We start from the raw sequence: 288,358 nt of genomic DNA, 5'->3' as shown, positions 1-288,358 counted from the left end.
AATGCTGCCCCAGGCAAATGCCTTGTTTGCCTCGTGGTAGATATGCCCCTGCCCTGACCCCCTCCAGCACAGAGAAGGCAATTGACAGCCTCACTTGTGCATGTTTCCTTATGAAACTTTTTAGAGGGGTGTGTGTCTTTTCTCTCCACTCAGGTCACAGATTACACTCAGCTCCCTGCTTTTTGTTCTGCAGTGTGTGAAGCCAGATCCCCACCCATGCCTGCAAGAACTCAGAAATGCTGTGTAAAATGTTTGCTTTAGGAGGTTGTGGAGAAGAGAGTGCTGCAGATAAACAGCTACAACTTATGTAGGAGGATTTGTTTAATCTCTGTATCACCCGGTGCCAGTCACTTATATGGTTATATGTATGGGTTTACAACCACTTTAAATTCTTTTGTGTAGTAATTCCTCCTGCTATGTGCACATGTCTAGCTGTATTTTCTCTGCTTGTTATCTATATTTGGCTTTCTGATCCACAAAAAGAAATGAACAATACTCCACTTCATTCAGCCCATACTTAACCCAAATAAATGGCGTATGAGAAATCCTATCTCTTTACCGAGATTGACTTGGCACCATCTGCCACGGCATATGTTCTTTGCGGAGCTGTACATTGATACTGCTGTGAAATTAGGTTCATGCTATATGAGTTTCATTAACACGGCACAATATTTGGATTTCATGCCTTGCTTCATAGCATCATGAGGAAAATAATCACGAAGTGTGTATTAGAACTCACACAGCGTTCGTTGGTATTCATCCTGAAATGTAAAGGGTGGCAGAGGTTACAGAGAAACATGGTAGATGAATGCAGAGGAAACAATCACTAATGTGTAATGATAAGAATAGCATACATAGAGAAAAGAGGAGATGGGAGCCTTGAAATTCTAAGACATAAAACGTAAAAGGAATTTCTATATTTGTAGCACAATTGGAGAAAACCCCACTATATGTTTGTGTCAGGACCTGAATGACCTGCTGGTGGTGCTGTGGTTCCCAGAGCTAAAGGGCGCAGTTCAGGTGTCTGCCAGCGGGTGCCCCCCAGCAGTCAGAAGATCCCAGTTACTAGGTTCCACCTGATGCTGGCTGCTAGGAGACACCCACTGGTGGTCACCGGAATTGCGCCCTTTAGCTCAAAACCAGTGTCACCAGCAGGCGAATCAAGTCCTAACAGGTTGGGTATAAATTCCCATTCAGGCAGGATACAAAATTCTGACATTTTAGATGTTTCTAAGGAAGTGGTATCTAAGGATTCTAATGCCGCGTACACACGAGCGGACTTTTCAACATCCAAAGTCCGAAGGACCGAGTCCGTCAGACTATCCGATCGTGTGTGGGCTGCAACGGACTTTTGATTCACCAAAGTCTGACGGACTTTAGAATATGGAACATGCTTCAAATTTTCCCGAAGGAACTCCGCCGGACCCGGTCCCCTTCGAAAACTCCGCTCGTGTGTATGCTACTCCGACGGACTAAAACCGACGCTAGGGCAGCTATTGGCTACTGGCTATGAACTTCCTTATTCGAGTCGGGTCGTACGTCATCACGTTCGAATCCGTCGGAGTTTAGTGTGATTGTGTGTGGCCAAGTCCGTTCGGCCGAAAAGTCTGTCAGAACTCCGTCGGAATTCCAGCAGAACTCCGACGGAACTCCTTTGGAAGTCTGTCGGACTTAAGTCCGCTCGTGTGTACGGGGCATAAGAATTTCTGGACAGTCTTCCAGTAAGTTGACCATTTTTTCAAAATTTAATTCAGGGACACTGACCACGCCCACTTTCACTGGAGGTGAAACAGGGAGTAGGGATAATAGCGGCATGTAAAGTGCGCTACACCAAATTTTGGGTGTGGCCAAATTGTGCTAACAGGGGTAGGAGCTTAAAGTAGACTAAAGCATGACTAAAAAAATGTGTTTTGTTTTGTTTAGATTTGTTAACATAGTTATTTAGTTTAGTTAAAGGGGTTGTAAAGGTTTGTTTTTTATTTTCTAAATAGGTTCCTTTAAGCTAGTGCATTGTTGGTTCACTTACCTTTTCCTTCAGTTTCCCTTCTAAATATTTTTTTTTCTTTGTCTGAATTTCTCACTTCCACTTTCTCCTCAGTAAACTTCACACCATCATCCGGGCAGTGTTTAGTCAGCCAGAACAGCTTACTGAACAGCTTACTGAGGAGGAACAGGAAGTGAGAAATTCAGACAAACAAAGAAAAGAAGCATTTAGAAGGGAAATCAAAGGAAAAGGTAAGTGAACCAACAATGCACTAGCTTAAAGGAACCTATTTAGAAAATAAAAAATTAACCTTCACAACCCCTTTTAGTTAGGTTGATTCGTTCAATTTGTATTCGGAATTAGTTTTATCCATTTCATCAAATTTTCTTCAAATTTATCGATTTGAATCGATAAATTTTGAATCGGTTGAATCAAAAATTTCAGATTTTTTTCTTTCAAAACATTTTTATTAGCAAGTAACAAAATAATTACACAGTACGATATAGACTTTGAGCATGCGAAGAGATTCGGTGTACAATAAGTAAGCAATAACAGTGGGACATAGTCCCTATAAAACAACATCAAAGAGAACAATGGTTTATGCAATTCGGATCATAAAGGAGAGTAATTCTCTAATTAAACAGTCAAGTGTCATATAATCCGGGATCACCAGGGGAGGTAAAGAAGGTGACTCCCCGGGCTAAGATCTATACGTTAGCGTAGAGTACAGGTACTGCGAGTGCCGCGATTTTCGGCGATAGGGGAATAGGATAGCGATAGAAGTTAGACTAGGAACAAGAAAAGAAATAAAGGAAGGAAAAGAGAAGAGAGGGAAGTAGAGAAGGAGAGAAAGGCTGTGGATCGACCGGCCCGCACGGGCCCCGGGAATGTATAATGAGGGTCTCCTTAATATGGTGAAGTTTAGATACCTATAAGGTCGGAGTCTAGGCCAGGGGGTAGAAAGTGTGTGATCCATGGCTGCCAGATCTTACGAAATCGGGGCATGCGATCTAGAATTTTCTCCTCAATTTTACAGTGAATCATTGCTTGCGTGACCCTATTTTTAACTTCGGCTACGGGGAGTATAGGCGTCTTCCAAGCCCTAGCAATCGTTTGCTTTGCTGCCGTTGTAAGTTGGAGGAATAGGGACAATTGGTTTCGAGTGCAATTGTGGGGTGGATGGATCGGGTGGTATAGGGCATCCCAGAAGTAAGGACGCTATCTGGAATATAGCTGTCCAGAAATTTTGAACAATAGGACATGTCCACCAGATATGCAAATGAGTGCCTGCATCAGCACAGCCTCTAAAACATGAGGCAGGATAACCCGGGACAAATTTAGCTATCCTAATGGGGACCAAATACCACCGCATGAGGACTTTAAAATTTGCCTCAGAGGCAACAACATTTTGAGAGGCTTTACAAGTATTGGCCCATATTTGCGACCATATATCATCGTTGTAGTCTATATTAAGGTCTGCAGACCATTTTGAGGTATAGGGTGGGAGGGGAGCAGGCAGGGAGGTGAAATGAGAGTACAACAGAGAAATAATGCCCGGCGCATGTGGGTCAGAGTCGCATATTTTTTCATAGGGTGACATATATTCTTGTACATTATCAAATTTAGGTAGTGAGTTTACAAAATGGGAAATTTGTAAATATCGAAAGCATTCCTTATTGGGGAGTCGGAATTGAGCTTGTAGGGTAGGGAAGGGTTTGATCGTGCCATACTTTGTAAGATCACAAATTCGGTCCAGGCCTGCCCGAGACCAAGCCTCAAATAAGCCCGGCTCGGAGTAGGCTGGGCCAAATAGGGGGTGTCCAAAGATAGAGAGCAACGGTAAGTGTTGTGATTTAAGGTGAAAAAGTTTGTGGTTCATGTCCCAAACTTTAATTGAGTGCTGGGTTATCGGGTTAGTAAGTTTACCTCTTTGCGAGGAGGGTAGCCATAGAAGATTGGTTGGTTTGATTGATTAGTAATAGGGTGAGCATCTATGGCCTCAAGACTAACCCAAATCGGTATTTCAGTTTTGGCATGATATAGAGTGAGCTGGGCTAGCTGGGCCGCATAGTAGTAATAGCGGAAATTTGGTACGCCCAATCCACCCTGAGCTTTGTGACGATAGAGCGTAGACTTAGAGATTCTGGGTCTAATTGGCCCCCATATGTATTTGAAAATTTTGCTTTGTACAAGGCGATGATAATAGGGTGGTATTGGGGTTGGAAGGACACGGTATAAATAGAGTAATTTAGGTAGCACCGTCATTTTGACTGCCACGACCCGACCTAGCCACGAAACACAGAGCGGTTGCCAGGCGGCCAAAAGATTTGTCAACTTTCGCAGCAGGGGTAGATAGTTGTGTTGGAATAGATGGGAGGGATTAGCTGTCAGGTGTATGCCTAAATAGGGAATTGAGGTTGAGGACCATTGAAAAGGAAAGTTATTGCGTAACCTATCACGCTCTCCTGCAGACAGAGATACATCAAGGGCTTTAGATTTGGATTGGTTGACTTCCAGTCCCGATATCCCCGCAAAATTGTCCAATACTTTACATAAATTAGGAAGGGTAGTGTGGGGGGAAGTTATAAATAGGAGAGCATCATCTGCAAACAGACAGATTTTATGGGTGGTAGATGCTACTTCTAACCCCTTAATATTTGGGTCAGCTCTAATCAACGCTGCCAAGGGCTCTATAGCTAATGCAAATAGTATGGGGGAGAGGGGGCAACCTTGCCTCGTCTCCCGGTGGATAGGGAAGAATTCAGACCGGAAACCCGCATACTGAACATAAGCTCGAGGCTGGGTATATAAGGCCGTTATCCAGCTTAGAAAGTGGGGACCGAAACCCCAGTAACGTAGGATATATTGTAGATACGGCCATGATACCGTGTCGAACGCTTTGCGTATGTCTAGTGAGAGCAAATGCATGGGTATATTCCAAGATTTAGCAAGATGCTAAAGAAGAAGAATGACCCTTCTGATGTTATCGCTGGCTTGTCTACGGGGGATAAATCCTACCTGATCTTTATGTATTAGTTTCCCTATCAGGGGATTCAGGCGAAGTGCAAGGACTTTGGCTAGAATCTTAATGTCGACATTAAGTAACGATATTGGCCTAAAGTTAGACCATAGGGTGTTGTCTGTGTTTGGTTTAGGAATCATTGAGATAATAGCCGTTAAGGTATCTCTGCCAAGAGATTGTTGCTGGAGAAGAGAGTTAAATGAATTAGTAAGAAGGGGGGAGAGCGTATGCACAAATTTCTTATAATAGGTCGCCGGGAGTCCGTCGGGGCCAGGTCTTTTATGGGGTTTCAGGGATTTGATGGCCGCAAGGATCTCCGTCGTAGAAATGGGGGCATCTATTCTCACTGACTCACAGTTAGTAGCTGAGAAATGAGGAAGAGATACCGCTTGTAGGAGTGAGTCAGCTCGGGAACTAGAGAAGGGGGTTCCGGGTTCGTATAACTTAGATAGTCGTGATTTGAACTCAGATAGAATTTTGATAGGGTTATTGGTCAGGCCACCTCGATTTAGCTTTAGTCTAATGGGTTTAAAAGACCTTCTGATTTTTTTCAATATGAATTCAGCAGCAAAAATGTTTACACTTAAAATGTGCATTTTGATTACAAAGCCTCTTGTTAGCATAACTAAAACAGAGTCTGTATACCACTAAGGGTCGGTTCACACAGGGGCGACCCGTCAGGCGACTTAGCCGCCTGACAAGTCGCGTCCCGCTCTGTGCAATGGCACCGTTCTAATCGGAGCGACTCAAGACGCTCCGACTTAGAAAAAGGTTAGTGTACAACTTTTGGGGCGACTTGCGTTGACTTCTATACAGAAGTCATTTCACAAGCCGCCGCTAAAGTCGGATCCCGGTCGCCTGAGGCAGTCGTGCTGCAAGTCGTGCTGCCTCAGTGTGAACGGGCTCTTAGGATAATGAATAATAAACAGTCCTCAAGGGATCATAGAAAATAATCAATTGTTGCATGCAAATAGAGTGAACTCTTGACAGAAACACCACCAGCAGATGTGCACCTGCACAACATTCATGTACCCAGAAAGAAGGACTCGCCATAGTGTAAATCAGACTATTTAGGATTTATTAGAAATAAAATATTGCACTTACAAGAAATGAAGATTAAAAACTTCCATAAAAGACTTCCATAAAAGATTTACCGGCTGGCTTGCAGACACCCGTCCGCTCACAATACACACCGCAATGACGTCAGCATGTAGCCCTCCTGAAGTACGCTTCGTCACAGAATGACGTCGTCTTGGGGATGGCGAGTTCTTATTAACTTTTCTGGATACATGATTGATGCTATCTTGAATGTCTGATGATTTGAGCTTACCTGATTCACCTTCTGCCCAACTCCTGTGAGCTGTTGTTGAATACAGGTCCGGATATTGATCAACATTGCAGGCTTGTCAAGCTTGCTTTTCAGTAAGTGTGTAATTCATGTGGTGGAGGTGCACATCTGCTGGTAGTGTTTCTGTCAAGAGTTCACTTTATTTGCATGCAACAATTGGATTATTTTCTATGATCCCTTGGGGACTGTTTATTATTCATTATCCTTAGTGGTATACAGACTGTTTTTTTCTTTTGTACCACAATCACTTGCTCACTTTATTTAATTTTTTTAGCGCAGCTTCTGTTTTGTAGTTTGTAAATTATACATTGTGTATCTCATGTTTTGAGCTGCTGCTATTTTCCATTTTTTATTTTTTTCACTGTAAAACTTTTTTTAGTAGGTATAGAGCGGTATTTTCTTATTTATATTAACTAAAATAGCATTATTTCATAATGGTAACACACACAGTCTTTGATTTCAGAAATATGTTTACAGTTCGAACTGGAATGGAATTCGATGTAAAATTCTATTCAGATTTTGAAAAATCCGACTAATTTAGTTTTGTTATTCGGAGCATTCAGTAAACTTTGTTTATACTGCTGTTCGGGTATTCCGATATATCTGATCTATCTCCGAATAACGAAAAATGTGTCTGAATATTTATTCGGAAAAAACGAACTTCACGTCTAGTATAAAGATGTGTGGTTTTATAACACCTGAACCTACCTTGCTCTGGCTAATATCGGCTTGTAACATCGTCAGTAGCCCCAGACACAGCCAGGAGCAGACGCACTCCCTTCTCCTGCTCCAGGTCAATCACAAAAATGTTGCTAAGATGGATACTCCTGCAGTCATCTGGGTTAAGAATGCCAATATTAAAGCTGGAACAAATAAGGAACACATTCTTTTAACGCCGGTTTCTAGTCACGGTGTCTTTGCTCAGAGTTGAGCTTTAAGCATATTATGGTGCATTGGAGTATGTATATATGTTAAAATGCACATTCATGCACTACAAAGAAGTGTGGCACCCTTCCTAGTTAGGTTTCTAGGGTATTTGGAAAATTTGGTTTCTGTCTCCTCTGTAATCAGTGGAGCAGCTGTTGATTGTTTTTATCTGTTCTGGATCTCGCAGGACTGATTGCTCTTTCTCTGCTTCCTAGAGGCTTCTGGAACATACGAGGTTGGGAAAGGCAAATGGCAGTCTGAATATTTAATGTGCTTCAGCCAATCCTTGGGGAGGTAGTGGGTGGTTGGAGAGCAAATAAATAGTCTGAGGCCTGGAGCAGCCAGGTTCTTGTCCTACTGAAAGACTTACCAGCCTGAGGGGCTCTGCCCCTCTGGGCAAATTGCTGGAGTTTGCTGCATGTTCATCAAGGCCCCAGCTTTGCATAGCTGGGGGGGCCTACTTCTAAAATCCTTTTTTGAAGCTAATCTTTAAAAAACCACCTAAGGACTTGGTCTGGAGAGCTCACTGAAGAGTGCCTGGTGAAAGATGGAAAGGGTTTGGCTGTCCTGTAGCATTGTGAGCATTAACCTCTCCCTCACTGAAGGAGGCATCCGGTGATCCTGTTACATTGTGAGTACTGACCTGAGCTCAGGGTCCTAGTGACTGTGTGCTGTTTCCTTTGGGTGGAAGAGCCAGTAGTAAGTCTGTCTCAGATGACTTTTAAAAATGGACTCAGTTCTGCCATTTGTACTTGCTCCTGCATAGAGAAATGTGGGCGGGGTTTAGGCACCCTAGTGGAACTACATTCAGAAATTGTCTAGGTTCTAGACAGGAGTTTGCTTTCATGCGAAAATTATCATTAAGGCGTAACTCCAGACTTAGAAGCAAGTCACCATAAACACAGTTAACCCTCTAGCAACCCCAGCCAACAAAGTCCTACAAACACTACCACAGTTAGAAAACACAAACTCCCAGGTGCACAGCATTTAGGAACCGGTGCTGCAATGCTTGCACTGGCACCAACCAACCCAGCAACTCCCCTGTGTCTTCCAAGCTAGGTCCCTAGGCACTTTGTGCCGCAAGTGCGATTCCCAAACTGTAGGGAACCGGCTGTTAGTGAAGGGGATAAATACAACAACGCTTACACCCTACACCAGTCACCCATTCCCTGGCTGGTCGACTACTAAGCTAATGACACATTTACGGTTGTTCCTAGCAATGACAATATAGCATTCACTAGTCAGCAAACTACATGTTGGACAAAAGTATACTGCGTCTACTTCATCCTACATTACCCTTGTTACTAGCTGTGTTCTTTGGCTATGCCATGCACTACACCGACTAGATAATTAGCCAAAGATCTGAGAATAAAGGCACCACATCCTAGAATGTACAAAATATTTGTGAACACAAGGATGGTATTTTTAAGGTGCCAACAAATCAGTCTACCAGAATTTGGTTACTAAAATCACACAATTTTATTGTAGATGTACAAGAATTAAAAACAATAATTTTAAAATTTCATACGGTCATAGTGTGTGTGCAGTAGTTTCAGCTCAACATGTTTCACAATTCAATGGCTTCCACAGGAGACTTGTGAAGCACTGTACAAATGCAATACACCACTTAAGAAGAGACTTCAGACCAGCCATTAAACAGGTAATGGTAAGGCAACACACAGGAACAGTTCTTATCAGGCAGCATTTCTGTACAAGGTGCTTTGGTGCCCATAGGGTAATCTTACCTGAAAAAAGTCCTTAGTGTCCACTAGAGACAGAGTCCATGATTGGCAAATAGTTCAAAGTCCATGTTGTCCATGTTCTTAAAGCCAGTAAGTCCAAGATTGGTAGCTAAGAGTCCTCAGGCTCCGAGACCTTCAGGGAGCCCCAAGTGGAGCCCCAAGCCCCAAGTGAAAAAAGTCCTTAGTGTCCACTAGAGACAGAGTCCATGATTGGCAAATAGTTCAAAGTCCATGTTGTCCATGTTCTTAAAGCCAGTAAGTCCAAGATTGGTAGCTAAGAGTCCTCAGGCTCCGAGACCTTCAGGGAGCCCCAAGTGGCCCCCAGATGTGGCTTGGTCCAGCTGCATAACAGCCCTACATCTTCACAGCATTTCCAGCAGCTCTCTGCTGGAGCAATGAAAGGATCCTTTTTATGTAGAGCTGTAGAAAATTGATGGGAAAATCTAGCCAATCAATCCCTCTAAACCACCACACATCTACATGGTAACAGTTTCACAAGAAAGACAGCAGAATTGCCCAAATAAGAGACACAGAAAAAAAAAATCAAGTCTTCTATAGGCACCTGTCTATATGCTGTTGAGGGAGGTTTAGCAAAGTGGAGTGCCCTTCTGCAAATAATCAGTAAATCTGGAGTATCTCATATCACCCTACACTCCATCCAAGTTCTAGCAATAAAATTTTTTAAAATACATCCCCTAGATTGATTACTGAGCAGAAGTGAGTGGACTGTTGCTCAATGGTGCCCGGCTGCCTCTACTCTAATCTTGAGGGAGATTAAATTACAGTGGCTCCTCTGGGTGTAGTGCTTCAGAAGTAAATGGGCCTTTAACATGTATACATTTTTGAATGTATTTGGAGAGAGGTGTTCCTGAAAATGGGTGCACAAGGAAGTGTGAATAATACAGTATATGCTTCCCTCCCGGCCTTTTGTAAATTGATGGCCAGGTGGGAGCCCTGTTATACTGGGAGGACATCATATGACATCCTCCCAGGATTGTGCCCCCCAGGCTGCACTCCAGTGTGATCTGTCTCCCAGATCAGTGTACTGGCCCACAGCAGATCACATGACAAATGTACATAATGAATGGCTTTGATTTGTGCCATGCATTGTGTACTATTGTGTTGATCTCTCTGATTGGTCACAGTGATCACATGGTACAGACAGGATCAATCACAGCCCATCTGTACCATGTGATTATATGTGGCCAATCACAGCTATTCACAATAGTATACACTAAATGAATTGTTTTTATTCAGAAAACATGGTTGCTTATAACAGTAAAATTCACTGTTATAGGCAATTATGGTGTGTAAAGAAAAAAAAATCCAGATCACCTCCCCAGAGTAGTGCAGTGTTACAGTGGTAACATGGTATTGCTCTGGTCACTGTACATAAAAATGTATTATAAAAGAAAAAAAAAAATATTTTTTAAAAATTGATTATTATTAGTATTATCATATTTTTTTTAACATACTGTCACCAGTAGGGATGAGCCGAACACCCCCCCGGTGCGGTTTGCATCAGAACTTACGAATGGACCGCAAATTCGTACGAACTTTAGAACCCCATTGAAGTCTATGGGACTCGAACGTTCGAAATAAAAAGTGCTAATTTTAATGGCTAATATGCAAGATACTATCCTAAAAAGGGTTTGGGGACCTGGCTCCTGCCCCAGGGGACATGGGTCAATGCCTAAAATGTTTTTTAAAATGGCCGTTTTGGCAGGAGCACTGATTTTAATGATGATTAACGTGAAAAGAAAAAAATATTCCTTTAAATATCGTGCCTGGGTGGTGTCTATAGTATGCCTGTGAAGTGCCACGTGTTTCCCGTGTTTAGAACAGTCCCTACACAAAATGACATTTAACGGAAAAAAAGTCATTTAAAACTGCTTCCGTTTTTAATGTAATATCTGGTTCCGACAATATGGATGAAAATCATTGAGAAAAATGGCATGGGTAGCCCCCCCCCCCCCCTTCCCATTACCAGCCCCTTTGGGTCTTGTACGGATATTAAGGGAAACCCCGTATCCATATTAAAAAAAGGAAAGACGTGGGACCCCCAGGTCCTATATACTCAGAACAGCAGTATACAGGCGGTGCAAACAAGACAGGGACTGTGTAGGTTTGTTGTGTTAAGTAGAATCTGTTTGTAATTTTGAACTGGTACATTTTTAAAGTGTAGCTCCAGTCAAAAAATCTATTTTGAAGCTTTTTGGAAAACATAGGGAAGGGTTATCACCCCTGTATAATTTGTTTTGCTGTCCGTCTTTTTTCATCTCACGTCCTGTTGTCTCCTTCCATTTGCAAGTAGGAGACGTTTGTAAGTTGAATGTTAGAAAGTAGGGGCTTGCCCTATATGCTCTGCAGAAATGGCAGAACAAGGTGTTGGTGTTGCCACAACATTGTAAGCCCTTAAAGTGACTCTTGGTGGGCGCTGGAGCGCCCTGCTGTGAACGATTATATCAAGAATTGTAATTACATGCCATTGTTGAACAGTGGTAGAAAAATTGGGCCTTTGGTGGTTGTGGTGCTGGTGCTGGTGCCACAACACTATAAGTCCTCAGTTACTCTCGGTGGGCACAGGAACGGGCCCTGCTGTGAAATATTATATCAAGAATTGTAATTACATGCCCCTGTTAAACAGGGGCTGAAAAATTGGGCCTTAGGCACTGGTGCTAGTGCCACGACACTGCAACCTCTCCCATATACTCTAGTTGTAGTGCAGGAATGAGCCCTGCTGCAAAGCATTGCATCAAAAATTGTAATTAAATGCCCCTGTTAAACGGGGGCTGAAAAATTGGGTGGGTGGCACTGGTGCTACGACACTGCAACCTCTCCCATATACTCTAGTTGTAGTGCAGGAATGAGCCCTGCTGCAAAGCATTGCATTAAAAATTGTAATTAAACGCCCTATTAAACAGGGGCTGAAAAATTGGGTCTTAGGCACTGGTGCTGGTGCCACGACACTGCAACCTCTCCCATATACTCTAGTTGTGGTGCAGGAATGAGCCCGCTGCAAAGCATTGCATCAAAAATTGTAATTAAACGCCCCTGTCAAACAGGGGCTGAAAAATTGGGCCTTAGGCACTGGTGCTGGTGCCGTGACACTGCAACCTCTCCCATATACTCTAGTTGTGGTGCAGGAATTAGCCCTGCTGCAAAGCATTGCATCAAAAATTGTAATTAAATGCCCTGTTAAACAGGGGCTGAAAAATTGGGCCTTAGGCACTGGTGCCACGACACTGCAACCTCTCCCATATACTCTAGTTGTGGTGCAGGAATGAGCCCTGCTGCAAAGCATTGCATCAAAAATTGTAATTAAACGCCCCTGTTAAACAGGGGCTGAAAAATTGGGCTGCTGGCACTGGTGCTGGTGCCACGACACTGCAAGCTCTCCCATATACTCTAGTTGTGGTGCAGGAATGAGCCCTGCTGCAAAGCATTGCATCAAAAATTGTAATTAAACGCCCCTGTTAAATAGGGGCTGAAAAATTGGGCTGGTGGCATCACCCAGAACCAAAAATGTTCTTCCAACATATCAGCGGAGGGGGAAGAGGATAGACAATCAACATAACAGGATAGTCACTCAGCATCAGCATAGGCAGTCTTGAAGGGATGTGATATTTCAAAAAACAATTATTCGGTTACATCAGCTTCAGGTGCTTGGTAGCTGTGGGTGATCCAAGACTAATTCATCTTTATGAAGGTCAGTCGATCAACTGAGTCGGTGGACAGGTGCATCGGTGATCGGTAACAAAGCCACCAGCAGCACTGAAGGTGCGTTCCGAAAGAATGCTGGATGCAGGACAGGCCAGTAGCTCAATTGCATACTGTGCAAGCTCTGGCCAGTGATCCATCCTCAAGACCCAGTAAGCCAGAGGATTTTCAGTGGGAAAGGTGTCCTAGTCTGACCTTGCCCCTAGGTATTCCTGCACCATGTAAATCAGACGCTTGCGATGGTTGCTGGAACCGATCATACCTTGGGGCTGCGGACTAAAAAATTGTCTGAACGCATCAGTCAGACGGCCACCTTCTCCACCGCTCCTTCTGACCGATGCCTCAGCAACACGTTGTCCAGGACCAGGAGTTTGTAACCTCCCAGTCTCTGGGAACGCGTTGCACAGACCTTTCTGCAAGGCCTGCCAGAGATGTCTCATGCTCTGCTCCTTCTGCAATGGCAAGATAAGTTTCGGCAACCTTACCCTTGTACCGTGGATCAAGGAGAGTGGCCAGCCAGTAATGGTCCCTCTCCTTGATCCAAAGAATACGAGGATCCTTTCGCAGGCTTTGCAGGATCAGGGAGGCCATGCAGCGTAGGTTAGCTGAGGCATTCGGTCCGGAGTCCTCTGGGTCACTAAGGACAATAGACATGTGCAGAGTAAAATATTTCGTTTCGGAATTTCGATTTCGTCTGAAAACTTAATTTATTTAGTTACTCCCGAAATTCGTTTTTATTTATTTCGTTTTTCGTTCAAAAATTGCATTCGTCCGAAAATCCACATGAATCACGGTCGAATCTGTCTTTGAAGGCTTATGGTGTCTGTCGAATGTATAAAGAAGATTCGACGGAGCTAGTATATAGCATACTTTAGAACCCTATTAAAGTCTATGGGACTCCAACGTTCAAAATCTAAAGTGCTCATTTTAAAGGCTAATTTGCAAGTTACTGTCCTAAAAAGTGTTTGGGGACCTGGGTCCTGCCCCAGGGGACATGGATCAATGCAAAAAAAAGTTTTAAAAACGGCCGTTTTTTCGGGAGCAGTGATTTTAATAATGATTAAAGTGAAACAATAAAAGTGTAATATTCCTTTAAATTTCGTAGGGGGGGGGGGGGGGTTGTCTATAGTATGCCTGTGAAGGGGCGCATGTTTCCCGTGCTTAGAATTGTCCCTGCACAAAGTGTCATTTATGCAGGAAAAAAAGTCCTTTAAAATCACTCGCAGCTATTATGAATTGTCGGCTCCCGTAATACAGAGAACACTCATTGAAAGTCATTGATAAAAAAATAAATAAATAAATAAAAAAAAAAAGCGTGGGGGTCCCCCAAATTCAATTACCAGGCCCTTCAGGTCTGGTATGGATATTAAGGGGAACCCTGCCTCAAATTTAAGAAAAAATTTGACGTGGGGTTCCCCCTAAATATCCATAACCAGACCCTTCAGGTCTGGTGTGGATATTAAGGGGAACCCCGCGTCAAATTTTTAAAAAAATTGACGTGGGGTTCCCCCTAAAAATCCATACCAGACCCTTTATCCGAGCACGCAACCTGGCAGGCCGCAGGAAAAGAGGGGGGGACGAGAGAGCGGCCCCCCCTCCCTCCTGAACCGTACCAGGCCACATGCCCTCAACATTGGGAGGATGCTTTGGGGGTCTGTGACCCCTCAAAGCACCTTGTCCCCATGTTGATGAAGACAAGGGCCTCATCCCCACAACCCTGGCCGGTGGTTGTGGAGGTCTGCGGGCGGGGGGCTTATCAGAATCTGGAAGCCCCCTTTAACAAGGGGACCCCCAGATCCCGGCCCCCCCCCTGTTTGAAATGGTAAGGGGGTACAAAAGTACCCCTACCATTTCACAAAGAAAGTGTAAAAAATGGTTAAATAAAACAAACACACTTTTGAAAAATTCCTTTATTAAAAATAAAAAAATAAAAAAAAGATTCCAGCGGCGGTAATCCACTCTTGCTATCCAGCGACGGATGGTCATCTCTCCAGCGATGTCTCATCTCATCCAGCGCAGCGATCCATCCTTCTGTCTCCGTGGAGGAGACACTGCAAGGATTCCGGCGGCTGACGTTTCTTATATACGGAGGGCGGGGCCACCCGTCACCTGACCCCGCCCCCCTCTGACGCAAGGGGAAACCCGGGGTTCCCCGTGACGTATAGGTGACCCCGCCCCCTTCTGATGTAACGGAAACCTGCCTGTGTTACATCAGAGGGGTGCGGGTCACCCCTACGTCACAGGGAACCCCGGGTTTCCCCTTGCGTCAGAGGGGGGCGGGGTCAGGTGACGGGTGGCCCCGCCCTCCGTATATAAGAAACGTCAGCCGCCGGAATCCTTGCAGTGTCTCCTCCACGGAGACAGAAGAAGGACGGAGGATTCGCTGCGCTGGATGAGATGAGACATCGCTGGAGAGATGACCGTCCGTCGCTGGATAGCAAGAGTGGATTACCGCCGCTGGAATCTTTTTTTTATTTTTTTATTTTTAATAAAGGAATTTTTCAAAAGTGTGTTTGTTTTATTTAACCATTTTTTACACTTTCTTTGTGAAATGGTAGGGGTACTTTTGTACCCCCTTACCATTTCAAACAGGGGGGGGGCGGGATCTGGGGGTCCCCTTGTTAAAGGGGGCTTCCAGATTCTGATAAGCCCCCCGCCCGCAGACCTCCACAACCACCGGCCAGGGTTGTGGGGATGAGGCCCTTGTCTTCATCAACATGGGGACAAGGTGCTTTGAGGGGTCACAGACCCCCAAAGCATCCTCCCAATGTTGAGGGCATGTGGCCTGGTACGGTTCAGGAGGGAGGGGGGGTCGCTCTCTCGTCCCCCCCTCTTTTCCTGCGGCCTGCCAGGTTGCGTGCTCGGATAAAGGGTCTGGTATGGATTTTTAGGGGGAACCCCACGTCAATTTTTTTTTAAATTTGACGCGGGGTTCCCCTTAATATCCATACCAGACCTGAAGGGTCTGGTTATGGATATTTAGGGGGAACCCCACGTCAAATTTTTTCTTAAATTTGAGGCAGGGTTCCCCTTAATATCCATACCAGACCTGAAGGGCCTGGTAATTGAATTTGGGGGACCCCCACGCTTATTTATTTATTTATTTTTTTATCAATGACTTTCAATGAGTGTTCTCTGTATTACGGGAGCCGACAATTCATTATAGCTGCGAGTTATTTTAAAGGACTTTTTTTCCTGCATAAATGACACTTTGTGCAGGGACAATTCTAAGCACGGGAAACATGCACCCCTTCACGGGCATACTATAGACAACCCCCCCCTACGAAATTTAAAGGAATATTACACTTTTATTGTTTCACTTTAATCATTATTAAAATCACTGCTCCCGAAAAAACGGCCGTTTTTAAAACTTTTTTTTGCATTGATCCATGTCCCCTGGGGCAGGACCCGGGTCCCCAAACACTTTTCAGGACAGTATCTTGCAGAATCTTTTCTCTCTGTCAAATCTTTTTTCTCTGTCGAATATTTTCTCTATATAATCTTGGACTAATAGAGGTAAGGTTAGGCACATTCGAACACATGTTCTATAGACACAGATTGTTGTCAGAGTCATGTCGAATCTCCTATTCTATATCGAACTGTTGTAACAATGAAAACGAAAATAAAGCATTTATTTATGTCGGATCTTTCGTTTTTCGGATTTTGTGCTTTCGTTATCGTTTGTCAAAATGAAAACGAAAATAGCTGAAATTCGGACGAAAATGCATTCGGACGAAAACGAATGCACATGTCTAAAGGACAACATGATCCGCAGCTACCTCCTCCCAGCCACGTACAAGTCCACGGATTTCTTGGGATTGTAAATCATCCCTACAAGACTGCTGCTGCTGCTGATGCTGAGTGCCAGCCTCCACCTCCATGCTGACACAATCATCCTCCTACTCCTCCTCTTTCTGTGTGATGGGTGGGACAGCAGGAACACTGTCTGGATAAAGGGGGCCTTGAGAGACAAGGAAGTCCTCCTCTTCCTGCCTCTGTTCTGCCTCAAGTGCCCTGTCCATTATTCCACGCAGCGTATGCTCCAACAGGTGGACAAGAGGGACAGTGTCACTGATGCATGCACTGTCACTGCTCACCATCCTTATGGCCTCCTCAAATGGTGACAGGACAGTGCATGCATCCCTGATCATGCCCCACTGGCGTGGTGAGAAAAAACTGAGCTCCCCTGACCCTGTCCTGGTGTCCTAGTCGCACAGGTACTCATTGATGGCCCTCTGCTGCATGTGCAGCCGCTGCAACATAGCCAACATTGAGTTCCACCTGGTGGGCATGTCACATATAAGGCGGTTCTTGGGCAGGTTCAACTACTTTTGGAGCTCAGCTAGCCGAGCACAGGCATTAAATGATCAGCGGAAATGCACACAGACTTTCCTGGCCTGCTTCAGGACATCCTGTAAGCCCGGGTACCTGCCCAAGAACCGCTGCACCACCAGGTTAAGGACGTGAGCCACACAGGGCACATGGGTCAGTTGTCCCTGTCGGAGGGCGGAGAGGAGGTTGGTGCCATTGTCGCAAACCACCATTCCTGGCTTAAGCTGGCATGGCGTCAACCACCTCTCGGCCTGCCCCTGCAGAGCTGACAAAATATCTACCCCAGTGTGGCTCCTGTCCCCCAAACAAACCAGCGCAAGCACGGCATGGCATCGTTTTGCCTGCGTACTTGCGTAGCCCCTGGAACGCCTACGGAGCACCGCTGGTTCTGAGGACAGAGCACTGGAAGAGGCCATGGAGAAGAAGAAGAGGAGGGTGAGGAGGAGACAGGTGTGTCACAACCAGTAGTAGCATTTTGGAGGCGTGGTGGCGGAACAGCCTCCAACACTACTGCACCTTGTCCTGCATGCTTCCCAGCTGGCAGAAGAGTGACCCAATGGGCCGTGAAAGACATGTAACGTCCCTGTCCATGCCTGCTGGACCATGAGTCAGCGGTAATATGCACCTTACCACTGACTTCCCTGTCCAGCGAGGCAAGGACATTGCCCTCCACATGCCAGTAGAGAGCCGGAATCGCCTTCCATGAGAAAAAGTGGCGTTTGGGGACCTGCCACTGAGGCACATTGCACAAACTCACGGAAGGGGGCCGAGTCTACCAACTGAAAAGGCAGCAGTAAAAGTGCTAGCAATTTAGCCAAGCTAGCATTCAACCGCTGGGCATGTGGATGTCTGGGAGTGAACTTCTTTCGACGGTCCAGCAGCTGGGGCAGGGAAATCTGCCTGCTATAATCGGACGTGGGTGTACTGCTAGCAGAGTGCCCAGAAGCACTTGGCTGTGACACACCTAATTCTACACCTTCATTCCTCTCAGAGCAGGTTTCAGAGAGGACTGAAGGTCTAGTGGGGTTGGAGATCCCAGCTGATGAGGAGCAAGGAGAGGTCCGCTTTGTTCTTCGGTGTAGGTCTTTGAGGTACGCTTGCCAACGAGCTGCATGGCAGGTCAACATATGTCTGGTCAAGCATGTGGTGCCAAAGTGGCTGATGTTTTGGCCACGCGAGATACGCTTGAGACATATGTTGCAAATAGCAGCGGTGTGATCTGATGCACTTGTCTCAAAAAAGGCCCACACCAAAGAACTTTTAGAATAACGCGCAGAGGCAGCGCCCTGCACAGGCGGAGCTCTGCGGTGTGATTCAGTCGGTGTGCTACCCCTAAGCTGGCCCCCGGAGGGCATCCTGCCTCGTTGGACATGTGCCTCCTCCTCCTCCTCTCTACTACCAGGCACCCACGTGGAGTCAGTGCCCTCATCATCCCCTCCCTCTTCATCGCTGGAGCAAACATGGCAGTATGCTGCAGCTTGTGGAACATGACTGCCAGATTGCTGTCCTTCTTGAGCATCCCCTCTCTCTGCACTCATGCTACTGCCTTACTCTAACTGAGTATCATCATCAGAGTGTACAAAACACTGGGCATCCTCCTGGAGCATGTACCCAACACTGTGCTCAAAGAGTTCAGGGGACTCCTCAGGAGGACGTGGTGGGTCTAGGGAAGGAGTCACTGATGATGACATTGAGACGAGGGAAGACGATGCGTTGGCAGCTGCTTTGCTAGTACCCTGAGCCTGGGTGAGAGAGGATGAGGAGGATGAAGAGGGCTTGGTCATCCACTCTATCAAGTCTTCGGCATGATGCGGCTCAACACGTCCAGCTGCCAAAAAGAAGGACAAGCGTGTCCCATTTCCACGTGCTGATGATGACGATGCACCGCATCCACGACCAGCACTGTTGTCTCTAGACACAGAGCCTGCTTGCCCTCTTTTATTGTTTCGCGCCTGTCTGCCTCTCCTTGTTGGCCTTCCAGACATGGTAATGGCCTGAAGGGAGATGGGAAAACCAGCAATTGGGTAGTGTATATTGTGATGGAGGCACACAACACCCACTAACTCCTGCAGATGCATTTTATTATAGAACAGGAATTAAAGGGTAGATACTGGTATATACTGTGCTGTGCTGGAGGCACACAACACCAACTAACTCCTGCAGATGGCAGATGGCTCAATTAGAGAAGAGCTATATAGGTGGATAATGGTGTATACTGCGGTCAGGGCACACAGACAACACCCACAATCTCCTACAGCTGACTGAAAGCTCTATTACAGAAGAGCAATATAGCTAGCTATATAGGTGGATATAATGGTGTATACTGCGGTCAGGGCACGCAGACAACACGCACAAGCTCCTACAACGGACTGCAAGCTCTATTACAGAAGAGCAATATAGCTAGCTATATAGGTGGATATAATGGGGTCAGGGCACGCAGACAACACGCACAATCTCCTACGTTCCCTTCCATCTGAGCAGATCAGATTGGAGGGCCCACAGAGTAGAGTGGTTCTTTGTCATTATCCACTCTGCATAAGCAGAGTCTGCTCATTGTGGCCCGCGACCAGTTATCAAGTCGCTTAAGTGGCCCTCGCTCTTCAAAAGGTTGGGCACCCCTGCTCTATAACTTTGCTGCAGACTAAAAAATTTACACAGATTTTGGTTATTTTCACCAAGGAAATATAGCAGAATACATTTTGACCTAAATTTATGACAAAAGGTTATTAATTTGCGGAATGTTATAACAGAAATGAAAAAAAAAGATGTTTTAAATTTATTTAGCAAATAATAAAAAACTGTGGTGATTAAATACCTTAAATACCACCAAAAGAAAGCTGTATTTGTGTGAAACAAAATGATAAAAATTTCATATGTGTACAGTGTTGCATAGCCACGCAATTGTTAGTCAAACTGTGACAGTTCTGAAAGCTGAAAAGTGGCCTGGGCAGGAAGGGGGTGAAAGTGCCAAGTTTTGATTTGGATATACTATATATTTTTCTTTATTCATTTTATAATTCACTCTTTTATTTGTCTGTTGTGTTCAGCAGACTTTAGTAACTTTTTTTGGTACTTAAACATTCCTAGAAAGAAACTTAGCAGGAGGACTGCAGACATAAAAACACACAACAGCATTGAAGCCCTGTCTCCATTATCATTGTGTCTTTGCCCCTTGGTGTACCATGTTCCATAAATAAATGATAAAACGGGCCACCTGCTCTCTCCAACCGGGCTGGCTGAATGTCTGCCGGTGCCTGCTCCGTGTCAGCCCGTCTTATAAATCATGCACTTTGCAAACACACATAGCAGTCAGTTCATTGAATTACGAGCTCTCTCTATTTGTGATTCCATCTGTTCTTATTACAGAAAGATTAAATTATTAATTGTCATATTTATGATCTTGCAAATTAGCTGCCCGGGCGAGTGCCATGCTTAGAATTCCTCAGCGGGTTTCTGGAATTCGTGTGGCATTGCGTTACTAAGTATCAGGAGTCAGCCCAGGAGTGCAATGGCGTAATAGCGGCCCCAAAGTCAGTTTAGGAAATCTAGGATACTGATGCCAAATTACAGTTACACTCCAAATAGAGGTTAAAGTAGAACTAATGATAAACTTTATTATTTTGCATAGAGTATGGAAGGGTTACAACACCTGCCATTTTTTTTTTTTGGTGGGGGGGGGGGGGGGGGGATTTCCTGTCACTTCCAGTTCCATAGCCAAAACAGGAAGTAAGGGAAAATCTGTCCAAAGTCAGGAAATCTGTGATTGTCACCACAGCTAGTGTCCGCATTGTTGAGATTTCCCCTCTATTTCTGTTTTGGTGAAAACCCATAATTTGGGATTTCCCTTAGTGACAGTGCCAACCAGGACAGGGTCTTTTGGAGGGGACTACAGGGTAGCCTCTTGCCTACTGACTATGGACCCTGGCATTTGAGGGAGCTATAATTATTCAGAAAGATGTCCTGTTATATAATGCAAGATGACATGTTATTATTACCACATTTAACAGTCAAGGAAGCCATGATGGTCTCCGCCAACTTAAAGCGGAGTTCCACCCAAAAGCGGAACATCCACTTATCTGCTTCCTCCCTTCTTCCGGTGCCACATTTTGCACATTTCGGGGGGGGGGGGGGGGGGAGGGGGGAACAGGTTCCTGTTTTGACAGGTACATTTGCCCACTTCCGGGAGACAACGCCACGGTGCCGTCACTCGGAAACTCAACCCGCCTCCTCCTTGCTCCAACACTGGGTCAGTTAGAAAGTGCAGCACGCTTTGCACATGCGCAGTAGGGAACCAGCTGTGGAGCCGAAAGGCTTTACTGCCAGTTAACATTTTAATGAATGGCGGTGGCAGTACTTGACAGCCAATCCCGAAATCGGTTGGGGTGCTCCCTAGACAGGTAAGTGTCCGTATACTAAAAGTCAGCAGCTACAGTATTTTTTTTCCCCCCAGGCAAAACACGGTCTGTAAACTCAGTGAGCAAATATATGTGAAAAGAAAGCTAGTTAATGAGATTTGCACAGCCCTGGGTCTTCTTCAATACTGCTGCGGTGGGGGTGCGCATCATGGCAATCGGCGGAGTGGTGTGTCAGGAGGCTCTTTAACACGTGATCAGCTGTGTCAAATCACGGCTGACCACAATGTAAACAGGAAAAGCCGTTGATCGAGGAGCCGATCGGCAGCTCTCCTGACAGGGTGGGTCTGTGCTGATTGTTTTTCAGCACAGCCCCCCCCCCCCCTCGGATGCCCACACTGGACCACCAGGGAAGCCCCCAGGACCACCAGGGATGTGGGAAACATGTGGATGGCAAGGTATGTAACCCATGGCCATCCACATGTACAAATTAATGCCCAATCTGTGCCAATCAGTGCCCACAAATGGGCACTGACTGGCACCATGATGAAATAAATTAAATCAGCAATGCCACCCATCAGTGTTATCAGTGCCACCCATCAGTGTCCAGCAGTGCCAACATCATTGTCCATCAGTGCCCACCTATTGGTGCCCATCTTGGCCACCTATCAGTACCCATCAGTGCCACCCATAAGTACCCATCAGTGCCACCTATGAGTGCCCATCAGTGCCAACTATGAGTGCCCATAAGTGCTGCATACCAGTGCCACCTATCAGTGCCCATCAGTGCCACCTACCAGTGCCCACCAGTGCCGTCTATCAGTGCCCATCATCAGTGCCACCTCATCAATACCTCCTCATTGGTGCCACCTCATCAGTGTTCATCAGTGCCGATTTATCATTGCCCATCAGTGCAGTCATATCAGTGCCCATCATTGAAGAAGAAAACTTACTTATTTACAAAAAAACTTGTTTTTTTCACAATTTTTTTTTTTTTATTATTTGTTGCACAAAAAATAAAAATTGCAGAGATGGTCAAATACCACCAAAAGAAAGCTCTATTTGTGGGAATAAAATGCTAAAAAATTTGTTTGGGTATAGTGTTGCATTGCTGCGCAATTGTCATTCAAATTGCTACAGTGCTGAAAGCTGAAAATTGGCTTGGGCGGGAAGGTGTCTAAAGTGCCTGGTATTGAAGTGGTTAAATAGATGCAGTTAGGTGCTAGGCTGCTAGGTAATTTATTTATTTTTTTGGTCTCTTCTGTAATTAATGGAACAGTTGTTGATTGCTCTGGACTGATCAGGGTCTCACAGGCTGCACTTGATTTCTTCTCCCTTCCCCGGCCAAATGAGTAGCCTGAATGCTTATGGAGTCTCAGCCAATCTCTGGGGAGGAGTTCCTAGTAGGAGGCTGTAATCCACATAAATATGATGGGGTCTGAAGCAATCTTGTTCTTGTCCAGGAGCACTAGTTTCCAGTCTGAAGGGCTACTGCCCTTTCAGGCAGCCCAGCTAAAGTTTACAGGTCATCAATGTCGCAGCTACGCTAACGGTTGGGGGCCTGTTTGGTAAAGACCTTTAAACCTAAACAATTAAATTTCACCAATTTTCCAGTCTGCAGAGTACACCAAGGAAGTGTCTGTTTGAGACTGGAAGAAGCCATCCAGGGACCTTGTGAGTACAGACCTGAGTGAAAGATCTTGGTGACTGTTGCTGCTGCTACTAGCCCTTCTGCACTAATACTAAGGCTTGCCTGGCCTTGGGCATTGCATATGGTCTCCCAGTGCTGCCCATTTCCTGGGCTAATATTTAAGGGACTGCTCTTAAAAGTAGTTGCAGAGTGAAATCTTATTACTGCTCAGCATTTCCGGAGTATCCCACAGCTCCCTATGCCCTATCCAATTATTCAGCTATTCATTTAAAAAGGGCAACCCCTAGACCATTCATTGAACCAAAAGAGTGATTGCTACTGTGTGCCTGGCTGCTGTCACACTGATCTGGGAAAGGAACTTGGGCCAAATCAACGAGCCCTTGGGGGGGGTGGGGAGGATAAACGCTACATAGAAAAAGCCGGCATTGGCAATCGGTTTTACCCAGAACTGGCAAAACGATGGTGGTCAGTTAGATAAGCATTTAATGGCGGACTATGATACATGTTTAAGCTGTTACATGATATCAGCAGAAGGAGCTGTCTTGCCGGCAGCTATACAAGCTTTCTGTAATCCAAAATCTTCTGCAGAGAAAGAATCTGGATTTTCGATTGAGCCGTTCAAAGATCTAATCTCTCATAACACATTTTCCATCTGCTTATCTTTATAATAGAATATTCTCCTGTTTACAACTGGGTATCATTTACTTCAACTGATAAGGGCAAAGCTTAAGGAAATATGTTGTATTATTAATAGTACACATTAAAACAATTTTCAAGCCGGTTATCGGGCCAAAACGAAGCAATAATTTCAGGGAAATGGGCTTGGGTGACTATTAAGGAGATTACGTGTCAAAACGAAGAGTAGAAGTTGCCCTGTCTGCTGTTTAGCTTCACGAAAGACGATCACACCAGTTTATTTTATGAATATATACACCAAATCTTATTTTGTGCCATTACAAGGAATGTTAGGTAGAATTGTCAGTTACTTAAAGTGTAACTAAAGGAACAACTTTTTTTTTTTTCCATTTTGGATAGAGTCTCATAGCCATAACAGGAAGTGAAAGGAAATCCCTCCAAAGTTTCACCAGGGTCATCACAACTACTATCCCATTGGAAGATTTCCCTTCTATTAGTGTTCCAATGTCAACCCAAATTTTCTTTTTTTTTTTTTTTTTTTTTTACGTTCACTTTCATTGATAACGGTAAACAGAATAAATAGAGAGGGTGAATCTTCCTAATGGGGAAACAGACAGCAATAAAAACTGAACAGTGTTGTGATCTTTACATGTAAACGGGTAGGCAGGTGGTACCTCCCTCCAAGCTCCCCCCTCATTGGCCAAAAAGTGTGGATTACATAGAAGGCCCTAGGTGGGGTTCTTCTGGGCTACGCTGGGCACCTGTAACAAGATCACTTTACTACACATGGGGTAACTTTACTTCTGTGCGATTTTTATCAATGCCCTGGGACAAGGCAGAGGCTGCTGTGGGGAAATACTCCACCTTAATGCAGGCCTTTGCTTTTAGATATGAACATACACCATTTTGCATCATGTAAAAAGGTTGTTTGATCCTGACTTCTCTGATCCTCCCCTTCATACACACTCCCCAATGTATCTTCTGATAGTAAAGAGCCTTGGGGACATTCTGCACAAGCTCAGTTTGTGTTTATTGCTAGAGAGTTTTTTTTTTCTTGGGAGGGTGCATGTGATCAGTGCAGGGCCAATCAACAATGTCCAGATAGTGGGACAGGGTCCTGCAACCTCATGCGACAATCAGAGGAGAATGAAAACTCCTCCTACAAGCTTTAACCAGACACTGATAGAAGTCATAAGACTACTATATACTGCCGTTTAAATTTACTAAAATAATTTCAATTCAAATAAATAGGATCTCTCAGCAGGCCAAGGGACCCAAGGAAATCTCTGCACATTGACTGAGACACCCCATTCATTCCTAATCTGTCTTTGCAATGCCATCGTCTTATCTAATGTCACCAGATACCCATCCATATAGTGACAGAAGAGAGAAGTGCAGCAATTCCAGAATTAGGGTGAAATCAATTGACCTCCTAATTGGCCAAGGCAACTATCACTTGGCAAATAAATTTAATAGCAACCTTGCTTAAACATCAGGGTGCTACACTTAAACTATCCCATTCTCACCCACCACAGATGTATGCCTACTTAGATCCAATGGCTGCAACCTCCATTATTTGCTTACACTTAGAGGTAAAAGCCTCCCTCTACTGGCCACGCTTACACTGTGTTCATAGTGTTCAAAATTAGTTTGCTATTTCCAAGAAGGGTGTATTCTAGAATTTTTTATATTTAAGATACATAAGTGCCATCTTCTACCAGTATCAAGCAAACATCCTACTCACCAGACCATTGTGACACCCATTACAGGTAGTCAAACAGGCATAGGCATAGACAGTGAGAGTGTATCCTCCGGTCAGAAATGGTCCCCAGCACAATAACCACCAACAATCAGCAATGTGAATCAAAAAGAGAAGAAGAAGCTCCTTGTGGTGTAGTATGTAATAGATTTGAATCCATAAAGTAACATATAACAATTAAAAACTTGATTTGCCCAGTAAAATACACGCAATTGTGCTCCACCTGCGCTCCAACAAGCGGAAAAGACGTGTCACGCACTGTATGTCCCGATGCGTTTCGTCAGAAACATCTGACGCCATCATGGGACACACCCTGATTCTTCTATGATCCGTCAGTTAGTGTTAGTACATTGCAGAGACTGTTTTCTTATACTTATACAGACTGCAAAAATCTCCTGTGTACTGCAATTATCTAAAGTGAAATTGCGTTGGATTCAACTTCTGAGTCTTATTGACGAGTTAAGCTGTCTGTGGTTGGTGCCAAGTCACCAGGTGACTATACGGTCCAGACAGACTGGGTCTAAGGAGATATGTCAGTTCATAAAAGTGGAATTTCCACAATATTTTTGCCACAATATCACAGCATTGTCCTTATTTGAATTAATGAGCATGCAGAGTTACTCAAAAAGGGGTATTAGCTGAGGAAATTGTGGCTGTGAGTAGGCAGTTCCTGCATAATTGGGGAAAAGCTGACTGGTAGGTGGGTATGATCTGGGCAGGTGTACCTAGAAAGTGAGTGAGTTCAGCTTGGGATAGGGTTGCCACTAGGGATGAGCCGAACACCCCCTGGTTCGGTTCGCACCAGAACTTTCGAACGGACCCCAAATTCATACGAACGTTAGAACCCCATTGAAGTCTATGGGACTCGAACGTTCGAAATTAAAAGTGCTAATTTTAACGGCTATTAATGCAAGATACTGTCCTAAAAAGGGTTTGGGGACCTGGCTCCTGCCCCAGGGGACATGGGTCAATGCAAAAAAAACTTTTAAAAACTGCCGTTTTTTCGGGAGCACTGATTTTAATGACGATTAAAGTGAAAAAAAAAGTGAAATATTCCTTTAAATATCGTGCCTGGGGGGTGTCTGTAGTATGCCTGTGAAGTGCCACGTGTTTCCCGTGTTTAGAACAGTCCCTGCACAAAATGACATTTAACGGAAATAACGTCATTTAAAACTGCTTGCGGTTTTAATGTTATATCTGGTTCCTGCAAAATGGTTGAAAATCATTGAGAAAAATGGCATGGGTAGCCCTCCCTGCCCATTACCAGCTCCTTTGGGTCTTGTACGCATATTAAGGGGAACCCCGTACCCATATTAAAAAAAAGGAAATGCGTGTGGCCCCCAGGCCCTATATACTCAGAACAGCAGTATACAGGCGGTGCAAACAAGACAGGGACTGTGTAGGTTTGTTGTGTTAAGTTGAATCTGTTTGTAATTTTCAACTGGTACATTTTTAAAGTGTAGCTCCAGTCAAAAAAACTATTTTTAAGCTTTTTGTAAAACATAGGGAAGGGTTATCACCCCTGTATAATTTGTTTTGTCCTCCATCTTTTTCAGAGCATTCAGACAGCACGCACAATCTCCTACCGCTGACTGCAAGCTCTATTTAAAACGAGCAAGATATTTAGCTATATAGGTGGATATAGCGGTGTATACTGCGTTCAGAGCACGCAGACAGCACGCACAATCTCCTAACACTGACTGACAGCTCTATTATAAAAGATAGATATATCGCTAGATATAGAGGTGAATATAGCGGTGTATACTGCGGTCAGGGCACGCAGACAACAACCACTACAGAAGAACAAGAACGAAAAATCTTCCGATAACGATCAGTGTATACTGTGTTGAAGGTACACAGAACACCCACTAACTGCTACAGATGCCAACAAACTACACAAGGCCGCTGCGCTGGCGGCCTTATATAGTGTGGGGCGTGTACTACACAGCCTGAGCTATGATTGGCCACAGGCATCCTGCCTGTGGCCAATCATGGCTCTCCTCGCTGCCGGCGCTGTAATTGGCCAAGCATGCGGGGTCACAGTGCATGCTTGGCCAATCATGAGCCAGCAATGCACTGCGCCGTCGCAGTGCATTGTGGGACGTGAGCGCCACACGAATTTGGCGCGAACGGTCCATAACGTTCGGAATTCGCCGAACGGGCGAACAGCCGATGTTCGAGTCTAACGTATGTTCGACTCGAACATGAAGCTCATCCCTAGTTGCCACCTCATGCCTTTAAACCCGAACACATATTAATTACACAGGTTCTGTGGCTGATTACAGTGTTAATTAAACTCAGTGCCTTATCTGTATTAAATTAGCCCCAGAACCTGTGTAATTCATATGGGGTTGGGTTTAAAGGGATGAGGTGGAAACCCTAGCTTGGCACCACCCAGAAGGTGGCCATATCAAGTGTGGGCCATTGATGGTGTTAACAGTTCCCCATCGAATGTAACAGAAATGGTGGTAAGTATGGAAGTTGTTCACAAAAAAGGCAGACAGAGGGCAAAGGAGTAGTCCCCAGTATTGCCCGTGGTCTCCCTGCAGTTGATCTAAGACACTTGTGACTTACCATGTCTTTGTTCTGCCCATTTTTTTTTTTTTGTGAAGGTGGCCCTCTTGGTAGAGGCAGGGCTTTGCTTTCCCCTGTCAGTACCTCCAGCAAAGAGAACAGTGAGCAGCATAGTCATGACATCACCAAATCTCACCCCAAATGTCTTGTGACTAACAATCAGAGGCAGCAGTGCCCTATATCTACCATACAGGGGTGCCTAGGCACACAACCATACAAAGAATTGCACTGAAATGTTTCAGGTGGAATTACAGACAAATTATTTCAGGGTATTGCTATGGTGCAATTATCATTTCTAGAAGTTCCCTATAACGTATCAAATCTTTACTTTTGAGTCCAGTTCCATTTTAACCTCTTGCCAACCACGCAGCATAGACATGTGCAGATTAGGGATGAGCCGAACACCCCCCGGTTCGGTTCGCACCAGAACTTGCGAACGACCCCCGCGTTCGGTACGAACGTTAGAACCCCATTGAAGTCTATGGGACTCGAACGTTCGAATTGGAAAGTGCTAATTTTAACGGCTAATATGCAAGATAGTGTGCTAAAAAGGGTTTGGCGACCTGCCTCCTGCCTCAGGGGACATGGGTCACTGCAAAAAAAAGTTTTAAAAACTACCGTTTTGGCGGGAGCACTGATTTTAATGACGATTAAAGTGAAAAAAAAAAAGTGAAATATTCCTTTAAATATGGTGCCTGGGGGTGTCTATAGTATGTCTGTGAAGTGCCACGTGTTTCCCGTGTTTAGAACAGTCCCTGCACAAAATGACATTAAACGGAAATAACACCATTTAAAACTGCTTGCGGTTTTAATGTTATATCTGGTTCCTGCAATATGGTTGAAAATCATTGAGAAACATGGCATGGGTAGCCCTCCCTGCCCATTACCAGCCTATTTGGGTCTTGTACACATATTAAGGGGAACCCCGTACCCATATTAAAAAAAGGAAATGCGTGTGGCCCCCAGGCCCTATATACTCAGAACAGCAGTATACAGGCGGTGCAAACAAGACAGGGACTGTGTAGGTTTGTTGTGTTAAGTTGAATCTGTTTGTCATTTTCAACCGGTACATTTTTAAAGTGTAGCTCCAGTCAAAAAAAATATCTTTAAGCTTTTTGGAAAACATAGGGAAGGGTTATCACCCCTGTATAATTTGTTTTGTCGTCCATCTTTTTTCATCTCACTTGCTGCTGTCTCCTTGCGTTTGCAAGTAGGAGATGTTTGTAAGTTGGATGTTTGAAAGTAGGGGCCTGCCCTATATTATAGCGGTATGTACTGGGTACAGAGCACGCAGACAGCACGCACTATCTCCTAACACTACTGACTGCAAGCTCTATTATTAACCACTTGTTAGCCCAATGTTTGCATAAAGTGAAAGATGAAGTTATGCTGAGTAAATAGATATCAAACATGTCACTCTTCAAAATTGCACATGCCCGTGGAATGGCGCCAAACGTCGCTACTTAAAAAATCCCCATAGGCGACGCTTTAAATATTTTTTTACTGGTTACATGTTTTGAGTTGCAGAGGAGGTCTAGGACTAGAATTATTGCTCTCGCTCTAACATTCTCGGCGATACCTCACATGTGTGGCACATGCGAGCACATGGGGACATGGGCGCTTTAATTTTTATTTTATTTTTTTATTGTTCATTTTACTTTATTTTAGTTTGACATTTTTTTTCCCAAAAATATATTTTTGATCACTTTTATTCCTATTACAAGAAATGTAAACATCCCTTGTAATAGGAATATGGGGTGACAGGTCCTCTTTACAGTGAAATCTGGGGGGTCAATATGACCCCACATCTCACCTCTAGGCTGGGAAGCCTGAAATAAAAAATTAAAAAAAAGATTCTGGCTTTGATCGTACTGGCGAGTTGGTAGAAGCACCGGAGGGCGGTGAGAGGTGGGGGGCGTCTATGGCTGGGTACTTCAGGGTATCACCGAGTATGGCTGGGTATCTCTGAGTATGGCTGGGTATGGCAATTTATGGCAGGGTATTACAGAGTATTGGCGGGGTATTGGCGGGGTACTACAGAGTAATAGCAGGGTACTGCAGAGTATTGGGGGTACTGCAGAGTAATGGCGGGTACTGCAGAGTATTGGGGGGTACTGCAGAGTAATGGGGGTTACTGCAGAGTAATGGGGGGTACTGCAGAGTAATGGCGGGGTACTGCAGAGTAATGGCAGGGTACTGCACTGCAGAGTAATGGCAGGGTACTGCACTGCAGAGTAATGGCGGGGTACTGCACTGCAGAGTAATGGCGGGGTACTGCAGAGTAATGGCGGGGTACTGCAGAGTAATGGCAGGGTACTGCAGAGTATGCACTGGTATTGAGGGGTTAAATTCGGTGAGCAGCGATGTGGGCACTGCAGATGCAGCCCACATCGCTGCTGACACCGATCTCTTTCCCCTCCGCTGTACCGATCGGTACAGAAAGGGGAGGGAGGAACAGGCGTCATAACATGACGCCGGTTTGTTTCCAAGTGATCACTCCGTCATTTGACGGAGCAATCACGTGGTAAACGGCCGCTATGAGCGGCCGTTTACCGTGATGCGCCGGGTCCTATGGACCCGGCGGTCACGGATGCTCTCGAGTGCGCACACCTCGGGGCACGCGAGAGCAGAATTCTGGGAGGCCGTTAATTAACGGCCTCTCTGAGTTAAACAACCGCCCTGAAGCCGTTAATCGGCAATGGGCAGTTGTTAAGTGGTTAAAGCTAGATCACTAGCTATATAGGTGAGGTGAATATAGTGGTGTATACTGCAGTCAGGGCACAGACAACAACCACTACACAGCAGCAAGATAGGAAATCAGCCAAAAACGATTGGTGTGTACTGTGTTGAAGGTACACAGAACACCCACTGCTTCAGATGCAAAGTAACACACTACAGGAGGCCGCCTTAAAGGCGGCCTTATATAGTGTGGGGCGTGCACTACACAGTCTGAGCTATGATTGGCCACAGGCAGGATGCCTGTGGCCAATCATGGCTCTCCTCGCTGCCGGCGCTGCGATTGGCCAAGCATGCGGGGTCACAGTGCATGCTTGGCCAATCATCGGACAGCAATGCACTGCGCCAACGCAGTGCATTGTGGTCCGCGCGCGCGTCACTCGAATTTTGACGCGAACGGCCAAAACGTTCGGAATTCGCCGAACGCACGAACAGCCAATGTTCGAGTCGAACGTACGTTCGACTCGAACACGAAGCTCATCCCTAGTGCAGATGTATCTGAATTTCTAAATTTCAATAGTAACACATTTACTTAGTAGTCCCAACTTCCTTAGGCATTTTATTATCGAAGTCATTTCACTTTTGCGCAAAATCTTACACATATTCTATTCCTTTGGTGTTATTGTGAACTTTGCAGCACTTGTGAATACATCCACACCTTTATACACGTATATAGTTCTTTTTTATATACTCATGGTAGCGCAAAGGCCCTTACCACATTCATCCTAATTAGATTTAGCCTGCCCATGTTACGCCCCTTGTTACCATAAAAGTACAACTGTAGTATTAATGTGATACCTACGTAATCATGTGTACAAAAAAAACTTTAATTGTGCCGAATAAACAGAACAATTGAGATATACACCACCGCTCAAAGGCAGGTCCTGGGAACTCAGAGATAATTGCTCCAGGTGAAGGGATCCAGGTGCGAGCCACAGCATGCAGATAATGTGGATAATGACAGAACGCTGGACGGCCGCACTCCAATGCAAAAACTATGCTTTATTCAAATAATATTTAGGACACAGCAAATGACATCACAGCGAAAGATGCTAACAGTTGACACGTTTCGCACTAAGGCTAGTGCTTAATCATAGCTGGTAACGGAACAATTATTTGGAAAGATTCTGAGTGTATCTTTTATGCCTGTTCCCTACTACAGAATTTATTATTAATTTGAGACCATTAATCAATATGAGGATAGGATTTGCATATCTTTAAACTTTCCAGGACACCCTTCGCTCCAATTAGCTCCCACTTAGCTCTACAGAATATAACTCCAGCTCCCTGCCATCTGCTTTCTGAAAGATCAGACAAGCTGTATACATTCTGCACTTTGGCTGTAGAGGAAAGGGTCCTACAGATAAACAGGTACAACTTATGCAGGAGGAATTGTTTTGTCTCTGTGTATCATCACTGTACTGTGTATATGGAATAGATTACAACTACCTTAAGGAGGGGCTCAGCCAAGTGTTTATTTTTCTTTTTTTACCCCAATGCAACTGTATAGGAGCCTTAACAATTCACTTATAGTTTTTTTTTATTCCCTCTAGTTGCTGCAATAAATTCTCTGCAAAGTTTTCAGCAGAAAATCATATTTCTATTCTGACATGGCCTATCCTCAAAAAAGATGATGTTGTATATGAAAATTCTGTGAAGCAGGGAGAGGGATTGATTTTGACCTTACTAATTAGACCCCCGATGTTTGCTAGAACCACGGTCAAATCATTAAGCGCAAAAACATATGTAAGTTTGGGAACACTCAGGACGCGGTGAAGCTCATACTGCAGCAGACAAACCATCCGATCGGCCTGATAGAGTAGGAGAAGATAAAACGCTTGTCTGCGAGAAATGCAGCCTTTCTTCTCTGGCGTTCAAACCACACTGTGAATCCAGCTCAGCGTGACGCAGTGTTTGTGTGCCTAAAAATGTTCATTGATAATGGATGAAGACAAACAGGAATCTCAACGTGAGCTCTCCATTCCTGAGATTACTCAGAAGCGCAGACGGCGTGGTGCAAGGTCGTGCGAAATGGGGAAAACAAAGTTTATGGCTCAACTTCTTGACAAGTAAAAAGATCTTTATTAGGATCTAAAGATCAGGTGCATCGTCCAATCAGACTTTAGTTTTCAGTAGTGTAGAGCATTTGGAACAATGAAATCTGCTTTTCAATTGGATATGGTAAGGTACTCGTAATTTTGTCAAAGAAAAAAAAACGGTACATCCAATGAAAAAATGTCTACCATTTTTCCTTCCTGCGGGAGAGACTTCTAGTCAACCATCTACCATTGTTCTGTCCTGCGAAAGAGACCCCTATGCAACCGTCTACAATTGTTCCTTCCCGCGGGAGAGACCTCTATGCAACCATCTATCATTGTTCCTTCCTGCAGGAGAGACCTCTAGGCAACTGTCTACCATTGTTCTTTCCTGCAGGAGAGACCTCTATGCAACCATCTACCATTGTTCCAAAAATGGTATGGCATGAAAGGAAACCATTCATTGTTTACAACTGTCATGTGATCTGCTGTTATTGGTCATAGCGATCACATGATACTGGCAGCAGGCCAGTACACTGACTGGTCGTCGTCTGTGTCCGATGGACACAGTCAGTGACAGACCACAGCCACACGGCTGCACACAAGGCTTGTTCCAGGAGGATGTCAGATAATGTCTACTCAAGAACGACGAAAGTCCCTCTCGCCTGTCCAATTTTTATAGGCCAGGTGAGAACTGGCTAATAGACTGTGCCTGACCCAAGTTGGCCACTAGAGTCACATGGGATGGCAGCATCCAACTGGATCACTTCCCCAGTGACCAGGAAAACCATAAAGGAGCCATCTTTCTCTTGAATTCCTCTCCCTCGGCACTACTGCTGCGGTTGAGTGCCCCCCACAGTGCCTACATGTCTACCATTGTTCCTTCCTTCGGGAGAGACCTCTGGGCCACTGTCTACCTTTGCTGCTTTTGCGAGGAAAAGACCACTGCCCAGAACCCACCCAGAAATGAGACATCCAGCACTGTGTGATCTTTCAAAGTGATAACAGTTTGGCTGGTCGGCATCGGGGGCATCATCAGCCTCCGAGCGACAAGGATGCTGTACAGCACTGCCTGAGAAAATGTATTTTTCATTGTTTGCAAAGACTGCAAGCACAAAAGGCCACAAAGTAATTACCTCAGCTGCGCTGAAAGAATTGAGTCAGAAATAATTAACTTCTAACAAACTCTTTACTTTTTATTTAACCTCCACCTCAATTAAGCCGCTGCAGCGCACTTCCTTCCAATATGGGCAGCGAGGTTATAACTCGCCCGGTAGCATCTCTGCAGTAAACACACACAGATATTGCAGACTTCGTCACATTGACTGCAAATGTTTCACCTGCTAATGAAAGATGTACACCAGCTAGTTCAGAAAAGCACCAGACTGCTCATATTGTAGATTACCAAAACAAAGCTATTGAATCCTTTCATGACTGTTTTTTTTTTTCCATGGTGTGACAAAGTGCTCAGGCACAGCGTAGATGTCCAAGTCTCGACAGGAAGGGATAAAGACAATTGTGTCTATCAGAGCAATGTTCTGCCTCGTAATCACTATTATGTGGCCATGCAGAGCAAAAAAAAAAACAGGTTTATTTTAATGCCAGCCCTACAAGCTGCAAATATTCACTTTACCTTCACTCCCTTACTGCTCCCTTCTGGTGATGGGGGCCAAGAGAAATACCTAGGATTGGGGAGGGGGCAGCACAGTGACTAAGGTATCATGCACACTGGCTGTTTAGCCCCAGTGTATAAGACTCCAGCATCAAGGTGAGGGTGGAAGGCGGAGGCACACCATCCAGTCCTCCTGCTAGCAGCCTGTAAAACTGACAGTTGAGGCTGATGGAGGCTGACAGCTGCTGCAAGTGGATGAGGCTGGATGATGATCTGAGTGCTACCTACATTTAGGGCAGTATGCACCCCAGGGACAAATCAGGGTGTTTTTTATGTACATATCCAAAACTTTATCTTTTATATTTTCTTTTATTTTTTGGTAACTATTCTTGGCAAATCCAGATTTCTTTTTGATTTCTTTTCAGAGGTAAGATGAATAGATAATATATTTTTCCGATCCTCCTCCTTTCGTAACCTGTCAGCTCCCCACCTGGCGCACGGAGGCCCGTTACCCTATTTCTAGAGGTGGGCCTCTTTTTTTGTGGGGTATGGCAGATTATTTGGGATTGGTCCCAGCATTTTTTGGTGCCTTTCCACTTCTTTATGTTTTTTACCCCCCTCTTTTTGAACCGGTAAGCTAGTTTTGCATGACACCTCTCCAGCCCCCCTGCCTGTTATTCAGGTGTCCTGGGTTTGCGCCATGCACCTCGCTCTGAGGTTCCCCCTGTTTGTCCTCTATGAATTTTCAATAACCCCTTGGCAAAAGTCTCAGTTATTCTCTTTCAAAAATAACATGAATAGGTCTGATGTGGCTGCTCTGTCTACCTGCTTGTATTATTCTTGTTTCCCAATCTAATTAGAGGTATCCTGGCTTCTTCGTATTAACATGCAGATACTTTGTTTTTGTTTTTATCATGTGATTGCGGCGATGCGAGTGACGCGCCATCATCAGCACAGTGGTGTAGTGGTTATCACTCTCGCCTAGCAGTAAAAAGGGTCGCTGGTTCAAATCCCAACCATGACACTACCTGCCTGGAGTTTACATGTTCTCTCTGTGCCTCTGTGGGTTTCCTCCAGGTACTCCGGCTTCCTCCCACACTCCAAAGACATGCAGGTAGCTTAATTGGCTTCTGTCCAAAATTGGCCCTAGTATGTGAATGGGGACCTTGGATTGTGGGCTCCTTGAGGGTAGGGACCGATGTGAGTGATCAATGTACAGGGATAGAGACAATTGTAGACACTCACTCAGGTTGAACTGGATGGACTGGTGTCTTTATTCAACCTTAATAACTATGTAACTATCGCGCTCGTCATGTGACTGCCGTGATAACGTGGTATATTATTGCTTTACGAACTGCGCATGCGCCGGCGTCCCTATATATTCCCGGGTGGCTCATCTGCTCCATGCGGTTGCTACCTACCGGGATTCTGTGTAAGACAAACGCCACCACTTCTACACTAAGGTACAGTCCTCTATTTATAAATTTGTAAAATTATAATCACTATATATTTGTCTCTATTCTTCTTTTGTTATAAGTAACAAGGAGATTTATTTGAATCTGTCTCTTCAGTAATTTCAATCATTTCTTAAATAGAGGCAATGCTCGATGTATGTATGCTACATGCTCCTGCTTTGCCTTTTTCCTTTGGAAAGTATAAAGTACAGTATATTCATTCATCCTTTATTTATTTATTTTTTCTGTAGGACTGAGTCCCCTCCACAAGTGTGACTACATATTAGTTTACATCTCTTGTTTGCTAAGAGGACTCGATTTGTTTTCGGGGACCGTTGTGTGGGATCTCTCAGGTCGTGAGGACTCTGCTTTTTGTTTGGGTAACCATCTTCCCTGCCTGGATATGTGCCTCTACACCCAGTTGGTACCATCTTTAACCATCTAAGTTTTATATTGTATTTCATGACAGGTATGTACATTCCTTATAGCCATGATGTTTTCTATGTTCGACATTGTCCTTTTTCTGTAAGTCTAGACTCGGTTTTGTTTTTCTGTTTCAGAGCATCTCCAATTATTGTCTCCTTCATGCCTCTGAAGAAGGGATTTATCTTGAATATCCCGAAAAATGCGTTGGGTTACAGAAGTGTTGTGTTGTTTGCTCACATGCTACTAATTAATATTGTATATTACTCTGTGAATCACTGCCATGTTTGTTTATGACAAGGCTTTTTACTCAATACATTTTCTATTTTTCTAAATATTTGCATTTTTTTGTAAACATTTGCCCTTAACCACTACAATACCGGGCACTTTCGCACCCTTCCTTCCCAGCCCAATTTTCAGCTTTCATCGTTCTCACAATTTCAATGACAATTGCGTGGTCATGCTACGCTGTACCCAAATTAAATTGTTATCATTTTGTTTGCACAAATAGAGCTTTATTTTGGTGTTATTTATTAACGACTCCGTTTTTTATTTTTTGTGATACAAGCGAAAAAAGAGCGGAAATTTGGAAAAAAAACAATACTTTCTATTTTAAAAGAAATCCAATAAAATCTAATTTTGTCATAAATTTAAGCCAAAATGTATTCTGCTACATGTCTTTGGTAAAAAAAATTTGGTTAAGTGTATAATAATTGGTTTGTGTGATCACGGACATATGTACGCAAATGATCATGTACATATGTGTGCAGGTGATCACGGACATATGTGTACAGATAATCATTGGGACATGTGATTTTAGTGGGACATATGTGGGGGACATGTTTTTATTATTAGGGACGTGTTTTTATTATTTGGGGACATGTATGTTTTGGGGACATGTGTGTTTTGGGGACATATATGGGGACATTGTGTTTATACTGTGTGGTGTGTTGTGTGTTTACACTAGGCTGGTGATCAGTGAGTAAAAAGCTGTAAAAAACAGCTCATACTCACTGATCATCAGCCGGCTGCAGCGATCTGCTCTCCTCTCCTCAGCGATGACTTCTGTGTGAGGAGAGGAGGAGCCGATTGCCTAGCAACCGACTGTTTGTTTACATCACATGACGGCCGTAAATGGACATGGCCGTCATGTGATCAGGAGGGCCAATCACAGAGCCTTCCTGCCGATCCAATATGCGCCGTGTCCGGGTGACACGGCGCATCGTGATCGCGCCGCTGCGCGGGCATGCGCGGGCATGCGCGGGCACGCACGCGCGCGATCCCCCTACTTCTGATGGACGTTCAGGAACGTCCACTCAGAAGTAGAGAGCTCCCACCCAGCCGTATATGTACATTGGCCGGGTGGGAAGTGATATGAAGTGATAAGTGTCATAGAAGGGGCATGTGTCTAAAAGACAAATGCTCCCTTCCACCCCAGCTCTCTTAACTACAAGGAAAAAACATGTGTTCATGGGTATAAGGTTTACCTGCATTCCCATGTTTTTCTCACACAGTTAATAGGGAGAATCTGCTGCTACTGAAGAGGTACTTTTTTAATCAAGCTAAATCATATTGTACTATGCTATATGTTATAACATAATAATATATTATTTATCTATTTACTGTGAAATTACTGGTTTGAAGTTATAACTTTAAACGTCAGTAATTTGTCCGTTAAGCCACCTGCTTGAGTACAGTTTTTGAAAATATAGTAAACATGCTACAATGCTACAAGAGCTACAATGGTTATCATCTCAAACCAGTCTGCCCCATTCTCCTCTGATCTCTGACATCAACAAGGCATTTTCATCCACACAACTGCTGCTCACTGGATGTTTTTTCTCTTTTGGACCAGAGAGATAGTTGTGCGTGAAAAATCCCAGTAGATCAGCAGTTTTTGAAATATTCAGACCAGCCCGTCTGGCACCAACAACCACACCACGTTCAAAGTCACCACAATCTCCTTTCTTCCACATTCTGACACTGAGTTTGAACTCCAGCAAGTCATTTTCACCACATCTAGATGTCTAAATGCATTGAGTTGCTGCCATGTGATTGGCAAATTAGCAATTGTAACTTTCTCCCAGACTAGGTCTGACGGGATCAGTCCATTGGACAATCCGATTGTGTGTGGGCTGGTCCGATCGCTTTTTATAAAAAAAATCCGACAGACCTAGAAATTTAACGTTTCAAATCTATCCGACGGACTAAAAACCAGGAAAACTATTCGTCTGTATGCTGGTCCGATGGACCAAATACAACGCACGGGCAGCTATTGGCTACTGGCTATTGAACTTCCTTGTTTCGTCCCGTTTAGGTCATCACTTTCAAAACGAACAGACTTTCGAACGGACTTAGTCCGTTCGTGTGTGGCCAGGTCCACTCGTTCAGAAAGTCAGTCGGACCGCTGCCGAAAGTCCGTCTGGAAGACCGTCAGACCTAGTCTGTCAAAAAGTCCGGTCGTGTGTATGCGGCATAATAGTGACCGGTGAGTGTAAATATCCAAACAGAGTGGATAGAGTGGATAGCAGGGAAATGTGTGACAATGTGAAAAGCTTGTCCTATATCCAGAACAAGCATGCAGCAAGGGAAGTCAGAACTTCTGAATTGCAAATTTGTTCTGCATAAATGACTTAAAAAGCATTGAGTTCAGAATGTCAGTAACGAATGCCATGGAAACTAGTTTTTTTCAGAAGCAGGTCTACAATAAAAGCATTCATATTTCTTCCCTTCATAGGTTTCCTTTATTGTTACATTGACTGACTTATATAGAGCAGATGTACCGAATACTCATCTGATGAACCTATTGTTCTGTGGACAGTGACGGTCAATATTCATTGCTCTATGTATTCCCTAGTAGAGTTCTGAAATTGAGCATGACCCCATGTAATCAAAAGCCGAGACACTTTCGAAACATCCAAGTTTCTGCCCAGCTAACCATTTTTTTGTTCCTGCACTAAACTTAAAATACCGAAAATGTCTAGAATATTACTCACAAATACGGGATAGATTTGGAAACTTAGACATTTTGGATAGGCTGAAAAGTAAAGGAAAATAAAGACTTTCATCAATTTTTTAAAATCTATTTGAACTCTTTTCCATACTTTAAAGCTAAACACCAGACAAATTATTATTATTAACCACTTGCCGATCAGCCGCTGTCATTTTACTGTGGCAGGTTGGCACAATCCCGCGAACCATCGTAGCTATACGCCGGCTCGCAGGATCAGTATAGCAGGGGCGCGTCAGGGTGCTGATGCTCGTGGCCAATGTTCGAGATGACCTCCGGCCACGAGCGATCGTGAGCACAAGGGACGGAACATGAACGTGTGTGTGTAAACACACAAATCTGTGTTCTGTTCTGAGAGGTTCTGTTCTGAGAGGTTCAGTTCTGAGAGGTTCAGTTCTGTGTTCTTATTAGCTAGTAAAGATGAGCTCTGGCGTGTTCGCACAGCTCACATGTAGAGCCCACCAGGAAGTCGGCACTGCACCGCGCTAATCACAGGCAGTGAGACATTTCCCAATTTCTGCAGCCACGCATCGGGACAATGTCTCACTGCCTGTGATTAGTGCAGTGCAGTGCTGACTTCCTGGCGGGCTCTGCACGTGGGCTGTGCGAACACGCCGGAGCTCATCCTTATTAGCTAGGAACCACGATCCGTCACTTCCTTTAGTCAGTCCCCTCCCCCTTCAGTTCTAATCACCTCCCAGGAAACACAGTTAAACTTGGCCTTGTGTTAACCCCTTCACTGCTAGTGACATTTTTACAGTAATCAATGCATTTTTATAGCACTGATCGCTGTATAAATGACAATGTCCCAAAAATGTGTCAAAATTGTCTGATGTGTCCACCATAATGTCACAGTCATGATAAAAATCGCAGATCGCTGCCATTGCTAGTAAAAAAAAAAATGCTATAAATCTATCCCCTATTTTGTAGGCAATATAACTTTTGCGCAAACCAATTAATATACGCTTATTGAAATTTTTATTACCAAAAATATGTAGAAGAATACATATAGAATTGTCGCTATTTTTTTGTTTATAGCGCAAAAAATAAAAAACTCAGAGATGATCAAATACCACCAAAAGAAAGCTCTATTTGTGGGGAAAAAAAGGACGTCAATTTTGTTTGGGTACAGTGCCATACAACTGCGCAATTGTCAGTTAAAGTGACGCAGTGCCGAATCGCAAGAAAATGGCCTGGTCATTCAGCAGCCAAATCTACTGGGGCTGAAGTGGTTAATAATATCATTGTAGCACTACCCCTGTAGGAGCCACTGGTGAATATGGGTATCTCTCACCTTGCACAGCCAGGCACACACATTCTCCACTCACTCTGGAGACAGGAATTAGTCCTTGCAGCTTTTTTTTTTTGTTAGGGGGGATTGAACTTGGATGGGGAAGCGGTTATTATGGGATGCCCCCCTGATCAGCAGAGAAGTCTTCAGGGACACAAACTATATACATCCAGTATATACACACCTCTCCTCTTCTACCTGGGGCACAATCTTGCCTCGCGAACTACATCTCCCAGGACTAGCTAACACTGACAAATTGATCCAACTCAGACTCAGTCAGATCCAGAGAAAATACCATTTACAGGCATGCCTCTCAGTCCTCTGACTGCAACACTCACCAGCCGTCCTGGCTGTCTTCCTCCATGGAGATTTGCCATGATATGCAGTGTTCTCCTGCTGCCCTCACCTTGCTCCTGTGCCTCCTGGTCAGGATTCCTCTGTGTGTCATGAGAAGGGGTCCCTTCTACACCCGAGCCCAAGCCTGAGTTCACCCTCCCCCCCCCAGACTAGGGCAGAGCTCCCAACTCTCCCTGATTTTGAGGGACTGTCCCTGATTTGGAACAAAGTCCCTCTGTGCCTCTTTGCTCTTCATTTGTCCCTCAGTCTCATCTATATAGTTGTATATAAAATGCACTACTTATCTATCAAAAAGTGTATTACAGTGCTAAACCTTTCACTCAATTTCTAAATTGATGCAACTGTAAATTCAAAAAGCCAATATAAATAAATAGTAGTCATAAAAAAACACTTGTGGGTTTAACCAATCATTTTTGTGGTACAATTCTCCTTTAAGGGGGCGTGACAGAGGGTGTGTCCTATGCCTACATACTTAATATGTGTCCCTCATTCCTATCTCAGAAAGTTGGGAGGTATGCTAGGGGGCTACTCTGAAAAGCCTCCAACGGCCTAACACTCCATCTCCATCTTTCACCTGAAACTCCTTACTGCCCCAGCTGGGCTGACCCTGAGTATTTGAGGGGGCCTGCCACCTGCCAACCCATCTGTTGGGGATTGGTCAGGGCCCTCAGAATATTTCAGACAGCTCCTCCTAGACCTCTCCCAACTGCTTCTGCCATCTTCTCCAAGTTTCCAGAAAGCAAGGGAAGTCACCAAAGAAGCTGTTGATGAGTCATCCAGCCTACCGGAGTCACTCAAACCTGACCCAGAAAAACACACATGCTTGGCTGCCAGCCAAGCCTGAAGATTTACCTGACCTAACACAAAAATCTTAACTCTAGCACTCTAGCAACGCTAGGGGGTGCTACATCATTATTATACAGGATTTATATAGTGCCAACAGTTTGCACAGCACTTTACAATTGTAGCACTCTCCTAGGTAGGTGCTAGAGAGTGCATAGTTTTGGGTTTCCCTGCTTAACAGGGGGGCTGACGGGTAAATGGGAGCATGGGTGTAGATACAGCCCTGGCCATTGACAGAGGACGGTGCTTCAAGGCATGCTGGGTGACTGTATTTATACCAGGAGAACACATGTGTATGGGTTCGTAAGCTGGAGAACGGGGTCCTGGAAGGGGAGAGGGGCTGCTGCCCTTCCTCTGTGTAGGCTGCCATGTGGCCTCAGGTGATTGACCTGAGGGCCAGGGCCACAGAAGCTGCACCCCAGATGTCCTGCAGAGCTGACTGAGAGGGAGACATAACTAGGAGGCTACTGTGGGTACATATCTAAATCTAGGGGCCTGTTCAGTGAGGGCTATCCCTTTAAGCTAGTAAAGTCAGTAGATGGGTGCCAGCTAAAGAGGATACTGGTTAGTGTCTCAATAAATCAGAGTTCTTTGAGTCTGGTGCCAGAGCAAGCAAAGGACTTATTCTTCCATACTAATGCTGTATGGTTCAACAGAGGATCTGCTATTCAGTTCAAGTGAGGCCAAGTGAGATTTGTCCTCTTCTGTGCAGTCAAAAGTTGGAGTATCCCACTAATCCCTTCTACTTTCCAAGTTCTACCAATAAACACAAAAAATGAATTCCCTAGACGGTTAATTGGATAAAGAGTGGATGAGTGTACACCAGGTCGTGTGAAAAATACCCAAGCATCTGGCTGCAGGAAAATTAGAGGGAGGCCCAGGGAAGTTTATCCTCAGTGACCCCTATGGGGATAGTGCTAAACAATATAAAGGGAAACAGTACAATTACAATACATTCAATATAGAAGAAACAGGAGGGGGAACCTGCTCATGGAGCTTATAATTTAAGGGGGGGGGGGGGGTGGTACAAATAGTAATAGCTGCAGGGGATGTTATGATGGAGGTGGCTCAAGTACAAGTACAGTTTCTTGGTGGAGGTGGGGTAGGCCTCCCTAAATAAATCCAGGATCACATAAAGGCAGACAGGCAAGGAGCTAACCAGACATACTGGGGTAAGGAGTTCAAGAGGATGGTAGAGGTTTTGGAGAAGTCCTGCAGGCGAGCATGGGAGGAGGTAACAAGAGAGCTAGAGAGTGAGATGTCTTGGGAGGAGTGGAGAGGACAATTTGGGGTATACTTCGGGATGAGGTTGATGATGTAGCTGGAGGCAGTGTTGTGGATGGCTATGGGTGTTGTGGTTAGTAGTTTGAATGGTATAGGTTGGGCTCGTTGAAGTCAGTGAAGGGATTGGCAGAGAAGGGCAGCAGTCATGGTTAGCTAATAATGGGAGCTGTTTTACCTGCCTATGCAGTGGCGGCGGAGAACTGTGTCTGTGTCCCAACTCCTGAATAAATGGAAGCAAGCAAACATTCATTGATGGGCGCTAGTGAGGTTGCATTTGATGGGCACTGGTGAGGTTGCATTGATGGGCGCTGGTAGGCTGCATTGATGGGCGCTGGTAGGCTGCATTTGATGGGTGCTGGTGAGGTTGCTTTTGATGGGCACTGGTGAGGTTGCATTTGATGGGCACTGGTGAGGCTACATTGATGGGCGCTGGTGAGGCTGCGTTGATGGGCGCTGGTAGGCTGTATTGATGGGCGTTGGTAGGCTGAATTTGATGAACTCAATGATGACATGTTGCCTCTGCTTGTAATCCATTATTTACCTGCAATGAAAAAAAAGTTACCATAGAGGGAGAGTTATGCTGCGTGCACACGATCAGACATTACGACAACAAAATCCTAGATTTATTTCCGACGGATGTTGTCTCAAACTTGTCTTGTATACACACGGTCGCACAAATGTTGTCGGAAATTCCGATTGCCTAGAATGCGTTGATGTACAACACGTACGATGGGACTAGAAAATGGAAGTTCAATAGCCAGTGCAGCTCTTCTGCTTGATTCCAATCATGCGTGGAATTTTGTGCGTCACAATTGTGTACACACGATCAGAATTTCCAACAACAGATTTTGTTGTCGGAAAATTTGAGATCCAGTTCTCAAATTTTTATTGTCGGAAATTCTGACAGAAAATGTTCCGCTGGAGCCTACACACGGTTGGAGTTTCCGACAACAAGCTCGCATCGAGCATTTGTTGTCAGAAATCCCGATCGTCTGTACGCAGCATTACTCTACCAACATGTGGAATTCGAACGACCTACCAAAGATAATAGTTTTGCATTACTTTTGGTACAGTCTGCATATTTCATTTTTGAGTTTAGATGTTTTAAAAAAGCTGCATACCGCTGACAAGAGCTTCCAATGTGGTCAATGGCTCTCTTTCATACTTTGGTGATTACATTCCTCTTTACAGGGTAAGGGGGGGTTGCTTTTTGCTGACTTCTGACTGGCAGCAGGCATGGATCAGAAGAACCCTGACCAACCCTGATCTTTTGAAGATTATCCCATCAAATTTAAAGTGGACAAAATAATTAAAAGAGGACCAACCCCAATACCGGATTACATAGTTATACAGGTACATACAGTAGTTAGATGGAAAAAAGAAGTCCATCTGGGTTAAAGTGTTTGTAAAGTCAGTGATCACAATTGCTGTCAGCCCCACGGTTATAACAAGTAGGAATGGGCGAACAGTTTGGCCCGAGCATAAGTTCGGGCTGGACTTTGGATGTTCGGACTTTCATTGAACAACGTACATTATGCAGTGTTCGCGGCAAATTCAAAAGCTGCATAACCCAGTTAAAATCTATGGGACACGAACATGAAAAACCAAAAGTGCTAATTTTAAAGCATTATATGCAAGTTAGTGTCATAAAAAGTGTTTGGGGACCCGGGTCCCTCCCCAGGGGACATGTATTAATGCAAAAAAAAGTTTTAAAAAAAGCAGGTCTTTCGGGATCAATGATTTGAATCATGCTTAAAGTGAAACAATAAAAATGAAATATTCCTTTACATATTGTTCCTGGGGGGTGTCTATAGTATGCCTGTAAAGTGGAACAGTTTTCCCATGTTCAGAACATTGTACCCCTACCATTTCACAAAAAAGTGTCAAAAATAGTAAAAAAAGACAGGAGACACTTTGGGAAAAGTCCTTTATTAAAAAAATAAAAAAGTCCCACGATGTACATCCATCCCACGTCGCCCGGCGAGCCGAAAAAAGAAATAAAAAAAGCCACCATGTCACCTGGCGTCGGGGGGGGGGGGCAGGGGTCACCTGTTTACCTAACCGGGTGGCCCCGCCCTCAGCTATATAACAGCTGTCACTGAGAAAAAGCATCACTCGGCAGGAGGCTCCCATGGAGGCGGAGCTATTGTGGCTTTTTTTTTGGGCTCGTCGGGTGACGTGAGATGGATCTACATCGTGGGTCTAAGCCCCCCTCCGGCAGACCCCCACAACCACAGGGCAAGGGTTGGGGGGATGAGGCCCTTGTCCCCATCAACATGGAGACAAGGTGCTTTTGGGTGCTACTACAAATGTTGAGGGCATGTGGCCTGGTACAGTTTGGGGGGGTGCTCTCTCATCCCCCCTCTTTTCCTGCAGCCTGCCAGGTTGAGTGCTCGAATAAGGGTCTGGTATGGATTTTGGGAGGCCCCCTACGCCATTTTTAAAAAATTTGGTGCAGGGTTCTCCTTCATTTCCATACCAGACCTGAAGGGCCTGGTATGTATTTTGGAGGGACCCCCACACAATTTTTTTTTTCATTTTTGGTTTGGGGTTTCCCTTAATATTCATACCAGACCTAAAGGGCATGGTAATGGACTGGGGGGAAACTCATGGCATATTTTTCAATGAGATTTATCCATATTGCCGAGACCCGACAATTCATTACAGCCCCAATCAGTTTTAAATTACTTTTTTCCTTTAGAAATGTCATTTTGCTGTGGTACTGTTCTAAACACGGGAATTCTGCGCCACTTTACAGACATACTATAGACACCCCCCAGGCATGATATTTAAAGAAATATTTAATTTTTATTGTTTCACTGTAAGCATTATTAAAATCATTGCTCCTGAAAAAAAAAAATCGTATGCATTGATACATGTCTCCTGGGGCAGGACCCGGGTCCCCAAACACTTTTTATGCAATAACTTGCATATAAGCCTTTAAAATTAGCACTTTTTTTATGTTCATGTCCCATAGACTTCAATGGTGTTCTTGTGTTCGTCCGAATTTTTGCCTGTTCGCAAGTTCTGGTGAGAACCGGGGGGTGTTTGGCTCATCCTTAATAACAAGCTATACTACACAGTATATGTGTTTTTTTTTTAATTCTGCAGCTAAATACTTTTTTTTACATTGTTGATATGCAGTCACGTCACCTCCTGCTGCTAAGGAGTACAGTGGGATAGGTGGGGCTTGCCTTCTGATGTCGGCCGGGCGGTCACGTGACTGCACATCAGCCAATGCGAAATAAGGTATTTAGTTGAAGAAAAAAAAAACACACAGGGAGGGGGAGCGGGGGGGGGGGGGGGGGGGGAAGACACTAAACACAGCGGGATTAGTGAGGAATGTAAACTGACCATAGTATCATGAATCAGCAGCCATGACTACCGTAGTCAGAATACCTAGAGGGACACAGGAACAGGCTGGATCAACCAGTTATTTTACAGCATATTCTACTTTCTCCATCAGCTATTACCTTTTGTATCAATTGACTCTCCTTCCTAGATTGTAATCTCTCACGAGCAGGGCCCTCTGATTCCTCCTGTACCAAATGTAACTGTAATGTCTGCCTTCATTTTGTTAAGTTCTGTGTAAACTGTTGGTGCTATATAAACCCTGTATAATAATAATAATAATAATAATAGAAAGGGACAAATTACACCATTGCAGTCTCCACTATAATTCATCCGAAAGGTGTTCTATTGGGTTGAAGTCAGGACTCTGTGTAGGCCAGTCAAGTTCCTCCACCCCAAACTCGCATACCCATGTCTTTGATGAGCTTGCTTTGTGCACTGGTCCAAATCATTTGGTGGAGTTCCAGTGAGGAGAACGCTTAAAGCGTCAGCATACCAAGACGTTTTGGACAATTTCATGCTCCCAACTTTGTGAGAACAGTTTGGGGATGGCCCCTTCCTGTTCCAACATTACTGCGCACCAGTGCACAAAGCAAGGTCCATAAAGACATAGATGAGCGAGTTTGGGGTGGAGGAACTTGACTGGCCTGCACCTCAACCTGATAGTACACCTTTTGGATGAATTAGAGCCAAGACTGCGAGCCAGGCCTTCTATGTCCAATATCAGTGCCTGACCTCACAAATGCGCTTCTGGAAGAATGGTCAAACATTCCCATAGACACACTCCTAAACCTTGTGGACAGCCTTCCCAGAAGAGTTGAAGCTGTTATAGCTGCAAAAGGTGGGTCAACACAATATTGAACCCTATAAACTGAGATGCCATTAAAGTTCATGCGCGTGTAAAGGCAGCACGCCAATACTTTTGGTAATATAGTGTACATGGTGATCATATCCCCCCTTAATCGCCTCTTCTTAAGTATATGCTACTGTCAACAGTGGGGGGGAGGGGGGGCTTGAAGACATTATTTTGGCCGATGATGGGTGGCACTGAGGAACCAGGGCTGGTTCTACCAATAGGCAAACTAGGTAGCCGCCTAGGGCGCACAGCTGCATAGGGTGCCCGGCCACTGGTGTTCCTACTCTCTTCTCTCTGCACCAAAGCAACTAAGTCCCAGCATTAGCAGCCAGCTGCCGCTCCATTCAGCTGCAGTGGCATCGGAGGACTGTGTCTGTGCCCCGACTCCCGAATGAATGGAAGCAAGCAAACATTCATTGATGGGTATTTATAGGCTGCATTGATGGCCGCTGGTAGACTGCATTGATGGGCGCTGGTAAGGCTGCATTTGGTCACTGGTGAGGTTGCATTTGATGAGCTCTGGTGAGGCTGCATTGATGGGCACTGGTAGGCTGCTTTTGATGGGCACTGGTGAGGTTGCATTTGATGGGTGCTGGTGAGGCTGCATTGATGGGTGTTGGTAGGCTGCATTTGATGGGTGCTGGTGAGGTTGCATTTGATAGGCACTGGTAGGCTGTATTTATGGGCACTGGTGAGACTGCATTGATGGGCGCTGGTAGGCTGCATTTGATGGGCGCTGGTGAGGTTGCATTTGATGAGCGCTGGTGAGGCTGCATTGGTGGGCGCTGGTAGGTTGCATTAATGGGCGCTGGTAGGCTGCATTTTATAGGATGGATACATTTTATGTAGGATATATTGATGGGTGCTGGTGAGGTTGCATTTGATGGGCACTGGGGAAGCTGCATTGATGGGCGCTGGTGAGGCTGCATTGATGGGCGTTGGTAGGTTGCATTAATGGGCACTGGTAGGCTGCATTTCATGGGCACTGGTGAGGTTACAATGATGGGCGCTGGTAGGATGTATTGATGGGTGATGGTGAGGTTGCATTTGATGGGCGCTGGTGAGGTTGCATTGATGGGCGCTGGTAGGCTGCATTTGATGGGCACTGGAGAGGTTGCATCTGATGAGCGCTGGTGAGGCTGCATTGATGGGTGCTGGTAGGCTGCATTTGATGGGCGCTGGTGAGGCTGCATTTTATGGGCACTGGTGAGGCTACATTGATGGGCACTGATAGGCTGTAGTGATGGGCGCTGGTTAGTTTGCATTTGATGGGCGCTGGTGAGGCTGCATTGATGGGCGCTGGTAGGCTGTATTGATGGGTGCTGGTGACATTGCATTTCATGAGCGCTGGTGAGGCTGCTTTAATGGGTGCTGGTAGGTTGCATTAATGGGCGCTGGTAGGCTGCATTTTATGGGCGCTGGTGAGGTTGCATTTGATGGACGCTGGTGAGGCTGCGTTGATGGGCGCTGATAGGCTGTATTGATCGGCGCTGGTGAGGCTGCATTGATGGGTGCTCTTAGGCTGCATTTTATGGGCGCTGGTGAGGTTGCATTTGATGGGCGCTGGTGAGGCTGCATTGATGGGTGCTGGTAGGCTGTATTGATGGGCGCTGGTGAGGTTGCATTTGATGGACGCTGATGAGGCTGCATTGATGGTCGCTGGTAGGTTGAATTTGATGGGTGCTGGTGAGGTTGTATATGTTGAGCGCTGGTGAGGCTGCATTAATGGGTGCTGGTAGGCTATATTGATGTGTGCTGGTAGGCTGTATTGATGGGTGCTGGCGAGGTTGCATTTGATGGGTGCTGGTGAGGCTGCATTGATGGGCGCTGGTAGGCTGTAATGATGAGTGCTGGTGAGGTTGCATTTCATGGACGCTGGTGAGGCTGCATTGATGAGCGCTGGTAGATTTTATTGATGGGCACTGGTGAGGCTGCATTGATGGACGCTGGAGAGGCTGGGGTTTACATGGGCAGGGCAAGTGAAGTGAGGTGTGGAGCCGGGGGGGGGGGGGGGCAAAATGAGGTTTTGTCTAGTGTGTCAAAAATCTTTGCACCAGCCCTGTGAGGAACATTAATATTTTTTTTTTCAAAAGCTCCAACTCTTCACTCATAAGGTGGGAGAGCAGCAATTACATTAACTAAGTGTGCGCTGGCTCAGTGTGGGCAATCAAGATTTAGTAACTTTGCCACTGTGCCTAGAGCATTGAGAGATAGATATTCCATTATGAGGGAAATTCTTCAGCATTGAGTCACCAGAAAATGAAATATTTATTTTGGAGGAACGGAAGAAGGAAGGGGACTAGATAAATCTATGGGTAAAGAGCTATGTTGGCTCTTAGATTGTTGCTTAACATACGACTGCCATCTAATGTCTAAGCTTTAGAGCCTTAGAGCAATAGCAATAGTACAAAAACATGAATCCTCACTGTTATTTATAAGTTATATTGCGCCTCGAGACGCAGTAAAAGAATAAAGGGTGCTTCCATTTATTTATTTTTTACATCTTTTCTTTAGCACAAGAACAAAAGAAGAAATGGTTAGTGGAGAGCAATCGCGAAGAATGCCAATTATAATGACGGAACAATTGGATTTCACAATGCAATACAATGCTTCTCTGCGGTCTTTCTTTTTAATTTCATTCTACAGAATCTCCCTAATTACAACATAGTTTAATGTTGAATACCTTGATTTGTGTACTAAAGTTCTTTAATTGATCATAGCTCAGCCTTTGAAACGATGAAAGGCCCACTAGGAAATGGAGTATCACCGAGAACAGGTTATTAATTCTGACAACAATTAGAAAGAGATGTAAGAGAAATATGGAGCTGCCATCTTAAAGCAATGCAATTCAATTCTATAGGGTTCCATTTGTTTTAATTGAGTTAAGTATATTGTATGTCTTGGGTTGTACAGTTGTCAAGGCAGTATAGGCAATTTACCCAAACTATGGTATAAAATATGGTATCTGTACTGGAATAAAGTGGTTGTGGTCCCTTACATACACACAGTGAAGTGTTTAGCCTCAAGCAATACACAGAGATTAAACAAATCCTCCTACATAAGTTGTACCTGATTATCTGCAGTCTTCTTTTCTCTACATCTGTTCAAAGGTTGTCTGAGCTGTTGGAAAATGAGAAGAGCTTAAATTACACACTGCAGAGCTCAATAAGAAGAGCTCTGAGAGCTGAATGGAGGAAAGGGACAGTTAACTCCTTCACATGGCATACAGGAACAGAGCTGAGCAGGGCTGGACTGGAACAAAAATGTGGCCCTGGACTTCATCCAGACCAGCCCACTTTAATTTTGCAAACAAGTAGAAAAACAATATATAAAACTATACATAATTGTGCAAAAAAAACATAAGTAGCATAACATAAGGAGTCCTCACTAACCTCTTTTATTATTTCACTTATTCTCCTCTGTATTTTTCTCATCTTTCTCACATCACTGTGTGCCGTGAAGCTTTGTCACTGAAACCGGCCCACTGAGCCACCGGCCCACCGGGAAACTCCCTGTAGTCTCAATGGCCAGTACATGCCTGGAGCTGAGGCTGTCAATCGCAGGCTGTGTGCTGGAGTGGTGTCAGGGAAACTTGTCAGAAGTGACTCATAGAGATAGCAGAGGAATGAAACAGCAGACAGAAATGACACTTGGTGCTTTGGATTGAGATAAGTACACACTATAGAGCAGGATAGGCAACCTCGGCCCTCCAGCTGTGGTGAAACTACAAGTCCCATGAGACATTGCAAGACCCTGACAATCACAGGCATGGCTCCTAGTGGTAGAGGCATGATGGGATTTGTAGTTTCAAGACAGTTGGAGTGCCGAGGTTGGCTATCCTTGCTATAGAGGGATATGCTTTGTTTATACTTCATGTCTGAGGTTTACAACCACTTTAACCACCTCCCATCCATGCTATAGCCAAGACAGCTGCAGTGCGGCCCTAATTTGCCGGGAGGGCGTTCATAGATGTCCTCTCATGCTCGAGCGGCCTGCATCCCCCCTGCAGGGTACGCACGGTGTTCTCTATGATCAGTGAGTCTATGAGACTCCTTACCACGTGATCAGCTGTCAGCCAATGACAGCTGATCATGTGATGTAAACAGAGCCTGTAATCAGCAATTTTTTTCTCCTCTCGCTGGTAGACGATCACCAGCGGCTGTGAGCGGTACATTCCGATCGTGGAAAGCCTCTGCAGAGGCTTCTGTGTCCACCAGCACCACCTACCAGTGCCCACCAACACCCCCTACCAGTACCCACAGTACCACCCATCAGTGCCCACAATGCCACCTAGCAGTGCCCACAGTGTCACCTATCAGTGCCCACAGTGCCACCTATCAATGTCACTAATCAGTGCCTCATCACCAGTGCTGCCTATCAATACCACCTACCAGGGCCCATCAGTGCCACCTACCAGTGCCCATCAGTGACATCTATCAGTGCCACTCATCAGTGCCACCCATCAGGTCCCATCAGTGCCATCTTATCAGTGCCCATCAGTACCGTCTTATCAGTGCCTATCAGTGTCACCTTATCTGTGCCTTTCAGTGTCACCTTATCAGTGCAGCCCATCAGTGCCCATCAGTGCAGCCCATCAGTGCCCATTTGCAAAATTTTATAACAAACTATGAAATGTGTTTGGTTTTTTTACAAAAATGTCTGTCTTTTTTTTGTTTGTTTAGCAAAAAATAAAAACCCAAGTGGTGATTAAATACCACCAAAAGAAAACTCCATTTGTGTGAAAAAAAATGCTAAAAATTTAATTTGAGTACAGTGTAGCATGACCGAGCAATTATGAAAGGTCTGAAAGCTAAAAATTGGTTGGGGGGGGGGAGAGGGGGTTTACGTTCCCAGTAAGCAAGTGGGTAAAGATGTATAGAAAGTTAAACAGGTTTAAGGGCATAAGGTGTACAGGTGAACCTATCCATACACATGCATAGGCAATCAACTGTATCTATTTACCTAGCTTTAAGAATATAACTTTAGCACCCTCTACTAATAGGTAGGTGCTAGTGATAGGTTTTGCTAGGCCTGTCTGTTTTGATCTGGGGGCTGGGAGTGGTCAGAGTAGCAGTGGATGTGACCACCTGTGCCCCAGTTCTGAGGCACCTCCCCTGCTTTCAGGGAGAATGTTCTGGAAGAGGGGCCGGGCCTAGAACTGGAGTGGCAGGCAGCTCATGTGGGAGCTCTGACCAATCCCCATCTGGTATTGACAGGGGGGTGGGCCTTCTATATAAGCTGAGGTAACATGCCACTGGGGGAGAGAAGTCAGCTGAGTGAAGTGAGGAATGGAATACTAGGCAGCAGCAGGAGGGCACCTCCATCGGGGGGGGGGGGTGTACCGATCGCAGGAGGAGGTCCAAGGAGAGCTATGAAGGAACTTTGCCTCTACATGGTCATTGGCATTGTCTTTATCATCACATGGTCGGTGATACAGAACTCCTGGAGCAGAGGGGCAGGTGAAGCTGTCGGAACGTATGGTCCGGTCAAGTTCCTCATCAAGGACTTAGGGCAGTGAAGTATTACCACAGTGGAGGGCTGGATGTGTCAGGAAGTCTGTGAGGGAACTTTGCTTCTACACGGTCATTAGCAAAGTCTTCATCATTTACACGGTGAATGATGGGGAGTCCTGGATCAGAGGAGAGACTGTAGGGAACTGTGTCAAGTCGATGTGGCCTGGGGGCACAGGATTTTAACCTCCCTGGCAGTATGATTCAGTCTGGAATAAGGTGCTGAAAGCAGTACAATTATTTTGCATGGAAATTTGGCTTTTATTTTGTAGTCCTGTAATTCTTAGGAATAACGCTCTGAAATCTCTTCAAACCAGAGTCTAGCGGACATCCCGGGTATGATAAAGTTTATAATATAATAAAGAATAATAAAAATTATTCAATAATGTAATCAAATCCAAAAAAAACTGAAAAAGGAACATGTTTTGGTTGCTATGGACAATCTCCAAATTCCAGGCAGAAAAAACAGTATTTATAATATAAAAGTGCATGCAGGGTACTGCACAGACCACTAGGGACAAAGGGGGTGTGTATTTTTTAATACAGCACTGTAATCTGTAAGATTACAGTGCTGTGTGTGTTTTGTGTGTTTTTACTTTTTTGAATTTGCCGCCGTTCTCCGCTCCCGTGCGTCGTAACGTCGCAGGGAACGGAGCTCGGCGGCATTCGGCACTGTGAATCGAGCGCAGGACGGCTCAATCACACAGCGCGGCGGACATCGCTGGATCCAGGGGACAAGGTGAGTAACTCTCCCTGTGTCCTCCCCTGCATCGAGCAATGCGATCCCGAGTCTGGCTCGGGGTTACCGCTCCTGTAATGAAAATCCCAACCCGAGCCAGACTCGGGATTACCGCTAGGAAGGTTAAGTTGGGCTGGCTGGGAACAGTAGTTTACCATCTATAAAAATGCTTTAGACTACTAGGCCGCCGAGGAGAGGTGCTGCAGGCCTCAAGCCTAGTAGCAGCGAGCAACCAGAGCCTGCTTAACCACTTCAATACAGGGCACTTTCACCCCCTTCCTTCCCAGCCCAATTTTCAGCTTTCAGCGCTCTATCGCTTTCAGTGACAATTGCGCGGTCATGCTACACTGTACCCAAATGAAATTGTTATCATTTTGTTCGCACAAATAGAGCTTTATTTTGGTGTTATTTATTCACGACTCCGTTTTTTTTTTTTTGCGATATAAGCGCAAAAAAAGCGGAAATTTGGGAAAAAAACAATATTTTCTTTTTTCTATTTGAAAAGAAATCCAATAAAATCAAATTTTGTCATAAATTTAAGGCAAAATGTATTCTGCTACATGTTTTTGGTAAAAAAAATTCCGTTAAGTGTATAATAATTGGTTTGTGTGATCACGGACATATGTACGCAAATGATCATGTACATATGTGTGCAGGTGATCACGTACATATGTGTGCAGATAATCATTGGGACATGTGATTTTAGTGGGACATATGTGGGGGACATGTTTTTATTATTAGGGACATGTGTTTTTATTATTTGGGGACATGTATGTTTTGGGGACATGTGTGTTTTGGGGACATATGTGGGGACTGTGTTTTCACTGTGTGGTGTGTTGTGTGTTTACACTACACTGATGATCAGTGAGTAAAAAGCTGTGAAAAGCAGCCCATACTCACTGATCATCAGCCGGCTGCAGCGTTCTGCTCTCCTCTTCTCAGCGGTTACTTCCGTGTGAGGAGAGGAGAGCCGATTGCCTAGCAACCGGCTGTTTGTTTACATCACATGACGGCCGTGATTGGACACGGCCGTCATGTGATCAGGAGGGCCAATCACAGAGCCCTCCTGCCGATCTGAGATGTGCCGTGTCCGGGTGACACGAGCACATCGGGATCGCGCCGCTGCGCGGGCGCGCGGGCGCGCGCGCGCGCGATCCCGCTGCTCCTGAAGGACGTTCCTGAACGTCCTATCAGGAGCAGGCGGCTCCCACCCGGCCGTATATATACATTGGCCGGGTGGGAAGTGGTTAAGGGCTCATTCAGACTGGGTCCTACTTGTCCAAAGAAGAAGATGTGACATTACTTTACCTCAGTATTAATAAGTTTGTGCAGAAGGAAAAGAAGTTCTGAGACCCTCACTCCTACATGGTCAAGAGTGATGTCCCCATCCTTTACATGGTGATAGGTGGGGAATTCTTGGAAGGAATAGTCTCCAGGAGTTAGCAGAGGAGGAGCAACAGTCTGCATAGAGATGCAGGAAGAGATTATACTCATAATATATGCACATCACCTCTTCTGGCTCTAACTATGCGTTATTGTGCTTAAATCTTTAAAATATGATGGCAATTAAAAGATTCTATAGGCATCCCATATACCCTTTTCACCAACCAAGTTGTACCCCCCCTCAATAAACAAAAAAACAAAACCAGCAAAAACTGTTCATTGTCTCTATAAGTGATTTATGAAGTCTGGCAGCCGGGTGAATTGGTGGAATGACTGTTACAAGTGGCAACTACATCGCTACATAACAATAATATAAGCAATTAATTAGGTTAAATTAGGAACTTCAGTCAGTTTTGATGGTTGATGCATCTAGATCAGGAGTTTCTAAAAATTTTAGTTCAAGGGCTACATTGTATATTTCACCAAGGGTACTGGTTTACAGCGAGGCAGGCGGCAAGAGCTGGGAGGTAACAAAAGGTCTGCACTAAAGCACCTCATTGCTTCTTAGCCCTTGTACACGCGGTCGGAGATTCCGACAACCAAATACGTTGTTTTGTCCGAAACTGTTGCATACACACAGTCAGACAAAGTTGTCGGAAAATCCGACGTGATTATGTTATTTCGTTACGACGGGACTACGTTCAGGCTAGTAGCCAATAGCTTTGGTGTAGGAATTTGATCTGAGCATGTGTGGCACTTTGTCCGATCAGAATTCTCTACACATGATCGGAGTATGTCCAATCGGAGCATTTTGTCGGAAAATTTTACCAACAAGTTGGGAAAACTTGGTCCGTCAGATACTCCGACAGGAACAGCCTGATGCAGACCATAGACAGTCGGAATATCCGACAAAACGGTCCGATCGGACACATTCCGTCTGAATCTCCGACCGTGTGTACAAGGGCGTAGGATACCGGCAGTCCCAGCAGCCAACATAGAGAGATGCCGGAAAGGGTTGCAGTACCTGTGCTGCATACTGTTGGGGGGGAATATGTAGTGTTGGTTCCACACCCGACAGAGACCATCCATGCAGTCAGTCTGATGACCCCAGTTGCGGACCAGATAAAATGGCCTGGTGGGCCAGATCTGGCCCATGGGCTGTACTTTGGAGAACTCTGGTCTAGATGGTCAAGATCTCCTCAGTTGTTCAGAGAGCATGGCCACAGCTGGTCCTGCTCTTCCAATCTCCAGATCTGTGTGTGTCCAAAACTTCCTATTTAAATTATAACTTCACTCTCTCAATTAAGATTGACTATTTTTTATCCTTATGCTGCTATCATTAGTAAAAGATAGTACACTCACTGGCCACTGTATTAGGTATAACCTGCTAGTACCTGGTTGGACCCCCTTTTGCCTTCAGAACTGTTGTAATTCTTTGTGGCAACACAAGGTGTTGGAAAAATTCCTCAGAGATTTTGGTCCATATTGACATGATTAGTCACATGACCTGTCCCACGAGCAGGCCCGGACTGGCCATAGGGCACACCGGGCATTTGTCTGGCTGTGACATGCAGGGCTGGCCTCAGGTTCCGACATAAAGGGGATATGTTCTGCACATGCTGGTGGTGGTGAAAGGAGTGGAGACATTCTCCGCCTACCGAGCCCTTCCATGGCCACCTAGGCTGCTGCTGAACAGAAAGTCCCTGTTCGCGCATGCAACCAGGACGCCAGGAGAGGAGGAGGGACGGAGAAGCTGAGGAAGAGGCTTTATGCACCTCAGACCTGCCTTCTGCAAGTAAAAGCCAGTGAGGTGCTGCAGCCGCCTATAGGGAAAGCATTGAGGCTGTTGTATGCCCACCTCCTTTCCTGCCAGTGAAGAGGTCGGATCTGATGCTCCAGGCCAGAGAGAGCTCCTAATGGTAATTTATTAACTCATTAACTGCAATCTGATTAGTGCTTACATAGTGTGTACCCACCTGCTGTCTCTGGGCACTTATCTCCCTCAGCAGCCATGTGCCAGGCTCAAGCTGAAGGGGAGACCATTCTACCCAGAAAAGTTGACTGTTGATGAAGTATTTAGCAAGCTAACAAGCGCTGCTAAAATTAATAATCAAAAAGCCAGTTATTAAGCAAAACATGGCTCTTTGAGTAATGCTTTGATTTCAAGGGACTGTCCCTGATTTGCAGCAATGTCCCTCATTCCTTCTCATTTGTCCCTCGTTTTGGTCAGATCTATATAGATGTATATAAAATGCACTTTTTATCTATAAAAAGGGGTTTTCCAGCGTTAAACCTTTTATAATTTCTTATTATTATTCAAGTGGTTTACAACATTTACTCAAAGTGGGAGTAAACCCGCTGACTTTTTATTTTTATTTTTTTAACCTGTAAGGGAAAAGGCATAATGAGCTAGTATGCACCGCATACTAGCTCATTATGAAATACCTTAGAACGAGATGGTGGCATCCTTATTATAGGTTTACCTGTAGGTCAAAGTTAAACATTTTTTTTACACACCTGGATTAGAGCAATTCACATCTTGTGCTGCTTCATACTATTTTCAGGACTTCACCATCAAAACCGGAGTTAAAGTAATCAAATCCACACATCCTGAAACCCCACATCCTGCCATCCACCACAATTTTGAAAAAAAAAGCAATATTTTTTTACTTTTTGCTATAATAAATAGCCCCAAAAATATATCCAAAAACGTTTTTTTTCCTCAGTTTAGGCTGATACGTATTCTTCTACATATTTTTGGTAAAAAAAAAAAATTGCAATAAGCGTTTATTGATTGGTTTGCACAAAAGTTATAGGGTCTGCAAAATAGTTGTATGGCTTTTTTATTAATATATATTTTTTTTACTAGTGATGTCAGCGATCAGTGATTTTAATCGTGACTGCGACTTTATGGTTAACAGATCGGACACTTTTGGCGCTATTTTGAAACCATTCACATTTATACAGCGATCAGTGCGATTAAAAATGCATTGATTACTGTGTAAATGTGATTGTGCAAATGTGGTTAAACAGGAGGGGACGCTACAAGGGGTCAAGTGTGTTCTAGGGAGTGACTGTGGGGGGAGGGGATATGTGTGACACGTCACTGATCACCGCTCCCGATCACAGGAAGCTGTGGTCAGTGTCACTAAGCAGAATGGGGAAATGCTTGTTTACATCAGCATTTCCCCGTTCTTCCTTTCCGTGAGACGATCGCGGGTATCCTAGCGGACATCATGTTCGCGGGACCCGCGATCACACTCATGGGCCTCGTGGCAGGGTCGCGTGGGCCGCCTCTGGCACCTACATGACCGCACAGCGACAAATTTAAGGGGATGTACCTGTATGCCCATTTGCCTGTCTGTGTCATTCTGCTGACGTAAATGTTTGTGCGGCAGTCGGCAATCGGTTAAGATAGGCCTATTGTTGCTGGGTTGAGGGCAGTTGTTTCTGGGAGGGATCTACTGTTGAGGGTGGGGTCTATTGTTGCTGGCTGTTTGAGGTTTTATTGATGCTGGCAGCTGGGAGATCTATTATTACTAGTGGGAATCTATTATTAATGGATGGATCTATTGTTGCTGGGAGGTGTATTGTTGCTGAGGGAATCTATTGTTGAGGGTAGTGTATTGTTGGTGAAGTGCCTCTATTGTTGCTGTGGGCACTATTGTTGCTGAGGTGGATCTATTGTTTCTGGGGGGGGGGGGGTGAAGGGGATATATTTTGCTGCTCATCTTGTTAGCATTAGCAAATTCCATACAAATTACTTAGCACTACAAAATTATACTCGACTGTATTCTCTAAAAGGGGAGAAACTAGGAGGTGGGTAGAGGATTGAACCAGGGGTCAGTGCTTGGAGATGTTTAGGAGGCGGAGACAGGGGGTAACTCATAAGGAGGGAGTAACTGCACCTATTCTCCAAAAAAAAAAAAAAAAACCCCTAGGAGAGGGGATAGAACACCTGCCAGGTCTCATTTCCTGTTGTATCTATAGGACAGGAAGTAAAGCAAAATCTGCCTAATGGGAGACAGATGGCACAAATAAATAAATAAACCTAAAATAAAATCTAAAAAGGAAAAAAAAAAAGTTTTGTCTTTAGTTCTACTTCAACATATTTTCATTTTCCCCTGCTATGATATCAACAGGAAATCTTTTTGAGGTTTTTATCATCTTCGACTCCTATGGTTCAATAGCAGTATTTTAACTGATTTTATTTGTTCCGGCAAGGTCATGACAAACAAATCATCATAACCGCACCATGATTTTCCATCTGCTCAGCTTCTCTTTGAAAGAATTTATCAATCTCTTATGTCCTCCTGAATAGTTTTGATTTGTAAGGTTACCGGGGCATGACCGGGATCTCAACTCCAGTCTTCACATAACGAAACCACAGCTCGTTAGATAACACAGAAGGAAGTCCAACAGCAAATCAGACATTTTATGCCAGGGTTGCAGAAATAATTGGTGTAACTCTTCTCCTCAGAGTGACCTCAATTTCCATAATTTTGAATTTCAATTCTTTGGTTGAGAATACTAATTTATTCTCTGTGGGAAAAGCATTCATCTAGATGACTTACGCGATTCCCAGAATGCAGACGTCGTGGAGCAAAACACAAACATGTTGATCCGATAAAGCTCTTTCATTTAGAAGAGTGTTTCACATCTTTAGAATTAGGAGGTAGTTGGTGAATAATCAGCTGACCTTTTAGACCCAAAATCTGAATGTGTGTCCAAACATCGACTACGATTACTTACAGGTTCTTGTACTTAGTTGCTAAAATTGCTCCTGTTGACTTCTTTAGTGTTAACTAGATAATGATGTGTTGCCCAAGTTGAAAACTCATATGTGTACAATTGCAGTGATTGTAGCCAAAATCCAACATTTTGCAGCAGAGCCATGTTGAATGGGATTTTATCCACTAGATCAGGGTTTCCCAACCAGGGATCCATGGAACCCTAGGGTTCAACCACAGGTTGCTAGGGTTTTCATAGTTTCATAGTCTGTAAGGTTGAATAAAGACACCAGTCCATCCAGTTCAACCTGAGTGAGTGTCTACAATTGTTCCTATCCCTGTACATTGCACACTCACATCGGTCCCTACCCTCAAGGAGCCCACAATCCAAGGTCCCCATTCATATACTAGGGCCAATTTTGGACAGAAGCCAATTAACCTACCTGCATGTCTTTGGATTGTGGGAAGAAACCGGAGTACCTGGAGGAAACCCAAGCAGGCACAGGGAGAACAGGCAAACTCCAGGCAGGTAGTGTCGTGGTTGGGATATGAACCAGCGACCCTTTTTACTGCTAGGTGAGAGTGCCAACCACTACACCACTGTGCCACCTGGTTTTCTTTAGCAATGAACAATTTCTGCCTCTCAGATAAGTTCCTGCTGACACCAATGATCTTTTTAGATATCATTCTTTCCAATGACCACAATTGTAAGGGCAATTCTTTCCACTGACCTGATCATACTAATGTGTTGGCAGGTGCAGTCCGTATTCTCCACTGCAGGTGGCGCTTGACCGCAGTGGCAAGGCAAATGGGAATTAAGTTAAGAGAATTTGGGTTTCTCCATGATTTCCACAGTCACTCTGGAGATTGCGATCTGATGGAGGTCAGCGTAGGGATAGGTTCCCCATCTGAGAGGGACAGTGCCAGCAATAATGAGATGTTCTAGTGGAGTTGGGAGAGAGCAATGACTATGTCTGCCTTCTCAGGAAACTTCCCTTAGACCAGCCAAGCCACTATTCGCTCCTTGTGGTAGGCGCTGTCGGCACCCCTAAAGCCTGGTACACGCAAGTGTGCAGCAGTCTATCTGACAGAAGCCAGCCAAACGTTTGGCTTCTGTCAAACGGGCATGCTGGATATCCCCCTGTCAGAACATAATAGGCAAACAGGGAGATCATTGTATTAACATTGCATAATTAGTACAGCAAGCTCCTCTTGAGCTCTCCAGCCTTTTTTCATTTTGGCCTTTGAGTTGATATAAAAAAAAACTGCATGTGTGCACCAGACTTTAGTCTTCTGACTTCTATCTCTCTGCCGTACGGTTGTAATTGGCACCGAATGGGTGAGCCTCCTCGCTAGGCCTATTTGTGCTGTTAACCAGCTGTTTCAATACATCTTTCTTCACAAATTAGCACACCACGCTGCACCTATCCAACAAATGTATCTTGAGCTATAGATAGGTGGTTGTTAGCTGACCCCCCCCCCCCCCTCAAAAAAAAAAAAACACCAGCCGCCACTGGACCTGAAAGTTATTTCAAGGGTTTTTGGTGTGTCCACCCTTTACCCTCAAACCAGCATAAATTATTCTAGGTAGTCTTGTACACAGTTTTTAAAGGAACTAGGAAGGTAGGTTGATCCAAACATCTTGGAGAACTAAGCACAGATCTTCTGTGGATGTAGGTTGCCTCAAATCCTTCTGTCTCTTCACGTAATCCCAGACAGGCTCCATGATGTTGAGATCAGGGCTCTGTGGGGGCCAAACCATCACTTCCAGAGCTCCTTGTTCTTCTTTTTGCTTAAAATAGCTCTTAATGACATTGGCTGTATGTTTTGGGTTGGTGTCCTGCTGTAGAATAAATTTGAGGCCTATCACACGTCTTCCTGATGGCATGGCATGATGGATAAGTATGTGCCTGTATTTCTCAGCAATTGACTATGCTTGCAAAGTGAACAGCCAATTAGCCTTTAGTAAATAAACCCAAATGAGTTTTGGAAAACAGCTGCAAAGGGTGGGCCAACTCAATATTGAACCCCACGGACCAAGACTGGGATGCCATTAAGGTTCATGTGCGTGTAAAGGCAGGTGTCCCAATATTTTTGACAATATAGTGTATGTTGAATGTAGAGTAGGACTTAGGTATACTTTAATGAGTGGTGCATATTATAACACCTTGATAAGGACCAAGCGTGTAGCATATACAGGCCAAAAAAAGCTTTTATTTTTTATAAATACAAACTCTTCATGCCAACAAGAAGCTTTTAATCTCTGTGTGTTGCAGAGTTTATGAAAAATTAAACTTAGTGCGTCTTTCTTTTGCTTGCTGAATGTCAGGGGAGCGTTATCTATCCTTGTGCACAAAGAGAGGCTCTCGCGCCTTGTAATGTGCAATAACCAAACTGCTAATGCAAAAATCATTTGCTTGTGGCATTTAATAAAATATGCAAATGTATGAAATAGTTTGAAATTGTCAAATGAAAAAAAAAATTAGTCATGTTAGGAATTTCTATTAAATTTATTCTCGCTAAACAATTGCTCCTTTTAATTAAGTAGCATAATGTAAAGCTTGCCCTTCTTTGCATCATAGATTCAGTCTAGTTGGATGAGCCAGATGTAAGCACAATGAATAGTAAATGGAGTCTAATGAGGCCATAGCAAATAATACATGTTTGTAGTCCTTGTGTACGCCTTTTGTTTTGATAAAGAATTGGATTGTAGGATTTTTTTGAGCATGTATTAATTAATCACAGTTAAAAGTAAACAGAAATATTTCTAAATTCCAGTTCCAAGGGAATGCATGGCGGTTTTGGAATTTATTATGCAGAAGAAAAAATAAGATATAAAAAAAAGGTTTGTTTTTATAGCACAGCAAAGATGTTTGTGTGCTGTCAAGAACACAGCTATTATATATCATGTTTCATTTTATATATATATATATATATATATATATATATATATATATATATATATATATATATATATATATATATATATATATATATATATATATATATATATATATATATATATATATATATATATATATCTATATATATATATATGCATAAATTAGGGCTGTGGAAATTAAAGATTAATTCCTCGATTAACCACTTTCAGACCGGACCAATTTGCTGGTTAAAGACCAGACCACTTTTTGCGATTCGGCACTGCGTCGCTTTAACTGACAATTGCGCGGTCGTGCGACGTGGCTCCCAAACAAAATTGACGTCCTTTTTTTCCCACAAATAGAGCTTTCTTTTGGTGGTATTTGATCACCCCTGCGGTTTTTATTTTTTGCGCTATAAACAAAAATTGAGCGACAATTTTGAAAAAAACGCATTATTTTTTACTTTTTGTTATAATAAATATCCCCCAAAAATATATAAAAAAACATTTTTTTCCCTCAATTTAGGCCGATACGTATTCTTCTACATATTTTTGGTAAAAAAAATTGCAATAAGCGATTATTGATTGGTTTGCGCAAAAGTTATAGCGTTTACAAAATAGGGATAGTTTTATAGCATTTTTATTAATAATTTTTTATTATTTTTTTTTTTACTAGTAATGGCGGCGATCTGCGATTTTTATTGTGACTGCGACATTGTCGGGGACCCATCGGACATTTTTGATACATTTTTGGGACCATTGTCATTTATACAGTAATCACTGCTATATAAATGCAGTGATTCCTGTGTAAATGACACTGGCAGTGAAAGGGTTAACCAGTGGGTGGCAGTGTAGGGGTTAAGTGTTCCTAGGGGTGTGTTACTAACTGTGGGGGGGTTGGGCTTTCATTTAGTGTACACTGATCTCTGCTCCAATCACATGGAGCAGAGATCAGCGTCACTAGTTGCTAGGCAGAATGGAAAAATGTTGTTTATACAGCATTTCCTCCGTTCAGCCGCTCCGTGAGACGATCGCGGGGATGCCCGCGGCGATCGAGTCCGCGGGTCCCGCGACCGGACTCACGGGGGCCCCGACCAGCGCGGGAGCGCGCCGCCGCTGGCGCGCTCCCGATGGCAGGGCGGCATCGAATATTGGACGTACATGTACGCCAATATGCCTGCCTGTGCCATTCTGTCGACGTACATCGTCGTGCGCTGGTCGGGAAGTGGTTAATTGATCCATTTTTTTGATCAATCAAAATTCTTTTGATTGGTACTCACCTCTCTACCGGCTTCCGGGTCTTCAGGGAGTTCCGTCGGAGATGTCCGTGACGTCACCGGATTCTGCCCCCCTTCCCCAAGTGCCTCCGTCTGCTAACGAAGGGAAGGGGGGGAGGAGTCCGGTGACGACAAAGTTCTGATTCAACGTAACGCGTACGGGGAGGAGCTACGCATGACGTCACCCACTGCTGCCCTACGGAACTAACACGATTGTCAGCTTTACATGCTGTGTTTTTATCATTTTTATGTGAGTAGTTTGTGTTTGAACACAAAAATTAAATCTTATACTTAAGCGGTGAGCACTTAGATCTTTTTTTTTCTACCGATGACCTGGCGCCCTTGCTGAGATCTAAGGAGACTTGAGAGAAGTTTATGGTCCGTGTTAACCCTTTTGATACCCGCTTGCATGACCACCTGTTTGCACAGGGGTCCATGCCATAAGGTGAGAGTGATTAGTTAGACCGGAGATGGAAGGATTGTCATGCTACTGTGGAAAAAATAATTAAAACGTATTTGTGTGAACTGTGCAGTTAATTCATGGATTGTGGAAACTAACTAGTGTCAGGTGATTGTATATAGTGTATACGACATTTACCACTGACTAATGCAGAGTTGCAATGCAAGGAGATCAGCTAAATGTAGTTGGATCTGTATGTGTTTTATAATTAATCAAAAATTAGTCAATTAATCAATAAAAAAAAAACGATTAATCGAACACAAAAATTTTAACCACTTCAGCCCCGGACCAATTGTCAGCCTAAGGACCAGAGGTCTTTTTACAATTTCGCACTGCACTGCTTTAACTGGTAATTGCGCGGTCATGCAATGTTGTACCCAAACGAAATTTGCGTCCTTTTCTTCCCACAAATAGAGCTTTCTTTTGATGGTATTTGATTGCCTTTGCGATATTTATTTTTTACGATATAAAATGAAAAAGACTGAAAATTAAAAAAAAATATATATTTTCTACTTTTTGTTATAAGAAAAATCGAATGAACGAAATTTTAGTCATACATTTAGGCCAAAATGTATTCAGCCACATGTCTTTAGTAAAAAAAATGTCAATAAGCGTATATTTATTGGTTTGCGCAAAAGTTATAGCGTCTACAAACTAGAGTACATTTTCTGGAATTTACACAGCTTTTAATTTATGACTGTCTATCTCATTTTTTGAGGTGCTAAAATGGCAGAGCAGTACAACCCCCCCCCCCCCAAATGACCCCATTTTGGAAAGTAGACACCCCAAGGAAATTGCTGAGGGGCATGTTGAGCCCATTGAATATATATTTTTTTTGTCCCAAGTGATTGAATAATGACAGTTTACAAAAAGTTGTCACTAAATGATATATTGCTCACACATGCCATAGTTATATGTAGAATTGCACCCCAAAATATATTCTGCTGCTTCTCCTGAGTACAGGGATACCACATATGTGGGACTTTCTGGGAGTCTAGCCACGTACGGGACCCCGAAAACCAATCACTGCCTTCAGGATTTCTAAGGGTGCAAATTTTTGATTTCACTCCTCACTACCTATCACAGTTTCAAAGGCCATAAAATGCCAAAATAGCACAAACCCCCCCAAATGACCCCATTTTGGAAAGTACACACCCCAAGCTATTTACTGAGAGGCATGTTGAGTCCATGAAATATTTTATATTTTGCCACAAGTTGCACTAATATTAAATTATTTTTTATTTTTTTTGCACAAAGTTGTCATTAAATGATATATTACTCACACATGCTATGGGCATAAGTGAAATTCCACCCCAAAATAAATTCTGCTGCTTCTCCCGAGTACGGGGATACCACATGTGGGGGACTTTTTGGGAGCCTAGCCATGTACAGGACCCCGAGAAAACCAAGCACTGCCTTCATGATTTAAATATAAAACGCTACCAAAAAACTGTTAGCGATCGCAGGGATCAAGCCTAACTCTGCGATCCCTGCAGTTATGTGTTTAGTGTTTTGTAAGTGACAGTGATCGATCGATACTGCACTTGGGTGGGCTGGGCGGAAGGGCAAAACGCAGGTGCTAGCAGGTATCTGGGCTGATCCCGCTAACAATGTGTTTTTTTGGAACCCTAAACTGCTGGGGACGCTAGTATAGATCTGATCAGATCAGATATTGATCTGTTCAGATTCTATACCACTACGGGAGGTGTATGCTTTGCGCGTGGGTGTTAGCAGTACTGGCACTAACCTAGCGCTGCCTGGGGCGACGCAGACCCTAACCCTAAAACCTAATTGATATCACCCGCCGGGTGATCAGGGGGTTAAACCTTTATTGGGTAATAAATGGTGGGTGCCCTGATGCTATAAAAAGCAAACTAACCAGAGTCACCCGTAACTGGTGAAAGGGTTAACTAGGGGCAATCAGGGGGTTAAAATCTTTATTAGGTAGTATATGGGGGTCCCTGACGCTATATAAAAACCTGACGGGGAACCTAAATAACTAACTGGCTAACCAGCGTCACCAGTGGCACTTATACGGTGATCGCTGTTGAAAGAGTTAACTAGGGGCAATCAGGGGGTTAAAATCATTATTGGGTAGTATATGGGGGTACCTAGCGCTACAGTGAACCTAAAAAAATAACTAGCTACCTAGCGGCACCAGTGACACTAATGCAGCGATCAGAAAAACGATCGCTTAGTGACACTGGCAAAACGGGGTGAAAGGGTTAACTCTAGGGGCAATCAGGGGGTTAAACCTTTATTGGGGGGGTAGGGGGCTACCCTGGACCTAACACTAACGGCCCTGACAGTTTTTACTGTCACAACTGACACTAAATGCAGTGATCAGTAAATAAATGATCACTGCAATCAGTGACACTGTGACTAGGAGGGGGGGCGGGGGGCGATCGGGGGGGTGATCAGAGGGGGGGATTTGTGTGCCTATGTGTACCTACATGTCAGTGTAGTGATTGGTGCACTTACTATTGTGTTCTCCTCGCAGTCCGGTCAAAAAGACCGCCCCGAGGAGAATGACATCACTTCCTCCCTGCCTGTGTTTACAATACACAGGCGGGGGAAGCTTCTCATTCGCCAGGAGCGATTGAGAGGGGATGGTCAGTAACCAACGGCCATCCCCTCATCCCGGACCCCCCACCCGCTGGAAGGCAAGCAAGCCTGTCGGCAGGGGCGTAACTAGAAATCACAGGGCCCCATAGCAAAATGTTGTATGGGCCCCCCCCCCCACCAAAAAAAAGGAACTAATGCCATTAAACAACAGACTACCACACCCATGTGGCACAGTACCCAGGCAACGGCTTATATTAATTTTGAACAACAAAGTATGCAGTATACTCTATGCAGCCCCTGAAGGGAACACATTGCTGACCTCCAGGCCTTTTAACTAATTTCTGTTCTGTTATATAAAATGAAATAGTTCAACTCACCATAATGCAAAATCAGTGGGATCCCTGAGCGTGTCACTAGCCATCATCGCCTGCCACCAGATGCAGATTGTAACTTGTCAAACGTTGCGGAATGTCACCTACCACATGTTGCGGATTGTCACTTGCCAAGTCACCTGCCACACATTATGGATTGTCACTTGCCACGTCCTGGATTGTCACTTGCCACACATTATGGATTGTCACATGCCACGTCCTGGATTGTCACTTGCCACGTCACTTGCCACACATTATGGATTGTAACTTGCCACGTCCTGGATTGTCACTTGCCACACATTAAGGATTGTCACTTGTCACATCACTTGCTACACATTGCAGATTGTCCACTTGCCACGTCGCCTGCCACCAGATGCAGATTGTCACTTGTCACACGTTGCAGAATGTCACCTGCCACATGTTGCGGATTGTCCACTTGCCAAGTCCCGGATTGTCACTTGCCACATTACCTGCCACACATTACGGATTGTCACTTGCCATGTCCTAGATTGTCACTTGCCACGTCTCGGGTTGTCACTTGCCACGTCACCTGCCACACATTACGGATTGTCACTTGCCACGTCACCTGCCACACATTACGGATTGTCACTTGTCACATCACGGATTTTCACTTGCCACGTCACCTGCCACATGTTACGGATTGTCACTTGCCACATCCAGGTTGTCACTTGCCACGTCACCTGCCACACATTACGGATTGTCACTTGCCACGTCCTAGATTGCCACACATTACAGATTGTCACTTACCACATCCTAGATTGTCACTTGCCACACATTATGGATTGTCACTTGCACGTCCCGGGTTGTCACTTGCCACGTCACCTGCCACACATTACGGATTGTCACGTCACGGATTTTCACTTGCCACGTCACCTGCCACATGTTACAGATTGTCACTTGCCACATCCAGGTTGTCACTTGCCACGTCACCTGCCACACATTACGGATTGTCACTTGCCACGTCCTAGATTGCCACACATTACAGATTGTCACTTACCACATCCTAGATTGTCACTTGCCACACATTATGGATTGTCACTTGCACGTCCCGGGTTGTCACTTGCCACGTCACCTGCCACACATTACGGATTGTCACTTGTCACGTCACGGATTTTCACTTGCCACGTCACCTGCCACATGTTACGGATTGTCACTTGCCACATCCAGGTTGTCACTTGCCATGTCACCTGCCACACGTTACAGATTGTCACTTGCCACGTCCCTGGTTGTCACTTGCCACGTTGCCTGCCACACATTATGGATTGTCATTTGCCACGTCATGGATTTTCACTTGCCACGTCACCTGCCACACGTTACGGATTGTCACTTGCCACGTCCTGGGTTGTCACTTGCCACGTCGCCTGCCACACATTATGGATTGTCACTTGCTCTGCCACTTTCCTGCTTTGTCACAGAGTCAGCCAGCAGATTATCAGTCAGGCAGCAGAGAGATAATGTCATCTCTCTGCTTCCTGGCTGCCTGCACAGTGAGGGGGGAACTGCACTGCAGGGATGAGAGGGCGGCGAGAGATGATGTCATCTCTATGCTCCCTCGCCCGTCAGCTCCCTAAATGGCCAGCCCGCTCACGCCCACTCTCTCACCAGCGGACCGGCCACTCTCATCTGCCTCCCACTATCACCCGCGGAGCCCCCCGCGGACCGCCCGCTCTCACCCGCGGAGCAGCGGTCCTTAAGTGGTTAATCAGTAACAGCAGTAGTGTATATATGTATATATATATATATATGTATATATATGTATATATATATATTTGAAAAGAAAAAAAATACATCAAATACCAGGTATGAGCCTGGTATTTGATATCATTTTTTCTTTTCAAATATATTTCTCTTGTGTAGCAATCCTCTCTCATTTTTCTGCATTATGGTCCCTGGGAAGGACTAGATTTGTGACAAAACTAAAGAAATGACACTTTGCTACAATAATAAAGTAGCGAGTGTACAGTTTGTATAACAGTGTAAACTTGCTGCCCCCTCAAAATAACTCAACACACAGCCATTAGGGATGAGCCGAACACCCCCCGGTTCGGTTCGCACCAGAACTTGCGAACGACCCCCGCGTTCGATACGAACGTTAGAACCCCATTGAAGTCTATGGGACTCGAACGTTCGAATTGGAAAGTGCTAATTTTAACGGCTAATATGCAAGATAGTGTCCTAAAAAGGGTTTGGGGACCTGCCTCCTGCCTCAGGGGACATGGGTCACTGCAAAAAAAAGTTTTAAAAACTGCCGTTTTAGCGGGAGCACTGATTTTAATGACGATTAAAGTGAAAAAAAAAAGTGAAATATTCCTTTAAATATGGTGCCTGGGAGGTGTCTGTAGTATGCCTGTGAAGTGCCACGTGTTTCCCGTGTTTACAACAGTCCCTGCACAAAATGACATTAAACGGAAATAACACCATTTAAAACTGCTTGCGGTTTTAATGTTATATCTGGTTCCTGCAATATGGTTGAAAATCATTGAGAAACATGGCATGGGTAGCCCTCCCTGCCCATTACCAGCCTATTTGGGTCCTGTACGCATATTAAGGGGAACCCCGTACCCATATTAAAAAAAGGAAATGCGTGTGGCCCCCAGGCCCTATATACTCAGAACAGCAGTATACAGGCGGTGCAAACAAGACAGGGACTGTGTAGGTTTGTTGTGTTAAGTTGAATCTGTTTGTCATTTTCAACCGGTACATTTTTAAAGTGTAGCTCCAGTCAAAAAAACTATCTTTAAGCTTTTTGGAAAACATAGGGAAGGGTTATCACCCCTGTATAATTTGTTTTGTCGTCCATCTTTTTTCATCTCACTTGCTGCTGTCTCCTTGCGTTTGCAAGTAGGAGATGTTTGTAAGTTGGATGTTTGAAAGTAGGGGCCTGCCCTGTATTATAGCGGTATGTACTGGGTACAGAGCACGCAGACAGCACGCACTATGTCCTAACACTACTGACTGCAAGCTCTATTATTAACCACTTGTTAGCCCAATGTTTGCATAAAGTGAAAGATGAAGTTATGCTGAGTAAATAGATATCAAACATGTCACTCTTCAAAATTGCACATGCCCGTGGAATGGCGCCAAACGTCGCTACTTAAAAAATCCCCATAGGCGACGCTTTAATTTTTTTTTTACTGGTTACATGTTTTGAGTTGCAGAGGAGGTCTAGGACTAGAATTATTGCTCTCGCTCTAACATTCTCGGCGATACCTCACATGTGTGGCACATGCGAGCACATGGGGACATGGGCGCTTTAATTTTTATTTTATTTTTTTATTGTTCATTTTACTTTATTTATTTTAGTTTGACATTTTTTTCCCCAAAAATATATTTTTGATCACTTTTATTCCTATTACAAGAAATGTAAACATCCCTTGTAATAGGAATATGGGGGTGACAGGTCCTCTTTACAGTGAAATCTGGGGGGTCAATATGACCCCACATCTCACCTCTAGGCTGGGAAGCCTGAAATAAAAAATAAAAAAAAGATTCTGGCTTTGATCGTACTGGCGAGTTGGTAGAAGCACCGGAGGGCGGTGAGGGGTGGGGGGCGTCTATGGCTGGGTATTTCAGGGTATCACCGAGTATGGCTGGGTATCTCTGAGTATGGCTGGGTATGGCAATTTATGGCAGGGTATTACAGAGTATTGGCGGGGTATTGGCGGGGTACTACAGAGTAATAGCAGGGTACTGCAGAGTATTGGGGGGTACTACAGAGTAATGGCAGGGTACTGCAGAGTATTGGGGGTACTGCAGAATAATGGCGGGTACTGCAGAGTAATGGCGGGTACTGCAGAGTATTGGGGGGTACTGCAGAGTAATGGGGGTTACTGCAGAGTAATGGGGGGTACTGCAGAGTAATGGCAGGGTACTGCACTGCAGAGTAATGGCAGGGTACTGCAGAGTATTGGGGGTACTGCAGAGTAATGGCGGGTACTGCAGAGTAATGGCGGGTACTGCAGAGTATTGGGGGGTACTGCAGAGTAATGGGGGTTACTGCAGAGTAATGGGGGGTACTGCAGAGTAATGGCAGGGTACTGCACTGCAGAGTAATGACGGGGTACTGCACTGCAGAGTAATGGCGGGGTACTGCAGAGTAATGGCAGGGTACTGCAGAGTATGCACTGGTATTGCAGAGTATTGGCAGGGAATTGAGGGGTTAAATTCGGTGAGCAGCGATGTGGGCACTGCAGATGCAGCCCACATCGCTGCTGACACCGATCTCTTTCCCCTGCGCTGTACCGATCGGTACAGAGAGGGGAGGGAGGAACAGGCGTCATAACATGACGCCGGTTTGTTTCCAAGTGATTACTCCGTCATTTGACGGAGCAATCACGTGGTAAACGGCCGCTATGAGCGGCCGTTTACCGTGATTCGTGATGCGACCCGGCGGTCACGGATGCTCTCGAGTGCGCACACCTCGGGGGAACGCGAGAGCAGAATTCTGGGAGGCCGTTAATTAACGGCCTCTCAGAGTTAAACAACCCCCCTGAAGCCGTTAATCGGCAATGGGCAGTTGTTAAGTGGTTAAAGCTAGATCACTAGCTATATAGGTGAGGTGAATATAGTGGTGTATACTGCAGTCAGGGCACAGACAACAACCACTACACAGCAGCAAGATAGGAAATCAGCCAAAAACGATTGGTGTGTACTGTGTTGAAGGTACACAGAACACCCACTGCTTCAGATGCTAAGTAACACACTACACGAGGCCGCCTCAAAGGCGGCCTTATATAGTGTGGGGCGTGCACTACACAGCCTGAGCTATGATTGGCCACAGGCAGGATGCCTGTGGCCAATCATGGCTCTCCTCGCTGCCAGCGCTGCGATTGGCCAAGCATGCGGGGTCACAGTGCATGCTTGGCCAATCATGGGGCAGCAATGCACTGCGCCACCGCAGTGCATTGTGGTCCGCGCGCGCGTCACTCGAATTTTGACGCGAACGGCCCAAACGTTCGGAATTCGCCGAACGGCCGAACAGCCAATGTTCGAGTCGAACGTACGTTCGACTCGAACACGAAGCTCATCCCTAACAGCCATTAATGTCTAAAACGGCTGGCAACAAAAGTGAGTACACCCCTAAGTGAAAATGTCCAAATTGGACCCAATTAGCCATTTTACCTCCCCCTGGTGTCATGTCACTCATTAGTGTTACAAGGTCTCAGGTGTGAATGGTGAGAAGGCGTGTTAAATTTTGTCTTATTGCTTTCACTCTCGCATACTGGTCAATGGAAGTTCAACATGGCACCTCATGGCAAAGAACTCTCTGAGGATCTGAAAAAATTTTTTTTTGCTCTACATAAAGATGGCCTAGGCTATAAGAAGATTGCCAAGACCCTGAAAGTGAAACTGAGCTGCAGCCTGGTGGCCAAGACCATACAGCGGTTTAACAGTACAGGTTCCACTCAGAACAAGCCTCACCATGGTCGACCAAAGTTGAGTGCATGTGCTCAGCATCATATCCAGAGGTTGTCTTTGGGAAATAGATGTATGAGTGCTGCCAGCATTGCTGCAGAAGTTTAAGGGGTTGGGGGTCAGCCTGTCAGTACTCAGACCATACGCCGCACACTGCATCAAATTGGGCTGCATGACTGTTGTCCCAGAAGGAAGCCTCTTCTAAAGATAATGCACAAGAAAACCCACAAACAGTTTTCTGAAGACAAGCAGACTAAGGACATGGATTACTGGAACCATGTCTTGTGGTCTGATGAGACCAAGACAAAACTTATTTGGTTCAGGTGGTGTCAAGTATGTGTGGTGGCAAACAGGTGAGGAGTATAAAGACAAGTGTGTCTTGCCCCTTAGGAGACTGGGCCGCAGGGCAGTATTCCAACCAGTGGCGTCTGGTGCTCAAATTTTTTTTGGGGGGCGCAAATAAACTGAAAAAAACCCCATTGTACCAAAGTGTAATTTTTTCAGTGTTGTCACATGAAAAGATATAATAAAATGTTTTTCAAAAATGAGAGGGGTGTACTCACTTTTCTGAGATACTATATATATATATATATTTATGGTCCAGAGCCCTCAGACCGATACGGATAAGGATGACAAACAAGGTTAACATAAACTCGCTTACTTGAAATGGACCTGAAAGTGTGCCCTGGTCTAACGAACAGTATGCCAAAATAAGGGGGCATACCTTAAAATGAAATGAATATGAAATGGGTGAAATGAGTACTCACTTGAGGAGTATGCTTAGAGAAATGCCCTGATAAAGGGGATGGGTGGGCGGGTATCGCGCACCGGAACCGACGAGGAAGACGGGCGGACGGCTGGTTATATATACCACCGGGCTCCTCCCATAATTTCAGGCCACCATACTGGCCTTTCTATTTATGGTCCAGAGCCCTCAGACCGATACGGATAAGGATGACAAACAAGGTTAACATAAACTCGCTTACTTGAAATGGACCTGAAAGTGTGCTCTGGTCTAACGTACGGTATGCCAAAATAAGGGGGCAAAACATCCAGGTAGGGGTTGCACTTTATTGAGTCAAGACTGTCACTGGGCGAGTTTGACAAAGGCCTGGGCCATCTCTATTTGCAGATTGGGTATGTAACGGGCAAAACAGGAGGACTACCATCTACCCAATTTCTTGATAACATGGACCGGGACCCCTTGGCGGGAGGCAGTAGAAGCTGCTTCGATACGGAACGAATGTCCGGAGTAGTGAGCAGGATTGAGGTGAAGGATGCCCAGGAGTATCCTGACATGCTCCATGAACTGGGCTGCGTTGAGAGGTTTCGTGTGAAAAGGCAGAAGCGGGCCAGTTCCTGGTTGGTTGGCCAAAAGGGTCAACAAGCGGATGAGAACAGTGACCGGGCACCAGCGGTTGTTGGTTTTATAGAAGTGTATGTCCATACCCGAGCCAAGCTGCTGCGTCTTGGAGACTGCTAAGTGTAAGATGAAATGGTCTTCGTATCGGACCAGGTGGTGCTTGTACAGCATGCGTGCTGTGAGGCTACTACAAGTAAACTGGCTTGGCCGTAAGAAGCCGTAGAAGGCCAGGTGTATGGCTGCTTGTAAATGCCACTCATGTGGAGACCGAAAGGTGAAGTGGCCAGGATATCTGACATAGTTCTAGAACGTCTCCTGTGAAAGGCGGTGGTTTGGTGCCGGCCATCGGCTGGCGCTTCTGGACACTGCGCATAACAGCCCGAACGGTGTGGTAAGAAAATAAGAAAATAAGGAGGGTACGGTAGGGTCCTGGAGGGACGTGAAATGTTGTACACCGGTCAGGTATAGCCGGATCGTATTAACGGATAACACCAACTGCGAGTGGCAGTAGGAAATGAAGGCTACGACTCGCTTGACACGGGACGTCACTGTGCTGTGATACGTGATGAAGCGGTTAAAGGCCCTCCAGGCTGACTGACAGGCCTTGAGGGTATTGCGGGAAAGGGAGTGATCGATAAGTTGGGTAGCCGTTAGGAGGTGAGGGGCTAATCCAGGGTTAGTTGAGACCAGTCCGGGATAGCTGCTGATGTTGGTCCGGCTCCGGGTACCTGATCGGAAAAGAGACAAGGTTACAGCGGGAGAGGGCGTCCGCTGCCTGATTGAACTTACCATGGATAAAGGAACAATGGATGTTGAACTGAAACAACAACAAGAGCTGGACCAGTTGACGTAGGAAGGACATAACCAACAGAGAGGACGCCTTGGCGCAGCCAGGAATAGCCAGTAACTGGGGAGGCCAGGGAGCTGCGAGCCGGAGGTGGCCAAAAAACAGCCGCAAGCCCTGCGTCGGTCATCACCTGGGGCGAAAGGGAAGACACGGAGGGAATGAACAGGGAGACGCCATTCCAGACGATAGGAATTCCTCCCGCATAGCAAAGACTGCTATTGCCGCGGGATCCAGGCTGAGGACTTGCTCTGGATCCTGTGAGAGGGACAGTAAAACCAATAGACGTGACACAAGGCGCGACCCTGAGGGATAATGCGCATAGCGAACTCAACATGCCGTGTAGGGACTGTAGGTGTCTTTTGGACGACTAGACTGGAGAATATGCGAGGATATAATATGCCCCTAAAGATGGCAGTTGTGATGGCGAGCGTTTGCCGTTGGCTATGGGCTGATGCCTCTGGACGCCCCGAGGTGGGGATCTTGCTGTATGGGCCGTAACGACAGATGGCTCTCCGTGCACTGTAAGGATAAGAAATGCTGAACGCTGGCTAGAAATAGCCTGGGCGTGCTACAGGAAGAAGCCAGTTGCGTGTGACAACATGATCCTGGTGCGGGACGGAAGCTGAACTCAACTGTCCTAAGGAAGAGACGGATAGACAGACAACAGTGAGTGGTTTGTAAGAAAGCCACGGGAGACGAGTGGCCAATTAAGTGCTGCTGAAAATGACGTGTAGCCAGTTTGTGTGTCACTGAGAACGTGCTTGCCAACGAATGATTGCAAGAAGTTATGCTAAGTCATGAGCCTTGGCATGACTAAAGTTGTGTTTAAACATGTGCTTGCGACAATTGCCCGGGAGTTTGTCACTGGAGATGTATACGTAGTGACTGTGAGCAATTCGTGTTACCGCATGTGCACTGCGAAGACTACAGGAGTTGTGCTTGAATGCATGTTTGGATGCGTGCTTGCGAAGATTGCAAGATGTTACCCAGGATGCGTGCTTGCCACGACTGCAAGATGTTATGCTAGGATGCGTGCCTGCAACTAATGCAAGGAGTTGTGCCAGGACTCGTGCCTGCAACGACTGCAAGGAATTATGGTAGGCTTCATGGGTAGCCAGGCCGGAAAAGACAGAAGTCCATCCGGTCCAACCAAATCAAAATAAATAAGGTATCACACAACCCGACACACCCAATTCTACGCCCGCAGCTGATCCAGAGGAAGGCAAAAACCCACAACAGAGCATAGGCCAATTTGCTACAGCCGGGGAAAAAATTCCTTCCTGACCCCTCGAGAGGCAATCGGATTTTTCCCTGGATCAACTATACCTATAAATATAAGTACCCTGTAATACAACGTACATTTAGGAAGGTATCCAGGTTTTCCCTAAAGCAATCTATTGAGCAAGCCAGAAGTGCCTGCCAGCAATGATTGCAACAAGTTGTGCCTGGACACCTACTTGCAACGATTGCAAGAGGTCTATGCTCAAATGCGTGCTTGCCATGATTGCAAGAGAACTATGCTCGAATGCGTGCTTGTAATGAGTGCAAGAGGTCTATGCTCGAATGCGTGCTTGCAATGATCGCCAGAGGTCTATGCTCGAACGCGTGCATGCAATGATTGCAAGAGGTCTATGCTTGAATGCATGCTTGTAATGAGTGTAAGAGGTCTATGCTCGAATGCGTGCTTGTAATGATCGCGAGAGGTCTATGCTCGAATGCGTGCTTGCAGCGATTGCAAGAGGTCTATGCCCGAATGCGTGCTTGTAATGAATGCAAAAGGTCTATGCTCGAATGCGTGCTTGCAATGATTGCAAGAGGTCTATGCTCGAATGTGTGCTTGCAACGATTGCAAGAGGTCTTATGCTCGAATGCGTGCTAGTAATAAGTGCAAGAGGTCTATGCTCGAATGCGTGCTTGTAATGTTTGCGAGAAGTCTATGTCTGGATGCGTGCTTGCAACGATTGCAAGAAGTCTACGCCTGGATGTGTGTTTGCAACGATTGCAAGAAGTCTACGCTTGTATGTGGAGAAAACAGCGAGACACGCCTAAACGAAGCTGTGTTTTCCCTTTTGAAGGCAATCTATAATGAAATGAGGCCGAGGAGCAAGGCCCCCGGCAGGCATCCAAACATTGAAGAATCAACTGGACCCAAGCCGGGAAGCGGTATGTGACAGTGAAATGAGAGAACCTGCCATGACAGAGATCCGGATCGCCATGCCACAACTTGCGACCGAGCACGAAACGGATTCTGGAGCATGTACTGAAATGAGGCCATTCCTGGGGCACGCCGAGACGGATTTGGTACACAGATGTGACTATTCGTACTGGAACGTGATAGGTGAAATGAAATGAAAAAACCCATGACAAAGACAAGAATCAGAGGACGAGCCCTTGAACCAAACAGATGAATCCTGTCTTTGGAGCATGTACTGAAATGAGGCGTAGCAGCTGGGCACACCAGAACGAATCGGTGCATAAGGAATGCGACAGGATTCGAATTGGAGCGTAATAAGTGACAGAAATGATATGCCATGACAGAGACAAGATTCAACGACTGGACTGATGGTTACAACAAAGAATCCGTCTCTGGAGCATGTACTGAAATGAGGCGTAGCAGCTGGGCACACCAGAACGAATCGGTGCATAAAAGAATGCGACAGGATTCGAATTGGAGTGTAATAAGTGACAGAAATGATATCCCATGACAGAGACCGGATTCAACGACTGGACTGCAGGTTACGGAAAAGAATCCGTCTCTGGAGCATGTACCGAAATGAGGCGTAGCAGCTGGGCACACCAGGACGAATCGGTGCATAGAAGAATGCGACAGGATTCGAATTGGAGCGTAATAAGTGACAGAAATGGTATGCCATGACAAAGACAAGAATCAGGGACCGTGCGTGAACCTGCGAGTGACTCAGTCTCTGGAGCATGTACAGAAATGAGGCCGAACCCTGGGGCACTTCAAAGCGAATCGGTGCACCAGAGGTGCGACAGGATTCGCGCCGGAGCGCGGCTAGTGACAGAAATGATTTGAAACGGTAGAAATGAGTGGGACTGAAATGACTTGAATGAGATGAAATAAGATACATAACACAACTGCATGAATGATGAGATATATTCGAACTGGAGCAGATACCAACCGATACGTGCGGACTGCTTGCTTTGTCGTAACAAGCAGTCGGCTGTGAGTCGAACGATTCGACCAATACTAAATAAAAATGCTCGGGGAGCCGAACGGTTTCGAATGTCGTACCTGCGAATGAATCGCCTGACGTGGCGTGATCGACCGAAGGTGATAACGACTACATCGAAAGTAGAAACAGTGACATGAATACGAGAGCCACAGTAAAACATCCGAGCGGTTCGTGAGTTCAGGGAATGTTGAAGGGACATCGTAATACATGAACCGAAAAGGGGGTGCCGAAGCCCTACCTGCGACAGGCGGCCCGACGTGTAACGACAAATTCGATGGGTAAGACGACACTCTGACGGCGAAACCCACGGACGCTGATGAACGGGAAGACGGTCAAGACGGAGACGAACAACGCGAACGGGCTCACTGCGTCTGGTCTAGGATAGTCGGCCCTTGATATCTGACGTATCAGGTATCGCGCACCGGAACCGACGAGGAAGACGGGCGGACGGCTGGTTATATATACCACCGGGCTCCTCCCATAATTTCAGGCCACCATACTGGCCTTTCTATATATATATATATATATATATATATATATATATATATATATATATATATATACAGTGCCTTGCGAAAGTATTCAGCCCCCTTGAACTTTTCAACCTTTTGCCACATTTCAGGCTTCAAACATAAAGATATAAAAATTTTATTTTTTGTGAAGAATCACCAACAAGTGGGACACAATTGTGAAGTGGAACGAAATCTATTGGATTTGTGAAACTTTTTTAACTAATAAAAAAATGAAAAGTGGGGCGTGCAAAATTATTCGGCCCCCTTGCGTTAATACTTTGTAGAGCCACCTTTTGCTGCGATTACAGCTGCAAGTCACTTGGGGTATGTCTCTATCAGTTTTGCACATCGAGAGACTGAAATTCTTGCCCATTCTTCCTTGCAAAACAGCTCGAGTTCAGTGAGGTTGGATGGAGAGCGTTTGTGAACAGCAGTTTTCAGCTCTTTCCACAGATTCTCGATTGGATTCAGGTCTGGACTTTGATTTGGACATTCTAACACCTGGATATGTTTATTTGTGAACCATTCCTTTGTAGATTTTGCTGTATGTTTGGGATCATTGTCTTGTTGGAAGATAAATCTCCGTCCCAGTTTCAGGTCTTTTGCAGACTCCAACAGGTTTTCATCCAGAATGGTCCTGTATTTGGCTGCATCCATCTTCCCCTCAATTTTAACCATCTTCCCTGTCCCTGCTGAAGAAAAGCAGGCCCAAACCATGATGCTGCCACCACCATGTTTGACAGTGGGGATGGTGTGTTGAGGGTGATAAGCTGTGTTGCTTTTACGCCAAACGTATCGTTTTGCATTGTGGGCAAAAAGTTTGATTTTGGTTTCATCTGACCAGAGCACCTTCTTCCACATGTTTGGTGTGTCTCCCAGGTGGCTTGTGGCAAACTTTAGACGAGACTTTTTATGGATATCTTTGAGAAATGGCTTTCTTCTTGCCACTCTTCCATAAAGGCCAGATTTGTGCAGTGTACGACTGATTGTTGTTCTATGGACAGACTCTCCCACCTCAGCTGTAGTTCTCTGCAGTTCATCCAGAGTGATCATGGGCCTCTTGGCTGCATCTCTGATCAGTTTTCTCCTTGTCTGAGCTAAAAGTTTAGAGGGACGGCCAGGTCTTGGTAGATTTGCAGTGGTCTGATACTCCTTCCATTTCAAAATTATCTCTTGCACAGTGCTCCTTGGGATGTTTAAAGCTTGGGAAATCTTTTTGTATCCAAATCCGGCTTTAAACTTCTCCACAACAGTATTACGGACCTGCCTGGTGTGTTCCTTGGTCTTCATGATGCTCTCTGCGCTTTCAACAGAACCCTGAGACTATCACAGAGCAGGTGCATTTATACAGAGACTTGATTACACACAGGTGGATTTTATTTATCTATTTATCACATCAGTCAATTAGGACAACATTGGATCATTCAGAGATCCTCGCTGAACTTCTGGAGTGAGTTTGCTGCACTGAAAGTAAAGGGGCCGAATAATTTTGCACGCACCACTTTTCAGTTTTTTATTTGCTAAAGAAGTTTAAAATATCCAATAGATTTCGTTCCACTTCACAATTGTGTCCCACTTGTTGGTGATTCTTCACAAAAAATAAAATTTTTATATCTTTATGTTTGAAGCCTGAAATGTGGCAAAAGGTTGAAAAGTATATTCAAGAGTATATATAATATATTTGTATTAATGGATTGTTTATCAAGCTCTGTATCTAAAGCTGTCAATACTCTAATGCCCTGTACACACGGTCAGACATTCCGGCAACAAAATCCATCAGATTTTTTCTGACAGGTTTTGTGCAAAACTTGTCTTGCATACACACAGTCGGACAAAGTTGTCAGAAAATCCGATCGTTCTTAACGAGGTGACGTACAACACATATGTCGGGACTATAAACGGCCAGTAGTCAATAGCTGTGGTCTCTTAATTTATTCTGAGCATGCGTGGCACTTTGTCCTTCGGAATTGTCTACACGCGATCAGAATTTAAACGATCGGATTTTGTTGTCGGAAAATTTTAGATCCTGCTCTAAAACTAAAAATTCAGACGGAAAAAGTCAGATGAAGCCCACACACGATCGGATTTTCCAACAACACGATCCGATCACACATTTTCCATTGGAAATTCCAACCGTGTGTGCAGGGCATAAGAGTATTACATAAATACTTCATATGCTTTCATTAAATGTGTGCTTCTGGAGATAAAATCAGACTTTAGCTAAACCAGAGCTCCAATTCCTCACTATTGGCTCCTTCAGAATAAATACTACCAAATCTTGATTTCTGGATAGAGTGCCGTAGGGTTAGAACTTCTGCCAGGATTGTATCACCACACTAGAGATTGTTCATCAGGGGAATTTCTTATTGCCCTCTCAGTGATCAGGAAGAAATTTACTTTTCCCACACTGGAGTAAATTGGACCATGCTTTAGGGTTGTGCCTTCCTCTGGATCAACTGTTGGCATAGGATTTTGTATATGAAGGTTTTCTATCTATTATTCTATACATTTGTTTATTCTATTTGTTTTTTGTTTTTTTTAAATTGATTGACCTAGATGGACTTTATTTTTTCAACCTGACTAACTATGTGGCTCTTTGGAGATCCATTTACCATGTGTCATGGTGACAAGTGTCACTTACCTGCTCTGTGCAACAATATTGCACAGAAGGATCCCTTACCTCCTTTTCTGGCAGTCCCCTGCCAGTTATCTCCACTCCTATTTCCTCCAAGTGCCTCCTTAGCAAGCTGGGTGCTGAGGATGCACCGGTGTGAATGAGTACCTAAGCTGGGCTATGTGTGTCCATAGACATACACAGTGCCAATAAGCCACACCCACTGAACTCTCCTTTACAAGAGTTTAACTGACAGCAGCGGGAGCCTATGGCACCACTTCCCTCAATATCTCATGTGAGAGAAGAAGATGAAGAAGAGCATTGCTGCAGCCGAGACAATGCTGGAGCAGTGACAAGAGTCAGGTAAGTGTTTAGGAATAGGGGTGGATAGAACAAATAGTGGGGTGTTTTACTTTAATGCAAAGAATACATTAAGATTAAAAAAAATAAAAGATTTTGAATTTAGAACCACTTTAACATGTTTTACCTCCCCTTTGTTCCACCACTGCAGCCTCAGTAAATCTCTTCAATATTAAGCAATTCCATTATTGTATGGTACTTGTGTTGCCCACCATATGCTGTGCATCTTTCTTCCGACCCCTACAACACTACATAACACATCATTGACATTGGAGGAACCTAGAGGGAGGACAGGCAACCAACACTCCGGGAAGTGTTGAACGCTAAAAGGACTTATTGGGACTGCAACACTAAAATGAAGGGAAGGTAGGAAACATGGGCCACTTGGGAGGTGAATATAATAGCTTTTCAATTGCAGGGAATTCCTAAAGGTTTTTTTTTAGAAATTGAGAGGGTCACTTTCAATTAACTTGTTTATTTGCCCTGCATCAGCAAACTACAGGTTTCACTCTAAAGGATAATTCCACTTTTGTTGAAAAAACAATCTATTCCGGGTGACCAATGTACAAGGCTTTTAACAAACTTAGTTGTAGATCCTTACCTGTTTCTGCTCTGAAGTAATATATGTTTGTTGTGCGCAAAGTGACTCTTATGCTGCGTACATACGACTGGACTTTTCAACGGACTAGGTCAGACGGTCTTCCCGACAGACGTTCGGCAGACTTCTGATGGACTTTCCGAACAAACGGACTTGGTCACACACAATCACACCAAAATCCGTAGGATTCGAATGCAATGACGTACGACCGGACTAGAATAGGGAAGTTCATAGCCAGTCGCCAATAGCTGCTATTTTTGGACAGCAAAGGTCCGATGTAGCCCACACATGATCGAATTGTCCGACGGATTTGTTACGTCGGACCTTTGCTGACGAAAAGTCCGGTCGTGTGTACGCGGCATTAATGGGAGTGACTTTTTCATTATTAATCAGCTGATGCACTTGTAGAAAGCTGTCAGGTATGCATCCCTTTAGAAGCAATTAACCCTTGGGGGATATCTCATCAAAAATTTAATTTTTGCGGCAGGGGGTGCCTAAAACTTGTATCTTAGTGCAGACTTCTGGGAAAATCAGTGCGCAAACCACACAAGCAGGAAATGACAGTTCTGTAGCGTTATATCAAAGAAAACAGGTACTAAATCAGGTAGTAGAGGCAAACGTAATATATTGTTACCCAAAATAGTTTGTAACAAGGCAAGCATACAATGGACCAACAATGATAATAACACATTTTACCATACAAAGTGATTAACAGTAGGTAGTAGGCATAAGATGACATTTGGCACACTGATCAGCATAAATAGTAGCAAGGCCACCTCAAGTACAGCAGGCAGCAGTAGTAAAGTTTAATCTACCGAGTGCTGGAACTATACTGCCAGAGTGCATTTATGGTGGCGATGCTAATTCTAGACCAACTGAGTATGCACTGTTGAAAAGAAAAAGAGGACGGTAGTGGGGTGGGGGGTGGCAGGGGAATAAAGGTGGCTTGCAGAATAATTTTTACAGGAGCAGCCCTTTGAGATGTTCTTCTGCCAGCTATCGCTGAGACCCTTTAAGAGCATTGGTGCACTTAATGACAGTTTCAGTTTACTTATGTGCAGTATAGGTACAGTATAGGTACGGCATAGCCTCAGGCAGAGGTGCAAGGTAGATGTAGTTCAGATGTGGTAAAGCTTCTATACTTCAGTGACCTCTATACAGCCAAAAATTGCCAATGGGGGGTGTCAGCCCCAATTAATGTACAACATGGTCCACAATGGGAAAAAGGAATGGTGAGGAGCACCGGGGCTTTTTGACACCCAAATATTAAAGGGTTATACAAAATAATGAAAATATAAAAATATAAAATATAAAAAAATTATTATTAAATATATTTTTATATTTTAATTAATTTTGTAAATAATATTTATTTTTATTTTGTATGACCATTTAATATTTGGGTGTCACAAAGCCCCGGTGCTCCTCAACTTTCCTCTTTCCCAGTGTGGACCATGTTGTAAAGCTTCGGTATAATGCGGTATAGGTACATTCTAGGTTTGGAATAGGTGCGGTATAGGGTGCAGTATAGGTGCGATATGAATTGAGTAGACTTGGTGTCCTGCTCTGAGTGGCCAAGTCCCTCAGCAATGGGCAAACATCCCTTTTACCAGACCAATCAGTGGTGGGAAGCAGAGGGTAGGTGGACACTCCAGTCTCCCTGCTGGCTGCGGGGAGCAGGTGCTGTGATAGAGCAGGGCTGTGCTGCTCCCTGAGTTTTCTCTTTCCCAGTCTCAGTCTTGGATCCCCATGGGTATGGTCTCCCACTGGCAGGCAAATATTCAGACAGAGGGGCTCTTTCCCCAACATCCTCGGTGTCAAGAGGAAGAACTTTCCCAGACAGTTTAATAAACATCATCTCTTCACTCCTACTATTGAACAGTACATATTGGGATCTGTAGTGTAACCATTATATGGCTGCTGTCTCAAACTACAACTCCCAGGATTCTCAGCATTCTGCATAGAAGTTTAAGAACCCATACACACTATTATATTTTCTGCAGATTTTGTCTTCAGATTTACCAAAACCATATAATATGAGGTCAAACCTTAGTGCCTCGTACACACGATAGGACTTTCCGACAACAAAACCGTCATTTTTTGTTCGAAGGTTGTTGGCTCCAACTTGTCTTGCATAAACACGGTCACGCAACTGTTGGCCAACAATTACGAACGTGGGAACATGGTGGCGTACAAGATGTACGGCGAGCCGATAAAGAAGTGGAAGTGGAAGTCCAATAGTCATGTGATATCGCCATTACTAATGCCAGTTTTACAAGACCGTGCGCTTCTAGCTCATACTTGTTTCCGAGCATGTGTGAACTTTTGTGCGACAGACTTGTATACATTTGATCGGAAATTCCAACAACAATGTTTTGTTGGCGGAAAATTTGAGAACCCGCTAGCCAACATTTGTTGGTGGAATTCCGTCAACAAATGTTCGATGGAGATATATATATATATATATATATATGAATGGCCGCGCTTAGGAAAGAGGGTTTAGGTGCTGCCGCCCTTTAATTCCTTAGCCTCTGTTAGGAGTCTGTGGCTCTATAGCTACTTGTAATGTTAATATAGGGCTAGTGGCGCTACCTGTGCTAGACTGCTTATTCTCTCTATAAAATGACCAAATTCTATATTAACAAATACTTATTATAGACAATGGGGTCAATTAGTGTACACACCACATTGTCAGCCATGTGTATACTAATTATTATGAGTAGGATAATAGCCAAAAGGGGGAGGGAAAACCAGGTAAATAAAATTGAAGAAAGTAAAACTATACATATATGTGGCGTACCCGCCTATAAATTGAAAAAAAAACAAATGTATTCCCTCATACACAGTTCTATTCTACTGTATATGCAAGGAGACTTCAGGTGTTAATCTCAGTACTACTAATGTAGCTTTAGCACATATATGAAAAATATATAAACTGTAAACTAATAGGGTGCACAAAGGCAAAAAAATGCTATAAAGTGCAAAACAGTGCAAAAAGGTTTGTACAGGTAAGACCTACAGGCAACAGTCCAGACCCTCATACATAAATAAAGTGTGCAATGCAAAAAACACAAAATATGTAAAAATATTTGTAAACTGCGGGGATGGCCATGATAAGTTATATGTATACTCAATAGTCCTCAGCCATTAGAGTCGTAAACATTGTGAAAATTACAACACAAAACAATAAAAGTGTAATGTTCCAAGTACAAAAGTGCTCAGTGCAACTTATAAAGTTCAATTGATATCTTATAAAGTTCCAAACTGCTCAAAAAAACGACTCAAAAAAGAAGAAAAAAGTGACTTTCGTGATCGCATGAATCCAGTGACTTCTGTGCTCGTGCCTCTTTGGGTCCCCACTCACCGGATTCCTATCCCCCTAGGGGGTTATGGGCATGTAGACTCTCCGCCTCTGTGCGCCTTGCATCGGATACTTCCACCTCCCAGCTGTATGCTTGGGACTCTGATGGTACTCCTTTTTTCAAACGATATTCAGCGGGCAAGATCGTTCCTCAGGGGGGAGAAAGATCAATTCTCATAGTGTAGTATATTGATCACCATGAAGTATAATTTAGTAAAATAGTCTTTGACATACACTCCCAAAGAACTTTGTATAGCTTGTTGTAGGATAAAGCAGGAGATAACTCACAAAAGAGGACTCTTTGTAAAAGGGGAGTTAGTCCTTAAAACAATATTTTATTTAAAAAATGCCAATACAGCAAAAAAATAATAAATTGAAAAAATAAATAAAACACCAACATTTTTTTACATGTGCCTGACACTCTACCTTGCAGTGGCAAACCTGCTGGGCAAACTGAAATGGGACCACTATATATGGCTATGGTGGGGTAGAACTCTCCTATAGGAGCCAGATGGTTAATACCACATTTTGCCAGACAGCTTTGAAAAATAGTAGTCCTTATTTCTAGAGTTGAAAATCAAAAAGTCAAAAGATAAAAAATAAAAGTAAAAGTATAGCTAGAAAATAATATATATATAAAATGTTCCCGGCTCTGTCAAGTATATTGTGGGCGAGCAGCGTGCGTTCCAGCTGCACTCCATGAACTCGACAGATCGGAAGTGACGAAGTGTGCATGGCTCCATTGTACGCGTTTTGTCATAGACGTCCTCATACACAAGGTCGCACTTTCAGCCAACAAGCTCACATACAACATTTCCCATTGGAAAATCCGAACGTGTGTACATGGCTTTAGAGTTCCAATTTGTATGCAATCAGACAGGCCCTTGCACTACATGATTGTGGTAAATCTGAAGACAAAAATCTGCAGAAAATCTAATAGTTTGTATGGGGCCTAAGGACTTGCTTGGCTTTAGCTCCCTCTCTGCTGGCTGGAGAAGAATGGTGAAGCATAACACCATTATGTCAGTAGAGGGAAAGAAGAATAAAGGGAAATGGGGTAGATATACTAAAACCGGTCCACTCAAAAACTGGTGAAGTTGTGCATGGTAGCCAATCAGCTTCTAAATTTAACTTGTTCAATTAGGCTTTGGCAATAAAATCTGGAAGCTGAATGGTTTCTGTGCAGAATTGCACCAGAATTTGCACTCTCTAGTTTTAGTAAATAACTTTCAATGTCTCCTTCTCCCATATTGCTGTCGCTCAGCACCTGGCTACATACAATACAGCTTGTATAGCAAATGTATTATTTTTTTCTACTATTTGCTATACCCTTTTCTCCGCGAAAGTGGAGTTAACCTTTAAGGCAGAAAAAAAATGTTAGCTTTTATGATTGTTGCAGAGTGCTACATGGTGACGATAATAACTCTAAAAATGCCATGAATCTTCTTATGGAAAATAAGTGCACCTAAATAGCTGCTCTAGATTTAACTGTCAGCATTTTCAGTGTGATTGTTGCTGTATTCATGCCATGTTATTATGTGGAATTGGAGATCTCCCACGGAGCAATGGAAATTCAGCACACAGTGTAATGCTGTCTGTACGCATTGCTGGGATAACGCTTGTTTCCCCTCGCTGAGCTCACTTGCTAATATACTGTTTTTGCTTGGTGGGCCGTGGCCGTGTTTTTCAAGTTACCACTGGATGCAATGATATTATCTGAGTCATCCGAGATTTGCAGAAGACAATTCAGAAAACAGAATCTTCTTTCAACTATAGACTATAGAAATCTACAAAAAAAAAACGAAGCCAGCAGAATTGACTAAACCAAACCAATATCTCCAAATACTGATACAACTTGTATAATTAATACGTAGTGGACCTCCTGGCAGTATTATCTGCCTTTTTCCAATACTTGCCTTTTCCTAATAACTTTAGGCAGCTCATCTGACATGTAAGGTCCTCTACCAATCTTCTATTTGGATAAGCTACCCTAAATGATACAGATATGATGTCATATGATGACATCAGCAGCATTTTCGGCATCATTTTATGTCCATGGCTCCCTGCACTCACAGGCTTTCCAATCTCTAGTCTTTCAGTTTGGAAGACTGGGACCATTAAGTAGTGGTAAGCAATTATTGAAAAGGAATTCAAATTAAAAGTCCCCTTTAATTTGGCTATCCCCCACCACCATTTTCATATTTCTAGCATGTGCGCAGATGTGCTGAAGGGCGTTGACTGACCCTTTGGCTCATCTGCGCACATGCAGCCAATTTCTATAGATAGAAGAAGTGCTGGGGCAGGGTCATCAAGAGCCCAGGGCAAACATGTAAACTGCCCCCCCCAGGTGAATGAGCATCATGTGTCAGCTAAAATCCCCCCCCCAAAAAAAAAGAAAAAATTGAATACCAATCTGCATTCTTATCCCTAAGCATAAATTCCTCCTCCTCCCAGAAAAAATCCACTCCCCTACTGAAATCCCCTTCCCAGAACAAAACTTTGCCCCTCATCCCCCAATGAAAATGCCCCCCCCCCAAAAAAAAAGATCACTCCTCCTAGCACACATCTTCTACCCCTCAAATGTCTCCTATGAGCACACATCCCCCCCCCTCCAAATCCCCCCTTCCAGCATAACCACATTAGTGGCTTATGGTGTCTGCCGAATGTTCAAAGAAGATTTGACGGAGCAGCTAAACTGTATGACTCCGTATAGTTTAGCTGCTCCGTTGAATCTTCTTAGAACTTTCGACAGACACCATAAGCCAAAGATTCGACGTTTGTATGTTTTTCGCTGCTTTGACGAATCTTTGTCGTTCATGTTGAATGTATATAGTTCAAACAGAAAATGGACTGGTGATAGTGATCACTGATCAGACAGGTAACATGATAGGGTAAATAGAATCTATATAGCATCTCAATCTATAATATAGAATCTATAATAATAAATCCCCCCCCCCCACAACACGGTCAGCCTCTGAGGCTATCACAACACTAGCAACACTAATATCACTATCAGGTTCACAACACTAACACAATAGCAGCAGATTATTATGAAAAAGTTACCGTATTTATCGGCGTATAACACGTGTCGACGTATAACACTCACCCCAAGTTTAGGAGGGAATTTTAAGAAAAAAAACTTTTAGGAGGGAAGTTTAAGGAAAAAAAAACTTACATTTAAATGCCCATCAATGCAGCCTTATCAGTGTCCATCTGAAGCCTTGTCAGTATCATATGCAGCTTTGTCATGTAGCTTGTCCATCATTGCAGCCTGTCTATCATTGCAGCCTTGTCCATCATTGCAGCCTGTCTATCATTGCAGCCTTGTCCATCATTGCAGCATTGTCATGCAGCCATGTCCATCGTTGCCCCCCTTGTCAGTGTAATTTTCAGCCTTGTCTGTTTCATTTTCAGGTTTTATTTTTTTAAATGGTGCCGCCGAGATGTCCTGTGTATCTTGGCAGCGCTCGGTAGTTCTCGGCCGTTCTCGTCGGCTTTCAGCCACCTTCGGCCCTCCTCATCGGCTTTCGGCCACCTTCGGGCCTTCTCGGGAGCTCTCGGCGGCTTTCGGCCACCTTTGGCTGTTCTCGGCGGTTTTCGGCCGCGAGAAGGGCCGAAGGTGGCCGAAAGCCGCCGAGAAGGGCCGAAAGCCGCCGAGAAGGCCCGAAGGCAGCGGAAAGCCACGATAGCCGCGGAGAAGGGCCAAAGGTGGCTGAAAGCTGCCCAGAGGCTCCGAAATAGTGGAGGATCGGCGTATAACACGCACTCGCAATTTTCCCATGATTTTAAGGGGGAAAAAAGTGCGTGTTATACACCGATAAAATGGTAAATTGAACAGTAGCTTGCTTCACTATTGTTCTGCTGCTGTACTTATACTTAATTGCTAAATAATTCAGGTTCTCTGACAAACAGACCAGCTAAGATTGACTATCTTCTGAAATTATTCAGTGTGTGTCTCTCTCTGCTAGCAATCGTAAGTGAAAGTGAGTTAGTGTACTTAGTTCTAGCTATTTTACCGCTCCTCCTCTTTTGTTACAATCAGCCAATTCATCATCATTAGGGATGAGCTTCGAGTTCGAGTCGAACTCATGTTCTACTCGAACATTGCCTGTTTGTCTGTTCAGCGAACAGTGAACAATTTGGGCTGTTCACAGCAAATTCGAAAAGCAGGAACACCCTATACAAGTCTATGGGAGAAATCTAAAGTGCTAATTTTAAAGGGTAATATGCAGGTTACTGTCCTAAAAAGTGTAATTTGTGCAGGAAAAAAAGTCTTTTAAAATCACTTGCGGCTAAATTGTCGGCTCCCCGTAATACAGAGAACACTCAATGAGTGTTCTCTGTATTAGCCGACAATTCATTCATTCATTGATAAAAAAAAAAAAGCGTGGGGGTTCCCCTAAATTCAATTACCAGGCCCTTCAGGTCTGACATGGATATTAAGGAGAACCCCGTGTCAAATTTTTTAAAAAAATTGACGTGGGGGTCTCCCTAAAAATCCATACCAGACCCTTTATCCGAGCACGCAACCTGGCAGGAAAAGAGGGGGGGATGACAGAGCGCCCCCCCCTCCCTCCTGAACCGTACCAGGCCACATACCCTCAACATTGGGAGGATGCTTTGGGGGTCTGTAACCCCTCAAAGCACCTTGTCCCCATGTTGATGAGGACAAGGGCCTCATCCTCACAACCCTGGCCGGTGGTTGTGAGGGTCTGCGGGCGGGGGGCTTATCAGAATCTGGAAGCCCCCTTTAACAAGGGGACCCCCAGATCCTGCCCCCCCTGTTTGAAATGGTAAGGGGGTACAAAAGTACCCCTACCATTTCACAAAGAAAGTGTAAAAATGGTTAAATAAGACAAACACACTTTTGAAAAATTCCTTTATTAAAAATTAAAAAAATAAAAAAAAGATTCCAGCGGTGCTAATCCACTCTTGCTATCCAGCGACGAATCTCCGGGGTCCAGCAATGGATGATCATATCCAGCGACGGGGGATCTCTCAGTCCAGCGCTGTCCATACATCCGTCTTCTGTCTCCACTCCCGAGACACTGCAGAGATCCCAGCGCTGACGTTTCTTATATTAGGAGGGCGGGGCCACCCGTCACCTGACCCCGCCCCCCCTGACGCTGGTGAAGGGAGCCAGGGGTTCCCCAGTGACGTATGGGTGACCCCGCCCCCTCTGATGTAACGGAAACCTGCGTTACATCAGAGGGGTTGGGGTCACCCACACGTCACTGGGGAACCCCTGGCTTCCCTCTCCAGCGTCAGAGGGGCGGGGTCAGGTGACGGGTGGCCCCGCCCTCCTAATATAAGAAACGTCAGCGCTGGGATCCCCGCAGTGTCTCCGCACTGGAGACAGAAGACGGATGTATGGACAGCGCTGGACTGAGAGATCCCCCGTCGCTGGATATGATCATCCATCGCTGGACCCCGGAGATCCGTCGCTGGATAGCAAGAGTGGATTAGCACCGCTGGAATCTTTTTTTTATTTTTAATAAAGGAATTTTTCAAAAGTGTGTTTGTCTTATTTAACCATTTTTACACTTTCTTTGTGAAATGGTAGGGGTACTTTTGTACCCCCTTACCATTTCAAACAGGGGGGGGCTGGGATCTGGGGGTCCCCTTGTTAAAGGGGGCTTCCAGATTCTGATAAGCCCCCCGCCCGCAGACCCTCACAACCACCGGCCAGGGTTGTGAGGATGAGGCCCTTGTCCTCATCAACATGGGGACAAGGTGCTTTGAGGGGTCACAGACCCCCAAAGCATCCTCCCAATGTTGAGAGTATGTGGCCTGGTACGGTTCAGGAGGGAGGGGGGGCCGCTCTCTCGTCCCCCCTCTTTTCCTGCGGCCTGCCAGGATGCATGCTCGGATAAAGGGTCTGGTATGGATTTTTAGGGGGACCCCCGCGTCAATTTTTTTTTTATTTGATGCGGGGTTCTCCTTAATATCCATATCAGACCTGAAGGGTCTGGTATGGATATTTAGGGGGACCCCCTCGTCAATTTTTTTTTAATTTGACATGGGGTTCCCCTTAATATTCATGTCAGACCTGAAGGGCCTGGTAATTGAATTTAGGGGAACCCCCACGCTTTTTTTTTATCAATGAATGAATGAATTGTCGGCTAATACAGAGAACACTCATTGAATGTTCTCTGTATTACGGGGAGCCGACAATTTAGCCGCAAGTGATTTTAAAAGACTTTTTTTCCTGCACAAATTACACTTTGTGCAGGGACAGTTCTAAGCACCAGAAACATGCGCCCCTTCACATGCATACTATAGATACCCCCCAGCTACGAAATTTAAAGTAATATTACACTTTTATTGTTTCACTTTAATCATTATTAAAATCACTGCTCCTGAAAAAACGGCCGTTTTTAAAACTTTTTTTTGCATTGATCCATGTCCCCTGGGGCAGGACCCAGGTCCCCAAACACTTTTTAGGACAGTAACTTGCATATTACCCTTTAAAATGAGCACTTTAGATTGTGAACGTTCGAGTCCCATAGACTTTAATAGGGTTCTAAAGTTCACACGAAGTTTAGGTCTGTTCGCAGGTTCTGGTGCAAACCGAACAGGGGGGTGTTCGGCTCATCCCTAATCATCATCATTATTTTTATTACCCCACCCAATTCCAGCAGCGATCTTTTCTCTCTATGTCAAATCTTTTCTCTCGATGTCGAATAATCCTGGACTAATAGAGTTAAGGTTAGGCACATTTGACCACAGGTTCTATAGACACCGATTGTTATTGTCAGCCTCATGTCGAATCTCCTATCTATATCGAACTGTTATCACAACTAAAACGAAAATAAAGCATTTGTTTATTTCGGATCTTTTGTTTTTCGGATTCTGCACTTTCGTTATCGTTTGTTAAAACAATAACTAAAATACCTGAAATTCGAACGAAAATGCATTCGAACGAAAATGAATGCACATATCTACTTAATATGAGATGAACAACATATAGTGCAAATGCATAAAGAGGGTAATTAAATCAGTCCACATAAATGGAAAATTAAAAACATGTGCAAAGGTTGCAATCACATCTCAAAACTGTATAAGAGGACAATAATATGCTTAAGATAAATGTGATCAGTCCAAAAAAAATAAAAAATCAATCCAAAAAATAAAATGAATAAAGTGCTTATGCAAAAATCTCTGGTGATGAATGTAACATCAGGTAGAAAAAGTTCAGTTAAAAAATAACTTCCACCATCTGTAGGATAACAATAGTGTGCACCAAGCTCTCACATCAAGTTGAGAACCCTACAGGTCCAGTAACGCCTCTGTTGTTAAATATCCTTGATGGGCAAAACAACAGACTCCTTTCCTTGGAGTATCCAGCCACACATATATGTATATTCCAAATGTTGGAAAGGAATCTCCAATGTAGATATTATCCTCCTTGATATCCTCCACTCTCCTCCATTCAAAGCTCACATAGTACAAATCTCCATAGTGCTGTAATCAAATAAAAGTAGATTATTGTGGCACACAGATATGGGAACAAGTGTCTCTGACCATCATTGGAGTCTGTGAAATCAATGGGCTACAAACCATTAAAGTATGATATGCTAACTAATGTTTTCACTTTCCTGATATTTGTCTACCATACCTACATAGACCACACCTAGGAACCATCAACATCTCCCTATTGTCCTAACGCCCACTTAATTTGTTTTTTATTGTTTTATTGTTGCATTTATTGTTTACTTTGCTAATACCTCAATTGATCAAAATTTTGATGAGGACATGGTTTTCTATTATGTTTTGTTCATCAAATTTCTTTCACTAGTCTCCGAAAATACAGCCGATGTATGAGCATAGATGTATAGATTTAGTAACTTCTAGACAGTTTATGTTCAGCTTACCCATTTGGGTACCATTTGTCTACCCAACTGTTGTTTGTATAATGCTTTTATATATCTTTCCAATAAAAATTAAAGATAAACAAAAAAAGTAGTTTATTCAGCAGCAGCAAACTCTGAAACACACAGTGTTCAACCTCACATAGATCAAAAAACTTCACCCGGCTCTTCCAGATGCGTTGCGTCACAGATCACATGACTTTATTTATCTTAAGCATATTATCATCTTCTTATACAGTTTTGTGGTGTGATTTGCAACCTTTACACATTTTTCATTTTCCATTCATGTGGACTGATTTAATTACTTTACTTTATTGTGTGGGAACACTTTTCAATGTTGGCAGCCACTTACTGATTTTTATTGTTGGTTGGGCATTAGTGTTTTTATTTTATCTTTTAGAAGATTATTCCTGCTGCTCCCAAAATGAGTAAATAGTCCTCTTTCTATCCCTGGTCCCCGTTGCTGACCTGATTGGGTCTGGAGAACTCTTACTTAATTGGTGGAAGCCACAGCTAATGGAATTACTGTGCGAAAGCAATAAGGTATTTAAAGGCAGGGACTGTTAGGTGGAGGCAAGGGCCCTGTGAGGCAGACTGTATGGGGCCCCATGATTTCTAATTAAAAACTATTAAAAACCGGACGACAAGCAGCTCCCAACCACAGCAAGACATCTACTCGACCACTACAATTAGATTGCGCCTTGATTAACGCCAGGTCTGCAGTCAAACATAGACTGGAAGTACACGACTTCATCATCGAGAACAATGTAGACTGTCTCTTCATTACCGAAAGCTGGTTAATCTCTGACTGCAACCCCATCCTCACCGAATTGGTGCCGGAAAACTACAGGATCCTAACCGAAAACCAGATAGGGAAAAAAGGAGGAGGCCTAGCAGTGATCTTTAAAGGTCACCTGGATCTCACTAAACCATCATCTCAGAACCCAGTGCCTTTTATGGAAACCCTGACGCTACATCTTCAACCAACACCCCATGACACCACTCATATTCTACTGTGCTACAGACCACCGGGACCAAAGTCCAATCTTCCTTCACCCCTCACGGAATCCTTTGCAATGCACACCCTAAAATTCATAAATTTCCTGGCACTCGGAAATTTCAACCTTTGGGCAAATGAGCCTAAAGACCCCATTGCGACTGCCTGCATCAATCAACTAGAAGAACTGGGTCTCCAGCAACTGATAAAGACTCCCACGCATGGGTCAGGACACACCCTGGACCTCATTTTCAAACAGAACATTGACGTCAACATACACGACAACATAACTCTGTCATGGACGGATCACCACGCCATCAAATTCAAAATAGCTACCAACATCACCAACGAAAAACGGAAACCTGATAACTACAATAACCTTAAACCACTCTACGGAGGAAACACTCAACTCCCTGAACAGGGCATTGCTGCAATCAGAAGATTCGGTAGCACCAAAACGCAGGGCTCTCATCAGGAAGAAAAACTCTGGATGGTTTAATAGCTCCCTCGCCATACTAAAGCAAGAACGCAGAAAAGCGGAAATAACATGGAGAAGAAATACCACAGGGGAAAACCACTTTAACTACAAAGGTCTCACAGAGAATTATCGGAAAGCAATCTTCAAAGCCAAAAAGGACCACTTCTCATATACAATCTCAATGGCCGCAAACCAACCACGGGAACTGTTTAAACTGGTTAATCAATCAATGAATCCGGTGTGCCTAGAACCCCCAGAAAGCGAATCCCAGGATTACTGTGACAAACTGTCTGATTTTTTCATCGATAAAGTCAAAACCATCAGGGAAACTATTTGTCAGAAGAAAACATCCAACCTCAGCCAGCAAATACATAAAGAGGATGTCTGCACCAACATACCGCAACCGCAAACGCCGACATTTTCACTATCCCCAATTACCGCAGACACCGCAAAAAACATCATTAATAAACTGCGTGACAGTACCTCACCTATTGACATCATCCCCACAAAACTACTGAAAGAATGCTCCGACATCGTGGCTCCAACCATAACCCACCTCATAAACCGATCATTCCACGAAGGGATTGTTCCCAGCATCCTCAAACAAGGCATCGTCAAACCTCTACTCAAGAAACCAAACCTGGACCCTCAGGATCCAAACAACCGTAGGCCAATTACAAGCCTCAACACCATTTCTAAGATCATGGAGAAAGCTGTAGTACATCAGCTACAACTTCACCTGGATACTCACAAACTCCTGGACCCGCTGCAATCAGGCTTCCGCCCGGGTCATGAAACAGAAACAGCTCTCCTCAAGATTTGGGATGACGCCCTCGAAGCAGCAGATGACGGAGAGCCGTGTCTCCTCGTACTGCTAGTGTTTGATACAGTAGATCACAATACTCTACTTGTCCGCCTCACAGAAGTAGCCGGAGTCCAAGACATGGATCTCCAATGGTTCGCGTCCTTCCTAGGAAATCGGTCACAGACATTGAAACTAGGAAAATTCCTCTCCGAAACTCGGGCAGTCACCTGCGGAGTCCCTCAAGGCTCTCATTTATCACCCGTTCTCTTCAACATTTACATTCGCCCACTTCTCCAAATCATCAGATGCTCAGATCTCTGCTTCCACTCTTACGCTGACGACACGCAACTTTATTTCCGGGTCAATGGAAAAAAAGATCACCAACAACGACTTGAAAACTGCCTCAAATCAATAGAGGACTGGATGACCACTAACTCCCTCGAGCTGAACGAATCAAAGACAGAGCTTCTTATCTTACACCCAAATCATAAGCCCGCAACCAAAACCTTCTGGTCTCCACCAACCGTCTTTGGGCAGACTATCTCCCCAAAGACCAAAGCCAAGAGTCTTGGGGTTATTTTAGACGCACAAATGTCAATGGATGCGCAAATAGGAGCAGTAGTCAGTGGATCTCAACATCTGCTGCGCATGCTTCGCAGACTCATCCCTTTTATCCCAAAGAATGACAAAGCAGTGGTAGTTGGAACAATCATTAGTTCACGACTGGACTACGCAAACTCACTTTACATAGGATTACCACAATATCAACTTGCGCGATTACAACTGATCCAAAACACGGCGGCAAGGCTGATAACAGGAAAAAAACCCTGGGAATCCATCTCTCCTTCTCTGAGGAGTCTACATTGGCTAACCGTAAAAAATCGGATCACGTTCAAGATCCTTTGCCTCACCCACAAATGCGTGCATAGAGAAGCTCTGCAATACCTAATGGAGAAAATAAATCATTACACACCAAACCGCAGTCTTCGATCAGCCAACAAAAACCTCCTCCTCGTGCCCAAAGCCCGGTATAAATCCAAGGGGGATCGGAGATTCGCTGTCCAAGGGCCTCGGCTATGGAATGCTCTACCAATCAACATCCGCCTGGAAGAAAATCACCTGGCTTTTAGGAAAAAACTCAAGACCTTCCTCTTTTAGCAGATGATCAGAGCTCGCCACAGCGCCTAGAGGCGATTCAGTTCGCATTGTGCGCTATACAAGTACTTCATTCATTCATTCATTCAATGGCAGTTTTGGGTGGAAGGGACTGGGCAGGATCTTTACATCTCTTTTCTAAGTTCCTGTAAAAAAGAGAAATTTGCTATTGTTTTTACCACCTCAATACAGTGCACTTACACCCCCTTCCTGCCCAGACCATGTTTCAGCTTTCAGCGCTCTTACATTTTGAATGACAATTACTCAGTCATGCAACACTGTAACCATATGAAATTTGCATCCTTTTTTTCACACAAATAGAGCTTTCTTTTGGTGGTATTTAATCACTAGTGGGTTTTTTTATTTTTTGTGCTATATATAAAAAAAGACCCTACATTTTGTGAAAAAAATGTATTTTTCTTTATTTCTGTCATAAAATTTTGCTAATTAGTAATTTTTCTTCATAATTGTTGGCCAAAATTTATACTGCTACATATCTGTGATAAAAATAACCCAAATTGGTGGATATTATTTGGTCTTTGTGAAAGTTATAGAGTCTACAAACTATGGTGCCAATGACTGAAAATTGATCACATCTGATCAGGCCTTCAGTACATCAGGCAAATCTAATTTCTTGAGACGCTAAGGCCCCTTTCACACTGTTGGACCGTTCAGGTCCGCCTGTCAGTTTTGATGGCGGACCTGAAAGAGCGCTCCATGCTGGTCTATGGAACGACGGATGTCATCGGTGACATGTCTGCTGACATCCGACCCGGTCCGATCCGCCAAAAGCAGACAGATGGCCCTACGTCCGGATCCGTCACTGACAGATCGGATCGAGTGAGATCTGATGAAAAAGGACATGCTGTCCGTTTTCACCCGATCTCTCCATAGAATCCAGCGGCGTTTGGCAAGCCCCTCCCCGCTCAGTGAGCAGAGAGGGACCTGTCATCCGCCGGCTCAGCGGAGATCAACGGAGAGATCTCCCGCTGAGCTGGCGGTCAGAGGCGGACTCCATGCAAGTGGATCCACCTCGTCTGAATGAGGCCTAACAAGTCGGGAAGGTACAAATACCCCCCAAATTACCCCTTTTTAGAAAGTTGACATTCAAAGGTATTATATAAGTAGCATGGTGAGTTTTTTTAAGTTGTCATTTTTTTCCCTCAACTCTTTGCAAAATCAAGATGTGTTTTTTTGTTTATTTTACAAAATTGTCATATTATCAGATTATATCTCACACACAGAATATGCATACAACAAATTACACCCCAAAATACATTCTGCTACTCTTCCCGAGTATGGCGATACCACATGTGTGAGACATTTACACAGCCTGGCTACATACAAAGGACCAACATTGAAGTAGCACCTTCAGACGTTCTACGAGCATAAATTACACATCTCATTTCTCAACCACCTATTACACTTTTGAAGGCCCTGGAGAACCAGGACAATGGAATTGCCCACAAAATGACCCCATTTTGGAAAGCAAACACCCCAACGTATGAGAGAGGAGGTGCCCCTGGGATTTTATGGGCAAAGTATAAAGACCAGATAAAGATGTAATAGGCGTATATAAAAAAAGTCATACAAAATGTATTAATTACAAAAAACATGTAAATGAAAATGTATACACAAAATTGGGTTATTCTAAAAGCAAGATGCTATATCGAAGTAATACAGCTAGGTTCTGGAACACATGATTGATCCCATAGTGGCAGGCCAAACGGAGTGAATGTACACAGAAGTCCCAACATGTTTCAGAATATATGCTTAAATATTTAATTCCTTCTTCAGGGGAGGATTTAGAACAAGCTGTATTATCTGGTGACACAACAGCAAAAAGATCAAATCAGAAAAAAGTGTATATAAGAAATACAGTATATATAGGTGTATAATATATGAACAAAAATAGGAAACAGCATGATACATAATTGGGGCAGGCATTTTGAATCTGACAATACTCACAGAATGACTATCTCTGGTGAATCATAGTACACATCAGAATTCACACTTATGCAGGGTTTGCATCTCCGTACTGTCCGATTGCACATTGGAATACTCTAGAGATTAGCTGGGGAGTGTGTGCACATCCCCAAACCACCGGTGATATATGGTTCACCGCAGTAAACTTTTCATTTGGTGTAGAATGGGTAGAATGCTTTTAGAATAATCCAATTTTGTGTATACATTTTCATTTACATGTTTTTTTTGTAATTAATAAACTTTGTATTACCTTTTTATATACGCCTATTATTTCTTTATCTGGTCTTGATCCTTTGCCCATAAAATCCCACGGGCATTTCCTCTGTTTTTTGTTTTTTTTACTATCTATCTGTCATACCTATGCCTCCAATTCCACCCCCCTCCTCCCGATCTATCGTACCTATGCCTCTGATTCCACCCATCCCCCCAATCTATTATACCTATGACTCCAATTCCACCCCCCCAATCCGTCATAGGCACAGGTATGATTCAGACCTATGCCTCCAATTACCCCCTCCCCCCAATCCAGCATATCTATGCTTTCAATACCCCCCTCCTCCCAGTAAACCTCTTGTTACATCCCCCATCATACCAATACCTCCAAACCCCTCCAGCACATGTACTGCTTCCAGTCACAGCACACTGTCATCATGCTAACCATAACATACAAAGTCATCCACAACATCGCCCCCATCTACCAACCTCATCTGCAGATATCGCCCAAATCGTCCCCTCCGCTCCTCCCTCCTGCTCTCTAGCTCCCTTGTTACCTCCTCTCATGCTCGCCTTCAAGACTTCTCCAGAGCCTCTCCCATCCTCTGGAACATCCTGTCCCAGTCTGTCCAATCAGCCCCTACCCTGCAACCTTTAGGAGATCACTAAAAGCTCATTTATTCAGGGAAGCCTATCCCACACCCACCTAACAACTGTCCCTGAGACCCCTAACATCTCCCCTTTGAGACAGACATAGGGACTGAGGACACACATTCCCCAGTCCCTTTCCTAAGATGTGTGGCAGGAGGGAAATGGAGAAGGGCGGCCTCAGGTGGCTGTAAGGCGCACACATTTAAACGCTCGTGCAGCGAGCCTGGGCAGGGCGGGGGGCACTGGCTATATGGATTAAGCAGCCTTTACTGGAGTGTGGCGGCGCTCATTCCTGGCGGGATGCTTAATGAACAGGGGGGGGCAACTAGCAACCTGTACTGCCAACCCTGTCCACACTCGCCCTCAGCATATTTCCACTCGCCAAATGCAAGCAGGCGAGTTGAAAATTTGAGGGCTGGTTTATGGTATAGGAAATAGTTTGTATGTGCCAGTTTGGCACAAATAAACGATTTAACCACTTAGTGACCGGCCCATTGTAGCTTTACTGCTACAGGGTGACTGCTTTGCATACAATCGTGCATATATATATATATATATATATATATATATATATATATATATATATATATATATATATATATATATATATATATATATATATATAATTATATTAAAAAAAAATTACACATGAAAAAATCTTATTTGATGCTATTTTTCGATGCTATTTCTGTTTGGAAATGGGCAAAAACCCATCAAGTATTTGGAAGATGGGCCTTAAGGAGCATGGTCCATCTGGCTTTGGCCTAGGTCAGTGATGGCGAACCGTGGCACCCCAGATGTTTTGGAACTACATTTCCTATAATGCTCATGCACTCTGCAGTGCTGTTGAGCATTATGGGAAATGTAGTTCCAAGACATCTGGGGTGCCAAGGTTCGCCATCACTGGCCTAGGTAGACCATAGAATACCTTGCACTAGTCAGGAGCCTTGCACCCAGAGGAGTTTAGGGTTTGAAGCACTTCCAATTTAGAAGTTGGACCAATACTGTACCCTTGTGTCCTTTGATTTCACAGTTCACTTTATTTTTATTTTTTTCACAGGGTTTCAACAAGCACAGCATTGTGGTCCTCAAAAAAACAAAAACAAAAGGGTGAAAATAACTATGATAATTACAGGGAATGTACAGAATTGCATTTTGGTCCAAAATGGGCGAATGTTGGGCAAATTTCACGGTGAATCATTGATAAATGCACCTCTTCTCTTTTTGGACAGTTTGTAATCAGACAAGCATAACTTGTGTTAACGTAGAAATACCTTAAAGACTCCAAGTTTCTGGCTTAATCAAGAGAAGTAAGAACAGAAGCCCTGCTTTATGTATGGTGCATTATTAAATTTTAGTACCTGGGGCCAGAACAACCCGTTGAACGAATAATTCCCTGATAATATGAAGAATTTGGTTGAAAAAAAAGCCCAATTTTTTTGTGTGATTGTAATTATATGTCTACCAGGCTCCCCAAGGGGAACATTTGCATTCCATCAGTAAACAGTGGAAAATAATTTTCACTTTTTAAAAATCTTTTTTACTAAGTTTGACTCTCAGCGAGCCTGTTACTTATTGCTTTACCTGGTTCTTTTTAAAGGTACACTCCAGTCAAACACATTTTTATTTAAACTTACTCAGGGGGGCACAGCCTACTCACCAAGTGGCAGGTGCTTCAAGCTAAACTTGTAGAGTTGTCAGAATCCTCATCTCTTAGGCCGCGTACACACGCGGGGACTGTTCGCTCAACTTTGTTCGTCAAACAGTTTCAGCGGACAGTCCGCTCAAAATTAGCATGGACGGACTTGGCCACACACGACGGACGAACAGTCCGCTGAAACCGTGCGCGATGACGTGAACGGCACGTACGACGGGACTAGAAAACGACGTCCTATACACTGCAATGCAAACTTCGGCGTGTAAATCCTTTCTGAGCATGCGCGGAACTTAGTTTGACGAACAAGCCTACACACGAGGGGACTGTTCGCTGAAACAAAGTTTCAGCGGACAGTTTTTCGGAATTTTCGAAAAACTTTGTTCAGCAGACTGTCCGCTGAAACTGTCCGCTGAAAGCCCACACACGAGCGGACTGTCCGCCGAAACACTGTTCAGCGGACAAAGTTGAGCGAACAGTCCCCGCGTGTGTACGCGGCCTTAAAGAGGAAGTAAACCCTGATGGGTTTTACTTCCTCTTTTTCCCCTGCAAAGTAAAAGTATATTGGGCTAGTATGCATCGCATACTAGCCCATTATTTTGCACTTACCGGCAAACGAAGCCTACAATGTCCCCACTGGTGGCCGCATCCATCTTCTCCCCCTCTTCCTCCTGGGGCCGTGGACTCCGGCTCTGTGACTGGCCGGAGTCGTGTGACGTCACCCCCACGCATGCTCTTGGGCCCTTTAGAAACGGCATTGTGCCCTTTCTTCAGTGAGTGTGTGCCAATGGCAGCGGCGCAAGCGTATATGGTAAATATATCCTAAACCGTGCAGGTTCAAGAAATTTAGTCATGGGTGGAGTTGGGAGTCTGGTAAAAACCCTTTCTATAGCAAATTGAACACATTCCATAGAAACCTACTAGAATGGGAACATTATATGAAAGGCCAAGTCCAGAGAAAACGAGCTGACAATGGTTGGAACATCTGGAACGTTTTAATTGCTGACTATGTGCCCATAAATGAGAATCATGCTCTATCTTTCACCCATCAAGTAGACAGTATGGGCAATCTCCGTTCCAGGAACAAAGTGGTATGATCACCTCTCCAGTTTTTATAATCACTCTCTGTTTTTTTTGCACACTCTGCGTAGCCAACAGGTCTCTGCAACACCATTTCGAACAGTCTGTCTAATGCCGCGTACACACGGGCGGACTGTATGGCGTACTTAGTCCGTCGAAACACATTTCAGCGGACAGTCCGCTCGTGTGTGGGCTTCAGCGGACTTTTTCAGCGTGCAGTCCGGCGTACTAAGAATTTCGGATTTTTCGAAATTCTGTCCGTCGTACTTTGGTTTCAGCAGACAATCCGCTCGTCAGTATGCTAGTTCGACGGACTAAGAATGGCGCATGCTCAGAAAGGATTTACACGGCGGAAGGGTGCTTTGCTGTGTATTGGACTTCCTATTTCTAGTCCCGTCGTACGTGCTGTACACGTCATCGCGCAAGCTTTCGACGGACTGTTTGTGCATCCGTGTGTGGTCAAGTCCGTTCAGTCGAAAGTACGACGGACTGTCCGTCGGATTGTATGATGAACTAAGTACGCCATACAGTCCGCCCGTGTGTACGCGGCATAAGTTCTAGAATCCAAAAGTCAGTTTGACAGTCAAACCCATGCTGTCTGTTTAGTGCCTTATATGAATAACATCTGCTGGCTTTATTCAGAAATATTTTGTTATAAAGTTATAATTATTGCACTTTATGTGTTGTTTTTACATTTACATTTACACTTGTGCATTACCTCTCTCCTGGACTTACATAGTTACGGTACATAGTTAGACAGGTTGAAAAAAGACATAAGTCCATCTAGTTAAAAACAAAACAAAAACAAAAGCAAATACAATCCCATATACACAATCCTTCACCCACAGTTGATCCAGAGGAAGGTGAAAGACCCCAGCAAAGCATGCTCCAATTTGCTTGCTGCAGCAGGGGAAAAAAAATCCTTCCTGATCCCCCAAGAGGGCAATCAGATTTTCCCTGGATCAACTTTACCTATAAATGTTAGTATCCAGTTATATTATGTACATTTAGGAAAGAATCCAGGCCTTTTTAAAACAATCTACTGAGCTGACCAGAACCACCTCTGGAGGGAGTCTATTCCACATTTCCATAACTCTTAGCCCTTGTACACACGGTCGGACATTCCGACGGAAAATGTCCAATCGGACCGTGTTGTCGGATAATCCGACTGTGTGTGGGCTCCATCGGACTGTTTCCGTTGGAATATCCGACGGACAAAGTTTTAGAGCTGGGCTATAAAACTTTCCGACAACATGATCCGATCGGACTTTGTCCGATTGTGTGTAGAGAATTCCGATCGGACAAATTCCCACGCATGCTCAGACCAAATTCCTAGACCAAAGCTATTGGCTACTAGCCTGAACCTAGTCCTGTCGTAACGAAATAACGTCACCACGTTCTGAACGATCGGATTTTCTGACAACTTTGTCTGACCATGTGTATGCAACACAAGTTTCGGACAAAATCCGTCATTCAAAATCCGACGGATTTTGTTGTCGGAATGTCCGACCGTGTGTACAAGGGCTAACTGTGAAGAAACCTTTCCGTATTTGGATGACTGCGATGTAAAGAGTGCGCCCTTGTCCTCTGACCTTAAAGTGAATAACTCAACACCGAGTTCACTATGTGGACCCCTTATGTATTTGTACATGTTGATCATATCCCCCTTAATCTCTTCTTCGCAAGAGAGAATAAATTCAGTTCCTCGAATCATCATAGCTGAGCTCCTCCATGCCTCTTATCAGTTTGGTTGCTCTTCTCTGCACTTTCTCCAGTTCCCTAATATCCTTTTGTGAATTGGTGTCCAAAACTGAACTGCATATTTCAGATGAAGTCTTACTAATGATTTGTACAGGGAAAAATTATCGCTTTCTCTCTCTCTCTCTCTGGAGTCCATACTTCTCTTAATACAAGAAAGGACTTTGCTCGCTTTGGAAATCGCAGCTTGGCATTGCATTGGACTGGCTAAATTTATGTAGCGCTAACCCCCTTTTAGGAGCTGCTGATGAATATGTATATCTCCCACCCTGCTCAGAAGGACCGACAGAGTCCGGCTGAATTGACTACTGCATTTTGAATCACAGGCAGATTTTCTGCCAATCTGCCCACGATTTGAAAGCACGATGTGTGATTGACAAATCGGAGAACTCGCATTTGAGATGCCATTCATTTGAATGATACCTCAATTCCCGGTGTGTGTCAAAATGCTGTGCATACAAACTACAATTATAGGAATACAATACAAGACCTACAGAGTATTTCAAAATATGCATACAATATACACATGTCCAAACTATCTATCCTTCCAAGAAAATAAGCATGTATGCAAAAAGTTTACTAAACATCTACTTAACTTAAGTTTGCCAGGTGATGGAGTCTTCTTACTGTTCCTTCATCTCAGAGTCCTCCAGAACTACTAGTGCTGCTCCTTTGCCATAGTCTATATCTTTCAGTAGAGGGCATTTCCAATTTACTCACATAGTATCCTGGTGTGAGAGGTCCTGTGGTGTGTAAGAAGTGGCCAATTCTGTATAGGCCCTTGTCCACCCACCACTTAAACACTAAAATATTTTGTCCAGGTGGGAAGTCTGGGTTATTAAAGAGATGTGCGAGGGGGCACATGGGAGAGATCAAGGCTGGGTGCTTTCGAAGCCTGTCCCACAACGACATAGAGTGAGAAAGGGTAGGGGCCAGTATTGCAGGACGAAGTCGCGGCATGGACCAGAGTAAATAATCAATTGTGTGTCTCGGTGTCGCCTCCCTCTTCATTAGGAGCCAATCTGGCTTAGGGCCCTTGGAATACACTACTGAGATTTGAGCTACCTGTGCGGCTTGGTAGTACCACCAAATGTTGGGCAAAGCAAGGCCACCTTGGGTCTTGAGTCTATAAATAATTTCTTTGGAGCATCTGCTGCCTTTGGAACCCCAGATAAATTTCAGGATAGAGGATTGGAACCGTGTAATTTGGGCTTTGGGATTGGTAGAGAACGGAAAAGGTACAGCAAGCGAGGTAAGAGGGTCATTTTTATAGAGTTTACCCGGCCCAGCCAGGATAGATCATATTTGGACCACATGGACATATCCGCTTCGAGTTTTTTGAACATGGGGGGGTAATTGATGGAGAATAACTTATCATATCTGATGGTTAAGTTGATTCCCAGATAGGGGATGGCAGATGTGTTCCAGGTGAACGGGAAGTGAGTTTGAAGGCGTGTAAGGAGGTTCGGCAAGACGGATATGTTCAGAGCGGCGGATTTTGCAACATTGACTCGGAGGCCTGAGGCAACCCCAAATTGCTCCAGGAGTTTGATAATGTTGGGAGTAGAAATGAGGGGGGATGTGACGAAGAGGAGTAGATCGTCAGCAAATAGGGCACATTTATGTTCCTGAGTGCCACAAGACACTCCTCTGATGTCCGGATTTGTACGGATGGCTATGGCTAGGGATTCAATGGCTATGGCAAAAATCTGGGGCGATAACGGGCATCCCTGTCTGGTGCCCTTCTCGATGGTAAACATGTCCGAGTATCTACCTTGCAATCTCACTTGGGCACTGGGGTTGGAGTAAAGGGATTTCAACGTACCTAGGAAATTTGGACCCATACCCCACCTACTAAGTACTTCGAAGATATATGGCCAGGTGACCGTGTCAAACGCTTTTTGTAAATCAACAGAAAGGAGGAACCCTTCTTGTGTGGGTCCTCCATCCCATTGCGAGTTAAGGAGGGACACTATGTCTATGGCTCTTCTCACTTGGTCCGGGCCCTGTCTCCCCGGGATAAAGCCTGCTTGATCTCGGTGTACATACTGAGCAATGAATGAGGATAAACGATTTGCCATTATTTTCGTTAAAAGTTTAAGATCGTTATTGATCAATGAGATCAGGCGATAGTTGCACACCAAAGACGGGTCTTTTCCAGGTTTAGGAATGACCGAGATATATGCCAGGTTTGAGGCTTTATCCAGGGGAGATTGAAAAATTTTGTAAGTAAGGTGCTAAAGTGTAAGAAATTTTTTTTGTAATAGCCGGCTGAAAAGCCATCTGGGCCGGAAGCGGAACCTAGTTTGAGATTCTTTATGGTTTCCTTAACCTCTGAGGAAGAAATGGGTTGTTCCAGGAGCTCCACATGATCCCTGGAGAGTTTGGGCAAGGGTAGGGAATCTAGGAACTTCTCGGTGCTTGGGAGAGGGCTGGGATTGTCGTCCTTATAGAGGGAAGAGTAAAAGTCGTGGAAGCATTTCAGGATGCGCTGCGGATTTTGTGTCGGGATACCCGATGGTAACCGTATCTTGGGGAAAGCCATGAGCCGTGACTTGGGTGGCAATTTGGTGGCCAATTTAGATCCTATGTTATCTTTGTGCAAGTAAAACCTGGCTCCAGACCATCGGAGGTGTTTTTCTGCTTCCGTGGTGAGGGCTAAGTTAAGCTTGATTCTTGAAGTTTCTAGATCACGACGGGAGGATTGTGTACATTCTCATTTGTTACGTTTACATGACGCCTGGAATTCGTTAGTAAGTTTGGTTATTTCGGCTCTATGCTCCTTTTTTAATTGGGAGGAAAATTGTATGATTTTGCCCCTTATCACAGCCTTATGGGCTGCCCACAGCGTAGCAGGGGAAATATCTTCAGTGTTGTTATTTAAGAAGTAGTCTTTTAAGTCCCGTTCCAACATGGAGCAGTGAGCTGGATTACTAAGCAGAGATTCATTAAGATGCCACTTGAATTCCTTATTTGTGTTATAAGAGTTGCAGAGGGAAAGTGTAACCATGGAGTGGTCTGAGATAGGGGAGTCTCTAATAGCGGACTTTAACGCTAACGGAACATTAGTACCACATAGCAAAATATGATCTATCCTGGCGTATGATTTTTGTGGGGCCGAGTAGTGGGTATGGTCTTTGGTGCGGGGGTTGAGTTCCCTCCAAACATCCACTAGACCTGAGTCAAAAAGGAGTCTGGCTATCCTAGTACTTTGTTTGGAGGGTTGCTTAGGACGTGGGAGGCCAGATCCCGATTTATCTAGAGATAGATTGAATGCTATGTTCGAGTCTCCCCCCAAGACTATAACTCCTTCTAGTTGCGGGGAAAGGGCGGCCAGCATTGAAGCGAAAAACTTGTCTTGACCCTTATTGGGCGCGTAATACGAGACAAAAGTATAGATCGTCCCGTCTATGGTGCCTTTTACCAGGATATATCTGTCCAATGGGTCAGTAGTAACCTGTGACATGGAAAAATTTAAGTGTTTAGAGAGGCAGACAGCCACACCTTTCGTTTTGTTTTCCGCGTTGGAGAGATAGAATTGGGGGAAGTTTTGGTGAAGAAATGAGGGGTGGAACGATTTAGGGAAGTGGGTCTCCTGAAGCAGCAAATTTTTGTGATTGGTAAAGTTTGAACAGTTTCCGTCTTTTAACAGGGGAATTGAGGCCCTGGACATTATGTGAAACTATGGAGAGGGGTGGAGAAGCAGTGTCATGTACAGGCATGGATCAGGTGGGAGGTACCATCTGGGAGAGAGTGGGACATACCTTGTGTAGTGAGGACGATATCCGCCAAATCCTGAAAGCGCACTTGGATAGGTGACCTTCGGCAGAAAGAGGGAGAAGGAGGGGTGGAAAAGAAAGGTAGAAAGATGGATCTGCTAGGAGAAAAAAGAAGAGAAGCAAGATGTCAGTAAACATAGACAACAAACAGATATTTGAGAATACCCAGATGAGGTGTGAGAACCCATTCCCGCACCTCATACAACCCAACCCCATACATAACCTTGGTAGCGCACCACCCATGAATTGAGGGTGCACGAGATCTCCAATCCGAAAGAGGAACCCAAAGGAGTCCCCCTCTTGGTTAGAGATACGTTGAGGCGCAGGACAGCCGCCCCAGCCTTCACCAGGAGCCTAAATAAATGATAATGGACTGAGCCCTACATAATGTCCTGAGGGACTAAATGGCGCGAACCGTCCGACCACCGAACCAGCCATTGACCCTTAACAGAGGTCAGGGCCGGAGTGGTCGGGGGGTTCTGGGGTTCGGGGGGAAACCCCTTAGTTAAACATAGTAGTGGGTCTAAAAAGGGATAATGGGGGGAAGTAACTCCCCCGAGAACCGGCAGTGGACCTAAGGGAAGCCCTTTTGTACATTAGACATCCAACTTAAAACAGGTCAAAAAATTGGGGGGGGGGGCCCCTATCAAAAAATAAGAGATATAGAATTAACTAAAACATCAACCAGGTTAGCCGTGTGGAAGACAGGACTGGTACAAAAAAAAAAAGAAAAAAGTTATTTTAAAAGTCAAAAGAGCCAAAAGTACATCAGAGGATCCGGATCAGCCAGGATCAAAGGGAGTGATGCGGGTCCATACCGAACCCAGACCTGATACTGTCATTAAGGCGGCTTGGAATCTTTGGACTTTTTGGACAGGCGCTTCTGCCATGCAGGGGCGATGGGGCTTGATGGTGGGGGTCTCTTAGAGGACATATTCGGGGTCTTGCCAGTCGAAGACGATTCGGGGTCCCGTGAGATGAGGCCAAGTTGAAGGAGGAGTTTTTCACCGTCTTGAAATGATGAAAAGCCGTAAAATTTTGAATGAAAAGAGAATGAAAGGCGAAATGGGAAGGACCACCTGTAGGCGATCGATTTCTGGGAGAGTGCAAGAAGTAGCGGTTTCAGAGACCTCAGTTTTTGAATGGTATAGGGCGATAAGTCAGCAAGGATTTGTATGGGGTGGCCCTGGAATGTAAGGGGCCCTTCACCCCGCGACCGTTGCATAACCTACTCCTTAACTTTGTAAAAGTGTGGTTTGACTATAATGTCTCTCGGGAGCCCATCTTGGCGTGGGGGTTGCAGTGCCCTGTGAGCGCGGTCCAATTCGAGGCGGTGATCAGGAATGTCTGGAATAAGCTCTTTAATGAATGTTTGGACCACTAGGACCGAGTCCTGGAAGGATTCAGGGACTCCTCTGATGCGAAAATTGTATCTCCTCGAACGATTTTCGAGGTCGTCAATTTTGGAGAACGCAGTTTCAAGTTGGTCTTGTAAGTCCTGTATTCAGGCAGTGTTTTGATTCACTCTGGTTATTGTTTGATCTGCTTTGAGTTTGATCGTTTCAATTCTATTTCCCAGTTGCTGTATTTCAGCTTGAATGGCTGAGGTGATTTGGGTAGCAGTTTGGGAGAGACCCCTGGCTAACATGGTGCCGAACATTGCGACCATAGAGGAAAAGTCCTGAGGTGAGGGGTGAGCGCCTGGTATGAAGGGCTCACCGCCTCCTGGGCTAGCTGTAATGTCCTCCATAGGTGTAAGCGGCATATCATTAAGGACCCTGCCTAGGAGGGATTCTGTGGAGGAGGGGGACAAGCAGGCGTTGGAGCTGTTACTCACTGTGGGGCCTGTCAGCCCTGCTGAGTGAAGAGGCTGATCCGCTATGGTGTCTTCCAACTCATGTACATCCCCTCGTGCGGCGGTGTCCAGCGCCATCTTGGGTTTGGTCACGGGTCCCGGACCCATGTTTAAAACACAGGAGAGGTCGCTCCTAGCCGTTCCTCCTGCCATCCCGGGATTCCCAGGTGTTTCCCCCGTCCGCCGGAGCTGTGTACGGCTGTGGCTCGATGCTATTATCGGCACTGGAGAGGCTGTGAGGCCGGGGCGGTGCGGAGCTCACGGACTATGCTGCCATCCGACGAGCTTCCGCGCATGCGCCTTCAGTGTTTTTTCTCATTTATAAAATGTCACATGATTTCAAGTAAATAGAAACTATATTATGAGAAATGGAACTAGATTAGCAATACTTGAGCATATCTATTCGTGAAGTGGATGTTAGAGAGACACAAAATGGAAACTGATTATTATAAGAATGGAAGCGGTTAAGCTAATTATTCCTTCACTTTTCCCTCTCCCTACTTCCTGTAAATTACCTTCCGGCCTTGATTTTCATAAACCAGTCCAACAAGTTAATTAGCCAATGAATAAAGGGAAAGTAAGGGGGTTTTAGGTCGCGCTATGGATTGTGGTTTAGGTAAGAGCAGCCCCTATTTGAATTCCTACCTAGTAAGGGAAGGAATAAATTGAAATGGGGAGGGGGGGAAATAGGATTGGCGCTATACCCTTTAAAAAATGGGAGACTTAGGTATACAATTAGCAAGAAATTTCCAGCAGGCTGGTTAATAAAATGAAATGAATATGAATAACTGTGTATGTCTCAGTAATTGTCAACAAACAATTATTGTGTCCTTTAAAGACCATAAGTGTCATAACAGATCAAAAATTCATAAAGCAATTGTAACAGCATGCAATAAAAATATAAAATATAAAGTGCAAGGTGCTGGTGAACAAATACTGGTATTGTGACAAAACTATATGAATAAAAAGTAGAGCCTGGTATAAAAAATATATATAAAGATATATGTAGAAGAGATATATATAAAAAATATATATAAAAAATATATATAAAAAATATATATAAAATATTCCGTTTATCTGTTAAACATATCAAGTCCTCACGTAGTGTAACTTTGATGAAAGGTGCATATTACATGGTTGAATAAAGATGCAAGATGGTGAAAAAATGTGGTAAAATTTAGCAGTATAAAAATGCAAAAATGAAAATGAAAATAAGAATGAAAATAAAGACAAATGGAAACTAAAAATAGTAATTAAAAATCGTAAAAAAAGTGAAAAAATGAAAAATTAGTAAAAAAGTGTCCCTCAAAAAGGTGGTTATAAATTAATGGGGTGTCCTCTGCGGGTGAAAGTGAAGTGAAGGGTGGAGGAGATTTCAATTGTCGTTCCCGGTGCTCTGTGGCTATTATTATGTAGTTGCTCTCACCAGAGTTATGGCCCCTTCCGGGGTGGATCAACCTTCACAGTATCAGCCACTGTGTAGCTCTCTGGCTTGCCTCTATTGCGGTTCCGGGAAACCTTCGTTCCTCCGTTCATATGCCGTGTTCGGTTATATGTAATGAATAAGAGGCATATCCATGGTGCAGTATGTCTTATAAAACTTCGTATTTATTATATAGGCAAAAATATTACTCATAAACATCCGTTCATATGTGTATATTGAAAGGAAAGATTCCGTTCGGCTAGCACGCCTTCTGAGTTAGCGGTGTATGCTTTCTGGCCACGACCTACGCGTTTCGTCATCAAAGACGTCCTCTGGAGCGCTCCAGAGGACGTCTTTGATGACGAAACGCGTAGGGCGTGGCCAGAAAGCATACACCGCTAACTCAGAAGGCGTGCTAGCCGAACGGAATCTTTCCTTTCAATATACACATATGAACGGATGTTTGTGAGTAATATTTTTGCCTATATAATAAATACGAAGTTTTATAAGACATACTGCACCATGGATATGCCTCTTATTCATTACATATAACCGAACACGGCATATGAACGGAGGAACGAAGGTTTCCCGGAACCGCAATAGAGGCAAGCCAGAGAGCTACACAGTGGCTGATACTGTGAAGGTTGATCCACCCCGGAAGGGGCCATAACTCTGGTGAGAGCAACTACATAATAATAGCCACAGAGCACCGGGAACGACAATTGAAATCTCCTCCACCCTTCACTTCACTTTCACCCGCAGAGGACACCCCATTAATTTATAACCACCTTTTTGAGGGACACTTTTTTACTAATTTTTCATTTTTTCACTTTTTTTACGATTTTTAATTACTATTTTTAGTTTCCATTTGTCTTTATTTTCATTCTTATTTTCATTTTCATTTTTGCATTTTTTATACTGCTAAATTTTACCACATTTTTTCACCATCTTGCATCTTTATTCAACCATGTAATATGCACCTTTCATCACAGTTACACTACGTGAGGACTTGATATGTTTAACAGATAAACGGAATATTTTATATATATTTTTTATATATATTTTTATATATATATATCTCTTCTACATATATCTTTATATATATTTTTTATACCAGGCTCTACTTTTTATTCATATAGTTTTGTCACAATACCAGTATTTGTTCACCAGCACCTTGCACTTTATATTTTATATTTTTATTGCATGCTGTTACAATTGCTTTATGAATTTATGATCTGTTATGACACTTATGGTCTTTAAAGGACACAATAATTGTTTGTTGACACTTACTGACACATACACAGTTATTCATATTCATTTCATTTTATTATCCAGCCTGCTGGAAATTTCTTGCTAATTGTATACCTAAGTCTCCCATTTTTTAAAGAGTATAACGCCAATCCTATTTTCCCCCCCTCCCCATTTCAATGAATAAAGGGAGCCTAGCTTCTACTGATATTTATGCTAAAATAAAACCCCTAAAATAGCCTTAGCAATACAATAGTGCATTACCCTGCACTGTGGTGGGCTTCAATACAGATGCACTGACTTCTTGAGCTAGGGTCCAATTCAAAATTGGTGAAAAACTGCATGTTACTGCCTTTGATTACACAATATTACCAACAGTATTGGGACACCTACCTTAACACTCACATGAACTTTAATGGCATCCCAGTCTTAGTCCATAGGGTTCAACATTGAGTTGGTCCACCCTTTGCAGCTATAACAGCTCCCGCTCTTCTGGTAAGGCTGTCCACAAGGTTTAGGAGTGTGTCTATGGGAATATTTAACCATTCTTCCAGAACCGCATTTGTGAGGTCAGGTGCTGATGGACCAGAAGGCCTTGCTTGCAGTCTCCAGTCTAATTCATCCCAAAGGTGTTCTATCTGGTTAAGGTCAAGTTCCTCCACCCCAAACTCGCTCATCAATGTTTTAATGGACTTTGCTTTGTGCACTGGTCCAAATAATTTGGTGGAGGGGGGATTATGGTGTCGGATCATTTTTCAGGGGTTGGGCTTGGCTCCTTAGTTCCAGTGAAGGGAACTCTTAAGACGTCAGCATACCAAGACACTTTGGACAATTTCATGTTCCCAAATATGTGGGAACAGTACACTAACAAGGTCTATAAAAACATGAATGAATGGGTTTTGGGGTGGACGAACTTGACTTGCCTGCACAAAGTCCTGACCTAAACCCCTAATTCATCCCACCTTTGGGATGAATTAGAGCAGAGACTGTAAGCCAGGCCTTCTCGTCCATCAGCACCTGACTTCACAAATGCGCTTCTGGAAGAATGGTTAAATATTCCCATAGACACACTCCTAAACCTTGTGGACAGCCTTCCCAGAACAGTTGAAGATGTTATAGTTGCAAAGGGTGGGCAAACTCATTATTGAATCGTACAGACTAAGACTGGGATGCCATTAAAGTTCATGTGTGTGTAAAAGCAGGTGTCCCAAAACTTTTGGTAATATAGTGGTAACTTTTGGTAATATAGTGTATATACCACAAAATATTAGAACTCAGATTAAAACCATCTCTGGGCAAGACCAATTTTTAACCCTTACCCCTTCCACCCCTCTGGAGAACCCTCTTTTTTAACTTCAATATTTCTCTATTAAAGATTTTAAGCAGAATAGTAATATTAACAATAAAGTCGATTTTGATACAAGAAAGTGTATTTGTACAATAAGTAGCATAGTGGAAAGGGAAATAAAAAATAGAGATATGGGAAAATACAGAGGAAAAGGAATAGTAACTAGAACTAGCCCAACAAATAATACTGATACGCGTTCGCTGCCCAACCAATATTGATGGTTGTAGTGTAGACCAATCATCTTCAAGCAAAAAAAAATAAAAATGTAATATCAAGTAATCTCTTTATGTGCTCATCCCATAGAATTTATGGCCTGCATTCTGAGGGCACCATTTGTGCCATGTGTTCCATACTACAGATATTTTGTTGTAGTTACCAATGCTGTGGGCGAATTGTATTTCATATGCACTATGCGTATTTGTTATCTGTAGACTTTTGGCTACAGTAGGTGGATTGGCTTCCTTCCAATGGCGTACTATAGTAAGTCTGGCTGCGATAAGTATGTGTGATACTAACACTCTCATTAGGGCAGGGAAGGAATCTATTTCCAATGATAGGAGTGCCATACCCGGGGAAGGAGCAAATTTAATACCTGAGATTTTTTCTATTATCTGGAATACGAGCGTCCAAAATACCCTGATGTGTGGGCATGCCCACAGTACGTGCATTAGTGTGCCAGTTTTACCCCACTTTCTTCAACAATCTGGAGAAGCCCTGGGTGCAAATTTTGATATACGATATGGGGTTAGGTACCATCACATCAAAACTATCTGGTAGAGTTCCCAGAGGTTGGCACTTCTCGTAAATGCATATGTTACTTTAAGATGCTTTCTCCCATTGGGTTGATGTATAATGTTTCCCGAAATCCTTTTCCCAGGCTTCTATGTTGGTAGTTCTACTGAAGGATTGTTTGTTCTGTAGGTGTTTGTATAATAAGGACGTAACCTTTACTTTTGAGTTCTTGTTTGTGTAGAATACCGCTACTCGCCAGGGTAGATGGGTAATGCGTTTTTTACCTTTCTCCTTGATTAAGTGTGTCAACTGAATGTAATTATAAGACTCTGTTATAGGGATAGAGAATTCGAGTTGTAGTGCTCTGAATGTTTTAAGCGCCGGTCCTATAAAAAGATCCTCGAGTAAGATTTCTTTGGTGGTGGTACCTCAGTTATTTAAAGACAGGTCTGGGATCATGAATGTCAGAGCAGTGACAGGGAGTTTGGGGGAGATTTGGGGGCCTTCTGGACTAGATGATTTAAGAAAATTGTGCCAGGCGTCAGTAGATGCTTGGATGATGGGTGATATATTGGATGCTTTAGGTAAGTGCAAGGGACTAGTTATTAGGTAGTTATACAAATTCCCTCCCTTAATCTGGGATCTCTCTAATTCCACTCACAGGGTTTCATTTTGGGCAGGAAACCATGCTTTCACCTGAGTTAATATGGTTGCCGTGTAATAGTCTTTCACTAAAGTGTGACCTATCCCCCCTGCCTGCTTCAGTTTGATAAGTTTATGGAAGGCGCACCATGCTTTTTTACCTATCCATAGATATTTGTCTATTGCAGACTGAGCCTGCTAGAAAAAAGAGTTAGGGACTGGTAAGGGTAAAGTTCTGAAAAGATACAGAAATTGTGAAAGGACCTGCATTTTAAATGCTGCTAATCTACCTGTCCAGGAGAGTTCAAATTTTTGCAGGGCTTCCAATTTAGATTGCAAAGAATTTACGAAAGGGGTATAGTTTGCCTTGACTAGTTTTCATATTTTAGGGGTAAGGGTGAATTCCAGATATGCTATGCCTTTTTCTTTCCACGTGTAAGGGAAGTTAACAGTAATGTGTTGCTTCATTGCCCTGGATAACCCTAACCCAAGAAGATATGATTTGGATTCATTGACCTTATAGTAAGATACAGCATTGAATATTTGTAAAGATTGGTGTACCGAGGCCAGGGAAGTTGTAACGTTGGTGAGCATTAGGATGATATCATCCGCAAATAAGCTGATGGTATGCATCTTGTCCCCAGAGGAGACTCCAGTCATTTTAGGGTGTTGACGTATATACGCTGCCATGGGTTCCATTAAGAGATTAAAAATTAAAGGGGATAGTGGGCATACCTGGCGGGTCCCATTTGTTATATTGAACGGGGTGGATAGCATACCTGAGACGTAAACCTGCGCAGAGGGAGTTGTGTCTAGTGCCATAATAGCCTGAAGCATTTGGCCGTGGAATCCAAATTTGTTTAGAACTTGTTTCAAAAATTCCCAATGGATTCTGTCAAAAGCCTTCGCCGCATCCAAAGCGAGGAGCAGAGAAGGCGTTTCGGTCTTGATAGTCAAATGTATGATATTGATCAGACGTCTTGTAGCGTCAGCTTTCTGGCGTCGTTTGGTGAATCTGGATTGGTCTGGGTGAATCAGCGAGGGGAGCAGGTCAACCAATCTGTTAGCTATTAATTTGGCATTGATTTTCAAATCATTTTTAAGTAAAGATATTGGGCAAAAATTTTGTGGGGTGTTAGGTTCCTTCCCTGGCTTCGGTAGTGCCACTATCATTGATTTTAGCATTTCAGATGGAGAAGAGGAGGAGGAGGCAGCATGATTGAATATTTTAACTAGATTAGGAGCCAAAATGTCCTTAAAAGTCTTAAAGGATTCTCCTGTCCTGTGAAACCATCTGGTCCAGGGGATTTGTTACTGGGTAGTGCATTAATTGTTTGGACGACTTTCTGTAGTGTGAATGGGGAATTTAGTACAGAATTTTGGTTATCAGTGAGTTGTGGAATGTCTGTTTTGTTAAGAAATTCTGTTATTGTGTGGTGTAGGGGTTGGATTGTGTTTGAGTCATTTTTTAGGTTATATAGTGAACTATAGTAAGCACTAAATGTGTCTGCAATGGCCTGGGGATGGTGTAGTCTAGTATGATTACTTGGGTGGATGATGTAGGCAATTTTAGTTTTGTGTCTAAGTCCTCTTAGACGAGCCGCTAAGAGTTTTCCTGCCTTATTGCTGTTCGCTTAGTACGTCATTTTTAACCTCCTGGTCCTGGAAGACTTTTCAAAGTCCTCCAACAGTATTAGCCGAAGTTCATATATTAATATGGTCAATTGTTCAGATAATATGGGGGACGTATTTGCTTTTTTGGGGGATTCAAACGTATGAATTTGGTTAGTAATATTCAATATGTGCTGCCCCCTCAGTCTCTTGGATCTTGCTCCTAGTTTTATGAGAAGACCTCGCATAAACACCTTGTGCGCATTCCATATCACAAAGGGGTCATCTACAGAGTTCTCATTATATTCAAAAAAATCAAGTAACTAATTTTGCAAAGTTGATTTGGAAGGATCATCCTGGAATAGCCGTGGGTTGGATCTCCATATAAAAATTGAGTTGGTGTTAGATGTATCATCCATCTGCAGCGACACCGAGGCATGATCCGACCAAGTTATGCCATTTATGCTAGATGCTTTAATTTTGGTTAGTAACCATTTGTCTGTTAAAAAAAGATCCAGTCTAGTATATATGTTGTGACTAGTTGAAAAAAAGGAGTAGTCCCTTTCTGTGGCATTAAGACATCTCCATTAGACATGTGCAGAGTAAAATATTTCGTTTCGGAATTTCGTTTTCGTCCGAAAAATGAATTTATTTAGTTACTCCCGAAATTCGTTTTTATTTATTTAGTTTTTCGTTCAAAAATTGTATTCGTCCAAAAATCCACATGAATTACGGTCGAATCTGTCTTTGAAGGCTTATGGTGTCTGTCGAATGTATAAAGAAGATTCGACGGAGCTAGTATATAGCATACTTCGTGTGAACTTTAGAACCCTATTAAAGTCTATGGGACTCCAACGTTCAAAATCTAAAGTGCTAATTTTAAAGGCTAATATGCTTCACTCGCAGCTATTATGAATTGTCGGCTCTGTAATACAGAGAACACTCATTGAAAGTCATTGATAAAAATAAATAAAATTAAATTAAAAAAAAAGCGTGGGGGTCTCTCAAATTCAATTACCAGGCCCTTCAGGTCTGGTATGGATATTAAGGGGAACCCCGCGTCAAATGTAAAAAATTTTTTTACGTGGGGGTCCCCCTAAAAATCCATACAAGACCCTTTATCTGAGCACCAACCTGGCAGGCCGCAGGAAAAGAGGGGGGGACGAGAGAGCACCCCCCCTCCCTCCTGAACCATACCAGGCCACATGTCCTCAACATTGGGAGGATGCTTTGGGGGTCTGTGACCCCTCAAAGCACCCTGTCCCCATGTTAATGCGGAGAAGGGCCTCATCCCCACAAACCTGGCCAGTGGTTGTGGGGGTCTGCGGGTGGGGGGCTTATCAGATCTGGAAGCCCCCTTTAACAAGGGGACCCCCAGATCCCACCCCCCCTGTTTGAAATGGTAAGGGGGTACAAAAGTACCCCTACCATTTCACAAAGAAAGTGTAAAAAATAGTTAAATAAGACAAACACACTTTTGAAAAATTCCTTTATTAAAAATAAAAAAAATAAAAAAAAGATTCCAGCAGTGGTAATCCACTCTTGCTATCCAGCGACGGACGATCATCTCTCCGGAGTTAAAGGGGGCTTTCAGATTCTGATAAGCCCCCCACCCGCAGACCCCCACAACCACCGGCCAGGGTTGTGGGGATGAGGCCCTTCTCCGCATCAACATGGGGACAAGGTGCTTTGAGGGGTCACAAACCCCCAAAGCATCCTCACAATGTTGAGGGCATGTAGCCTGGTACGGTTCAGGAGGGAGGGGGGCCGCTCTCTCGCCCCCCCTTCTTTCCCTGCGGCCTGCCAGGTTGCATGCTCGGATAAAGGGTCTGGTATGGATATTTAGGGGGAACCCTCACGTCAAATTTTTTTTTTTTTTTTGACGCAGGGTTCCCCTTAATATCCATACCAGACCTGAAGGGCCTGGTAATTGAATTTGGGGGACCCCCACGCTTTTTTATTTATTTTTTTATTTTTTTATTTTTTTTGATCAATGACTTTCAATGAGTGTTCTCTGTATTACGGAGCCGACAATTCATAATAGCTGCGAGTGATTTTAAAGGACTTTTCCTGACGCATCATGACAGCACACACACTGGGTTGTGACTCCGCCTCCACAACCTGATAGGACTGGTTAGCTATAAGATTTGAACAGGAGTCCACCGCTGCATTCTCCTTTTTTTCCTCAGTAGGACATCACGTATTCGATCGGTTAGCAATGGAGCCCCTTACCGCACCACCCCAGCTAGGTTCGGCCTCTCCTACCTGGAAGCCACTGTACAGTCTCTAAATGAGCTATAACGCAGGGGGCCCCACTCTGGTGGTCTCAGGGGCAAAAACAAAATCCAAAAGCCTAAAAAAAAAAAAAAACCTTAAAGAGGTTTTAAAGTTTTGCAGCGGTCTCCCTCTGTTTTTTGTTCCAGCTATTACTCTCCTATTTACTTCCCCCAGCATACCTCTCTCCTCTGTTTCATTTTCATTTTTCTTTTCTTTCCTTTTTTTCTTCTTTTGCCTCCTCCGTGCATGCTGAGCCCTGTAGTTCCACAGCGGTATGCCCTTTCCATCATGGCGGCCGCTCGGCGCTCAGGAAGTGACATTTCCCCTGCCCTTCTGCATTTGCCAGCATCCAAGATGGCGCAGGGCGGCGCGACCGGCCAGTGCGCATGCGCGGCGGTGACGTCACTCCTCCGGCGACGGCGGTCTATTTAAAAAACTGCCTTTTCCATTTCTAATGCTGCTTGTGTTTTCTGCACCACCTTCCATCCTGGTTTCTTCACACAGCCTGCTGCCTTGCAAGACAAGTCCTCCTTAGTCTCTGGTAAGGTTTTCTTCTATCATCTTTATGTTACTTTACCATTTATTTTATGTCAGCACCTTCTGCGTATACTCTGCATTAGCTCTCACAGTGAAAACCTCTGGTCACAGGTGTACTTTATTCTTCCCTATGGAGACCTCTGCCATAGTAGACCATCCTAGAACTACAAGGTAAGGGGACGTACGGATTGGTAAGTAGCGAAGAGGAGAAAAGAGAGCACTGACCATTAATACCTTTCATTTTGGTAGCTCTGGCAGGTCATCGGGGTCATCCCATTCTAAATGGAAGGAACATTCCCCCTCAAGACACTCTCACTCTCGGCGTAGTCGGTCAAGATCTTCCCATCACCGCAGAGAGTCGTCAACCTCATACCGAGAGGAGCACCATACCCCTCCTGCGGTTAATACCTGTTGGGTCTGTGGAGCGCAAGCATTACCTAATAAGCTTGTGTGCCAAATCTGTCTGGAAGAAGCAACTCGAGACAAAGAAGCTGACGCAAGAGAAGCTTCCAATATAATAAGAGACTCGGTTAAAGAAACGATTTTGCAGGTGACAGCATATGACCCAATCAGGTCATCTAACTCAGTCTCAACTTCACACACTCCTCAGGATCCAGACCACTCCCCAAAGGAAGAGGAACCCCTGACCCCTACGGTTTTCGACTTCGCATTGATAAACCCATTTGCGAAATCAGTTAAGGAGGCGATCGGTTGGGAGGAAGAGAGAGACGCCCCACCTAAGTTACGAAAATATTTCCCTAACCTAAAAAAAGACCCGGAGGTCTTCACCTTTATTGAAGAGCTAGAAGAGCTCATAAAAGATGAATGGCAAATACCAGAAAAAAAATCCGGTTTGAATAATAGATTAGCAAAACTCTATCCCCTAAAAGAGCCAGCAGTGAACCCTCTTATCTCTGCTCGGGTGGTAGACTCCTCACTGATGCGATTAGCGTGCCATGTAACCCTACCAATAGAAGACGCCGTAACGTTTAAGGATGTGATGGATCGCAAGATCAACCTCGACCTTAAGAAAGCCTATTCAGCAGCGGGTGGGGCTTGTAGGCCAGCAATTGCTCTAGCAGTGGTCGGTAGAGCCATCACCTCCTGGACATCCGGCATGGAAAAATTAATACTGGAAGCAGCAGACCAAGATAAGATTATTTCAGCGCTGCAGGAACTCAGCCTAGCGGGTGATTTTGTAGTAGAGGCGGCGGTGGACGTTATACGATCTTCAGCAAGAGCGATGCTGGCCTCAGTAACTTCCAGGAGAGCGCTCTGGCTGAAACCTTGGGTTGCTGATGCAACTTCCAAATCCAGTTGGTGCAAGATCCCTTATGACGGTACTAACCTTTTTGGTTCAAAATTAGATTCCGCAATATCAAAGATCACGGGGGGAAAATCGGGTCTAATACCGTCTGACAGGAGATCCAAACAACAGAAAAATCCGCCCTTCAGACGACACTTGCCCGAGAGGTACCGGGACGTAAGATCTTATATAGGAAAGAATTCAAACGGAATTGGCGAAGCATACAACCCTCTTTTGTGAGAGTCCAAAAATCAAAGACAACCATTCCGGGAGACCAACAAAAATCTTTTTGATGCCACGCATGCCCAGCCCGCAATAGTAGGTGCGAGGCTGAGGCTATTTGCCCAAGTATGGATGGACAGAATAAAAGATTCCTGAACGATATCCACCATTGAGCAAGGTCACAGGTGGAAGTTCAAGCAAAAACCGCCAAAAAAACACTACAGGCCCACCAAACTACCATCTTCGCATCTGAAACTGAAGCTTTTAGTCAAATACATCATGGAGTTGCTCCAGAAGCAAACAATCATAGAAGTTCCACAGGAGCAGAGAGGAGAAGGTTTTTACTCTCCCCTTTTCTTAAGCCGCGTACACACGGGCGGATTGTATGGCCTACTTAGTCCGTCATACAATCCGACGGACAGTCTGTCATACTTTTGAATGAACGGACTTGACCACACACGGATGCACAAACAGTCCATCGAAAGCTTGCGCGATGACGTGTACAGCACGTACGACGGGACTAGAAATAGGAAGTCCAATACACAGCAATGCAACCTTCCGCCGTGTAAATCCTTTCTGAGCATGCGCCATTCTTAGTCCGTCGAACTAGCCTACTCACGAGCGGATTGTCCGCTGTAACAAAAGTATGACGGACAATATTACGGAAATTCCGAAATACTTAGTACGCCAGACTGCACGCTGAAAAAGTCAGCTGAAGCCCACACACGAGCGGACTGTCCGCTGAAATGTGTTTCGACGGACTAAGTAGGCCATACAATCCGCCCGTGTGTACGCGGCTTTAGTTTTAAAGAAGACAGGAGACCTGAGGCCTGTATTGGATTAAAAAAAGTTACCAAATGATTCTAGTCGAATCGTTCAAGATGGAGAGTCTCCAATCAATATTACTAACAGTAGGAGAGAAAGATTGGATGGTCGATTTGTCCGATGCTTATCTACACATTCCAGTGCATCAAACCTTTCAAAAGTACCTGCGCTTTGCGATAGGCAAGCAACACTTTCAATTCAAAAGCCTCCCGTTCGGGATATCAATGGTACCCAGGACCTTCACAAAGGTTTTACTTCCAGTTATAGCACTGTTGAGAGAGAGGGGACTAAGAGTCCTGTACTCGACGATATTCTTCTTCTAGCAGACAATCGAAAAACACTTCTATGATATCGGTCAATTCTGATTTCCACACCCCAGCAATTCGGGTGGATAGTGAATTGGAGGAAGAGCCGAATTAGACACCAGATCCAACACAGTAGGGCTTCCCCAGGAAAAACTATATCCACTCGTCCGCAAAGTAAAAAGGCTCCTGTCAGCAGACCACCTGTGAGCAAGAAAGTGCTTAAGCGTTCTGGGCTTAAAGCCATCAACCTTTCTAATGGTTCAGTGGTCCCAATGGAACTCGAGGGTACTCCAGAATTCGTTCCTAAAGCAATGGAACGGAGTCTCAATGTCACAACAAATATCGATCACCAGGGCAGTCAAGAAATCTGTACGATGGTGGACTCAAACCAGCAACTTAGCACGCCGTTGTCCTATCGTGCATCCACTCCCAGAAATAGTAACGTCAGACGCCAGTCATCACGGGTGGGGAGTGTATCATTTAGACCGGGGAGCACAGGGCCGCTGGCCCTTCTGTCCACAAGTGATAGTATCAAACGTTCTGGAGCTCAGGGCCGCATGGCAAGCACTCCTAACCTTCAGTCCCCTTCTTTCAGGGAAGAGTGTCCTCCTACGCATGGACAATACAGTGGCTGTGAATTATGTCCAAAGGCAAGGGGGCACCAGAAGCAAAATCCTAATGCAGGAAGTTAGACATATAATCGAGTGGGCACAGGTCCACCTGACGGATTTGAAGGCAGTATACGTACCCGCGATTCACAACCAACTCGCGGACGACCTAAGTCGAATATTTATATCGAACAATGTTGGTCTCTCAGTCACAAGGCCTTTTCTCTTCTCACACGCAAATAGGGCGTTCCCGATATGGATCTGGCAGCAACTCCAGCGAACCACAAATGTACCCGCTTCATAGCAAGGTCCGCCTATCCAACAGGGATAGACTGTCTCCACCATCCTTGGGAATTTCGCCTAGGTTACATATTCCCTCCGGTGCCCCTGATAGCCAGGTTTCTGGCCAGACTGATGGGTTCGTCTTCCACAGTAATAGCAGTATTGCCCTTCTGGCCCAGAAGACCTTGGTTTCCGACCATCCTGCAATTAAACACAGAGGAGCCTCTCCCACTTCTGCCGTTCCCAGACTTGCTCTCGCAGGGGCAATTCCTACACCCGTCACCAGAGCGATTACACCTGATGGCTTGGAAATTGAAAGGGAAAGGCTGTTAGATCAGAGGTGTTCGTTAAGAGTAGTATCTACCTTACAGCAAGCAAGGAAGAAATCGACAAACAACATATATAATAAGATTTGGGAGAATTTTTCCGCAATAGCCCAACAGCAGTCCTGGAACCCCCTCTCTCCATCAGTCCCTCAGGTGTTAGAATTTCTACAACTAGGCCTAGAGAAAGGGTTAAGGTCAAGTACCTTAAAAGTTCACGTCATAGCCATATCCGCAATGACAGGAATCAAATGGGCTTTAAACCCCCTCATCATTCAGTTTCAGAAGACATGCCTAAAAATAAGGCCTCCCAGAAAACCAATTTTTCCGACCTGGGACCTGTCAATCGTTCTGGAAGCTTTAGCAAAAGAACCTTTCTCGCCGGGGGGATCAATATCCCTATGGGACTTGATACTTAAACTATCATTTCTAGTTGCAATCACATCGGCCAAGAGGGTCTCCGAACTGCAAGCTCTATTAATCAAAGAACCACACCTAGTTTTTTACCCAGACAGGGTCGTACTCAGACCCTCGGACCAGTTTGTGCCGAAGGTAGCATCTAGCTTCCACTTTAATCCGGAAATCAATCTCCCTGTTTTTATCAACACAGACGGAAATCCTCATCCTCTGGACGTGAAGTCTGCAATCTCTACCTATCTGGAAGTTACTGCTCCATTCAGAAAGTCGGAAAACCTCCTGGTCATTCCGCATGGCGCCAAGAAAGGCCAGGCAGCTTCTTTAAGGACAATAGCTTCCTGGTTGATTAAAGTTATCAAGAAAACATATCTAGTTCAACATCTTCCAATACCGGAAAACCTGAAAGCGCATTCAACAAGGGCGATGGCGGCCTCATGGGCAGTGTACTGTAGAGTATCCCCAGAGACTATATGCAAGGCAGCAACCTGGACGTCAAAAACCACATTCATGTCGCACTACAGAATAGACCCTGCTCAATTAACTACGGTTGAGTTCGGGAGATCAATTATTCAATCAAATTCATCCATACCTTGTACTTGAGTAAATAAAAACTTCTGAAAAGCACCCACCCATGTAGTGAGTTATTTCCCACTGTGTGTGCTGCCATGATGTGTCAGGAAAACGGAAAATTGTATACTCACCTTTCCGTAATTTTCCTTTCCTGACGTATCCCATGGCAGCACACAGAATCCCACCCCTCTAAGGTGATAGTTACTGAGAATGCAGCGGTGGACTCCTCTTCAAATCTTATAGCTAACCAGTCCTATCAGGTTGTGGAGGCAGAGTCACAACCCACTGTGTGTGCTGCCATGGGATGCGTCAGGAAAGGAAAATTACGGAAAGGTGAGTATACAATTTTCCGTTTTTTTCCTGCATAAATGATACTTTGTGCAGGGACAGTTCTAAGCACCAGAAACATGCGCCCCTTCACAGGCATACTATAGACACCCCCCCCCCCCCCCCTACGAAATTTAAAGGAATATTGCACTTTTATTGTTTCACTTTAATCATTATTAAAATCACTGCTCCCGAAAAAACGTCAGTTTTTAAAACTTTTTTTGCATTGATACATGTCCCCTGGGGCAGGACCCGGGTCCCCAAACACTTTTTAGGACAGTAACTTGCAGAATCTTTTCTCTCTGTCAAATCTTTTTTCTCTGTCGAATATTTTCTCTATATAATCTTGGACTAATAGAGGTAAGGTTAGGCACATTCGACCACAGGTTCTATAGACACAGATTGTTATTGTCAGAGTCACGTTGAATCTCCTATTCTATATCAAACTGTTGTAACAACGAAAACAAAAATAAAGCATTTATTTATGTCGGATCTTTCGTTTTTCAGATTCTATGCTTACGTTATCGTTTGTCAAAACGAAAACGAAAATAGCTGAAATTCGGACGAAAATGCATTCAGACGAAAACAAATGCACATGTCTAATCTCCATGCATCATATAAATCATTTAGAAGGGGTTGCAGAGACTGATGTTTCCTGGTGGATAGTGAGCTCGAATCTATCTTGGGGTCAGGTGGTAGGTTGAAGTCCCCACACAGTATCAGGTGGCCCTTTTGCACTTGAAATACTTTTTTCATGAGTTTGTGAATAAAGCGGGGTTGGTTAACATTCAGTGCATAAAAATGTACTACTGTGTAGGTAGAAGAGTTCAGTTCACAGACCAAAATATGGTATTTACCTTGTGGATCCTGCACTTCTTTGTGGAGGTGAAAGGCCACTGTGTCCCTGATTGCTTTTAATACCCCTTTTTTTTAACATCCAAACTAGCAAAAAATAAAATAAAAATGGGAACTTGGGGTGAGAACAGGTGGGTTGAGCCTGTAATTTAAAGTGCGTTTCCTGGATGCAAAGAATATCACCATTGTGTTGAGTTGCTTCTTTCCACATGGATTTGTGTTTCGCAGGGTGATTAAGCCCCCTGGTATTGATTGTTAAAAAGGTGATAACCATTTTTCAAAGTTATTCTGGTATGTGTAGTGTAGCATGTGTTGGTAACACTTACATGCAATTGTGTGGCAATCCCAGAGGTGCTGAAGACTTGAGATCCTGCAATCGTAGTAGGTCAGAGGCTTCAAGATGAACATCCATTCAGTTGGTTGGTAATATCTGCTACTGCGGGCATAAACAGTAGTTAGTTGAAACAAAAATAACTTAGAGAAACATATGCAAAACTGAAAGAGAAGAGTATATAGGTAATTATGACCTGGGTGTGACATATAGTCACTCACGTTGCTTTGGGGGTATGCGAAAAAAATAAACAGAAAAAAAACCAGAAAGAAAGAGAATGGTTCGGCTTAGCAGTGTATTTTTCTCCTACTCAGGGAATAGTAGATTATAACTTTAGTGGGCTGCAATTGTTTCAGGTGTGTTTATGGGCATTTTTTGAGGTAACCAGATTCCAGTCTTTCTCAACGTGGTTAGGGCTCCGGTAGTTGCGGGCCTCCAGTGTATCCTCCGGGATAATGATTCCTACTCTTTTGCAGGGTGAACTGGGAAAGGTCAGCAAAGAATTGTAGCTCTGTATTGGGAGGAGAATAGGTTAGGTCCCTAATTCGTGAGGCTGTCATTAGGCGTTCTTTTGCTTGAAAAAAAATGGAGTCTGAGTATGACATCCCTGGGTATGTTGTCCGGCAGGTGTGATGGTTTGGGCAAACAATGGATTCTGCCCACTGTTATGTCTAGGTCAGTTAGATCAGGTAATATAGCTTGGAATAGCTGGGCTGCATAAGTACGCAGATCTGGTTGCTGGACCGATTCGGGGACCCCCTTATCTTTAAATTGTTTCTTCTGGAGCGGTCCTCAATATCCTCTAACTTGGCTTTAATGGCAACCATTTCATCAGCATGGTTGTCATGTGCGTCCACAAGGTAATTTGTAGTGGTCGCAAATTCTCCCATCTTGTTTTCTATATGCTCTGTTCTGGACGAGATTTCTTTTAGTTCTATCCCGAATTTATGGACACAGGATAGCATGTCAGCATGCAGAGAGCTTCTGAGGGAAATTAACATGTCCTTTAGAGTTGTGTCCAGGACAGGTTGGCTAGATGTGGGAAACAAATCGATGGAATCAGGGAGATCCCTGGTGTCCTCCCCTGCGTCTGGGCCCTGGGACAGTTCATGGCTGGAATCTGTGGCATCCAACTTTAGCATCACTTTTTCTGGGCTACCCGAGGAGGGGGTGTGTATGGGTGATTGTGGGCTTTTTTGTGGTGCATTCCTTTTGTTCGGATTACCTTTCGATGGTGCAGGATGCGGAATGATAAATCTGCCTCTGGTCCACCGCCACCATCTTGCTTAGGCCCCAGCGGGTACTATCCAGTGAGCTTCTGCGGCCTCTGGCCCTCTCTGTTCCACAGTGTCATGGTCAGTCGGATCCCCGGGTGTTGCCTCAGCTCCGGTGAGTGTTTAAGTGCGGGTCAGGGTGAGATTTCAGCCTGATTCGTTCCGGTATTTCCCTGGATGTTGAGGAGCTGCTCTAAAGAGCGTCCATCTCCTTCCGCGGCAAGCTCCACCCCCAAAGCCTCTTTTTTATTTACTTCTGAAGAAACCTCTCTTTTTGATCTACCTTATTTCTTGTAGGATTTACTTCCATTGTTGAGTAGACTGGTCAACCATCTCATAGCTAGCCGATTCATAAATCAAAAGTGAAAAAAGCTGTTGGCTGCCTAAAGACGTGCACAACTAACAGATTGGGGAATGTGCATACATTCTGTTTTTACCTGGACAACAACTTTAGGGACACGTCACCTTGCTCATTCAGTGCAAAGTGATAGTGTGCCCATAAAGGGACCCCCCCCCCAACCCCTGATACTAACCTTTCCAGCACTTCCTTGCCTCTACTGCCTCTGTTACACCCAACAGCAGTGCCCAGTGCTTCTGGCTATGGAGGAGCATGTTATCCCCTTCCATGTGACAATGCTTGGATCTAGCAACCAACTGATATGCCGAAGACTCTGACATGAATAGGGGAGTGATGTCAGCACCCCCAAAACCAGTCAAGAGTGGGGATTTTAGACCTGACTGTGCCAGAGCTAGGAACGTCAAAAGAACAGTGGGAAGGTTTATATTTTTATGATTTTTAAATAATTTTAATAATAATAATTTTTATACAAATATTAATAATTTACCAATAAAAATGACGATACTACTTTTTTAATAAAAATGTTAATCATTTTATGATTAGGTGTTTTAACAAAAATATTAATATAATAATATTTTTTAATAAAAATATTAATAATTTCATGACACTACTTTTTAATAAAAATATTAATAATTTAATAGTAATAATTGTAATTACAAATTTAGCAATAATTTTAGTAATACATTATTAATCTTTATAATCTTCAATTTGGAGCTTTAGGATGGAAAATGGTTTGAAGGCATAATAGGTGTTTATGTTATTTTTTTTTTTTTCTCTATGTGGCTCCACCGCAAGAAATGTGTGTTTAGTCGCTGTCATTCTTTCAATTTTGGTGTATTGTTGCCTGGCCCTTTTAAAGATGAAGAAATAATGGTCAGTGTTAGCTCAATAATCAATTAAGCCATACCCGTGGTTTAATCATACATGCCGTATCCCACAGTGATTATGAACTGATGATGTGAAGCCAGTTGTTGCTACGCTAAAGGCCAATCCCACAGCTTTCTAATCACTCCAACGCCACATGGTCTGATTACTTTCATGGCCAGTTTACCCGAGGTTTTCCTAAGCGTTATGAAGGTTTGAAATGAATTGCTCAGTTCAGACAGCCTGGGCTCATTTATAGCAGCACTGAAGGGATTAAAATAAAGATCACAGTGTTTAATAGCAATTCTGGAGTAACTATCAGACTTTGATATCTGCCGGCTGAGACGGGAAGAATACTGATTGCTGCTCAGTCACTGTCGTACCTTCGGGAGGTTCTGACATAAAAGGAAGAGACTGAAACATCTATAAATATACAACAATGTTATATTCCTGGGTCAGTATGATGTATGGTGTGCACATACGATGGTTGCAATACGTTGGTATTCAGTGCTGAGAATCTAGTGATTGCAACTCTTAATAAGGCTCTTCCAAAATTGTGTCCCCCTCCATATGTTTCAAACCCCAACTACAAGCTGGTGATGGCAGTTCTTCAAACTCAACTCCAGGAAACATAAATATTTTACCTTGTTAATTGCTTGTTTAGGTCTAGGGGTCAAGTAAATTTACTTATCCATAGACATGTGCAATTTGTTTTGTTCCAAATTAGTTTTTTAATGAATTTCAACAAATTCGTTAATTTGTAAATATCCAAATTAAAGTGGTTGTAAACCTGAACAAAAAAACAACAACCTGCAGACAAAGGCATAATGAGCTAGTATGCATAGCTTACTAGATCATTATGTATTACCTTAGATCAAAGCCCACGCAATTGTCCCACGACATTATTATGGGATTTTTTAAACATAGACCCTAGGGAATAAAATGGCAGTCATTGCAATTTTATATTTAACACAGTATTTGCGTAGCAATTTTTTTCACTTTTCCTTTATTTTAATTTTATTTTTTTATCACTTTTATTCCTATTACAAGAAATGTAAACATCTTTTGTAATAGGAATAGGGCATGACAGGTCCTATTTATGGAGAGATCTGGGGTCTATAAGTCCCCAGAGCTCTCCTCTATGCTGGAAAGCATGACATAAAAAAAAAAAAAAAAAAAAAGAGATCTCAGGCTTACCAGCAAAAAACAAAAACAAAACAGTAGTGTCTACTGCTGGCGTCAGACGTGGAGTCAGGACTTTGCTTCCGGCCTCCGAGGGTCATAGAGATGGGATCATCTGGTCCACGGCCAGCTCTATGGTAAACTGCCACCACCGCTGGATTCATTGTCCGGCTCCCCAATCGCACAGGCAAGCAAGAAGAATCATCGGAAGGCAGCTAGATGGGGCCTGGGGTGTCTCTTCCCCCTGCCTGTAAAAGCAATCAAGCAGCTAAAAAGCTAATATGATGGTTTGATTTATCAGGTAATCGCCTGCTGCAGGCATCATTCAGATAAGTCCATGACGTCGCATGACGTCCTTGTGTGAGAAGTGGTTAAAGGCTCTATAGAGAAAATACTGTATTGTTCTTGATATTTTTATTAAAATTTTGAAAGCAAAAACAAAGAATATAGCATACACAGATGTTTTGAAGCTCATGCTCCAAGTAATACATAGTAAACATTAAAAAAAAGAAAAATAACAATGTAACATTGGATTTGGATCCACAACATGTATCAAAATGACAACAGTATATGAGCAGGACTTAAATATCATCAGATTCATGTTTTGTGATCTGAATTCCACTCTATCCAGGGATGGTAGAGGTCGGGTATAGGTAAGAACCCATTTTTGCAGGAGAAATTAGTTCTAATCAGGGAGAAGGTCTCTGATGGGTTAGATGCCAACTGGGATTTAAAGTATCTAAACATTTTATTTCTATTTAAAAATGACTTATTGTCTTTTCTGAACACAGTATATATAACATATAAGAACATAAGGTACACCATATAGAAGGTATTAAACAAGTAAAAGAGTGAAGATACTGTATTAATGTAATGTACCCAATAACAAAAGAAAGTATTTAAATCATAGACATCAGGCTCTCAATGCAGTGTATCTCTTAAAAACTCGCCTTTTAGCTGTCAGTTTGTTTAAAATGTTGATACAACCTACATATGTGTAATCTACAGCAGTGATGGTCAACTCCATCTAGCAGTCAACATGCACACTAATTAGTTCAATGTTATCCCACTAGTGGACGCACATCAGAGACCTCCAGAAACCTGTAAAGGGAGCGCCAAGGTTTTGACTGCCTTGGGGCTTCCAGAAAGTTTGATCTGGCGCTGGGAGCGTGGCAGACTAGCATCCACCGGGGGATTGGAGGATCAGGTTACTTTACTAATTCACTTTCCCCTATAATAAACAAGAATTCAACCTTTGTAGTGCTAGCACCACTCCATTGTAAGAGACAATTTTCAAATGTTCCAAAGTTATGCTTTAATAGGGCTTTTTCCACCCTATTAAAGTACAAAAAATGAGTATGCCTTAACCCACCCCCTAACCTGCTGGGATAACACCTCCTTAATATGTGTTACATGTCTTACATAACTTAAAAACATTTTTAAAACGGCAGCTCACCTTGTTTAGATGCTCTATTCTGGACTCGCCAGCAAGGAAGGGTCATCTGGTAACACTGATCTTCACCTAGTTAAAGAAGCCACAGGTGCCAGCAATGCATATAGTGATAAATGGAAAATGGTTCTAGACAGCCGCACTCCGAAAAACAGCAGAACCAGAAAGCTATTGACATGTTATTTTGAATTTCGTGTTTTTTTAATAAAAAAACTTTTTTCGGAGTGCGGCTGCCCAGAACCATTTTCCATGGAAAAATACTAGGTAGTTTTCTTCGGGCTGGGCAGCTGTTTTTGCCATAAGTAACACCGTCTGTACTGTGCAGGCAGATTGCCATTATAAATTATAATTAGATCTGAACACTGTGACCCAAAAGACCTGTATTGTGTGCCACTCAGGCTCACTGAAGAAGGGTACTAATCCTTGCTATCCACTGCTGGGAGTACTGGTCAGGAGGGAGCCTGTCCCAGCTTCTAAGATCTAATAGTGTGAAGGAAGGTATCCTTGTGATTGCACATCCATGTCACCCCAAAGAACAATGGCAAGTAGCAACCTTAGCCTGTATTCCGAGCAGGCCACCCCCCAAAAAGTTTCACTCCACCCTTCGATGCTTAGTTATGGGGACTTAACATTGTAATTTGGGATGACACAGATGTGCAGTCAGAAGGATACTTTCCTTATAGATCTAAATGTTGTTTATCAAAGCAATGAGTTAGTACATTCAAATTCTGATCGAGTTTCACTTAATGTAGATGAGATTGAATCAACTATCGTCAATTAAATGGGTTGTTGGCTGTAGATTGATTATTCCTATAGGAAGAGATGGAACAGAAAATAAATTAATCATTTATCAAAACATGTATGGCCACCATAACAGTGCTGAACATGCTTTTATTCATATGGTTTAAACTTTTTCCAACAGAAAAAAGAAAATAAATTGTTGTTGCAACAACTCAAAAGGTGTTAGCTGGAGTATAGCTTGGTCACCCTATTAATGCTGGACTCTTATTTTACATTACATTTCATAGTATCCAGGGTTTTCCTTGCATTGGGCTCCCTGCACTTTACTTCCCTACCGGGCTAATTCTGGCATTTCTCTGCTACCTGTAAAAATCATTATTATTTTCCTAGAAAATTACTCAGAACCTACAAACATTTGAATATATCTATATCTATCTATCTATCTATCTATCTATCTATCTATCTATCTATCTATCTATCTATATATATATATATATATATATATATATATATATATATATATATATATATATATAGATAGATAGATAGATATTGTAAGATTGGGGTTATCAGACTCAAACAGTAGGTGTTTTTTCCAGTGAGTACGCCAGTACAAAACCGTATTTTTAAGGGCCTGGTAGCCAACTTTTATTTTAAAGCACAGAAAAGTTCACAAATATATCAGTACCCATGCAGGGGGTTCCACCATTACTGTATCTTGTACACTCAATACTTTAGCCTCCTGGCTTACATTCTTCCCATAGGGCTGATTCAGGCCTTTAGCCTAGGCCTTAGGTCTGCTCCTCAGACCCAAAAGAGTTTCCTAGAGTTAAGCTTTCTCCTAGCTCACTCCTGATCAGCATCTTGCTTCTCTGTCACCAAGTACGTCTGCCTCCTGCAGACATGAATGCTCTGGCTACACCCATGGAGCCTCTGACTCCTCTCAGAAGAATGGGAGTCCACCTGACTCCCATGCACAGACTTCCTGTCTGTTGAGTGGAACCCAGAACCATAGTCAGGTTTCTACTAAAAGCCCAGCACACACCTGACCAATCAGTATGCTGGCTGTTCTCAAAATCAGGACCCAGGACTAGGGATTCCATCCCACCGGGATATCTCAGAAATCCCTGAGCTCCTTGTCCCAAAGCGGACTTTAGAAAACACTGAGGAAACTGAAAGGCCAGTTTCCTCTTCATGTTACATGCTCCCTCGAGCCCCTCAACCTGTCTGGCTGAGAATTCTGGGTCACATCCTCCTTCTAGAGCCTGGCAGGGCAACGCTCTGCCACTGCCAGGGTCTAGAAGGAGGATGTCTTGATCATACATCACGGGCCACAGGAGCTTCATTACATAGTGGGTTATATAGGCACCTCTGGTGATTGGACACTGGTTAACCCCAAGTAAGGAGAATTCCTCCCCTATATAACCCCTCCCATATGGGAGGCACCTCAGTTTTTTCGCCAGTGTCTATGGTGGTTGGTCACGTAAAACATGTGCTATGAAGAAAGCTCTGTGCAGGTCCCTGCGGGGGCCTAAGGGCTACAACAAACTGGATCCATATCTCGGGCCGATATTTTGACTCCCAAGATGATATGGTACCCGGGCCTCGTCATCCGAAGAAACAAGGTTTTGCCTGTAAGTCCTCTCCTATTGGAAGATTGGGCTCTGGGAAAACCAGACTTGGTGTACTATTTACATAGTGGCACGAAAGTTTCTGGCAGAGTCTTTTACAAGGTCCAGGTAGGAGGTTCTTCTGAGAAAGAACCCCAAAAAAACCTGAAGGTTGGCACAACTCTGCCCGCCGTGATGGGTGAAGGCTGGAATCTGTCTGTTTTTCAGCAATTCCTGTGGCGAGGACAGGTAAGGGAAGTTAATCCTATATACATTATATTATGGATTTCTTCATTGAGTAGTAGTATTTCTTACCTGGTTTCCACCACTAGAGGAAGTAAGAGCAGCCTGATGCATACTTACATGCCTTTCAGTACACACGCTCGGTGAAGCCTGGTTCTCCAAGATGACTCACGTCTCCACTGCAATCCCTGCCACAATAAAGGTAATACAGGGATCCCACGTAGTCTGGGGGTCCCACGCAGCTCCGATGGCGATTCCCTTCCCCCCTGGATACCGGCGGTCCTTGTGCATGCACGTGCACGTGCACCGAGCACGCTCCCAGACTAATGGAGGAGGGGGGAGTGTGGTTGCGAGCCATGCACGTCGTGTGCACGGCGCTGTACTGCGCAGGCGGCAGTTTTAAAAAGCCCAGAGCGTCAGGGGGCTGTAAGTGGAGACACAGGAGCTGTGGGCAGTAAGCATCCCAAGGGATTGGATCCAGGCAAACCTTAGACACCTACTCAGCATCAGGTTGTGCAGTTTAAGCATATATATTTATTGTGAGACTTTAAGCACAACAGTGATTGCACATTTGTACTAGTACCTCTGCTTTGTAGCTTAGGACTATGTCTCATCGTAAGAGGGTCTCAGGGGGAGGTAACAAGGGCACTGGTAAGTCACCACCTAGGTCCAGGGGTTCTAAAAATGCCTGTAGGTTACCATCCCCCCATGCAAGACTGGAGCCAGCCTCACAGGATGAGTCAGTGCCCCTGTCAGGTTTTGCAGCCTCTCCTAATATTTCAGCCCCGGTATACATCACTGAGGACTCCCTTACAGCTACATTGGAGGGTTTTGAAGGGAGAATCATGAATTTTATTTCACCTTCCCTGAAAGATAGCAGGAAAAGGGGTAGATCCCCTCCCTCTGCTGAGACTTCTCTTTCAGATGACACTTCTGACAATGAGGAGAGATCCCTATCTTGGGACAGGGATCTTGAGCAGTCGGATGGATCAGAGGAAGAGGAGAGAGTCCCCTCATCCCAGGCGCTCAGAAAACAGGTGCAATATTATACTGAACTGGTACGTACCACATTCAGAATGCCTGCTGCTGAGGTCGCAACGTCCTCTGTTTCTTCCCTGGGAGTCAGGAAAGTCCCACAGACTGCCTTTTCCTTTCCAATTAATCCCTTAATGGATAAATTGTTGTATGAGGATTGGGGACATCCCGATAAACTGTTTGCTCCTCCTAAAAGGTTTTCTATGCTTTATCCTCTGGAGGAAAGTTTCACCAAGAAATGGGGGGTCCCATCTGTCGATGCGGCTGTTTCTTGCGTGAATAGAAACCTGACCTGTCTTTTGGATAATGCGCAGGTATTTAAAGATCCAACTGATAAGAAGCTGGAAACATTATTAAAAACCTCCTTTTCCATGACTGGCGCTGTAGTGCAACCTACAGTCGCAGCTGTGGGGTTGTGTCAGTTCCTCAAGGAACAGGTTAAGCAGATGCTTGGCCTCCTTCCCAGTGAGGAAGTGGAGAATTATGCAGAAATACCTCAAATTCTGTGTTTCATGATTGATGCGATTTTGGATTCTGTCCAACAAGCATCTTGTTTGTCTCTCCTGTTGGTACACATGCGAAGGACCCTATGGCTAAAGAATTGGGCAGCTGAGCTATCATGCAAGAAGCATTTGATTGGGTTCCCGTTTAAAGGGGAACGTTTGTTTGTAGAAGAATTAGACAAATTCGTCCAAAAAATTTCAGGGGGTAAATCTACTCTCCTTCCAGTCAAAAGGAGCAAACGTCCATCATTTAGGCATTCCCTCTCTCCCGGAGCATCAAGCTCTAAGCAGTGGCGATGGCCTTCTCAACCCTCCTCTACAGGAAAGGCTCAAGGCCAGGCCCAGGGGCAGAAGAAATCCTGGGGGCGAAAGCCTGCCAAGCAGAGCCCAAAAGCTTCCTTGTGAAGGGGAGCCCCCGCTCGGCCGAGTGGGGGGAAGGCTCCTGCAGTTTGCGGAAGCCTGGCGGGAAGAGATCTGGGACAAGTGGGTGGTCTCTTCGGTATCTCTGGGCTACAAGCTAAAGTTTCAGGAGATTCCACCTTCTCGCTTTCTAAGGTCAAGGATCCCCAGGGACCCAGTAAAGCAAAGACCGCTATTTCTGGCCTTAGATCACTTACTATCCCAGGGGGTGATAGTAGAAGTGGACTCAAAAGAACAGGGTTCAGGGTTTTACTCGAATCTCTTCACTGTTCCAAAGCCAAATGGAAGTGTCAGACCTATCCTGGATCTGAACTGGTTTTTACGCATCCGGTCCTTCCGAATGCAGTCAATTCGCACTGTGGTCTCCTCCCTGCGAGGGGGAGAGTTTATAGCATCAATAGATATCAAGGATGCATATCTCCATGTGCCAATTTTTCCCGCACACCAAACGTATCTAAGGTTCGCGGTAGCCATTTTCAATTTGTGGCCTTGCCCTTCGGGCTCGCTACGGCCCCTCGAGTCTTCACAAAGATTCTGGACCCTCTCTTGGCAAACCTAAGAGCTCAGGGTATAGCCATCATGGCTTATCTAGATGATTTGCTTCTCATAGAGAAAACAGTAGCGCTCCTGAACCACAGTGTTACCAGAATGCTAGAACAACTGGAACGACTAGGTTGGATTATAAACCTAGAAAAGTCGTCCCTACAGCATGCTACCAGGTTGGAATACCTGGGTATAATCATCGACACCGCTCAGGGCAAGGTGTTTCTTCCAAGGCCAAAAGCCTTGGCCATTGGGGATCTGGTGCGCCTAATTCTGGGTAGAAGATCTTCCCCCATTCGGTTGTGCATGAGACTGTTAGGGAAAATGGTCGCCTCCGAGGCCGTTCCATTCGCCCAGTTCCACTCAAGGCCTCTGCAAAGATGCATCCTTGCGGCTTGGAACAGGAAACCCCAGTCCTTGGATCTTCCTATGCGTCTATCCCCAGGGACACGCAAGAGTCTCGTCTGGTGGTTACAAACCGAGAATTTGCTGAAAGGTAAAACTTTTCTTCCTCTTCCATGGAAGATTATTACTACAGATGCCAGCCTGACAGGCTGGGAGCAGTGTTGGAGGAGACGTGCTCGCAGGGGAAATGGTCTGCGATCGAGAAGCTATTGCCCATAAATGTCTTGGAGATCCGGGCAGTTTATATGGCTCTCATAATCTGGTCTTTCCGACTACGGGGTCTCTCTGTTCGGGTTCAGTCCGACAATGTCACAGCAGTGGCCTATATCAATCACCAGGGCGGTACCAGGAGTCTGGTTGCGCAAAAAGAGGTGAATCGCATACTTGTCTGGGCAGAAAGGCATGTTCCATGCCTTTCTGCAGTCTTCATTCCAGGAGTGAAAAATTGGCAGGCGGGTTTTCTGAGCCGCCAGCAGTTGTGCCCAGGAGAATGGGCTCTGCAACCCGACGTTTTTTGCATCCAGGTTCAACAGAAAACTGGACAAATTCGTGTCTAGGACAAGAGATACACACGCTCAGGGTTCGGATGCTCTGACAGTTCCCTGGGATCAGTACAATTTGATTTATGCCTTCCCCCCATGCCCGCTTCTGTCGCGGTTTCTGGGAAGAGTCAAGAGGGAGACAAAGTTGGTTCTTTTGGTAGCCCCAGCTTGGCCCAGGCGACCGTGGTACGCAGAGATCATGAAGTTGGCAGTAGGCAGGCCGTGGATCCTCCCTCTCCGGCCAGATCTGCTCTCACAGGGTCCAATTTACCATCCTGCTTTACACAGTCTGAATTTGACGGTTTGGCTGCTGAGACCCACATTCTGAGAGACCGCGGGCTTTCGGGGCCAGTTCTTTCTACTCTGGTCAATGCCAGAAAGCCGGCCTCCAGGCTTATTTACTACAAAATCTGGAGGGCATATGTTTCCTGGTGTGAACTCAGGGAATGGCATCCTAGAAAGTATGTCATTAGCAGGATCTTGGCCTTCCTCCAGTCGGGCCTAGAAATGAATTTGGCCGTAAGCACTATCAAGGTGCAGATTTTGGCCTTGTCAATGTTTTCTCAGAAGCCACTTGCATCGCATTCCCTGGTGCGGGCTTTCATCCAGGGGGCTATGTGGATAAGGCCGCCAGTCAAACCTCCGGTATGCCATGGGATCTGAATTTGGTTCTATCGGCTTTGCAGGGGCAACCTTTTGAACCTTTGCATCAGGCTTCGTTAGTTCTTTTGACTAAAAAATTGGTTTCCTTGGTAGCCATATCCACGGCTAGAAGAGTATCAGAACTAGCAGCTCTCTCCAGCAAAGAGCCGTATCTAATTATTCATAAGGACCGGGTGGTAATGCGTCCCAACAGGTCCTTTCTGCCTAAGGTGGTTTCAGGATTCCATTTGAATCCAGATGTAATCCTACCATCCTTTTTTCCGGACCCACAGTCCGCAGAAGAGGAATCTTTGCACACTTTGGATGTGGTAAGGGCAATCAGTATCTATCTTCAGGCAACTGCTCAGATAAGGAAAACTGATTGCTTATTTATTTTGCCGGAAGGCCCTAGGAAGGGCCAGGTGGCATCAAAATCCACTCTCTCAAGGTGGATTAGACAGATTATTTCTCAGGCCTATAGTGTTAAAGGGAAAATCCCTCCTTTTCAAGTGAAAGCACACTCAACTAGGGCTGTAAGTGCTTCTTGGGCCGTGCATCACCAGGCCTCCCTGGCTCAGATCTGTAAGGCTGCAACTTGGTCATCAGTCCACACATTCACCAGATTCTATCAGGTGGATGTCAGAGGGCAAGAGGATATCGCCTTTGGGCGCAGTGTACTGCAGGCTGCAGTTTAGGTCCTCCGGTCCATGGCGGTCTATAATTATGATCTGTGTCTCCCTCCCCTCAATCTGAGCATTGCTTTGGGACATCCCACTATGTAATGAAGCTCCTGTGTCCCGTGATGTACTCTCAAGAAAATAGGATTTTTATATACAGCTTACCTGTAAAATCCTTTTCTTGAGAGTACATCACGGGACACAGGGATCCCGCTCCTCTTGGGTTTTACGTGGTTTCCTATTGCTTTGCTACAAAACTGAGGTGCCTCCCATATGGGAGGGGTTATATAGGGGAGGAATTCTGCTTAATTGGGGTTAACCAGTGTCCAATCACCAGAGGTGTCTATATAACCCACTATGTAATGAAGCTCCTGTGTCCCGTGATGTACTCTTAAGAAAATGATTTTACAGGTAAGCTGCATATAAAAAATCCTATATATATACATATATATATATATATATATATATATATATATATATATATATATATATATATATGTATATGTATATGTATATGTATATGTATATGTATATGTATATGTATATATATATATATATATATATATATATATATATATATATAGATATCTATCTATCTACTGAAGAAATTACACTTTTCTACAATGTAAAGTAGTGAGTGTACAGCTTGTATAATTGTGTAAATTTGCTGTCCCCTCAAAATAACTCAACACACAGCCATTAATGTGTAAACTGCTGGCAACAAAAGTGAGTACACCCCTAAGTGAAAATGTCCAAATTGGGCCCAATGTGTCAAAATTTTGTGTGGCCACCATTATTTTCCAGCACTACCTTAACCTTCTTGGGCATGGAGTTCACCAGAGCTTCACAGGTTGCCACTGGAGTCCTCTTCCACTCCTCCATGACAACATCACTGGGCTGGTGGATGTTAGAGAACTTGCGCTCCTCCACTTTCCATTTGAGGATGCCCCACAGATGATCAATAGGGTTTAGTGCTGGAGACATGCTTGGCTAGTCATCACCTTTACCCTCAGCTTCTATAGCAAGGCAGTGGTCATCTTTGAGGTGTATTTGGGGTCGTTATGTTGGAATACTGCCCTGCGGCCCAGTCTCTGAAGGGAGGGGATCATGCTCTGCTTCAGTATATGTCACAGTACATGTTGGCATTTATGGTTCCCTCAATGAACTGTAGCTCCCCAGTGCTGGCAGCACTCATGCAGCCCCAGACCATGACACTCCCACCACCATGCTTGACTGTAGGCAAGACACACTTGTCTTTGTACTCCTCATCTAGTTGCCTCCACACACGCTTGATACCATCTGAAACAAATACGTTTATCTTGGTCTCATCAGACCACAGGATATGGTTCCAGTAATCCATGTCCTTAGTCTACTTGTCCTTAGCAAACTGTTTGTGGGCTTCCTTGTGCATCATCTTTAGAAGATATGTATATATAGATATAAAGTAGACACCTGTCTTTACACGCACATGAATTTAATGGCATCCCAGTCTTAGTCCGTAGGGTTCAATATTATTGGGTTGGCCCACCCTTTGCAGCTACAACAGCTTCAACTCATCTGGGAACACTGTCCACAAGGTTTAGTAGTGTGTGTATAGGAGTTTTTGTGCAGGCCAGTCAAGTTCCTCCGCTCCAAAATTGCTCATCCATGTTGGTATGGGCCTTGCTTTGTGCACTGGTCCAAATCATTTGGTGAAGGGGGGAGGGGGGATTATGGTGTGGGTTTGTATTTCAGGGGCTGGGCTTGGTCCCTTGGTTCCAGTAAAGGAAACCCTTAAGGTGTCAGCATAATTTCATGATCCCAATTTTGTGGGAACAGTTTGGGGGATGGCCCCTTCCTGTTCCAACATGACTGTGCACCAGTGCACAAAGAAAGGTCTATAAAGATATAGATGAGCAAGTTTGGGGTGGAGGAACTTGACTGGCCTGCACATAGTTCTGACCTCAACCCGATAGAACACCTTTGGGATGAATTAGAGCATAGACTGCAAACCAGGCCTTCTCATCCAACATCAGTGCCTAACCTCACAAATGCGCTTCTGGAAGAATGGTCAAACATTCCCATAGACACACTCCTAAACCTTTTGGACAGGCTTCCCAGAAGAGGTGAAACTGTTATAGCTGCAAACGGTGGGTCAACTCAATATTGAACTCTACGGACTAAGACTGGAATGACATTAAAGTGGAGGGCCACCCTGAAAAACAAAAATACATTAAAATGTAGCAAAAAATCTGAAAAAAAAATGAAAAACATTTTTTTTAAACTTACCAGAAATGCCTGTTGCTAGGCATATCGTCCAAATCTGCCTCTTCCTCCTCCGCTGTGATCTTCGGTCTTCTCTCCTCCATGCGGCGTCTTCTGGGTAATGGGGCGCTTTGTGTGTTCTGGGAACTGTGTGTCCCAGAACACAGTGCGCCCCATTCACAAAGCGCTGCGCGACTCGTGCATGCGCAGTAGGAAATGGGCAGTGAAGCCGCAAGGCTCCACTGCCTGTTTCCTTAGTTGAAATGGCGGCGCCGGGACCCGAGAGCCAAGGGACGGGTCAGCCTCGGGCGGCCGACATCGCGGGCGCCCTGGACAGGTAAGTCTGCTTATTAAAAGTCAGCAGCTACAGTGTTTGCAGCTGATGACTTTAATTTTTTTTTTTTAAAGCTGTCTCTCCTCTTTAAAGTTCATGTGCGTGTAAAGGCAGGTGTCCCAATACTTTTGTGTGTGTGTGTGTGTATATATATATATATATATATATATATATATATATATGGCGCCAAACTACTGTATTTAAAAATCTTTATAGGCCATGCTTTAACATTTTTTACAGGTTACCTGTTTAGAGTTACAAAGGAGTTTTAGTGCTAGAATTAATTCTCTTGCTATAACGTTTGCAGCGGTACATGTGTTTACATATATGGGCATAACATATGTATACGTTCGCTTCTGCATGAGCACGAGGGGATGGGGGGCACTTTAAAAGTGTTTTTTTTTAATTATTATTATTATTATTTCATTTCTTTTTTATCACTTTTATTCCTATCACAAGGAATATAAACACCCCTTGTGATAGAAATAAGGCATGACATATCCTCTTTATGGAGACATTTGGGGTCTATAAGGCCCCCTGATTCATCCTCTACCCTGGAAAGCATTAAATCAAGAAAACAAAACAAACAAACAAAAAAACATTGATCTTTGCTTTCCATAAAAAAGTGTTTACTCACCTTACCCCTTGCTCCTGCAGACTTCTTGGGTATATGACATCATATTTGTCTAATGCCATGTACACACGACCGGACTTTTCAACGGACTAGGTCCGACAGTCTTCCTGACGGACTTTCGCCAGAGGTCCGATGGACTTTCTGAACGTAACAAACTTGGCCACACACAACCAGACTAAGGTCGTTCGAAAGTCTGTTTTTGAATGTGATGACGTAAACGGGACTAAACAAGGAAGTTCAATAGCTAGTAGCCAAAAGCGGCCCTTGCGTCGTATTTGGTCCGTCGTACTGGCACACAGACGAACGGTTTTCCCGATTTTTAGTCTGTCGGACTTGAGTCCATCGGATAGATTTGAAACATGTTTTATTTCCCTTTTTGGGAAAAAAATCCGCTGGAGCCCACACACGATTGAATTGTCCGACGGATTAGGGTCCGCCGGACCAAGTCTGCCGGAAAGTCCGATTGCGTGTACACAGTATAAGCCATAAACCAGGAAGAAACTAAAAAAACTAAACAAAAAAAAAAGTTAAAACAAATAAATATAATACATGTTCCTATCTTCCATTTACTAATGCTAGCAGCCTAAGGTTTAAAAATAGTCAATGCTGACTGAGAGAGTTATATATAATACAATTACGCCCCATACACACTATCAGATTTTCTGCTGATATTTGTCTTTGGATTTACCAAAACCATATAATATGAGATCAAACCTTAGGAGTTTCAATTTGTATGTAATCAGGCAGGCCCTTGCACTACATGGTTTAGGTAAATCTGAAGACAAAAATCAGCAGAAAATCTGATAGTGTGTATGGGGCTTTACTTTGGCTCTGCTACCCCTAAACCAATATATAGCGGCTCACACCTCACATACTTGCAGTAGGGAATCTTTTCTGAGACTTCTGAAGATCATTGAAGCCCAGAAGAGGTTGGGTTGCAGTTCCAGTGTACTCAACATTTCTCTTGCATTGCTTATCTGCTTTATAAATTGTAGAGAATGTTGTGTTGATTGATTTTGTTGGAAAACTATTACTATTTGTTACAGCTGCATAAAAATGGCACCTCGTGGTGACTGCCAAACTGCAGTTTGTCTTAAACAACAAGCTTGCAAGCTGGCTCCAATGGCTTAGTCCATTAGAGAACGCTTTACTACACTTTCAACCTACACGGGGTGCTCCTACGAGCTAAATTATACCAGTCAATTAACCCCTTACTGTCTGCCATCCTTATGCCAAACATAAATGTTCTTCAGCATGATGCCCCCTGCAGAGGGTACTCTTTAGGTGTCTCCATACCTGCTAGTTTTGATAGTGCTTTATCTGACAGTGGCCACACTTTGATAGAAGCAATCAGCACGCTATGGCACTTAAAGTTAAAGTCAGGCTGTGAGAAAAAATAAAAATAAGAATAAAAATACATGATTTAATTTAAGTAATATTTAAATATTTTTAAGTATTTTTTTTCCCATTTGTCTGTTTATAATATAAACATTCAAGCAAGGTACTTATGTATGTACCAAATTTACCAAGACATTTTAGGTAGGCAAAATAATCATACAGTTTTTTCAAATGAAAGGTGATCTTCACCCCTCAATCAGGTGTTGCCTCCCTTCCACCCCTCTTCCCCTCCACTATGCAAAATGGGCAATCCCTTTTTTGAATTACTTTTCTTTAAAGGAGAAGTACAGCCACAGCTTGCTTTGCTGTACTTCTCCTGTGGATCACAGGAGTTCAGTTCATTCTGTACTCCTGTGATCCATTTTCAGCAGACAGCAGGCTGAAGCCAGCTGACATCACAGAGTCAAGCTCAGGAAAGATCATGACTGTAAGGTTGGGATCTGTCCACATGCCTGGACCGGCTCCCGGCTAAGCCTCTCAGCAAGCTGCTGAGAGCCTGAGCCGGATACTCCCACCCCCTCCACAGCCCAGTGTTTCAGTGAGCACGGTAAAAAGTGTGCATAGGGTGCTCTGAATAGCAGGACTGAGACGGTGGTTATCTTTATTGGAGATACAAATGTTCAAACGGCATGCAATCTTCTTACACTTTAAGGCAGCACTCAAAAGAGCAAAGCCATCTCTAATGGACAAAAACAAAGCAGAAAAGAGGAGCCTCTAAGTACAGTATGTTAAAACGTTTTAATATCCCAAAGGGTTTTAAAACACTTACAAGATGGATGATAAAAGGGAGCTCATCATGGGTGTGGTGGGGGAATGGCAATGGTGCAGCCGCGCTGCCAGGGACAGCATTGAATGTGAGACCCAGAAGTGACGTCAGCAGGAAGTGATCACCTCACTTCCGGTTTGCAGTACACGATGGTTGTTGATCCCCTTCCTGCTGATGTCACTTTCGAGACTCACGTTCAACGCTGTCCCTGGCAGCTCGGCTGCACCACTAGTGTTCTCAGAGCTGTGGCTTTTCTCTGTTGGCCTCTTTGGGACTTTTCCTGCTGACTAGATCACCTTTTGAAATTCTAGAGATACACACTGGGATCATACTGAGGACAGATCACCCACCTTACCCATGATGAGCTCCTTTTTATCATGCATCTTGTAAGAGCCGGTTCACACAGGGGCGACTCAGATCCGACTTCAAGTCGCCCCAAGTCACCTCAGGTTGCACAACATGTAGAAATGAATGTAAGTGAATGAGAGCTGTCTTAATGCACACTACTGAAGTCGCTCCGACTTCAGAAAAGGTTCCTGTACTTCTCCAATCCGACTGGTAGGTGACTGGTACCCATTGATTTCAATGGAGGTCGCCTCCAAGTCGGATCTCTGTCTATACGGAGGCGACTCTCAGAGAATTATCAGCTCTCAAAAGGAGTTCCCCCCTGAGAGCTAATTTTCTGATTGGCCACGGCAAGTCGCCTGGCCTGGGGCGACTTAAAGTAGTGTTGTAAAGTGGTGTCCAAGTCTGTCCAAGTCACGTCCAAGTCACGTCCAAGTCGCGTCCAAGTTGCCTCCAAAAGTCGTGTTGCCCCTGTGTGAACCGAGCCTAAGTATTTTAATCCCTTAGGGATATTAAAGCGGTAGTAAACCCGCATTTTTTATTTTATTTTTTAAACCTGCAAAGCAAAAGGCATAATGAGCTAGTATGCATCGCATACTAGCTCATTATGAAATACTTACCTTAGAATGAGGCCCCGACATCTGGCCCGATCCACGCCGAGGGAGCTGACATGCTCCCTCGGCGTTTCTTCCGGGTATCGCGGCTCCGGCGCTATGAGTGGCCGGAGCCGCGATATCGTCACTCCCGTGCATGCACGCGTGAGATTTCATTCCGGCCGGTCGGCCACTGCCGGATTTTCAGCCCGAGAATCCCCTTGTGCGCATGCGCCGCTGCAGACAGCGGCGCATACCGAGGGGAATATCTCCTAAACCGTACAGGTTTAGGAGATATTTTTTTTACCTACAGGTAAGCCTTATTATAGGCTTTCCTGTAGGTAAAAGTTAAAAATTTGAGTATACAACCACTTTAAAAAGTTTTAACATACTGCACTAAGAGGCGCCTCTTTTCTGTTTTGTTTCACTGAGCATGGGTGGGGCAGAGCAGAGAGTAGCTCTCTGCTCACAAACCTGGGAAAACCAAGTGATTGACATTGTTTGATCACTCATTTTCGGTGTTATAGCTGGCACGGGACAGATGCAGCATCGGACCAGCTACGTAAGTATGATTTAAAAAAAAAATTCCTTACTTCTCTTTTAAAGAAATATCTATGCCCCCTATGCATGTCATTTGCCTAAGCAAATTATGTGCACTTTGCCTGCTGTATCTCCTGGGAAATGTACATCACATATCCCAGGAGTCATAGTCCTTTAATGAGAAAGGAGGAGGGAGTGGGGCCTAGATGAAGTCACAGAAGAAGATGGCAGTGTGGGGCTGAGCAAGGGGCAGAAAAGAAGCTGATCTCAAAAGGACAACACTGGATTGGATTCGCTGGGCGGTTGATTACTTTAAATGTGCAGGACCTGCAACCAGGTAAGGATGAGTTAAAAAAAAGTAGGCTGAAGATTCACTTTGCCTAGGCATCTTGGTAATGTTGTTCCAGAGTTAGCAAAGAGTTAATCAATTTCTGATCAAATTGTCCAAAGTGGGAGTGTCATAGTAGAGATATTGAAGTGTAAGCTCTTCTAGGGTAGGAACCAATATGAGTAGTCCGTGTACTCTAAACTGTGTAATAAATAGAATGTAACATGGAATCTAGAAAACATGTGCCAAACCGATCCTCAGAGCCGCATTTCCTTTACCGCACTGTCCTATTTAAGGATGCACTACTGTAGTCCACAAGCGTATTTGGTTTTGTCTAGTTTATTTTTGCTCAGAATCTTTATTTCCCCAAGCTGCTACTAGCTCGTAATGGACATTTTTGGGTCAATAAGTAGCCGTGCTGATGTTTTCCTTTCCATTTCAATTAGAAATACCTGTAACGGGAACATGTTGTGAGCTAATTACGAAAGACAAAATGGTGTCCTTTGAGTCACTTTTTATAAGTTTCCATGTCTTTATTCCTTTTTGGCAATACCTTTAGCTGTACACTAGAAAATGTGAGATGGCTTCATTTTAGTATTATTATTTACTATTATTATTTTTATTTTATCAGTTTTCTTTATGTGATCATTTGTAAAGGCACTACAATGTTTCCATTAACTGGTGTAAACAGCCTGTCTAGCTAACTCTGCTCATGTATCTATGTCTGTAATTAAAGCTAAGCATAGGATTGCTGTCCAGGTCTTCCCCACAGGCTTTGCCTCGCAGCCAGGCACACAGGCTCATTCATACATTTCTTTAAGAACCAGGCTAGGGAATCTTATTTTGTGGTTTTTATTTTTGAAGAACTTGGATAGTGTTGAGGGTTGAGGGTAGTGGTGGGATACGCCAAAAACAAGAACTATGTACAACTGAGGACTTAAGTGTTCTTCAGGGCTAGCTATATTGAAGTCTGGGCTTGAAACAAGCAGTAGACTTCAGTTTATAGTAGTAATTAGAGGCACAAGAGCAGAGTCCTTTTAAGTAGGAGCTTAGGTGGACAAAGATCTTCAGGACACCAGCTGCTGTCCCCTTTAAATAGACCCATATTTGAATATATAGTACTAGAGGGGTAGCAAAAGCACAAAGGTCCCCAAGATCTCTCAAGCATCTGTACTCACAAGGCCCAAGGACAACTGGTAGCTTCCATCCAACTTCCAAGCGAAACCTTCCATTTATATCTCCAGGATTCAGCCTACCTTGGACCTACCTACCTATGATCTCCTATCTCTGGACTCTGGTTCTACCCTGCCTCCCATTTCCCTTCCTCCATACTGATGCCATGGACTTACCCTATCGCCCACCCACTTGTGCATTTTGGGTCCTGCTTGTACCCCAGTTTAGTTGTTCTCATATTTCTTGCTTGCATTATTATGTCATGATGCTACCTTCCCTTTTTGGTTTACCCTTATTATGGTTAATGGTTGACGTTGCCTGTGCCCAGTTCCCTGGACATCGAGGAAGCTATAGCCCAGACTGCCAGGGGGCCGTGGTCTGGCCGCGGAAAATGATGACCGCTTGAATACAGAGCTCTGCTCCTCCAAGATCCACCCTAGCTTCACCAGCCACAGCACAGCCTCCATCTGCCCTCCAAATCTGAGTGGTACACACAGGGCACCATCCAGATGTCCAAAAAGAAATTCCAGCCCAAGGGTCCCCGCAGGCTGCTTGATTTTTTCATGCAGCCCACATAGAAGAAACAACATGGTGTTGGCTGGGAGCGTGGAGACTCGGAGCGGCCACTGAATCGTCTAGCTGCAGCAGAGAATCCTTCTATCGATATGGAGGACCCAGCAGCCCCTCTACATGATCAGTTACCTTCTCCAGGGGACAGAGGTAAGCGGATTGTTGATTCATCAGCACACTCCCCTGACAAGAAGCTCCCTTTGAAAAGTCAATATGGCACTGGGACCTGTAGTCCCACAGCAGACTGTCCATCTACTCTTCCCCTGTCTGCCTACCCCACCACTGATAATCTGGCTTCTGAGCACTCCCTTAAGTCTATGCTGCCCTCCCTACAGGCAGTTCTACACCGTGAATTGAAAGTGTCCATTAACCAGTTACAGGACAAAGTCACCTGCCTAGAAGAGTGCATCACCCATATTTATCTGAAGCCACTAGAGCGGATAACACTGTGGACAAATAAGATGACCAAGCTACAACTATTCAGATGTTCAGCTTAAAAGTTGAAGACCTAGAGGACAGGTTGTGATGTAATAATATTAAAATTAGAGGGGTCCCGAGTCCCTCACCCCCCTGAAATTGTGCCATACCTGCATCAACTCTTTTGCAAACTCATCCCATCACAGATGATCAAAGCTCGTTACAGCACCTAGAGGCGATTCAGTTCGCATTGTGCGCTATACAAGTATTTCATTCATTCATTCATTCATCACTGACAACAAATTACGTGCTGATCGACCATGCACACGGGATCCACAAGCCCCAGTATCTTACGGCTTCTATACTCAGAGATATTTTAGCACAAGTGCATTTCTTCCACATGAAGGAAACTATCATGCAAGCAGGGAGATCTGTGCGCACCCTCCCAGAACCCTTTGCTAAAATATCGCTATACAATTACGTTTCAGCAGCTACTTCCCATGAGCATAAATTACCCTATAAATGTTATGTTAGTTATCCCACTAAGTTATTTGTTTTGTATCACAATCAGCAAGTCTCCATATTCACCCCCCCCCCCCCCCCAAAATGGGGTTGAGAAGCTGAATAACTGGGGTATAATCTCTCATCAGCCCCCACCTACCCCAAAAACAGGGCCACCTTCCAGAATCTCTAATCCTTGGGCCTCAGCTTGCCTTGATATCCATTACCCTTCATAAAGGAGGGATCTTTCTTAGTCTGGACCAAATTGTTGCTGAGCAGTTTATACCAGAGGAGGAGTAGAACCACGTTTTGAACTTTCTCCACACCTCACGGTTTTAGTGTGCTAGGCACACTTATCTGTTGCACTTAAACCCAACTAACTCTAATTTGTCTAATTCCTATCTTGGAGGGTGCTACACTAAGAAAAAATTTTTTTTTGCTGTAATCCAAAACTGTCAAATACCTAATGTATCAAGCACTTACAGACCACAGAATGCTCACGGAGCACTTTCTTTGAAGGGGGGGGGGGGGGGGGGGGGCTACGATATTGCTTGGTCACACATACTACTCATGTGGTAGGTCACACACCTCCTCAGGCAGAAGAGGACATTGTTTTTCCACAAGGAACTTTCCAGAAGTAGTATAGTATATAATATTGCTATCTCTAAATGTTCCTGTAGTTATCTAGCTGCAAGTGGAAGACTGTTCCAGGAAACTAACAGGTACCTCTCCTAATAACTCTACTCTCTCCATAATCAGTGGGACCTCTGTCCCTATCTTGCTACCACTCTGTGGGCACACCAAATGGAGTAGAATTTTCTATTTATATATTATTCTGAGTCAAAATGGCTGGCCAAATCTTGCTAGGATTTCAATATTCAATAGGAAACCTCATGACTAAGCTCTGTGGGCAGAGTGAAATGTGTTGGGGGTGAGGCTTGTTTGGAGCCTGGGCTGAGGCTATTATACACCTTCTTATGGGGGTTTGCACAACTTACATAACTTTTCCATTTTTTTCTGTTATTTCCAATAGGATTGCTATCCTCCCCAAGATGGCTGACTGGAGTCCATAGCAGGGGACAATTAGTCATCCAAACACATCCAAAAATTAGCAAATTGAAAACTTTAATGCAAACTTCATTGCTGTTAATGTCAAGTGAATCTTAAGAATCAATGCAATCTATCTTTAGTGTGGGGAGGTTGGGCACTGCACCAATGCAAAGAAGAAAAATGTTTAAAATACCACTTGTAGGATTTTAACATGGTTTAAAGGGCTTAAAAAATAAGCACCATGTTTGGGGGATACTTTCCTTACCAGTGGAGTTGCGGTCTGGTAAAAAATTTGTAGGTGAGGAGGGGGGGAGTAAAAGCACCATTTGTTTTTGTTTTTATTTTTCTATCATCAAAGATAGGGGTCTGACATTTTAAGGGGAACCCTTTGCAAAAAAGGAAAAAGGCATGCCCTCCCCTAAAATCAATACCAGACCCTTATTTGAGCATGCAGGCCACAATCGAAAGGACACATGTACATCTCCTCCCCCCCTTCCCTAAACCCTATCAAGCTACATTCCCTCAACCTAAGGGGTGGGTACCTTAATAAAAAGGGGGCCCAGATGCTCCCCCCTTATGTGAATGAATAAGGCGTACATGTTAGCCCTGGTTACTTCTTCAGAAAAAAAGATCAAATAGTAAATAAAAATACCACTCTGTGACAAAAGTTCTTTATTTAAAAAAAATCCCACAATGTACAGTAAATCCATCTTGTAAGTCCATGTCAATTATGATGAAGGATTCCCACATGTCCGATCCCAACAACTGCTTGCTGTGAATGACAGCTCCCAGCCCCAAAGCTGATTATAAATAAAGAGGTGGGATATCCTCAGTGATGTCATTGCTGGATGGCTGCTGGCTTGTTTACAATTTGAGGTGGGGTATCCTGAATAATGTCATTGCTGGATGCCCGCCAGCTTGTTCACAATTTTAGGTGGGGTATCTTGGGTGATGTCATTGCTGGATGCCTGCTTGCTTGTTCACAATTTGAAGTGGGGTATCCTGGATAATGTCATTGCTGAATGCCCACCGGCTTGTTCACAATTTGAGGTGGGGTATCTTGGGTGATGTCATTGCTGGATGCCCACCGGCTTGTTCACAAATTGAGGGGGAGTATCTTGGGTGATGTCATTGCTGGATGACTTGTCTTTATTACACATATCACACATGTTCCTGGGAACAAGGCTCATAAAGGTGGGGTTATCCTGGGTGATGTCATTGCTGGATGCCCACTGGCTTGTTCACAATTTGAGGTGGGGTATCCTGGGCGATGTCATTGCTGGATGCCTTGTCTATATTCCCCTCACACACATTCCTGGTAACAAGGCTCATAAAGGTGGGGTTATCCTGGGTGATGTAACTGCTGGATGTGCACTGGCTTGTTAACAATTTGAGGTGGGGTATCCTGGGTGAAGTCATTGCTGGATGCCCGCCAGCTTGTTAACAATTTGAGGTGGGGTATCCTGGGTGATGTCATTGCTGGATGCCTTGTCTATATTCCCCTCACACACGTTCCTGGGAACAACGCTTATCAAGGTGGGGTTATCCTAGGTCACTAATGACGAACCTTGGCACCCCAGATATTTTGGACCAACATTTCCCGGATGCTCATCCACTCTGCAGTGTAGTTGAGCATCATGGGAAATGTAGTTCCAAAACATCTGGGGTGCCAAGGTTTGCCATCACTGTCCTAGGTGATGTCATTGCTGTATGCCTGCCGGCTTGTTCACAATCTTTTCACAAATAATACGCTGGCAGGCAGCAGCATTGTAGTTGCTAGAAGGCCACACTGATCAGTGTGGCTGGTTACATCTTAGCAACCAATGGCACTTGTGTTCCCTCAGCAGGAAGTTATCAATTATTGGCAGTAGTAGTTTGCATAGGTGAACAGCCCTAAATAGTTCACCCGGTCTGTGAGCAATGAACCACATTCCTAGTCCCAGTTAGCATAGTAACTTCAATTTATAATACCACGAATGTCAAGGTTATTATGCGTAAAACTGATACAATCAAGTGTGGGGAGTGCTTGGAATCCTTTGATAATATAGTTGGGTATTCATTTATTACTGTACTCTTGAAGAGGAAGAGGTGTTTCCTCTGAAACGCATTGAGTTATTTTAAAGCTTTTATGAAACTGAAGTTTTAATTCCATTTTGTTTATTTCATTTTTATTGGATTGAGTTCCTCTGGTTGATCTAGTCCTGAAGACATAGCTCACAAAACTCTATTTGTGTGGTTTGCTCGCCCGACCATCCAGGTGAACCTTTCCATGTGAGTGCGCTACGTGCTTTCAACTGCTGCACTTAGAAGCAATTTTACTTCATTTAATAGCAACATGGTTACCACCTGCTGAGAATTCTATAAAGAGATTGTCACCATCTGATTCTCCTTACTACTAATCCTCTCTATGTTGGAAGTGCTGCTTGTTTTCAGAGTTACACAATGTACATTTTCGGCTACATGACAAGGTGAGCATTATACATTTATGTGATTATACCTGCAGAGGTGCCATCTTTTCTTTATGTTTTCCTGTACTATTGAACCTTTTTTAAAAGCAGCATTAAACCACCAACACAAAGTAATATATTGCAGCTTGCCAATCATTACATGTTTGACACTTCTTTCCATAGGGGGTCTCTATTCTGGATAGACGAGCAGTGGAGACACACTTGGACAGCAGCATGGTCAGTCTGAGGGGAGGGTAGTCTTAGCTGCACCAGTAGATTTAGATGGACTTGACTAACAAATTAAAGCTGATATAGCTAACACTTTTTTAAGCAGTTACAGCAACAGTTTTAATTTTTTTATTTTATTTTGGGATACCCGAAACAAGAAGTTGGCTGTCCCTTTTATCAAATAGTAACCAGCTAGGTGAATAATTACATGGACATTGTGAACTGATCCGCCATGGCACTGCAAATGGTAGTCACAGCATATATGCCCTTCATTACAAGGTAAGGCAAACAGTAAAGGTACTTATCCATCATGCCATACCATCAAGGATGCATGTGATCAGCCACATATTTATTCTTCCACAGGAAAACGACCCCAAACATACAGCCAATGTCATTAAGAAGATCAAGGAGTCCTGGAAGTGATGGTTTGGCCCCCACAGAGCCCTGATCCCAACATCATGGTGTCTGGGATGACATGAAGAGACAGAAGGATTTGAGGAAGCCTACATCCACATGTAGCACTAACTCCCAAAGCAGCTGCTGGTTTATATTTGGGCTTACCGTTACCTTCTCCTCCTCGATTTGTGTCTAGGGGTGTCCCGTGGTAGATGACCCAGTAACTTTAGAGACTGACGGCAGATACACATAAAGGGATTTTTATTTGCAAAAACCGTAGTCAATGAACAGTCTCTTAAAATAGGATCAGAGGGTTAGGAATAAAGTTAAGGTACTCTTAAAGTCAAAGTCAATAATTTGACTAAATCCAAAGAATAGCCATTCACAACTGGATGTTCACTCAAGTTGGACAGTCCCTCTCTCACAAGGCCTAGCAGCCAACAAGGTGCTTAACTCAGGAACAAGTCTCTGCCACAGACGTTGTTGTAGAACATGTAGAAATAAGTCTCTGCCACAGATGTTGTTGTAGAACATGCAGGAAACTAAAACTTGTAGAACACTCCTGTGATATCTGTATCTTTCAGCCAGTTTGGCGATACCCATGAGACTGGATTCACTTAGGTACTTCAGTCCCACCAGGCTCTTGCTAAGAAGCCAACATGTCCTTCTTCTGAAGAGTCCTCCTCTGGACAGCAACGAAGTTACTTGGCCTCTCCAACTACCGGAGACGGCACCGGACCACCTCGGAATCCTTCTTTAGTTTCCTTGCCTCGGGCTAGCCAGCCCCGAGACAATACGTCGGGTGGATCCGCACCCCAGGCCATAGCCTTCCTGGGGGCTGGTCAGAAGGACCAGGACCATGGAGTCAGAACATACTTCGGGACAGGAACCCTGAACCACGTGACATCCGCATCTTAAGTACCCTCTCCCAGAAAGCACAGCAAGATTGATACTCCCACTGGGCGGGCTCAGAGAGAAAATAACCTTAAAGCACCCAACCAGACTGTGGTTCCATGCCTGCCAGAAGAGACAGCGCCCCCTATGGCCAGGTTGAACATCCTATAGTCCAGTCAGACTGATGCTGAGGTCCAAATTTAAAACAATTGTACCCAAACCAAACTGCAGTTCAGGTGTAACCTTAAATTTCAAAAACACATAGCGCGTGCTCTTTAGAAGCCAGCGCTACACACAGAAGATCTCTGCTTAGTTCTCCAAGACGTTTGGAACAATCTACCTGCTGAGTTCCTTCTAAAGCTGTGTATAAGTTGAAGGCAAAGGATGATCACATATTGATTTGATTTAGATTTTTCTTCTGTTCACTCACTTTGCACTTAGTAAATTGATAATTATAAACTATTAAAATATATATTTTTGAAAGCATTCTTACTTTTCAACATTTCTTCACACCTGCCTAAAGCTTTTTTTTACAGTACTGTATTTTAACCACTTGCTTACTGGGCACTTTTAACCCCTTCCTGCCCAGACCAATTTTCAGCTTTCAGCGCTCTCACACTTTAAATGACAATTGTGCGGTCATGCAACACTGTACCCAAATTAAATTTTTATCATTTTTTTCACACAAATAGAGCTTTCTTTTAGTGGTATTTAATCACTAGTGTTTTTTTTTTTTTAATGAAAAAGTACAAAAAAAAAAACGTTTCATAGTTTGTCTTAAAATTTTGAAAACGAGTCATTTTTCTCCGTGATTTATGTGCACTGATAGGCGGCACTGATGGGAACTGATAAGGCAGCACTGATGGGCACTGAGAGGTGGTACTGAGAGGTGGCACTGATGGTTGGCACTAATGGGCGGCACTAATAGGTAGCACCAAAAGACACTGATAGGTGGCACTGATAGGCGGCACTAATAGGTGGCACTGATAGGTGGCACTGATGATCACTGATGAGTGGCACTGATGGGCATTGATTGGCAGCACTGGTGGGCATTGATAGGTGGCATTGCTAGGTGGCACTGTGGGCACTGGTAGGTGGCACTGGTGGGCACTGATAGGTGGCACTGGCAGGTGGCACTGCTGGGCACAGATGAGACAGCCGTGGCTCTCTGTGTGACGGACCAATGTCCAGGGGATCGTTTTTTTTCCCTCACGCTGACAACGTGAATGAAAAAAAAAGGATTGCCGATCTTCTGTTTACATCACGTGATCAGCTGTCATTGGCTGACAGCTGATCATGCGGTAATGGGCCGGGATTGGCCACATACTCCGATCTCTGATCAGCCGAGTCTCAAAGACTCGGTGATCACAGAGAGAGCCGCTCTTGCCCCACAGGCTTACCTATAGGTACAATTTATGCATGGGGGGGGGGGGGGTTACTCCTATTAAATCAATTAATAAATTACAAAATGGAACAAACTTTATTTTATAAAAAATCTCTAAACAGAAAATGAAAAATAAAAAAGACACGCATAATAATATCAATAAATCAATAATAAAACAATTAAAATCAGGATATGCACTGCTGTCATAGTCCAGAATGAAGACTTAGCAAAGTTATAAATCAAAATTATAAATCAAAATCAGCATATGCAAATTAGGCAACAGATCATTTTAATATAATAATAATAACAACAATAATAATAATAATATTTAATATTAATAGTAAATATATATATATATATATATATATATATATATATATATATATATATATATATATATATATATATATATATATATATATATATATATATTGTAAACTGTAGATTCTCTGCTATCTTTCCCAATTTTACTCTAAAAGTTAAACATTTTCTGTGCTGACTAGGTAGATTGATTGCTTAGAAATATTGGTATAATTGTTCATTATCTTAGTGTGCAGAGACTACCAATAAACATGTAGGTAGTGATGGGCTTTCTTATTTTCTTATTAGAAAGCCTGGCATCTCCTGTAAATGTAGAGCCATGAATACATACACACACTATAATTAATAAATAAGGTAAAACATAAGTTTACACATTTTTAAATATAAAAAAAAATGACTGGAAACCCATTCTAATTTTATTTTACAGGTTTAAAAAGCATCAATGACCGTTGTTATAGTTTAAAAAAAAATTTATATATTAGTAGGGATGAGCTTCGTGTTCGAGTCGAACGTACGTTCGACTCGAACATTGGCTGTTCGTGCGTTCGGCGAATTCCGAACGTTTTGGCCGTTCGCGTCAAAATTCGAGTGACGCGCGCGCGGACCACAATGCACTGCGTTGGCGCAGTGCATTGCTGCCCGATGATTGGCTAAGCATGCACTGTGACCCCGCATGCTTGGCCAATCGCAGCGCCGGCAGCGAGGAGAGCCATGATTGGCCACAGGCATCCTGCCTGTGGCCAATCATAGCTCAGGCTGTGTAGTGCACGCCCCACACTATAACTCAGAGAGGCCGTTAATTAACGGCCTCCCAGAATTCTGCTCTCGCGTGCCCCGAGGTGTGCGCACTCGAGAGCATCCGTGACCGCCGGGTCCATAGGACCCGGCGCATCACGGTAAACGGCCGCTCATAGCGGCCGTTTACCACGTGATTGCTCCGTCAAATGACGGAGTGATCACTTGGAAACAAACCGGCGTCATGTTATGACGCCTGTTCCTCCCTCCCCTTTCTGTACCGATCGGTACAGCGGAGGGGAAAGAGATCGGTGTCAGCAGCGATGTGGGCTGCATCTGCAGTGCCCACATCGCTACTCACCGAATTTAACCCCTCAATACCAGTGCATACTCTGCAGTACCCTGCCATTACTCTGCAGTACCCCGCCATTACTCTGCAGTACCCCGCCATTACTCTGCAGTGCAGTACCCCGCCATTACTCTGCAGTGCAGTACCCTGCCATTACTCTGCAGTGCAGTACCCTGCCATTACTCTGCAGTACCCCGCCATTACTCTGCAGTGCAGTACCCTGCCATTACTCTGCAGTGCAGTACCCTGCCATTACTCTGCAGTACCCCACCATTACTCTGCAGTACCCCGCCATTACTCTGCAGTGCAGTACCCCGCCATTACTCTGCAGTGCAGTACCCTGCCATTACTCTGCAGTGCAGTACCCTGCCATTACTCTGCAGTGCAGTACCCTGCCATTACTCTGCAGTACCCCGCCATTACTCTGCAGTACCCCGCCATTACTCTGCAGTGCAGTACCCCGCCATTACTCTGCAGTGCAGTACCCTGCCATTACTCTGCAGTGCAGTACCCTGCCATTACTCTGCAGTACCCCGCCATTACTCTGCAGTGCAGTACCCTGCCATTACTCTGCAGTGCAGTACCCTGCCATTACTCTGCAGTACCCCGCCATTACTCTGCAGTACCCCGCCATTACTCTGCAGTGCAGTACCCCGCCATTACTCTGCAGTGCAGTACCCTGCCATTACTCTGCAGTGCAGTACCCTGCCATTACTCTGCAGTGCAGTACCCTGCCATTACTCTGCAGTACCCCGCCATTACTCTGCAATACCCCGCCATTACTCTGCAGTGCAGTACCCCGCCATTACTCTGCAGTGCAGTACCCTGCCATTACTCTGCAGTGCAGTACCCTGCCATTACTCTGCAGTGCAGTACCCTGCCATTACTCTGCAGTACCCCCAATACTCTGCAGTACCCTACTATTACTCTGTAGTACCCCGCCAATACCCCGCCAATACTCTGTAATACCCTGCCATAAATTGCCATACCCAGCCATACTCAGAGATACCCAGCCATACTCGGTGATACCCTGAAATACCCAGCCATAGACGCCCCCCACCCCTCACCGCCCTCCGGTGCTTCTACCAACTCGCCAGTACGATCAAAGCCAGAATCTTTTTTTTATTTTTTATTTCAGGCTTCCCAGCCTAGAGGTGAGATGTGGGGTCATATTGACCCCCCAGATTTCACTGTAAAGAGGACCTGTCACCCCATATTCCTATTACAAGGGATGTTTACATTTCTTGTAATAGGAATAAAAGTGATCAAAAATATATTTTTGGGAAAAAAAATGTCAAACTAAAATAAATAAAGTAAAATGAACAATAAAAAAATAAAATAAAAATTAAAGCGCCCATGTCCCCATGTGCTCGCATGTGCCACACATGTGAGGTATCGCCGAGAATGTTAGAGCGAGAGCAATAATTCTAGTCCTAGACCTCCTCTGCAACTCAAAACATGTAACCAGTAAAAAAATATTTAAAGCGTCGCCTATGGGGATTTTTTAAGTAGCGACGTTTGGCGCCATTCCACGGGCATGTGCAATTTTGAAGAGTGACATGTTTGATATCTATTTACTCAGCATAACTTCATCTTTCACTTTATGCAAACATTGGGCTAACAAGTGGTTAATAATAGAGCTTGCAGTCAGTAGTGTTAGGAGATAGTGCGTGCTGTCTGCGTGCTCTGTACCCAGTACATACCGCTATAATATAGGGCAGGCCCCTACTTTCAAACATCCAACTTACAAACATCTCCTACTTGCAAACGCAAGGAGACAGCAGCAAGTGAGATGAAAAAAGATGGACGACAAAACAAATTATACAGGGGTGATAACCCTTCCCTATGTTTTCCAAAAAGCTTAAAGATAGTTTTTTTGACTGGAGCTACACTTTAAAAATGTACCGGTTGAAAATGACAAACAGATTCAACTTAACACAACAAACCTACACAGTCCCTGTCTTGTTTGCACCGCCTGTATACTGCTGTTCTGAGTATATAGGGCCTGGGGGCCACACGCATTTCCTTTTTTTAATATGGGTACGGGGTTCCCCTTAATATGCGTACAAGACCCAAATAGGCTGGTAATGGGCAGGGAGGGCTACCCATACCATGTTTCTCAATGATTTTCAACCATATTGCAGGAACCAGATATAACATTAAAACCGCAAGCAGTTTTAAATGGTGTTATTTCCGTTTAATGTCATTTTGTGCAGGGACTGTTCTAAACACGGGAAACACGTGGCACTTCACAGGCATACTACAGACACCCCGCAGGCACCATATTTAAAGGAATATTTCACTTTTTTTTTTCACTTTAATCGTCATTAAAATCAGTGCTCCCGCCAAAACGGTAGTTTTTAAAACTTTTTTTTGCAGTGACCCATGTCCCCTGAGGCAGGAGGCAGGTCGCCAAACCCTTTTTAGGACACTATCTTGCATATTAGCCGTTAAAATTAGCACTTTCCAATTCGAACGTTCGAGTCCCATAGACTTCAATGGGGTTCTAACGTTCGTACCGAACGCGGGGGTCGTTCGCAAGTTCTGGTGCGAACCGAACCGGGGGGTGTTCGGCTCATCCCTATATATTAGAGGAAACCAAATGGAAGGTGAATCAACTCATTATAAGATAAAGCATATTTGTAGGGTGTGACATGAGGAATGAATGTCAAGCCCCATCCCGCCATCGGATGTCAGGATGACATGATGACAATGTAGACTATGAAGTTGAACCTATAGTCCTTTTTGCTCTTCTTCAAAGAGAGAGCATGCTGACAGAAGAGCTTCACTAGGAACAATTATAGAAATTAAAGACACAATTGTACCTTTTCTGTCTAACTTGCAGTTTTATTAATATCTCTAAGAATGTTATTCTCTTGCTGGAGGAAACGATCAAACGGTCCCTCCCAAGGCTTCAAAGAATGCCGTAGCATTTCCGTCCTCCTTCAATATAACAAGTCAACTGATTATTACTTCAGCAGGTGGCAAATCCTCTCTTTAATTACAGCTCTAGAGATTCAGAAGAGCGTTGATAAGATATTGACTCTTTTTTTAGATAGGTGATATTTTTAATACTTATTTGACATGAGAGCAAATGAAATAATCTTATTTGTTATTTCAGCATTGTGTTACATAGGGAAGTTTTCTCAGTACAGTATATAATGCAGGGTGGATACTGCCTAAAGTGGTCCTATCACCACAAATAGGAGGATGGTACCGAAAGTAATGCAAAAGTAGGCACACCTTTGTTATTTATTTACATAGGCCATTCACATTTCACATGTTGATAGAGTAATGCCGCGTACACACAACCGGACTTTCCGGCAGAAAAGGTCCAACGGTCTTCCCGACGGAGTTCCAACGGACTTCCGACCGAACGGACTTGCCCACACATGAACGGACCAAAGTCCGTTCGTTTTCAACATGATGACGTGCGACGGGACTAGAAAAGGAAGTTCAATAGCCAGTAACCAATAGCTGCCCTTGCATCGTATTTGGTCCGTCGGACCAGCTTACGGATGATAGGTTTTCCCAATAGAAATTGATTCCTTCGGACAGATTTGAAACATGTTGAAGAAAAAAGTCAGATGAAGCCCACACACGATTCGTTACGTGTGTACGCAGCATAAGTCTTCCCCTACGGTAATTCTTTTTTCTTTATTTTTTTTCCATTGCAGGTAAATAATAGACTTCAAGCAGAAGCAGTGAGCCATTGTTGAGTTCTTGGTGAAGGAGAGGTACAGACTGTCTGACATCCACAGGAGTTTGTGAACAGTATTCAGTTGTTCATGTTGATCGAGTAACTCTTCCTCTATAGTAACTCCTCATCTTCTTTTTCATTGTAGATAAATCATTGATTCCAAGCAGAAGCAATGTTTTGTCATTGAGTTCTTGATGGAGGAGGGATGTAGGCCATCCGTTGGTCTCCCACAGTGTGGTTTGTATATTTAGTGACGGCTTCCTCTTCTTTAAACTTTTTTATCCATCTGTGTGTATTGCTCTTGTCAATGGTGTCATCTCCGTAAACATTCTGTAGCCTTCTGTGGATGTCAGACAGCTTGCACCCCCTCCTTCTCAAAGGTGGCATATTGTTTCTGCTTGGCATCCACTATTTACCTAAAATGAAAAATAATAACAAGAGTTACTATAGAGCAGAGGTCCTCAAACTATGGCCCGGGGGCCAGATACGACCCACCAAGGTGATTTACCCAGCCTGCCCGCAGGGGCAGACTGTGGCTGTTCGGGCACTGGAGCCCCCGCAATGAGCAGTCCACCGGGAGAGATCCCCACAGACCCAATCTTCGGCATTATCCAGGGTGGGGTCAGAGGCACAGAGAGCCCACTCCAGCGCAGAAAAGGATCCCGGCTCTTAGTCCTCCTTGCGGCTGTCTTCTGTGGGCTTGCTGACAGAGGTAAGTCCCCCAATGCTCCTCTCTCTAATCCCTGTGCACTGGAGAGGCTGTGCTGATGGACACTGGTAAGGCTGCATTGATGGGCACTGGTCAGGCTGCACTGATGGGCACTGGTCAGGCTGCACCAATGGACACTGATCAGGCTGCATTGTTGGGCACTGCCGAGACTGCATTGATGGGCACTGATGAGGCTGCATTGATGTGCAGTGTGAGGTTGCATTGATGTGCACTGGTGAGGCTGCATTGATGGGCACTGGTGAGGCTGCACTGATGGGCACTGATTAGACCCGGTGCGCTGTGCCGGGTCCAGCATTTGTGTCTGTGGACACAAATGTTGGACTTGGCAGCACGCCCACAAGGTAACCCCCTTGGGATAGCGATTCATCTAGGGGGTTATCTTATGCGGGGAGAAGCCACAAGAGCTGCCAGGGGACCCCAGAAGTGCACAGTGGGGTAAGATTGATATGTTTTTTGTTTAAAAAAATAAAACACAATCCTTTACAATCACTTTAAGTATTTTTGAGGACCCCATAACCCTTACTCCTCTCTGTTAAAGTCCTGCAAGCAATATATTCCAAAAATACATCACCTAGACTGTTTATTGGAGCCAGAGTGAATGGACTGTTGCCCGTGTGATAGGTAGTCTCTGCACTGTTTGGAGAAGAACCAGTTAAAAAAAACAGCAGCTCCTTCAATTTTTTTACAAATAAATATGTGAAAAGTGTGGGGTGCATTTGTATTCAGCCCCCCTGAGTCAATACTTTATAGAACCTCCTTTCACTGCATTTACAGCTGCAAGTCTTTTTGGGGATGTCTCTACCAGCTTTCTAGAGAGTGACATTTTTGCCCATTCTTATTTGCAAAATAGCTCAGTTTCTGTCAGATTGGATGGATAGTGTCTGTGAACAGCAGAAGTCTTGCCACAGATTCTCAGTTGGATTTAGCTCTGAACTTTGACTGGGCCATTCTAACACATGATTATGCTTTGATCTAAACCATTCCTTTTGTAGCTCTGGTTGTATGTTTCGGGTCGTTGTCCTGCTGGAAGGTGAACATCCGCCCCAGTCTCAAGTCTTTTGCGGACTCTAACAGGTTTTCTTTTAAGATTGCCCTGTATTTGGCCACATCCATCTTCCCATAAACTCTAACCTGGTTCCCTGTAACTGCTGAAGAATAGCTTCCCCGCAACATGATGCTGCCACCACCATGTTTCACAGTGGGGATGTTGTGTTCAGAGTGATGTGCAGTTTTAGTTTTCCACTACACATAGCGTTTTTCTTTTGGGCCAAAAAGTAAAATTTACCAGAGCACCTTCTTCCACATGGTTGCTGTGTCCCCCACATGGCTTCTTGCAAACCGCAAACTGAACTTATGGCTTCATTTCAACATGATGATTGAATTGAACAGTGCTTCATGAGATGTTCAAAGCTTGGTATATTTTTTTTTTTATAACCTAACCCTGCTTTAAACTTCTCCACAACTTTATCCCTGGTCTGTCTGATATGTTCCTTGGCCTTCATAATGCTGTTTGTTCACTAAGGTTCTCTAAAAAACCTCTGAGGGCTTCACAGAACAGCTGTATTTATACTGAGATTAAATTACACACAGGTGGACTCTATTTACTAATTAGGTAACTCCTAAAGGCAATGGGTTCCACTAGATTTTAGTTAGGGGTATCAGAGTAAAGGGAACTGAATACAAATGCACGCCATGCTTTTCACATATTTAGTTGTAAAAAATTCTGAAAAACATTTATCATTTTCCTTTTACTTGACAATTATGTGTCACTTTGTGTTGGTCTATCAAATAAAATTTCAGTAAAATACATTTACTTTTTTGGTTGTAACATGACAAAATGTGGAATATTTCAAGGGGTGTGAATACTTTCTCAAAGCACTATATATATATATATATATATATATATATATATATATATATATATATATATATATACACATATACATATACATATACACACACACATATATATATACACACACACATATATATATATATATATATATATATATATATATATATATATATATATATAAAGCGAAACTGAAACCCCACACATACGGGGCGAATAGCTCTGATCTTGCGAATATCTGGCAGCTCCTACGCAAAGTTTCATATGGTTGGCTGTATTTTTATTTAAGTGGAGCGACGTCACATTACATTACTTTGTATTACATTACTCTGTTTATACGGCCTATTAATGTTTTCTACTGATTGCTTGTCATACGATTTTAATTTTCTGTATGCTGTATTGTATTATGGAAAACAATAAAATCTTTTGGAAAAAAAAAAAAATATATATATATATATATATATATATATATATATATATATATATATATATATATATATATATATATATATATATATATATATATATACACATACGGTGCTTTGAGAAAGTATTCACACCCCTTGAAAATATTCCACATTTATGTAACTAGTGCAGTGTCTGCCATTTTTTACACATTTTTGGGACCATTGTCATTTATGCAGCAATCAGTGCTATACAAATGCACTGATTCCTGTGTAAATGACACAAGGGGTTAACCCCTAGGTGGCAGTGTAGGAGTTAAGTGTGTCCTAGGGGCATGTTTCTAACTGTGGGGGGGTGTGGCTGTCTATGACATGTCACTGATCTCTGCTCCGATCACACAGAGCAGAGATCAGTGACACTGTCACTAGGCAGAACGGGGAGATGCTTGTTTACATTAGCATCTCCCTGTTCTTCCTCCCCGTGAGGCGATCATGGGTATCCCCACGGCGATCGAATCCACGGGCCCCACGTTCAGACTCACGGAGGTTCCGACTGGTGCGCGCTCGCTCGCTGCCGATGGCACACACGCAATGGCATGGCTGCAAATATAAAGGGACGTACCTGTACGCCCATTTGCCTGTCCATGCCATTCTGCCAACGTACATCGGTGTGCGCCGGTCGGCATGTGGTTAAAAGAGAAGTTGAGGATTTTTTTTTCTTTTTCAGAATCACAATTACCTGAGTGGATGCAGCATCGTTCCCCCCCCCCCCCCCCTCCGGCTTTAAGGCTGAGAGCTGAGCGTTCAAACAGCGCTGATTGCTCAGTTCTCAATGCTTTGTGAGCAAAGAGCTGTAGTCTGTCAGTCACCGGCTTTCTGCTCTGTGCCCTCCCACGCTCATTGGAAAACTGGGCTGTGGAGGGGATCAGAGCGGCTGGCTCAGGCTCTCAGTGGTTCGTTGAGAGGCTGAGCCAGGTGTCAGTCCAGGGATCTGGGCAGATCCCAACCATATGGTCACGATTTTTTCCCATGCTGGAACGACTCTGTGACATCAGCCGACAGCTGGCTTCAGCCCACTGTCTGATGAAAACGGGTCACAGGAGTGCACAACAAACTGCACCCCTGTGATTTTAGGATGCATCACTAGAGGGATCACCAGCAGAAGGAAGGAGGTCCTGGTTCCCCTATATAATCTTTATATCACTAGAGGGATCACTAGAAGGAGGAAGGAGGTCCTGATTCCCCTATATAGATCTTTAGTGAGACCTCATTTAGTGTCTGGTTCTGGAGACCTCACTTACAAGATATTGTTAAAGTGTTTGTAAACCTTCACTTTTTTTAAAATAAAAATAACAAACATGCCTATACTTATTACTTACCTGCTCTGTGCAATAGTTTTGCACAGAGCAGACCCGATCCTCCTCTTCTGGGGTGCCCCACCAGCGCTCTAAGCCCCTCCTCTTCATCGGGTGCCCCCATGAAAAGCCGATTTCCTTGTAGGCACCCATTCGGGCTCGCTCCTGCTCCCGTGTCACAGCTTTTTATTGACAGCAGCAGCATTCAATGGCTCCTGCTGCTTACAATCAGTCTAATGAGGAGACAGACAGTGGCTGGAGCACATATACATTGCTGGATCAGATTGGGCTCAATGTATTAAGGTGAAAAACCATAATACTTTACAACCACTTTAAGATAGAACAAGTCCAGAGACAGGTAACAAAAACAGTGAAAGGTTTGGGGATCAAGCATATCGAGAGCGACGTCAGGAACTTAATATGTTCAGTCTGGTGAAAAGAAGGGAAAGAGGAGACATGATTGAAACCTTTAAATACATCAAGAGGGTGAATAAGGTGGAGGAGGGCGTTTTTTTTCTATTTGAAACCAAAGTCAAGAACACGGGGAGTCGGGGACATGACCTCAAACATAACTGGAGGGAAGTTCAAAACTAATCTTAGAAAGTCTTATTTTACTGAAAGGGTGGTTGATGATCGGAATAAACTACCAGCAGAGGTAGTAAGACAGTCAACAGTAAATGGCTTCCAACATGCTTGGGAGAAACATAGATCTATACTCAGACAAAAAAGTTAACAAAAAAAAAAAAAGAACAACAAAAATAAACCCCAAAACTGGCAGGCCCGATGAACTACACAGTCTTTTTTCTGCTATCACTTTTCTATGTTTCTATAATGCACAGGAGACGTATAGGCAAACAAGCTTTGTCTATACTTCTCCTTTAAAACTAAACTTCAATTAGATTCAAAAGACACAAATAAATGTAGTTTTGCAGTCGAGTGTAAGCACCTGAATTAGACATGGTATTAGCTTCTTGCAATTGCCTATACAGCAGAGCTCAGACAGGAAAAGGCAGAAGCAGCACAGTTGCGCGGCAGTGCTCAAGTGCTAACGAGGAGTTTGGTGCTTGGAGGAGAGAGATGGTTGTGGGAAGGAGAACTACAGCAGAGAAACTAAGAGGTCTCCTGCCCTGCCAGAGAGGGCGTTGCTGTGTGGTTGAGCTGTGTAATCCTCAGAACTGAATGGACAGCAATGCAAATGTGTTGGCAGATAGAACAAGTCTCACATGTGTGGTTTATCTGTATATTTAGCTGTTTACATGGAGCTCAGCTTTAACTTGTACATGTAGCCATTTATCTTTAAAACGTAATTTATATTTTTCTGTTGCATACCATTGTTGCAAAGTTATCATCCTACAATGCAATTGTCAATGTGCTGAGTTTATGAAAAGCCAGGAACTACCGAAGCTAATAATTACATCACTTACCCAAATTGCTAATAATTTACAAAAAAAAATAAAAAAGATGTAACCATGACATTCATCCAAAATCTACAAGTGTCAGTGAATCTGAATTCAGAAACAAAATAATTTGCATTAAGAAATAACAATTACTCACACCTAGCAGGAGCTATGTGACAGTGTTCCTTATTTTTAAGACACTTGGAAGTTTTTCTTTGTTGAAAAATGAAAAATGAAAAAGAGAGAAAAAAAATCCTCTAGTAGTAGAATTTTTCACTTTGAAAAAACTGTTTTTTTTTTTGGTTGTCAACAAACTTAAAGTGTATTTAGACCCTAGCAATGAACTTCGCTTATGTGCCCTCTTTTGGTCTAAATTAAATATACCATTGGAAGCATATTGTTCTGTCTCTTGAGACCAACACATACCTACAAATACCCTCCTGCTTCTATAACTAAGCCCTACATGGGTGAAACTTGTTAGAGTGGCTTGACTAGGGTATTAACGATGCATTTTGTCACTCATGCTGCCTGGCCACCCCTCTACAAGAATACCACGCTACCTAATAAAACACACCAACTCCAATTGGAGTTTTGATGGCCACAGCAGCCACTTTAACCACTTCAGTTCCGGACCAATAAACACCTTAAGGACCAGAGGTCTTTTTGCAATTTCGCACTGCGCTGCTTTAACTGGTAATTGCGCGGTCATGCAATATTGCACCCAAACGAAATTTGCGTCCTTTTCTTCCCACAAATAGAGCTTTCTTTTGATGGTATTTGATTGCCTCTGCGATTTTTTTTTTTTGCGATATAAATGAAAAAAGAGCGAAAATTTTGAAAAAAAAAGATATTTTCTTCTTTTTGTTATAAGAAAAATCGAATAAACTAAATTTTAGTCATACATTGAGGGCAAAATTTATTCAGCCACATGTCTTTAGTAAAAAAAATGTCAATAAGCGTATATTTTTTGGTTTGCGCAAAAGTTATAGCGTCTACAAACTAGAGTACATTTTCTGGAATTTACACAGCTTTTAATTTATGACTGCCGATCTCATTTCTTGAGGTGCTAAAATGGCAGGGCAGTACAAATCCCCCCCAAATGACCCCATTTTGGAAAGTAGACACCCCAAGGAAATTGCTGATGGGTATGTTGAGCCCATTGAATATTTATTTTTTTTGTCCTAAGGGATTGAATAATGACAAAAAAAAAAAAAAAATTTTTTTTTTACAAAAAGTTGTCACTAAATGATATATTGCTCACACATGCCATGGTTATATGTGAAATGACACCCCAAAATACATTCTGCTGCTTCTCCCGAGTACGGGGATACCACATGTGTGGGACTTTTTGGGAGTCTAGTCGCGCACGGCACCCCGAAAACCAATCACCACCTTCAGGATTTCTAAGGGTGCAAATTTTTGATTTAACTCCTCACTACCTATCACAGTTTCGAAGGCCATAAAATGCCAAAATAGCACAAAACCCCCCAAAATGACCCCATTTTGGAAAGTAGACACCCCAAGCTATTTACTGAGAGGCATGTTGAGTCCATGGAATATTTTATATTTTGCCAAAAGTTGCGGGAATATTACAAACTTTTTTTTTTTGCACAAAGTTGTCACTAAATGATATATTGCTCACACATGCTATGGGCAGAAGTCAAATTACACCCCAAAATAAATTCTGCTGCTTCTCCCGAGTACGGGGATACCACATGTGGGGGACTTTTTGGGAGCCTAGTTAACTAGCTACCTAGCGACACTAGCGACACTGATGCAGCGTTCAGAAAAATTATCGCTTAGTGACACTGGCAAAAGGGGGTGAAAGGGTTAACTAGCGGAAATCAGGGGGTTAAAACCATTATTGGGTAGTATATCGGGGTACCTAGCGCTATAAAAACCTGGCGGTGAACCTAAAAAAATAACTAGCTACCTAGCGACTGTAGCGACACTAATGCAGCGATCAGAAAAACGATCGCTTAGTGACACTGGCAAAAGGGGGTGAAAGGGTTAACTAGCGGCAATCAGGGGGTTAAAAACATTATTGGGTAGTATATCGGGGTACCTAGCGATATAAAAACCTGGCGGTGAACCTAAAAAAATAACTAGCTACCTAGCGACACATGCAGCGATCAGAAAAATGATCGCTTAGTGACACTGGCAAAAGGGGGTGAAAGGGTTAACTAGCGGCAATCAGGGGGTTAAAAACATTATTGGGTAGTATATCGGGGTACCTAGCGCTATAAAAACCTGGCGGTGAACCTAAAAAAATAACTAGCTACCTAGCGACTGTAGCGACACTAATGCAGCGATCAGAAAAACGATCGCTTAGTGACACTGGCAAAAGGGGGTGAAAGGGTTAACTAGCGGCAATCAGGGGGTTAAAAACATTATTGGGTAGTATATCGGGGTACCTAGTGATATAAAAACCTGGCGGTGAACCTAAAAAAATAACTAGCTACCTAGCGACACTAGCGACACATGCAGCGATCAGAAAAATGATCGCTTAGGGACACTGGCAAAAGGGGGTGAAAGGGCTAACTCTAGGGGCAATCAGGGGGTTAAATCTTTATTGGGGGGTGATAGGGGGCTACCCTGGACCTAACACTAACTGTCCTGACAGTTTTTACTGTCACAACTGACACTGAATGCATTGATCAGTAAAGAAATGATCAATGCAATCAGTGACACTGTGACTGGGGGGGGAGGGGGGGCGGGGGGGGGATCGGGGGGCGATCGGGGGGGGGATCGGGGGGGGTTTGTGTGCCTGTGTGTACCTACATGTCAGTGTAGTGTTCGTGCAGACTTACTTTTACTCTTCTCCTCGTAGTCCGGTCAAAAAGACCGCCCCGAGGAGAATGACATCACTTCCTCCTTCCTGTGTAAACAATACACAGGGGAGGAAGCTTCTCATTGGCCAGGAGCGATCCAGAGGGGGTGGCCGAAAACGAACGGCCATCCCCTCATCACGGAGCGCTCCTGGACCGAATCGGACCGCCGTAACCAGCGGGAGGGGGTCCGATGGGACCCCCCACCCGCTGGAAGGCAATCACGTAGATGTACGTGATTCTGCCTGCCTGTGCCATTGTGCTGACGTACAATGGCAATACGGCGGTCCTGAAGTGGTTAATAACAAACATAAATAGCATGTATAAATAACAAATATACCTAGCAGATACAGTGGTGTGAAAAAGTGTTTGCCCCCTTCCTCATTTCCTGTTCCTTTGCATGTTTGTCACACTTAAGTGTTTCGGAACATCAAACCAATTTAAACAATAGTCAAGGACAACACAAGTAAACACAAAATGCAATTTGTAAATGAAGGTGTTTATTATTAAAGGTGAAAAAAAATTCAAACCATCATGGCCCTGTGTGAAAAAGTGATTGCCCCCTAAACCTAATAACTGGTTGGGCCACCCTTAGCAGCAACAACTGCAACCAAGCGTTTGCGATAACGTGCAATGAGGCTTTTACAGCGTCCTGGAGGAATTTTGGCCCACTCATCTTTGCAGAATTGTCCTAATTCAGTTATATTAGAGGGTTTTCGAGCATGAACGGCCTTTTTAAGGTCATACCACAACATCTCAATAGGATTCAGGTCAGGACTTTGGCTAGGCCACTCCAAAGTCTTCATTTTGTTTTTCTTCAGCCATTCGGTGGTGGACTTGCTGGTGTGTTTAGGATCATTGTCCTGCTGCAGAACCCAAGTTCGTTTCAGCTTGAGTACACGAACAGATGGTCGGACATTCTCCTTCAGGATCTCTTGGTAGACAGCAGAATTCATAGTTCCTTTTATCACGGCAAGTCTTCCAGGTCCTGAAGCAGCAAAACAGCCCCAGACCATCACACTACCACCACCATATTTTACTGTTGGTATAATGTTCTTTTTATGAAATGCAGTGTTCCTTCTACGCCAGATATACTTGGACACACACCTTCCAAAGAGTTCCACTTTTGTCTCATCGGTCCACAGAATGTTGTCCCAAAAGTCTTGGGGATCATCAAGATGTGTTGTGGAGAAATTGAGACGAGCTTTGATGTTCTTTTTGCGCAGCAGTGGTTTTCTCCTTGGAACTCTGCCATGCAGGCCATTTTTGCCCAGTCTTTTCCTGATGGTGGAGGCATGAACGCTGACCTTAACTGAGGCAAGTGAGGCCTGCAGTTCCTTGGACGTTGTTGTGGGGTCTTTTGTGACCTCTTGGATGAGTCTTAGCTGCGCTCTTGGGGTAATTTTGGGCGGTTCACAGGTTCACCACCACTGTTCCATGTCTTCGCCATTTGTGGATAATGGCTCTCACTGTGGTTCACTGGATTCCCAAAGCTTTGGAAATGGCTTTATAACCCTTTCCAGACTGATAGATCTCAATTACTTTCTTTCTCAATTGTTCCTGAATTTCTTTGGGTCTCGGCATGATGTGTAGCTTTTAAGGATCTTCTGGTGGACCTTACTGTGTCAAGCAGCTCCTATTTAAGTGATGCCTTGATTGTGAACAGGTGTGGCAATAATCAGGCCTGGGTGTGGCTAGAGAAATTGAACTCAGGTGTGGACAACCACAGTTATAGTATGTTTTAACAAGGGGGGCAATCACTTTTTCACACAGGGCCATGATGGTTTGGATTTTTTTTCACCTTTAATAATAAACACCTTCATTTACAAATTGCATTTTGTGTTTACTTGTGTTGTCCTTGACTATTGTTTAAATTGGTTTGATGTTCCGAAACACTTAAGTGTGACAAACATGCAAAGGAACAGGAAATGAGGAAGGGGGCAAACACTTTTTCACACCACTGTAACTAAACCAGAATGCCCTTCTTGAGCCTTAAGGTCCTTGTAGGCAATTTAACTTAGAACCTGCGACAACCCATAAAGTAGGCCTCCAGCCACACCACACTGACTCGGATACAATTGCAAGTAACCTCAGGTACTACCATGAATGTATAAAATTGGTGGCAGCTGTACCCAAGATGGGTCCCTACCAATTAATTTGACCTACCGCCCACCTTCTAGGAACTTGAACCATACCAGCTTCCATGACTAAATGCCTCAACCCACAACACTTACAGCCAACAAAAAAGGAATAGAATCGAAAGTAAGCGAAATTAGGGGAGGGAGGGCATGAAGATTCCACAATGTCTGCTGTCCTTCAACCAAAATTCTCCTAGAAGCCTCTTGCCTACAACCCCATGAACATTCCACCTGTTCCTGTCCGGCCTCACAAATCAGGTCATTATTCTCACCTCCTTGCTTCCTTCAAAATCACCAAACTCCTCCTGTGCCTACGTTCCTCTTTATACTAGTCATGCTGTCCCTTGTGGTCTGTTCCTCCAGACCTGACTTTCCTAATGGGTGGAAAGCCAGCTGAAGCCATTTTGACATAATGTGTTATGTGATTGACTATATTGGTGTCTGTGGTCCTTTTGCAAACACTTGTGACTATACGGTTGGGCTTGATGTGCTCCAATCAGTGACCTAACACCCAGGAGTAATATCTGAACCAGCCAGTACATCTGACAGCAGCATGTGAACTGTGCTGCTTTTTCATTCAGTTTATATAGACAAATAACCGTTGAATGAAAATGCCTGGTGGATCAACAATTTAGAGCTCCCACTCAAAGAGTAGAATCTTGGAAAGTAAAGAAATCCCCAGAAACCTTTCTTAAAACATGTGTCATGGAAGCCACCTTCACTTGGACATCTGGAGGGGCCTGGGGGGCAGCCTCTTTCCCACTGACTATGGTCTCAGGACTAAGGAGACTCCCCTCTTGGGGTTACAAAGAACTTTTTCCCCCAAGAGCGTTATATCACTTCCCTGGGTACCTGTCTGGCCGTGAATTATACCGGCTATCCTTTCCGTGCAATTAGGGCTGAAGGGACTGCTTCTGACCCCTGTGCATAGTGGAACTATTATCCTGTGTTATGTGCAGGGGGTGAATTCCAGCATATGTGGGGTTAAGAAACTCTATTTTCTGTTACAGGTTTCCTGGTATCAACTATTATTTGCTGAAATTAGGTTTAGGCGATAAGCTCTCACTTTGGTTAACCACTTACCTACTGGGCACTTGCACTCCCTTTCTGCTCAGGCAAATTTTCAGCTGTCAGTGCTGTCACACTTTGAATGACAATTGCATAGTCATGCAACACTGTACCCACATGAAATATTTATCATTTTTGGAAACAGATGGAGCTCTCTTTCTATGGCATTTAATTGCCACTGGGTTTTATATTTGTTGGCGCCCTCTCTGTTCCAGACCCAGCCCCTCTTCCAGAATCTTCTCCCTGGAAGCAGGGGAGGTGCCTCAGAACTGAAGTGCAGTTGGTCACACCCACTTCTACTCTGACCACTCCCAGCCCCCAGATCAAAACAGGCAGGCATAGCTTGCAGCATAGGCCTGCCTATGTTTGCCTGTGCTGAACAAACCATAGTAAATTAAACCTAAAGCCCCATACACACTATCAGTTTTTCTGCTGAGTTTTCCCTTCAGGTTTACCAAAACCATGTAGTGCGAGGGCCTGCCTGATTGCATACAAATTGAAACTCCTAAGGTTTGACCTCCTATTACATGGTTTTGGTAAATCTGAAGGAAAAACTCAGCAGAAAAACTGATCGCGTGTATGGGGCTTTACTAACACCTACCTATTGGTAGAGGGTGCTACATAAAGAAAAAAAATGAGACTTTACAATAACTTTAAGGTAAGCCCCTTTCATGCAGGCTGTCTGATCAGGTCCACCTGTCAGGTTTTCAGGGGTACTTGGTTGGACCCTCTAGTATCTTCTATGGAGTGGTGGATGTCAGAGGACACAAGTCCACTCACACCCATTGACATCCAATCCGATCCTGTCAAAAACAGATGGTGGTCCTATTCCCCATCCGTCTGGCAGATTGGATGGAAATGGAGAGGCAGTCTATTCACAACCGATTTCCCCATAGAGGAGAGTGGGACTATGTCCATGTCCAATCTGCACAGCGGGGCGGACACGGACCTGTCATCTGCCTGCTTAGCGGGAATCAGCAGAGAGATCCGCTGCTAAACAAACAGATTCTGCATAGCGGAGGTGCCCATGTGAAAGGGGCCTAAAAAAATAAGCGATTATTGATTGGTTTGCGCAAAAGTTATAGTGTTTACAAAATAGGGGATAGTTTTATGACATTTTTATTAATTTTTTTTTACTAGTAATGGCGACGATCAGCGATTTTTATTGTGACTGCGACATTATGGCGGACACATCAGACATTTTTTTGGGACCACTGTCATTTATACAGCAATCAGTGCTATACAAATGCATTGATTCCTGTGTAAATGACACTGGCAGTGAATGGGTTAACCAGGGGGTGGCAGTGTAGGGGTTAAATGTTCCTAGGGACGTGTTACTAACTGTGGGGGGCTGGGCTTTGTGTTAGTGAACACTGATCTCTGCTCCAATCACATGGAGCAGAGATCAGCCTCACTTGTTGCTAGGCAGAACGGGGAGATGATGTTTACAACGGCATCTCCCCGTTCAACCGCCCCGTGAGACAATCGCGGGTACCCCCACGGCGATCGAGTCTGCGGGACCCGCGACTCAACTCACGGGGGGTCCCGACCGCGCACACGCTGGCAGGGCGGCATATAAAAATGGACGTACCTGTACGCCAATATGCCTGCCCGTGCCATTCTGCCGACATACATCGGCATGCGCCGGTCGGGAAGTGGTTAAAGTCTTGTTTTGTTTTTTTTTGTTAAAAATAACACACATGTTATCATAGCTCCCAACTGTCCCTGATTTGGAGCAATGTCTCTCTGTCCCTCATTTTGGTCTGATCTATATAGTTGTATATAAAATGCACTTTTTATCTTTCAAAAAGTGTTTTCCAGCGCTAAACCTTTCATCCAATTTCTAAATTGCTGCATTTGTAAATTGTAAAAGCCAATATAAAGGAAAAGTAGTGGTAAAAAAAGCACTTGTGGATTTAATAAATTTTTTTGTTATGTCCCCTTTAAAGGGTGTGGCAGGGGGCGTGTCCTATGCTAGTAGGTGTCCCTCATTCCCATCTCAAAATGTTGGGAGGTATGATGTTATACTTACCTATTCTGTTGCAATGGTTTTGCACAGAGCAGTGCAGATCCTCCTCTTCTTGGGTCCCTCTTCTGTGATCCTGGCCCCTCCCTCCTATTGAGTGCCCCCACAACAAGCAGCTTGCTTTTGGGGCACCTGAGCCAAGCCACAGCTCCCTGTGTCCATTCAGACTAAGAGCAGCAGCCCCGACCCCGCCCCCTTTCGCTGCTTATCACCTGGCTGACTTTTATTGACAGCAGCGGGAGACAATGGCACCGCGCTGCAGTCTCAGCCAATGAGCAGGGGAGTGCCATGCAGCTGAGACACTCCTGCAACATTGCTGGATCTAGATGGGGCTCATGTATTAGGGGGTCTGAGGGGGCCTGCTGCATGCATAAAGCTTTTTATCTTAATGCATAGAATGCATTAAGATAAAAAAAAAACTTTAATTTGAGTTTTACTGTTAAAAAAATAAAATAATTTGAGTGTATTTTCATTGATAATATGGATTTGATAAGCAGGGATGTAATTTGTCATAAAAATTGCAACGATGATCATTTTCTTCTATATGTTTTCTGCTTTCATTAAAAAAAATGTGCATTTTGTGTATGAAAAAAGAAAAAAAATAGATCTGGCAGGAAAATGATTGAAGAGCTGTTTAGAAGGGCTATAAACGGTTAAAGTCCAACTATAGGTTCTTGTATGACAGTCTAAACAAATCCCAAATTCAGTTAATATGTGATGCATAAACCTCATAAAGTACACAAAAAACTCTTTTCACCTTCCCTGGCTAATCCAAATCCCCCTCCTCCAAATGTCTCATACACTCCCCCACTAAGGATGAGCTGAGCACCCCCCGCACCAGAACTTGCAAACAGGCAAAAAATTTGTGCGAACACCGTTAAAGTCTATGGGACAAGAACATAAAAAATTAAAAGTGTTAATTTTAAAGGCTTATATGCATGTTATTGCCATAAAAGGTGTTTGGGGACCCGAGTCCTGCCCCAGGGGACATGTATCAATGCAAAAAAAAAACTTTTCAAAGCTGAAGTTTTTTCGGGAGCAGTGATTTTAATAACGCTTAAAGTGAAACAATAAAAATTAAATATTCCTTTAAATATCGTGCCTGGGGGGTGTCTATAGTATGCCTGTAAAGTAGCGCATCTTTTTATAACAGTACCACAGCAAAATGACATTTCCAAAGGAAAAAATTAAATTTAAAATTGCTTTCAGCTGTATTGTATTGTTGGATCTCGGCAATATAGATAAAAATCATGGAAAAAAACGGCAAAAAAAAAAAAAAAATGGTGTGGCCCCCCCCCCCCCCCCCAAAATCCATACCAGACCCTTATCCAAGCATGCAACCTGGCAGGCTGCAGGAAAGGGGGGGATGAGAGAGCCCCCCCCTCCTGAACTGTACCAGGCCACATGCCCTCAACAACGGGAGGGTGTTTTGGCATCCGCCCCAAAGCACCTTGTTCCCATGTTGATAGGGACAAGGGCCTCTTCCCCACAACTCTTGTCGTGGTTGTGGGGGTCTGCAAGTGGGGGGCTTATCGGAATTTGGATGCCCCCTTTAACAAGGAGACCCCCCAAATTCCAGCCCCTCCCATGTGAATATGTATCGGGTACATTGTACCTCTACACATTCAAAAGTGTCAAAATGGTAAAAATGACAGTTCGGTATGCGGCGAATGGGCGGACACCTGATGTTCGACTCTCACATCGGACATCAGGCTCATCTCTATCCCCCACCCAGACACTGCAGCTCATAGTGGAAGGGTTTTAGCAAGAGAAGAAGTGCTGTGTATTCAGAAAGCAGTGGGTGGGACTAGGTGTGGCTAGGTGCTGATTGACAATCTACCGACTTCGGAATCCTAAGAGACATTGCTGATAACCACACCCAGCGCAACATTTTATGTATTCCACTGTCATGCAAACAGGTACAGCCTACATGAGAGTGACAACTTTGCAATAAATAAATAATTGAGGAGGAGAGCAGCATCATTGCTACCCCATCACAAGAAGCTAAGATAAGTGGCCTTCACTGGCAGTATGGTCAATAACCTTCAGAATCCACAAATGAAGCCTCCTACTATTTCCTGAGACAAACAAAAATGTATCTCCTCTCTCGTGGGTGCCTTGGTGTAATGTCTAAGAATAGCTGAATAACCAAAACCACTTCTTAAAATAACTCAAGGATGAAAAAAATTAAATAAAGTAGATTTATAGCTGTTCCCACATGAGAGCGGTTAATCAATATTACTTCTAACTTATAAAAAGCTGAATAGTTAAAGGCGAAATTGTAAATTTCTCACCTTTGGTTAGCTGCAGTGTGTGTTTTTTTAATCCAAAAGAGTTTTTATTTGTAATAAAATGGGCATAAAGTAACAACATAAATGACATTCACCTGCCTTGTACAATGTTCAGTCAAAGGAATAAATAAGACAAGGTCTCTGAAATATAGCATACACAGCAGGAACATATTACATAGACAATTGAAAAGTTACCAAATGAAATAAGAGACCTAATCACAGACTGTTTGCAAGAATAAGGGCAAAGTAATACTGCAAAGTCCATATACTGTACTTAGAGTATAATCGTGTAACACTGTGCATTGTTACTGTATGCAAAACTTTATTTCACCACAAGATGGCTGTGTTCTGCAACTTCGTTTATCACAAGGCCCAATACAGGAGTGCTGGGTATGCAGGAACTTGTATGCTGTAAGCAGAACATTTCATCCAGATTAGCTGGAACTGAACTACATAGCTGTCACATACCAGGTGTGAGGCTGAGGTGCTGAGACGGCTCCCCTTGTGGCTGAGTGAGGTCTGATGAGCTGATCACTGGAGAGTAGCTGGAATAAGCAGGTGTGCTTGGGTGGCACCAGACATACTTGGCAGTGGAGTAGACCGGGAACAGAACCAGGAGGCAGGCCAGGGGTCATACACAGGTCAGTCACAGTTGGATGTAGATAGCAGCAGGTAGTAGTGGAGTCAGTGAGCCAAGCCGGGGTCAAACACGATGGAGCAGACAGGAGCAGAGTCAGAGTACAAGCCTGAGGTCAAACCAGGAAATAAGGATAAGTTGGTGAGTCAGTGTTTAATGGAGGTCAAGACTGGATGACTCATATCAGCAGCTCTCTGAGGCCTCTTACTGTTCCAGAGTGTTTGAGAATGTTCTGGAAGATAGTCGTCATTCGACATTGCACCAAAAAAAAATTGTTGTAATTTTTTCCCCACAAATAGAGCTTTCTTTTGGTGGTATTTGATCACCTCTGCGGTTTTTATTTTTTGCACTATAAACAAAAGAAGAGCGACAATTTTGAAAAAAACACAATATTTTTACTTTTTGCTATAATAAATATCCCATTTTTAAAAAACAAAAAAATTATTTTTTCCTCAGTTTAGACCGATACGTATTCTTCTACATATTTTTGGTAAAAAAAAATGCAATAAGCTTATATTGATTGGTTTGCGGAAAAGTTATAGCGTCTACAAAATAGGGGATAGATTTATGACATTTTTTTTTTTTTTTTTAGTAGTAATGGTGGCGATCTGCGTTTTTTTTTTTTTTTTTCGTGACTGTGACATTGTGATGGACATATCATACACTTTTGACACATTTTTGGGACCATTCACATTTACACAGAAACCGGTGCTAGAAATTGCACTGATTACTGTGTAAATGTGACTGGCAGGGAAGGGGTTAACACCAGGGGGCGCTGCAGGGGTTAATGATGTTCCCTGGGAGTGATTCTAACTGTGGGGAGAGTGGACTCACAAGGGGAGGAGACCGATCGGTGTTCCTCTGTACTGGGAACACACCAGGGGTTAATGATGTTCCCTGGGAGTGATTCTTAAGCCTCATACACACGGTCGGACTTGTACAAACTTTTCCGTGGACTTTTGTACAAAGGGCGTGGTCCACAAGTTTGTATTGCATACACACGGTCGGACTTTTTGACAACAAACACGAACGTAATGACGTCACAACGTACTGACGCCGCTTCAAAAGAGGACGTTCAATGACTCCAGCGCCACCTTTGGTCAACTTCTGTATTGTAGTCTGATCTTTTGCATTGGTTCTGAGCATGCGTGTTTGTACCTTGTACAAAAGTCCGATGCTTTTGCATACACACGGTCGGACTTTGCTCCATCGGACTTTTGTTGCCAGAAAGTTTGTCCGTTCGCACAGCCAACAAAAGTCCGATGAAAACAGAAAAAGTTTGTCCGATGGAGCGTACACACAGTCGGATGTTGCTCCAAAACAGCTAATTTGCATGTTTGTTGTCAAAAAGTCCGACCGTGTGTACGGGCCTTAACTGTGGGGAGAGTGGACTCACAAGGGGAGGAGACCGATCGGTGTTCCTCTGTACTGGGAACACACCAGGGGTTAATGATGTTCCCTGGGAGTGATTCTAACTGTGGGGAGAGTGGACTCACAAGGGGAGGAGACCGATCGGTGTTCCTCTGTACTGGGAACACACCATCGGTCTCCTCTCCTCTGATAGGACACGGATCTGTGTGTTTACATACACAGATCCTGCTGTGTTCCCGGGCAATCGCCGGTGACCAGCGGACATTGCGGGCGCCGGGCACGCGCACCGAGTCCCGAGCGACGCCACGGGCGCGCGCACCCCCTAGATGGCCGGGAATGGGAGGATGTCATATAACGCCCACCCAGGGTGGGAGATCCCATCTGTGAGTGTCATATTACTAGGGGTGGGTAATGCCACGTACACACGAGCGGACTGTATGGCGTACTTAGTTCGTCATACAATCCGACGGACAGTCCGTCGTACTTTCGACTGAACGGACTTGACCACACACGGATGCGCAAACAGTCCGTCGAAAGCTTGCGCGATGACGTGTACAGCACGTACGACGGGACTAGAAATAGGAAGTCCAAGACACAGCAAAGCACCCTTCCGCCGTGTAAATCCTTTCTGGGCATGCGCCATTCTTAGTCTGTCGAACTAGCATACTGACGAGCGGATTGTCCGCTGAAACCAAAGTACGACGGACAGAATTTCGAAAAATCCGAAATTCTTAGTACGCCGGACTGCACGCTGAAAAAGTCCGCTGAAGCCCACACACGAGCGGATTGTCCGCTGAAATGTGTTTCGACGGACTAAGTACGCCATACAGTCCGCTCGTGTGTACGCGGCATAAGGAAGTGGTTACTTTGCGATTGTCACACAACTAGCCAATTAGAGCCTCAAGCTCTAATCATGTGCTTTAAAAAAAAAAAAAAAAACATTGGAATCTATGCGTCCGGCATGTAGATTAGGGGCTGGCGCATGGATTAGGGAGATGCCGCCTCTGCGCCCTGTATGGATGGGCCGCTGCTGGTATAAACAAGCTGCAAATTTCAGTTGAAAGTGATGACACCAAGTAAAATAAAAAGTTTGAATGCAATTGTGTTGTTTTTTTTGGGTGCGCACGGGGCTGGTAAGTTCAGGGGATGTAAAAAGTGTGCTGGATCCTGGAGTTTAGCTTTACCACGGGGGCACAGACAGCAATAAAAGCAATTATTCCTCAAATCCTCAAACTTTAAACCTATTGTAGGCACATAAAACTCTCCCTTATGCCTCAGATGTTAGAAAGGAAAAGTCTTCTGAGTATTTTACAATTTTTTTATCAAGCTTATGTTTCCTTTGAAAAGAAACAAGACCTAACATAGAGTTTGATATATATGTATATAATGATTATAAGGTTAGATATTTTTCAGCAATAATAGGCTACTTTCAAAACCTTTTATGATCATTCCCCAGGAATAGAAAATCCCTCTAAACTCTTAAAAAATAGACAAAACGTTTTGGCTGGAGTAATGCTGAAATAATCATAATAATATTAATATCAATAATAATAACTTATAAACACCAAATATTTGGCAGCACTTTGCAAAATAAAGGAAGACTATACATTAATGCCTTGGAGCCCGCACCTCCCAACCCTTTAAGGGGTTTAGGATGCTGAAAGGTGGGGCACCCAATCACATCGGTCACATGATTGGAAAGCTCCCAATTGCAAGCAGCGAATGGGACCATTAACTGCCAGTAACTGTGCCAGGAGTGCACAGGGCGTGCACTCCCGACACAACTGTATTTGTACCAATGCATGCAAATATGTGGCCACTTGGCACCAAGGCCCACCCACTGAAAGACTCCATACTTGCGTGCAACTAGCAACAAGAGGTTAAAGTGTTAATAAACCCAGAAACCTGCATTCACTATATCTGGCATCCCACAGTACACAGAACATGGAAATTATTTTAGTAAATATAAATGACTAAATACCTTTTCTCGTTAGCAGTTAATAGCAGTCTTGTGACGTCCATCAACATCTGGTTAAAGCTTGTAGGATGAGTTTTCATTCTCCTCTGACTGTCCTATGAGGCTGTGTGATCCCTGACCCTCTGCCTGAACAGTGCTGATTGGCCCTGTGCTAATCACATGCACATTCCAAAAAAAAAAATCTCTATTAATATACACCAATCTGAGCATGTGCAGAGTACCTTCTGGGCAGGACCGACCCAAGACATTGTGCTGCCTGGGTCCAAGAATGAAATGTTGCCCCCTCCCTCACTGCCCCCCAAGAAAAACATGTCCACAAAAAGGCTCACACATTCATTATTTTATATCATTGTAATTAAAAATAAAATTTCCTTTATCAGAAAGTCAGATTTGCATGCAACAGCACCTTGTCAATATGCCAAATTATATGGCATACCGCCATGTTACCTCTTCCCCATCTTGGCACCCTAGGGCATTCATGGGTGCAATGTTTGTGAGAAAAGTGGGCCTCCCCACCCCTCAGGGCCCATGTGCAGTGAACACATTGCACCCATGGATGATATGCCATGGGGATAGGGCTTTATAGGGGTTGGCTAGGGTAGTATATAGACAGGCTAGTGTAGTATATGGACAGGCTAGGGTAGTATATAGACAGTCTAGGGTAGTATATGGACAGGTTAGGGTAGTATATAGACAGGCTAGGGTTTTATATGGACAGGCTAGGGTGGTATATAGACAGGCTAGGGTAGTATATAGACAGGCTAGGGCAGTATAGGGGTGGGCTAGGGTTTAATAGGGGCAGGCTAGGGTAGTATATAGACAGGCTAGGGCAGTATAGGGGTGGGATAGAGTTTAATAGGGGCAGGCTGGGGTAGTATATAGACAGGCTAGAGTAGTATATGGACAGGCTAGGGTAGTATATAGACAGGTTAGGGTAGTATATTGACAGGCTATGGCAGTATATAGACAGGCTAGGGCAGTATAGGGGCGGGTTAGAGTAGTATAGGAGTAGCTAGGGTAGTATAAGGGTAAGCTATGACTGTATTGTCATTTTTGAGCATGACAGGCTATACAACATTTGGCCATCCAGCAGATCAGCAGCCACTACTAGAAAAAATGAAGAATACCCTTTGTGTCCTATCACACAAAACAAACTTATATTACCTCTCTGTTGCTCTCTCCCAGTGCCCCCACAATCTTCAGTGCCTAGCCTCAAGCATGCACTAGAGCAGAAAAAAGCAAGCCGGGCACAAGGCCAGCTGCACCCCCTCCTCCAGTTCCACGCAATAGAAATGCAAGCCTCGCAAGCTGCCCCCGAAAATCAGCTGCTGGCGGAGCCTGTGGGGAACATATCTTTAATTTTTCTCTGTCTCCTCTGGGTACCCCACCACTGGCAGCACACACACACCTGAAATATTGGGCATCAATTTGCCACCCCTCTCAAAGTGCCATGATCCATGGTAGGGCCGGCCCTGCTCCTAGGACTCTGTACTATCAGCAGATGGATTGAAGACACTAAAAGAAGGGGAGGATCAGAGAAGTCAGGATCAAACAGCCTTTTTACACAAGAAGGAGGATTAACCCCTTAGGTTCCACAATGAGTATAACAAGCATGCTTTACTGCATATACAGACTGATTTTACAGTTGTGGGTTCAGTAACACTTTAATAAAGGAAACGAAGCTCGCAGAGTATGCAGTTATCCTAATCAATGTTCCCACTACAAATGCATGAGGTTCCAGGGGAATGCATCACAAGGCCGGCTTTAAGGCAGGGCAAAAGGGGCAGCTGCCCAGGGCCCCATCATTATTGTGGGGCCAAAGCAGCTGCCTCATACTTGTCAACTATCCCAGTTTAAATTCCCTTGTCCCTTGAAGTTTTAATCTGATGCTGTGTCCCATTATCTCAGTGTGAAGTTCTGTTACTAATGCTGCCCAGCTCTGCCCTATTCCCGTATACAGATGACTCACCTGCAAACTCTGTGTTTACATGTAAATAACCTGCATTGATATGTAAATAGCCACGGACTGGAGGCATTGATATGTAAATAGAGGCAACATTTATATGTATATCATGCCTCCCGAGGTCATATCCACCATCAGTTCTGCTAAATGCTGCCCACCAGGGAGTTAAAGGAGCATGCTGGAAAGTCCAGCCTACAACTGTGGTCATTAAGCCTAACATCAGCCTGTTCTGCAAAGGTAAGAAAATTGGAGGTGGAATACTTTTTCAAAGTAACATGGTGCCACAACACCCACAATTTTGGTGCATGTGATTACGCACATCACAGCAGATGTGTGAGGGTGTCATTAACAATTAATGGCACTGTTGTGTATCTGCTAAAGGGTAGCATGTTTCTGTGGTGTCAGAAAAGCGATTTTGCATGTATTCCTGACACAACTGTGGATGCAGGCTAAATGTCTCAGTTACATTGGTGGTCAGTGTAAATCTTCTCATTACATTTGGGTTTGGTGTACAATCCTTTCATTCACACTAGTGGCCAGTGTGAAGGCCCCCTTACATTGGTAGTCAGCGTAAATCCCTTCTTACATTAGTGGTAAATGGTGGTAAATCCCCATTACATTGCCGGTCAGTGTAAATCCCCATTACATTGGTTGCCAGTGTAGAAACTCCTCTGTACAGGCATACCCCACTTTTAAGTACACAATGAGGTTTATTTACTAAAGCTGGAAAGTGCAAAATCAGGCTCACTTCTGCATAGAAACCAATGAGCTTCCAGGTTGTATTACCAAAGCTTAATTGAACAAGCTGGGTTAGAAGCTTGTTGGTTTCTATGCAGCAGTGAGCCAGATTTTTCACTTTCCAGCTTTAGTAAATAAACCCCATTGTGTAATTGGGGTGTCTATGCTTGTATCATGATAAATTGGTAAAAAAAAAATCCAGACTTGCATTTGTGGTCAGTTTTGAATGCTTCCTTACATTGGTGGTCCATGTAGAAGCCCCCTTTAAATTGGTGGTGAGTGTAAATCCCCTCTTACATTTGTGGCCAGTGTAGAAATCCCCCTGTATTGGTTGTTGATGTAAAATGTATTGTATTGGTGATCAGTGTACATTTCCCTTTACATTGGTAGTAAGTACAGAATTGCCCTTACACTGGTGGTCAGTGTAAATCCCCCCTTTACATTGGTGATCAGTTAAATTACCCCTAACATTGGTGGTCGGTGTAAAGGTGTCACCTCACATTGGTGGTCAGTACAAATCTCCTCGACAATAGTTGTCACTGTAAATTCCCCCTTACATGGGGGTCATTGCGTATTCCCCCTAACACTGGTGAATGGTGTAAATGCTTCTATTACATTGGCGTCAGTGTAGAAATCCCTTTTTATATTGGTGGGTGACGTAAAATCTTCCATTACATAGTTGTCAGTGCAAATTCCCCCTCACATTGGTGGTCATTGTAAATCCCCTCTCACATTAATGGTCAGTGTAAATCCCTCCTCACTTTGGTCATCATTGTAAATCCCCCCTCCCTATGGTGGTCAGTGTGAATCCCCCCTCACATTGGTGCTCATTGTACATTCCCCATTACATTGGTGGACAGTGTAGAATCACTTGATATATACTTGCCAAAGATTCCCAGCTTTTCTCTACATGATTCAGAATTTGCTATGGTTTACAGCCTCCTAACTAATCCCAACCCCCCACCACTGCCATTGATCCAAAAAAACAAAACAGAATTGTCACTGATCACTCCCTCTCCCCCAGCATTGCCACTGATCCCAGGAGTCCTAGGATCCCTGTCTATTGATGGGTTCCCTCACCTCCCCAGTCCATGGTGTGCAGGTAGTGAGGAGATGATGTGCTGTAACCTTTAGCAACCAATCATTGAGCGGTAAGGATGTGCAGTAACCTCAAGAAACCAATCAGTGAGCAGTAATAATGTGCAGTAACCTCTAGCAACCACTTAGTGAATGGTTTGGATGTTCAGTAACCTTTAGCAACCAATCAGTGAGCAGTAATGATGTGCATTAACCTCTTGCAACCAATCATTGAGCGGTAAGGATGTGCAGTAACCTCAATAAATCAATCAGTGAGCAGTAATAACATGCAGTAACCTCTAGCAACCACTTAGTGAGTAGTTTGGATGTCCAGTAACCTTTAGCAACCAATCAGTGAGCAGTATTGATGTAGAGTACTGTAATCTCTAGCAAACAATCAACAACTGTCATGCGATGTAACCTCTAGCAAATAATCAGTGAGACATAATGTGTGCTGTAACCTCTAGCAGCCAGTCAGTGAGCGGTAATGATACACTGTAACCTCTGACAACCAATCGCTGCCCGATCTGATTCAGGAAACTGATTTTGATTCTAGCCGCTAAATGTGCCCAGAGTCCACTCGATAGTAAAGGGCATAGGCAGCCCTAGGGCCACAAGTTGAGAACCAAATGTCCAATAGGTTTATTTCTTATGTTTGGCAGCTCCATCTAGTGACCATAATGCAGCATCTTTTTGAAATAAAGCATTCATAAAAATACAGCTTTATGGCCATCTTCTTTTCATGTAAAGTGCTAAAACATATGTGGACACATCATTAATATGAATATTATGCTGTCTCTATAGGATATTGTAGCAGCCATTTGTATGTAGACACTCAGCTGCAGTCCACAGAACATGCAACATATGTTTAGATGTAAGCTGTCAATTCTGATGTCAGTAATGAGCAGTTAGAAGTGACAGGAATCCTTTGAATCTTGCTCATCCAGACCCCACTGCCTTATTGTGGATTTGCAGCCCAGCAGGTAAGGCTATTATGATAAAAAGGCATCATTGACATACAGCAAATTATCTTCTTACCGATTTGTTTCAGAGATTTTTTTTTTTTTGGAGGCAGTAGGAAAAGCTAAATCACCAGAGAAAATTCTATGCAATATTTGTACATAAGGGTGCATTGATTGTAACTTTGTATGAAGATTCTACGTTGAAGTACACATTTTTGCATATTGGAGATTGTATCCACATAATATAAATTATATATATGTATATATATATATATATATATATATATATATATATATATATATATATATATATATATATATATATATCCTTGCAAAAGTATTCACCCCCTTGTCTTTTTACTTATTTTGTTACATTACATCCTTTAGTTCAATGTTTTTTTAATCTGAATTATATGGGGCAAAAAAGTTTTTAGTCAGCCACCAATTGTGCAAGGCAATGGCAAAGGTCAAATGTTTTCTGTAAGTCTTCACAAGGATGTCACACCCTGTTGCTGGTATGTTGGCCCATTCCTCCATGCAGATCTCCTCTAGAGCAGTGATGTTTTGGGGCTGTCGTTGGGCAACACGAACCTTCAACTCCCTCCAAAGGTTTTCTATGGGGTTGAGATCTAGAGACTGGCTAGGCCACTCCAAGACCTTGAAATGCTTCTTACGAAGCCACTCCTTTGTTGCCTGTGCGGTGTGTTTGGTATCATGATCATGCTGAAAGACCCAGACATGTTTCATCTTCAATGCCCTTGCTGATGGGAGGAGGTTTGCACTCAAAATATCACGATACATGGCCCCATTCATTCTTTCATGTACATGAATCAGTCGTCCTGTTCTCTTTGCAGAGAAACAGCCCAAAGCATTATGTTGTCACCCCCATGCTTCACAGTAGGTATGGTGTTCTTTGGTTGCAACTCAGCATTCTCTCTCCTCCAAACATGACGAGTTGTGTTTCTACCAAACAGTTCTACTTTGGTTTCATCTGACCATATGACATTCTCCCAATCCTCTTCTGGATCATCCAAATGCTCTCTAGCAAACCTCAGACGGGCCCGGACATGTACTGGCTTAAGCAGGGGTACACGTCTGGCACTGCAGGATCTGAGTCCCTGGCGGCGTAGTGTGTTACTGATGGTAGGCTTTGTTACGTTGGTCCCAGTTCTCTGCATGTCATTCACTAGATCCCCTCTGTGTGGTTCTGGGATTTTTGCTCACCGTTCTTGTGATCATTTTGACCCCACGGGGTGAGATTTTGCATGGAGCCCCAGATCGAGGGAGATTATCAGTGGTCTTGTATGTCTTCCATTTTCTAATTATTAATCCCACAGTTGATTTCTTCACACCAAGCTGCTTGCTTGTTGCAGATTCAATCTTCCCAGCCTGGTGCAGGTCTACAATTTTGTTTCTGGTGTCCTTCAACAGCGCTTTGGTCTTCACCATAGTGGAGTTTGGAGTGTGACTGTTTGAGGTTGTGGACAGGTGTCTTTTATACTGATAACAAATTCAAACAGGGGCCATTAATACAGGTAATGAGTGGAGGACAGAGGAGCCTCTTAAAGAAGATACAGGTCTGTGAGAGTCAGAAATCTTGCTTGTTTGTTGGTGACCAAATACTTATTTTCCACCATAATTTGCAAATAAATTATTTTAAAAATCAGACAATGTGATTGTCTGGATTTGTTTCCACATTTTGTCTCTCATAGTTGAGGTATACCTATGATGACAATTACAGGCCTCTCTCATCTTTTTAAGTGGTAGAACTTGCACAATTGGTGGCTGACTAAATACTTTTTTGCCCCACTGTATGTGATGGATCAGAACACAATAGTCTAAGTTGGTGAAGTAAAATTAGAAAAATATATACATAAAACTATTTTTCAGAAATAAAAAACGAATAATTGGCATGTGCGTATGTATTCACCTCCTTTGTTATAAAGCCTGTAAAAAGCTCTGTTGCAACCAATTACCGTCAGAAGCCATGTAATTAGTGAAATGATGTCCACCTGTGTGCAATCTAAGTGTCATATGATCTGCCATTACATATACACACCTTTTTGAAAGGCCCCAGAGGCTGCAACACCTAAGCAAGAGGCACCACTAACCAAACACTGCCATGAAGACCAAGGAACTCTCCAAACAAGTAAAGGACAATGTTGTTGAGGAGTACAAGTCAGGGTTAGGTTGCAATAAAAATGTCCAAATCTTTGATGATCCCTAGGAGCACCATCAAATCTATTATAACCAAATGGAAAGAACATGGCACAACAGCAAACCTGCCAACCTTCACCTTCCAGCAGGACAATGACCCCAAAAGACACTGCTAAAACCACACTTGTATAACTCTGTCATCTCTGAGCTGGCATATGAGTTTATGGTGATCTTGGATGATACCTGAACAAACATGGATCTGACCTTCTGAAGCAGAGTTGTGATCTTTGTGAAAGGTGATAAATCCTTTGAATTTAAAATACAATTAATAGTGCGCTAAAAAAATAATTAATATTAATACACAGTGCATACAACTGCAAACACATATAAAGAAATGTCCATAAGCATATGATACTCAAAAAACTTAGTGAATGTGTATCAAATAATATAGAATATAATATTAATAATAATCCTTCCTCTGTGAAAATAGGTGATACAAATTATATCCACATATAAACACCCCTTGGGTCAAGTATTACTTTTAAACAGGGATCCTCGCTAGGATCAGCTTATATGTATTCCGATTCCGGGTAATGATTCAGAGATTTATCTGTGGTTCTTCAACAATGATAGATTCTTCCGAATTATAATTGATCTCAAAATAAATAAAACAACATCATTGCACAAGATTGCTGTGTAATCATTACTTTCTACTTAGTAAAGAATATTTACTCACATTTTTTGCTTAATAAAAACACATATTGAACGATCAGTATTGCAAGCAGCTCTCCTCCTCACTGCACGTCCATTATAACAAAACACTGGAAGTGATATCACCGGCTCCTCCCGATGCGTTGCGTCACAGGTCATGTGACTTTCTCAAGGAAAATTAAGACATGTGACGAGCGTGATGGGTTTATAAGCCGCAGTTTGCATATTGGTTGCCTTGGTGACGTAGGATTCATTGGATCATCATGCCGTCAATCACGTTTATACATGATTCCTTTGATTAGCAGCTCAATACATGATATACGTATTATACATAACGAACTTTATAATCATTTAATACTTTCCGCTGCACAATACATTACTTAAAAAAAAAAGACCAATTTAAACCCCCCTCTTTTTAATAGTTTAAAAATGTATTTAAAATATTTAAAAAAACAATCAGGTGGAGAGATAAGACTCCATCTAGTGGTGAATATCGGACACACAAATTAGAAATCAGAAATAAAACAATTTAAATCAAAATTGTTGTTCAACCCCAGTGGTGAGAGAATACCAAGTTCAAAAATTCATCTTGATTTACATTTACTTAATTCTCTAACCCTATTACTCCCCCTCCAATGGGGCTTATACTTATCAATTGCCCAGAACTTAAGACCTATTGGATTTTTCTTATGGCATTGTGCAAAATGTCTAGAGACACATCGGGGGTTATTTACAAAATGCAAACCCACTTTGCACTACAAGTGCAAACTACAAGTGCAAAGTACACTTGGGAGTGCAGTCGCTCTAAATCTAAATCTGAAAAGAGTGGAAGCTCTGCTGATTTTATCATCCAACCATATGCAAGGTAAAATGCTGTTTTTTTTTTATTTTCCTTGCATGCCCCCCTCGGATCTACAGCGATTTTACTTCCAAGTGCACCTTCAGTGCACTTTCAAGTGCACTTGTAGTGCAAAGTGGATTTGCCTTTAGTAAATAACCCCCTATGGTTTTGGAAACCATTCCTGATATTCTGTATATGTTCTTGTATTCTTTTCCACATAGGTCATTTTGTTCTTTCTATATATTGCTATGAGCATGGACATTGCAACATGTACACTACCCCTTCTGTTCTGCATGAGATGAAATCTTTTAATAGGTATTCTTTTTTGGTGGTATTAGAGATAAACTTATTACATGTTTGGCCATTAAAATTGGTGTTCCTACACGCATAGCATCTTTTACACAGAAAGAAGCCTTTGCCCTGAAAAAAGTAAATTCATGTGATTTTGTTAGTGGATCTGGAACATTTTTTGCTATCAGAACCCTCAATGTGGGTGCCTTCCTGTATATAAATTGCGGTTTCCCTGGTAGGATAGTTCATAACTGTCTATCCTCTCTGAGGACTCAGTGAACAATGTTTTTTACAAATATACTCAATTTGTCTATGTTGTACGTTGTAACTTAAAATCATGGGGGCTTCTTGATACTGAACCATTTTCCTTTCCTTCTTGATTTAAAGGGTCCCTTGGTAATTTTTACTTCTTTTCCCTTATGAACGCTTCACTATAGCCTTTATGGATACATTTCTCCCCCATCATCTGTGCTTGTTCTAAGAAAAACTTTCTGACTACTACAGTTTCTTCTTAGATGGATCATTTGCTCCTTTGGTATATTTGGCCTCATGCACACGAGACGCAGTTAAACGCGCGTTCAGATGCAGTTGGACAGTTTTTTCAACTGCACCTGAACTCATTCAATGTTATCCTATGTGTCCATGCACACAGTCTCGTTTTTTTTCGTTTATATGCAGTTGCGTTTAATCTCGTTTTTCCAGAAGCAAAAAAATGCGTTCAGAAACAAAAATTTATGCGTTTCAGACGCAAAACGCGGCTAAACGCGGCTAAACGCGGCACCCGCGTTTAGCCGCGTTTGCGTTTATATGCGTTTTTAAAGGTGACCTTTTTTTTTACATTAAAAATCTCAAAAATGATTGCAAATGATGAAAAACCATTAGAAAAATGTTTTAAACAATTGCAATTGCAAGTGGACAATCCACAACTTGTGGCAAGTGACGTGGCAAGTGGACAATCCACAACTTGTGGCAAGTGACATGGCAGGTGGCAAGTGATGTGGCAAGTGGACAATCCACAACTTGTGGCAAGTGATGTGGCAGGTGAAGTGGCAAGTGACGTGGAAAGTGGACAATCCACAACTTGTGGCAGGTAACGTGGCAAGTGACCTGGCAGGTGACGCGGCAAGTGACTTGGCAGGTGACGTGGCAAGTGGAAAATCAACAACTTGTGGCAGGTGACTGGCATGTGACGTGGCAAGTGGACAATCCATAACTTGTGGCAGGTGACGTGGCAAGTGACGTGGCAAGTGGACAATCCACTTGTGGCAGGGGACGTGGCAAGTGACGTGGCAAGTGGACAATCCACTTGTGGCAGGTGATGTGGCAAGTGATGTGGCGAGTGGACAATCCACAACTTGTGTCAGGTGACGTGGCAAGTGGACAATCCACAACTTGTGGCAGGTGATGGGGCAAGTGATGTGGCAAGTGGACAATCCACTTGTGGCAGGGGATGTGGCAAGTGAGGTGGCGAGTGGACAATCCACAACTTGTGTCAGGTGACGTGGCAAGTGGACAATCCACAACTTGTGGCAGGTGATGTGGCAAGTGATGTGGCAAGTGGACAATCCACTTGTGGCAGGTGACGTGGCAGGGGATGTGGCAAGGGACGTGGCAAGTGGACAATCCACAACTTGTGGCAGGTGATGTGGCTGGTGACGTGGCAAGTGGACAATCCACATCTTGTGGCAGGTGACGTGGCAGGTGACGTGGAAAGTGGTGTGGCAAGTGGACAATCCACAACTTGTGGCAGGTGATGTGGCTGGTGACGTGGTAAGTGGACAATCCACAACTTGTGGCAGATGGCATGGCAGGTGACGTGGAAAGTGGACAATCCCCATCTTGTGGCAAGTGACGTGGCAGGTGATGTGGCAAGTGACGTGGCAAGTGGACAATCCACAACTTGTGGCAGGTGACGTGGCAGGTGATGTGGCAAGTGATGTGGCAGGTGATGTGACAAGTGGACAATCCACATCTTGTGGCAAGTGACGTGGCGGCTGACGTGGCAAGTGACGTGGCAGGTGACGTGGCAAGTGACATGGCAAGTGGACAATCCACATTTCATGGCAAGTGACGTGGCAGGTGATGTGGCAAGTGACGTGGCAAGTGGACAATCCACAACTTGTGGCAGGTGATGTGGCAAGTGACGTGGCAGCTGACGTGGCAAGTGACGTGGCAAGTGGACAATCCAAAACTTGTGGCAGGTGACGTGGCAAGTGACGTGGCAGGTGACGTGGCAAGTGATGTGGCAAGTGGACAATCCACAGCTTGTGGCAAGTCACGTGGCAAGTGGACAATCCACAACTTGTGGCAGGTGATGTGGCTGGTGACGTGGCAAGTGGACAATCCACAGCTTGTGGCAGGTGGCATGGCAGATGACGTGGAAAGTGGACAATCCACATCTCGTGGCAAGTGACATGGCAGGTGATGTGGCAAGTGACGTGGCAAGTGGACAATCCACAATTTGTGGCAGGTGACGTGGCAGGTGATGTGGCAAGTGGACAATCCCCAACTTGTGGCAGGTGACGTGGCAAGTGGACAATCCACAACTTGTGGCAGGTGCCGTGGCAAGTGACACGGCAAATGCAAGTGTACCTCTGCTCTCTATGCTGCTGCTGCTCACTCTGATCAAAATAGCAGAAATAGTTAAAAAAAATGCTTTGAGAGCTTGGGGAGGGTCTACATGATGTTATCTTTATAAACGCGTTTAAACGCAAACGCGTCTAAACGCATCTAAACGCGTCTAAACGCGGCATGCAAACGCGGCAAAACGCGCGTTTCTAAACCCGCGTTTCAGCTTTTTTTTAACAGAGGTTTCATCTGCGTCTCGTGTGCATGAGGCCTTATAAGCCACAGATCATAGTGGCAGCAATCAACTGGTATGTAACCTTTTCTGTCTACTGGCTTAAAAAATGTTTTTGCTGTTATTTGATTCTCTTCTATTTGTATTTCCAAGTCCAAAAAGTTGATTATGGATCTCATGATAATTTTTTTTTTTATTTCATAATCTTTATTTATTTTCTTCAGTATTTTACAGAAAAAAACATTCTTTATAAAAAATATATCCACTTATTTCATCCTTACTATCGAAAAAAAAAACTCTAACAAGTAAAACGTTTCTGCATAACATGGTAGGCCTTTAAAAAACACTCTTGTCCATGATGTATCATTAACCACTTGAGACCCGCGCTATAGCCGAAAGACGGCTACAGCGCGGACCTCCTTTGCCGGGACTACGTCTATTGACGTCGTCCCGTGCACGAGCGGCCTGTGCGCTCTGTGATCGCGAGTCTATGAGACTCGCCTGATCACTGATCCGAGCAAGGGGTCGATCCCAACCCCTTATCACGTGATCAGCTGTCAGCCAATGACAGCTGATCATGTGATACAACGGAGCCGGTAATCGGCTATTATTCCTCCTCGCGCTGACAGCGCGAGGAGAAAAAAAAAGAGCCGATCACCGGCGGCTGTGATCGGGACATCAGTCCCGACACGGCCAGCCCTGCCAGTGCCCACCTGCCCCCTGCCAGTGCCACCTCATTAAAAAATAAGTGCCCCCGTCAGTGCCACCCAGCAGTGCCCATAGTGCCACCCAGCAGTGCCCACAGTGCCACCCAGCAGTGCCCACAATCTGCCTCAACAACGGTGCTGCACCCCAGTGCCACATATCCGTGCCCATCAGTGTCATCTACCAGTGCCCATCAGTGCCCAGCAGTGCCGCCCATCAGTGCCCAGTAGTGCCACCTATCAGAGCCACCTATCAGTGCCACCTATCAGTGCCCATCAGTCCCATCTATCAGTGGTACCTATCAGTGCCCCTTAGTGCCACCCATCCATGCCACCCATCCGTGCCATCTTATCTGTGCCCATCTTTGCCCATCAGTACCGCCTTATCTGTGCCCATCAGTACTGCCTTATCTGTGCCTATCGGTGCCACCTTATCTGTGCCTATTAGTGCCGCCTTAACTATGCCTATCAGTGCCCACCAGTGCAGCCTATCAGTGCCCACCAATGCAGCCTATCAGTGCCCACCAGTGCAGCCTATCAGTGCCGCCTCATCAGCACACTTCAATGAAGGAGAAAAATGACCTGTTTGCTAAATTTTATAACAAACTATTAAACATGATTTTTTATTTTTTTGCATCTTTTTTTGTTTGTTTAGCAAAAAATAAAACTCCGAGCTGTAATTAAATACCACCAAAAGAAAGCTCTATTTGTGGGAAAAAAATGATAAAAATTTCATTTGGGTACAGTGTTGTATGCCCGCGCAATTGTCATTCAAAGTGCATCAGCGCTGAAAGCTGAAAATTGGTCTGGGCAGGAGGGAGGTTTAAGTGCCCAGTAAGCAAGTGGTTAATTCTTCTACTATCAACCCACTATTCTTCTCACTGCTCAGATGTTCTTCCTCTTTTACTCCTTTTTTTACTATTGCCTTCTTCCAACCTCCCTTCTCCCCCTCCCCTATCTTCCCAATCCCTCATACTGGGTATCTCACCCTATCCAACCAGGGTTTCCACATCTTTTTAAATTCTTTAAAGTTTCCTCTCCTTAGATATATTACCCTTTCCTTCCATACTGTTTCTGTAATTGCCAGCCGCCAATCTGCTACTGGAGGGGTTTTTTTTGCTTGCCACCTCTGCGCTATCAATTTTCTTGCTTGAAACATACACCTCAATACTGCTTTATTTATACATGCTGATCCTCCTATTCCTTCATCCAGACCCAACACACATACTCTGGGGTCCCCCTTGACCGCCACTCTTAATGTTTCATTCAAAGTGGTAACAATCTCTGACCAGTAGCGAAACAATTTTGGGCATCGCCAGAACATGTGTGTCAGGTCCCCAGACTCCTGACATCTTGGGCATTCATCATCCGCTCTATGTCCAAATCTAAACAATCTCTTTGGTGTATAATATGATCTATGTAGCTGCATAAAGTGTGACATCTTCTGGGCAGGCGAGACTGAGATTGAGTGCCCACCCTCCAATATCCTCATCCACTGCTCATGCGTAAATGTTCCGAATTCCTCCTCCCATTTCCTTCTACATTTAAACCTTTCTGAAATTTCTTTAGTTCCTTCACATAAAAGTGGGTAAGCATCTGCTATAAATCCTCTTGCCCTTTCTTGGGAGTTTAATCTGCAATAGATAGGGGAATTGCTCCAGACTGGTCCCTGCTTATTGAATTGTTTCCCTAACGCGTGTCTAATTTGAAGGTATTTATAAAATGATTGTTTTGGTATATCAAATTCCGCTCTTAATGCGTTAAATGTTTTTAATATATTTCCTGTGTATAACTGGGCCAGCTTGTCTATCCCCTTTATTTCCCAATCTTTATATCCTCCTATCTTTTCCATTTCCTGCAAGTTCCGGTTATTCCACAAAGGGGCATATTTGGTTAAGCCTCCTAGACCTTTAATCGCCTTTACTGCATTCCACACTTTTAACGCTAATTTTATTGTAGGTGTTCTTTGGGGAAATGAGTTTGCTTCAAGAGCTTCTACCATAGTCTTATGGCGTGTCCCTATTAGCATTAGAGTCTTGTTTGTTCCACCACCTATCTCCTTACTCATTCCCAGATGCTGCAATTGGGCAGCTAGGAAGTAGCTCCTTGGGTGCGGTACTGCCATTCCTCCTTTTCTTGTTGGTGATTGCAGGGTTTTAAGGCAATCCTTGACACTCCCCCTCTCCATATGAGTTCTTGGAATAATACCTCTATTTTTCTGAATCATTTTATATCTACCCATATCGGGGAGTTGTGTAGCACATACAATAACTGCGGCATCCATAACATTTTAATCAGATTACATCTCCCTGCAATCGACAGCGGGAGTCTCTTCCAGATTTCAATTTTGTTTTTACATTTAGCTATTAATGGAGCAACATTATCACTTATATATTTATTGGGATCTTTTGTATATGTATCCCTAAGTATTTTATTTGTTCCACCACTTCCATCTGCGGCATTGCCGCTGGACTTTGGCTCCTCAATTTATCCACTGGCATAAGGGCAGATTTTTCCCAGTTTATAACCCATCCCGAAAACCTACCAACATCTATAATGACTTTCATCCCCTGCCTGAGGGACTGCTCTGTGTCCCCCAAGAAGAGGAGAATATCATCCGCATACAACGTGATCCTCTCTTCCCTCATCCTTCTTTGGAAGCCAACCATATTCGTATTGGATCTAATTGCAATGGCTAGCCGGTTCCATCGCCAGGGCGAAGATCAGCGGCAACTAAGGGCACCCCTGTCTTGTCCCCCTCTATAAAAAGATCTTATCCGAGTACTCATTATTAACCCTGATTCTGGCACTAGGGCCATTATGCAGAGTTTTTACCCATGCAATGAGTGTGGAACCCAATCCAAATTCGCCCAGTACACGCCAGATATATCTCCATTCTAAACCACATCCAAAGCCATGATTGCATTTTTGCCTTCGTTTTCTGTTGGTATCTGCAGATTAAGATATAATCTTCTTATGTTCATACTAGTGGACCTACCGGGGATAAATCCCCTTTGATCGGGATGTATCAATCTGGAGATGATTTTATTCAATCTGACTGCTAGTACTTTGGCTAATATTTTAGCATCCGCACAAAGGAGGGAAATGGGTCGATAAGATTGGGTGTCCAACGGATCCTTCCCTTCTTTATGCAAAACTATTATCGTTGTTTCGGTCATTGAGGTGGGCAATCTCCCTTCCTCCTTTGCCCAATGTAATACTTTAAGTATCTCTGGCAGGGAGACCATCTGGTCCTGGGGATTTCTGATTAGCCATTTCCGACACTGCAAATTGAATTTCCTCTAACGTTAATGGGGCTTCCATTGTCTCTCTCTCTCCTCCTTGGTGAGGGACGGTATTTTGATGTTCGTGAAAAATATATCCATGTCCTCGTTGCCCATCGCCCCCTGTGATCTGTACAGTTTTGCATAATATGCCCTGAAGGTATCTGTAATCACTGAACCCTGTGTTGAGATTTCTCCCTTCTCTGTCCTGATCACAGGGACGGTGGATGGCGAGGAGTTGGATCTTACTATCTGTGCCAGCATCCTCCCTACTTTTTCCCCCTCCCCATACTCCACTTGTTTTTGAAACAGTCTTTATATTTTTTGGATTATTATTTAATTTCTCAAAGAATTGATTTAGACTATTCTGGTCACCATTCCAAATTACAATACAATTGTATATAAATCTTTTGCACATTACCAATTGTGTATGGATATCGGGATAAATTACTTCATCTTCCCATTTTTCCATAAAAATATTGGCCATACTTTATTGCCAGTCCTATTTAATTGTCTATAATAGTCCAAATTATACCAAAAGTAGTTGTGTTGTAATCCAAAGGCTAAGCACCTCAAAACAAATCTTTTTTTGTTTTGAGATAAGATTACTAAATTCATCCATAGTCCATCTGGAGGCTTGAATAGCTCCCTTATGATTTATGATCGTATACAGTGAGGATACGACCGCTGTAGTTATCAGGTATTCCTGTTGTGGTTTAATCTCAATGGTGTTCAGTATCTGAATTAAATGTTTGGTGTCCCTTAGATAGGAGTGTGTAAGTGGTACCAAAGGTTGCATAAATCTATCCACATATTCTCCCAATCTTGCATTAATGGATAATTTAACCACTCATGAGCAATATATTAAATAAAATATTGTACTGAGAAGATTAAGGTGGGATGTTCCCATTAATGATGGTTTATTAGATCAGGATTCAGTAGATGCATGGTTTAATTTTTTTTAATGAAAAGGGTTTGGAAGTTTTATTATTTCTAATTAAAAGAAAACAAAGAAAGATCACAAATATAAATAAATAGATTGCGGACTGTAAAGTCATATTAGAAGGATATAACGTTTCAGCATCCTTTATAATGTTAACAAATCAGTTAAATAAAGTTTTGAAACAAAAAGATATTGATCAAACAAAGGAAAAAAAGAAAATATCTAAGCGATACAAATGATTATAAATTGGAGCTGGCTTTTACATGGCAATTGAATCTGAGAGATGGAAATGGAGGGTCTACAGCCAAATCTCCTGAAAGAGAAGTGCGGATCATGACTCCAAGTAGGGATAAAAGATATAGGACACCTGAACCATCAAGACAACATTTGGGTGTCTATAATGGACCCATAAGACCACCCTATAGGGAAGAGCGTAATGGACCTTGAACCCCCAAACCATGGCGGCTGAATAAGAAGAATTCCATACCATGGTCAAAATCCCCGAAAAGACCCATTTGGAAAAATAATGGAAATAAAAACAACCAGAAACCATATCCATATTATTAATCGGGGGGGGGGGGGTCATGGCTACTATGACCAATACCAATTTTAATCCAGAAGAAGCCCTATTCACACTCAAAACAGGTATGAAGTGTTAAGAGAATATAGAGAAGATGAACCACAACACTCTTTTTTGGATCAGCTCAGGTGCGAAAGAACACCTCCACGGCACAACCGAACAGAAACATGAGAATCCAAATGCAAGAGGGAGTGCCAAGGAGGATTTAAGATCCAAAAGAAAAAGTAGTAGAGGAGGGTATATATAACCTAAGTGGAATAGAATTGACCAGAACTGAATTATTAACATTGGATAATGGTTTAAAGTATGCACCGAAACAAAATTTGAATACATTTGAATTGTATGTTGATATTCAAAAGTATACTAGAAAACTGAACATAAAAAAATACATGTTGAAAAAACCTCCCATGTTTGACAGAGGAAGATTGGATACATCAGGTGGTATCATACATAGTCAACTATGAAACAATGTTAAGTCCACTAGTCCACAATAATGAACATATAGAGGTATTTAACAAAATGGTGATGCAATATTTAGAGAAGCTGAAGATCAAAAAAAAATAAGGATTCCCAAGACATCAAAAGAGGAATAAAATAATTAGAGGAAAATAAAAAAGTGGTAATAAGACCTGCAGACAAGGGTGGGGCCATTGTTGTACTATCAAAAGAGTACTATACAAATGAGGTTTTAGGGCAATTAAATGATACCAATACGTACATTAAATTAAGAGGTAATCCTACCAAACAATATAAAAATGAACTATATGAATTGATACAAAAGGGAAGTATGAACAATCTACTTACCAAGAAGGATGAAAAGTATCTGATACTGGAAATCTGTGGAGTACCGATAATTTATACGGTGCCAAAAATAAATAAGGATCAGGTTAACCCTCCGGTGGAGACCCATAATTAATGGAATATTATCCATTAATACAAGATTGGGAGAATACGTGGATAGATTTATGCAACCTTTGGTACCACTTACACACTCCTATCTAAGGGACACCAAACATTTAATTCATATACTGAACACCATTGAGAATAAACCACAACATGTATACCTGACAGCTGCAGCGGTCGTATACTCAAGATTTATATAAAAAAGATTTATAGGGGGCGTGGTCTGGCCGCTGCTGAGGATGGCCGCCTGAAGAGTCTGCTCCGCTCCTCCACAGCCTAGTTCAGCGACATAGGCAGCCTGCTGCATTCGCAAATCCTCCGGAACGGAGGGCACAGCTGCGGGTCATACAGCGGAGTATGTCCCGCAAGAAATCTAAGCTCAAAGGACCCCGTAGGCTTCTAGACTTCTACATGAAGCCTCCAAGGCCTAGAAGCCAAGATGGCGCCGACCGCGCTGACCGCGCCGAGTGCAGGAGACCTGGGACCCCGCCGCTCGTACAAGCGAACGAATCACCCGACGGCCCTGCGCTGCTGGAGGATATGGATCAGCTAGACAACCACAGCATGTCGCCGGGGGATAGAGGTAAGAGGCTTGCTGACTTCCCTGCTCCCTCTCCTGACAAACAGCCTCCCTCTAAGAAGCAACACAGCGCTGGGACTTGTAGTTCCTCTCTACCGCAACCCCAGGCACAGTCACAGTCACTTGCTGAGTTTCCTTCCACTGATAATCCAGCCTCAGAACACAGCATGAAAGCAATGCTAATGTCTCTTCAAGCTGAATTGCACAGAGAGCTTAAAATATCTGTTAATCAAATCCAGGATACAGTTAATGTGTTAGAACGCCGTACTGAGCACATTGAACAACACCTGTCTGAAGCCACCATTGCGCATAATAGGATGGTTGACTTACAGGATGAGCAGGCCGCAGCGATTTCCCAAATGCGATTAAAAATCGCAGACCTCGAAGATCGCTCACGCAGGAATAATATCAAGATAAGGGGAGTGTCCGAATCCTTAGCAACTCCAGATATAATTCCATACCTGCACCAGTTATTTCGCAAACTTGTTCCATCTCTGACGACACAAGATTTACTGATAGATCGGGCGCACAGGCTGCACAAGCCACAACACCTCCCATCCTCAGTGCCCAGAGACATTTTAGCGAGAGTGCACTTCTTTCATGCTAAGGAAGATATTATGCGTGCTGCGAGAGCCTTGCGCACCCTGCCTGAGCCCTTTTCCAAAGTGCAACTGTTTAACGACATCTCGGCAACTACGGCTCAAGCTCGCAGAGCGTTCGCCCCGGTTACATCCATCCTGACCGAACAAAAAGTGGCCTACAAATGGGGTCACCCCACCAAGCTCCTGGTGTCATACAGGAACCAACAAGTTGCCATCCTGTCACCAAAGGAAGGCCTTAAGCAACTACATAACTGGGGTATGACCCCCCAAGCACCGCCGCCTAATACACCTGGTACGAGACCATCGTCAAGAATGGCTACACCTTGGGACTCTCACGCTCTCACTTAGATTGATCTGGCCGGAGCCCTTGCGGTAATAAGTATGTTCAGTAGTTACGATTATATGTTGCTGCCTATGTTTAACGTTTAATGTGTTATACCATTTATATACAGTGTTGCTGTGGGGGAGGGGAAGCGGTTATGATACCCCTTCCACACTCCTCATTTTCTTTTGATGTGCTATGCACATCCACTGGTTTGATTTACCTGTTTCAACAATTGGCCTGGTAGTTACCAATACACTACCTTACAACTGGTCTTTTTTTAGATTTCTCCTATTTGTTTTGTTGCTCCTGTTATTACTCTAGCGTTTTCTTTTATTTTTATTTTTACCTTCCTTTTTTATTTTTTTTGTGTCCGCATAGTACGCTATAGGGGCTTAGTCGGGACGCTCAGTCTCTCTTGTGGACTGCCTGACTTGGTCATCCCTCTTAGCGACTACGAAGTATTTGAGCTAACCTACTCTAACCATCGCATATTGCTCTAGTTTCCTCCTGTCATCACTCATCCCTACAGTGAGGATAGTCTCTCTCTGTACTGTAGTAAGATTCATAGCAGGCCTACTATTCGGGGGACATGTCGATCACAATAGTCTCACTAAACGCTAAGGGCCTTAACAGCCCCTTTAAAAGATCCCTGTTGTGGCGAGAGGCATTAGCCCAAAAGGCAGATATCTTATGCGTCCAGGAAACGCATTTCTCTGAGCTTAACTCCCCAAAATGCTCTCACAGGCTATTCTCCCATTACTTCCATGCCCGCTCAGACAAGAAAACGAAGGGTGTGATGATTGCTGTACGTTCATCCATATCATTCTCCCTCAAACACATCGAACAAGATACAGCGGGTAGATACTTAATCCTATCAGCCGTTTGTAACAACCAACCCCTGGTCTTGGTCAATCTTTATGCCCCCAATACGGGCCAAAAAGAATTCTATAGATCCATACTGAGCAAAATTCAGCCATACCCCAAGAAACACCTAGTGATATGTGGTGACTTTAATGATGTTCTTGACAATCAGCTGGACACTTCTAATACGAAGCGTAGACACTCCACAGCCATTTCTAGTGTAGCTTTACAGGAGGACCTCCACGATCCTTGGAGGTGCCTCCATGGTACCGAGAGGGACTATTCCTTTTATTCGCATGCCCAACGATCTTACTCTCGGATCGATCTATTCTTAGTCTCGAAAACGGCACTTCAGAAAATTAATCGCGCTACGGTGGGCCTCATAACCTGGTCCGACCACGCCCCAGTATCAATTACTATCGCCACCTCTCCACCGGTGGCCAGACATACACTTTGGCGTTTGAATTCCGCACTCATTAGTACGCCGGAGACTCGAGAGCTGATTTGATCAGAGATATTGCAATTTTTTGACTCTAATTATGATTCTGTTTCTAGTCCCACTACCCTTTGGAATGCTCACAAGGCGGTAATCCGCGGAGTATGCCTCAAGCTGGGTGCACAGGAGAAGAAAAGGAGGTTGGCAACGATTGAATCCTTTCTACAGAAAATTCGTGGTCTTGAAATTTCGAATAAAAACGCCCCTTCCCCCCAAATTACCAAAGAACTTAGTACCCTAAGAAATGACCTTAGCTCATTTCTTCACAGAAATTTTGAATTTTACTTAAGCAGGATGAGACTTACGTGGTATTCCCAAGGTGATAGAGCGGGGAAACACCTGGCACAGCAATATAAAAAAAGAGCCGCACAACATAGGATCCCCTTTCTTTTAAACCAGAAAGGTCAGAAAGTTAGCAACCCCAAAGACATAGCCGAGGAATTTAGTCTCTTCTACTCAAAGCTATACAATCTCTCCAGTTCCCCTTCAGAGCCACGTCCCGAGGAGGGGAATATATCTGGGTTCCTAGATCCGCTGCAGCTTCCGTCACTCTCCCCAGAACAAGTAGAACTTCTCTCCCGGCCTTTTACCCATCAAGAAATATCTGACGCAATAAAGGGTCTCCCCCTTCACAAAGCTCCTGGGCCTGATGGGTACACTAATAGCTACTATAAAACATATGTAGACCAATTGTTACCTCACCTATGTGCCACACTTAATGACTTCTTAGCAACTGGGAAGATACCCTCAGAATCCCTTGAGGCGACTATCACCACTATTCATAAAGTAGGCAAACCTTCTCATGACCCCGTAAATTATCGGCCCATATCTTTGTTAAATACTGACACCAAACTTTATTCAAAACTTCTAGCTGCTAGGCTGGCGAGTTATATCTCTACCCTGATCCACCCGGATCAGGTGGGTTTTATCCCCTTGAGACAGACCTCAGATGGAACCCGTAGAATAATTGACATGCTTCACTGGGCAGAGCATCATCAAATGCCTTCTCTGCTGATATCATTAGACGCAGAGAAGGCATTTGATAGGGTCAACTGGCTCTATTTGAAAATGGTCCTTCAAAAATTCGGCGTCACGGGCAAATTTCTCCAAGCCATACTAGGACTATATTCCACCCCTAGTGCTAGGGTCCTGAATTCGGGTCTACTTTCGTCTCCCTTTATGATTACAAATGGGACACGTCAGGGGTGCCCTCTTTCACCTTTAATATTTGCATTAATGATAGAACCGCTAGCGCAAGCTATTAGATCACACCCGGACATCAAAGGTTTGGAAATCAACCAATGTAGCCACAAAATCAGTTTATATGCAGATGACGTAATCATCTGGCTCACTGACCCAGTTCATTCTCTCCCCCCGCTTTGTGATCTTTTACAAACTTTTAGCCAAGTCTCTTTGTATAAGCTGAACCATTCCAAATCGGCGATGCTAGGCATATCCCTCCCCACCCATCTTAAAACAAGTATATCGTCCATTTCTCCTTTCTCCTGGGCACCCAACTCCTCTGTCTCTTATCTGGGCATCCGATTGACTTCCCCAGCATCCTTGTTGCTACGTACCAATATGGCTATTCTGACCCAGAAAATTCAGGAGACTGCCACCTCACTCCTCTCAATTAAAGCCTCCTGGGCAGGAAGAATTGCATTGGCTAAAATGTTTTTGTTACCTCACATTCTTTATATGTTTAGAACTTTGCCTTTACCTATTTTGAAACCTGATATAGCTGGACTACAAAGAATTGTTAACAAGTTTATATGGGCGGCCCACAAATCACGTATTAGGTCCTCGTTGTTGTGCATCCCGACTAAATGTGCTGGGATGGGAGTTCCGGACCTCAAGGCTTACTACAAAGCCACTGTTTTAGACCAAACCAGGAAACTTTGGGATCCAACCTCCTCTCTGCCATGGACTTCAATTGAAACCACTGATATGGTGTCGCCTCCATCACACCTACTCGCAGCCATCTGGATGGGTTTACACCCCACACACTCTCTATTACCAACAGTCAAAGCCCTCACAAACAACTGGAAAGCAATTGTACAATCTGCGGGCGGACTACATATACAAGCTTTATATCGGCTACCACTCGCCTCCATTTCACTTATGTCTCAGGACTTATCGCTTTTTAGCTGGGCCTCAAAAGGCATTAAAACCCTCGGAGACTTATTTCAAAATGGTCATCTTAAGTCCTTCGCTCAACTTTCTAAAATCTTTAACATTCCTAGTAAAGACTTCTACATCTACCTTCGGATCCGTCATGCTCTTTCCTCTGTACATATGTCGAGCTGCTCTTTGACTAAAGACATAATACAAGCATTTACCTCAACGATCAACAACTTTAGGGGTATTTCATACTTCTATGGTCTTTTGACAAAGCCTAGCCCGGAACGAGCCACTCCAGCGATTGTCTCATGGGAGCGAATTCTACACATACAAGTCTCCCCAGCGACCTGGTACCGGGCAATCCGTTTTCCAGCTATAGTATCCAGAAATGTGTCACACTGGGAGACTGTGATGAAAATCCTTTACAAGTGGTATTACACTCCGTCTAAATTAGTAAGGTTTTTTCCGTCCATGTCTGGAAAGTGTTGGCGAGAGTGTAATCAAAACGGACATATTTACCATATTTGGTGGGAATGCCCGCTCATAACTACCTTCTGGGCCGGAATTTCCTCCTTCATCCAGAGCATAACGAATGTCACTTGCAGACTGACACCGCAGACGGCTCTCTTTGGTCTTGATCTTGCATCCTGGCCTTCAAAATTTCATACCATAATCACTCACATCCTAATAGCGGCTAGACTCGCTATTTCCCGTCGTTGGAAACAATCTTGCTCGCCCTCTGTCCCAGATGTAATCATAATATTAAACAACCATATGTTGATGGAATTCATGTTTGCGAAAGCACATATGAAATTGAGTAAATTCTATGCATCTTGGCAGCACTGGATACAAGATCCCAGAGCTCAATTGCACCATTGATTGTAACAGTCTTTCGTGTGCCCATATGCCACTGTCCTCAGACGGATAGATGGGGGGATAGTCCATCTGACCCCCATAGGTCCTGGACCCGAGCCCTCTGCGGTGTGCCTGCCTACAGTATTTAAGTATTTCTCGTCTTCTACCCTCTTTAACGCCATAATCACCCTTTTCTCAGCTAATCCTCCACCTTTCTCGAACTTTCTTTAGATGCTCTGAGGGGGAGAGATATGAGGCAGTCTCTCCCCGCCAGTTATTCCCTTCTTGCTAAGGTATCATGATCTTACGCCTGTCACCTCTCTGCCCCACGCTTCTCGCTTCTCTCTCCACAATTTGCTGTGTAGCATTACCCTTTTGTCATGTTAAGTGTATTGGCTTTGATATGGCATTATTTACCTTGATTTTTTTTATGTTATCTGTGCTGTACCTGCAGTTTTTGGTTCAATAAAATTTTTGAAACCTTAAAAAAAAAAAAAAAAAAAAAAAGATTTATAGACGATTGTATTGTAATTTGAAATGGGGACTAGAATAGTCTGATTCATTTCTTTAAGAAATTAAATAATAAAAAAAAATATTAACTACTTCAATACCGGGCACTTAAACACCTTCCTGCCCAGACAAATTTTCAGCTTTCATCACTGTCGCACTTTGAATGACAATTGCGCGGTCATGCTACACTGTACCCAAACTAAATTTTTATCATTTTGTTTCCACAAATAGAGCTTTCTTTTGGTGGTATTTGATCGCCTCTACGGTTTTTATTTTTTTGCTAAACAAATAAAAAAAGACCAAAAATTTTGAAAAAAATTGTTATTTTTTTGTTTCAGTTTTAAAACTTTATAAATAAGTAAGTTTCTTCCTTCACTGATGGGCACTGATGGGGCTGCACTGATGGGCACTGATAAGGTGGCACTGATGGGCACCAATGAGGTGGCATCAATTAAGTGGCACTGATAGGCGGCACTGATGGGGGACACGGATGGGCACTGATAGGTGGAACAAATTGGTACTGACTCTATTAGTCCAAGATTATTCGACATAGAAAAGATTCAACATTAAGATTTGATGAAGCAGTCGCTGAGAGCAGACATTTATGATCAAATGCTTTGCCCATAGGCTATAGAAGAATTCTAATGTTGGTTGACTAGTAATAATATTTAATAAATATAATTATTACTAGTGTCATACAATTACATTAGAATTTTACTATAGCTTGTAGAAAACCGGAAATGTACGATTGCAGCGTCGTACAGTTTAGCTGCTTCATCAAATCTTCTTAGAACATTCGACAGACACCATAAGCCTTCAACGACAGATTCAACATTAATTATTTCAGATTGGTAGAAAGGTAGGAGCAGTTGGGGTTTCAGGAGTATGAATGTGGGAAGGGTTTAGGAGGAGATCATTCAGAAGAGAGCCTGGACAGGACAACTTCCCACCCTCCCTCCGTCCCTTAGGGTGACGTTTTTTTGTGGTCGTTTTGGTCTTTGTTTTGTATTTTGCAGGTAACAGAGCTGGGGCACTTCTGTCATAGCGGCTGGTGGGACACAAGGTACTTGGATGTGTTATGATTAGGGGGAAAAAGGTACATTTGTAGGGACCTGGCTCCCATTATTGTGGCTGGTGGTATCTGTGATGTTGGTTTGTCTCTGAGTCTGTGTTTCTGCGGCTGGAGGCATAAAAATTGTGGTTACGCAGGTACTTGTAGTGCATGCCCACAAGGACCTTGTGACCCCCAGAATACTGTGTGTATGTTCATATGTTAATATGTTTAATATGTTATTTATATTTGGTTAATAAAAAGCTGCTATGGCCATTTAAACTCCAGTCAGTGTCATGTCTGGTCAATTTATTATAAGTGGTCGATGGAGTGGTGGTCAGGCAGGTTAGGCAAAGCCTCTTTTGTACCCTAGTCATGAAATATATATCTGTTTATAGGTACACTTTAATATTATTTTGCACAGGAGAATCAGTTTATGAAATGTATCTCTTGTATGCAATCAACATTTCAGATTATGCTGATCCAGAAAAAAAAAAGTGTCTTGGATGTCTGGAAAGTCAATAAATCTTGCAGACTTCTGGACAGAAAATACATTCATAAATTGATGATACAAAACATCTGGTAGAACTCCTGGATAGCTACAGCGTCCAACATGCAAATCTGCACAAGATATATTATTAAACAGAAGTGATTACAACTAACATTAGCAAATTGGCTCCTATTAACTCTCCAGGTCTCTGTATATGTCAGCTGGCTGGGAGACACCAGGTAACTTTGTATCATGTTGGTAGAGGTATTATCCATAACCACCTGTAATGCTGGTGTGTGCATTGGCTACAATTCTGATTTGGATTAAGCAAATGAAACATTATTTCTTCTGCCAAGAGATAAAAATAATTTAGAAGAAAATTGTTACTAAGAAATCCATCCAAAATTCATTATATTATAACAGATGTAAAGAACATATTACAAATTATAAGGAAGTTTTATTACACCCTGGAACAGAACATTTTAACCCTATTATAACTTGATTAATGGAAAAGATTAAAACATATTATAACTTGATTAATGGAAAAGATTAAAACATAACTATATCACATGTATACATAGAACATTACACCCCCAACATGGCTGACCACTGGACATGATCATAATACAATTTGATTACAGTCTATACATATAACACTACACCTCCACCATGACCCACCACTGGACATGATCATCGTATATTTCTATTACAGTCCATACATAGAACACTACACCCCCAACATGACCCACCACTGGACATGATCATAATGCAATTCTATTACACTCAATACAAGGACCACTACACCTCCAACATGACCCACCACTGGACATGATCATAATGCAATTCTATTACACTCAATACAAGGACCACTACACCTCCAACATCACCCAACACTGGACACGATCATAATATGATTCTATTACACGTTATACATAGAACACTATACCTTCAACATGACAAAACCACTGGACATGATCAAAATACAATTCTATTACAGTCCATACATAGAACACTACACCCCCAACTTGACCAACTACTGGACATGATCATTAAGGATGAACCGAACACCTCCTGGTTCGATTCGCACCAGAACCTGCGAACAGACCTAAACTTCATGTGAACTTTAGCACCCTATTAAAGTCTATGGGACTCGAAAGTTCAAAATCTAAAGTGCTAATTTTAAAGGCTAATATGCAAGTTACTGTCCTAAAAAGTGTTTGGGGACCTGGGTCCTACCCCAGGGGACATGTATCAATGCAAAAAAAAAGTTTTAAAAATTGCAGTTTTTTCGGGAGCAGTGATTTTAATAATGATTAAAGTGAAACAATAAAAGTGTAATATTCCTTTAAATTTCATACCTGGGGGGTGTCTATAGTATGCCTGTGAAGGGGCGCATGTTTCCCGTGCTTAGAACTGTCCCTACACAGTGTCATTTCTGCAGGAAAAAAAGTCAATTTAAATCACTCGTGGCTATAATGAATTGTCGGCTCCTGTAATACAGAGAACACTCATTGAAAGTCATTGATATAAAAAAAAAAGCGTGGGGTTCCCCCAAATTCAATTACCAGGCCCTTCATTCTGGTATGGATATTAAGGGGAACCCCGTGTCAAAGAAAAAAAATGACCTGGGATTCCCCCTAAATATTCATACCAGACCCTTCAGGTCTGGTATGGATATTAAGGGGAACCCCGCTTCAAATTAAAAAAAATGTACGTGCGTGTCACCCTAAAAATCCATACCAGACCCTTTATCCGAGCACGCAACCTGACAGGCCGCAGGAAAAGAGGGGGGGGCGAGAGAGCGCTCCGCCCATGAACCGTACCAGGCCACATGCCCTCAACATTGGGAGGATGATTTGGGGGTCACAGACAAGGGCCTCATCCCCACAATCATGGCCGGTGGTTGTGGGGGTCTGCGGGCAGAGGGCTTATCAGAATCTGGAAGCCCCCTTTAACAAGGGGACCCCCAGATCCAGGCTCCCCCCTGTTTTAAATGGTAAGGGGGTACAAAAGTACCCCTACCATTTCACAAAGAAAGTGTAAAAGAATGTTAAAAAAGACAAACACACTTTTAAAAAAGTCCTTTATTAAAAATAAAATTAAAAATTAAAAAAAGATTCCAGCGGTGGTAATCCACTCTTGCTATCCAGTGATGGATGATCATCTGGGGTCCAGCGATGACTGATCTGATCCAGCGACGGGTGATCTCTCCGTCCAGCGCAGCGCATCCATCCTCTGTCTCCACTGGCAGAGACACTGCAGGGATCCCGGCAGCCTGACATTTCTTATATGAGGAGGGCGGGGCCACCCGTCACCTGACCCCACCCCCCTCTGACGCAAGTGGGTAAGCCTGGCTTCCTCAATGACATGTGGGTTATCCCGCCCCCTTCTAATGTAACGGAAACCTGCGTGGAAAAACTCATTATGGCTGCGAGTGATTTTAAATGACTTTTTTTCCTGCAGAAATTACACTTTGTGCAGGGACAGTTCTAAGCACGGGAAACATGCACCCCTTTACGGGCATACTATAGACACCCCCCAGGTGCGAAATTGAAAGGAATATTACACTTTTGCTGTTTATTATTATTATTATTCAGGATTTATATAGTGCCAGCAATTTACGCAGCGCTTTACAATATAAAAAGGAGACAATACAGTTACAATACAATAAAATACAAGATGATTAAGAGGGCCCTGCTCAGAAGAGTTTACAATCTAATAGGGTGGGGCAGGTGGTACAAAAGGTTATAACTGTCGGGAATAAGCTGATGGAAGTGGCAGGAGATTAGTTTGAGACGTGATAGGCTTCCCTGAACAGATGAGTTTTCAGGGATCGCCTGAAGGTAGCAAGAGTAGGGGATAGCCGGACCAGTGGAGGTAGCGAGTTCCAGAGGATTGGAGAGGCTCTGGAGAAATCCTGGTGACGAGTATGGGAGGAGGAGACGAGAGAGCTTGAGAGTAGGAGGTCTTGAGAAGAACGGAGGGGACGATTTGGGTGATATTTAGAGACAAGTTTGGTGATGTAGCTCGGGGCAGAGTTGTGAATGGCTTTGTATGTTGTGGTTAGTATTTTGAATTTAATTTGCTGGGTGATTGAGAGCCAGTGTAGGGATTGGAGGAGAGGGTTGGCAGACACTGAGTGGTTGGTAATGTGGATGTCTGGCAGCAGCATTCATGATAGACTGAAGAGAAGCTATGGAGAAGCAGGCCAATGAGAAGGGAGTTGCAATAGTCAAGGCGAGATATAACAAGGGAGTGAATGAGGAGCTTGGTAGTTTCAGAGAATTTTAGAGATGTTACAGAGGTGAAATCTACAAACTTTTGACAACGATTGGACTTGGGGCTGAAATGACAAGTCAGAGTCTAGGGTTACACCTAGTACCCTGGCGTGAGGGGAGGGCCTGATAGTTGCATTGTTGATTTTGATGGAAAAGTCATGGAGGGGGGCATGTGCAGGGGGGCATGTGCAGGGGAGCTCTGTTTTAGAGAGGTTTAGTTTAAGGAAGTGGTGTGACATCCATGCTGATATGTCAGTTAGCAGGTTAGTAATGCGAGAGGAGACTGAAGGAGTGAGGTGAGGAGTAGACAGATAGATTTGGGTGTCATCGATGTATAAGTGGTATTGGGCGGTTATCAAGTGACCAAGGGAGGAAGTATACATAGAGAAGAGAAGGGGTCCAAGAACAGAGCCTTTGAGGACCCCCACAGAAAGAGGCAATGGAGAGGAGGATAAAGAGTTGTGGGTGACACTGAAGGAGCGCTGTGATAGATAGGCACTTTAAGCATTGTTAAAATCACTGCTCCCGAAAGTTTTTAAAACTTTTTTTGCATTGATACATGTCCCCTGGGGCAGGACCCAGGTCCCCAAACACTTTTTAGGACAGTAACTTGCATATTAGCCTTTAAAATTAGCACTTTAGATTTCTCCCATAGACTTGTACAGGGTGTTCCGTGGCTATTTGCAGCTAACATCCCAAATTGTTCACTGTTCGCCGAACAGACGAAGAGGCAATGTTCGAGTCGAACATGAGTTTGACTCGAACTCAAAGCTCATCCCTACTCTATACATAGAACACTACACCTCCAACATGAGTGACCACTGGATATGAACATAATATGATTCTATTACACGTTAGAACACTATACCTCTAACATGGGGAAACCACTGGACATGATCTTAATACAATTCTATTACATGCCATACATTAAACATTACACCCCAACATTACCCACCACTGGATCATAATACAATTTATTACATCCAATACCTATAATACTACACTTCCAGCATGATTGAACCACTGGACATGATCATAATATGGTTCTATTACACTGGATGCATAACTCTATTTGCCCACTGGACTGGGCAGTGTTTCTGCCTAGTCCAAGTGCCCAGAGCAGTCTGGGAGATGTAGTCTTGAAGGAGATTCTGGAACACAGTGAAGCTGGGGTCATGACTACAATGCCCACAGATACCAGAAAAGTGGAGGGATAATATAAAAGCAAACGCCCAGGAAGAAGTCCAGCAGTTGAGGAGAGCGGCACCAACTGGGAAGGTCTGTGGTAGCTATGCTGTCTTGTGTTGAACCAGGCCAGACTGGACTGCACTTGACATTGGATAAATCAGAGCCAAGGGGCAGATTGCTGAGCTGAGTGTTGAGCTGTGGGGGTAGTCAGTCATAGAGCACCCTTCATCCAGTGCTTGAGCCCCTTTCATCCAGATTACCACCTCTGCATTGCTGCTTAAGGTGGCCACCTACTTAACAGACAATTCACTGTTGCCTGTGGACTGCCGCAGAGGCATCTGGTGAGAGGGTCCCTGACTCCCACAACATCCGTAACCAACAGTTAACCCTTGTTTGCCACTCAGGTCCGAGGGAGGGCCATTATCCTCCATTGATATTGCACCACATTAGAAGCTAAACATACTTACTGTTATTTTCAACTGAGAGTAGCAGCTAATAATAGAGGCAGCCAACAAAGCTGCCATTACTCCAGACTGCTGATTTTGATTACTCTTTGTGCACCACTACTTGTTGCATTATACCCTAATATTAACTCCTCTCAATTCTCTCTACACATTGGGTTCCCCTTTCTTTGAAAGTGCTTATTTAACTAGCCACCCTAATGGGGCATACCCACTGACCAAACTGTTTTTTTTGTACTTCACAACCTGGAAACAATGCACTGCTTTTGTGCGCCAATGTTAAAGGGCCCCAACTGTGCTGGCAGAAGCTAACATCAAATAATTGTTCAGATCTTGTTGCATACCTGGGGGCAAAACTGGGTTTCTGATAGAGTATCAAACTCACAAGCCTAGCCTTTTATCTGAGAGCCCTCAAGTGAACTAGCCTGCTGTACCTATTGTTAATACCCCCCCCCCCCCCCCAGTCACTTGGGGCATAAACTCTCAGTCAGAGAGATACTGTCTATGCTTTTGGTACTGCAGTACATGCTGAGTCTAAGATATCTGGGTTAATTGCATTATATTTATTCTTCCGCTGACCCTTTTCTATCCATCTCCCATTAAGAATTGCGACACAGCAGATGATATAGCAGAGTAAATTTGACCAGGAGCAGGACATTGGCCAAAATGTACTAGAAAAAAAAAGAATAAATAAATGCTTTTTAATACGACAATTAAGAGACTGAAATGTGACTCTGCATTCTGGAGGTGGTGCTGTAAGGTTGGCCTGCAACAGAGCAATTTTAACTACTTGTCTACTTGGCACTTTTACCCCCTTCCTGACCAGGCACATTTTATTTTTTCTAAACAAAGGAAATAGACCGAAAAAACCCCACGTTTTTTTCATAGTTTGTTATAAAATTTTGCAAACGGGTAGTTTTTCTCCTTTACTGATGTGTGCTGATGAGGCTGCACTGATGGGCACTGGTGAGGTGGCACTGATGGGCATTGATAGGTGGCACTGATGGACACTGATAGGGAGGCACTAATGAGGATACACTGATAGGCGTCACTGATGGACATATATAGGCGGCACTGGTGGGCACCGATAGGCAGCACTGATAGGTAGCACTGATAGGTAGCACTGATAGGTGGCACTGATATTCTGAAAATCCAGTGGTGATTAAATGCAACCAAACAAAAGCTCTATCTGTCGCAAAAAATTATAAAAATTTCATTCGGTACAATATTGCATGACTGCGCAATTGTCATTCAAAGTGTGACAGCGCTGAAAGCTGAAAATTGGCCTGGGCAGGAAGGGGGTGAAAGTGTCCTGTATTGAAGAAGTTAAAATAATTTCTAGCAAAATGCAGATTTTACCATTTATGTGTGTAAAAAATGATACAAATTGCCCCGGTAGAAAAGCGATTAATGCTCTTACCCTTGATGTGATATTAGCTTTACAATATTCTCAAAAAATACAAAAATGATAGTTTTGACAATTTTGTGCTGTTTGGAAAAAAAAACATTCCGTTATTTGGAATTCTCCTTTAAGCATCCAGAATATGGTCTCTACCTTTCCAGAGGGGCTTGGATTTATTGGTTGGGGAACATTCATCTTGACCCCCAGGTACCCCACCTGACTTCCCCTTCACCCCCCCACTTGGGCTCCAATATAACTTACATGCTTAAGTATAACACTGATTCACTGCATCTGAAAGACATTCTTTTTTTTTCTACACACAGACTGTAATATATGATGTTGGCATCTAGTAATTTTTTTCTGAGTAGAATAAAATGATGGTCTTCCAGGAAACAGGTAAAAGCTAGCAGATGTTCATGTAAAATAATATCCTGTCTTTTCACCTGCTGTGAATCAGATCGTGCAGCTGTATATTTTCAGAAGATTATTGCTTTGTAATCCTGGCCTCTCAGCTAGTTGTCCCTTGCTATCCTGCAGTTTTGCTTATATTAAGAAGAAATCTAAGGCTACAACGTATATACACCTACACAAAACACACTTGGACAATTAAGGTGAACAACGTGAGCAGCAATATTACATACAGTGCACACAAGCACTACTACATACAACAAACGTGTACACAAAGGAACAGACGCAAAAAAAAAATGGAATAGGAACACATATACATTATATATATATATATATATATATATATATATATATATATATATATATATATATATACAGTATGTAAATTAATAAATAAATACTCATATATATGTACATAACAGGAGTTGCATGTTGTAAAATACTGTAAACAAGTCAGGTTTCATTAAATTTGTTGCACAAAGATATTTTGGATTACAATTCTTCATTATTGCATCATGCTCCCAGTCCTTATCTGATTTTGACTATAACTATGCATATATATATATATATATATATATATATATATATATATATATATATATATAAAATGCAGAGTGACCATTGCCTTACCTGATGTTATCCCAGCGGCCTGCCTATTCCTCCTTCCCAGGGATTTATTTTGGGCCCTTTTTCAATATTGGTGCTACAGTGGCTTTTATCCGATCAGCTGGTACCATTCTAGTCAGTAGACTGTCAGTAAAAAATAGGAACAATGGTCTGGAAATTACTTGACTGAGTTCCCTAAGTACCCTTGGGTGCAAGCCATCTGGTCACGGTGATTTATTAATGTTAAGTTTCCCAAGTCTAATTGTAATTCTGTCCTCTGTTAACCATGAAGGTGCTTCCTGTAATCTACCATGAGGATAAACACTGCAGTTTTGGTTACTGAAGCCCCCTGATTCCCTTGTGAAGACTGAGGAGAAGAATACATTCAATACCTTCACCATCTCCCCATCCTTTATAACCAGATGTCCTTTCTCATTCTTTATGGGGCCAATATGGTCTGTCGCTGCATAAAGAATGCGGGGCTCAGCTGTGCCCATCTATGCAACTTCACCAGAGCCAATCAATGCAGCCTGACCAGTGTCCATTTATGCAGCCTCACCAGTGCCCATCTATGCAACCTGACCAGTGCCCATCTATACAACCTCATCAGTGCTTATCTATGCAACCTCATTACTGCTCATCTATGCAACCTCATCACTGCTCATCTATGCAACCTCATCACTGCTCATCTATGCAGCCTGACCAGTGCCTAGCAATTCAGCCTCACCAGTGCCCATCTATGCAGCCTGACCAGTGGCCATTAGGGATGGTCCCAATGTTCGAGTAACTCGAGCGTCGGGTGCTTGTTTGTTCATAGAACAAATGAACATATGGGGCTCTAGCAGCGCGTTTGCACGCCTACAAATGACCCATTGCATTGACAGCTGCTGATTGGCCAAAGCATGTACCTGACCTGATGTACGTGATGTACTTTCAGAGCCATGATTGGCCAAAGGCAGTTTGGCAATTCATGGCTCAGGGGCTAAGTCCATGGCCAACACTATATAGGGCTGCTTACACGGCAGCTGCATGTAGTGTGTTAATGTGGAGACTGGGGAGAGATTAGTCAGGTTAGTTAGTGGCTAGCGTGTGCAGGCATTATAGAATATATAATACAGTGCAGTCAGTGTAGAATATAGAATACAGTGCAGTGTATAAAAGGGAGTGAAGGCAGTGTACAATATATAATACAATGCAGATAGTGTACAGTATAGAATACAGTGCAGCAGTGTACAGTATATAATATAGTGCAGTCAGTGTACAGTATATAATACAGTGCAGTTGGTATACAGTATATAATACAGTGCAGGTGGTGTACAGTATATAATACAGTGTGTACAGTATATAATACATTGCAGTCAGTGTACAGTAAATAATACAGTGCAGTCAGTAGAATATAAAATACAGTGAAATTGGTGTACAGTATATAATACAGTGCAGGTGGTGTACACAGTATATAATACAGTGTGTACAGTATATAATGCATTGCTGTCAGTGTACAGTAAATGATACAGTGCAGTTGTTACAGTATACAATACAGTGCAGGCAGAGTACACCGCATATAATACAGTGTGTACAGTATATAATACATTGCAGTCAGTGTACTGTATATAATACAGTGCAGGTGGTGTACAGTATATAATACAGTGCATTCAGTGTACAGTATATAGTGCAGTGCAGATTATATACTGCAGTGCAGAGTATATACAACAGTGCAGTGCAATGTATATAATACAGTGTAGTGTGGTGTGAAAAAAAAATCCCCATCATGTCCGATAGGCCATCAAGGAGAGGCAGACGCTCATAGGCCACTAAAGAAGGCAAGCAGCCTCTGTGTCTACGGTGAAAAGTGGTGTCATGGATATGGTGCATTCTCTGCAGGCGGAGCACACTTGTCCTTTTTTTCTGCTTCTGGCCATGTTATTGAGCCACAACGTGCAGGAGAGTTGGTCGAGTGGATGACTAAGCTATCCTCATCTTCCTCATCCTCTGTCACCCAGGCTCATACTAGTCTGCCATCTGTAACTAAACGTCCCACACTCCGCTTGAGTGCTTTCGTCATATACCGCTTCCTCCCGGTCTGAATATAGGTATCAGATATTCCAATCGCTGCTGACAACTAACAAAACAAGACAACACTTGTTTGGTTGCTGAATATGGACTGTTTATTGAAAACACGGGTACACAGGTAATACTCTAGAAAATCTTTGCATTCTGGGTGGGGTAGGCTGTCCAATCAGCAGTGAGAGTTGTTGGAGGAATTAGCCACTACCAACCTCACAGCTAATCTACATACACATCCCATAATATCCAAGGCAGACAGACCACAATAGAACATTGGAATACAGCCACATCCCAAATGACACAGCAAGGAGAACAGAACACAATACAAATATACTGTGTGTATATATATATATATATATATATATATATATATATATATATATATATATATATATATATACAGTATATATATATATTCCAGTGTGGCTGTTCAGTGAGTCAGATCAGAAGGGCTGACTCTACCTCCCAATCGCTGGGCCCTCCAAGCGTGCATGCTAATGCACATCTGACAGTGACCTTATGCCCAGAAACATGCACTGGTCTTACTGTACTGTAGAACACTGGACCTTTTTTACAGTCCTAGTCAAAGTGCTGCATGAGGGCAGAAGGGTTTCCCTTTGTTGCCTTGGATCATGCTAAAGACAACTACCCTCAAAAAGTTAAATTTTGTTATATGATAATACCTCTTCTCTTTAGTATACATCATTATTGGACATAATGTACTATTAAGGGCCCTGTTTCAGAGCCCCCCACCGCCACTTCAGTTGTCTCTTCTCTCTTCAGATATGCAATTTTTTGTCCTCTCTCAAAATGGTATAGTATTTTCTTCTTGGGGATTATTACAACCCATCACTATACTCTATGAAAGATTTGTATGAAAGCATTTCAAGAGGGGCTGGAGATGTTCCAAAGGCACAGTTGACCTACTTAGGTTTTTAAGTTTAATAGGTACTACTATATATAGTTACATAGTCTGGTTGAAAAAATACACTAGTCCATCTAGTTCAACCATTAAAAAAACACACAGAAATCAAAAACCTTCATATATACTATCCTATATACACAGAGAAATGCAAAAAACCCCAAAAACAATAAATCAAGAACAAGTTTGCTCCAGTGGGGGAAGAAATTCCTTCCCGGCTCCCCAATGAATTGGATATTCCCTGGATCAAATACCCCTGTCATTAATATCTTCAAATATTAATATCCAGTTAGTGTTTGTGCATTTAGGAATGCATTGTGGCCCTTTTAAAAACAATTTACTGAGCTGGCCAGAACGGGAAGATGAGGGAGTCAATTCCACATTTTCATAGCTCATATTGTGAAGAAGCATTTTCCATAGCGTAAATTTATTTTCCTCTAGACGTAAAGAGTGCCCCCTTGCAGTGCCGGGACAAGGTCATCTAGAGCCCAGGGCAAACATGCCAAACTGCGCCACCCTGCCCCCAAGGTGTATGAGCATTATGTGTCATCAAAAATCCCCCCCCCCAAAAAAAAAACTGAGCACTAATCGTTTTCACCCCCTAAGCATAAATTCCCCCTCCTCCCAGTGCAAATCTGTTCCCCTGCTCAAATCCCCCACCCCCCCAAATCCCCCCCAATTCAAGTGCCTCCCCAAAAAACCACTCCTCTCAGCACAAATGATCTACCTCTAAAATTGCCCCTCCCAATAACCCCACTGCAAATCCCCCCCCTACTAGCACAAAGCACCCCAATCATCCTTCCTAGCACAAATCTTCTTCCCCCATTCTTCCTCCCCCTAAATTTTAGCATACCCCCAAATTTCCGCTCCTAGAACAATACTCCCTGCTGCCCCCCAAATCCCCCTTTCCAACACAAATCCCCTCCCTCAATTTCCTTGTGGTGCCCCCCCCCCACCTCACATAATATCACAGTACCCAGGGCAGCCGTCCCTTCTGCCCACCCCTTGTCCCGGCCCTGCCCCCTTGTACTCTGTAATTACCTGAAAGTTAATAAATCTGCACTGCTATAGTGTTAGGTGTTTCTTTTATTTCATACATGCCATGAATACAATTAAGCAGTTTATAAGAAAGACAAACACTTGAGATTTGAGGAGCCACAATGGCACCAGTAGAGTGGGTGATTCAGATGTGACCTCTGTAAACGGCTGCCAAGTGGTCCAGAAGATCGAACAAAACATTAAAAATGTGGGAAGTAAAAGCACAACACCTGCTGTATTTCAATTTACTTTTAAGTTGTGTTTTGTTTCCTGGAATGAATTTAAAACTTGATTTTAATAGCTAATGGAATCTCGGTAGTATTGCTGGTTTAAGGATTCAGTTGACTTTGTAACACTTTGAGGGACGATCTTGACACTCGCCCAGGTAGAACACCTGCTTCTTCCCATATACATTTTTACTGTGTTTGCCTTAGCACTCTTTGTTTTCTTTTTTTGGCTCACATTAGTAGGCAGGGAGAACCTTGAATATTTTTTTGTGATTCGAAACAATGCAATGATTCTCATCTAGCAGGATCCGTCATTGGAATATTGGATTTATAAACACCTGCAATGCATAACAAACAATGGAGCTTACATCTCACACCAGAAACATTTCAATGAGGATGCATTTTGCAGCTGGTGTTTTATAGAATCCAGGATTGTTGGGCGCATTCCAACATCTAGCTACAAGCTCTGTGTTCAAGCTATTATATGCCACAGTACCTCTCTGTTGATCAAAAAGAGCCTGTTAACAGCTGTTGGGTCTCTCTTGTTTAGTATATACCTCCAATGCAAGGGCCGCTGAATTGTGTCCCAGGTCCCTCGCCCATTAGTGCAGCGGCAGCCAGGCAAACAGCAACGTTCACTCCTCTGGCTCAGAAAACAGGGGTTGTCTTTTTTTTTTTACGTTTATTGCAGATTAACTTGGATGGGGCTTAGGGAAGCTGTGAGATACTCCAGAACACTAAGGAATGTGGAGGACACTCTTCCCTTTGCAGCAACTTCTTAACACAGTCCTTTGAGCAATAGGACTTAAAATGGACAGCACTAGAGCACTAGGAGAACATTAGCAATGTTCCAGGCCAGGCATACCTCACACTCAGGGCTGGACTTACCATTGGGCTTGACTGGGCTTAAGCCCATGGTCCCCACCCAATAGGGGGCCCCGCCGAGATACATAGCCGAGTATGCTCGGTTCCACTCACAGTCACGCCAAGTCCCGCCCTATGATGGACATAACACTGGGCGTGATTGTGAGCCAAGCACATTCGGTTACGCTTGGGGCTGTGAGAAGACCCAAGAGCTGCAGAGAGGACCCGAGAGCCACTGAGAGGACCCGAGAGCCACTGAGATACACAGGACTCTGTATCTCGGCGGCGCCAACTTCAAGACTGCAATGGCAAGGCTGCAAATGACACTGGGGCAAGGCTGCAAATGACAAGGCTACACTGACAAGGCTGCAGATGGACACGGATAAGGCTGCATTAGTGGGCTTTTAAATGTATGTTTTTTTCCTTAAAATTCCCTCCTAAACTTGGGGTGTGTGTTATATACGCCGGCGCGTGTTATACGCCAATAAATACGGTAATGTATAGAAGGTAGGGCCCGAAGGTGACTCAAGCCCAAGGGCCCCCTCCACCCTAAGTCCTGCCCTGCTCACACTCATGCCCCGTACACACGATTCGAATATCGGACGACCGATCGTACGACCATTTTCGGTTAATAATCGCAAGTAGAAATTGAATAGCTAAATAAAGTCCCGAAAATTCTCGTACGATAGAAGAAATAATCGGAAGTGATGTCATGTGTTGTAATGTATTTGTATTGTATTTTCGGACGACAACCATACTGACTAAACGAAAATCGTACGATTTGGAATCGTACGAGGAAAATTTCCGTGCATGTCCGATCGAATAATATCAGATGAACGGTCGTGATCGGCTGTCAAAAGTTGTGTACACACGATCCGAAAATCGCACGATCCTTTCTCGGACGACCGTTTTCGTACGATATTCAGATCGTGTGTACGGGACATTAGTCTGCCTACTAATTCTGATACTATCGCATCAGAATGCATGTGCTTCCACTGTGGAGCCTCTTATAAGTTTGAGATAGGACTACAGATACCAGGGTGCCTGTAGCTTATGCATGCATTTGCACATTTTTTGCAACTAATCCCCTGTTTTAAACGCATACTGTTAGCCCTTGTACACGTGGTCAGACATTCCGACCACAAAATCCGTCGGATTTTTTCCGACAGGTTTTGTCCAAAGCTGGTGTTGCATACACTCGGTCGGACAAAGCTGTCGGAAAATCTGATTGTTCGGACCGTGATGACGTTCGTTCATTACGACGGGACTACGTTCAGGCTAGTAGCCAATAGCTTTGGTCTCGTAATTTGATCTGAGCATGCGTGGCACTTCGTCCGATCGGAATTCTTTACAAACGATCGGACAAAGTCTGATCGGATCATGTTGTCGGAAAATTTTATATCCAGCTCTCAAACTTTGCTGGTCGGAAAAAGTCCGGTGGAGCCCACACACGGTCGGATTATCCAGCAACACGGTCCGATCGGACATTTTCTGTCGAAATTTCTGACCGTGTGTACAAGCATTCTGGCGGAAACGGTCCGATCGGATTATATTGATGGAAAATCCGATCGTGTGTGGGCTCTATCTGACTTTTTCCGTCGGTAATTCCGTCGGAAAAGATTTGAGAGCAGGATCACAAATTTTCCGACAACAAAATCCGATCTGACTTTTTCCGATCGTTTGTAGAGAATTCTGATCGGGCAAAGTGCCACGCATGCTCAGATCAAAGTACGAGAGCAAAGCTATTGGTTACTAGCCTAAACGTAGTCCCGTCGGAACGAACGAACGAACGTCATTACGTTCCGAACGATCGGATTTTCCGACAACTTTGTCCGACCGTGTGTATGCAACACCAGTTTAGGACAAAATCTGTCGGATTTTGTGGTCGGAATTTCTGACCGTGTGTACAAGGACTAAGACAGGTTAATCGGGTTGGTCGCAGGCTGGTCGGTAAATAGAGCTTGGAATTTTCCTTGGATTTTTTCCTTGGTCCTTTTTTGTCAGAAGGGGTTACCAGCAGCAAATGTCACTAGCATCTATCTTGCAGGTCTGTGCTCACAGTGCCCCTAGGACTTGTATACTTCAGTCCCCTTTGTGAAATTCCCAGACTGGATCCCCAGGAGAACCACTCCCTCTTAGCTCCAAAAGGAATTTGCAGTAGGATATGCCCCCCAGCCAAGCACAGGTGGGACCTTGATAAAGCAGGAAGGATCTTCAGTTGGACTTCCAGGAAGGCCAGCAGCCCTTCTGGCTGGGAACCTCTCCTCCTGACCAGTCCAGTAAATGCCACTACTGTACCCTTACCTACTTTACCATTCTATTTATTTTTATTTTTTAATTAATTAACTACTTGTCCCTCCCGGCCCAGGCAAATTTTCAGCTTTCAGTGCTGTCACACTTTGAATGACAAATGTGCGGTCATGCAGCGCTGTGCTCAAGATAAATTTATATAATTTTTTTTCACACAAATAGAGCTTTATTTTGGTGTTATTTAATTGCCATCGGATTTTTTCTTTTTTGCTAAATAAACGAAAAAAGACCAAAACAGGAATTTTTTCTCCTTTGCTGAAGTACGCTAATGAGGCTGCACTGATGGGCACTGATGAGGCATCAACGATGAGGCAGGACATTGATGGGCACTGATAGGCTGCACTGATAGGCACTGATGAAGCGTTACTGATGGACACTGATAAGTGGCAATGATGAGCACTGATAGGAAGCACTGATAGGCAACACTGATGCTTACTGATAGGTGGCACTGATGAGCACTGATAGGCGGCATTGATGGGCACTGATAGGCGGCACTGATATGTGACACTGATGAGGGGACACGTATGAGAACTGTTTGGCAGCACTGATGAGCACTGATTGACAGCACTGATGGGCACTGACTGGCAGCACTAATGGGCACTGTTGGGATTGAACTGTTAGGTGTCCCTTTTACAAAAGCATTTTATTGGCTCTCTTCTCCCTTCCTCACGCTATCAGCGTGAAGAAAGAAATTCCGACAATCGGCTTCTGTTTACATCGTGATCAGCTGTGATTGAACCCTGCTGATCATGTGGTAAAGAGATGCTGATTGGCTCTTTACAATCTGTGATCAGCAGTGTCCAGAGGACACTGAGATCACAGAGCATGCCGCCCATGTGCTGCAGTGGGCGTGATCACCAAATGACGTCATATGACGTCCACCTGCCCTGCCATGCTGTAGCCGTCATTCGGATATAGCGCAGTTGGCAAGTGGTTAAAGTGATTATGAAGGTATATATTTAAAAAAAAAATTACAACCATGTTATAGAATGTACTTACCTGCTCTTCTGGGGTCCTGGCTCCTCTTCTTCTTTCCAGTTCCCCCTATAGCACACTGCTTGCTATGAAGGAACATATGGCTCAGCCCCGCCCCCTTCTACCTTATCACAGGATTTGACTGACAGCAGCAGGAGCCAATGGCTCCTACTGCCTCAGCAAACCCTGTGGGAGCAGAGAAGACAGAGCCGCTACAGATGAGCACAGTGGTGGAGTGAGGACTCAGATAAGTATGGGGGGGGGGGGGGTGGGGGACTGCTACCTAAACATTTGCATTAAAAGGATCAGTAAAGATAATTTTTTTTTTTTAAATAACAAACATGTTATACTTACCTCCACTGTGCAGCTCATTTTGCACAGAGTGGCCCCGAGCCTGGTCTTCTGGGGTCCCTCGGCAGCTGTCTCGGCTCCCCCCTGCAAGGACTCAACACCTTCATGTGAGCTCCATCGCATGGTGTGGAGTGCTTGTGGGCACGCTCCCGTGATACAGCCGGCAGCTATAGCCGCTCACTGTATCACTCGGCCCCGCACCCTGGCGCGCCGCATCATTGAATGTGATTGACAGAAGCGCGAGCCAATGGCTGCGCTGCTTTCAATCTATCCACTGTAGCCAATCAACGGCCAGGCTGAGCGGCGAAGAGGGTGTCAGGGGCGAGCGCAGGACTTTCGAGGGGTCAGGTAAGTAAAACGGGGGGCTGGGGGAGGCCGGTATTGTCGGATGTTTTTTCACCTTAATGTATAGAATGCATTAAGGTAAAAAAACACGTACCTTTAAAAATCCTTTAAGATATAAAAGGTTTAGGCTTTAGAACCACTTTAACTCCACACTGCCTGATTCCCCTTTTACCCCTTCTAAGTCATACAGAACGTTATGCACTTCCCTCATAGCTATGGGCCTGACTTTACCCTCCTAAAATTACACTTTAATGTTCAAAATGACAAGAGAGTTGTGCCAACTTCCCCCAACCCTTCGGCCCCATTCACACCTGAGCGTTTTGTAGCTTGAAGCCTGAAACTACAAAACACTGCAGGGGAAATAATCTATTATTCTCTAAGGAGATGGTTCACATCTCCACTCCAAAATGCCTGAAGCCAGAAGCTCCAAAACGCTTGAAGCTCAGACAAGTTCTGGGACTTTTTTTTAGGCAGATTTGGGCGTTTTTCTACTTTTTACAATTGTGGCCTTTTGACCTGTACAAAATAGCAGCAAAAACACGACAAAATTGCATCAAAAATACGATGAATGGGGCCTTACAGGTGCAGTTTAAACCATGTAGAGGACTAGTGGAATACTTCCGATGACGGTCGTTCTAGCCGAGAAAACCACATCTTGAGCTCGACTTTCTATCTTTCTTTGGATGTACAGTCAAATCGGGCATACGTGAGAATGCAACATGGATTTGGATACTAACAGATGGCAAATCATTAATATAAAGTGAGAAAAAAATCTCTGGTAGGCCAGAGACTCAACCCTTAGGGAGATGCAATCCACGTTTTAGCGTGTGAATTATTGATTTTGACAGAAGACGCTCACAGATGAATTATATAGTAACCGCAGAATGTCGTCCAAACCATAAGTTTGATAAATTAGACCTCTCTGCCCAGCTGTTGGATGGTTGTGTCTATATACGGTGTGAATGTAGATGGAATTCTTTTTTTTTATTTATTGCTAAGTGAATAGCCCCCCAGTGTGACTTATTTCACTTGAGACGTAGAACTCTGCATTGACTTCACCCCTTTAAATAAGCCCCCTGTAATAAGCAGAGCTATAAGAGACTTTAACCACTTGCTTACTGGGCACTTAAACCCCCCTCAGTCCCAGACCAATTTTCAGCTTTCAGCGCTGATGCACTTTGAATGACAATTGCGCGGGCATACAACACTGTACCCAAATGAAATTTTTATCATTTTTTTCCCACAAATAGAGCTTTCTTTTGGTGGTATTTAGTTACAGCTCGGAGTTTTATTTTTTGCTAAACAAACAAAAAAAGATGCAAAAAAATAAAAATAAAAAATCATGTTTTAATAGTTTGTTATAAAATTTTGCAAACGGGTCATTTTTCTCCTTCATTGAAGTGCGCTGATTAGGCGGCACTGATAGGCTGCATTGGTGGGCACTGATGGGCTGCATTGGTGGGCACTGATGGGCTGCATTGGTGGGCACTGATAGGCTGCACTGGTGGGCACTGATAGGCATAGTTAAGGCGGCACTAATAGGCACAGATAAGGCGGCACCGATGGGCACAGATAAGGCGGCACTGATGGGCAAAGATGGGCACAGATAAGATGGCACGGATGGGTGGCACGGATAAGTGGCACGGATGGGTGGCACGGATGGGCACTGATAGGTACCACAGATAGATGGGACTGATGGGCACTGATAGGTGGCACTGATAGGTGGCTCTGATAGGTGGCACTGCTGGGCACTGATGGGCGGCACTGCTGGGCACTGATGGGCGGCACTGCTGGGCACTGATGGGCGGCACTGGGGTGCAGCACCTTTGAGGCAGATTTTGGGTGGCACTGTGGGTGGCACTGCTGGGTGGCACTGTGGGTGGCACTGTGGCACTGCTGGGTGGCACTGTGGGCACTGCTGGGTGGCACTGTGGGCACTATGGGCACTGCTGGGTGGCACTGACAGGGGGGCACTTACTTTATTTCGGGATCGACCCCTTACACGGATCGGTGATCAGGCGAGTCTCACAGACTCGCCGATCACAGAGCGCGCCGCGCAGGCCGCTCGTAACCGGGACTACGTCAATAGACGTAGTCCCGGAAATGTGGGTCCGCGCTATTGCCGTCATTTTGCAATAGCGCGGTACCCAAGTGGTTAACCACTATTACTAGGTTAAACTATGTCAGCTGTAGAAGGCTTACGTATAACCCCTTTCCAGAAGCAAAATAGTTTTCAAACTTTTGAATAGTATACCTTTGTTTGAATTGTTCCCTCATTTTAACACCTTCCTGCCTAACCACGGTTTCCCTTTACCTGGGCTATTGTACCCAGAAGCGTAAAGGTCTGCCTGATCACCTGACCACTATGACTGGCTCTGGATCTGTCACCCGTCACCTGTTTGGCTGATACGACAGGCGCTGTGATTGGACATCAGGCGTCCAATCATAGCAGAGGACGGGTGGAGAGGACGGGAGAAGACATCGAGAAGCTGTCCCACTGAGACAGGTGAGTGCAGACGGCATGCTGCACACTGGCACAGTGGCTGCGTTTGATGGGGCACAGTGGAAGCAATTGATGAGTACAGTGGTGGCAATTGATGGCCACAGTGGGTTCACTATATGGGGCACAGTGGCCTGCGTTTGATGGGCACGATGGTGGCAATTGATGGGCACGGTGGTGGCAATTGATAAGCATGGTGGTGGCAATTGATGGGCACAGTGGCGGCAAATGATGGGCACAGTGGTGGCAATTGATCGGCACAGTGGTGGCAATTGATGGGCACAGTGGCTGCATTTATGGGGCACAGTGGCTGCGTTTAATGGCACAGTGGCGGCAATTGATGGGCACAGTGACGGCGTTTGATGGGCACAGTGGTGGCGTTTGATGGGCACAGTGGCGGCAATTGATGGGCACCGTGGCGGCAATTGATGAGCACAGCGGCTGCATTTTTTGGGGCACAGTGGCTGCGTTTGATGACACAGTGGCAGTAATTGATGGGCTCAGTGGCTGCGTTTGATGGGCACAGTGGCTGCATTTGATGGGCACAGTGGCTGCGTTTGATGCCACAGTGGCTGTTATTGATGGGCACAGTGGCTTCATTTGATGGCACAGTGGCTGCATTTTATGGGGCACAGTGGCCTGCGTTTGATGGGCACGATGGTGGCAATTGATGGGCACGGTGGTGGCAATTGATGAGCACGGTGGCGGCAATTGATGGGCACAATGGCGGCAATTGATGGGCACAGTAGCGGCAATTGATGGGCACAGTGGTGGCAATTGATGGGCACAGTGGCTGCATTTATGGGGCACAGTGGCTGCGTTTAATGGCACAGTGGCGGCAATTGATGGGCACAGTGACGGCGTTTGATGGGCACAGTGGTGGCGTTTGATGGGCACAGTGGTGGCAATTGATGGGCAACGTGGCGGCAATTGATGAGCACAGCGGCTGCATTTTTGGGGCACAGTGGCTGCGTTTGATGACACAGTGGCAGTAATTGATGGGCTCAGTGGCTGCGTTTGATGGGCACAGTGGCTGCATTTGATGGGCACAGTGGCTGCGTTTGATGCCACAGTGGCTGTTATTGATGGGCACAGTGGCTTCATTTGATGGCACAGTGGCTGCATTTTATGGGGCACAGTGGCCTGCATTTGATGGGCACGATGGCGGCAATTGATGGGCATGGTGGTGGCAATTGATGAGCACGGTGGCGGCAATTGATGGGCACAATGGCGGCAATTGATGGGCACAGTGGCGGCAATTGATGGGCACAGTGGTGGCAATTGATGGGCACAGTGGCTGCATTTATGGGGCACAGTGGCTGCGTTTAATGGCACAGTGGCGGCAATTGATGGGCACAGTGATGGCGTATGATGGGCACAGTGGCGGCAATTGATGGGCACAGTGGCGGCAATTGATGAGCACAGCGGCTGCATTTTATGAGGCACAGTGGCTGCATTTGATGACACAGTGGCGGTAATTGATGGGCACAGTGGCTGCGTTTGATGGGCACAGTGGCTGCGTTTAATGGCACAGTGGCGGCAATTGATGCCACAGTGGCTGCTATTGATGGACACAGTGGCTGCATTGTATGGGGCACAGTGGCTTCATTTGATGGCACAGTGGCTGCATTTGATGGCACAGTGGCTGCATTTGATGGAGCAGTGGCAGCAATTGATGGTCGCAGTGGCTGCGTTTGATGGCACAGTGGCTGCTTATGATGGCACAGTGACTGCATTTCATTGGCACAGTGGCTGCAATTGATGGGCACAGTGGCTGCAATTGATTTTTTCAGAATGTTGTGCCCCCTCAAACATTTTGAGCACCAGCCGCCACTGTATTGGAATATTAGCTGGAAGCGGTGGTTCCCTATTGGAAAAGTTTGTAAAGCTGAGACAGAGAAAGAAAGATCATAGAAAAGAAAGTAAGATCCAGTAGAGCTTAGGAAGGAAAGATAAGGGATTCTCTGAGGACTGATTGAGATGAAGACATATATTGAACAACAGTGGATGAGTAGAACAGCTACATTGTAAGAGGAGGATAAGATAGGAAGATATAGACAAGTACGTAGATAGGTCTAGACAGATTTCAAGTGTAATAGGACCAATGCAAAAAAACATAGACTGTGAGAGATTTGTAAGAAAACACTAATGCCGCCACTAATGCCGCGTACACACGACCGGACTCGATGGTCTTTCCAACGGAGTTCCGACCGAACAGACTTGCCTACACACAATCACACCAAAGTCCCTTCATTTCAAACGTGATGACCTACGATGGGACTAGAAAAGGAAGTTCAACAGCCAGTAGCCAATAGCTTCCCTTTTTTTTTTCCAATTTGGTCCGTCGGAATAGCATACAGACGATCGGTTTTCCCGATCGGAATTGATTCCTTCGGAAAGTTTTAACACATGTTCTATTTCTAGGTCCGTCTGAATTTTTGAAGAAAAAAGTCAGATGAAGCCCACACATGATCGGAATATCCGATGAAATTATTCCGTCTGACCTTTTCTACCGGAAAGTCCGGTTGTGTGTACGCGGCATAAGAGTCATCATGGAGAAATATCTGAAGGAATTCATATAGGAGTAAACAAAGTAATAGACAGAGAATTTCGCAAGAGAAAATGTATAGAGAGAACTGCCGCTCTCAGAAAATAACACAGAAATGGCGCGTCAGTGAAGCCAGGGATGATAAATATTTAATTTCATTCATTAACTTGAACTAAAAGTTAAAGGGTGACTCCACTTTTGTGGAAAGAAATACAGCAAATAATTTTTTTTTTTTTTTTTAAATATGCAATTGCTACATAAGCCATGGGCTCCATTCACAGAACCAGATTGCATGTGGTCTTTAGGTGGTTTTCCCAAATACCACATGCAATTCTGAAAATTACAATTTACTACTGCTTTATGCAGTATTTACCACATAAAGCAAAAACGCTCAGTAAATACTGCATAAACCAGGAGTGAAAGTCAATTCACAAAAAAAAAAAAAAGCATGTGGTAAATAAGTAGTGGTCCCGACATACGATATTTAACCACTTAAGGACTGGCCTATATTTTAAACTTGTTGTTTACAAGTTAAAATCATTTTATTTGCTAAATAATTACTTAGAACCCCTAAACATTATATATTTATTCAGACACCCTAGAGAATAAAATGACGGCCGTTGCAATACTTTATGTCATACCGTTTTTGCGCAGCGGTCTTACAAACACAATTTTTTTTGAAAAAATTCACTTTTTTTATTAAAAAATAATACAACAGTAAAGTTAGCCTGTTTTTTTTTTTATATTGTGAAAGATAATGTTATGCTGAGTAAATTGATATCCAACATGTCACGCTTCAAAATTGCGCTCGCTCATGGAATAGTAACAAACTTTGACCCTTAAAGATCTCCATAGGCGACGCTTTTAAAATTTCTACAGGTTACCAGTTTTGAGTTACAGGAAGTATTTTTCTAGAATTATTGCTGTCGCTCTAATGATCATGGTTATACCTCGCATGTGTGGTTTGAACACCGTTTACGTATGTGGACGCAACTTACGTATGCGTTCCCTTCTGCGCATGAACACGGAGGGATGGGGGGCTTTATATAAATGTATATAAATACAATTATTTAATTATATAAATAAAATATATTAATTTATTTTTTTATTTTTACACTCTCCCTTAAAAATAAATATTTTGGATCACTTTTATCCCTACTACAAGGGATGAAAAAATCCCTTGTAATAGAAAAAAAAATAAACATGACAGGACCTGAGATCTCCTATTTACACTTAAATGCAATAAAAAAAAAAAAAAAGTCCCTTTAAGGCCGTTGGGCAGAAGTGACGTTTGATGTCGCTTCCGACATCCCACATCATTGAGTCCATCATTCACCTTCCTTGACACAGTGCCTCAGAGGGGAGAGGATTGGATCGACTCCGCTGCTACCGACAGCTCCGGTAAGTGGCGGCCACCGGCGATATAAGAAATGTTGCGGCAAATCCACCACGGAGACCACTTTTATCTGAAAGCGGACTGCCTGCCGTTTGAGAAAACGCAGCTAAAGCACTGCAAAAACTACCGGTGCTTTAGCACTTGTTTTAGCAGCGCTTTAGTGTGGAAGGGTCTTATGGGCACTGATGGGCAGCACTGTTGGGCACTAATAAGCAACACTGATGAGGAGGAACTGATTGTCACTCATGGTAACTTATGAGTACTGATTTGCAGCACTGATGTGCACTGATTGGAATCACTGGTGGGCACTGATAGGCAGCACTGAAGGGCACGGATAGGCGGTACTGATGAGGAGGCACTAATTGGCACTCATAGTAACTGATTGCCACTGATTTGCAGCACTGATGGGCACTGATTGGCATCACTGATGGACACTGTTTGGGCTGCACTGATCATCAGAAGATTGATGATCAGTGCGCTGATTATCAGTGCAGATCTCCCATTTCACACTAGCCAGTTACTGTCTCTCTCTTCTCCTTATGCTGTGACTAAAGAAATGCCATTAACCGCCAAGTGTGTTTACATCGGGATCAGCTGTGATTGAACACAATGGATTACATTGTAAAGAGCTGCTGTGATTGGCTCTTTACCCCATCTATGATCAGCTGCATCTGAAGGTGCACGCAGCGGGCGTGATCACAGAAAAGACGTCCTCCTAGAACCAGGGATGGTTCTTTTCCCTGCCCATGTAAACCCCACCTTTTTAATGAAATGCCCATCAATGCAGCCTACCAGCACCCATCAATGCAGCCTACCAGCAGCCATCAATGCAGCCTCACCAGCGCCCATCAATGCAGCTTCACCAGCCCCATCAATGCAGCCTCACCAGCGCCCATCAATGCAGCTTCACCAGCGCCCATCAATGCAGCCTCACCAGCGCCCATCAATGCAGCCTCACCAGTGCCCATCAATGCAGCCTCACCAGCTCACGTCAAAGGTAGCCTCAACAGCGCCCATCAAATGTAGTCTCACCAGCGCCTATCAAATGCAGCCCACCAGTGCCCATCAATGAATGTTTGCTTGCTTCCATTCATTCGGGAGTCAGGACACAGACACAGTCCTCTGTCGCCACTGCTCCTCTGACACTATGTGCGAATGGAGCGGCCACTGCCTGCTGATGCTGAGACTTAGTTGCTTGCTGCAGAGAGAAGAGAGTAGGAACCCCAGTGACTGGGCGCCCTAGGCTACAGGGCGCCCTAAGCGGTTGCCAAATTTGCCTAGTGGTAGCACCGGCCCTGCCTATAACTGTCCAACTGGAAAAATGATGGCTACAGCGCAGACAGCAAATGGTTAAAAAGTCACCTATGGAAAATTTAGGGTACAGCAGTTTGTTGCCATTTCGCAGTTGCATGAAATTTTGAGGCTTGACATGTTGGGTATCTACCTCATCTTTTATATCTCATCAAAAAATGTATTGGGTAATATATTATGTTTTTGTGCCCTAAGATTAACTTTAATATATTTTTTTACTGAAATGTTACACTTGGTAAACACTAATATTATGTGACATATAAAATTGGAACTACCACCATTTTATTCTCCAGGGCCTCCGCTTTCAGAAAAATGTATAACGTTTAGGAATTTTAACAAATCTTCAGGCCTAAAATTACTTTTTTTAAGCATGTGCGCCAAAAAAAAAATGCAAAACCGGCTCTGGCAGGGAAAGGGTTGAACGCTAACCATTGTTTATCCCAAAAAATTGCTGTACATTCTATTTTATTTCTTTTCATCACCCCCATTCCTGAGTAGTTTTCTTTTTCCGCAGCCAAGAGAATTCAAAGTTTTCTGACAGTGAAATAGAAAGAAAAAAAGTTGAAATAATTTCAGACTCTCGGAGACCTTTTTTCAGCTACGCTTCTTTACACCCCATTTAGCATTTTGCTAATGTGCCAGTGTGTTAAGTGTGTCGTACATTTCTTGTTCCTCAGATGGGCTCTCCGCAGCCCGCGATGATGAATGTAGTGCGGCATTTGCAGACAAATATTTGCCTGTGGGTCTCGAATGTCTAATACAAAGCGACACCTTTATAACACCACAAGAGCCCGAGTCTGCTCGGTGTCACAGTAGATGCCAAAACGGACTTCATGCAGCTGCCAAAGACTAAAAGTCGTGTGTTCTGCAAAAATTCAAATGTCACCGGCATTTTGGGCTTCCTTCTACCCTTACGGGTTTAGACAAAAATACCTGTCAGTGTGTAAACTGCCTCATTTTTTATTGATTGCACTTTTTAATAAAACAGCACCAAAAGAATACGTAAAAGGAGCTCTGAGAATGTTTACAGACAAATGTTGAGCAGGAGGACTTGTTAAAAGGAGCTTGTGGAGATATAAATCTGGAATGCTTATATGTTTCTAAAGTGAATGTGCCTATTTGGGCAAAGTGACTGGTGCTCTTAAAAATCCACCTAGCCCTCATCCACTGAAATGCACCTTTATTTTATTCCCCACCACTCCTTTCATCTATCAAAGCCATGCTTCGAAACCCTGTGTAAGCTTTTTGTTGGGTGGTGTTGGAGCTTACACAGGGTTAATGACGTCCCTATCCATGTGATTGTGTACAGGCTTAGCAATTGGCCCGTCAAGGCAAAAGCACTGCAAACTGGGAAATTGGAACCAAATTGGAACCATATATTAATACACCTATTATTATTGCCTACTTGACTTTTCAACTGTGGTCAGTGGGGTTGAATGGCCAATAATAGGAGCTCTGGTATGTGTTAGCAATAATGTGGGCCCTCAACAGGCCCCTCGGTCTCTGTTTTTGAGTGGGGGCATTTACTTTTTTTTTTGTCCTTGTTTATCAATATTTCAGCTAGGTTCATATACAGAAGGGGTATTGGGATTTAATGTTGTAAGGTTTATATTGTCCTTTATACACAGGATGTCACCACATTCTCATGCAAGGGATATTTATCCCCATCGCCATAGTTGCCATTAAATTCAAACAATTTCCTTTCTGGAAAAGAAAATGATAGACAAGCCTAAATATAGAGGCAGAGGTTCTGCATGCAGAGGTTGTAGGGGGCTGGGGTATGTTTCATACAGACTCAGGTTAGCTATACTGTAAGTCAGGGTTGAGGTGTTTAAAGTTGGAAAGGCATAATTAAGCCACCGTTCCAATACTTGAAGACATTTGGATTGTGAGTCTTTAGGAATACTGCACAGTTTTTTATTGATCACCATCAGATTTATGACTATGGTAAGACAGATGCAAGCTGGCCTGATACTTTTGCACATACCCTACTATTATGTTTACCATCTTAAAGAACCAGATGACACCCTTTTGGAGTAAACTTGACCATACTGGCCATTTTATTAACAATAAACCATAAACATATTATTTACAAACAATAATTTTTCAGATCAATCGTAACCATGTTGTAGATCTTTGAAGGCACTGAAAAGACCCCAACTTTACTAGTTCAGTATCAGTGTGACACAGCAGGTCATCAGTCGCAGCATGCCGACTCGACAATACCAACTCTTCAACTTCCAACGCTAATATCCATATCCAAGTACCCAGTTCAACCTCAGTTAACTGACATCTTCCCGAGGATCCCATACCAAGACGGTTCCCCACTATGCCATACTGGTCTTAATTTAGAAGGCCTCCAAAGATCTCAACCGCTATAACGTACAACAATAAATTCCAAATGTTCCAAATATAATACAGACAAAAGGGCGGGAGGGTGGAAGCTGTTTCGTTGTCCGCTGACCTCCAACTGACCACCAGACACTGGCGCCTCCTTAACTATGCAGCATACTATTCTAGCCACCCCCTCTACTCTGACCAACTCAAAACACCCAGTTAACCCTTAATTGGCAAGCTGGCCCTGCTACCCTGTCATGCCAGCCCTGGCCTATTCCTGCGTCTTTTGCTACGGCGTCTCTTGAATTCTTTGACTGCTGATAAGGGGGCAGATGGTTTCTTCCAGGCTACAGTGGTGTGAAAAAGTGTTTGCCCCCTTCCTCATTTCATGTTCCTTTGCATGTTTGTCACATTTAAGTATTTCGGAACATCAAACCAATTTAAACAATAGTCAAGGACAACACAAGTAAACACAAAATGCAATTTGTAAATGAAGGTGCTTATTATTAAAGGTGAAAAAAAATCCAAACCATCATGGCCCTGTGTGAAAAAGTGATTGCCCCCCTTGTTAAAACATACTATAACTGTGGTTGTCCACACCTGAGTTCAATTTCTCTAGCCACACCCAGGCCTGATTATTGCCACACCTGTTCACAATCAAGGCATCACTTAAATAGGAGCTGCTTGACACAGTAAGGTCCACCAGAAGATCCTTAAAAGCTACACATCATGCCGAGACCCAAAGAAATTCAGGAACAATTGAGAAAGAAAGTAATTGAGATCTATCAGTCTGGAAAGGGTTATAAAGCCATTTCCAAAGCTTTGGGAATCCAGCAAACCACAGTGAGAGCCATTATCCACAAATGGCGAAGACATGGAACAGTGGTGAACCTTCCCAGGAGTGGCCAGCCGCCAAAAATTACCCCAAGAGCGCAGCAACGACTCATCCAAGAGGTCACAAAAGACCCCACAACAACGTCCAAGGAACTGCAGGCCTCACTTGCCTCAGTTAAGGTCAGCGTTCATGCCTCCACCATCAGGAAAAGACTGGGCAAAAATGGCCTGCATGGCAGAGTTCCAAGGAGAAAACCACTGCTGAGCAAAAAGAACATCAAAGCTTGTCTCAATTTCTCCACAACACATCTTGATGATCCCCAAGACTTTTGGGACAACATTCTGTGGACCGATGAGACAAAAGTGGAACTCTTTGGAAGGTGTGTGTCCAAGTATATCTGGCGTAGAAGGAACACTGCATTTCATAAAAAGAACATTATACCAACAGTAAAATATGGTGGTGGTAGTGTGATGGTCTGGGGCTGTTTTGCTGCTTCAGGACCTGGAAGACTTGCCGTGATAAAAGGAACTATGAATTCTGCTGTCTACCAAGAGATCCTGAAGGAGAATGTCCGACCATCTGTTCGTGTACTCAAGCTGAAACGAACTTGGGTTCTGCAGCAGGACAATGATCCTAAACACACCAGCAAGTCCACCACCGAATGGCTGAAGAAAAACAAAATGAAGACTTTGGAGTGGCCTAGCCAAAGTCCTGACCTGAATCCTATTGAGATGTTGTGGTATGACCTTAAAAAGGCCGTTCATGCTCGAAAACCCTCTAATGTAACTGAATTAGGACAATTCTGCAAAGATGAGTGGGACAAAATTCCTCCAGGACGCTGTAAAAGCCTCATTGCACGTTATCGCAAACGCTTGGTTGCAGTTGTTGCTGCTAAGGGTGGCCCAACCAGTTATTAGGTTTAGGGGGCAATCACTTTTTCACACAGGGCCATGATGGTTTGGATTTTTTTTCACCTTTAATAATAAACACCTTCATTTACAAATTGCATTTTGTGTTTACTTGTGTTGTCCTTGACTATTGTTTAAATTGGTTTGATGTTCCGAAACACTTAAGTGTGACAAACATGCAAACGAACAGGAAATGAGGAAGGGGGCAAACACTTTTTCACACCACTGTATTGTCTGTTTGGCAGCTAGGAACAAGTATATAACTAGTTTCTGTTGATGTGAGGAAAGGTCTGGTATTGGTTGGTGTAGAAAGGCCATTCTCATGTCCTTAGGAAATCGTAGGTGAAAAGGTTTTATAGTAGTCCAAATATTCTAGACTAGGGATGAGCTTCGAGTTCGAGTCGAACTCATGTTCGACTCGAACATTGCCTGTTCACCTGTTCAGCGAACAGTGAACAATTTGGGCTGTTCGCAGCAAATTCGAAAAGCCGGAACACCCTATACAAGTCTATGGGACAAATCTAAAGTGCTAATTTTAAAGGGTAATATGCAGGTTACTGTCCTAAAAAGTGTTTGGGGACCCGGGTCCTGCCCCAGGGGACATGGATCAATGCAAAAAAAAGTTTTAAAAACTGCATTTTTTTCAGGAGCAGTGATTTTAATAATGATTAAAGTGAAACAATAAAAGTGTAATATTCCTTTAAATTTTGTAGCTGGGGGGTATCTATAGTATGCCTGTGAAGGGGCGCATGTTTCTGGTGCTTAGAACTGTCCCTGCACAAAGTGTCATTTGTGCAGGAAAAAAAGTCTTTTAAAATCAATGCGTGGGGGTTCCCCTAAATTCAATTACCAGGCCCTTCAGGTCTGACATGGATATTAAGGGGAACCCCGTGTCAAATATTAAGGGGAACCCCGTGTCAAATTTCACCTGACCCCGCCCCCTATGACGCTGGTAAAGGGAGCCAGGGGTTCCCCAGTGATGTGTGGGTGACCCCGCCCCCTCTGATGTAACGGAAACCTGTGTTACATCAGAGGGGGCGGGGTCACCCACACGTCACTGGGGAACCCCTGGCTTCCCTCTCCAGCGTCAGAGGGGTGGGGTCAGGTGACGGGTGGCCCGCCCTCTTAATATAAGAAACGTCAGCGCTGGGATCTCCGCAGTGTCTCCACAGTGGAGACAGAAGACGGAAGTATTGACAGCGCTGGACTGAGAGATCCCCCGTCGCTGGATATGATCATCCATCGCTGGACCCTGGAGATTCGTCGCTGGATAGAAAGAGTGGATTAGCACCGCTGGAATCTTTTTTTTATTTTTTTTATTTTTAATAAAGGAATTTTTCAAAAGTGTGTTTGTCTTATTTAACCATTTTTACACTTTCTTTGTGAAATGGTAGGGGTACTTTTGTACCCCCTTACCATTTCAAACAGGGGGGGCGGGATCTGGGGGTCCCCTTGTTAAAGGGGGCTTCCAGATTCTGATAAGCCCCCCGCCCGCAGACCCTCACAACCACCGGCCAGGGTTGTGAGGATGAGGCCCTTGTCCTCATCAACATGGGGACAAGGTGCTTTCAGGGGTCACAGACCCCCAAAGCATCCTCCCAATGTTGAGGGTATGTGACCTGGTATGGTTCAGGAGGGAGGGGGGGCCGCTCTCTTGTCCCCCCCTCTTTTCCTGCGGCCTGCCAGGTTGCGTGCTCGGATAAAGGGTCTGGTATGGATTTTTAGGGGGACCCCACGTCAATTTTTTTTTTAATTTGATGCGGGGTTCCCCTTAATATCCATATCAGACCTGAAGGGTCTGGTATGGATATTTAGGGGGACCCCCACGTCATTTTTTTTTTAATTTGACACGGGGTTCCCCTTAATATCCATGTCAGACCTGAAGGGCCTGGTAATTGAATTTAGGGGAACCCCCACGCTTTTTTTTTTTTTATCAATGAATGAATTGTCGGCTAATACAGAGAACACTCATTGAGTGTTCTCTGTATTACGGGGAGCCGACAATATAGCCGCAAGTGATTTTAAAAGACTTTTTTTCCTGCACAAATGACACTTTGTGCAGGTACAGTTCTAAGCACCAGAAACATGCGCCCCTTCACAGGCATACTATAGATACCCCCCAGCTACGAAATTTAAAGGAATATTACACTTTTATTGTTTCACTTTAATCATTATTAAAATCATTACTCCTGAAAAAACTGCAGTTTTTAAAACTTTTTTTTGCATTGATGCATGTCCCCTGGGTCAGGACCCGGGTCCCCAAACACTTTTTAGGACAGTAACTTGCATATTACCCTTTAAAATGAGCACTTTAGATTGTGAACGTTCGAGTCCCATAGACTTTAATAGGGTTCTAAAGTTCACACGAAGTTTAGGTCTGTTCGCAGGTTCTGGTGCGAACCGAACAGGGGGGTGTTCGGCTCATCCCTATTCTAGACCAGGATGCAATCAGTTTTGGACAAGACCATCTAAGGTGGAGTACATCTCCATGTTTGCCACAACCTCTAAAGCACCTATCACGGTAACTGGGATTTTCCTGAGCTATTCGGGTCATAACCTAATACCACCTAAAGAGAACCTAGAATGTGTGTTCATGGGCGTCCGCAGAACTTTTTTCAAGGGGGGGCATAATTTTAGGGTCACCCATGCGCCGCCCCTTTTCGACAATGTCATTATCAGATTATCATGGTCAGAGACTGCAGACTTAGTACAATCCCTAGGATAGGTAATGGATAATGGCCAACAGGCCCTCTTACCAGACCCAGCGAAACAACACCAGTGATCCCTCCGGCTGGAAGATCGCTCACGCGCCACGGGGGCGACTCTGGTCAGTAGTGTAGCATGCATGTACCCTGGCAGTGACTCAGTCTTTCTCTCTCTGGTGGTGCTGGACAGCATGTCTCTCTCTGGTGGCATGGGGCAGTGTAGTTCTCTCTCTGGTGGTGCTTGGCAGCGTGGCTCTCTCTCTCTCTGGCTTCTGCCCAGCACAATCCTTGTTCTTTTTCCTGTAGCACCCTCTCCCTCAGCTTTTTTCCCAGGCTACAGTCTCTCAATCTCTCGATCAAGCTGTATCCTCTTCCCTGTGGAAAATGGGGCCACCAATCTTTGGGACTACATGTCCTATGATTCTCTCCTCTCCTAGTGTCTTTTGATTGGCCCTCAGTTATGGCCAATAGGGAAGGAACAGAGCGGACAGGAACAGTTATGGCCAATAGGGAAGGAACAGAGCGGGCAGGAAGCTGGGCGAGGAACCTAGGAATACTGCACAGTTTTTTATTGATCACCATCAGATTTATGACTATGGTAAGACAGATGCAAGCTGGCCTGATACTTTTGCACATACCCTACTATTATGTTTACCATCTTAAAGAACCAGATGACACCCTTTTGGAGTAAACTTGACCATACTGGCCATTTTATTAACAATAAACCATAAACATATTATTTACAAACAATAATTTTTCAGATCAATCGTAACCATGTTGTAGATCTTTGAAGGCACTGAAAAGACCCCAACTTTACTAGTTCAGTATCAGTGTGACACAGCAGGTCATCAGTCGCAGCATGCCGACTCGACAATACCAACTCTTCAACTTCCAACGCTAATATCCATATCCAAGTACCCAGTTCAACCTCAGTTAACTGACATCTTCCCGAGGATCCCATACCAAGACGGTTCCCCACTATGCCATACTGGTCTTAATTTAGAAGGCCTCCAAAGATCTCAACCGCTATAACGTACAACAATAAATTCCAAATGTTCCAAATATAATACAGACAAAAGGGCGGGAGGGTGGAAGCTGTTTCGTTGTCCGCTGACCTCCAACTGACCACCAGACACTGGCGCCTCCTTAACTATGCAGCATACTATTCTAGCCACCCCCTCTACTCTGACCAACTCAAAACACCCAGTTAACCCTTAATTGGCAAGCTGGCCCTGCTACCCTGTCATGCCAGCCCTGGCCTATTCCTGCGTCTTTTGCTACGGCGTCTCTTGAATTCTTTGACTGCTGATAAGGGGGCAGATGGTTTCTTCCAGGCTACAGTGGTGTGAAAAAGTGTTTGCCCCCTTCCTCATTTCATGTTCCTTTGCATGTTTGTCACATTTAAGTATTTCGGAACATCAAACCAATTTAAACAATAGTCAAGGACAACACAAGTAAACACAAAATGCAATTTGTAAATGAAGGTGCTTATTATTAAAGGTGAAAAAAAATCCAAACCATCATGGCCCTGTGTGAAAAAGTGATTGCCCCCCTTGTTAAAACATACTATAACTGTGGTTGTCCACACCTGAGTTCAATTTCTCTAGCCACACCCAGGCCTGATTATTGCCACACCTGTTCACAATCAAGGCATCACTTAAATAGGAGCTGCTTGACACAGTAAGGTCCACCAGAAGATCCTTAAAAGCTACACATCATGCCGAGACCCAAAGAAATTCAGGAACAATTGAGAAAGAAAGTAATTGAGATCTATCAGTCTGGAAAGGGTTATAAAGCCATTTCCAAAGCTTTGGGAATCCAGCAAACCACAGTGAGAGCCATTATCCACAAATGGCGAAGACATGGAACAGTGGTGAACCTTCCCAGGAGTGGCCAGCCGCCAAAAATTACCCCAAGAGCGCAGCAACGACTCATCCAAGAGGTCACAAAAGACCCCACAACAACGTCCAAGGAACTGCAGGCCTCACTTGCCTCAGTTAAGGTCAGCGTTCATGCCTCCACCATCAGGAAAAGACTGGGCAAAAATGGCCTGCATGGCAGAGTTCCAAGGAGAAAACCACTGCTGAGCAAAAAGAACATCAAAGCTTGTCTCAATTTCTCCACAACACATCTTGATGATCCCCAAGACTTTTGGGACAACATTCTGTGGACCGATGAGACAAAAGTGGAACTCTTTGGAAGGTGTGTGTCCAAGTATATCTGGCGTAGAAGGAACACTGCATTTCATAAAAAGAACATTATACCAACAGTAAAATATGGTGGTGGTAGTGTGATGGTCTGGGGCTGTTTTGCTGCTTCAGGACCTGGAAGACTTGCCGTGATAAAAGGAACTATGAATTCTGCTGTCTACCAAGAGATCCTGAAGGAGAATGTCCGACCATCTGTTCGTGTACTCAAGCTGAAACGAACTTGGGTTCTGCAGCAGGACAATGATCCTAAACACACCAGCAAGTCCACCACCGAATGGCTGAAGAAAAACAAAATGAAGACTTTGGAGTGGCCTAGCCAAAGTCCTGACCTGAATCCTATTGAGATGTTGTGGTATGACCTTAAAAAGGCCGTTCATGCTCGAAAACCCTCTAATGTAACTGAATTAGGACAATTCTGCAAAGATGAGTGGGACAAAATTCCTCCAGGACGCTGTAAAAGCCTCATTGCACGTTATCGCAAACGCTTGGTTGCAGTTGTTGCTGCTAAGGGTGGCCCAACCAGTTATTAGGTTTAGGGGGCAATCACTTTTTCACACAGGGCCATGATGGTTTGGATTTTTTTTCACCTTTAATAATAAACACCTTCATTTACAAATTGCATTTTGTGTTTACTTGTGTTGTCCTTGACTATTGTTTAAATTGGTTTGATGTTCCGAAACACTTAAGTGTGACAAACATGCAAACGAACAGGAAATGAGGAAGGGGGCAAACACTTTTTCACACCACTGTATTGTCTGTTTGGCAGCTAGGAACAAGTATATAACTAGTTTCTGTTGATGTGAGGAAAGGTCTGGTATTGGTTGGTGTAGAAAGGCCATTCTCATGTCCTTAGGAAATCGTAGGTGAAAAGGTTTTATAGTAGTCCAAATATTCTAGACTAGGGATGAGCTTCGAGTTCGAGTCGAACTCATGTTCGACTCGAACATTGCCTGTTCACCTGTTCAGCGAACAGTGAACAATTTGGGCTGTTCGCAGCAAATTCGAAAAGCCGGAACACCCTATACAAGTCTATGGGACAAATCTAAAGTGCTAATTTTAAAGGGTAATATGCAGGTTACTGTCCTAAAAAGTGTTTGGGGACCCGGGTCCTGCCCCAGGGGACATGGATCAATGCAAAAAAAAGTTTTAAAAACTGCATTTTTTTCAGGAGCAGTGATTTTAATAATGATTAAAGTGAAACAATAAAAGTGTAATATTCCTTTAAATTTTGTAGCTGGGGGGTATCTATAGTATGCCTGTGAAGGGGCGCATGTTTCTGGTGCTTAGAACTGTCCCTGCACAAAGTGTCATTTGTGCAGGAAAAAAAGTCTTTTAAAATCAATGCGTGGGGGTTCCCCTAAATTCAATTACCAGGCCCTTCAGGTCTGACATGGATATTAAGGGGAACCCCGTGTCAAATATTAAGGGGAACCCCGTGTCAAATTTCACCTGACCCCGCCCCCTATGACGCTGGTAAAGGGAGCCAGGGGTTCCCCAGTGACGTGTGGGTGACCCCGCCCCCTCTGATGTAACGGAAACCTGTGTTACATCAGAGGGGGCGGGGTCACCCACACGTCACTGGGGAACCCCTGGCTTCCCTCTCCAGCGTCAGAGGGGTGGGGTCAGGTGACGGGTGGCCCGCCCTCTTAATATAAGAAACGTCAGCGCTGGGATCTCCGCAGTGTCTCCACAGTGGAGACAGAAGACGGAAGTATTGACAGCGCTGGACTGAGAGATCCCCCGTCGCTGGATATGATCATCCATCGCTGGACCCTGGAGATTCGTCGCTGGATAGAAAGAGTGGATTAGCACCGCTGGAATCTTTTTTTTATTTTTTTTATTTTTAATAAAGGAATTTTTCAAAAGTGTGTTTGTCTTATTTAACCATTTTTACACTTTCTTTGTGAAATGGTAGGGGTACTTTTGTACCCCCTTACCATTTCAAACAGGGGGGGCGGGATCTGGGGGTCCCCTTGTTAAAGGGGGCTTCCAGATTCTGATAAGCCCCCCGCCCGCAGACCCTCACAACCACCGGCCAGGGTTGTGAGGATGAGGCCCTTGTCCTCATCAACATGGGGACAAGGTGCTTTCAGGGGTCACAGACCCCCAAAGCATCCTCCCAATGTTGAGGGTATGTGACCTGGTATGGTTCAGGAGGGAGGGGGGGCCGCTCTCTTGTCCCCCCCTCTTTTCCTGCGGCCTGCCAGGTTGCGTGCTCGGATAAAGGGTCTGGTATGGATTTTTAGGGGGACCCCACGTCAATTTTTTTTTTAATTTGATGCGGGGTTCCCCTTAATATCCATATCAGACCTGAAGGGTCTGGTATGGATATTTAGGGGGACCCCCACGTCATTTTTTTTTTAATTTGACACGGGGTTCCCCTTAATATCCATGTCAGACCTGAAGGGCCTGGTAATTGAATTTAGGGGAACCCCCACGCTTTTTTTTTTTTTATCAATGAATGAATTGTCGGCTAATACAGAGAACACTCATTGAGTGTTCTCTGTATTACGGGGAGCCGACAATATAGCCGCAAGTGATTTTAAAAGACTTTTTTTCCTGCACAAATGACACTTTGTGCAGGTACAGTTCTAAGCACCAGAAACATGCGCCCCTTCACAGGCATACTATAGATACCCCCCAGCTACGAAATTTAAAGGAATATTACACTTTTATTGTTTCACTTTAATCATTATTAAAATCATTACTCCTGAAAAAACTGCAGTTTTTAAAACTTTTTTTTGCATTGATGCATGTCCCCTGGGTCAGGACCCGGGTCCCCAAACACTTTTTAGGACAGTAACTTGCATATTACCCTTTAAAATGAGCACTTTAGATTGTGAACGTTCGAGTCCCATAGACTTTAATAGGGTTCTAAAGTTCACACGAAGTTTAGGTCTGTTCGCAGGTTCTGGTGCGAACCGAACAGGGGGGTGTTCGGCTCATCCCTATTCTAGACCAGGATGCAATCAGTTTTGGACAAGACCATCTAAGGTGGAGTACATCTCCATGTTTGCCACAACCTCTAAAGCACCTATCACGGTAACTGGGATTTTCCTGAGCTATTCGGGTCATAACCTAATACCACCTAAAGAGAACCTAGAATGTGTGTTCATGGGCGTCCGCAGAACTTTTTTCAAGGGGGGGCATAATTTTAGGGTCACCCATGCGCCGCCCCTTTTCGACAATGTCATTATCAGATTATCATGGTCAGAGACTGCAGACTTAGTACAATCCCTAGGATAGGTAATGGATAATGGCCAACAGGCCCTCTTACCAGACCCAGCGAAACAACACCAGTGATCCCTCCGGCTGGAAGATCGCTCACGCGCCACGGGGGCGACTCTGGTCAGTAGTGTAGCATGCATGTACCCTGGCAGTGACTCAGTCTTTCTCTCTCTGGTGGTGCTGGACAGCATGTCTCTCTCTGGTGGCATGGGGCAGTGTAGTTCTCTCTCTGGTGGTGCTTGGCAGCGTGGCTCTCTCTCTCTCTGGCTTCTGCCCAGCACAATCCTTGTTCTTTTTCCTGTAGCACCCTCTCCCTCAGCTTTTTTCCCAGGCTACAGTCTCTCAATCTCTCGATCAAGCTGTATCCTCTTCCCTGTGGAAAATGGGGCCACCAATCTTTGGGACTACATGTCCTATGATTCTCTCCTCTCCTAGTGTCTTTTGATTGGCCCTCAGTTATGGCCAATAGGGAAGGAACAGAGCGGACAGGAACAGTTATGGCCAATAGGGAAGGAACAGAGCGGGCAGGAAGCTGGGCGAGGAACCTGGTGAGAGCCGTCGCCTCTTCTCCCTGACAGGAGAAAGGAGGGGGTGACCGGGGTAAACCTGATAGCACCGCTGCCGAGTTCTCTGCTGGACTGAGCATGGAAAAGAGCCGCAGTCATGCTACACTGATAGGGGGGCTTGGCAGAACCTTGATGGTGTCACCCCACTGGCGGGTTGCACATGGGTGTGGGCTGCCCTCACCCCGATAGGGATGGAACTGTGTTGAATTTAAGATCTCATCCCTGATTCCAGGGGGGGGCACTTGACCCCCCTTGCCCCTACCTGCGGACGCCCATGTATGTGTTAAAGTGTAACTCCACTTTTGTTGAGAAAAAAACATTCCCCTCTTGGTGATCTTTTTACCTTGCAAGGAGTGTAACAAAGATTCCTTCCTTTTGTTATTCTGAAGAAATCCATGAGTATTTGTCTATGCCTCAGTACTGGGTGGGTCTAATGGGAGTGGTTCCATAATTAACTGTCAGGTGTGGCAATAGCAGGGCACTAATGAGGAAATCTGCTGGGCCTGCATCCTTTTAGACAGGTTCCTATTGAAAGTATCTCTCCAAAAATGACATTTTTGTTGCAGTGGATGCCTGAAATCTGACTTATATCTTGTGCAGATTTTTTGGAAAATTGGTCAGCCAATCACACAAGCAAGAAATTATGTTTCTGGGGAGTGGTCAGTACACACTCTGTGTACAGAACACATCCAGGTAGCCATATTGCAATGTATTCTCAGAAAATTACAGGAGCTGCAGATTGAAAAGGAAAGGTCATTTTTAATAACATTCAATTACAATATGATTAGTGTCACAATCATATGCACTATATTATTTTTTCTTAATTTGCTATTTTTTCCTCCACGAAAGTGGAGTTAAAGTGGTTGTAAACCCTTACAAACCATTTTGAACTACAGGTAAGCCTATATATACGGTTTAGGAGATATTTACCTGAAGACAGCCACCGCAGGCGCACTGGGTAAGCCGCAGATCGTGGCAATATGCCACAAGTGTCGGCTCCCATGCGCATGCACGGGAGTGACGTCATCGCTGCTCTGGCGAATCACAGCGCTGGAGCAGCGAGACCCACGGAGACCAAGAAGATGGACGCTCGGAACTACAGGGGACAGCGCTGACTTCGCTGGCTCCTGTGTCAGGTAAGTGACACATAATGGACTACTATGCAATGCATAGTAGTCCATTATGCTTTACCTTTGCAGGGAATGAAAGAGGATTCATCAGGGTTTACTTCCTCTTTAACCTTTTAATTGAACATTGTGCTACTCTCGACCAAACATCGCTCCAGTCCTCTAGTTCTATAGGAGCCTCAAGATCTCGTTCCCATTTTATTACATACTGTATATAATACATGAAAGAGGCCCACGTGTATTCAAGATAGCATATAGAGTCGAGATAAGCCTAGGTGGCCCCAGTGTATGTAGATAAATATGGGCAAATGCAGTTTTGTCCACAGAAACGCCAAATGGTTTTTTCAGGGTCATTATCAAGTGGTTTGAAAATATTGGTAATATTCAGTATTGGGTGCCTTATGACATTCCTGCAGGGAGGCCTATGAAGGCAAGTGACTGGAGGAAAGGAAATGATAGACGTGGGTAAACTGTGGGTAGTCCACGATACAAACAAGTTTGCTTGTTCCAGCTCCCCCCCCCCCCCCCCCCAACAAAAAAAATAATATATGCCAAGTGTGAAGGTGGAGGAGAAGGTGGAAGTCAAGATAAGTATAAGGCCGCGTACACACGGGCGGACTGTTCGCCCAACCTTGTCCGCTGAACAGTGTTTGGGCGGACAGTCCGCTCGTGTGTGGGGCTTCAGCGGACAGTTTCAGCGGACAGTTAGACGAACAAGGTCTTACGGAAATTCCGAAAACTGTCCGCTGAAACAAGGTTTCAGCGGACTGTTCGCTCGTGTGTAGGCTTGTTCGGCCAACTAAGTCTCGCGCATGCTCAGAAAGGATTTCCACGTCGGAAGGTTGCATTGCAGTGTATTGGACGTCGAAATTTTCGATCCGTCGTGCGTGCCGAAACGTCATCGCGCACGGTTTCAGCAAACTGTTCGTCCGTCGTGTGTGGCCATGTCCGTCCATGCTAAGTTTGAGCGGACTGTTTGCCGAAACTGTTGGACGGACAAAGTTGGGCGAACAGTCCGCGCGTGTGTACGCGGCCTAATAGTTAAAAAATCAGTTGCACACCTAAAGTATGTCAAGCCAGAGTATGGTGTCACAAATGCAATCCCTGAAAACGCCTCTGTAACACCACATAGAGCAGTGATGGCGAACCTTGGCACCCCAGATGTTTTGGAACTACATTTCCCATGATGCTCAGCTACACTGCAGAGTGCATGAGCATCATGGGAAATGTAGTTCCAAAACATCTGGGGTGCCAAGGTTCGCCATCACTGACATAGAGCTTAAAACACAATTCCAGGTTTCCCCCTGCGAACAAGAAAAAATGCAAATCTGTGGCCACTAAACGAGACCTTATACTCACAAATAGAGCGTAGAAAGCCCTACGCTGGTCCAAACATTAATGGTATTCTTGTGCAAACAAATCTGGCCCCGTGCTAGCCAGGAATCTAAAACATTTAAACTGACCCAACTCCAAATCTGAAATGGCAAACGTACCTCTGACCCAACCAAATTAGTCTCGCTTTTTGCATATTTTTTATTTTTTTTTAGAATCTTTATATGACAAATCAGATGCCTTTTCCACACACAAAGCAGATCAGGTTTTCCAACATGCACTGTACCTCTTCCCACCATCTTTGAAGAAGCCCAACAAGCTCTTAATGACAATATCTCCATAGTTACCGTACATAGTTAGTCAGGTTTAAAAAAAAAGTCCACCTAGTACAACCATAAAAAAAAAAAAAAAAATAACATACAATCCCATATACCCGATCCTATACCCACAGTTGATCCAGAGGAAGGCCAACCCCCCCCCACTAGCCATCAGATCCTTACAAACCTCTCAAACACCGGACCTAGATGTTTTTTCAGGCCTTTACTATAAGAAATCTCCTGCCTTACTTGACATATCTTTTCAGTGCTCTTAAAAGTGGTGCTCCCTCCTCCCCAGTATCTCTACAGGCACATACTGTATCATTAGGGGTCCGCAGAGGCCTCTGAACCTCAACATTTTAGACAGATTTCTCTGTAAGGCTGGGTTCACACTATTGCAAATTGAATGTGGGGCTTCCCCGCATCCAATTTGCATAGCAGGAGATTGTGACCAATCCCACCTTTGGTGGTCTTGTCCAAAACGGATTGCATTTTGGTCCAGGACTACTACAAACTTTATTTAACCTACGATTCTCTAAGAACACAAGAATAGCCCTTCTACACCAACCAATCCCAGACTTTTTCTCACATCAATAGAAGCTAGCCATATACTTGTTCCTAGCTGCCAAGCAGACAATGCCTGGAAGACACCATCTGCCCCCTTATCAGCAGTCAACTAATTCCTGAATCTGATGCTAGCAAATTAAAAATTGTGCAGTACTCTTAAAGACTCACAATCAAAATTTCTTCAAGTATTGGAACTGTGGCTTAATTATGCCTTGCCAGCTTAAAACACCACAAGCCTGACCAGGGCTGAAGCAAGAATTTTTGACACCCTTGGTTAAACCTCATTTTGCTGCCCCCCCAGCTCCACCCCTGACTCCACCCCCTTTGCCCTGCCCATGTATACCCCACCTTTTTAATGACTGCTACTATTTTGCATGCAACACTTTGCTAGATCCATCAATGCAGCATCGCCATTGCCCATCAAATGCAGCCTCGCCATTGCCCATCAAATGCAGCCTATCAGTGCCCATCAATGTAGCCCATCAATGTAGCCTCAAATGCAGCCTCGCCAGTGCTCTTCAAATGCAGCCTCACCAGTGCCAATAAATGCAGCTTATCAGTGCCCATCAATGCAGCCTCTTCAGTGTCCATCAATGCAGCCATTTCCATTGACTTCTATGAGGAAACTCGCTTTGATATGCAAGTGCTTTGGATTACAAGCATTCTCCTGGAACGGATTATGCTCGTAATTCAAGGATCCATTGTATACAGTAATACATATATATGTCAGTGACAGTGTTTCACTCATCGGGTCTGGGGCTCTTATCTGCATCCGACGACATGACCCTGCCAGTGCGAGGAACAATTTCAAACCCTGCCTCTATGGGGCAGTGGACGGTGTCAGTAGGGCAGTGGATGGTGTCAGTAGTTTTTTATTTTTATGTGTTTATTTTTTTACAATTTCTTAATTTTTTTCTTGGTTTTTCACAATGCTTTTTTTTGGGGGGAATGTTTGACCATTCTTCTAGAAGCGCATTTGTGAAGTCAGGCACTGATGTTGGACTAATTAAATTTTTGATTTTTGTTGTTGTGCCTTTTTCTACAGCGGTGCAAACCCAAGTTCTGAGCGAGATGAGGGGACAGTCTCTTCTTCAGATAATCTTATTATGTTGTGGGGCTGCTAAACAAACACCTTGTTTTTGGTAACTAATGTATGTAGTGCATTACTGACAAAAATCTTGCTAATTTTCAGCACCATGGCAGAAATATGTGGGGTCATGAAAATGGCATGATTGTTAAAATTAACACATCACTGTGGGTGTTATTTACTAAAGGCACATCCACTATGCAATACAAGTGCACTGCAAAAGTGCACCTGAAACTGCACTTGGAGTGCAAAGTGGAGTTGCTTTTAGTAAATAACACCCATTGTCAACGAAAACAAAAATTTTATACCAAATACTGCTTTTGCGCATTGAAAAAGGAAGCCACACATTGTTGATAATTTAACTTTTTAATCAAAGCACATTCACATGTGCGTTTAGAAAAGGGTTTTACAACAAACCAACATATTGGGTGTATCAAAAACATTATTTAAGGTAATTTTTTGGTAACTTGGTGTTTTTGTGTAAATAGGCATGTATCAAAGCGTAACATACAGAACACAGGAACTTACAAAGTTCAACTTTGAAAAGTGAAGACAATATCAGACATGAGTATGTACAAACTGGGCTGATATTGCCTTCATCAGATGGGGTGTCACCCCTGGAAAAGCCAAATTTGGAAGATGCACACAGTGTGTCAACATGTGCTATCTCCCATTATGGGGGATCAATGTACATGTTTTGGGGCTGCAACCCCTTCATCTCAGCCACTTTCCACAAATCACGTACATTGATCCCCCATGATGGGACATAGCGCATGTTGACACAATGTGTGCATCTTCCAAATTTGGCTTTTTGTAATATACAAAAGTTGTTTTTTCAAAACACAAAAATAAAACCCTAGCTAGTTTGAGGTGTTTCACACTCTCCCCAAAACATCAATGATGTTCTTCATTTTATTTTGAACATCATTGATGTTTTTCTGCATATTTTCTAAATCCCGATTGCACCCCATTATCTCCCCAATCAGGATCTGGGCACTGGTAAAATGTGATTCTTCTTCCACATCACCTACAAAAAAAACATAAAAAAACACCATGTATTATAAATATGCCGACATACATTGATGAGCTTACCGGAAGCTGTGGTCTCCGACACTCACCTGTTGTGGTGACAATTTGTCCAACTTCAACAATCTCTCCTTCCTCCTCCTCCTGCTCCTCTGCTTCTGGTGTTGGAATTTCGCCTTCTTTGGGAGGGGTGGGGTCCCTGGTGTCCTCAGACTTCCCGAGTCTTCTCTCCCCTAGGAGAATGTAAAAAAGGAATACTTAGCACACAGAGGGCAGAAATAGGAATATGAAACATTGCTTGGAAGTGTGGTACAATTGTGTTTTTTGGCCGAGTTCAAAGGTGAGAACATTATTGTGGACACTTTGTTAATCTGGAATACTTACCTGCAGAACGATGTTTCTTATGAACGATTGAACCCATGAACTTGAAAGTGGCCATTTTAAACTGTACAACATGAAATCAAAGCACATGGAGCAGTATGCAAGCAAGAATAATCATATGAACACACGACAACTACTTACTTTTTTGAAGAACTCACTTGATCCTTCTGTACTGATCGTGCTCCCTCAGTTTCAGGTCTGACCAGCATTTTCTCAGTTGATCCTTGGATCGTCGTACCCCAAAATTCTTCTGAAGACTCTCCACAACTTTAGTCATGATCTTGGCCTTTCTGATATTTGGGTTTGGGTAAGGTCCATACTTCCCATCATAATCGGTCCTCTTCAATATGTCCACCATCTCCAACATCTCTCCAAAAGACATATTTGAGGCCTTAAATTTTCTCTTCCAGGATCGGGACATTTCAGGCTCCGGGCTTTCCTCGCCCTCCTCCTCGTTAGTGGAACTCTGATTGTGCACCTGCGTTCTCTCCGCCATGTGCTCTCCCCACTGCGCCGAAAGCGAAGGAGCGGGGAATAGTCTAGAAAGAACGTCAGGTGGTGGGCGGAGTTTCACACATGCGCACTGTATATAAAATGCAACACGCGTGTGTCATACGTACGATCTGTGAGTAGAGGAAGGAGGAACTGAAACTCTGATCGTTCAAACAAAGGTACAATTTGAACTTGGTACATCACTAGCCTATACTGCTTCTAGATTGAGGCCTATATTGGCACAAGATTATAGAGAGTTTAGCCTGAAATTATTAGGTTTTGTCTTGTGTTGTGTCTTGCAGACAAGATGGATCCCTTCAAGGAACCTAATTTTCTAGAAATGATCATTGATATGCTCAGGGAGCTGCCCTGCCTGTGGCAAATGAAAAACCCCCTTTCTAAGGACCGAAGAAAGAGGAAGGTAGCGCTGGAGAAAGTGCTTGGTTTGGTTAAGATCATGCTTCCCATGGCAGACATGACCTATGTGATGGCCAAAATTGGTGCCCTGAGATGTACTTATCTCAGGGAGCACAAGAAGTTCTAGGATTCCCTGAGATCAGGAGATCCAGATGCCATTTATATCCCCAGGATGTAATACTACGAGAGGCTGCATTTTCTGGCAGACCAGGGGGAACCCACGCCACCACTCTCCAGTCTTCCTTCAAGGCTTCCTTCACCCCCAGCTGAGGCTTCCGATGTCCAACCTGGGCCTTCCAGGCAACAACATGTGGAGGGGCCCAGCTTGAGACAGGTATAGTGATGTTAACTAGATGTTATTATTGCTTAGTAATTTGTGATTTAACAAAGTGGTTTACATCTCAATAGACAGTAGTGACCAAAAATGATTGGGACAAGAATGAAAAATGCTGGGCTCAGAATGATAGTCTGTTCTATTTGGTAACATTCAATTTGCAACAGTCATGAGCATAAAATGGTGTGATTGATGAGCAAAAAACTAAAACTATGTCCCATTTTCATACACAGGAAGACCTCAGCCGGGGGGAGGCTGTGGCAAGTGGCAGCCAGGAGGTCGACCATCGCCCTCCTCCTCCTCCTGCCACAACTACAGGAGCCAAACCACAGCCTGGAAGGAAGCCTGGCGGGAAGTGCCTAAGGAAGATGAGAGAGTGATGGCCTGGGTTCAGTCTGGTCTGACAGAAGATGCAGCCTCTTATAGAACCACACCCTGGGGACATAGATGGCATCTGCTTTTCCTGATCTCTAGGACTTCTGGACCAGACTTCTCTCCCTGAGATATGTACTCCTCAGGCCACCAATTTTTATTTTTCAAATTAGTTCATGTCTGCCCTGGGGGCCAAAGGCTTCGCCAAATTGACAAGTTTCTCCAGCGCTGCCTCCCTCTTTTTAGTTGTTTGACACCTAAATAAAGGTTTTTTTTTGTTTGAAGAAATACTTGCGTATGTGTTTTACTTCAAAAAGGACAGTTTATTTGTGAGCAGGCAGGTACTGTACATTTCAAAAATACAAAGGGAAATGAATAACAAGGGGCACCAACACCAAACAACCTCCTGTAGATTAAAAAAGAAAACTAAAATACAAAAAAGATAATAATGGTGTTGTGGTAAGTTGAAACCCAAAACACACCCCAAAAAATTTAAAGATGAGCAAACTGACAAAAAAGGAGATGTTGATGAAAAAAATCAACCACAAAATTCCCCCCAAAAAACAAACAAAAAAAAAAGTGTAGATGTGACGATTTAAAATATTGTATTGCTGAAATGAGTAATAAAGACTCAAGAAATACGTTCGGGAAAAGTGTGTGTGACTAGGAGCATCAAAAGAACTTCATTCTTGCAGCATTGTAAAGAACAAGAGAATGCGCTTCATGAAAGAATTTTTAACATTGCAGCGTGACGAATGTGCTATATCGATTACGAGTAGTAGTTTTAACTGAGCGAGCGCTTCCGTGTCCGAATTTGATTGTGAGCATGCGTGGTACCTTGTCCGTCGGAGCAGGTTACTCATGATCAGAGTATGTCCGATCGGAGCATTTTGTCGGAAAATTTTACCGGCAAGTTGGAAAAGTTGGTCCATCGGATATTCCGACGGAAACAGTCCGATGCAGACCACACACAGTCGGAATATGCGACAAAACGGTCCTATAGGAAACATTCCGTCGGAAAATCCGACCGTGTGTACAAGGGCTTAGAGTAGGCTGGTGAGTCACAGCTAGCTTCACCTTTCAGTTACCTCCCTTGGTGACCTTGGGCCAGGGGCTCAGAGCTGTACAGGAACCCCACACAGTCCAAGGGGCGTCCTGAACAGGAGCAGGAGAGGACAGCGGGGAATACTGCCGGGCAAGTCTCCAGGAGAGATCCACCAGGTATTTGATAAGTGACAGGCACAGTTGGGAGAGCTGGGAAAGGCATACTGGAGCGGACTGGGATGCAGTCTGAGATGGATGTAGAGCCAGCAGGAGAGACTGTGATGTTACTGGCATTGAACATGGTCTGCAAAGGGCTGACTGAGATCAATGGTCCATCAAAGAGGGCAGCTAGCTCCAGAACTTTATTTTGCTACACCATAGAGGCCCGCGGCATGTGCCTATAAGGTACTTTTGCTAGAGCCTGGCTAAGACCAGTGTCAGGCCTAACCATGTGCTAGCTGTTTCCTGAAGAATTATGCTGCAGGGAGAAGGAGAGATAGCCAGCAGCAAGCGTTGTGCAGAAGAGTATCTAAATTGTCCTGAGCCATGCAAGAATCTTTTCTGGGAATCCCATGAACTGCTTACCCCATCTAAGTTTAATCCCTCAATACAATACAAAAACAAAGCTGATGGACTTTTCATCGTCTGGAGTGATTGGAAGTGAATGCTGGGCTGGGCAGGTTGACAGGTGGGCCACATTACTCAGCAGCGCCTATGGGGGTCCTGCTACATAAGGTAATAAAGTCCTGAAAGATACCACACAAGAACGTCTATAGAAATTCTCGACCATCTGTGCCTGCTGGAAACACTTTCAGACCACAGAAAAATACAAGACCTTCTTTCCTTCCCTAATTAGGGACACATAACTCGCAAACCAGGGGGAGCGGTCTTGGCGGGGGGGCGCTTTAGAACGTCACCCGCCACCTGTCTCTATCCTCTCTCCCCCCTTCTACTTATACCTTTCCTATCCTCCTCCCCCCACCCCTCACTCCCTTACCCCATCCTGTCTCTCCAACTCAACATTGAATCCCCCCCTAGAGTATTTAACCAACCAAATACCTCCTAGAGACGCACCAACGATAACACTTAAATGCCTACAATGTCACTGTTGTCAGGACCAACCTCACTTTTGAGACCCAGGTTAGATCTGATGATATTGGTCTCACGGGTCCGGCACCAATCTACATCACTACCTGACCTAACTTGGGTGCCCCTCTTCTAATATATCATTATTCTGGTTATACATTTGTTGACAAGTTATTATGACTATATTTGTATAGCACTGCTCTATTTACCATGACCAGTGCGGCACTGATTCACTTGCATTTTTTTCTTCTGTACAAAAGAGTCATGGTTGCACTTTCTGTATTTGTTGTATACCTGCCGTGCATGTTCTTAAACTTTAAAATTTTATGAGGAAAAAGAGTGCAGCTCTTGTGTGTAATTGCGTCCATCCTATGTATGGCTGGTGGGCCGAAAAGGCACCTTGCAATGGACTACAATAGACAAGCAGCTTGTTTCATAATCACCTGGAGCATCACCAGTGCATATTGGGCAAATTTCTTATCTTTAGCCCTTGTACACACGGTCGGACATTCCGACAACCAAATCCGTCGGATTTTGTCTGACGGATTTTGTCCGAAACTGGTGTTGCATACACACGGTTGGACAAAGTTGTCGGAAAATCCGATCGTTCAGAACGTGATGACGTTATTTCGCTACGACGGAACTACGTTCAGGCTAGTAGCCAATAGCTTTGGTCTCGTAATTTTATCTGAGCATGCGTGGCACTTTGTCCGATCGGAGTTCTCTACAAACGATCGGACAAAGTCAGATCGGATCATGTTGTCGGCAAATTTTATAGCCCAGCTCTAAAACTTTGTCGGTCAGTTATTCCGATGGAAGCAGTCCGATGGAGCCCACACACAGTCTGATTATCCGACAACACGGTCCGATCGGACATTTTCCGGCGGAATGTCCGACCGTGTGTACAAGGGCTTAGAGTTTTCCTGTTCCAGTAACAATCGCTCCACTTGTTTCTCATCTTTCTGTCTCGGAGTGGAGGGAAGGGATAAGTCATGGATAGCAATAGCACTTTTCAGAAGTATTCACTCTTCCCAAGTCTATCTAAACTTAAAAATAAAGAATTTTCCTGGTGTTATCCTTTACCACTCGGAGACTATATGATACTGTTAGGCCCATTGACCTTGAAAGGATAGGAAGCTGTTGTTTGAGGATTCACAAGTCAGTACTGACTAGACATCCTCTAAAAAAAGCTAAAAAGTATTTTAATTTCAATTGTCATGTTTTCTTTCGGCTCCCAAGGTTAATTGAAGGGCTACAGAAGACTCCAAATTCCAGCACAAATTTTTTTGGGCAGCACAGCTAAACAAGGCACATCACATTCCAAATTAGTCACACGATTTGATGGCCATAAAAGAACTCTAAGATTTTTTCCCCCCGTGCTGTCTGTTTGAGAATGATTCCTTCATAAATAAACCAAAAACCATTTCAGCTGATATGGTATCTGAAATGCAATTCCTGAGGCACAATGTAATAAACTTCTGTAACATGTCAAATGAAAATCCATAAAACATTTAAAAGGAATTGCAAGGAAAATCACAAGGTTTCATTTAAACTGTAAAGTTCCTTCAGCCAGTATTGGTTATCATAAAATTCATGTATTTTCTAAGGGATTAAACAAAATATATATATAAGAGCTAGTAAACCAATTTGGCCATTTGTTTAAACAGCTGGGTCATATTTCAGAACTTCCATGGAAGAAAACCTTTCTTAACCATTTGCCTACTGGGCACTTAAACATCCCTCCTGCCCAGACCAATTTTCAGCTTTCGGTGCTCTCACACTTTGAATGACAATTACTCAGTCATGCAACACTGTACACTGTAATTCATTTTTTGTCCTTTTTTTTTTCCACAAATAGAGCTTTCTTTTGGTGGTATTTGATCACCTCTGGGGTTTTTTATTTTTTGCGCTATAAATGAAAAAAGATCGGAAATTTTGAAAAAAAACAAATGTTTCTTTGTTTCTGTCAAAAAATTATGCAAGTTATACATTTTTCTTCATAAATTTTGGCCACAATTTATACTGCTACATATCTTTGGTAAAAATAACCCAAATTAGTGGATATTATTTGGTCTTTGTGAAAGTTAGAGAGTCTACAAGCTGTGGTGCGAATCATACAAAATTGATCACATCTGATGTACTGGTGGCCGATCTCATTTCTTGTGACCCGAACAAGTCAGGAAAGTACAAATACCCCCCAAATGACCCCTGTTTTGAAAGTAGACATTCCAAGGTATTTAGTAAGAGGCATGGTGAGGTTTTTGATGTTGTCATTTTTTCCCACAATTCTTTGGAAAATTAAGATTTTTAATTTTTTTCCACAAAATTGTCATTGTAATAGGTTATTTCTCTCACATGGCATGCGTATACCACAAATGACACCCCAAAATAAATTCTGCTACTCCTCCTGAGTATTACGATACCACGTGTGTGGGACTTTTTCACAGCCTGGCCACTTAGAGAGGCCCAACATGCAGGGAGCACCGTCACGTGTTCTAGGAGCATAAATTACACATCTAACTTGTTGACTACCTATTACACTTTTGAAGGCCCTGGAGCACCAGGACAATGACACATGGCACTGATGTGGCACTGATGACAGATGGCACTGATACGTGGCACTGATGACACCTGACACTGATGTGGCACTGATAACAGATGCCCCTAATATGGGGCACTGATGACAGATGGCACTAATATGTGGCACCGATGACAGATGGCACTAATATGTGGCACCGATGACAGATGGCACTAATACGTGGCACTGATGACAGATGGTACTAATACGTGGCACAGATGACACGTGACATTGATGACAGATGGCACTGATACGTGGCATTGATGACACGTGACACTGATAACAGATGGCACGTGACACTGACAGGTGGCACTGATGAAAAATGGCACTGATACATGGCACCGATGACAGATGGCACTAATATGTGGCACTGATCACACGTGACACTGATATGGCACTGATGACAGATGGCACTGGGGACAAATGCACTGGGAACAAATGGCACTGACAACAGGTGGCACTGGGGCCAGATGGCACTGACAGGTGGCACTGGAGACAGGTGGCACTGTGGGCAGATGGCAGTTTATTTTACTTTTTTTTGCAACTTACGGCTTCTGAAAACATTCATCTCTCCCTCCTCACACACTGTCTGTGTGAGGAGGGAGAGCGGCGCTGAGAGATGATCTCATATGTTTACATATGAGATCATCTCTCATTGGACAAGCTGATCGCGTTGTAAATGGTCGCTGTGATTGGCCATTTACAGTGATCTGTGATTGGCTGTGTCCAAGGGACACAGCCAGCACGGAACTTCCCCGATGCGCGCTCTCAGGAGCGCGCATTGCGGAAGTAAATAGGAGGACGTCCAGGGACGCCCTCCCGGCAGGTAACGTCCGCGCTGTAGCCGTCTTTCGGCTATAGCGTGGGCGGGAAGTGGTTACTAGGAACATGGGTGGGGAATCAGAGGGGGGCATTGGCAAAGTTCCCAACTGTCCCTGATTTCGAGCAATGTCCCTCTGTCCCTCTTCCCCTCCTCATTTGTCCCTCATTTTGGTCTGATCTATAAAGTTGTATATAAAATGCACTTTTTAACTTTCAAAAAGTGTTTCCCAGCGCTAAACCTTTCATTCAAATTCTAAATTGCTGCATTTGTAAATTTTAAAAGCCAATATAAAGGAATAGTAGTGGTAAAAAAAAGCCCTTGTGGATTTAATTAACCTTTTCTTTTTGGTTAATTCTCCTTTAAGAGGGTGTGGCAGGGGGGGGCGTGTCCTATGCACATTTAGGTGCCATTATATCCTAATCACAGCAAAGTGCACTACTTAGACTGAGATGCTGGTGCCTGTGCAGTTCTTAACTGCTTTCATATTCAAGTACTCTACCTCCGGAAGATTTACCCCACGTCATGAGCAGGCCATTTTTTCCAATACGGCACTGCATTAACACTCTTGACAACTCCAACCATCTCTTGAAGATGATTCCATGGACGCCACCAACATAGATGATCAACATACACAGATGGTATTATGTGCCATTTGTTTCTTCCTCTGGAGGTGTCAAGAGTTTGGTTTCTTGCAAGCTCCTTTGGACAGGATTCCATCTTTGGGGGGGGGGGGGGGGGGGGCGGGGGGGCGAGGATCGATCATGTATCTGTAGGGACTATTCAATTACCTTTAATTTTCTGGCTATAGGATGTTTGTCCCAATTTCATCTTTTAGCGAGTAATTAACCCCCCTGAGGAAGACCGTAACAGTACAGGTCGTAACACATCGAGGTATCTATGTGGCTGGCATTCTGTAATGTAATGTTTTGCTCCACTATCTCAACATCGCTATTTATGATGAAATGTGTTTTTTATTGATGAAATGTGTTTTCTATTGTATAACCGTTGCTCATATTTTAATTCATACATGCTACTGGAACCTCATATAACAATAAAAAGTATTTTACAAATTGTTACCTCCCTTTTTGTTGATCAATTCAATCCCTTTCTGCTGCTAAAAAAAACCCTTGGGGGAGGAACTTTTCCATATTCCCTGCCACAGTATATGTATGGTGGGTGGTCTGCAAGTGGTTAACACAGACCAGCCCCTGCTGCAGCCTTTCACCTTATGACTTGCTACAAAGTTATAATGTTATAGACAGTGAACTGGAGAAGAGGAGACTGAGAAAATGCTTCCTCCAGCCTGCAGCAGACTGATGACATCTGAGCTTAGAGCATAGTCATGCACAGGGGGTGTGCCTGGATATACCCTAATTACTCTGGTGGTGCCGATTCTCCCTACTGCCTGCCCCCCCCCCCCCTTGTAGTGCCCCATCTACTGCAGTGTTGCTGGCTTCCCTCTTCTCCTCTCCCGTCAGCTGCTGCAGGAGATGTTTCAGGATGGAGAGTGGTGGAAGGGGCTAATCAATATGTCATTGACCAGCCCCTTCCTTTTCTAAATGAACACATTCCCTCACTGTGTTCAATCACAACTGAAGCATAGTAAATTGTGTTTACTAGGCTTCAGTTTGTAAAGGAACAGGAAGCCGCTCAGCACAGAGCACTGCCCATTCATTCACAGTCCAAGGCAGCTGAGGCTGCGGAGGAAGGCGTGTGTGTTTGTGCTTTGGGGTGCACACTCCTATGGCACTAGAATGGGAAGCAAGGGCACAAGTATATACTGTTGCCATATATTTTGACATGCAGACTTGTAAAATGACTGAACGGACCACTTTAAGCATTGCAGAGGGATGGGCTCACCAGGGAGCATACTGACATTCAGAAAACAAGGACGCCACAAAGCGAATGCTGGGATGAAAGCCGAAGACGCTCAGCAGGTACGCCGCGTCCCCTGGGCGAGCTTAACTATGAAATGTTCAAGGCTCGCACCGAGGATTCCTTTATAGGTGACACGCCGATTATAAAGTATGGATGAGACAGAGATGAAAATAAATATTTGAAAGATGAACAAGTAATTGTAAACTAAGAAGAAGAAGAAGAAGAAAAAAAAAATTCTTATAAGGGCGTATGAAAATTATTTCCCAGAAGGCCAGACGCTGTAATTGGAATTGCAGAAATTGAAGAAAAGCAGTAGGAGTTCTCTGAAATGATATTGTTCTTTTTCACTACAGCTAATTTTCAGTAATGACTTTTTCATCTCGCCATTTTCAGTCTCCGAGCTCTGGAGGGAGCCGTAATCCGCCGCCTGGATTTATCCAGCAATTCAAAAGTTAATGGCACTTTGGAGAGCCGGAGGAATCAAAAACAAACAATAAAACTGAAACATAGAAGAGTGACGGCAGACCAAGTGGTCTATTGGAAATCGAAAATGTTCTTTTTATTTGTTTCGTTTTTTGTTTTCTTTTCTTCCAGACTATAAATCTATATTTGTCCCAAATAGGGATGAGCCGAGTTTGGATCCCATCTCGGTCGGAATCCAGTTCACCTGAACCTGCGGGAGACTGTCACATGATTGCATCTCTGCTGGCCCAATGAGCTGCGGGTTGGAGATTCCCCGTCTTGCAGACTGCATGTAATGAAAGGGTGGGGATGCTTGTGACATCATTGACCTCACATGGCCACATGCCCATTGTTCTTGTGGCCATATTAACCACCTCAATACTGGGCATTTAACCCCCTTCCTGCCCAGGCCATTTTTCAGCATTTTTCAGCTTTCAGCGCTGTTACACCTTGAATGACAATTACACAGTCATGCAATAATGTAATCATGTGAATTTTTTTGCATTTTATTCACACAAGTAGAACTTTCTTTTGGTGGTAATTAATCACTGCTGTTATTTTTTTATTTTTTCCTATATAAAAAAAAAGACCAAAAATTTTGAAAAATAAAGTTTTTCTTAGTTTCTGTCAGTAAATTTTGTAAATAAGTAATTTTTCTCCTTCACTTATGGGCACTAATGAGGCTACACTTATGGGCACTGATTAGGTGGCACTGATGAGGAGACATGAATATGCCGCACTTATGGGCACTGATATGTAGCACTGATGAGCACTGATAGGCAGCACTAATGGATGGCACTGGGCAAAGATAGGCGGCACTGGTGGGCACGGATAGGCAGCACTGATGGGCCCTGATGGGCATTGAAAGGCAGCAGTGATGAGCATTGATGGGCAGCACTGATAGCCAGCACTGACTGGCATTACTGCTGGCCACTGATTGCTGGCCACTGATTGCTGGCACTTGTGGGCACTGATGTTTGGCACTTGTGGGCACAGATTGGTGACAATTGTGGGCACTGGTTGGCACTGATTTCTGGCAGTGGTGGGCACCCATTTTTTGCACTGGTGGCACCGAAAAGCGGAGGTTAAATTTTTGTGTGAACCTCCGCTTTTTGGAACCCTCCCCCGCTCCAGTGTCACATTTGGCACCTTTCGGGGGGGGGGGGGGGCATAGACTCCCACGGAAGTCTATGCCTCTTCCTGTCCCAGCACGCTGTCTGCTGGGACACACACGGGTCCCAGAGACAGCGCGGACCATTCCCATTGCACTACGTGACTCGCACATGTGCAGCAGGGAACCGGGATGTGGAGCCGCAATGCTTTACTTCCTGATTTTCTCACCGAGAATAGCGCCGGCAGCAGCCGAGAGTCGATCGATTGCTTGGCCTCGGCTGTCGACATCGCTGGACTCCAGAAAAGGTAAGTGCCCATTTGTTAAAAGTCAGCGGCTGCAGTATTTGTAGCTGCTGACTTAAAAAAAATTCCCTCCCTCTTTAATTGTAAGCAGTGCCCTGATTACATCCCTAGATTTCTTCTGTGAGGAGATGCCACTGATCCACTATCCTCTCCTCACACTCTGTCAGTGTGAGGCGAGGAGCGCCGATTACGGCTGTGTTTACATGTGACCAGCTGTGATTGGACACAGCCGATCACATGGTTAAAGAGCCGCGGCTATTTACACTGATCGGGGTCGTGCCGTGTACTAGTAATACAGCCGCGATCACTGCGCTGCGTGCCCCTCATGCCTCCATATTAAGTCAATGATGTTCTGGGTATTGCCACCACTTTGTATATGTGCCGCTGTCGGTAGGGAATCACCCTCATTGGCCCAGCAATACAACTAACTCCCAAGCATGCTTCAACCTACTTAGGGTATGTTTAGACAATCATGCATCTAAATCTCCCTTCCCTCTGAAGCCCATATGTTCATATTGTAGCGGTATTTCTGTAGGGGCTGCTGGTAATTGTAGTCCGTCTGTCACCTGCCCAGTCAGGCACACAGTTCTCATTCACCCTCAGGCAGAAAATCAGTCCTTGAACTTTGTTTTTGTTTTTTTTATTGAGGGGTATTAAACTTGGATGGGTTAAGGGAGTATGGGATGCCCACTTGATTGAAAAAAGTATACTGGACATCACTATATACACTTCCTTTATAAACTCCTGTACACTTCTGCTCCAGCACATCACTTGCTTGCAGACTATCTCTCCTCAACACCACCAACACATCACTCGCTTGTTACTAGCACTAGTAGCTAGCACTATTTTTTAGGCCTGACATTGGCCCAGCCCTTTGCAGGCAGAGACTTTGGGCCCCACTGGTGTAGCAAAAAAATAGTGGTAGTCCTAGTGCTAGCTGTCCATGTAGCTACTGCTCCCAGCACCACCTCTTCAGGCCCTGCCAGCCCTTCTGGCTGCAGCTGCCTATGTCCACTGCCCATGCCACCACAGTCCACCCAGACTGCAATCTCCCAGTCATCTCAGGTGTGCCTCACCAATCCTCTAGACTGTGTGTTACTCTGCAGCCCTCTTGGCTGCAACCTGTTGTTCCTCCCTGGAGACTTTGCCTGGCAATAATCTCCTGCTGTCCTCTTCTTGCGCCCATGCTTCCTGTCCAGGACTCCTCCATGTGTTCCTAGAGGGTCCCGTCCGCACCCGAGCGCAGGCCCAAGGTCACCCCCTCAGACAGGGGAGATTCCTCAAAGGACCCCTACAGCCTAGTACTCAATCTCTAGCTTCTAACCTGAACAACTCCTCTCTATCTTTGCTGACTATGGGTATTTAAGGAGGCCTCCTCCCTGCCAATCCAAGTTGGGGATTGGTCAGGGCTGCTCAGAATACCCCAGGCAGCTCCACCTTTCCTCTCCTCTCCTCCTTCCTTTCCAGAAGATGCTAGAATATTCTGGAAAGAAGTGGGATGTCTTGGTGATGCTGTGAGTCACAATCTCTGCCTGAGTCACTCAACCCTGACCCAGAAGAAAAACACACAGGCTTGGCTGCCAGCCAAGCCTGACAATTTATCTATCCTATACAAAAAATCCGAATCACTATCTGGTAGTCCTAGTGCTAGCTGTCCACGTGCTAGCTATACACGGACCACTTGCTCTGACTCATGGAGGTAGCCAGAGAAAAAGAATGGGCTAAGCAACCAAAAGGCAGTGAGGATGCCTCCTCAACACCTGTTTTAACCCCATTTTTGTCAACAAATGCACTGCAACCACGTGCAATTATATTTAATTATTTATATTATCTCTCAGACATTTTACCAATGTTGTTGCTGGTCTGTGGATTCTTCTATCTTATCCATATATAGAGTCCAGAGACCAGCAACAAAATTATTATATAAAATACTGGTGGTCAAAGGGTTAAAGCGGTAGTAAACCCGCAATTTTTTTTTTTTTTTTTTAAAACCTGCAAAGCAAAAGGCATAATGAGCTAGTATGCACCGCATACTAGCTCATTATGAAATACTTACCTTAGAACGAGGCCCCGACATCTCGCCCGATCCACGCTGAGGGAGCCGACATGCTCCCTCAGTGTCTCTTCCGGGTATCGCGGCTCCGGCGCTGTGAGTGGCCGGAGCCGCGATATCGTCACTCCCGCGCATGCGCGCGGGAGATTTAAATCCGGCCGGACGAGCGCTGCCGGATTTTCATGGAGAGAACCCCCTTGTGCGCATGCGCCGCTGCAGTCAGCGGAGCATACCGAGGGGAAAGCTTATTATAGGCTTTCCTGTAGGTAAAAGTTAAAAAAGTGGGTATACAACCACTTTAAGGGTAAGGTGCATTTTATTCCATATCTTTGTTTCTGAATCATATTCGATGTGCATATTTTTTTATTTTCTCGGTTACATTTCATTACCTTTATTTCTTGCGCTCAGCGTTTTCTTTCTTTTTCATGTCCTTATGTCCCCTGTTACAAGAGGACCTGTCACTAAGCTGAATGTATTTAATTATTCAATACAGATCTATGAATTGTGTGAATGTATTGAGTTCTATGTTACAATGCTCTGTATTTAATTCTTCAATACAGATCTATGAATTGTTTGAATGTATTGAGTTCTATGTTAGAATGCTCTGACAGTAAATCATCACTGGCTGTCCTTGTACTTAAAGAGGAAGTAAAGCCTCTTAAAAAAAAAAAATACACAATGCAAGGCAAAGGCATAATGAGCTAGTATGCATAGCATACAGCTATATAGCTCATTATGAATTACTTACCTGAGATTGAAGCCCTGACATCAGCCCTCGTTCGCCTCCTCCGACGCTGCCATCTATCCCGGAGTGACTTCCGGGTATCGCGGCTCCGGTGCTGTGACTGGCCGGAACCACGATGACGTCACTCTCACGCGTGCACGCTGGTGCCGTCATTAAAGTTTAGTTTAGAACCCCTGACAGATTTTTGTTGATGTGTGAGAGGTTTAGAGTGAATTTACACCATTACGTTGTGAGTTTTTTTTTTTTTTGCCTTATGCCTTTTTCATGTAACTTAAAGTGGAGTTAAACATTTATTATATATTTCAGCTTAAAAATTCTTATACACACGATCGGAATTATGGTCGGAAAAAGGTCTGATGGTTTTCCCTACGGAAAAAACTTTCAATCGGAAATTCCGATCTTGTGTATGCAATTCCGATGCACAAAAACTCACGCATGCACAGATTCAACTACGAAATGAAAGCTATTGGCTACTTGCTATTGAACTTCCTCTTTCTAGTCCCGTCGCACGTGTTGTACGCCACTGTGTTCTTGGCGGTCGGAATTTGGTGTGACCGTGTGTATGCAAGACAACTTGAGCGGAATTCCGTCTGAATTCTGTCGGGAAAACCATCAGATCTTTTTCCGACCAAAATTCCGATCATGTGTACGTGCCATTAGATGTGATGGATGCATTCATTTTCTATTTTAGGCTTTCTTTCTTCTATTTTCATCTGGTGATTCAGCCAGTAAGTCTATTGTTTTACAAAAGATCTAGCTATCTTCAGCATGTATCAGTTTACAGGGATGAGACAAATCACTCAAAACACTGGCAGGCACTTACAATGATCATTTTTTTTAACACATTTTATTGAAAGATAGAGCATATACAGAAATCTCGAACATTTTGTACAGAAACAACATTTTGTTTTGAGACATCAAGTCGTTCATACAAATACAAAAACATGCATTTTAACAAAGCAAAATATAAACTCCATTATGTCTTCTCTTTGGGTATTGTATTTATATGTTGGGACCCAGTAGGGTAAGCCTACGTGTATAAAGAAGTTTTGTCTCGTTGATGGGCTCCAGAGGTATCAACTAATTTTGTCTTCCTCATTCCGACCTTTGATGGGGAATAATAGTTAGTGTGTGAGAATAGGTTGGTATCACCTGGGCTTAACATGTGGGAGCTAGGGCTTTATGTCTCCAATTTTTGTGATGCATCCCACTATCGAGAAGGAAGGAACCTAATTACCATTAGTTGTGGTCTGTAGGAGATGGAATGGGATCGTCCCTGGTTTCTGTATCTAGTACGGTCTTGGTTGCGTTTCTTTAGGTTGGGGTGTAAAGGTGTAGGGGGAGGGGCAAGGGGGCAGGAGGGAACTTGGGGCCGGGACGGTTGGGGGGGCTTGAGAGGGGGGTGAGCCAAAGAAGAAGAGGGGGGAAGAGGGGGGGGGGGGAGAGAAAAGAAAAACAATAAAAAGGGGGGCATAATGTCTGTGTCTCTCTGACTCTCCCCTTCGGGGTTTCCGATCAAACGATCGGGCAGGGCCATCTACATTCTGCATTACTTTCCTAAGCCACGGTTTCTTCTAGGGCCCTGGAATAGGCAGGGGTAGTCTGGAAGTGTTTCCAGCACATCCATACTTTGCTTAATTTTCGAGGGTTTGTCTCTGGAGATATGAATCAGCTCCCCCATCTCCGCAGTTTTACTTATCCTGTGGAACCATTCTTTTAGTGTGGGGAATCTGGGAGATCCCCAGTGAATGGGAATGCATTGCCTCACTGCGTTAATCATATGCATTGCCAGATATTTGTGGTACGTGTTGTGTGGCAGGGATGAGTGATGGAGGAGGCATGGGGAAGGGGTTGGATCTATCTTATAGGAGGTTACTTGAGAGGTAATTTGGCATACTTCTTTCCAAAAGGCCTGTAACGGTGTGCATGTCCACCATATATGCAGCATTGTCCCGATACCTTCCTGGCACCTCCAGCAGGTGTCTGTGGTGGTGGGGTAGAAATTTTTTGAGAAGAGCATGTGTGCGATGCCATCTAGTTTGTATTTTGTAACCATTCTCTTGTGTGTTTACATTAAGGGAGCCTTTATGGATGTTCAGGAAGATGTGTTCCCATTGCTCATCTGAGAGTGAGATAGATTAATCTTCTTCCCAGAGCTTACAGGCATTGCCCAAGCTGGGAAGCACATCTTCGAATAGGAGGTTATGAGTAGAGGCAATGCCGCATGTCGTTGGGTGGTTTCTTGAGTGCAGAGCCTTTCAAAAGAGGTTAGCTGTCTAGAGCAAACTGACTCTTTGTCTAGCGATTTCAGGTAGTGAGCAATTAGAAAATAAGTCCAGGGAGGAATGGGTGGTCTATCTGTTCGGTCTGCAATTCTTGATGTTGGGAAGAGTTTACCTGATTCGAAAAAGTGGAAAGCTCGAACATGGTCTTGTGCCCAATTGTCCATGAGAAACTGGGGGGACATTCCTGGCGGGAAGTCTGGGTTTACTTTAATCGAGGTGAGTGGACCAGGTATGGAGAATACATTTGTTTGGGAACAGATTTGTCTGAAACATGTCAGAGTAGGCCCTATTAGCGGATGTTGATGGATAGGTGTCGGGATATATCTTGGGTTCATCCATGGCATAGAAGCTAAGGGGAGCATGGTGAACGAGGCTTCTAGGGGGACCCAATCCTTGTATGGACTGTGGAGATTCCAATCAGCTATTCTAGATAAGTGTACTGCCCTATAGTAATTATATATATCAGGGAGGCCGATCCCCCCTAAATGTTTCGGACACGAGAGTTGGCTGTAATTGATTCTGGGCGTCCGGTTTCCCCAGAGAAATTTGGAGCATATGCTTCTATATGTTTTGAAAAAGTTTTTGGGGACCTGTATTGGAACTGCTTGAATTATGTACAATAGTCTTGGGAGGGCATTCATCTTTAATATTGCAGCTCTATACAATGATCATCTTATATTTATTTGTGTAAAACTGTAACAGATTATAAATTGTAAACTGGAATTTGGATTCACTATGGTAGTGTATCTAAAATCTGCTAGTACATTTAACACTTCCCTCCCCTCAGACTGACAATTATGCTGTCCAAGAGTGAACCCAGTTCTTCTTCATCCAGAGTGGAGGCGCTTTAATACAGGAAGTGTGTTACTGGCTAGATCACCAGGGGAAAATAGAAGGAAAAAAAGCCTAAGATAAGAAAACAAATGCAGCCAAAATTTTAAGTTGATACCAGCAGGGCCGGGATGTGGGTTGAGCAGGACAGGCACGCTTGCACACTTGACAAATCTGTCCCAGTACTGGTAGCCAAAAAAGGAATAGAGGAGAAATCTTCCACTGAATCTTCCACTTGGAAAGCAACAAGGCAGGTGTCAGGAAAACCACATTCATGCCCATTCTACAAGAAATGCACACACATGCAGAATGGTCCATAGAACTTTGCATGGACTCACGGCCATGCGTGCATCCACATGTGCAGGTTTGAATGGACTTTGGCACCCAGTGGTCTATTTAACCATTTGCCAACCAGCGCACGAAGATGTATGTCAGTACAATGGCACAGCTGGGCAAATGGGCGTACCTGTACATCCCCTTTAAGATGTGGCTTAGTCTGTGAGCATGCCCGCGGGTTGCTGTATAAATGTCACTAGTCCCAAAATAGTGTCAAAAGTGTCCAATGTGTCCACCACAATATTGCAGTCATGATAAAAATCGCAGATTGCCGACATTACTATCAGTATTCTATTTTGTAGACGCTATAACTTTTGCAAAAACCAATCAATATACGCTTTTTTTTTTTTACCAGAAATATGTTGTTTTATATATTTTTGGGGGATATTTATGTAGCGCCGGCTCCTGAAGAGCACACGCTATGTGTTTTGTCATTTAACTTTTCCTGGAACCGCAGTTTGGTTTTGGGTTTAATTACTCTAAATTTTGACCTCAGTACCAGTCTGGCTGGACTGCATGGTGTTCTGCTTGACCATAGGTGGCGCTGTCATCCCTGGCAGGGTTTAGAACACAGTCTAGTTGGGTGCATTAAGAGTTTACTCTCTCTGGGAACCAGTCCAGTGGGAGTGTCACTCTCACTGTGCATTCTGGGAGAGGGTACTTTAACGTGCTGACGTCACGTGCTTTGGGGTTCCGGTCCAGTAGTGTTTTCTGGCTGGCCAGCCCCCAAGGCTCTCATGACCTGGGGTACGGATCCGCCCGACTCCAAGTCTGTTGCCACTGTTAGCAGTGCACCGTAGACAGCGGTGCCTGTCTTTTGCAAATATCTTCTAAACCGTGTAGGTTTAGGAGATATTTCTTGGACCTACAGGTAAGCCTTAATCTAGGCTTACCTGTGGGTAAAAGTGGTCTGTAAGGGTTTACAACCACTTTAATAAAATATGTACATTTCCAGCCTTGATTGTGTGTCTTGGCTCAGCTAGAAGGGAAGGCTGATAGAAGCTTTAACGTACTATATTGAAGTTCACAGGCTGCTATGAGGTGGGAAGGAGAGAATATTAGGGAGAAAAGATAAGACACTATTCTTGTAAGTTTAACTCTTTTGTGTTTGCCTGGTAGCAGAATTTGTCTTTCCTTTTCTCTCTGTCTAATCTGTGCTTCCTCAGCACTGTCTGTCAATCCTGTTGCTTTCTTCCCAATTCAGCAACAGTGAATCTTAACACTTCCAACCCAAGCCAATTCTGACATTACTCTCCTGCATGTAAAAATCTGTACTTTTTTGCTAGAAAATTGCTCCTCCCGCTGCCTGTAAAAGCAATCAAATGGCTAAACAGCTGATTTGATAGTTTTTAGATTGCAAGAAATTGCCTGCTGGAAAAGAAAATACTATCTGGATTATGTCTGCATCTTCAGCCATCATTCAGATAACACCACTTAAAGTCCAGGACGTCATATGATGTCCACCTAAGGATAAATTATTAAAGCTGTCAGCTGATTGGCCTCTAGTGGCTCTGATTTTAGGCACAGTGCCTAGAATAGAAAGCAACTGAGCATGTGCCGAGAAGGGTGAATCGTTACTGGATTTAGGTACCATATATACTCGAGTATCAGCCATTTTTTAGGCTGAAAACCCCCCTCGGCTTATACTCGAGTGAGGGTCTCGAGTGGGGGTGCAGCCTCATTGTGCCCATCTGCAGCCGTACCTTTGATAACTAAAACAGTGGGTGTCTCCCACTGTGTCATACAGTCTGTTCGGCGGTCATCCATTGTAACAAAGCCCCGCCTCCCCCTCGTCCATGATAGATGGAACACTGATACAATGCTGGGAAACTGTATCAGTGTTCCGTCTATCATGGATGAGGAGGAGGCGGGGCTTTGTTACAATGGACGGCCACCGGACAGACTGCATGACACAGCGGGAGACACCCGCTGTTTTAGTTATCAAAGGTATGGCTGCAGGTGGGCATAGTGAGGCTGAAGATGGGCACAATGAGGCTGCAGATGGGCACAGTGAGGCTGCAGATGGGCACAGTGAGGCTGATGATGGGCACAGTGAGGCTGATGATGGGCACAGTGAGGTTGATGATGGGCACAGTGAGGGTGCAGATGGGAATTCCCTGCCCTAAGTTTATACTCGAATAACTTTTCCCAGTTTTTAGTGGTAAAATTAGGTGCTTCAGCTTATATTCAGGTCGGCCTATACATGAGTATATATGGTACTTACTTTTAATATTTTACATGGTGGAGCATTTTTGGAAAATTATATTGTTGCCATGTCATATGTTTATTCAGGCAGACTTGTAGCAGAAAGTCCACTTTAATAAGTTAAGAGGGTAAGAAGAAGGGTAAGAGGGTAAGAATAAAACTAAGTAGGGAATCTCTTGACCTATACAACCAACCACTATAGAAAGGAAAGCCTGTCTGGTAATTAAGACTGCAGGGCTATTACTTTGTCATTTGACATGAGATAATGAATACATGAAACCTTCTCAGGAAAGCATGTTGCAGAAGATTCCTGATCTGTCTTTGTTGAGATGAATCCTCTTCACAGTAGACAGACAGTGATTTAGGCAAGGTCTGGAACCTCATAAAAAGATGTATTGATTGTGTTTTCTTATTTGCTGTTCCCCCAGCAGACACACATTTGTAGACATATCTAGAGATACAAGATACTTATTTTCAAGGTTTAGCAACTCATCTTAAAGGAATGGTAACACCCCAGAGTTAATTTATTGGCAGTGTCGTACACTAAAAAAAGGAATATACAGTACATGGTTTAAACACTTGTCTAGCAAGGTACATTTATAAACAACATAGTAACGAAGGAGTTAAAGTAAGCTCATGGCTGCTACTGCAACCATAACTAGTGTAATGCTGATTTTCTGGATGACCTACTAACCACCCTGAACCCCACTTTACCATTGAACCTAAATTATTAGAATTAAACACATAACACCTTCTGTATTAAATGGCCAAACAAATGGTCCCTTTATTAATTCCAAAATAACAACTTTATAAAAATAACCTTTTTATTTTAATACATATATATAAATAAATAAATGGCCAGCCAATGAGATAGAATTACCTTCTTTCAGGAACCTAAGACATAGCAGTCAGTTAAGTGTTTTTATATATATATATATATATATATATATATATATATATATATATATATATATATATATATATATATATATATATATCCAGTACTCCTGAAGAGTACGCGCTATGTCTGTAAATTTAGTTTCTTCCCAAGACCATAGTCGAGTCTTGGGGTTAATTGTTCCAAATTTGTGGTTTTGGCATCAGTTTGGTTGGGCTGTACTAACGTTCTGCCTGGTCATAGGGGAAGGTAGAACCTTTGACAGGCATTGGAACGCAGTCTGGTTGGACGCATTGGGTACCAATCTCTCTCTCGGGAACCAATCAGTGGGTGTGTTGTCTCGCTGTGTATTCCGGGAGAGGATACTTAAGGTGCTGAAGTCACGTGGTTCTGGGTTCTGGTCCAGAAGTATGTTCTGACTCCATGGTCCTGGTCCTCCTGACCAGCCCCCAGGGGGTCTCATGGCCTGGGGTGCGGATCCATCTATTTCCGAGTCTCGGAACTCGCTAGTCTGAGGCACAGTAACTGGAAGGAGGATTCTAAAGTGGTCCGGGGCCGTCTCGGGTATTGGAGAGGCCCAGCACCTCGTCATGCAACCAGGGGAGGACTCTTCGGAAGAGGGCCACGCACTAGGCCGGCTGCTAGGTAAGAGCCTGGATGCTGAGCTGTATGGACACTAACTGAATCCACATTTCTTACGGTATCGCTGGACCAGCTGCAAGATACTGGTACCATAAGAAGGTTCCTATTTTCATCCTTCCGTTACAACTAAGTTCCTGTGAGAGACTTTCTGAGTCCTTTCTGATATAAAAGTTTGCAACCAAGTCTGTGGCAGAGACTGCTAGTTTTGAGTCATTTTTCAGCTGCTAAGTCCCTAAACCAGGATTTATCCGACAGTGGAAATATCCAGTTGCGAGTGGCTATTCCCTGGATTACCTAGAGAGAGACATTTATTACAGTAAGTGTCAGTAGTTTTAAAGTGCCTGAGCTTCCATACCTATACCCTCTATTCCCAACTGAGAGACTGTGTTTCTGTTCAACGTTTTAAGCAAATAAAAATGACTAAAGGAATTCAAGTGTCGGTCTCTGCAGTTATTGTGCTATCAACCTCGGGAACCCCGAGACAAGAACATTGAGTTACAAAGCGGAGGAGGTAAACGGTAAGCCCAAGAAAACCAGCTGCTCCTTCGGGGGTCAGTGCTACATATAACATATATAAACATATATAACCCAACCAATTAACTGACTGCTAGGACTTAGGTTCCAGAAAGAAGGTAATGCTATCTCATTGGCTGACCACCACCACCACAGCATCCTGGCCCTTATCCGTGATCCCACCAGCACAGGGACAAATGATTATCACCTTCTTGCACCATACAACTCGATAACCGATAGCCCATATTTCCAGATAGGGAAGGTACCCATACCGAGATTATATATATATATATATATATATATATATATATATATATATATATATATATATATATATATATTTATTTATATATATACACACACACAAACCACCATTCCAACCTACAGGAACCAGAGACCCCTGACACAGACGCCCACCACTGACCCCTTACATGTGGGTGACCCGCCACAGCCATAAGGCCCATTGTAGATCTTCCTGGAGCCCCAGGAACCACATATCAATGACCACTGGGGACAGATGTACCCCATCGTCCCTCAAATAAAGGCCAATTCCACCCTCCAACTCGCAGTGGCGAACCTCCAGCCCCCCCATTACGGACCACAAACTTAGCCACTGCCTTATTAACTTTTATTCTGCCCTTATTTATTCACTCCACAGACCGAGCCCCTCACCAGGCTGCCCTCCCAATGATGTCTGACCACACTATCACTGCGTCAGGAAAGGACGTACGAAGTTGGAGGAAATCCCACTTCAAATCTCTAATGAGCTCTCTAGAAGCCCTGAGGCAAAGGTCAGCACAGTGGTGTAGTGGTTAGCACTCTCGGCTAGCAGTAAAAAGGGTCGCTGGTTTGAATCCCAACCATGACACTACCTGCCGGGAGTTTGCATGTTCTCCCTGTGCCTGAGTGGGTTTCCTCCGGGTACTCCGGTTTCCTCCCACTCTCCAAAGACATGCAGGTAGGTTAATTGGCTTATGTCCAAAATTGGCCCTAGTATATGAATGGGGACCTTGTATCGTGGGCTCCTTGAGGGTAGGGACTGATGTGAGTGTGCAATGTACAGAGATAGGGACAATTGTAGACACTCACTCAGGATGGACTGGTGTCTTTATTCAACCTTACTAACTGAAGGTCGTTGTCCCCCCCCACATGCAACAACAGTACATCTGGGGGCCTGTCCCTTCGGGCGTTTTTCTGAACTTCAGGCAGTACTCTGGACCACAACATACTCGGGATCCCTATCCACCGTACTGTGGCCTCTGCCCAACTGTCTACCCTCCAGCCTAACCAATGACAGTTTTTCCCCCCAGTGCACATAAGAATGGCCCAGGATCCACATGAGACACACCGAGCCTGTAAGACAGAAACAAAACAGGAACATAGACAACAGAAACCAATCACCACACACACTACCCACAATACACTGCCCCAGAAACAGCCCACAGAACAAACAAAACACAGACATTGGAAACACCAGAAGGGACCCAATCCCCACCCACCCCCCCGCCCACTCCTTACTGCAGGTGAGGGCGGACGTACAATCACAACCGGTGACATTCTCAATGCCCAATGCGCTGCAGGATTTGATCATTCAAACCCCAATGCGATGCCTCTGTTGCTGCCCCAGTTCTAAATAAATGAGACAAATAGTCATTCACAGAGAACCCCCCCTACCTCCAGGCATCGCTTGAACACTGCCACAAATTGATACCTGGACAAAGGCAACCCATCTTTGTGAATAAACAGGGGCCCCCCACCAGGAGGCCGTATCACTGACCACTCCCGGAGCACTGTGACCGGGCCAGACCAGGAACACTCCCCAATACAACCCTGACCCCTTTTCCAGACGGGCCTGTCTTAGATTTGCTAGCAAGCAGCGTAACGTCTCACCTTGACCTGAAGCGTCCGTGATATCCAAAACGCTGTTACCGATTTGGAAGGGCTGACCAATTTACCCACTCTTAATGCCCCGAAAAAAGCCACCACAAAAGCCGTTTTAAACAGCTGAATCTCAAAAGGGAAAAAACACACTCGGGGTTACACCCCCACTAATACTTCCAACATACCCAACGACACTGGACGCCTAGAGTCAGGACTGGAGCGCCCCTTCCTTTAACCGCTTATAGCCTTATGCACTATGAAAGCCTTGGTAACGTCCTCAACACCAATCAATTTAAACAAAAATGCCAAACCAGCCATCTTGGAATTCAAAGACGCAACAGACACCCCTTCTTCACAGTTCCTCAAAAAATAAAGCAGCGCATTAAGTCTATCGCCACTGCTGTCACAACCACCAATGTCACTCACCAGCTCTTGACAATCCCGCTCATATGACCGCCAGGTGGATTCTGCTACCGACCACTGAACCAACAACATCACAATGCCAGCATGAGCTCCCATAACGCACTGGGGCACAGAACCCCGATCAGCTCTGCCTCCGGTGCCAACCAACGGAAAGTGTCCCACTACAAGCGAGAAAGTGCATCAGCCACCTCATTTTCAACCCCTGGAATATGCACAGAAGACACAACAATGTTCCTCATTAAACACCGTAACACCAAATGACGTAGCAAACGAACTACCGACAAGGACGATGCCAATTGAGAGTTAATCGCATGTACCACCCCCAAGTTATCGCAATGAAAACAAACCCCCCGGTCCTTGAACTCTTCCCCCCAAAGTTCCACTGCCAACACTATGGGGAACAATTCCAACAACATTAAATTCCTGATCAACACAGCCCCCGCCAACTCCTCTGGCCAACGATCTGCACACCACCGCCCCTGAAAATAAGTTGCAAACCCTACCGACCCTGACGCGTCCGTGAACAGCTCAAGTTCCTTCGTACCACAGACCCCAGACAGAACGACCTACTCTTGTACTGCTGTATAAACACCTCCCATACCTGCAAATACTCCCTATGATCCCAACCCACCTGAACAAAGTGATTCAGGGCCAAGACCCCGCCGTAGCAGCCAGCAAGCGTCTGCAGCACCCTTCCCATAGATATAATGCGGCATGCAATGTTGAGTTTCCCCAACAATGACTGCAAGTCCCGCAACTTTACCTTAGAGCAGTGAGCCATGGCCGCCAGCTTATCACTTGGTAGCTGGCATTCCATAAGATCGGTATCAATAATGATACCCAAAAATTTTAACGCAGTCACAGGACCTTCCGTCTTATCCTGCGCCAACAGAACACCAAAAACTTGGAAAACATGTTGAATAGTGGCCAACAAGATAAGATAAGACATGACCGATCGTCCAGAAGGCCTATAACCAAAATCAAGCAAAACCCAACAAATCCTTGACCAACCCATCCAGAAAAGAACTGAACAACTCAAAATACAAACATGAGATAGCACAACCCATAAGTAGGCATCTGTCTACAAAATATTTTCCCTCCCAACAAATGCGCACTATCCAGATGCACCAGCAACAAACGAAAAGCCGAGTCAATGTCAGTCCTTGCCATCAATGCCCCCCCCCATCAAACCGCTGAACCCACTGCACCACCTCATTGAAGGATGCATAGGACACCATACAAAGGGTAGGATCAATTGTGTCATTCACCGACCCACCATTCGGGTGGGATAGGTGATGAATAAGCCGAAACTGATTTGGTTCCCGCTTGGGAACTACCCTCAATGGTGAAACCACCAAGTTCTCCACTGGCGACCCCACAAACAGAACCGCCATCCTGTCCAAAGATACCTCCTTCTGCAGTTTACTAAAACCCACGTCTCGGTGTTCATACGCTGATCGCAGGTTGGCCGAGACAGGAGGGAAGTCCGCCAACTCACTGGGAATCGGGAACCCCTCCTTAAAGCCCAACCACAGAGTACATGCACTGCTCCTCTGTTTGGATATCTACTTAGGTACGGCGCCATTTTTTCCACTTTCCCTTTTTCCAGCGTTGCTGGCTTCCTCCCCTTCTTGAAGCATTTGGACAAGGATGGGCACATCCACATCCTGAACACTCATGGGGAAAACAACAGGATCCCCCGAACTTGCAATTGCCTTCATCAAACTGCCAACAGAACCCCTTGCGCTTTCTGGTCAAAGGTGAATAAGGATGAGCCGAACACCCCCCGGTTTGGTTCGCACCAGAACCTGCGAACAGACCCAAACTTCGTGTGAACTTTAGAACCTCTATTAAAGTCTCAAGAACATTCAAAATCTAAAGTGCCAATTTTAAAGGCTAATATGCAAGTTACTGTCCTAAAAAAGTGTATGGGGACCTGGGTCCTGCCCCAGGGGACATGTATCAATGCAAAAAAAAAGTTTTAAAAACGGACGTGATTTTAATAATGATTAAAGTGAAACAATAAAAATGTAATATGCCTTTAAATTTCGTACCTGGGGGGTGTGCATAGTATGCCTGTGAAGGGGCGCATGTTTCCCATGCTTAGAACTGTCTCTGCACAAAGTGTCATTTCTGCAGGAAAAAAAGTAATTTAAAATCACTATAATGAATTGTCAGCTCCCGTAATACAAAGAACACTCATTGAAAGTCATTGATCTTGAAAAAAAAAAAGTGTGGGGTTCCCCCAAATTCAATTACCAGGCCCTTCAGGTCTGGTATGGATATTAAGGGGAACCCCACTTCAAATAAAAAAATAATTACATGGGGTTCCTCCTAAAAGTCCATACCAGATCCTGATGTAAACTCACTTGCTGGCTATCGGCATTGCTTTCCTCATGCTGTCATAAAGTGTGGAGAGGAGAGCTGGTAACTGGCAAATGTGAAAGGGGACATCTACACCAGTAAAAAGGGCACTGATCAGTGCAGCTCCATCAGTGCTGCCTATCAGTGTCCATCAGTGCTGCCAACTGGTGCCCATCAGTGCTGCCAGTCATCAGTACCCATCATTGCCACCTATCAGTGTCCATCAGCATACCTTTCAACTTTTTGAGCTGGGACACCTATTAGCAAACGTATGTAGACACGGGACACACCCCTGCCACACCCCCTTAAAGTAGAATATTAGTTAAACCCACAAATGCTTTTTTTTTTTTACCACTACTATTCCTTTATACTGGCTCTTTAAATGTACAAATGCAGCAACTTAGAAATTGGATGAAAGGTTTAGAACTGCAAAACACTTTTTAACCACTTAACAACCGGCCCATAGCCGAATGACGGCTACAGGGCGGTTGTTTAACTCTGGGAGGCCGTCATATGACGTCCTCCCAGAATTCCGCTCTCGCGCGCCCCCTGGGGCACGCACTCGAGAGCATCCGTGACCGCCAGGTCCACAGGACCCGGCGCATCACGGATCACGCGCCGTTTACCACGTGATCGCTCCATCAAATGACGGACTGATCACTTGTAAACAAACCGGCGTCATGTTATGACACCGGTTCCTCCCCCCCCCTCTCTGTACCGATCGGAACAGCGGAGGGGGAAGAGATCGGTGTCAGCAGCGATGTGGGCTGCATCTGCAGTGCCCACATCACTGCTCACCGAAAATGAACCCCTCAATTCCCTGCCATTACTCTGCAATACCAGCCATTACTATGCAATACTTTGCAATACCCTGCAACACCCTGCAACACTCTGCAATACCCTGCAACACTCTACAATGCTCTGCAACACCCGCCAATACCCTGCAACACTCTGCAATACCCTGCAACACCCGCCAATACCCTGCAACACTCTGCAATGCTCTGCAACACCCGCCAATACCCTAAAACACTCTGCAATGCTCTGCAACACCCGCCAATACCCTGCAACACTCTGCAATGCTTTGCAACACCCGCCAATACCCTGCAACACTCTGCAATGCTCTGCAACACCCGCCAATACCCTGCAATGCTCTGCAACGCAATACTCTGCAATGCCATACTCTGAGATACCCAGCCATACTCTGAGATACCCAGCCATACTCGTAGATACCCAGCCATACTTGGAGATACCCAGCCATACCCAGCCATAGTTGGTGATACCCTGCAATACCCAGCCATAGACACCCCCCCCCCCTCCCGCCGCCCTCCGGTGCTTCTACCAACTCGCCAATACGATCAAAGCCAGAATCTTTTTTTTTTTTTTTTCAGGCTTCCCAGCTTAGAGGTGAGATGCGGGGTCTTATTGACCCCATATCTTACTGCAAAGAGGACCTGTCATGCCATATTCCTATTACAAGGGATGTTTACATTCCTTGTAATAGGAATAAAAGTGATCAAAAAATTTATTTTTGGGGAAAAAAATGTCAAACTAAAATAAATAAAGTAAAATGAACAATAATTATTATTATTTTTTTTAAAAGCGACCCTGTCCCCATGTGCTCGCATGCAGAAGCGAACGCATACGTAAGTCCCGCTCACATATGAAAACGGTGTTCAAACCACACATGTGAGGTATCGCTGCGAACGTTAGAGCGAGAGCAATAATTCTAGCCCTAGACCTCCTCTGTAACTCAAAACATATAACCAGTAAAAAAAATTTTATCGTCGCCTATGGGGATTTTTAAGTAGCGACGTTTGGCGCCATTCCACGAGCGTGTGCAATTTTGAAGAGTGACATGTTAGGTATCTATTTACTCAGCGTAGCTTCATCTTTCACATTATGCAAAAATTGGGCTAACTTTACTGTGCTTTTTTTTTTCTTTTTAGCACAAAACTGTTTTTTTTTCCAAAAAAAAGCATTCGAAAAATTGCTGCGCAAATACCGTGCGAGATAAAAAGTTGCAACGACCACCATTGTATTCTCCAGGGTGTTTGCTAAAAAAACATATATATATATATATATATATATATATATATATATATATATAATGTTTTGGGATTCTATGTAATTTTCTAGTAAATAAATGATGATTTTTACATGTAGGAGAGAAATGCCAGAATTGTCCTGGGTGCTCCAGAACGCCTGATGGCGCTCCCTGCATGTTGGGCCTCTGTATGTGGCCACACTGTGTAAAAGTCTCACACATGTGGTATTGCCGTACTCGGGAGTAATAGCAGAATGTGTTTTGGGGTGTAATTTGTGGTATGCATATGCTGTGTGTGAGAAATAAACTGATAATATGACAATTTTGTGAAAAAAAAAAAAAGTAAAAAAAACCTTGATTTTGAAAAGAATTGTGGGAAAAAATGATAACTTCAAAAAACTCATCATGCCTCTTACTAAATACCTTGGAATGTCTTCTTCCCAAAAAGGGGTCATTTGGGGGGTATTTGTACTTTTCTGGCATGTTAGGGTCTCAAGAATTGAAATAGGCCATCAGTACTTCAGGTGTGATCAATTTTCAATATTGGCACCATAGCTTGTAGACTCTATAACTTTCACAAAGACCAAATAATATCCACCAATTTGTACTTATTTTTACCAAAGATATGTAGTAGTATAAATTTTGGCCAAAATTTATGAAGAAAAAATTACTAATCTGCTAAATTTTATAACAGAAACAAAGAAAAATTCTTTTTTTTACAGAATTTTCTGTATTTTTTCTTTTATAGCACAAAAAATAAAAAACCGAGCGGTGATTAAATACCACCAAAAGAAAGCTCTATTTGTGTGAAAAAAAAGGACAAAAATTTCATATAGGTCCAGTGTTGCATGCCTGAGTAATTGTCATTCAAAATGTGAGAGCACCGAAAGCTGAAAATTGGTCTGGTTATTAAGGGTGTTTAACCACTTGCCGACCGCCGCATGACGATATACGTCGGCAGAATGGCACAGGCAGGCATATGGGCGTATATGTAAGTCCCTGCCTTCCCGCGGGTGGGGGGCCCGATTGGGCCCCCCCCCCCGGTGCCTGCGGCGGTCGGCATTCGTTCGGGAGCGATCCGGGATGAGGGGGCAGCCATTCATTCATGGCCACCCCCTCGCAATCGCTCCCGACGAATAGAAATGCTCCTTGACATCACTTCCTCTCCTCACAGGAGAGGAAGTGATGTAATCTCTCCTCCGTGTCGGTATTTTTCGTTCCGGCACCGAGGAGAGAGGATCGGTGAGTTGCACCAACACACCACACGTACAGTAGAACATGCCAGGCACACTCACACCCCCCCTTTACCCCCCGATCACCCCCCCAATTACCCCTGCCCCCCCAGTCACTGTGACACCAATTGCATTTTTTTTTTTTTGCATTGGTGTCATTTGTGACTGTAATAACTGTTAGGGCAGTTAGGGTTAGCCCCCTTTAGTTCTAATGTGCCCCCCTAACCCCCCCAATAAAGGTTTAACCCCGTGATCACCCCCCGTCGCCAGTGTCAGTAAGGCTGGGTTCACATTGCAGCGGTTTATGAGAATGAATGTGTTTCGCACCGCACTGCAGTGCAAATCACATCCGATCTCTGTGCGATTCGAGTTCAGCCATACAGATAGTATGGCTGAATTCGCGCCGCACCCGCCGCAAATTCGCACGGGACCCTTTTTTTGGTCCGCAGCAGAATCGGATCGCATGGGTGTTCACACCATGCGATCCGAGTTTGCAGATCGCACTGCGATATGCGAACTGATCTGGGGGTGTCATTAACATTTCACTGACACTCCCAGCAGTTCGCATAGGGCAGTGTGAACTGCCACCGGGAGGCATGCGATGCGGGAACCCGCCGCGGATTCGTGGCGTTCCCGCATCGCTCCAGTGTGAACCCAGCCTAATAAGCGATCATTTTTCTGATCGCTGTATTAGTGTCACAGGTGACGCTAGTTAGGCAGGTAGGTATTTAGGTTCGCCGCAACTTTTTATAGCGCCAGGGACCCCCATATACTACCGCATAAAGCCCCCTGATTGCCCCCTAGTTAACCCTTTCACCAGTGATCACCATATAACTGTTACAGGTGACGCTGGTTGGTTAGTTATTTTTTTATAGTTTCAGGGCACCCGCCATTTATTACCTAATAAAGGTTTAACCCCCTGATCACCCGGCGGGTGTCATTTGTGACTGTAATAACTGTTAGGGCAGTTAGGGTTAGCCCCCTTTAGTTCTAAGGTACCCCCCTAACCCCCCCAATAAAGGTTTAACCCCGTGATCACCCCCCGTCGCCAGTGTCACTAAGGCTGGGTTCACATTGCAGCGGTTTGAGAACGGATGTGATTCGCACCGCACTGCAGTGCAAATCACATCCGATCTCTGTGCGATTCGAGTTCAGCCATACAGATAGTATGGCTGAATTCGTGCCGCACCCGCCGCAAACTCGCACGGGACCCTTTTTTTTGGTCTGCAGCAGAATCGGATCGCATGGGTGTTCACACCATGCGATCCGAGTTTGCAGATCGCACTGCGATATGCGAACTGATCTGGGGGTGTCATTAACATTTCATTGACACTCCCAGCAGTTCGCATAGGGCAGTGTGAACTGCCGCCGGGAGGCATGCGATGCGGGAACCCGCCGCGGATTCGTGGCGTTCCCGCATCGCTCCAGTGTGAACCCAGCCTAATAAGCGATCGTTTTTCTGATCGCTGTATTAGTGTCACAGGTGACGCTAGTTAGGCAGGTAGGTATTTAGGTTCGCCGCAGCTTTTTATAGCGCCAGGGACCCCCATATACTACCGCATAAAGCCCCCTGATTGCCCCCTAGTTAACCCTTTCACCAGTGATCACCATATAACGGTTACAGGTGACGCTGGTTGGTTAGTTATTTTTTTATAGTTTCAGGGCACCCGCCATTTATTACCTAGTCTCACTAGTGTACCCCTAAATTTAGGGGTGTCTACTTTCCAAAATGGGGTCATTTGGGGGGCGTTTGTGCCATCTTGGCATTTTATGGCCTTCAAAACTGTAACGCCCTTAGAAAGCCTGAAGGCGGTGCTTGGTTTTCGGGGCCCCGTACGCGGCTAGGCTCCCAAAAAGTCCCACATATGTGGTATCCCCGTACTCAGGAGAAGCAGCAGAATTTATTTTGGGGTGTCATTTCACATATGCCCATGGCATGCGTGAGCAATATATCATTTAGTGACAACTTTGTGAAAAAAATAAATAAAATAAAAAAGTTTGTAATTTTCCCGCAACTTGTGGCAAAATATAAAATATTCCATGGACTCAACATGCCTCTCAGCAAATAGCTTGGGGTGTCTACTTTCTAAAATGGGGTCATTTGTGGGGGTTTTGTGCCATCTTGGCATTTTATGGCCTTCAAAACTGTAATAGGTAGTGAGGAGTGAAGTCAAATATTTACGCCCTTAGAAAACCTGAAGGCGGTTCTTGGATTTCGGGGCCCCGTACGCGGCTAGGCTCCCAACAAATTCCACACATGTGGTATCCCCGTACTCAGGAGAAGCAGCAGAATTTATTTTGGGGTGTCATTTCACATATGCCCATGGCATGTGTGAGCAATATATCATTTAGTGACAACTTTGTGAAAAAAAAAAAAAATTAAAGTTTGTAATTTTCCCGCAACTTGTGGCAAAATATAAAATATTCCATGGACTCAACATGCCTCTCAGCAAATAGCTTGGGGTGTCTACTTTCTAAAATGGGGTCATTTGTGGGGGTTTTGTGCCATCTTGGCATTTTATGGCCTTCAAAACTGTAATAGGTAGTGAGGAGTGAAGTCAAATATTTACGCCCTTAGAAAACCTGAAGGCGGTTCTTGGCTTTCGGGGCCCCGTACGCAGCTAGGCTCCCAAAAAATCCCACACATGTGGTATCCCCGTACTCAGGAGAAGCAGCAGAATTTATTTTGGGGTGTCATTTCACATATGCCCATGGCATGCGTGAGCAATATATCATTTAGTGACAACTTTGTGAAAAAAATAAATAAAATAAAAAAGTTTGTAATTTTCCCGCAACTTGTGGCAAAATATAAAATATTCCATGGACTCAACATGCCTCTCAGCAAATAGCTTGGGGTGTCTACTTTCTAAAATGGGGTCATTTGTGGGGGTTTTGTGCCATCTTGGCATTTTATGGCCTTCAAAACTGTAATAGGTAGTGAGGAGTGAAGTCAAATATTTACGCCCTTAGAAAACCTGAAGGCGGTTCTTGGATTTCGGGGCCCCGTACGCGGCTAGGCTCCCAACAAATTCCACACATGTGGTATCCCCGTACTCAGGAGAAGCAGCAGAATTTATTTTGGGGTGTCATTTCACATATGCCCATGGCATGTGTGAGCAATATATCATTTAGTGACAACTTTGTGAAAAAAAAAAAAAATTAAAGTTTGTAATTTTCCCGCAACTTGTGGCAAAATATAAAATATTCCATGGACTCAACATGCCTCTCAGCAAATAGCTTGGGGTGTCTACTTTCTAAAATGGGGTCATTTGTGGGGGTTTTGTGCCATCTTGGCATTTTATGGCCTTCAAAACTGTAATAGGTAGTGAGGAGTGAAGTCAAATATTTACGCCCTTAGAAAACCTGAAGGCGGTTCTTGGCTTTCGGGGCCCCGTACGCAGCTAGGCTCCCAAAAAATCCCACACATGTGGTATCCCCGTACTCAGGAGAAGCAGCAGAATTTATTTTGGGGTGTCATTTCACATATGCTCATAGCATGTGTGAGCAATATATCATTTAGTGACAACTTTGTGTAAAAAAAATAAAAAAAATTTTTTGTCATTATTCAATCGCTTGAGGCAAAAAAATAAATTATTCAATGGGCTCAACATGCCACTTATCAATTTCCTTAGGGGGTCTACTTTCCAAAATGGGGTCATTTGGGGGGGTTTTGTACTGCCCTGCCATTTTAGCACCTCAAGAAATGAGATAGGCAGTCGTAAACTAAAAGCTGCGTAAATTCCAGAAAACGTACCTTAGTTTGTAGATGTGACAACTTTTGCGCAAACCAATAAATATACAGTTATTGACTTTTTTTTTACCAAAGACATGTGGCTGAATACATTTTGGCCTAAATGTATGACTAAAATTTAGTTTATTGGATTTTTCTAATAACAAAAAGTAGAAAATATCATTTTTTTTCCAAATTTGCGGTCTTTTTCCATTTATATCGCAAAAAATAAAAATCGCAGAGGCAATCAAATACCATCAAAAGAAAGCTCTATTTGTGGGAAGAAAAGGACGCAAATTTTGTTTGGGTACAACATTGCATGACCGCGCAATTACCAGTTAAAGCAGCGCAGTGCCAAATTGTAAAAAGACCTCTGGTCATTGACCAGCAAAATGGTCCGGTCTGAAAGTGGTTAAGTGCCCAGTGGTCAAGTGGTTAAACGAGATAAATAGTGAATTTTATTTACAAATATAAAGATTAGATCAAAATGAGGCACAAAGGAGGAGGAAAGAGGGAGAGAGGGACTTTGGTCCAAATCAGGGACAGTCCCTCAAAATTAGGGACAGTTGGGAGCTATGCATCAGTGCCCTCATCAGCAGCATACATCAGTAAAGGAAAAAAAAATACCTGTGTGCAAACAAGGAAACAAGGGAAAACATTTTTTTTTCAAAATGTTTTGTCTTTTTTTTTGTTTGTTTAGAAAAATTTAAAACCAAGTGATGATTAAATACCACCAAGAGAAAGCTATATTTGTGTGAAAAAAATTATAAACATTTCATACAAGTAAAGTGCTGCATGACCGCGCATTTGTCTTTCAAAGTGTGAGAGCTTTGAAAGCTGAAAAATGACCTGGGCAGGAAGGGGGTGAAAGTGCCAAGTAGTAAGTGGTTAATACACACTGGTTTGGAAAATCATTATTATTATTATTATTATTATTATCATTATTATTATTATAAATTATTTAAAGCGACTGAACAGACTTGAAATACGAAAGTGGTATATGTGTTGGGATTGCTGGTAGTTGTTAAAGAATTCTAGGCAAAAGGTTTTGTTTCATGTTATTACATCTGCCCATCTACAAGATGCTCAGCTTAGACCAACTTTCTAGGACTTTCTTAAAGGTTTGGATGTGGGGGAAACATTCAACGCAAATAGATTGGTGAGGTTTTTTGATAACTGAATGACAACGTACGGGGCCAGTGCAAGGATTGTTGTCTACACAGGTGAAGTTGCATTTTGGTGCCCCCCATCCTTCCTCCCGCTCCACGTGGCACATGGGATTGTCAGAGACAGCATACGTGGCACGTAGAAACATCAGAGACTCCATAAAAGGCACATGGGATTGTCAGAGACTGCATACAAGGCACATGGGATTTTCAGAGACAGCATACATGGCATATGGGATTGTCATAGACAGCATACATGGCACATGGGATTGTCAGAGACTGCATACAAGGCACATGGGATTGTCAGAGACAGCATATATGGCATGTGGGATCATCAGGGACTGCATACAGGGCACATGGGATTGTCAGACACTGCATACATGGCACAAGGGATTGACAGAGACTACATGCATGGCACATGGGATTGTCAGAGACTGCATACATGGCACATGGGATTGTCAGAGACTGCATACATGAATGAATGAATGAAATACTTGTATAGCGCACAATGCGAACTGAATCGCCTCTAGGCACATGGGATTGTCAGAGACTGCATGAATGGCACATGGGATTGTCAGAGACAGCACACATGGCACATGGTATCACCAGAGACTGCATGTGGGATCATCAGGGACTGCATACAAGGCACATTGGATTGTCAGACACTGCATACATGGCACAAGGGATTGTCAGAGACTACATGCATGGCACATGGGATTGTCAGAGACTGCATACATGGCACATGGGTTGTCAGAGACTGCATACATGGCACATGGGATTGTCAGAGACTGCATGAATGGCGCATGGGATTGTCAGAGACAGCATACAAGGCACAAGGGATTATCAGAGACTGCATGCATGGCACATGGGATCATCAGAGACGGCATACATGGCACATAGGATTGTCAGAGACTGCATGCATGGCACATAGGATTGTCAGAGACTGCATGCATGGCACATGGGATTGTCAGAGACAGCATACATGGCACATGGGATTGTCAGAGACAGCATACATGGCACATGGGATTGTCAGAGACTGCACGCATGGCACATGGGATTGTCAGAGAGTGCACAAATGGCACATGGGATTGTCAGAGACTGCACGAATGGCACATGGGATTGTCAGAGACTGCACGAATGGCACATGGGATTGTCAGAGACTGCACGAATGGCACATGGGATTGTCAGAGACTGCAGACATGGCACATGGGATTGTCAGAGTGAGACTGTCGGCATGATGGCACATGGGATTGTCAGAGTGAGACTGTCGGCATGATGGCACATGGGCAGGGCTGGAACAATAGTATACACAGCTTGCTTGCCCTTTTTTCCTAATCCAGCGATCCTCTCCTCGAGAGGGCTGAAGGAAAGCAGAGAGGCGGCGCAATGGGAGTGTCTTTAAGAGTATGTCACTCACAGTCTCTCTCTGCACTATAGCTGGCAGAAGAGGAGTGCAGTAGGCAGAGCCTGCACAAAGGCGAACAGGCAAAGTTAACAGCGCCCCCGGCCACGGCTATGCTGCCGCCTGTCAGTGTGATGAGCTGGGTTGGGTAGAGGTGCGAGCATGGCTGTCTGCTGGCACAAGCAAAAGCACCTCTTGGGGATCTCCTGGTTTTGGAGACCCCCTCTCCTGGGGACCTCAGGCGGCCGCCCTGGCTGCTTTGTTCTGGCGCCAGTCCTGCCTACGTATTTGAGATGTGCCCATTTAAAGTGGTAGTAAAGTTGCACATGTAAAAAAAAAAAAACACCTGCAAAGTAATATCAGAATGTACTAGTATGCATTGCATACTAGCACATTATGAAATGCTTACCTTAAAATTAAGCCCTCCAGTGATGCGCTGTTACCACTGACAGGGCTTCCATTGTCACTTGCTCTTGCTTTCAGGTACGCGGAATATGGCTGTCTGACGTAATGACGTCATTCCTGCGCATGCATGTGGGACTTGCATTTTCTGACACAGTGCACTGAAGAGCAGACCTCCAGGTCACCGTTTACGTCACCGAGTGGCCCCACCCTCAACTATATAACAGCTGTCACCGAGAAGAAGCGTCACTCGGCGGGAGCCTCCCATGGAGGCGGAGCTGTTGCTGCTTTTTTTATTCTTTTTTTTTTCTGGCTCTTCGGGCGGCGTGAGATGGGCCTACATCACAGGCGATTTTTATTTTTTTAATCTTTTAATAAAGGACTTGTCCCAAAGTGTCTCCAGTCTTTTTTACTATTTTTGACACTTTTTTTGTGAAATGGTAGGGGTACAATGTTCGTCTCGAACATTGGGCTCATCCCTAATTGGGACCTTCAACGCTTCAGACATTTTTCTGTACCCTTCCCCAGATCTGTGCATTGATACAATCCTATCTCAGGGGTCTCCAGATAATCCCTTGGACTTCATGGCTTGGTTTGTGCTCTGACATGCACTGATAACTGTGGGACCTTATATAGGCAGGTGTGTGCCTTTCCAAATCATGTCCAATCAACTGAATTTACCACAGGTGGACTCCAATCGAGTTGTAGAAACATCTCAGGGATGATCAGTGGGTACAGGAGGCACCTGAGCTCAGTTTTAAGTGTCATGCCAAACTATGTGAATACTTATGTACATGGGATGTACATGGGATTTTCTATTTGTATTTTATATTTAATAAATGTGTAAAGATTTCAAACAAATGTCTTTCACGTTGTCATTATGGGATATTTTTGTGTAGAATTTTGAGGAAAATAATGAATTTAACCCATTTTGGAATAAGGCTGTAACATAAAAAAATTTGGAAAAAGTGGAGCACTGTGAATACTTTCCCGATGCACTGTAACAAATCTATCCGAAACAAAACTAAATGTATTTTTCTGTTCTGCACATGTCTACTTTTGATTTGACTGTGCTGCCTTATCTGGTCAGGGTCTGAGAAGGCAAAGGTCCCATGGTGTCAAGTACCCTCCCCCCCCCCCCTCCCGGAAGTGGCTATGGTTTTGAGTGAAGCTGCACTAGGCCGCAGCCTCTTGTTTCTTTCTGCACCACTCCCCATGGCCTACCCCTTTTTGGCCGAGACTTGCAATTTTTGTTACTAGACTGCAAGGCCTTGCCAATGCACTTGCACTGGCACTTTTTATTTTCCATATTACTTATTTTTCTCTCCACGTATGTGTCACCGTCCACATATTTATACGCCCTTTCATTTAGGACTGATGATGTGGGTCTCAGGGACTACCCTGTAGTCTATAGGGAGGATGTGTGGACATCAGGTTTCTTCTTTCCCCGCCTTGGGATGTCTCTCTTCGGGAGAGCCTCTCGCTTAGCACTGGCTTATCTCCAAACATCACCCAAACCATCCTCTCCGCTCCTCCCAAGACCTCCTGCTACCTAGATCCCTTGTCTCCTCCTCCCATGCTCATCTCCAGGACTTCTCCAGAGCCTCTCCCATCCTCTGGAACTCACTACCCAAATATGTCCAGTTATCTCCTACTCCACTTTTAAGTGATCCTTGAAAACTCATCTCCTCAGGTAGGCCTATACTACCTTCTGCTAACTACCAAATCTTCTACTTCCCTCATCAGTTCATCCCTTACAATACCTTTTGTTTGACCAGCCACCACCCCCCTCCCCCCCATATTAGATTGCAAGCTCGCAGGAGCAAGGCCCTCCTAACCCTCTTGTATTGAATTGTATTGTTGCTGTATTGTCTCCCTTTATATTGTAAAGTGCTGCGCAAACTGTAGGTGCCATATAAATCCTGTATAATATTAAAGTGGTGTTGCCACCAAAAAAAAAAATTGCTTAAAATTAATAAAAATAAAAATAAAAAAAATGATTGGAAAAAAAAATTACTCACCTCTAAATGCCTGTTGCTAGGGGGTCCCTCATAGTCTGCCTTCTTCAATGCCCGGGCTGGTCACATCACTTCCCCTCGCGCCGCGCAGTCATCTGGTACCTGTCACGTGTCCCAGATGACTGTGCGGCGTATCACGGCACCCTGCGCCGCTCGCGCTTGCGCAGTGGGTGCCCAGCTGTGAAGCTACAGCCGGGTGCCCACAGTAAGAATACCGGCGCCGTGAGTGGAGCGGGGAACGAGGGGGGGCTTCGTTCCACCGCATCACTGGACCCTGGGACAGTTAAGTGTCCGATTATTCAAAATCAGCAGCTGCAGCATTTGTAGCTGCTGACTTTTAGATTTTTTTTTTAGGGGGCACCCCACTTTAATATTAGTACTTAATGGTTGGCTTCGGCTGATCACGAGGGGAGGGGTTCACCATGCCTTTTGGCTAGGTGAACCTGACTGTGTCTTACCCCAATCATGATCCTTGCACCCTCCAGGTTAGGGTGGGGTCCTTCCTCCTTCAGGAGAGGACCAATGACACAACCTAAATGCGCATTTTTAGTTCACTTACCAGTGTTTTGCTTTTGCGCACCACATCAGAAAAAAAAAAACTATTTTTTGTTGTTGTTGTATATGCAGTTTGTTTAAGGGGCTAAACACAGGGAAATGTGCATTTTTCAAATTAAATATGTTTTATTTCTCTGCTGCCCTGACATAAACTTTAGGGTTCAAAATTCTTTCCATCCTGGATATAGACATGATGGAGCAGTTATTTGTCAATGTATTGCAGAAATTATAAACACTTCAAAGTATTTGAAGTAAAACCGCACAGCAGGACAGTACTTAAGGTGCTCTGCTGCCATCGTTAAATCAGAGTCTGCAAAATTTCTGCCGGCGACCTTGAAAGTGGTCGGCTTTTTTTTTTGTATCATCCATTAACACAACCATCTTCTCAAAAGCAGCACCTCAAATCCTGGACCCTGCTGGGCTGGTAGGCAGACCGTAATAACTTCTGTGCTAGTTATAGTCTTCCCTGGTGAATTTTGGGAGCCTAGAGTAAGCTGTGATTACAGACAAGCCAAATGATCTACTGTGTTATAGTGTTGAAAAATAATGTTGCGTCCGCCAAACCCAAACTTCTGTCTTTTTCTGTTCCTTTTTTTTTTTTTTTTTTCAATCGTGAATTTCTTTGATTTTTTTTAAGTAAAGAGATAGAAAAAAAACTGTGCTATAAATTACCTATCAATAAAAAGGACTAAGCGTAACACAATCACAGTAAACATCAAATAAAAAAATAGATAGAATTGCGCTAAAAACTCCTACTAGAAATAATAATGCCGCATACACACGACCGGTTTTTCATCCGAATAAACTGGCGATTTTTCTCCGACGGAGTTCCGCTGAAACGGACTTGCCTACACACGATCAAGCCAAATTACGATCATTTAGGACGCAATGACGTACAATGACGGGACTAGAAAAAGGAAGTTCAATAGCCAGTAGCCAATAGCTGCCCTTGCGTCGTTTTTGGTCTGTTGGAACAGCGGTTTTCCCGATAGGAATTGCTTCCATCGGAAAGATTTAAAACATGTTCTATTTCCAGGTCCATCAGAATTTTCGAGAAAAAAAAAAAGTCCTTTGAAGCCCACACACAATCGGAATATACGATGAAATGATTCCGTCTGACTTTTTCTGCCGGAAAGTCCAACCGTGTGTACGCGGCATTAGAAATGAATGTCCATAGGTGAAT

This window comes from Lithobates pipiens, unplaced genomic scaffold, assembly GCF_037356315.1.
Source record: "Lithobates pipiens isolate NorthernLeopardFrog02 unplaced genomic scaffold, aLitPip1_a1.2 Scaffold_13, whole genome shotgun sequence".
Taxonomy (NCBI): Eukaryota; Metazoa; Chordata; class Amphibia; order Anura; family Ranidae; genus Lithobates; species Lithobates pipiens.
This window is presented reverse-complemented; position numbering follows the sequence as displayed.